General features: G+C 44.2%; 1 long non-coding RNA gene across 1 annotated transcript; it reads left to right on the forward strand.

Moving 5' to 3' along the window:
- Window positions 1–4760: 4760 nt before the first annotated feature.
- Window positions 4761–213440, forward strand: LOC138515586 (uncharacterized). The gene is made up of 3 exons (XR_011282088.1): window positions 4761–5075; window positions 207729–207798; window positions 213366–213440. It is a non-coding gene; the product is annotated as an uncharacterized lncRNA (long non-coding RNA).
- The last annotated feature ends 74918 nt before the right edge of the window (window positions 213441–288358 follow it).

The following is a 288358-nucleotide window of genomic DNA, read 5'->3' on the forward strand; positions in this document are numbered from 1 at the left end:
CCAAGAGAGACAGACACTTCACAGGAAGCTGTCCTGAGAACAGGAATCAAAGAGCACACCCATTCACAAAAGGAGTAGCCTCACACCAGGGTGCTGCATACCAAAGGGCCTTTGGTCCTTTTAAGTAGGGATGGGTGGGGTAAATGTAGACAGAGGGAGCTCATTACAGCTGGAAGAAGGCTCCACCATCTTGTTTCTCTCTGCCTCTATCTGTCCTTACTGTCCCCTCCATTTCTTGTAGCACAAGGCTCATTGGGTGTGATGTCAGAAGGCAAAGTTCAAATATTCTAAAGATAGAGATTGCAACCCCAACAAAGGCTTGTTTTTGTCCAATCACTTGTTCACTTTTGCCTTAAAAAGAAAGGGTCTCCCACTCCTTTCTTGATTCACTTGGGAACTAATGCCTAGGGAAGAATTCAACAGACCTTTGGTGACTCTCCAAAGCCCTCGGCCAGAGGTTGACTGAGTGTCCAAGGCAGAGGCTATATCTTCCCCATTACCATCCGTAGCACACATTGCGGGTGACCTGCTGCTGGGGCAAGACCTGCATCTCTGCCAACCACACTGCTGCCCAAGACCACACTGTGTTGAAGGATCCTTGGAAGTGTGTGCCAGACTCACTCATGGTGGAAGCCCGAGAATAAGGACTAAACTTATCCTTGAGTCCCTGGATTGGGGCCCACAGCAACCTAAGAGTCAAGACAGCCATGATCCCTGTGTTTTCACCATTGAACTGCTGCATGCCGAGATTCGAGGCAATATTTGAGCCTTTTGATCCCATTTAAACAACAAGACCATTTGGTGGTGCCTTTGGCTCGAAGACCAATCTTCGAGCCGCTCTTCTACACCCTTGAACCAGTTCACTGTCGCACTGTGCCAGATGAGTGCATTGTTGCTGTGCCTTGAAGTTCAAATTTGCACCCACCACCTTTAAACTGCCTTTCAAACTCCCAGCATTTTCATTGGCAATCTTCATCGACAGTCAACAGGACGATGGGGAATCCTTCAAACCGCAACCTTCAAACTCTGCTTATATTGTGAAAAAAAGAGTGCGATTCACTAATCGGGAGACCCTTTTCATTCCAAAAACCAAATCCATTGTACAAGACCAGTTGGTATGCGCCTCCACTTTTTGCCAGCATAGTGAAGCAATCAAAGGCATTATCTTGACAAATTGGAGAATCCTCAATGCCACTGAAGTTAACCCGCAAAAACCACTATTTGCGTTTAAGAAGAGTAAGAGCTTAAGACAGAAACCTACACGAGCCAGTAGAATTCCCATTAAATATAGTACACTTAGAGACACCAACTTGAACCCATTGATAGGCCACTACCCATGTACATCTTGTATGGTGTGCAAATATTCGAAAAAAACATAATTTTCATTACCACGTGCCAAGGTAAAAATGTCATTTATGCCATACAATGCCCATGTCAAAAGATGTACATTGGTAAACATCTAGGGAGGTACACCTTTGTATTAATGAACATCGATCAAAAATCAGAACACGTAAGCTCAGTGCCCCATTGGTTCTCCCTTATGTGGAGAAGGTTCACACCTTGGAAGAGCTATCATGGTTCTGTGTGGAAAGAATTGCTGAGAACAATAGTGCACAGGCAGCAAATAAGTTAGCGCGCAAACAACAACTTTGGATATTTAACCTGAAAACGGTTGAAAGAGGACTCAACTCTTTGGAACAATGGGAATTTAAAACTTGATTGTATCCCGTTGGGCACCATCATATATGTGATGTTCCTTATGGCGTACCATAAACTGAGGACATTTCTTGAGCCATTGTGAATACTACCGGCCATTATTTTAGAATATCTAAGTAGGATGTATGTAACTCAATCCATCTAGGGTCTTACATTTCGACAAATGGGCCCGATTAGACTTGACATGTGAGTCATTGTGGACTTTTTGACCCCTCCCCTTTTGTAATACACCTATCACACATAAGGGTAGTTTTGCGTTAGGGAGGCTCCATAATATGCTCACAACCTATAGAATGTTTACTGCAGTTCAACAATACTGCAGTAGGACAGATTTCCCAATATTCAATTTGCCGTGTCGCAGAGATAAGTATACCTTTTCTCTAACTGACCTCTCTCTTCAAAAACCAGTCCGCCTCCTTTCGCAAATCTAGAATTGGTATTCATTCATGTGTGCATGTTTGAGGCCTTTCACGCGATGCGTCAGCTGATTCCGATTCCAGGGTGCACGCCTTTGAAAAACGCTTGTTTAGTGTAATGCCCTGAAACGGCATCAGGATCGCCAGGACGAAGGCTGCCGGTTTCTTTTTTTAATGCGCCCGTAAAAACTGTGCGAGGTAAGTGCTGCTATGGATATATTGCCAACTGCTAGTTCCCTAGGCTTCTTAAGGATAAAGTTATCGTCTAGCCTCATAGGAGGTTGCTTGGTAGCTTCCTAGGATGACATGTGTATATGTAAATATAAAGTCGGCAGTTTTTCAGCTATCAGTCAGCCGCGTAGGAGGCTGTTCCTTAGCTTCATAGGATGACATTTGCAAATATAAAGTCAGATTAACATCCAATGGGTAGGAGTAGAGAACGATGGAAAATAGTGGGCCGGCCTTATGTCACATGCACAGATGGCTCTTGTGCACTAATTAACATAAGGGTATAACAGCCTCTGGGACAGCGCAGCACTTGGCCAATTAATATCGGGCTAGCTACTGACCATCATCCGAGGTCGCCTACAATTGAGTTTATAATTAGAGCAAACCAGCTCTGCCTTTTTACATGTATATGAGGGTAGATGACTCTTGATGGGTATGTGTTTGGAAAAAGCTAGGTGACTGACATCGGTAAACCAGATGAGAATGTTTTCAACAGGGTGTTCATAATCAAAATAAGTTAGCCCTTTTTCATCATTCTAAGCATATGTGGGCAAATCATTTATGCCCGGAATGCGTTTGTTTCAAATAGTCAGATGAATGCCATCTCCTTTCTTTTGTCCATTTTTATAGATTCTGCTATATTGCAGTTAAAATGGAACACATACCATCCCCGGCTTAAGTATCATCGCTGATGGCTGTTGGTTTAAGCCTTGACAGCTGCGCCACGAAGCACCGATGAAAATACCTGTTGCTGCATTGAGGGCATCGTTGATTATAAGAGAGACATGTTGCCTTTCCCCATGTGAGGTGAGTTGAGACTCTTTGAAAACCATTGATGAATTATTGAATCTGCTGGTAGTTCAACCTGTCCTCCTGTTTCACTTACGTTTTAGACTCATGATTGCAGACCATAAATGGAAGTAAAAGTCCCTTATGTCTACGAAACCAGTGGTTGGATTTTTAGGTACGTCCTTAGCCAATCTCTCCACCAACACATATGGGTATGTGTGCTCTTCTGTATGCCTTCTTTCGCACATCATTAATGGTGCAATGTTAGGTCGGCCTCCCCTGCTGTCAGCGCATTAACATCACAGCGCATTAACATCACAGCGCACAGGTTCTCTGGATTCACTAACCCACAGGCACCAAGAAACTTGGGGCACTACAATAATAATTATGAATGCATCCAGCATGTGAGATTTGCATTTATTTATTCTTTTTTTGCACATGCATGAATTAGTTTAGTTGTATTTGGATTGTTGTGTTTTTTTTTTAAAAAAGTGGTTGTTGTTTTTATTTATTTTTTGTATTCATGTCAATTCCTATATACTTTGTTTTAGTATACAATTTGGATTCCCTGATGAAGACGTGGATAAATAATCCAACACGTTGAAACCGGTCTGAAAACCGAAATTTGCTGGAGATGAGATCAAGCGAATTGCAATCATTATCAAGATCCATTCCAAATTGATGACATTTTTCCACTTGTTAAATATTGTGTTTTTCTCTATGTCATCGTTTTGGTTAGTATTCAAAAATCTATGTGAAAGCACTATTGTATGTGTAATGTTGTGATGTCATGTGGAGTGTTGATGCCTGAATGTTGCAATGTATGGGTGAATATTCTAGCCTGATCAGTTGGTTAGCCCTCTGCCTGGGGGATGGGCCGCCAGTGTTATTGTCCTATATCTATCTTATATGTAACCTCTGTAACTACTCGTAAAGGAAGTTAAGAAGCTGTAATAAACCTTACAAGTGTACCTAAGAAGGATAAAGGCTGCTTCATTTCATTGGCGGCGAGCTGGTCTTTCTAAGAAGAATCTACGCGTGAGTCTGCTGGAAAGCTGGTAAACCTTCTGCAGGGGGTGCAGGAAGAAGGAGAAGGATAACACTGCCCCCAAAGGAAGTAAGGCCCATCACCCAGGGCAGGAAAAGGGGGAGGAGGAGAGCCCTTAGCATTGAAAGGATTGCTTGTTCATGGTCTGGTGGGAAAGCAGTGTCCAGGAGCTGAGATGGGAAGTGCCCCATAATATTGAAGGAGGAAAGAAGCTGGGAAAAGGAGAGATGTGCCCAGAAGCTGAGGAGGGGCAGCTCCTTTTATGTTGGTGAAGCAGAGGCTGTGGCCTTAGCATGGTTTCAGCTGTGCAGATCTCTGTATATGACAATGGTCCCCAAGAGATTATGCGCCCAAACATGTGTTGCAGGTGGGGCCCCGGCTGAGCTCAACGCACTAGGTCTGTAGCGCTAATGGTGGCTAATGGAGCCTCGCTTAACAATAATAGTGCAACGTCAGCTGGTGGAGGGGAACTGTACTGCAGTTGACGGATGGACTGGACAGCTCTTCACCGCTCGGCGTCCTGTGAGCTACTGGTGACGTAGTTGGGGCCACCGAGGGAGATGGTGAGCGAGCTGAACTCTCCGAGGGTAAGGAGGAAGCAGTTGCAGTGCGTCATGAGTGGGAGGAATGGAGACGGCGGCGAGTAAAGCACCCTAGGGCAACGTGATCAAGAAGCAGCTAAGTTGTGAGAGCGTTTTGTTTTCATTCCTTCTGTAAATCCGACGGGATTGTTGCACGCAGATGTCAGGGTGATCGCCACATGGTACATAAACTGCAAGAGGCATCAATGTCGTCAGAGGTTTTGCTTCGGGCAAGGTTGCAGCGTTCCGGTTATGAGTCCCGAAATGTCATTGCCATCGCCTTACGTGTGCGCACAGGTAAAATGACGGGAGAATGGTGGTTTGCTAAATTTCAGGCGTGACCTGTCTCTACCTGGACATGAAGGCCGGTAAATCATTTCTTGGCGGAGGGACAGCGATGCTCCAAGGTACTCTGAAAATGCATCTTGGTGTGGAAATGCATTTAGTTGATCATCGTGGAGAGAGAAGTACAGGATAAAGTAATGTATTCATCATCGTGCAGGTTTACGGGAAGTTGTGATGCCTTTTTGCTTATCCTTTGGTTCTCTATCGCTTAGGAGTTGGTTATCTAGTGCAGTAAAACAGCCTGAATGTATTTTGACGGTTATGATGATGTGATTCAAGAGTATGGTATGAATGCTTCATAGCAGGACGTTGTGCAAAAGTGGGTGAGCTGCGAACATAGAGCTTGAAGAGTGTGTTTGGTAACACGTTAGGCATGTCTTGAGTCTAGTTTTTAACCTTTTTGAGGATTTTCAGATATTAGGTTGCCAAGTGGCGACATGGACTCTTAGCAATTCATCTAAAAGTTTTGGTATGGTGTAAAAGTTTGGCAAGTATTGTGCCTATAAAATAGGGTTGTAATCTCTTTAAGGTTTTGTAGGTTAGAGTTGTATTCTTGCAACATGGTCGTGTAGGTTTAGAGATTTGTAATAGTGAAGCCATAACGTGTTATAGGAAAGTATGGTTTAGGCAACACAGTAAATCTTTCTATACGATTAATGGTTTTGCACAAAATGTGAAAAGCGTAAGATTAGGGTGTTGCAGAAGTGGCTTGTAGTATCTATGTGTGCATGTAGCAAGCATGATACAAAGTCTGGATGGTTGGTTGCGCTGCTGGCATGTGAGTTACTGGATCAGCATGTGTGGCATGTGCAGGGTGTGCCAGATGAAATGGTTTGGTTATGCTGATGGTATGTAATTGCCAGGTCAGTATGTGCGGCATATTTACGTCTTGCCTTTTATCAGTAGTAAGGTTAAGGGCGTTGGGTTTCTTGGGGTGACTGTGGTTTTAAGTCACTCATGGTCATACAAAAGTACGTTGGTTCTGGGTGGTAGCGCCCTCAGTTGCAGTGTGGGCGTGACTGCGCTTGAAGTTATGCAGGGTCAAACAATGTATGCTTGTTATGAGTGGTAGCGCCCCCAGTCAGAGTCGGGGGTGAATGTGGTTGAAGTCATGCATGGTTAAACTACGTATGATAGTTGGTGGCAGCCCCACCAGTTGAGTGTGTGAGTGACTGTGGTATGTGTCACACAGGGTTAATTTGTTTTATTTCTGGGTGGTAGCGCCCCCAGTCAGGGTCGGGTGTGACTGTGGTTGTAGTCAGGCATGGTAAAACAAGGGATGTGTGTTGGGTGGTAGCGTCCCGGTTATGGTGTGGGTGTTACTGTGGTAGAAGTCTTTCAGGGTCATACATGTGCTTTGTTTTTTTTAGTGGTTTTTGCACCACGTCTATTTTGTCTCTTTGCACATAGACAGCTGTTCTTGGCTGTACTGTGTGTGAATTTATGACTCCTTTCATCTTCACCAGGGTTCAGAGTTGTTCCAGCATTATTGGTTGTTGGCTTTGGTGTGCCTGGCTAGTGCATCGGGTCTCTTGTGAGTGGAAGAGTGCGAGTGCGCGGGTTGTGATGTATGCCCTGGTGATCTGAGTCAGTGTGACTGTGTTGTGTAGGTCTGAGTGGAGGTGTGTCCTGTAGTGTGCGTGTCTGTTGTGTTAATGCAAAGAGGGGAGATGTGTTGAGTAGTGTTTTGTTGTGTGTGTTGTGCTAATGCAAAGGGTGTTGTGTATGGCTTGACTGGGCAAGAAGGAATGTTGTGATGTCATGTGGCCGCCAGTGATGATGTAACTACTTTAAAGGAACCTAGGAAGCTGCAATAAACCTTACAAGTGTACAAGTGTACCTAAGTAGGATGAAGGCTGCTTCATTTCAGTCTGTATGAGGATGTATGTTTAATGAATGATTGAGTTGTCCGGTGTAGAAACGAGTTTGGTCATCTGCACTGTTTTAAATGTAATTTTATCTGCAACCTAATTTTGATGTACAGTGGTGATGTATACATGATTAATTGTCATTTGCAAATTTTGTATCAAGTCAAATATATATTTTTGATATGTATTTTTTGAATTGATTCCTCTGGATATTTCTTCAGTATACATATTGTGAATCCAGTCGTTAGCATTTTCACTGTCGCTCTGACTGTCAAGCTGACCCTGTTGGTGCTCACGATCTGCACTTCACTGAACACCACTTTGAGCCGCCCTTTGAAACACCAACCTCTTTACAGCCGATCTTCATTGCTAGTTGAAACAACCCTATTGGCTTCATCAAACTACGACCCTCAACGCTGCATAAGACCTCTTGTCTTGAACTGCGCGTCTAGTCGCAAGCGTCTTCACCAACAAACTGACTGTCAAACCGACCATGGAGGCCCTCGCGATCTGCATTTCTTCGCACTGCAACGAACATCAGTTCAAACCTGGCCCGAACCCTGCTCCCTATCAGGAGCAGCGTGAAATATTCAAGCCAATTCAAACTGCATGAACAGAACCAAGAAGCCGTGTTTGAACTGCCAAACAACGCAGCAGGTAGTATTGACTTACAACTTCACCTTGGTCCTTCTTTGGGCCATAGGGACTGGTTAGATCAATGTATTCCCTTTTGGCACCAACAAACATATCCTTTGAAGGACATTGTAGTTATCACCCTGATTCACTACCCAGAGTGCTGCATCTTGCTATATTTGCATTTTCTGTGTTCTTTTCTTAGGGGTGGGTTTTGTGTTGTTTTTGCATGGTTTTTGCTATTCCATTATTTTTCAAGATGGTGTGTTTAATTAAAGTATATATATTTTTATATAACCTTGATTGGACATTCCCAGTATTTTGGACTGCCACACTATTCCTGTATGGGTTGCTACTCGATCACAATGACACCCCTCTTGCGAGTACAGCCTTTGCTCGGCCCAGGTTAACACAACCGGTGAAGGAGGTATATCTCTTAACTGCGCCTGTTTTACCTTTATGTTGGGGATCACTCTTGTTTTGTAACAGTTTAAAGGATGAGCAGGTGATTTACCCACTACTCACCCTTGTAATGCTGTAGGGCATAATCAATTTAGTCACAAGGTAAATGTAGACAAATCAACAGTTGTCACTTTCACTGATGCCACCACTGCTTTATACCCATTTACATAAGTGGAAAGGTATGGGGTATCAGGGCATTTTGGATCACTAGGCCGGTTTTTCAGCACTCCCAATAAACTCCCAGTCAAGGAGGCAGGCGAGTCATAGTGGCTAACCCTATTTAAACAAATGGTTATACAGAATGCTCTAAATATAGGCGGTCGCTTTTGCATCAGCAATTTTAAAAGAGGGAATTACCAGAGGGATCAAGACAAAGCTGTTGTGGAAGGAAGTCAGTATGCAAGTATAACTAAAGCAAACCAAGCTGTGCTCTGGGATATATTGCTGTAAAGCAGGATGGAGCCAGCCTACAGGCGCTGGAAACATTCCAGTATTCTTTCCCTCTGGCTATAAGCAGTATGACCCATGGTTGGCCTCATGGTACTATAGTTGAGAGGTCTACCTGGCAGCTTTTCTAGAAAAGAAAATGTACCCGCCAATATGAGCCCATGCTCACCTGCTCTTGTTACGTATGACCAACCACCTCATCCTCAATCTTGTGAAAACTGAAATCCTATTCTGCGGGAAAACAGCGCTCCTTCCCCAACCAATTCCCTGGCCTCCTTTGCTAGACCCCCACCGGCAACCTCCACCTTGGTGAAAAACCTTGGATGCACACTGGGCACAAATGTGTCCCTCTCCCAACACATCAACTCTGTATCCAGAACCTGTTTCTTCCATCTACGTTCCCTCAGGAATATCTTCCTAAACCTCACCTATCCTCACTGTTTCTCTGCCATCATCTCCACCATCCTCTCCTGCTTAGACTACGCAAACTGCCTTTACCTAGGCGCACCAGAGTTTCAGCTAAGGAAACTGCAAAGAATCAAAAATGCTGCTGCCCGCTTGCTCGTTAACCTACCTCCCAGAGAACACATCAACCCTGCACTAAGAATCCTCCATTGGCACTCTATTGGTCGACACAATGGGCCTCATTCCGAGGCTGGAGGTAAGGGTTAACGGTCACAGTTAATGGCAACGGTGACCGTTAACACTTACCACCATATTCCGAGTTCCCTTTTGCGGGTTGGCATTTAACGCCTGCTTTTAGCAGGCGTTAAAAATCCAACCCGCAAAGGGACCTTGGAGTAAATTACGGCACCGTAATTTACAGTGCCGTAATTTACTCCTTCCCCATTCCCATTGAGCCCTATGGGGATGGGGAACTGGTATGGTGAATGGGGACTTACCGGTCCCTCCAACCTTGGAATGGACCGGTAATTACTCCATTCACCATGCCGGATTTCCATGGAGTAAATAGCTCCATGGTTGCTTACCATGGTGCTCTTTACTCCATGGATAGCTCCAGCCTCGGAATGAGGCCCAATACCTTTAAAGTCAGGTGCATCACTCACCGAGCCATCCACAACAGTGGCCCGGAATTCCTCCAAGACAAAGTCAATGGGCCTCATTACACGGAAGGCGGTAATGTTTAACGGCCACCGCCTTACTACGAGGTCCCTTAGCGGGTTGGAGCTTTAACGCCTGCTTTTTGCAGGCGTTAAAAACCAACCCGCTAAGGGACCTCGGAGCTGCGGTGCCGTAATTAGCGCCTTCCCCATTCCCATAGAGCCCTATGGGGCAGAAATGGGAATGGGGAAGGGCAATGGCGGAAGGGGGATTTACCGCCCCACCAACCTTGGAATGGGGCAGTAAATCCCCTTTCCGCCAAGGCGGTGCCGGTATTTTACCGGCATGAGCCATGGCGCTAATAGCGCCATGGCTCACCGCCTTCCGTGTAACGAGGCCCAATGTCTACCACCCCTCAAGGATTCTCAGTTCTGGTACAGCATCTCTCCATGTTGTCTCACATTATTTTTTGTTAAGCTTTTGGCTAATTAAAGCTTTTTTCATCCAAATTAAAACAAATGTTGATTAAAATGATACTTGAATTACATAGTGAAGAGACAAGTAATAGCAAGACATTTCATTTCATAAACAAATAGTGTAAATCGCTTCAAACACTTCCTACATAAACTCTTGCAATTAAATTGAGTTCAAACCCCTCAGCAGTTACTAACTATAGTCACCTAAATGAGCAGTTAAGTTAGCTGAGGGCAAAGAAGGAAATCAAATACATTAAGGGTTCAGCCCACCAATCTGAGAATCTGTCAAGTTCCTTCTTATCCTAGCAATTTCCCAGATATGGTGGGCTGCAGCAACAACAATCAGAGGTTCGGCCAAAAATAACGTGGCCCAGAATTGACCTAACTCATAGCCCCCATGTGCTGCACAAAACCTTCTGTAGGCCTTATTGTAGTGTGCCTTCAGCTCAACACACCATGTATGTATATGCCTACTGGGCTCTACGTTAGTCTTACAAACGCGGCAAAGTCGCAGTTCACGTGGCTCCAGGATCCATGTCCCAATAATCTCCTGAACTGGCAGAATATGCAATTGGAGATATAGAATGAAATGCTGTAGTGACATACTACAATATTTCATAATGTAGCTATGTGGCTCATACCAGGCAAATCCCTGTCTGATGTACTCTGCACATTGCTTTCGACCTGAAAGGGCCTCAAGGGTCATCACCCGGTCCCATCTTAGTGACATTTTACTTAACTCCACCAAGGGAGGGCCCAGGGAGCCATTTCCTCAAAAGGGAGACCAATATGTTCCAAATGCTCGGTGACAACCCTTGTGAGCAGCATGTTAGCCACATTGTCATGCTTCTGGGACCTATGTGCTTCCAATAGGGCCAATAAGGTGTTTGAAGATGTACTACATTTTGCTCCAAGGATCTTCATTAAGAGCTTGGTGCACTTCCATGGCATTGAAAGCTAAGGCACCCCCAGCTCCATTCTTAGAGCCTCCACCGAGACAGTTTTAGGTAGACCCAGCATGGACTTCAGGAGTTTCCCCTTGATCTAGTTTAACAGTGGTCACCCCAGGAGTAGTTTCTAAACCATAGAGTAGACTAGATATAGCTGAATTACGGTACACCTCCAGATAGCCTTCCACAGATTCCCCCCTCCTATTCTACCAATAATGTTTTTCAGGGCCTTCCATTTACGTAACAATTTTGTCATTATGAACCTTCCATATGCTGTTTCAAAGGGGGTCCCAGGGAATGGGAACCCCAGATATTAATAAGAGCTTAGCTTTTCTAGGTTGGTCCCATCCATCCACCAGTTATGCTTTCCATGCTTTTTTCCCTTTTTTTGTAGTTGAAGAATGTTTGTCTTTTGGAAATTGATTTTCATATTGTTGTTCTTTGCATACTTTGATAGGGCGTTCAATGAACGATGCAAATGCAATGGTGTGCGATCTAAGATCACTGTATCGTTCCCGTATCCAATCCATGCAGTTGAGATACCTCCTAAGCGTGGCGGAAAATTGAGGCACTGGGCAAGTGCAAACCCCATATCCACCATTTATAGGTTGAACAGCAATGGTGCTAATCCGCACCTCTGGTTGAGTCCTACATTGGATGCTGTAAGTAGTCAATCCATCTTGAGAGAGTGGCACCAAAACAGCTGTTTCCATATATAAGAGGCAGATAAAGTATAATAACTGCAAATCGATGCCCCAAGGCGCTAGTTTACTCCAAAGACTTTCACGTACACTGGAATCAAAAGTGGACGAGTAATCTACGAAACAGAGTCAAAGAGCACCATCTGCCCCATTACAAACATCGGCGGAAAGCACCTGCAGTGCCCAGATGGCTTGCACTGTTGAACAGCTTTCCCAGAAGCCAATTTGTTGTGGCTTGAGTAAATGGCAATTTTCAACCCACTCCTCCAAGACTTTTAGGAGGATTGAGGCAAAAATCTTGCTACTGGAATCCAACATGGCGAGTACGCAATCATTTCGTGGATCATTGTGCGATGCCTTCTTGAAAACTGGTATAAGGATAGAATATCGCCTAGTATCCGGAATAACACTGCCATGGAGGATCCCAGTAAACATTATATGTAAAACCTCGGTCCAGAATAGGGTTTTATTCATTAAGTAGAATATTTGCAAGCCCATCAGGGCCTGCAGCACGAGAGGGTTTAAGGCAAGAAATAATGTCAGCAATGTTAGATCTGTTCATATATTCTAAAAACCTATGTCCTCCCTTTTTTGGTTCGTACCAGTTGTATCATAAGCTTTTGTGTGCCAATATGTCTCACTCAAATGTCGCTTTCATCGCTGCCCTGTAGTCCCGCATAGTTCCATAGTGGAATTCGAGGCCAAATATGTTCTATGCAATTACCAAAATGTGCGCGAGTCGTTCATTTCAACTAATTTATAAACCAACATCCAATTGGCTCACCTCAAGCTCCTTTTGTGCTGGCTCAACCAGTTTTTATATGCAGAGGTAACAGATGCAATTTCGGCTTTCTGTTTAGAAAATGAGTTCAACGCCTTACTCTTATTACAGGCTGTATCACGGATTAAAGTCAGCTTCTTGTCATGTCAAATAAATGCGACTTAGGTCCATTCTGGACCATGACTTTCTCAGGTCGATGGAATGGTGGCCATACTATCTGCAACACATACAGCAGTCTTCCACTACATTTACTAAGTAGGTCATGCAGAGACCATCCCCTTTTCTCAATGATTTTAGCAATTATCCATATATTGGCCTCCAACCAGATGACACAGTTGCCCTGGGTGCTAATGGTTGACACACTCAGTCCTGGAATACTTCTTACCTTGGAGTTAATATTGAGTGTTACTTTTAACAGAGCATGGTTGCTTAAGGATGAAAATAAAACCTCATCATTGCTTTCTAGTTGAGGCAGAGTATGTGAAGCAAATATGCAATCCAGGCTGGAGGCACTTAGGCCTATCTGTTTCACGATAATACGAATTAATGACGTTTTCCCTGTGATGATTAAGGGTTCCAGGCAATATACCAATAATATGTCTACCCACACCCGCACTCTGTTTTATCAAGTCAAGAGCATAATTTCTTGCTGCAACTGAGCGTTTCCCCAAAATTATTTGTTGACTATCCGGCAGATGCAGCTCCCAAGGGAGTAAACAGTGGATATTAAAGTCCCCTGCTACAAAGGTTTCACCAGCTGAGTACAATCTACACCATCTTTCCAGTAGAGCTTTAATGTCATTTCTAAGAGCCACCATTAAGAGGCCGTCTGGAGGGTTGTATAAATCAACAATCAGTATTAGAGTGAGGAAACTTGTCAATCACTATTGCCATGTGATTTGCTGATTGTGATGCTGGAAATGCATTGGAGGGACAGGACCTCCATGTCCTTTTCCTGTACTCCCTCATGGGCCTCATTACGACCCAGGCGTTAAGGGTTAACGCCGTCGTTAACCCTTAACGCCTATTCTGATTTTAACGGCTGCTTTTAGCAGCCGTTAAAATCCATGGCGCTAACCTGCCATGATGCTAATTACTCCACCGTAATTTACGGTGGCGTAATTAGCGCCTTCCCCACTCCCATTATGCCCTATGGGGCAAAAATGGGAATGGGGAAGGGAAAATGGGAAATGGGGATTTACCGCCCCACTCACCTTGGAATGAGGCGGTAAATCCGCCATCCACCATGGTGTAAACGTAGTTTACACCATGGTGGTAAAGTTGGCGCAATTAGCGCCTGGGTCGTAATGATGAGTCATGTGTGTTATGTGTTGTTTCCTGCACAGGAGTCCAGTTGGGACTCCTGGCAGGGCATTTCTTCCTCTTTTTGGTTGTGGTGAACAGAGACCATTGGGATACCGTTATGGCACCCATTGATAGGAGTACAACCCTGCACACCTAGTGTATGCTTTTGGGCACTACTCTATGGCTGATGGCAGCTCCATGCTGAATTTGACAGGTGCTTTGAGTATCCTCCATTTTGGGACACACAGGCCCTGTCATAGGAATCAGTGGATTCCTGATGAAGGCAAGGTGGCCCCTTGGTTTTTATTGCCTGTTACCTTGTTTTCCCAAAGTCCTGGGAAGCCATGACTCTGCCCTCCCCCCGACTGGCTGTTGGGTGGAACAACCATATATGGAATTGTGGGAAAGTCCAGGCCAGACTGGCTGGAGCCATCCCAGTGACTGTATATTTTGGGTACACCTTGGGGGTGGGGCCTGTGTGAATAGAGTGTGTGACCAATATGCATTCTATGTTATGGGTGTCTGGTTTCTGTGTGTGTGACACAATGAATGAGACAGCCCTGCCTGAAACTGACATGCATGCAGTGCAGTGTGCTGAAAGGCTAGGTGCTTGCCCCAATCCACATTCCTTGTTATGGGTGTCTGGGTGGAAGTGAATAGCCTGAATGCCTGTGAGCCTTATTGGCCGCCTGCCTGCATGAATGCCCTTCTGTCTGATTGGCTGAGTGAGCTTGGCTCAGCAGAGTGAATGAGGGACAGATGTGTATATCTGGGGACCTTTTACTTCCCAATTTGTTTAGAAGCTGAAGTTGAAACTTGAAGCTGCTTATCCTTGAAGCCCAGGCGGAAGAAGAAGAATTGCGGCTGCTTTCCTTTGAGCCATTACGAAAGCTGTTGAGTCTGTCGACGACTGACCCAAGAGAGGATTTGGCTAGGAGACCTCTTCCCGAGCTACAAAGGTACATTGCACATAAGCAGATCTTCATCGAGGTAGCCTGGAAGCCAGTCCCGAAAGGCTATCGACCGGAGAAGGGTTTCACAGAGTATCTTGAAGTAAAGCATCAGGACATTAAGGCCATGGAAGTCCATTGCCGTCGACTGGGTTTCAGAGGATTTCGGTAACCACTGGAAGCCAGTTGAGCCGTGTTGCCCAGATGCGGGCACAGCTTGACACCATGCTTCTCGACAACCGGAGCTGAAACTCTCTACCTTGCCTAAGAACATTGCATGAAGGGCTCCCTTGCCATCACCATCGACCGATTTGGCTTGGCAGAGAAAGTCGAGGTCCACGACAGCCAAGGAGAGTGCGCCGGTGGGTTTCCCGCCACGCAAAGTCTACAAAGACGCTGACAAGTGAAGATCCGAAATCCAGCCGGTGGTCGAGTCCCGATCGCTGAAGCTACCTTGATGCCTGCTGCTGGGCTTACATTCAACACATAGTCTTCTTTGTGGCACTAAATCCAGCCGGTGGTTGAGTCCCGATCGCTAATGCTATCCCGACGCAGCTGCTGGGCTTACATTCATCACCGAGTCTTCTTTGTGGCACCAAACTCTTTGCACCGAGGTGGACCCCACGCCTCATCTTCACAGGACTTCCACGATCCATTGTCGAAGAGTACCACGAAGGTTGAAGGTACAGTCGCAATGTAAGTGTTCATCTTTCTTCGAGGAATCTCATTGCTCTGTGGCTCCTGCTTTAAAGGGAGTACACCCTCGAGGGATCCGTCGACGAACCATCAAAGAAACTCTTCTAACTCAGGTACATTGGGGTAGCTGAACATTTTAACCAGGAAACAAGACTCTTTAAACATTAATGGACTGGGCTTGTTAATACTCCTTATTGCAGGTTTCCCAGGTGGGGGGATCTTCACTTAGAACTGTGTCTTAATAGCAAGAGCACCATTTTGCCATTGTTTAACCCAACTTGTCTTCCTTCCTATGATCTATGCTTCTACACATTGCTGTATGATTTGTATGCCATTATAACTGTCAGGAGTTGATGCATTTTAAAGGAGTCAATAGCTTAGTGTGGTACCACATAGCCATTGTATATATTTGCCATATTAGGACTGCCAGAGTACAAAGTGTGTTACTAATTGGTATAGATACCTTGAACTTTATTTTTATATACAGAACTGTATTAGCACATAACATAGTGTGTGGACATTCCTTTGTGGGGGTTTGGGGACTACACTGTACTTAAGAACCAGCCTGCATCACCTCCTGATAGCTTAAGCCTTGGTTGCTGGTCCATAGCTACCAAATAGAGAACTTTGGCTGGGGTGCTCAGTGCTTCTACTCTGCCATGTAGAGGGCAGGAATACAGATGCCCCACCAGTCTTTACACTGATTTCTTGGTAGTGTTAAACAATTTAGCATCCATGTTAGCCCAAACTCCAATGCAGAGACCACCCATTGTATGTGAGCATATGGCCCTTAGGAACGTTCATATGTAATGGATGGGATTACACCAGAGTAAATATTGGAACCAACTCAGGAAGTACTGTTTTATTAACAATTATCTAAAACAGGGCGGTTACAATGAATATCAATGGACGTGCGCTCAGTCTCTCAAGGATCTCCACACAAAATATGTTTTTTATACAAATAATACTTCAGAGTGATGAAACATTAGATACACAGTTTCGCATTGGTCTTCAAACTATAAGGTCCTTTGTTATATGGACTATTACAATTGGTTGGCACGCTTGTGCCATGTCTGGAACATTCGGTTCATTTAGCAGCACGTAAGCCCAGACCCAGATGCAACGAGATAGGGTATGGAACTACCCCACCAGCCAATTAGCCCAGCATCTCTCATCACCCATGCCTTCAGCCATGAAATTGTCTTTGTTATTTGCATTGTAGAGTATTCTCATCTATGGGAATGCACAGAAGTGAGGCCACTGGCTATCGTGTCTGGGACTCCAAGTTCAAACTCTATTTCCATCCTTGGCTCATGTGACAGGAAACCACGATCTGGTCCATATTGTAGGTTTTAAATGGTCTACATGTATTAAAAATTGCCATCATTGGTGTTCTTTCTATGCACCTTAACAATGGAGGATTCATCCTCTGCACAGTCACACCTTTCCAGAATAGATGGCTGACCTTGGTTGCTTCCGTCTTGACTTTGGGCCAGACAATCTTGCCACACAGCTCCATGAGATCACTATTTTGCTGTGATACAACTTTCCTTCTCCTTCCATGGTTTTCTGGCTTATCAATGATTCATGATACAAATGTCCAATTTTGTACAATTTGGCTTTGGCTGCATTCTATTTACTACTTATAGCTAGCCTCTATGATGACTTAATGTACCTTGCACTTCAGCATCTGTACATGTATTAAACTTCTGTTTTCTTCAACATCTTGTTTATTGTGTAGTTTTCTTCTTGTCTACATTAATAGTTCATTTGACCTCTTGCGTCATTGTTCATCCTCTGGGACTCATACCTTGTCATACTTCTTTATTTTGTGACATCGTACACACTTTTTTATGACATCATTAATTCACCTGTTTAGCTTCCTTTCATACTCCTTTAGGTTTTTCCTCCTGTAAATTATCATCATGTCGAGGGTACATTCAGCAGGGTTGCCTTAACAGATATCTTCTTTCAAACACATGCTGCGGTATTGGAATTATGGCTGGTGTCGGGCACGGCATAATCTCATGTCTCCAATATACTGGAGGTGGGGGGGACAGGATCACTTGCAGATGCACACAGTTGCTCCTCTATATTCCTCCGTCTGGTCGAATCCTCAACCACATCCTCAAATTGTCTGCTCCTTTATATTTTCTCTTGATCAAATGTCTCTTCGGTGTCCATATCTTCATCACCCCCCTCATGGTGCCTAATGTTTTTATGTGTTAATCCACACTCCAGGTCATGTAATTACACTGCCCATTCAGGGTACAGTAGACCCATCATCCCAAGTAATTCTTATGATCTTTTGAGTACCAAAACCTCTTTCCTTCTGGTGCTACAATGCTGGCCTTTATGTACTCTATGGTGGCGTCATCAGTCAGCTCCCTGACTTCTGGTTTATCCTTGGCATCAATCATGATCCTCATTCCTATTGCTTTCTCTGCAGTTTTACATTGCCCAGTTATTATCCTTATCATACAGAATCCAAATATTATTAACATCAAAATAGCTCCAAAGAACTTGAATAAGTTGGCCAACCAATAAGGAATCAACGAGAACAGGAATGCAAGCCAAATTTCATCTACAATGGCTGATGTCTCATCCACCAATTTTATGTGCAAATCTGTCAACATGGATATGGCCTGTGTCAAGGTCCCGTTCTCTCTGCAATTACATGGTATGAATGTGCAACTTGATGGCCCGATCTTGGTGCAAACACATCCTTACATAGCTGTGATCATGTCGAGAACATACCTGTTCTAGAGGGTCAGCAGGTTTATGGCCTTCAATTCTACTTTTATCGCGTTAAATCCCTTTATGGTGGTATAGATTATTTGCAGCCGCTCCCATCTGGTGATTTGTAACCACCTGGCATTTACAGCAGTCTGAACCCAGACATGAACATAGATGTGAACAACACTGCAGTTTTACTGATCAATCTGTGCTCATCAGGAATACCATCAAAAGCTGCTTTTGATTTTACTGAGAAATAATTCAATTTCTTTTTTTGCCAGAGTTCTATTGACCTTCTTCTTCTCAGGTGATCATCTACTTTTGGGAACTCTTTAATCAAACTCTTTAATCTTCCGGTCACTTTGCGTGGTCACCAATGCTGGAGCATGAATCTATACCGGAGAGCACACTCCACCCCAGTTCCTGGGTAATTTCATATATGCTCTAGATCTGCAGGCCCAATACCAATCCATTAGGACAGCCGTCCTTCTCCTTATTCCTGGAACGTCCATGGTGTTTTTACACCCTTTATTATGTCTGACATAATTCTTTCCCTTGCTTTGAAAGCACGTGGTCGCATTTATTAATGGGGCTACGGATACTGGCCCAACTTAATCTTCTACCCATGTCAGTAGTTTAGAGTATTTAGACCATGACTTCAAGCACTCATCGTTCACCTTCTGCACACCTTGTACTGCTTCCTTTCTCAGTAGATGAGCTGCACATGACATCATTCCATCTTCCCATCCTTTAGTATGTACTCGCCCATAGATCAGAAGCTGTGACCGTTCCCAACATCCAGGCATTCCAGTCTTCTCTGTCATGTCAGAACGGTTATTTCTCTTCATTTCTTCAATGATCACCTCATCCTGGCCTGCAGCAGGATACATGAGCATCCTGTCTGTCCATCCAGGTTCCTTCTCCATTTGTGTTGTTTTCATAGAATCATCCTTGTATGGAACGATTGTCTTGATCTCCATCGCAACGTCACCCATCTGCCTTGGAACTGTCCTCTAGTAGTGCATGCTGCTATATGACTGATGAACTTTGCATCTTGCGCCAGCATCTCTTTTGAAAAGAGGGTTTTGACAGTATTCATGGCATAGGGGATGAGTGAGCAAACATAGCAATTCTCATCAGATGCTCTCTCCCCCACCTTTTTCATGTGTTGATACCACATATTATTCCTCAGGTGAGCTGCATTATAAAGGGAGGTATTTATCCCCTGATTATCTTCTTCTGCATCTCTCTTATGTCGTTTAACATGCTCATAGAGATTAACAAAATTATCATCATTTGTACCTGCACTGGGAAGAATCATGTACAAGCTTTTTTCAATTTGCTCAGTAGGAAAATAGATTTTCAGAAATGTAATTTACAGAAAGATGAAAAGGATACATAAACATACATATATCAGGCCTAGGAGTCTGGAAAAACATTTAGTGTGCCACCCTAATACGTGTTGGACACATGCTGTTTCTATTATCACATTATCTTCTTCTTGGATCATTTTTGCTGCAAGTATTCAATTTCGCATCTGTAATTGCACAATGTGTTGAATTATTGCTGTCAAGAGTCTCCTTATCACTGGACCATTCTTCGGGTCATGTAAAAAGGTGTGAATAATAACATCTCTCCTAACAAGGGCAGGGTAGGATTGAAGTATGAACACAAAAATAGCAACCACAAGACTGTTTGTGTTACTGCAAACAAGTATCATGTATTTAATCAATTAAAATATTCTCCACAAAATGAATCTGGACATTGATCTCACCTCGAATTCCCAATCAAGAACTGACATTTTGGCATAATACTGGTGCACTATTCAATTCTTCAATGCATTTCTAAAAGTTTGTTTTACCCTCTGAAATTCCTCCGCAAGTCTTTGCAATTCCTGCTGTGTCCATTGAATTCCAGTCCAAAAGAAATATGTGCTAATCACTCGCTACCATATCATCCTTCTTCTTGGTCATTGATCAAATCTGCAAATGCAAACATTCTTCTTCTTGTCTCGCCTTCAGGTAAGCAACCATTGGAGGGAGGGTCTTGCCTTTATAAACTTTTATGTCACTTAAATGCAGCCAAGCTCGTCTTCCCAATACCTTAACTGCAGAAGGGGAGACTTCCTTAACAACAAAGGGGCCATTGAACCTAGGTTTGTGCCACTTTCTAGTGAAATTCTGAGGATCAGGTCCCCAACATATAGCTTTTGTGGTGGCAATAGTTCACTTGGATTGGTCACTGGATTGTTCTCTTCCGTGTTCCTTGACCTCTCCCCGACGCTTGACTTGATCTGAAATGAAAGAAATACTGGTAGTCATACATGTCAAATAATCATGCATTTCATCACCTAGAGTGTTTGCTACACTCTGAGCATCACTTCTGACCCTAGATGGAGGTGTAAAAGGTGTTCCCATACCACGCCCTGTCACTAACTCGTGAGGGGTGAGGTGGTGGTCAGAACCTGGCTGATTCCAAAGGGCATATAAGGCTAGGGGTAATATAGCCATCCCTTTTTTAAAGTCAATTAAATCTTGGTGATCCTCCCCTCTCTTTGAGGCTGTTGAGTCTCTCCCATATCCTGTTCACTTGTGGGTGATACGCCAAATAATACTTGTGCTTTATACTCAATAGAAGCCCTATTTGTTCAAATAGTTCATTGACAAAATGGGGCCCACTATCGGATCTTAGTACTTCGCACACACCCCACCTCTGGAAGACTTTGCACACTAAAAACATTGCTGCGCAAGTGGCATAAGGGTGTGCACACGGACCTGCTTTAATGCACCTAGAGAAGGGACATACCACCACTAGTAGATACTTGTAACCACTACATGTCTGCAGCATATCGACATAGTCGATATGTAAATATTGAAACAGACCATTCGGTGAGGTAATATTCCTCTAATTGTTCTTAGTGTAGATGCAATTCCCCATAAACTATGCAACGTGTTCCAGCAAATTAGGAACTAACCAGTCTTCTGTAATTGTGGCAGCAAGACTTCCTCTGATTATATGCACGGGGTAATGTAGTTGTTTAAGTGTGACTTTCAATAATGGTTCTGGCATTACTGGCTTTCCAGTGCTTTCCCGTCTCCATAATGCTTCCGTGGGGGATAAAGAACACCACCTTCGTTTCCATAGCTCTTGCAATTCCTGTGATGCTGTTCCCTGAATCTCTATTAATTGGGTAATTGACAGCATATTAAACCCTTCTCGTACTAACATGTTTCTAGTTACATTTACTTTAGTATGTTCAGTATCAAAACTCAAAATATTTGAAGAATATGCAACCCTTTTGGCTTTTATGTCTGCGGCTTCGTTTCTGTGAGAGGTAACACCTGATTGTTTAGTATTGGCTGTGCATTTTATGACTGCTAAGGCCACTGGGAGTTGTAGTGCCTTGATGAGCCTGTCTAACAAGGATTCATGTTGTACTGGTGAGCCGTCTGTGTGGAGATAGCCCCTCTTTTTCCAATGTGACAACCCTGCATGTACGGTTGATGTCACACAGGCAGAGTCATTGTACACCGTCACTTCCTGTCCTTTGTGTTTCTTGAGCACGACAATAAGCGCTACTAATTGTTGCTGCTTGCACTGAACAGTGAGACGGTAGTCTTGTACTCGCCACTACCTCAAATTCACCATTAATCTCTGTCTTACCACTGCAGACCCTGAATGCCTTTACTATTCTGGTCAATTTTCGAAGAACTTTCAATAAAAATAATCTCCGCTCCTGCCAAAGCATTTTCTTTCACACAGGGTATGTCATCATAAAATTCAACATAATTTGCACAGTAATGCACATGATCACCTTTGTCAACAGGTTCAGCTACAAAAGTGGCTATGTTCACTATTTTACATCTTACCATTTTAACAGCTGGATGAGAAATTATTACTTCGTAAGCTGAAGCTCTTTGGGATATTAACATGCTCTTGGGTTTTTCTAAAATGGTAAATAAGGCGTGCTGCATGTTAAGAGTCATATAACAGCCCATGACAATACTTGTGGACTTCTGAATTGCAAATGCGGCAGCAGCCAAAGATTGTCAGCAAAGGAAATGTTCTCTCATAACTGGATCTAACATCCCGCTATAGTATGCCAGAGGTTTCTACCCCCAATGTTGTCCTGTGTGTGAGTAGTACTGCTGTCATTACTGCCCCATTTGTGTGCGGGAATAAATACAATTCCTTGCCATAGTTGAGAATCCCTAAAACTGGAGCTGTGCAAATTGTTCTTTTCAACTACTCAAATCCTGCCTCCATTTCATCAGTCCATTCTATATTTTCCTTATCAACTAGTGTTTTCTTTAACGCTTGCAGCAAAAGTGGCTTGATATATGTGCTGTAATCAAACACACAGGCTCTGCAATAATTGCACAAGCCTAGAAACTGCTGCATCTGTCCCTTCGTGTGAAATTAACTAACGTGTGTACAACACCTCTTCCTGGTAATACTGTAATTTCTCCTTGTCCATTTTATATCCCTTGTCTGCTAAAAAAAAGTCATGAGTTGGACAGAGTATTGCCTACACTCATCCTCTGTTTTACTGCCAATCAGTATGTCATCTATGTGCTGTATCACTGCACTTTTAAGATCAATATTGCATAGATCTATCTGTAGGACCTTGTTAAAGATCGATGGGGACTCACAGTACCCTTGAGGAAAACAAGTATGTTTTAGTTTTTTTTGTCTAAATGTAAAGGAAGTCAGTCCTTATGCAACCGGATCGAGAAAACATATTTTTCAAATCGATCACTGTGAAATACTGAGCTCTGACTGGGATGCTGCACAATATTGTTGCAGGATTAGGAACTAAAAGAAACTCTGCCTCTACAATCTGGTTAATAGGCCTAAGGTCCTGGATAAATCTCCATGACCCTCTTTCAGATTTTTTAATCGGATACACCGCTGTATTGCACAATGACTCTGATGGCACTAGGATCCCCTGATTCATCAGTGCTGAAATAGTCTGGAATCTTCATCAGCTTCTCGGGACATGGGGCCTCATTATAAGTTTGCCGGTACGGTAACAATGGTCAATTACCTGGTCCGGCAGGGCCGTAATGACCCGGTAATTGCCCATTCGCAGGCGCCAGAATATTTTGCAAGTTTGGCGGCAGCCTGACGGTTCTACCGGCAAGGCTGCCGCCAAACTTGTAATGAGGCCCATGGTGTCCTGTTTCATTTGGGGTAAAATTGCTCCTGGCTGAAGCTTTATTTTAACCTCCCCTATTCCCTTCAATAAACCTAAGTCATAGGGGCCGTGGTCCATTGGACACTTGGCATCTTTTTTAAAACCTTTCTGGAAAAATGCTGGTCATTGCCGCATTATCACTATTTGCTGTGGGATTTCTCTCTTTTCGATCCTTATCCATTATGTAAAGCTCATAAAGAACACCACTTCCTCAATGATACGTTCTTCTCTGAACATGTCTTCATCTGTTATATCAGTCAATCTGAACCCCACTTCAAGAGCTATCACCGTTCTCCATGATCTACCTTCGTCATCTACCCCTTCAAGAATTGCTATCTTGCCTCGTACTATAGCTACTTCCAACACTATAGGAATAGCCTGCCCATCTTCCTCATCCATAGGAATATTTGTGGTCTAAACAAAAACTCATCAGGAATCCTCACAATTTTCCCTACGAGCCCAGGTAGCAATGTCAACAAGATGCTCACTCCATATAGGAAGACTTCCAGATCTACCGAGAAGCTTCGCAGAGCCACTTGTCCTGTGAACACCACTATTAACTCTCCCACATTGAAATAGTGTATTCCTGGAGTGGAGCACGCTATTCCTTGGTCAGTGAATGAAATTGTCATGTTAAGTTTTGTCATTAAATCTCTTCCCAAAATGTTAACTAATGTCTGTCATGAATATAACAAAGGAACAGACATATCACATTCCCCCATAGAAACCGGTAATTTCTCAGTAAAAGGAACTAGATTTGTAGCTCCAGAGAGCCCTTGAGCATTCATGGCAATACCTGATATTGGGTTTTTTCGCTCCCGTATACACAAGCGAGTCACCCCATTGTCTACGAGAAAAGAAACAGATGTACCCCCTATCGTCACATCGACCCTTGGTTCCTCTTGGGGGTCTGGTGTCACAGATAGTACTGAACACATCAACTCACCCTGTGAGCTGTCGTATTGAGGGTATAAGCTTATCCCGTCCCTGTGAAAGGCATCAATATTTGCCCTGTGTTCGCATATTGTTGTGCATCACCTGCGCCTGATAGGATGTGTGATCCTGAGCAAAGTCCTCTCTCGTGTGTGTGCTGTATGGCGACGGATAAGCTATCCCCCTCTTAAAAATAGCCCATTTTGTACACTCCCGCGGTTCCTACATGCGCACGCAATATGCCCTGTTATTTCACAATTCCAACACACAGGGGTGGCCCTCTGGCAAACCCTCCTTGGTTATATCCTCCCTGAGCACACCAACTCTCATACTAAGTGTTTGGAAATCCACCTTGGTTGTTCTGAAATCCGCCTCCTCTTCCCCTAAAACCCATACCTCTGTCTTGTGGCACAAACCCATACCCACCTTATTCCAGCGGGCGTGAATTATTCACCTCTGTGTACTTATTGCTTCCTGCATTTCCATTCCTTCTCCGCTTATCAATACCACCCCTTCTATGGCAAATTTTGACAATTTTTTCTGAACTCATTTGGCTTCCTCAATTTGTCTATTTTCATCCTTCTTTTTGTTTTTCTCTTGTAATAACTGACAGTGATGTACCATAGTCAACTGCATCTCAGCCTATGGTTTTGTGTCCACCCCCACTTGTTTTTTCATCTATCTTTGTACTGGTTCTGATAATCCCTGACATAAAATATGATAAAATAATGCCACTGTCTTTTCCCACGGCTCACGAGTTTCAAGCTGCCATTTCTCCTGAATATCCTGAATATAATACGTGTCATCATTTTACGTGTCATAATTGCACCCTCCAAACATCTGCCCTACAATTATTAAAAAGCACTCCATCATGCGTTGTTTTGTGCGCAGTCACTCTTGTGTACCCCGCTCTCCTCCATATGTCATCAGCCCTCTCCCCAAGAATGGCTGCCATGAGACCTTTTACGTCTCCTATGGCCAGCATGTTTCCTCCTGTCTTTCTCTAATTCGTATACATCCACTTCCCAGCCCCCGAAGTCAAACTAGCGAGCTTGCATCTTAAGTTATCCTTATCCATCTGTAGAGGAGGTCCCAAATAAAGCCTGCTCTCCAATCGTCCTTTTCGAAGTACCAGGAACGTCACACCGAAATATGTGACGTATGATGAGCAAATAAACCAGCAGAGAGCCGCATTAGGGCTCTGCCCAGTGCCTATCAGAAGAACAGCACCTCTTGAAGTAGCAATACCAAGAAAACCATGGACAGTAAGGGATCCATTGAGGAAACCCTACCAACAAATGAGACGAAATGAAGATTGCCTAAGTACAGTCCCGGAAGAAACCAAAAAGGTCTTAATGGAAGACGAATGGTGACGTCACAAGAACCCGGATTGACTCACAGGTAGAAGAAATGACGACCCGAGAATGACACAAAGAGACAAAATGCCATGAATAAGGATGTTGTGAACCTAAAGTGAAAGGACGATGTCGAAATGCAAAGAAATTTAAGTTGTAAGCAAGATGAAGATAGTTACCAGTTTACACATGTAAATATACTTGGAACGGCAAGAAAGCTAAGAAAACAGTGCGGCTTGCTATGCTTAGTAGAAGAATAGTGCGGCAAGCGCCATTATTTATAATCTACCTCAAAATAAAGTACAGCATTATAAGTGCATTTCTACTTTGCACAAGAAGCAGAATCAACCCAGGTTACTATAGGTCAAAAAAGAAAAGATTCATATTTAGCAAAATGAGAAAAGATGGCTGAATCGAAACTCGGCAGAGGCAACTCGTGCCAGGAAAGCCAAGGTCATACTAATAAAAGAAATGAACAGGAGCTACATCTAATTGAATCTAAGAACAGAATATCCTGCCTCTGAAAGGTGGAGATAAGAAGATGTAGGCAGATGGCTGGTTAAATGAGAATCAAATACACAAATTGAGAGAAAAGAGTCAAATTCACAGTGTAGGAATCACGTGACCAGCCGAGCAAGAAGAAGCGAGGGTTCACACCTACGCTTGGCACCTGACCAGGTGGAGATATCAGAAATTTTCCAGACAGAAGATGCAGTCTCAAGGCCAACCACAGTGAACTAATTGACACATGGACACTAAAGTGATGATTGATTGTAACCATAATCGGAGGAAGGCCGGGTAACTAAGGGGCACCCCGCACCTGGCCGACCATTCTGCGTGCTACCCTGCGAAGTGGAAAAGTATGCATGGGGTTGGTGCCAACCCAATCACAGTGGACAAAATAATCTAGGGTCCTATAGTTAGAAGAACCAATGAAACATTGTACTTTTAGTGACGTTTACAGTAGTCATTTTTGAAGGAAGGGCTTAGATGCCCACCTGACAGTTTAACCAATCCCCTCCCTCTGTTACCATATACAGATATAGTACCTATAGTAAAGTTACCTTTTTCTAACCAATAGAATTGCATGTTAACTTTTGAGTGTTACACGGCAGTGATGATGATTTTTGAGTATAAATGTTACAACTTGTATGAAGTTCATTGGAGTTTGAAGCGAGAAGGACGATCGCATCACTGCTGACATCCATAACTCTCCGTTTTCTGTACTTGTCATTAAACAGACTCCCTTTGCCAAACCATTGAGTTGTCCTTATTGATTGGTGTTGGAGTAATAAATCTGCACCCCCATCCATCTCAACTGTGCAGCTATTTCGTCTTAGAACACTTCTGAGCAAGCCTCAGCTCTATGGGCCAGCCGGGGGTCTCGGAGTACACTTGGTAGTCGATTATCAATTAGAATAAGACACCTATTGACCGTCGACATAAAGTAACTCTAGGTCTTTGGAAATATCATGAGTCCTTTGCCATTGCCATTCGGCTGAGTAGACCGCGAAGCTCCCCGTAGACAGTGTTAGTGTAAGAAATAAACCTGCAGGACAAAGTCTGAAGGAACCTGTGTTTTCCCATGTAACTCCTTCCAATTCCTACGGGCAGCTGAGCGCGAGAAAAGCCAAAGAAGCCGGTAACAAAGGCGGTGATCCCGAGGGTCCAGAGAGGAACCATGCGAACGGTGAGTGAAAAAGACCAAGGGCCTCATTACAACTTGTGCGGAATGGGTTTAACGGCGCTGGTAATGGTTTCAGCGCTGTTATACCCACTCAGCACTATTACGGTGTCCCCTCGCGGGACCCGCTGTGGATGTCTGGTTTTTCCAGACGTCCATAGCGGGTCCCGCGAAGGGACCAGGGAGCTAACAATGGGCCTGTTCGTAATGGGCCCGTTGTTAGCTCCCTCCCCATTCCCAATGAGCCCTATGAGGGCTCGAATGGGAATGGGGAAGGACCGGGCCCGGGTTCCCTGAAGGAGGAAATACCGGGCCCTCCATACTCGGAATGGCCCGGTATTTCCCCATTCAGGGAACCCGGACATGATTTTGAAGGCTGCCATGCCCTTATTAAGGGCCTGGCTGCCTCCAAAGTCGTAATGAGGCCCTAAGTGTTTTGGCAAAAGTGCATGCTTTAGAACAAGTAAAGGGGAAAGGTAACGGAGGGAGGCGGAGAAAAACAAAATATAGCTAGAAGTAGAGAAGAATGCACTAAAGAATACATTAAAGATTAAAGTCAATGAGCACAAAAGTAAGGCTTGGTTTACGGGGGATATCAGAATCAAATATCTGAGGTCAGCAAAGCCTATTTTGCATGGAAAAAAGAATACCATGCAGTACTACTAGCAAAGTACAAGAACACAGTACATGAGTACAAAAAGTCTGTTTTGGACGCAAAAAAAGACTTTCATAATGGTCGCATTAACAAGGCTAAATCCAACACAAGGGAAATCTTTAAGATACCAAATAAACAGGAAACTACTCCTGCACCACTTGATTCTCTAGTAAAAACAGATGTGGATTGGTGTCAACTCATACAAAATGGTTTGCACAACAAACTTCACAAAATCAGGACAACAATGCTTGAAAAAAGGGTGTCAACCATTGATGTTAGTAAGGAAACAACTGAAGGATTCATCCGTGACCCGTTAATTCCTCAGTTCAACTTTCATCAGATCACAGAAAGTGATCTGTTAAAAATCATTGAGCATATGAAACCATCACAGTGTAGAGGAGATGCTTGTTCTTCTATGATAATAAAAACATGTCCACTGCGGCTCATTAAAGCAGTTTGTAATTTTATAAACGCTTCTCTGAAGGAAGGTAGTGTATCAGACGAGTTAAAAGCAATTATGGTCACCCCCATCCTAAAAAAACGGGATTGGCAATGGACAATCCACTTAATTTCTGACCAATCTCCAACATGCCCTTCCTACTCAAGATCTTGGATAGAGTGGCTTATGGTCAACTTGCAGAGCATCTGGATCTTCATCCTATCCTCCATCCAAATCAGTCGGGCTTTAGGAAGAAATATGGGACGGAAACTTCTCTTCTGGAGTTGAAAACTAAATTAATGGGGGAAATGGATAGAAGTGGTTTGTCTCTGATTATCTAATTAGATCAATCAGCGGCATTTGATCTAATTGAACACTCAATCCTTATTCCAAGGCTCCAGGAGGTTGCTAACCTCTCTGACTCAGCAGCTTCGTGGATCGCCTCATTTTTAGAGCATAGAACAAGTAGAGTTTGCTCAGCTACTGCTGAAGCTACCCCACTTTCAGTTCCTTACAGGGTTCCTCAAGGGGCAAGCTTGTCCCCATGTCTGTACAATTCATTCATGGCCCCGTTCTTCTTTATGTTACAGGAAGAGGGGGTTGTGTTTTCCAATTAAGCAGACGACACCCAATGTGTCATTAATTTAACGGGACACCATAAAAATGATGAGGGCGAGGTTAACAGAGTATTTGCTCTGATTGAAAGGTGGATGATTGATAACTTCCTAGCTCTGAATCGCAGTAAGACAGAGCTGCTGATAGTAGGCAGTTCCAAGGCGATTAACAACTTAAATCAAGCCTACAGCGTATTTAAACTGGGAGATGACATTGTCACTCCTTTACCAAAAACTAAAATACTAGGAGTAATACTGAATCCGACACTAAGTATGAAAGCTCATGTTTCATCTGTGGTGGCGGGGGTAGTTTATTACATTAAATTGTTGGCTCACTTGAGGCCCATGATTTCACAAGAAAGCGCTGAGACAATAGCTAGGGCAATAATCGGCACTAAGTTGGATTATTGTTGCAGTCTCCTGCTGTGCATCAGTCAACGAGAATTGCACAGACTACAGGTTGCCCAGAATTGGGCGGTCAGAGTAGAACTCATACTCCCCAGGCATAGTCACGTAACCGTGGCCAGACGCTCTTTGCACTAGCTTCCTATTGAAGCCAGGATTAACTTTAGAGTGCTAGTTGTAGACTTTAAATGCCGGCACCAAATAATGCCAGTGTATTTACAACAGCACATAAAAGAAAAGTGTAATCAAAGATCTCTGAGATCTAATTCCTTAAATCTGATCACACAGCAGACATCAAATGTGGAAAATGGAGCATTCAATGTGAAGTCCCCTTCTCTGTGGAACAATCTTCCTATAAGTTTGAGGAGTCACTTCTCCCTCCTCTCTTTTAAGAAGGAATTGAAGACCCTCTTGTTCGCTTGACATCCCTAAAAAATTCGGATCCTCTCAACAGCGCCGTTTTTCTTACTGGGGATCTCAGAATATCTCCTGTAAGGCTTCCTGGAACTCTCTTTTCTTATAGTTGTCTACTTGGTGTTGTATGTCCTTCTCTGTATTCTGCGCCTTTATGCCCGAGGGTCAACAGTGCATAACAAATGTAATGTAATGTAATATATCTAAGGGGAAGGGAATAATGACTCAAGAGTTACTGAGAAGTAACTTGAGAAATGATACAGTGAGGACACCCGAGAAAAGAGAGAGGATTCCGGGGAGGACACCCGAGAAGAGAGAGGATTTGCCTTATTCCTATAGCGGCTAGAAGAAACATGTATCCAGGGTCCCAAATAAAAGGGGAACGAATAGGCTACGACGGCGATTAAAGACGCTGCGAAAAGGATACGTTTAAACTCCATGTCGGGGTAAAAAAGGAAGCTACACAAAAGGTGAGGAAGCCAAATTGGTGCAGAAGAAATTGTCAAAAAATATGCTCTTGAGGGAGACATGATAACTAGCGCAGCTGAATCAAGCATGCAGCAAGTCAATAATCCACAACAGAATAATCACGGCAATATGGGGTTTTACCCCAGGGGAAGAGGATTTAGAGGAAGAGGATGGCAGAACAATCAGGGAGGTTTCCAAAATAATCAAGGAGGTTTTCAAAATATACAACATGGTAATCAAGATATGTCAAATGGGCAAATGATCCGACCATCGCCAGTATGTTGGTTGTGTGAGATGACAGAGCATTTAGCACGCACATGCAGAAACCAAGGCATGGTGCAGAATGACTAAGAGACATGGGCAGGCATGGTGAATTCACCTGCGCCTTTACAACAGGGAGTTGCACAGAATCACACAGTATAGCAACAAGCGCCAGGAGCGCAACACGGTTTAACCTCAGAATATAGTGAGTTTTCCACAAGGGCAGTCCCAACAGTCACCACTGCAATTGTCACAAATGATGAGCTCAGGGCAGACCATGAACCCTGGAATGAGAAATAACTCTGCCAATGGGGGAAATCCATCAGCACACAGTCGGCCCAATCTATATATGGATTAGGTCAGCTCACTGGGAACCCTGATGTGTTCTATCCTATCAGTGACACCAGACCCTCACCGGGAACCTAGGGTGGATGTCGTTATAGGGGATAAAGAATATTCCTTCTTAGTTGACACAGGTGCAACACCCTTGTGTATACGTGAAGGCAAGTTTTCCTTGTCCCGCGAGGCCATAAATACTCAGAGTTTCACAGGAGCTACAATTAATGTTCCCTTCACAAATGCACTTCCAGTCTCTATAGGAGAATGTGAAATGAATGTGCCATTATTATATTCACGACAGACCCCAGTAAACATTTTGGGCCGAGATTTAAGGACAAAGTTAAACATGACAATCTCTTTCACGGAGGAGGGCATTGTATGTTCAACTTCTGGAATGCACTATTGAAACGTATACAAAATGATTAGAGAATACGCAGGACACACAGCCATGAGGGCTATACCATTAGAGCCAGAAATATTTGTGTACGGAATGCACATGCTAATGGCAGGGCTGCCAGGTCTTGCAGACAAAATCATCGGAACCCCAGATGAGTTTCTATTTAGACCAAAAATACCAAGATGCACGAGGAAAAGGGGCAAGTATTTCCCCTGATGATACACACAGCTGCAGTATGAGAAAGAATGGCCTTGATAGATGGTTATGATGATAAAGGCCAACAATGGTGCGCAGTAATCACCATTGAAGAACGCTATCGATTGACTGATGTCACTGATGACGATCTGTTTGAAGAGCAAGCAGATATGGGAGAGACAATGGTGGAAGTGGGTGTCACCTTTTGGGTGAAAATGATCAAAAGAGAAGTGCCTCAGAGAATGATGCTGGCATGAAACCGTCCTGAATATTTTGATGACAACATGGCCCACATGCCTGTCTCAGTGTGGACCACAGGACCCTATGACGTAGGCCTATTGAAAGCGGTTGGAAAAGTGAAAATCAAACTAAAACCAGGAGCAATTCTACCAAGAGCCCGACAATATCCCATGCCCAGCGAGGCAGATGAAGGAATTTTTAAGACAATTTCGGCTTCGATAGAACAGGGCATTTTAGTGATGTCAGAGTTGTTTTAAGACAATTTCGGCTTCGATAGAACAGGGCATCTTAGTGATGTCAGAGTCGTTATGTAATACGTCAGTTTACCCTGTGAAAAAAAGTAAGGGAGGGTCTTGGAGGCTAATCCAGGATTTACGCCCAATAAATGATATTGTTGAAGCCGAGTTCCCTTTAATCCCGAACCCGGCTACAATTCTATGTAATATACCTGTTGAGGCAAAATATTTCACGGTGAATGACTTGAAAAATGCATTTTTCTCAATCCCATTGCACCGTAACTCACAAGATCTGATGTCATTCACATTCAGACAGATGTGTCTGAAAAGCACGAGGCTACCCCAAGGATACTGTGAGTCTCCTATTTTTAACAGAGTCCTGCTAATGGACCTAAGCAATGTTGCATTAGAAAGTGTTGCCCTGCAATATGTGGATAACATCTTAATTTGCAGCATGACAGAGGAGCAATTCAGTCACGATTCTGTTCAGCTATTGACTATACTGGCTGAGAAAGGATATAAGGTTGACAAGGAAAAGCTACAATATTGTCAACAAGAAGTGCTGTACATAGGCCAGTTGATCTCACGTGAGGGACAAAGAGTGACCCCAGAAAGGGCTGAAGCCATACTGAATATGGCTAAGCCACACACGATAAAACAGATGCAGAGCTTTTTAGGCCAGTGCAACTATGTTAGGGCATGGGTCTTCGACTATAGCTCATACACTAAGCCTTTACTTCAGGCCCTAAAGAAGGCCCAATTGTCGAAAGAAAAGATTGAATGGTCTGAGACCATGGAGGAAGGATTTGCTGAATTAAAAAAGCTATTTGCGCAGCACCAGTTTTAGGGATTCCCAATTATGCAGAGAAATTTTACCTGTTTTCACACACGAATGGCAGCGTTATAACGGCAGTGCTCACACAGAGAATCACATTGGGTACAAGCCCCTAGCATATTACAGTGGGAATTTGGACCGGTGATGAAATGCCATTTCCCGTGCGAACAAAGTTTAGCTGCCGCGGCGTTCCCCAGAGAGAAGGCTACAACCATTGTAATGGGATGCTCAATGACGTGTACGTCAAGCACTCACTATTTTCTATCCTAGAGAAACATAAGGGTACATTGACATCTCAGAGAGCTTCTGCTTATGACGTTATCATATCAAATCCATCGATTAAAGTAGTCTGATGTAAGATAGTGAACCCAGCTATGTTTATAGCAGAGCCAGTCACTGAAGGAGAACCGATCAATGACTGTGTGAACTATGAAGAAATCTATGATGAGATCCCCAGAGTGAAAGAAAACGCTTTGGCAGAAGGAGAAAGTGTCTTTAGTGATGGTTCTTCAAGGGTCGATCAAAATGATGGGCAAAGATATACAGGCGTCACGGTAATGAAACACACCGCAAATGGAGATTTTCGAGTGCTGCTTAGTGCATGAATACCATCTCACTATTCAGCACAGGCTGCAGAATTATTGGCATTGATACTCGCCATTGAGAATCACGCAGACCAGGAAGTAATGGTGTACAGTGACTCTGCCTATGTTATGTCAACAGTGCACGCAGGCTTAGCATACTGGAAAAGGAGGGGCTACATCCGAGCGGACGGCACGCCAGTGCAGCACGCAGCCATATTGGACAGGCTGATCAAGGCACTACAGCTCCCAGTGGGCATAGCGGTCGTGAAATGCGCCACCCATACGAAAGGGACAGATTTTATCTCACGCGGAAATCAGGCAGCAGACACGGAAGCCAAACGTATGGCATCCAAAAGTGAGATGATCATGGAAGTGGAAGTCACCCATACCAATGAGAGAATGATGGTTGCATGAACTACACCTGAAAACTATAACAATCTAGGGCAAACACAGTTGATGGAACTCCAAGGGGGGCACCACAGGAAGAGAAAATCTTTGGAAACAGCAAGGGTGTTCTTTAAACCCATCTGACAGTTTGTGGTGACAAGACAGCACTGGTAAACTGGTGATGCCTATAGCCCTGTTAAAATTAGCGCTGAAGCAGATACGTTACCCAGCACACATGACAAAAGAGAATCGTGCAACAACGCTCGCAGAAGACTGGTTCATACCGAATTTAACCAAGCATGTTGCATTTTGTATAGTGAACTGTATAATCTGCCAACAATTCACAGCTGGGCACACATTAAAAGTAATGAGAGGAGTCATCCCCCAGTCAAATGGGTCATTTCAGCACTTGCACGTCGATTACGTCGACATGATTCAAGTATGTAACGGGTACAGATAAGTAATTGTTGTGGTGTGTCCATTCTCTAGATGGATAGAGGTAGGTCCATGTACACACCCAGAATCTACCTGTGTGCCCACATTTTTTGTGAGAGAAGTGTTCCCAAGGTGGGGGGTGTGTTAAGTCATGAGATCAGATAATGGACCTCACTTTGTAAATGAGACATTCGAACAGATTAGCTTGCTGCTTGGTATAAAGCACAAGTTCTCGTCGGCGTATCATCCGCAAGGTAACGGCATCTGTGAGAAGCTCAACGGCTTATTAAAGGAAAGGATAGCCAAGTTGAAGCTTACTCTAAGAAAGAAAGGGATGGTTGCACTGCCTCCTTTGGCACTGTATGCACTCAGGAATTAACCCGTTTCTGACCATCATCTTACACCACACGAGATAGCCACAGGAAGTAGAATGCGTACTCCCCTGACACCCAGAGATAGAGCTAGATGTGATGCCCAGTCCACAGGAGAAATCTTATGGTCTGAAATGCAAAATTACCTGAATTGCATGACATCTTGCCTTACTATAATTTCAGACAAGCTGCATCGACGACAAAAAGGGTGCGGGGCAGCACGGAACACAAAAGGAGATACTACTGCAGACACAGCTCAAGGACTTTGTGTACCATCTGTTTTCCCTAGAGATACCGATCTTGTAAGGAACCATACGAGGAAAAGGTGGGATGAGCCAAGATTTAACTGCCCCTTTACAGTGGAGGACTGCACTCCTTCTGCAGTAAAACTACAAGGCGGGAGAGCTTGGATTTTTCTGGGCGATATCAAACCCTGCATCAGAGAGGCCCCCTTCCTGTACCGCAATGCAAGGAGACTACGAGTGATGGGGAAGAACCACAGCACGTGCAGACGAGATCCATGACAAAGAAAAAGGACACATGACCAGCCAGACAAAGACAAAGAACTTTTTGCAAATTGTGGCTTAAAAAAAGTGGACACTTCCTCTGTGCAAAAAAGGACATAAACGAAGGACACTCTGTGCATCCTAGTTGCAGGGTGAAGAAGAGATTTGCACGTATAAAACACAACACAGTCTGTTGAACTTGAACTTTGAAAACAAGACACATAAAAGCTGTGACGAGGAAATAACATGCCAAATTTTGATCGAGGACACATACATTGGAAGAAAATACAGTATCAAGACTCATTTCACACCGAGACCATATTCGGAATCGCTTATGATGTCCCACAGTAGCGACATCACTAAAGATGTGGTGACATATTTTAATCTAGTGCTATGATCATACCTGTCATTGGTGGGGAGAATCACCAGTGTCACTGACTTTCTTCAAGATCCCGAAAACGAAAAGACAATAAGAAGTTTGCTTACTTAAATTGCCAAACAATTTTCCTACTTCTTGAGTACAGCGAGGAGAAGCCAAATGTCCCAAGCAGAGAAGGAAGTAAATGAGCTTGTCACTACATTGTTCTTTTGAATAACTGAAGACCGTCCAAATCTTGTCAGAAGAACGACAGACACACTCATGTTTCTCTGAGATCCAGCGAATACAGAACGTCTGAGCACACTCCTAAATAACATTGTGATTTTATTTGCACTCCACGCAAATGGACAGTCCAGACATTGTCTACATTGAAGTGAAAGCATACAGTCCTGAACACCTGCAAAACAGAACAGATGTCCCTGTCCCTAGAAGACAGTAGATGGCCCATAATGTTCTCTTTCTTTTAGTCACTGATTTTCCAGAGCTACTGGGGAAACCGATCAATGTTGACGTCTTCAGATTCATCAGAGACCCAGCCAATATTGCACAAATGGGCATGCTCTTGCATGGAATAGTACTACAAGTGGACCTCTCTAACCTTCAGCAGAACTATCTGAGGAGATTCTAAAAGCTTTCCGCCGAGGGACAGATCGAGAGAGCATTGCCAGAGACTTCCCTTCTTATTTTCCATTGACAAAGGCAACATGTCTTCGGGACTAAAGCAGATCAGAGGCATGGACGGGGAGCTGACATACTTTGAACATGCACAGTAAAGAGACTTTCTTGATTATCACTTAATTTTGACACTTCCCATATTTTTAGTAAAGGAACTGTATCCTGGGATAATAGACAATTCATTAGTCACAAGAGGGGGGACAATTGTGTTACTCCTGAAACTCACAACAACGAATCCGAAAAGACAATGTTATTTAAAGGAGTATCGTAAGAATTAACATTTTGGCGAATGATCGAGATGGGAATCCAGAGCAGCAACCTCGTCCTCCCACAGGAGGAATGATGTCCCTATTCCACTGGAAGTAAATGCTGCCGCCTGACATACAGGGGCATAATGTTTTTGTGTGTTATATTCATCAATGTTTTACTGTCATTAACAATCCAAACTGCATTTTTCATTGGTGCACAAAGCGTTCCAATTCCAGTGCACCCACCTAATGATGCATGCATGAAGCCTACAAAGGCACCCGGACGTTACATAGTCATTCCCGTCCCTAGAGGATCTGATGGTGGAATGAATGAACTTGAAAGGGATGTGATTAGCAATGACACACACACACTTGTGGTAACAAACAAAAAGGAAAGCCGGAAACAGGGTCGGCAAAGTATGAACGTGACAAGATTACAGACAATTGCACGCATGCAAACACGGAATGCACACGCAACAGGCCTAGTGTCAATGACTGCAGAGCTACAATCCAAAACATCAGAGAAGAAACAGAAATAACAGTAATAAACACCCCTGAGACGAAACTGATGGAGACGAAGACAAACCCAAAGAAAATCTCACGAGCACAGCTGATAGCAGAATCCATCTGGCCATCAGTAGGCAGAACCAGGAAAAGACAAGAGGTAATAGAAGGAATTGGCAGACTTTCCTCAACTCAAATGTCACAAATGAAGAGGCCTGCACCGTGGACCGGGATACCTGAGCATGAATGAGCCATACAGATGCATTCAGGGATGTAGTAATAGCAAACTACATGAAAACTTTAAGAATCAAGAGGAGTATGCACGGAGATGACAACGAACTAAACGATTACCTGGACAGCACAGCACAGCACATTTGGGAAACAACATTTGGTACCAGCACATTAAAGAAGTTGGAAGACGGAGTTCAGAAGGGGAATGCTTTGTTTGTGCACTCCTACCGTACAGCGTGGGGAAGTCCAAGATCTTCATAGCTGTAGAAATTGATGTCCAGACAGCACACTGTCTGTCACACATATCCATGTGCAAAAGCAGAGGCCAGTTCATGGGTACTGATGCCTCACTGAATTGGGCAACTGAAGAAACCGATCCAAATGAAGACGATTATGTCCAGGACATAAAGACAAGAAACAATGGAAAAACAAAACACATTGTGATCAGATACGAGAAGCTTGTAGTTAAAGGAGCAGAAATCAGAATAGAAGCAAATCAGAAACTAAATGTCCAAGGAAAAACCCCAGAAGAGGTTTGAAGTTGGAAGAACAGAGGCCAAATGCAGATTTAGGGAACAGTGCTTTCACCAGACAGCTGTGAGAAAGGAGTAGTGATATGCAAAGCATGGATGGTCTTCGGTCACTACGAGTCTACCATCAACATAGTGCGAAATGTATGCAAGCCATTATGGCCAAAGCTTGCAAAACTGCTGACATGGGTCAAGGACAGGGGAGGACCCTTGCACATTGTGCCACTGGAAAGCCCAAATTTCTGCTTCAAATATAATGGCACAAGAAAAATGGGAGAGAACCAGAACTGTGGACGAGTTTTTGATGCTCCAGGAATGGTGCACGGAACTGCAGTAATTATGGATCATTATTGGGCACGTGAATCCAGAGCCTACAACCGACTGCCGAGAAACTGGGGAGGTATATGCACAATAGTGAACATCCACGTTCCAGCATTGATGATCCCGAAAAGTGACCTGAACATTGACAGTTTCCCGAAAGCAGATGCTCACCTGAGGAAAAAGAGATCTGTGGAACTGCTAACTCAGATGAAGAGAGAGAATTACTTCTCTGCAAAATCAGAAGAAGCCTTTCATGCAATCCCGTATGAACACAGGCTGTTTAGCCTCACCTCATCAGTGTTCACAACAATTTTCATGCCAAGATTTAAAGTTGGAGCAAATACTAAATGGTTGCAGATAACCAGATGGGAGTTACTGCAGACCATCAACACGACAATAAAAGGATTCAATTTGATGAAGGAAGAGTTAAGAGCCATCCGACTGATGACTCTCCAAAACAGATATGTGCTTGACATGATCACAGCTATGGATGGAGGAGTTTGTGCAAAAATCGGAGAATCATGTTGCACAATTATACCTTCTCACGATGAGGAAAATGGAACTCTAACAGAAGCCATAGTTATGCTGACAAAACTGCAGAACCCGATGATTGATGAAACTGACAAGTTGATGATGACAGTTGGTTTGGATCACTATTCTCCTGGGTTCCACAATGGATGGCAGATGCATTCAAGTTCCTGGGAGCCCTGCTAGTGATGATATTACTAGGTTTTTGAGTTATCAAGATAATAATCTCTCAATGCCAGAAGACTGTGGCAAAAGTCATAGGGATGAAGATCATGATTGATGTCAAGCCAGAATGGAAGCCTAAAGACCTGACTGATGAAAAAATAAAAAACTTTGTGAAGGCCAGCATTCACGCACCAGAGGGAACAAAGTTTCTCTACCCCAGGAAGCATCGAAGCTATGTGGGAAGATGGGTTTACTGTAGCCCAAATGGACAATGTCAACTAATGACATGGAATAAAGACAAACATGTAAGGACCGCAGGAGGCCTGAAAGGAGTAATAAAGATATGGTCTCCAAAGAGACACTTCTTCAAACCACCATGTATGGATCCAGAAGATGAAGAAGGAATGAACCCAGGTGATGGAGTGAAGATGAATACAGAAGAACTGAGTAAGATGAATCCAAAGAAGGAAGTGAAAGTGGTCAATGAATTGCCCAGAGGGGGGAGTGTAGAGGAGGGGGAGTGTAGAGGAGGTCCCAAATAAAGCCTGCACTCCAATCGTCCATTTTGAAGTACCAGGAACGTTCACACCGAGATATGTGACGTATGATGAGCAAATAAACCAGCAGAGAGTCGCAGTAGGGCTCTGCCCAGTGCCTATCAGAAGAACAGCACCTCTTGAAGTACCAATACCAAGAAAACCATGGACAGTAAGGTATCCATTGAGGAAACACTACCAACAAATGAGACGAAATGAAGATTGCCTAAGTACAGTGCCGGAAGAAACCAAAAAGGTCTTACTCACAGGTAGAAGAAATGACGACCAGAGAATGACACAAAGTGACGAAACGCCATCAATAAGGATATTGTGAACCTAAACCGAAAGGACGATGTCGAAATGCAAAGAAGTTTAAGCTGAAAGCAAGATGAAGATAGTTACCAGTTTACACCTGCAAATGTGCTTGGAACTGAAAGAAAGCTAAGAAAACAGTGCAGCTTGCTATACTTAGTAGAAGAATAGTGCGGCAAGCGCCATTATACATAATCTACCTCAAAATAAAGCACAGTATTATAAGTGTATTTCTACTTTGCACAAGAAGCAGAATCAAACCAGGTTACTAAAGGCCAAATGAGAAAAGATTAATATTTAGCAAAACGAGAAGAGATGGCTGAATCGAAACTCGGCAGAGGCAACTCGTGCCAGGAAAGCCAAGGTCATACTAATAAAAGAAGCAAACAGTAGCTACAGCTAATTGAAACTAAGAACAGAATATCCTGCCTCTGAAAGGTCGAGGTAAGAAGACGCAGGTAGATGGCGGTCTAAATGAGAATCAAATACACAAATTGAGAGAAAAGAGACAAAGTCACGGTGTAGGAATCACGTGACCAGCCGAGCAAGAAGAAGCGAGGGTTCACACCTACGCTTGGCACCTGACCAGGCGGAGATATCAGAACTTTTCCAGACAGAAGATGCAGTCTCGAGGCCAACCACAGTGAACTAATTGACACATGGACACTAAAGTGATGATTGATTGTAACCATAGTCGGAGGAAGGCCGGGTAACTAAGAGGCACACCGCACCTGGCTGACCATTCTGCGTGCTGCTAAGCGAAGTGGAAAAGTATGCATGGGGTTGGTGCCAACCCAATCACAGTGGACCAAATAATCTAGGCTCCTATAGTTAGTAGAATCAATGAGACGTTGTACTTTTAGTGACGTCTACAGTAGTCATTTTTGAAGGAAGGGCTTAGATGCCCACCTGACAGAGTTTACCCAATCCCCTCACTCCGTTACCATATACAGATATAGTACCTATAGTAAAGTTACCTTTTCTTAACCAATAGAATTGCATGTTAACTTTTGAGTGTTACATGTCAGTGATGACGATTTTTGAGTATAAATGTTACAACTTGTATGAAGTTCATTGGAGTTTGAAGCGAGAAGGGCAATCGCATCACTGCTGACATCAATAACTCCCCGTTTTCTGTACTTGTCATTAAACAGACTCCCTTTGCCAAATCATTGAGTTGTCCTTATTGATTGGTGTTGGAGTAATGAATCTGCAGCCTCATCCATCTCAAGGGTGCAGCTATCTCATCTTAAAGTACTTCTGAGCAAGCCTTGGCTCTATGGGCCAGCAGGGGGTCTCGGAGTACACATCTGTGGCCATGGAATGTATTGCGGTCTTGCTCCCCCTTCTCTAACAAGGAGAACTGTGTGAACCCCATCCCATACTCTGATCCCACTATCAGTCTATCTATGGCAGGGGTAATCATCCCTATCCGTCTTCTTGCTGGTAGCAACCTTAACCTGCTTACATATTGTGTAGACTCTGGATGGAATGGGGACGTATGTGGATGGAATGGGGACGTATGTGGATGGAACAGATGAAGTAGGTGGAAGGTACTGGTGTAATATGTGAAAGGTACGGGTGAAATATGTGGAAGGTACAGGTGAAATATATGGATGGGGTGCATAAAACCTTAGAATTCACGGAAATGATCGGAGTACATGGAACTGACTGGAGTGCATGGAACAGACTGGAATGCATGGAACGGACTGGAGTGCATGAAACGGACTGGAGCGCATGAAACGGACTGGAGTGCATGAAACGGACTGGAATGCGTGGAACGGATTGGAGTGTGTGAACGGATTGGAGTGCATGGAATGGACTGGAGTGCATGGAACGGACTGGAGCACATGCAATGGACTGGAGTGCATAGAGCGGACTGGAGTGCATGAAGCGGATTGGAGTGCATAGAGCGGACTGGAGTGCATGGAACTGATTGGAGCGCATACAAGTGCGCGACATACATGGAATGGCTAGAGTGCATGTACCGTTTGAAAGAGCGTGTAAACCATCATATCTCATCACCATGCTTACTCTCTTCTTTACACCATCACTCAACTAGAACACAGAGATACTATGACACCATTCGGTATAGCTGTTCTCATATCAACATCTGCCTCATACTCCACATCACTCTAACTAAACACTGCTGGTTTCACACCATCCAGCCAGGCGTTCTCCTCAGGCCTAACGCAGCCAGAACCGGTCTGGATAAAACCTGCCAGAATGAACACATACTCTTGATCTCTCAACCACCACACCTACCGCTATGAAGCAGCTATTACATGAATGCCGCACCAGCTGCACACACATTCGGTGCTCAAATGCACCTTTGACCCTCTCTACTCTCTCTAGGGACTTGAACTTCGGTTCCCGAGGGCGTTCAACCTACCAGCGCCTTGAGACCATACCAATGGTACATAAGGCGCTATATAAATGCAAAATAACATAACATAACACTCGTCCTTGGGGTAGCTCAAGATATGATATGGGGTCTGGTGTTCTTTCTTTCGGGTGTTCCAGGTCTTACTTCTTTATCCATCTGTTGTATTGCCAGGGGGGCGCACACACCCTCTCCTTCTGTCTCACAACTTGACTCGTTTTCCTAATCTAACATTTCTAGACCCCAGCTAGTGTGACCATCATCCCCCTCACCTTCATCTAGATTTAATCTAATCAAGGACAGTGCTCTACGTTCATCACTGAACATGTTTTCCTCCTCCATTCGTAGTTGAGGTGTCAGGAATCGATTTCCACTCCCTCGAGTTCCATACTCGTTATACCATCTTAATTGCTGAAATATCTTATTGATCCTTTTTCCAATGCCTTTCGCATCATATCTTTCTTCCTCTAGCGCTGTTCTAGGTGTTTCTGGAGTTATCTACTTTATTAGGAGAATCTCTCTCACTCTATCCCATCGTATTTCCTCGCTCGGCCTCATTTGTTCCTTAAGGATGAGACTGGCATCCAAACCTCGCTGCCTCCTATTCTGTTTTATTTCTTCATCCACTTCCTTTGCTTTCTCGCATCGCTTCTAATCTCTTCTTCCTCCAGCCTTCGGTCGTCCCTTCTTGCCTCTTGTCTTTGTTCCTCTTCTTCTCTCCTTCTCTGTAACCTCCTGTCCTTCATTTCTTGTGCTTCTTCGTCCTCTTTCTTTCTTTTATGTCTATCCCTTTCTTCTATCGCTCTTTGTCTATTGTCATACTTCCTTTGTTCCTCTGCCTGTTTTTCCCGTCGATCCCTGCTTTTCCTTCCTTGGTCATCCTCCCTCAATCTTCTTTCTCATTCCCTGTCCTTCTTTTCTTGTTTGTCCTTATCTTTTCTTTGTCTAACCTCCTCAATGCCTTTCCCATCTAACTTGGGTAGTATTTGTCCTCCCATCCACTCGTTCTGTACGAGCGTTACCTCGTCAGCCCTGTCCTTTTCTCTCTTCCATCGATTAATCTCTCGGTCTTTGTCGATATATTGGACCTCTAACCTCTTTCTTCCTTATCTCATATAATTTACAAGCATCTTCCTTTCTTTCACTCTCTTCTGGACTGTCGTCACTACTGTAACCGGGGGGTTCATATGTCAGGTTACTATACCGTGCCGCTGCCTTCAGTTACTTTAAAGGGTAAACTCCTATTTCTTTTGTACATGCACTCTTAGTCTCACACAAGGTAAGAGGAGCTGAGGGCTCACCCCCTCCCCCTTATTCTGATTAAGCATCCACTTCTCTGGTGGCGGGCCCTCCTTTTCCTCTTGGCAAATCTTCCAAAGTTCTAAAATATTTTCTCTAATATCTTTCCTGTATACGCAGCGTGCACATATATGGTCATGTGTTGACAATGATCCCCCTTGTGACCATGTCATAAACATTTTATCTGCTGTGCCCTTTACCCATTCTGCACTGTGTTGTTTGAGCTTGGGCGCATGTTTTGGCAGTGTTTTACAAAGATGCATGAGAGGAGTGTCCTCCATAATGACAAGTCTCAATTGACTGAAGATACTTACCAGATCGTTAAATAAACCTTTTTTTTTAATTCAAATCACCACCTTTAGTTTTTTAAAACAACAAATATGAGCAAGCACCATCAATCGCCGCTCAATCCTCTTTTATTTCAGTGACATATCTATCTTTTGATTGGTGCCAATCATTTACTACACCTTAACTTCAAACACTTTTACATCCAACTTTTCACAGTTCTATTACTTCTTGATATTTCACACAAGAAATAATACTTAAATAATAATACTTAAAATAACCACAGACTACACATGAATAACCCCCGTGATCACATTCCCTTCATTAGTAACCATTTATAATAAGGGGTATACTTCTCTCGCCTCCACTTATTTTATCCTATAAAGGGTTTAAGACCTCACCTTTCAAGGTCCTAACCGCGTGCATTCTCCCTTATTAATACTCCTTTTGGAGCTTGAGACGTCTTCTTCTAATTCCCTTGAATTAGGAATACTTTTAGGTGTTCCTTTATCTACACAAGATTCCCTGTTACTCAAATATCACAATCTGCCCCTTTACATTGCCATTTCCCTTAGTCTACTTACATTTGTTAATTGACTCGAGGCATTCGGTATTGACTCCTCCTTCAATCCGACCACTTTACCTTCCATCCGTAGAGCGCCCGTGGAAACCGAGCAGGGATTTCTTTGAAGAGGGACCTGCCCACCGTCTCGATTCTTTATTTCTATTGGCTGCTCACCACAGGAACTCTGCGATCCTCCAGCTAATGGCAGAGGATGCCTGATCGTCCGATATTCTGGAGCTGAACTGAGCATATGGCCCTTAGGAGCCTACCTATGAAATGGATGGGGTTACACCAGAGTCCAAATAATGGAACCAACTCAGGAAGATGGCAAAGCAATTATCTAAAACAGGGAGGTTACAACGAACACCAACTGACGTACGGTCAGTCTCTCAATGATCGCCACACAAAATATGTTTTTATATGAAAAATACGTCAGTGATGTCATGTCATGTCATGTCATAATACGTGGCAAATAGCAAAACACCTATCAAGGGTCGGGATTGGTTAAAGTAAGCATCTAAGTATACTTTTCCATAGGAGCTAGGATTATTATTGGATGTTTGTTATCAGGTGGACATTTTTATGGCTACCTCTAAAAACATAGTAGTTCAGAAACGTTAGATTAACAGTTTCTCATTGGTCTTCAAACTATAAGCTCCTTCGTTATCTGAACTAATACAATTGTTTGGCATGCTTGTGCCATGTCTGGAACATTAGGTAAATTTAGCAGCACACATGCCCAGACCCAGGTGCAAGGAGATAGGGCATGGAACTACCCTACCACCCAATTAGCCCAGCATCTCTCATCGCCCAAGCTTTCTGCCATGGAATTGTATTTGTACACACCTTGTAGAGTATTCTAATCTTTGGAAATGCACAGGAGTGAGGGCACTCGCTATTGTGCTTGGGACTCCAAGTTAAAACTCTATTTCCATCCTTGGCTCACGTGACAGGAGACCATGATCTCGTCCATTTCGTAGGTTTAAAATGATGCTCTAAATTAATTAAAACTTGGCATCCTTGGTGTTCTTTCTTTGCACCTTAACAAGGGAGGATTCATCCTCTGCCCACTAGCTACTTTCCAGAATAGATAGCTGACCTTGGTTGCTTCAGTTTTGACTTTGGGTCAGACAGCCTTGCCATGCAGCTTCATGAGCTCGCTATTTTGCTGCAACACAACTTTCCGTCTCCTTCAATGGTTTTCTGGCTTACCAATGATTCATGATACCAATGTCCAGTTCTGTACAACGGCCCTGCATTCTATTTACTACTTATAGCAAGCCTCTATAATTACTTAGTCTACCTTGCGTTTCAGCATCTGTACATGTTTTGAACGTCTGTTTTCTTCAACATCTTATTTATTGTGTATTTTTCTTCTTGTATACGTCAATAGTTCATTTGAACTCTTGCATTATCACTCATCCTCTAGGGCTCATACCTTGTCATACTTCTTTATTTTGAGACATTGTACACACTTCTTTATGATGCCATTAATTCACCCGATTAGCTTCTTTTCATACTCCTTCAGGTTTTTCCTCCTGTAGGTTATCATCACGTTAAGGGTACATTCGGTAGGGTTGTCTCAACGGATATGTTTTTTCAAACACATGATGCAGTATTGGTATTATGACTGGTGTCAGGGACGGCAGAATCTCATGTCTCCAATACACAGGAGGTAGGGGGCGGGATCACCTGCAGATGCACACAGCTGCTCCTCTACAGACGTCCTCTGATTTGAGCAGCTTTGGTCTAAGCCAGGTTTCTTGGAGAAGGAATATTGCCGCTGATGTTAATGCCTCAATTCCAGCAGTATGTAGAGAAAAGAGGTGCGTCCCCAGGTGTTCCAAGAAAGAATGGAACAATTAGGTCTAATAACCATACATCAATGAGGGCTAGTGCTATTGTAATTGTAATTGGAATTGTTTATTTATACAGCGCTTATACACAGGTGGAGTGCTTTGAAGCACTTCAAGACAGGAAGGGAACAAGGGAATACAGTAATCATTCTTAGGCCTTGTAGTTTCCGAATGATCTATACAGAAAAACTAGCATACTAGGCCTGACAGAATTTCTCCTAGTGCAAGTGCATGAAATGTTAGAGTTTTGACCAGCTAGAGAGGGTGATAGAAAAAGTGGGGAGGGGGCACATGACAGACGAACTTACTAGTCCTAGTACATTGAGTTAGTGCACGCATACAGATGGAGGTGTGAGGAAGAGGGGGTGGGAGGAAACAAACACGTCCAGTCCAACAGGGTCCTGGGTTTAGTGCAGAGAGGTTGCCTCACTCATAGAGCGTAAGCAGAACGTGCAGTAGTGCTGAAACATAGTGCAGTGGCCCGAAGGCAAGTGCAAAGACTGGTTGGTGGGCCTGGGACATGTAAGGCTCTGGAGAAGAACCAGGCAACCAGTCAGCAAAAACTGAGCAGAGTCAGAGAGGAGAAAGAGGAAGGAGGGTGGGGAAAAAAGAATGAAGGTTGGCAGGATAGAGGAAGAGAGGAGGAAGAGAAGAGGAAGGTCTTGAAGAGTTTCCGGAACTTAAGGTGCTCCAGCTCAAGATGCAGTGAGGCAGGGAGGCTGTTCCAGAGGGAGGCACCTGCAGAGGATAAAGATGTACCCCAAATCTGTTTGTGAAAGTGGCTCACCTGCAGAGAGTTGGAGGAGGACGAACAGAGAACTCTAGAGGGAGAGTATTTAGGAAGAGAGCAGTGTAGATAGTGCGGGACCCGGCCCCAGAAAGACTTGTGGACTATGCAGAGGGTCTTGAACTTGATCCTTGCAGCCACAGAGAGCCAGTGGAGGGATTTCAGTGCCAGGGAGATGCAGTCCCTGGGCTTCAGGCCAAGGATAAGTCTTGCAGTTCTGTTCAGGATGAGTTGTTGAGGACAGAGAGTAGGAAGTAGGAAGGTTGAGAAAGAGACTGTTGCAATAGTCCAGCCTGTAGAGAACTGGGCCTCTGGGGGAAAGTGAGAAAAGGTAGAATACCTTTTAGGAGGTGCAGTTGTTAGTGGGACTTTTTGGAGCTGTCTGAGATATGCGAAGAGAAGGAGAGAGTGGAGTCGAAGATGACTAAGATTTTTGCCTGATTGCTAGGTGAGGGTGCACGGCCAAGCGAGGCCGGCCAGTGTGAAAGTGGGAAGGCAGGAGCAGGGGTTCCAATGAGGTCAATCTCTGTCTTACTGACGCTCAGGCAGAGAGTGTTATCAGCACACCAGGACTGAATTGTGGATAGACAGTCAGGGATGAGCGAGGAGAAGGAGGAGGCTGAGGGTAGCCTAAAAGAGAGCTGCATGTCATCTGCATATCAGTGAAAGTTGGAGGTAAAGGTAGAGATCCTGTGGGCCAAGAGGGTCATGTAGATGTTGAAGAACCAGGGGGACAAGTTAGATCCCTGGGTTACACCACAAGTAGAGAGAGTGATAGAGGAGAGAAAGGGCTCAAGTTCCACCTGGGAGGGCCGGTCATAGAGAAAGGAAGCGAGCCATGCCAGGGCCAGATCTGTGTTGCCCAAGGTATCACTAAGATGGGTGATCAGGATGTTGTGGTTTACCTTATCGAAAGTAGAAGAGAGGTCAAAAATAATGAGGACAGAGGGAGTGTTAGAGGCAAAATTTGAGAGCAGATCTTCACGGTTGTTAATAAGAGCAGTTTCCGTGCCTCTGGCTGCTCTGAAGCCACCCTGATGGTTATGAAGACAACCAAATGATTCAGTGTGGAGGGTAAGTTGGGTAATAGCCAGCTTCTCCAGGAGTTTTCCCAGGAAAGGGGTGATGGAGATTGGACGATAGTTTGCCAGAATAGACGTGTCGGTGTAGGGTTTTTTCAGCAGAGGGTACACAAGAGAGTGCTTGAGAGGAAAGGGGTAAACTCCAGTGGCAAAAGAGAGATTGCAGAGGTTGACCAAGGCCGGTGTGAGAGTGTCAATATTGTCTTTGATGGTTTTGGAGGGGCCAGGGTCCACCTGTTTGGAAGAGGCTTTCATCGACCGGACTAGTCTAGAGACCTCATCAGGTGTGACAGGGGAGAGTGATGAGAGAAGAGGGGGAAGTTGGGGGCGGCAAAAGGGGGCCCAGGAGATGTTGGTGCAGGAGGGTGATTGGAATCTAAACTGATTTTGTATAAATATGGTACATTTACCATCAAGCCTGCACTACACTTTTGGCAACAAAAAGTAACACCAGTTCTATTATATGGTTTGGAGGCATGAGATATTACTAATATTAAAGATCTAGATAGATTAGAAGCTACATTTTGGAGACAACTCCTAAATCTGCCACAGTCAACACCTGGCCCGTGTATAAGATATGAATTAGGTCTTACATCGCTTAGTGCAAAATACCATTGGCAGCTCTGTGCACTTTTTAGAAATTGTTTGGTGAACACTAATGATGAGTCAATTTTAACCATCCTGTCTACATATCTGTTTACCTCGAATCATCGGTTTGTTTTGAAATGGACCGCTTACGTTTATCAAATTATTATTACAGTAGATGTTGATGTGGAAACACTTATACAGAATCCTGAAAGAGTGAAAAAAAAATCTATTTTCATGATTGATTGTAACCCGTGAACTATGCCTGCGTTATAAACACTTTGCTAGTCAATTATATTCAGACAAAAAAATGGGATCTGTTAAAAGTTTTCTGTTAAAATAACCTTCTTCTCAAGTTCGCATGGCAATTTTGAGAATACAATTTAATCTGTGGCCAACTCGAGATATCTTGGCCCAGCGCAAACAAATGACCCTATCAAATAACTTCTGCAGGTTCTGTAGCGATGTGCTACAAAAAGAAACGTTGGAACATATTATTGTTGAATGTCCTGTCTTGTGTTCACTAAGAAGCAATGTGTACATGAAGCATATGTCTACAGTTGCTAACGTTCAACCAAACCTGAGATGGTGTTATCTGTTAAATTCTACTAATATGAGCTTACTTATTGCAACAGTGAATTTTCTAAATGCCCTTCGATTATGTGATAATGAATGTTTCATTTAGACTGTCTCTTTTGAAACTTAAGGCCTCATTACATGGTAGTCGGTAGGGTAACGTAATACCGGTAACGTTAAATCCCCAGGCCAATCACGACCTGGCTCAACGATATTAGCGGCACTGCTAAGTATGGTGCCACTAATAGTGGGCAGGCCGCGTGCGCGCGACCCTCCATCCCGTAAATAACGCCATTCCGCTAATAGCACACCATCACAAGGCGAGCGGACATGGTAATAGCGGCATGGGAAAGGCCCCAAACCCCTTACCGCATGATGCTAATACCCGCATCGCGAACCACCCGTTAATAGAACTGAGCATTGTTCCCACCTGCCACAGGTGGACACAATCAGCACAGGTGGAGGCAATGGACACTGTGGCAGCTCAAAAGGAGCACACCACACCCCTTCCCACACCCCTTCCCACACCAAGATGGTTCCAATACTGGCAGCATTACATGGCCTAGAGGACCTCATTGCAGTGCTGCTGCTACAACAACAGGCTGCACAAAGGAGATGCAGGAGGAGGAGGAGGGCCAGACAGGCACAGCAAGCACCACCACGCCACCTATTCATACCACAGAGGCACCCACCAATTCCCAGGATCAGAGCCAGTCCATTCAACCTAACACCTGAGCAGATACTCACCCTGTACTGTCTGGACCGGGACACCATCACCAGCATCGTGGACATGATACACAACAACATTGTGAGCCTCATAGACATCAGAACTGCCATCCCCCCTCTACTGAAGGTGGTGTCAGTGCTCCACTTCCTGGCCACAGGAACCTACCAGCATACAGTGGGGCAGATGCATGGCATCTCCCAACCAGTATTCTCACGCACACTGAACCAGGTACTCGATGCCCTCCTGAAGCATGCACCCGAACACATATCCATGCCACGGACTGCCCAGGAGATTGCAAACACCAAAGTTGGCTTCTATACACTGGCAGGCATTCCAAGTTGCATTGGGGTCATCGACTCTACACATGTGGAATTGGTTGTACCACATCACAATGAATTAGTGTACCGAAACAGGAAGCAATTCCACTCAATCAATGTCCAAATGGTATGTGACGCAAACAATATAATCACACATTGCTGTGCCAGATTTCCCGGATCTACCCATGATTCCATGGTCCTGCGGAACTCAACTATCCCCCGCTACATGGAGCGACAAACGGCACAAAGTTCGTGGCTACTTGGTGAGTAGCAGGGCAAGCACATGGCAGTGTGATTGGGGGGGTAGAGAGATCCTCCAACTGGGTGTGCATGGGGGGGGGTAGAGAGATCCTCCAACTGGGTGTGAATGGGGGGGTAGAGAGATCCTCCAATTGGGTGTGCATGGGGGGGTAGAGAGATCCTCCAACTGGGTGTGCATGGGGGGAGTAGAGAGATCCTCCAACTGGGTGTGCATGGGGGGGTAGAGAGATCCTCCAACTGGGTGTGGCCTGTAGTCCGTTGCACAAATGCACATACAGATGTACGCTAATGGGCATCTGTGAGGGCAGCAACGTACTTGGGATGAACGGACATGCAAGTATATGGCACACGACACAGCTGCCAATCCAAACCCATTGACATTAAAGATCAATCCTCATCCACATTGCACGACACTCCACGCCATGGAATGCACATATGTCATCCATGACATCAACATAGTCATGCAGCATTCCTACAGCACAACATCAACAATGCATTGTGCCCTTGGATGCAAGCATTGGGACCCCCCTAGCCATGGCAATGCACCACGAACACATGGCACCACTGAGGCATTGCCTATCAGCATGGCAAAATCAATGTCGGAAGCACTGTACACCACCAGTGTGGTACCAAATCTGCCTGGCCACAGGGACACCAATTACCTGGCCTCACCGAGGACATGGGAATTACTGTAGGAGGCATCAATGGGGCATGTCTACTTGCATGCGTGCGCTCACCTTTGCACAAAGCAGTCACACAGACCATATTCATTGATGCAGTTGAATGTGCACATGATTCTCAATGATAGGTCAAAGTATGTGACATGAACAGGCCACACATGTGCCGAAAAGTAACAGGAACCCATTCCTCCCCCCATATAGGTGATGCCGGCTATCCCCTGAAGAGGTGGCTCCTCACATCTGTACGGAACCCACAGAACAGGCATGAAGAAGAATACAATTGTGCCCATACCCGTACCCGCCTTGTCATTGTGCAGACTTTTGGACTTCTGAAGTCACGGTTTAGGTGCATAAGCAGGTCTGGCGGCGCACTCCTATATGGCCATGAGAAGGTGGCAAAGATCACCACGTCATGTGTCATGCTGCACAATATGTGTATGAGACCGAATGTGCCATTGCCCCCTGAGGTTGAAATGGAGGCACCTGATGAGGATGATGATGGGGATGAGGATGGAGGTGAAGGGGATGCAGGTCATGCAAGAGGGGATGGCCAGGAGGGACGCGCTGTGAGACAGCATTTGATCAACCAATTGTTCTGAGTTACATGTAGTCATACTGTCACCTGTATATGGCTGGTGGGGCACTGGTGTGGGTTTGTTAGCTCACAATGGACCTTGGCGTCAATAAATTGATCATACACAATGAAGGAGACCAGGCCTGTTTTTTGCTCAAACAACTGTGTATTAATGAACAGAAACAGAAAAATGTGCAACTCCCCATCCATCCCGCCACCCTTACAACGGTCCCATCACACCCTTCCCCCCATCCCCCACAACTGTCCCATCACACCCTTCCCCCACAACTGTCCCATCACACCCTTCCCCCCACCCACCACAACTGTCCCATCACACCCTTCCCCCTAAACCCCCACAACTGTCCCTCATAAGTCTTCAACAATGCATGTGTTCTGGCATGCACCGAGGTCAATGGACGTTCACGCCTTTTGTTCATTACCAGGGCCAGCATTTGAGGGCTGGCTGGAGGTGCGCCTGGTGGTGTGTGAAGACCGTCTCAGTGGACTCGTCTGCCGCGAACTGCAGGTTGAAGAGGTGGCAGACTGTCCTTGTGTAAATTGGCGCTCCATTGCATCTGCGATGCGGGTCAGCACCTCCCGGACGCGTGTTAGCTCGCCACACAGCCTGTCCGTGCAGGACTCCATCCCCTCCCTGGAGTGCCTGGATGTCTCAGCGAGGTCAGCCCCGAGACAGGCAACCTCCTCCACATGTTGACCGACAAGCACTGTTAGAGCCTGCTGGCGCTGGATGACGGTGGCCAGGTCAAGGGCAGTGGCGGCCTGTGGTGGTGTGTCTGCTGCGCATCCGGATGCATGCCGGTCTGCAGATGCCGCCTCTGGGGGGCTACTGAAGGCCTCTAGTGACTTGTCAGCAGTGATGTGTGAGCCAGGTGTGGGGGTGGGGGATTGCTCTGGGGTTACAGCAGGGCTTGGGGTGTGCATGGGCAGATCTAGATACGTGGGCTCATCCACGTCGGACAATGGGCCAATTGCTGCAGCCTCCCCTGCAAACTGGCTGCAGCTGAGGGTGGACCCTCGGTGGCGGGGATTTGGGGGGGAGTGGACCTCTGGAGCCGGGGCAGTAGGGTGTTGCTTGGCACTGGCAGTGGTGCGCAGGTCTTGTTGTGGAGGCTGCAATCGGGGCCTTGGCCCTTTTCCCCTGGATGTCATTGGGGCATCCTCGCTGGGCTGTGGCCTTCGCTTCTTTTGCACAGGGGGGTGCCTGGGTAGCTCCCTCGCTGTCTGAATGCGACCCTGTTGGGGACAAGAATGGGAATGTCATTGGTTATGGTCGCATTTACTCAATGCACGCTACTTCATGATTACATTTGGGCCCATTTCAAAATCATTGTGGAGGATGCAGGTGAGGTGTCATTTCAGTGCCTCATCCATGCAGTGTTGTGTGTGGCACTTGGCTCTGTTGATGTATGCATGTGTGGGTGCTGGGCCAAACATGCAGTGATCCCGGGCTGACATTTGTGGGGACCTGTACATTCACATTGCATGCTTGGATCAGTGCACTTACCTCCATCAGATGTGTCTTGCACGCCGTGCTCCATCCTTCCGACACCCTCAATGCATTCTATCCCGATGAGGTTTTCACAAGTCTCTTCCCACTCCTTCAACTTGATGGGAGACCCTGATCCTCCAGCAGTGGCAGTTTTGTGATTCTCGACAGGATCATCCTGACCCGGAGTCTCAAGTTGTCCCATCTTTTTCGGCAGTCGCGTACGGTGCGCGTGCTGCTGCCAACGGCACTCACTCTGGTTGACACTTCCTCCCAGATTGCCTTCTTCTTTAGGAGGGTCTCCCTCCGCATGTCATTAGCAAAGACCACTCCTGCATTGTCTGCTAATGTCTGAGTTAGCATGACTAACTCCTCAGTGGAGAACTTCTCCTTTCGCTGCCTGTCTGTGGATTTCTTTAGTGCCTTGTGCATGGTAAGGGTGTGACGATGGTTTCCAGGCAGCAGGGTAACACGTACAGGTCCAGGGGGCAGAGGATGGCAATGGATTGTGTTTTTAAAGATGGCCGCCGCGCTCTTTCCCGTTCCTGTGCGATGACGCTATTTCCGGTTCTGCTTTTTAGCGGTCACCGCTAATAGCGGACACCGATATTTGCATGCTGCGCAAGGGCGGAGGTGCTATCTGCACCTTCGGGGAGGCCGGTAAGGGACTTTTTGGTCACTTTAGCGGCATGGCGGTAGGGTCATTAACGGCATGGTGCAATGCTTGTGTCCGCGTACTCGTAATGTTACGCTATTAGCGCCCTTGCGAGGGCGGACACGTTAATTGCGCCATGCCGCTAATTTACGATTTTTAGCGCACAACGTGTAATGAGGCCCTTAGTGTCAGTTGTTATTATGTCTAAGATTTGATTTCATAACATTGTAAATATTGTTGATATTAACCTTGTCTTTTGTATTTAATAATTTCGTAATTTTGAAAATATATGTGTAATTGGAAAAAAAAGTTGATTTATTTTAACTAAATTTGTCAATAAAAAAAAAAAAAAAAAGATTGGAAGAGAGTGAGGACAGGATGTCCTGGGTTTTGGTGGTGAAATGTGCAGCCATGGGCCTGGGTGGGTGCAGTAGACGATGTGGCTGCAGTAGGGTTCGCCAGCTCCTTGCCGACTTTAAAGAGCTTGGCATTGTTGAAAGATGCCACAGAGATGCAGGTTTGAATGTAAACTCTTTTCTTGGAGCGGATGCAAAGTCTAAATTTCCTTAAAAGAAGGCGGCAGACGAGTTTGTCAGAGGGTGCACCTGAAGATCCCCATTTCCATTCCGCTACTCTGCACTTTCGCTTAAGGGCAGCCAGATCATGAATTGTATCAAGAGTTGCACTTTTTTGGCAGGCTTCAGTCGGACCCTCATGACAGGGGCAAGAATGTCAAGAGTGTTGGAGATGGAATGGTGAAAATTATAGAGGGCTGTATCAGGGTGGGAGTCAGCCACAGGAGTAGAAGGAGGAGAGTAGGTGGAGGCAAAGGTAGGCACTGGAACTCTTTTCATGGGTCGGATGACCTTGAAGGCAGGAGGTGATGTAGGTTATGCCATTGCTAAAGGAGAAGAGAGCTTCAAGTGAGAAGAGAGAAGGGAGTGATCAGTCCATGAAAGTGAGGTAGTGAGAGGAATAGAGTGTGGGATGTCTGTGGAGATGAGAGCATCCAAGGTGAGGCTAGCAGTGTGCATTGAACCAGAGGGTAGAATGGAAAGAGCAAGGGAGTCAAACAGGTTGCGGAAAGGTCCTGAGGAGTCCAGGGAGTCAAGATGAATATTAAGATCCCCCAATAGGAGGAGTTGGGAAGATGAGAAGAGGAGAGAAGAGGCCAGGTCAGCCCATTCCAAGAGGAAGAGGGTGGACTGGCTCGGCAGCTGATAGAAGAGAGGGAGCCTGCAGACCAGGCTTTTAAAGGAGGAGTAGACAGACCTGAGTGGGAATAATGGAAACAGGGATCCACTCAGGAAAGATCAAGGCTACTCCACCTCCTGGCCTGTTGTGCCTGGGCACGGAGAGGATCTTGTAGCCTGCAGGGAGAAGTGTGCCTCCGTATGGTGACTGCATAATCTGCATTGTTGCCCATGTATAATGACTGTGTCATTTACACTGTATTCCCGATATGCTGCCCTTACAATTTACATTGCAGCTCCTCTTTTACTACCGGCATACCTTACTGTGCCATGTCATGTTTCCCGAACAATTTGCTATTTTCTCCCCAATCAATTCTCTATAGTCTCCATGCAATAACTAATACTGCATGACGCCATTAGCAACACAACGTACTCCTTAGCTGTAAACCAGCTCTATCCACCACATGCCAATTGTGTCCTGCATCCTGCAACCAGGATTGCAACTACCCAGGTAATCCCTATGACCCAGCATCCACCTTGCCCCTGTGCCATCCAGGGCTGCATCGATTTCTCTGCTCCCAGGTAGACTCCCGCACAATCCAAATATGATCACTGCACTCCCAAATGCTTGGGATATTTTCCCTGCCACAATCCTCCCTGTGCGCATAATACTCATCACTTCCTGGCCAACACCAGCCAGCCCATACCCCTATACACAATCGCCTGCTCACCGAGACATAGAAACTTGGACCTTGCAACCCGTATTCCCCTTCACCCCCGAAAAGTACAGCCACAGCACTCTAAGCAGCCTCTGAGACAACATCTGCCTCATCCGCGAAAACCCTGCCCAACAGAAAGCAGAAATGAACACATTGGCTGCCGACTCACACTTACCCCAAGCCAAACTCAGACTTCCACCTCCTCTATCACGTGGAGAAATCAGTACCTCAACCTAAGAACCACAACCCCTATAATGCCAGGATACAAAACACCATCTCTGCCCGTGAGACCCGGCAAGACCCCATCTATGGCCAACATTGCCTCCTCCAACTCCAAAAACTCAACGGGCAACCAACCTGCCCACACCCATAATCCCAGCACGTCATCCACCTCCAGGCTTTTAACAAATAACCCCAACTCACTAGTCCCATCAACACCCATAACTACTCTGCTAAAAGGTGGCCTTATTAATGCCAGATCACTCGTAGCCCATGCGCTAGACACTGCAGAGGTCATCTCTACCAACAACCTGGACTTCCTAGCCATTACGGAAACTTGGTTTCACCCCGCAGCTGGCCCCGCCCTCTCCCTTGCCATCCCAGAAGGTTATACCATTCTCAGAAAAGATAGGGATACCTCCAAAGGAGGTGGGATTGTCACCATCGCTAAAAACAACCTGCCCTGTAGGGCTTTATCCAACCCAGAGAATCAGTCTAGTGAAATTCTATCACTCAAGATCTCACTGTCAGCCAATTCCACTCTTAACCTGCACATTGTATATCACCCACCAGGACCATTGCACTCATTCGAGGAGGAAATCTCACTTCTCCTCTCCACCAACACCAAACCCTCCTCCAAAATCATCATCGTGGGCGACTTCAACCTTGGTCTTAACGACCCCACTGATGTACAGGCATCTGCCATTGCAAGCATGCTTGAGACACAAGAATTCTGCCATCAAATAACTAGCCCCACTCATAACAAAGGCTGCACTCTAGATTGGCTGGCAGACTGTAACTGTTACACGACTATCACAGTCAACACTCCACTCCCCTGGTCAGACCACAATCACTTATTACTTTCCATCATTGATGACATCGCACAAGAGACAAGCCCCCCATCCTTGTCCAACCCAACCAAATCAGAAACCCCTGCAACCTCACCCCGACAATTTGCTCCCTCTTATCGCTCCCACTTGCCCCCATACCGAACTCAACCCCAAGGACTTGGTTTCACTATACAACAATACCATCCTTGATGCCATCAACACAATTGCTCCACTGGGCAATCGCAAACCCAAACCTACCATACACCTCAACACACAGTACGCCCCCCCACCTCAAAGCACTACGCCTTGAAAAAAGGGCAGTCAAAAACACCTGGAAAAAAAACCCTTGCCTGCCAACAACCAACATTTCAACACATTGGCCACAGCCTATAAAACAGCTATCCTCCAAGCAAAAGGAAATTCCTACAACAAACGAATGGTAGAAGCCAAATCAGAGTCTAGAGAACTCTTTCTGATCCTCATGGAGCTAGAATCCCCAGCTCCACCGCCCGACCATTGCACCAAAGACTCACAATGGTGCAAAAATATTCAAGAAGCTCTCCTAGGCAAAGTCACCACCCTCCAAAACAATATCAATACGAAAAAAGCCAAGCTGGCACCTCCTCTTAGTCATAAGAGGCAGCTGAAGGAACAGGTGTTCATGATCTTCTAGAACTGGGGTCGTCCTTCGTTGGATCTCTTTGCAACACGGGAGAACAAGAAGTGCAAGGAGTTTGCCAGCAGGTGGGCTCAGCCCGGGTCGCTGGGGGATGTGTTCTCGTTCCCGTGGACAGACCAGTTTGCTTACGCATTTCCTCCCTTTCCACTCATTCGGCGCACCCTCCAGTGTATTTGGAGATACCCAGGCCATGTGATTCTGGTGGCCCCATACTGGGGCAGGCAGCCATGGTTCTCGGACCTTCATCTATCCGTGGCGGAGCCGGTTCGTTTGCAAGCGACGCTGGACTTTCTGTCTCAGGACAAGGGCGCTGTCTGGCACCACGATCCAGGGTCTCTCAGCCTGACGGCTTGGCTCCTGATTTCTCCGAGTTTGGCCTGCTCCGTGCACGAATGTCTCCTATGCGTGTAAATGGAAAAGGTTTTGTGTGTCGTGTAAGGGCCAGCCTGGCGTGTACCCTTTGAACATTTCACTGGAACAAGTTCTACCCTACTTATTGCACTTGGCGAATAAAGGTTTGGCGTTCTCCTCCATAAAAGTACATTTGCTAGCAATTTCTAGATTCACTCGGAAGCGGCATGTTAGTGTTTAGTGATCGTCTTATCAAGCATTTTCTGAAGGGGTTATTTCGAAACTTTCCTCCAGTCAAGAAGTTCCCTCCGGGGTGGAGTCTCAATGTAGTGCTGTCAGGTCTGATGAGGCCTCCGTTTGAACATCTGTCGTCGACGCCCTTGCAGTTTATGTCTTGGAAAGTGGCGTTTTTGGTGGCCATTAATTCAGCAAAGGGGAATATCTGATTTGCATGCTCTGTTTGTGGATCCTCCATACTTACGGTTCTTCAAGGACAAGGTGGTGTTGGCCACTAAACCGCACTTTATTCCAAAAGTGCTAACCACTTTTCATAAATGTTCTTCAATTGTTACCATCATTCTTCCAGCGGACAGAGTGGTACTCAGGTCGACACCCACAGAGACGGAGGCAACAACCCCAGCCAATCCTAACCAACATCCTCAACCGTCCCTTTAGCTGCTACTAGGTACCACTGGGTTGTGGAACTGTCGAGATACTACCAATCACCACACTAACGGAAGTGTGGACACTGGCAGGTGCACTAGCCATATAAGAGGGAGTGAGAAGCATGCAGGGTTGTTGGCGAAGTGGGTGGAGGAGGCAGCGACATCTTAAAGGGGCATCAAATGCAGAACGGGCACAGACCTTCCAGAGGCACAGGGTGCCCAAGCACCCCATCTGGTGAGATTATGCAAGCCCAACTCTTCAATTCAGGAAAGAGATGCCAACTAACCAATACCACTAACAATTTCCTCCTCTACATACACCTCTCAAACTCCAAACCAAACACAACCACAAACCTACAGCACAACAAACCGCACAAACTTCACTACACTGCAACAACAAAATAAAAAAAACACATAGACTCGCACAACAGTACATGACGACTACCGGCCACAAACACCCCAGGCCCAGCCAACGGACCCACCGGGCTGAGGCCGCCAACAGCACATCACTGCATTCTTGCACTTTTCCAGCCTCCTCCCACTAACTCACCCTCCCTCCCTCTTTCAGAGCCACCAGAGCGCCAGAGGACCACTCCGGTGGTGATAGTGCACGGTACAAATGGCCTTTAACATTAACATTAACATAATGACGAGGCTCAATCCACCCCACTGATACCATTCCCACAATTCGAATTCACCCCTGTGTCAATCAACGAAACCATCAAAATCATCTGTGGACTAAAACCATCCAAGTGTCCAGCATCCATTATAAAAGACTCAGCAGAAGAACTTGCATCTTTTATCACAACACTGATTAACAACTCATTTGCCTCAAGCGATGTTCCTGTAAACCTCAAAGAGGACTGGGTCCTTCCTCTCATCAAAATATCCACCCTATACCCTAACTGCCTTACTAACGTCCTTACTAACTACTGTCCAATCACCACCGTTCCATTTCTCCTAAAAATACTATAGAATAGTAGAAGGGTAGAATAGTTTACATACAAATACAAAAATTCCTGGAAACACACAAGCTCCTAGGCCTCAGACAATCCGGCTTCCGCCCCAGCCATGGCACGGAAACCGCACTCCTAGACTTAAAAATCCAAACGGATTCTGAAAAAGACAAAGGCAACATGGCAGCACTTCTACTACTAGATCTGCCTGTAGCCTTTGACCTGGTCAACCATAAAATACTGTGCAGTGACCTAGCCACAGATGCCCATTTCTCAAACCAAGCCATGAAACGGGTCGAATCCTTCCTGTCCCACTGTACCATGAGGGTTTTCTCCACATCAGCCGCAGCTCCCCCGGCCCCAGTCACCTGCGGAGTTCCCCAAGGGTCCTGCGTCTCTCCCACCCTCTACAACGTCTTTATCAAACCTTTGTTTGACCTATTAGACAAAATCTGAGTCACCTACACCAACTATGCTGATGATATGCAGATACTCCTGCCTATCATGAGCAATCATACCCATGACTCTGATATCCTAAATTAAATATACTTAACCATACAGGCCTGGATGGCGCATAATGAACTATGCCTGAATGACGACAAAACTGAGATACTGCTCATTGGCAACCAATCTCAGATCAATAACCTCTCTAATGACTACAAAGCCTTCATTATCGACAGCAACACTATCTCTATCTCCAAAGGAGGTTAAATCTTTAGGAGAATAGCTAGACTCCTCTCTCACCATGACTAGGCGTGTCAATGCCATTGCATTGGCAGCAGCCTACACTGCCAAATTGATTAACGCCAGTAGGCAATTCCTGACTACGGATAACTGCGTCACAGTAGCCCGAGCGCTAATACTATCTAGGATTGACTACTGCAGCTCACTATTTGCAGGATCCAAAATCAAAAAATATTTTAAAACTCCAAACAATCCAAAATAATGCAATAAGAGCTGCGCTCAACATACCAAGAAGGGATCATGTCGCAGCAGCCAGATGCAAAATCCATTGGCTTCCGATACGGGAGCACATTACATTTAAAGTCCTATCCCTGACACACAAATGCCTAACCAAGAGCGCCCCCAGCTATCTGTCAAGCCAAGTCACCAAGACCCAGTCCACCAGACCTACCAAAACCACCTACTCCTCCTGACTTGACATACCCCGCTTCAAGCGACAGAAAGCAGGAGGCAGCCGCTTCCCACTAGTCTTAGCTAAAAATTGGAATGCCATGCCTCCAAAGCTAAGGTCAGACCCCTCCCTCTGGTCATTCCGAAAAGAACTCAAAACTTGGCTCTTCAATCAAGGTAATTAGATACTCAGCTTAACTGCTCAAGATCGCGCTGAACCTGACCAGACTCCACATTGCTTGTACCTTTGAAGCTACAATGTTCCTATGGAATCACTTGTAAAGTTATATATGAACGCAACCGCAAGTATACTTTGTAACAAGAATGTAACTGTAACCATAAGCAACGTAAGTATCTTATCTGCAACCAACATGCTTGTAACCAGCGCCTAGATGTCTAAGGGATCACTGCACTTAACAAATGCCAAAATAAATAAATAAAAATAAAGCACACCGCATACACCCCAGTAGTCACCAATAGTAACCAACGGAACGTCTGGTAGAACCCCAAACTGGCTATTCAGTGGCAGTCCTCCAATGACCCCAAAAAGCTGTGACACATAATTTCCTGATATTAGTATTATTAGTATACAATAAGACCTGCAGCTCTACAGATGGTAGTTGTAATCCAAAGCATCTGCAGAGCCAAACTTTGCAGACCTCTGGCTCAACGGTTTGAGTGTGTTACTATGAACAGGCCATAAGCACATTGTAATGGATCCAAATGTCAGCACGTATTTTCCCAGTGTTATGGTGTTATGGTTCCATGTAATGGCACTAGGCTGCACAACCCCATAGCAAATAATAGCTCCAAAGGAAACACATAATATCATCATGTGAGGAATCGACAGATGCGCATGTATGTCAGCATACATTGACAGTTTTCACAATGCCACATTCATACACACCTCCCCCACACAATCTCTCTCTCTCTCTCCCTATCCCTCTTTATCTCTCTTCCTGGGAGGAAGGCACGCATACATGCACAAAGGTAGGCGAACACAGACAAAGGCAATGCAATCACCCCCCAACCTCCACTCACCATGAGATGGTGTTGGTTACCTTCTGATGCCTTCTTGTGCAGTTGGATGGCGTTAGGCCATGCTTGCAGGCTTAAGAACTAGGCCTCTGACACAAGTACTTGGGCAGCAGGATCCAGAGACAGGGTCATGGAGATGACTAATCCGGGGTTTATAGTGAACTGGGATGCAATTTATTTATTTATTTGCATTTTTAAAGCGCTCAGACAGCCCAGGGGCATCGAGACGCTGTTACAGGAATATGTCTCTTAGTTGCGTATTTATAACGCGCTTAATACCCAGAGGTTTTAAAGTGCGGACCCCGTGATCGAACCTATGTTGCTTCATGTCGTCTTGTTTCCATGGCAAGCACCTTGCAGCTGAGCTATCCTCCGGGTGCAATGTCAACTCACTTATTTAGCGTATTACTTCTACAACATATTTAATTTAGGTCACTATTTTGACATACCTATTTATGTTAAGCTTGCTCTTTACCAACCCCATTCCAAAGCAATTCATAAGAAATGGGGTGGGGTTCACAACCACCCTCCTTTTAAATACGCACACAATCCTTATAGCCCATACACTACATGAGAGACAAGCCACCTCCCCATACCAATCCCTTCAAAACACCCTAAGAAACAACCACTGCATATTAATACATTTTACTATATGTTTGCATTAACATTTTTACCTGAACATTAAAAACAAGATATTCTAATCCATGATTTTCACTCTCCATTTGGATTAGTCCCCAACAGATAAAATGCACTACGGTAAACGGTCGTAACAACCAACACCATGAACATTGGCTTCCTAACTCCTACAACAACCGCCTTTCCGGACTGACAAACTAAGAGGCTGGTAGGGGCAGTGAACTCCCAGAAGCCCTGACCTGCCCGGAGTTCAGGCCCTGACCGGCAGACTTTTCACTGAAGCACCGGCACTGCTCCTAACGTTGCCGATGCTTCAGGTTTCCCATTCCGATGGAGTACTGTTCCGCCTGCGCCTATTATAGCCCGGTGGCACCAGGATGTCAGGCGGCAGAAACGGTGTTACAGGGTCTGTGGTAGCCTGTCGCCTGCCGGCGGGTTTTACCTCCAACCAAGTCATGAGGCCCAAGTGCATTTGTCATTTTACTGAAATTTTTGAGGCATTTTTATGGGGCTGCAAGACCCATATTCCGCGCTCCCACACCCCTCCACTTAGTATCCTAGAAATTCATAATACTTGTTCCCTTAGGCTGCATCCCCGTAAACCCCTACAAAAATGCCATGAAATACGCCGCACAACGGCTGTTTACAAAATGCAGTGAAACGGATGCAACGATTTGGGCGGGTTCGCTTATTAACCTGAAACAAAGGACTGCAGTAGCAGTATGGAAAGAATATAGTGACTGGGTCAGAGTTTGGTGGCTAAGCTCAGAATTTAAAATATTCAAATACTAATAGGTACAAGCAAAAGGTCCATGTTATTTTCTATGGATCACAAGCTGCACTAACCTCACAAATGCAAGAAATAATGACTATGGGCCTCATTAAGAGCTTTATGTTTTTTGGCAGTAATTCCGTTACCACTACATTTTAGCTGATAACAGAATAACCATAGCAGTGGCGTAATACATAATTTGGGAGGCCCCGTACGAGCCAAGCTTAGGGCCACCCACCCCAACTCGGCAACACATTACGGGTCGCGCCACACTCTGGGCCGGCCTAAATGACCACTCTTGCACAATACACATGAACATGCTTCTGCAGGAGTACACTGCACTAGAAGAAAGATATAAATAATTGTTTTAATGCATTATACAGCACACTTTATGAGAAACATTGACTAAAAGGTCAGAGCGTTTGCAATTGCTTTGTAGGGTAAAACCAATCCAAAAATCCAATACATGCAAGTCACCAACAGTGCACAAGAACATTAATGCTTTAATTAATGTAATGTGTGATTATTAAAAATGCCATGCCACAATGAAAACATGCATGTTGAAATGGGGCCCACACCGGGGCTTAAAGTGGGCCGGGTCTTGGCAGGGCACAGCCTGACAGTCTCTGAAAGCCACCCATGATGCGGGATCCCCCACCCCCTAGCTCTCCTGTGAAAAAGCACCAAGCACCTGAGCATGGGTACGGGTGATTTGAGTTCCGAGCTGACAAACAGGTTGTGACAGAAACCCATGCCTAGAAGCCAGCCCTTGACTCTGAAAGATTACATGTGTCCAAATAGTTATATAACACTCAAGATTTGCAGTTATTTTACTATTAGGGGTGCTATTACAGATAAAATAAGCAGAAAGGCCAGTGTCCATTATGAGCTCAGAAACGGGGTTGCAGGTTTGAAAGCCATTTAAGATTTTATGGCCAGTTGAAGATACATGTGGGCTCCTTGTGGCCATGCCAAAGCTCCCTCTTCCCTCATTCACCACGTCCAGCACAATTTGTTCACACCCCCTTTCCAGAGCCCTGCTCAATTTCATATCCCACAGCTAGCACTGGCCCCAATGATCTGTGACAAATTTTCTGACAGCTCAGCGCATGCATGCGCGCAAACACGCACACCGGGGGCCGGGGACTAACGCGTCAAATGGTAGAAGACTTTTTCAGGGCAGGGCAAATTTACTTGTATGGTGCTCCATTTCCTTTGTCCCAAAGGAATGTTTTTGGAGAGTGTCAAATTAGCAACCAATTGCACAATATAATGCACATTGAGAAAGTAACATTTGCACATTTTGATGGTAGCTGCCAGCATGGCACTGCTGTGGTTAAGATGTGCATGGGTGTGTTTGGCAGTTGCCAGTTCATAATCTATATCTTGCTGCATTGTGATGCATGATCTTAAGAGCATTTGATATCCAAATAAAAGCAAACCCACTTTTTACATGTCAAGGTAGTAGACATCATGGGATTAACTACTTAACTACGCGAAGGTTCTATTGCTATTAGTACCCCGGCCCGCACAAATTGCGTGACCGGGGCACTAAAAGCTTTTTATTTTGTCCTGAAACGTAGTCTGTTTTCCCTTTCCATGGCGGGCATCGGGAGCGGACGCGCTGGGAACACGAGTGTTCCCAGCGCGTTTGCTCCCGAAAAAGGATAAAAAATAAGGTAAGAGGGGTTTGGAGGGCGGGAGTGGGATGGGGGAGAAAAAAAGAAAAAAAAATGTACCTGCGTCCCCGGCGGGGGACGAGGGAAGCCTCCAGCCGTGTGGAGGCGTGGAGCGGGGATGGCCCCGCTCTGAGTCTCCACACGGTTGTAGGCTTTCCTCGTCCACCGCCGGGGACGCAGCAACAAGAAGGTAAGTGGTGGGGGGGAGGGGAGGGAATTTAGAAAAAAAAAATTCCTTACCCGAGTCCCCGGCGGGGGGCCAAGGCAGCCTCTCAGCCGCGGGGAGGCTCGGAGCGGGGATGGCCCCGCTTCGTTCCTCCTCATTGGCTGAGGGGCTGCCACGCCCCCCGCCGGGAACAAAGGCCGTGGAATCCTGATGAAGGGATTCCCGGTCGGGTAGGGACCTGGCGAGAGCCAATCAGAATGGCTCTTGCCTTCTGATTGTCTCTCGCCGGGTTACTAATAATCTTTAAAAGGTGGTTTTATTGTTCTGTTCACTTTCATAGTCTTGCGAGCAGACGCAGTTTGCTAGTTAAGTGGAGTAGTAGGAGGGCAGGGACGTCATTCAGGGGTGGTCTCTCTTGCAACCTCTAAAAAAAATTGTAAAAAAATGAAACTTTTTTTTGTTGTAATGCAAGCTGCTGGGCTGTGGCCAGCACCATTTACTTCTGCAGTGTCTGGCTTTCTTGTTCAGGCCCCTTAAAAAAGAAGAAAAATAAGAACAGGAGTGCCACAAGTCTTACGCTTTCAGCACTGACCCTAAATAAGAAAGAATAGGAATACCAAATAATGTGTCTTTCTGGAATTCTATACAATAATTTCTAGACTCATTAAAGGTTTATTTCAGGCACACTTCAGGGGGTGAGTCACTAATTTAGTCTGTTCTTAAACGCCTCAACTCAGCCTTTCATCCTTCTGAAGTCGATAAATAAGTACCAACACAGGTTGGGTGATATTGGGTGTATATTTTTTCTATATAAAGCGCTTAAGCTTAAGTGCTATATAATAACACATCATGATCATTTGGTCATGGATGTCTGCTTGCATTCACAGTAATTTGGTAACATGGACCTATACACACTGATCTTTTCTTGTATGAAATGTACATCAAATTATAGTGATATCGTAACCATATTTTTCATAGTGTACAATGCTATGTGATACCACTTCCTGTTTTGTCAACGGGTGAAAGGTCGTGGTCCATCGCTTCCCGCAATATCACTTTGGGGTGGGGTCAACATCACTTCCTGTGATGTCATCAGGGGGTCAAGGGTTATGTGATGTCACTTCCGCTACCCCTGGCATTTTGGTGAAATGAGGTCACGGAGGAGGGTCTTTAGGTTGTAAATTACCCATGACGTGTCAATTACCTTAAAAGTCACATAAAGTTAAGGGAAGTAGTTACTTTCCTTTTTGGACAAAATGCAGACCAGAACAATGTTCATAGTCTGCATTGTGTCCTTCTCATGAAGGCAGTGAGGGTCAGAGGCCCCTTTAGCAATGTCCCAGAATTTCTGGAGGGGTGTGGGGCCTAGAGCCCAATGGTGTTGTGACCGTGCCATACATTCCAAATATTACACGCACACACAGACATACATACCAACATTCTGTGACCAAAAAGAAGTAAGATTTTTCAAGTTTCAAAAATAATTCGCTTAACAAGGACATCACAGGAAAGTACAGGACATACATTGTTGGCACCATTGAGGCATTCTAAAATACACAACCCATCAAACAGTACAAAATGGAAAGATGTTTAAATATTAAAAATGTATAATTCTGAATGGTAAGGTAACACCAAATTCAATTACCTAATTTCAGAGAAGGTAATCACACAGAGCTGGTAGGCAACCTTTGCCACTGCTCTGTGGCAGCAGCCTGGGCAATACATATGAACTCCTGCAGTGCAAGTTGAACACTGAATGATATGGAGATTGATAGCCCTATAAGTCTGATAGGCAGATGCTGTGTGAAGGTGTTACGCTCTGCCACTTGCCTTCACTGATGGTTCACCTAAGGGTTGCACCGGCAAGAGTGCAGGACAGAGGCACGGAGCTGTCAGGTCAGTGGATTGTCCTGAACCCAATCAAAGTAATCACCTATCAGCCCACTATACAGCCCAATGTGTTGCTTGCTTTGTGCTGGGCCTAGCCTCAGGCAGCCTGCCTTAGAGTCACATAAATTACCTGTCACTGTATAAAGCAGTAGGATCTGTCATCCAAATCTGTAGGTGGTAGGACAGCTTAAAAAGGAGTAGCCTACTGCCTAAATCTGTAGGGTTGGCAAGTATGCACAACCTGAAATATATGCAAACACAGATACAATACAAACATGTTTTTAAACATGCCAGTCCTTGGCTCTTCAACTGCAGAAACATTGCTTTCAGTCTCCGATCTGGGTCCAGGGCGTGGATTAACGCTGTCAACATCAGGCATGCTGTGCTCCAGTCGACCAGCGCATGCGTGGGAAAGAACATGCTTTCCGAAGATGGCCAGAGAAAGAAACGTGCAAACTCCACGCAGGAAAAACAAATGAAAAGCCTTTCTAATTTCTTTAAGACAGCGCGTAACTTGCGCTTTAGGTCTTCTAGGAATCTACCTGGGCTTGGGACACCTGTGCCCCATCTTTCTAGCATGATTTTTGGGTGTTTTTGATTTTAAAAAAATCTGAAATTCTTCTGGAACAGTTCAAGTTCACCCTGTGGGCAGGGGCGTCAAGTACGGAGAGAAGAGACGCAGTATGGATGGCCCTTTGTTCCATCCAGACTGTGTCTCTCTCTGCCGGCCCGGGTAAAAGCCGGGGAAAAACGATGTTTAGAAATTGTGGGACAGATGCAAAGCAAGAGGTGCACAGATGTAGAGTGTTGGGTGTCCTGACCCACGTTTAAGCTATCATGCCACAACACTTGGTGCTGTGGGCTTAGAAAATTCAAGATGGTGGAAAACCCACATGTGCGCCGAAATCCAGGAAAGCTGTGCAGTTTGTGCGCACACCAAAATGGTTGCCTCACTTGCCACCCACCAGTGCGAGAATGAAAGGCCGGGTTGCCATGAGGGAAATGGGTTGCCAAAGGAAAAACAGTAGCGCCGGTTAGCTTCAAAGCGCTTTAAAACCACCATTGGACTACCCGCACAGTAGTCTGAAACCATTGGGAATGGCAATGCTGATTGCCAAATGCAACTTAGAATTGTGGGGAATTCATTTGTTAAATCCCAAAAATGGGTGCAGTACCAGTACTCACCACTATCCAAAAGCCGGCGTTTTAAAACCACCCTGTGTTTCTCTGAAGGCAGGCTCAAAATGCCTATTTTCAAACATTACAATATGTGCAAAATATTCACTGAACACCAGCAGACATTTGGCAGAATGGAGTTTTGTGTGCCTACAAAATCTGGGAAATGAAGAGCCCAGAACAATGCTTATAACAAAACTGGCTGAGCTATGGAGTCAGCAGTTTAAGTTGCACTGGATTTAAAGACACTAAAATCGAAAATGTTTAGATTAAATGAGTGACCTATGTTTGGTGTCACATGCCTTTGTAACTGTTGAAATGTCATAGTTTTGCACTTAGAATCAGCATTCTAGCTGCATGTGTAAAATTGCAAGTTAATTTAAAAAGCAACAAAAAACATGACAGTTAGCTGAAAGTCTGGCTTAAGGAACTGAATTCTGCCTGGCAACTACCCCCATCAGGAGTGAAACTTGAGTCACAGCTGTGTTCCCAGGCCTAGCTGCCCTTTTGCTGCTCACACTAAGGATATGCCATCTATCTGATAATTGAATTACCTGTGCTCTACAGGAGCTCTGAACAAAGCCTGTCTTGACTCATGCAAAGGTTTTATTACAGCGGTCGTAAAATGTAGCTTCCTCTTGGCAGAAGCTGGGAGGGGCACTGCCTGTGAGAGCAAGCTGGCTTGGCAGAACTGGAAAAACCAGTATTTCTACCTTTTGCTGAGAGGAAACCACACCCCTTTGGAGCCAGAACATAACTTTAAAAAGATGGATCATTCATAGAGCGGACATGTGAAAATTTTATAAATGATACCATAATTCTTGTGATTTTTCTGCCCACAGTTTAAGAGGTTTTTAGATCCGGTGGTATGTTCAGGGGGGTTTTAGCGGAAAAGTGGATATTACTCTAAATGTATGCATGTTAAAAATATGAAACTTCATCAGTTAATGTCCATACTCCCTGCGCACATGTATGTAAAGTTGGGTCAATGTCAGAAATTGAAAAATCAGTTAAAAAGTCAATTATCTGCCATTTCTGAATGCAAGCTCTTAGAAACAGCAGATTTGGACAGAGACATGGCTAAATTCAGCCACACCATGTATATGTAATTTCAAACAACTGTGTAACTGTGAAATATGGATTTTGATCATATATAGATTTGGGTGCACAGATGACAGGAGGAGTGGACTTTCTGCAGGCTGTAAAATGACATCACTCTGACACAACCTAGCTCCCCCAATCAAATGAGAAATGGAAGTTTGACCAATTAGAAGCTGAGAGAGAGGTAGGGTCAGTGATGCTAGAACACACCCACATTCTAAACACATAAAAGCAGACAGACAGGACAGATAGGGACCTTCAAATCCATCTGCCGCTGGAAGCTCTGCCGGAAAAATCCATACTTTACCTCCATCAAACCTCCAGAGAGCCAAACTAGAGACTTCAATCTATCCAGAACTAGAGACCCAGACCAGAGAACCAGAGAGAGCAGACCCAGATCACTGTGAAGTGCAGAGACCAGAGGCGAGTTTAAAACCTGACCAGATCCATGGCGAGGCCCATTTCACTCAAGAATATAGTGTGAGTACCTAGAAAACTGTGCAGAACCAATCTCCTAGTTAAAATAATATAATTCAATCCTATTTTAATCTAAGTAGAACTGTCTCCTAACTGTCACCTGTCATTTGTAAAGCTGTCACTTGTCATTTTCTAGTTGCAAGCTGCACTTGTCTTTTTGAACTTTAAAATTTCAAATCTGAAAAACGACCTTTGTTTAATCGCTCATATCTCCGCGACCGTTTGTGCTAGAGACTTGCAGTAACTTTCCCCTGAAAGCTTAGAATCGTGGCTTTCCTACGAACCTAGAACCGCATTCCTACCCCCTATAGTTTTGCCATAATCGCGGAACACGCATTCGCGAATTTTACCGCGATTTGCAAATTTCTTCACGTGTAAAGATAGCTGCTTGCCTTCCATTTGCCAGAAAATCGTTTGCCTCATAAAAACTATCCCTGAATCATTGCAAGAGTGAGCCTGAGCTAATATTAACTAGATATCACTCACCCTGAACCTCTGAAAGGGAATTAAAAGCATTTTAGCATAATTTTTAATTCATTGCCAGCACATATCAAAGCAATTTGGGCCTGTGTTTTCAAACTTCTGTAGTCTAAGCTTGCTGGGGTGAACTGAATCACATTTGATTGCATTTCTGAGAACTGTGTGTTTTCCTTCCATTTCCTTGCCTTGCATCAAGGGGGGGAGGGGATTGCCAGAGAAAAGTGATTACATTGTTTTGTTGAAATCATATTGAGTATTTCTATACTGCATTTCATTCATTCAACCTTGCATCCATTTGAACTCTATAAAGCATTTTGTACCACCTTCTTCTTTTGTTCCTATTCCCCTGTGTGCTACCTTATCCATTTCATGTCAACTCCTTATTGATTATAGAGAAACGTGTTAGTGCCAGATTCTCCGTGGTTAATCTTTATCATATCAGATTAAGTGTGCTATTCAATTATTAATTTATTATAAAGTGTGATATATATATCTATATTGTTTAAAGTTTCAAATAAACCTTTTAACTTGCAAAACAGAACTACTTCTTGGCTCAGTGGGGTCAGGGGGATTCCAACAGAGGGGTGTTATATAGGGGTAGTCATCCAGAGCGCATGAACTGGACATAAAGGTATATCAATAAGGGTTTTCATTCAGTATTATAGATTAGGCGTTGACTTAGCTGTAGTGTTGAATTGAATCCTCTTACAAATTGGGGGCTCGAGCCGGACGTTTGGGTTAGAATACCACTTGTGCAGCTTAATACAGTGTGCTAACTGACGGGATACATATATCCGGTCGGATCACCACGCTGTGTTACGCTGTGAAGCACTCCTCAAAAGGGACACTCCAAGAAAAGTTCTGTTCTGCAAAAATAAAATACAAACTTCTGTAAGTCAGGACAGAGACCAATCTCTAGAATGACGACCTTAGTAGACATGAAAATAGCCAGAGAGCACCTCTTGCATAAGCTATTTGTGAGAGGTGAATGGGCTGAGCAGGGCCAGGATGCCTGGTTGCAGGCCATCACGCGACAGGTCACTGAAACAGGGTCAGACTCATGGAGAGATCAGGGTCCATTACATGTGGCCCTGAGTGAACTATATATGGCTCCTAAAGCCAAAGAGGAACACAATAAGATTGCCAGGATAGCGGCATACCTGTACCTATATATGGGAGACATGCAGGATAGATGTGCTGAAAGCCAAAATCTGGCAAATAGGCAACAGATGGCGTTAGAGAAGGTCCAATCTGACCTGGTCTCTTCTGAGCAGAGGCTGCAGAGGAGCCAGGAGTCAGAAGATGATAGTAGGCAGCACATCATTAAAATAAAGAAGGACATGCATATACTGCAACAGGAAAAGACAGACCAGGATACCAGATTTCTGGCCTTGCAGAAGGAGCACCAAGACAGTTTGAACTCCCTACTGCAGAGCCAGAAAAAGCTGGAGCAACAGATCAATTTCAACAGGGCATGCACAGAGCAGGTAGCCACCCTGCAAATCCAACTAGACAGAGAGAAAGAGGAGAGCAATAAACTGATCCTGAAAGACCTGGATACCCAGGCAGAGTTTGATCAGGAGCGCCAGAAAGCCGGCGCCTTCCAAAGGCAAAGGGACGACCTGGCGGCGCAGATGCAGGCTCTTAGTCAGGAAAGAGACACTTTAGGCCAGGAAGTCTGCCACTTAAAAAGGAAAATGGAAGAAAATCACCTGGCCCACCAGGGACTGGGTGACCTCCAAAAAGAACACCAGAACTTGTTAGAGCACACCAGGAGGGTGGAGGATGCTCTAGCAAGAAAGGAGCAGGCCAATAGGGACACAGCTCAGGAGGTAACCCTCCTGCAGCAAAGACTGGCCCAGTGCTCCAGGACCAATCAGGAAGCACAGAGGGAAAATGAGGCTCTCTGCCAGCACAATGAGAGGCTCCAGCAACAGGTAGCGATGCAGGAGAAACTGATAGAGTCGAGTAAGGCCTTAACAGAGGAATTGAAAGCACAAATGCAGGCTCTTGCATTGCAACAGGGAGCAGGGGCGGATAGAGATGAGGTCCGCTGGGAAAGAGAGATTCCTGACCATAACCGCAGGAGCCCTAACACCAGGGGCCTTCATCTCCCCCAGTCCCTGGACTCTACCACCCCCATGTCCCCTGGCGCACATGAGCACAGGGCCACAGGGATGGCAGATTACTATCCAGCTAAGAGTATGGGGCTCATAGGCCAGTACCACTCAGGAATGGAGGGGTGGGCATCCGGGTATGGGCACCCAAGTACAGTACAGTTCAATGGGGAACCCCAGGAGAGTAGGCCCATTAAGGGCATCCTGAAAACCTCTGCCCAGTTAGGTCAGTGGAGGGGGTACCCATCAAATCCTGGCAGCAAGGAGGAATCTGAAGACTCCTCTGAACTGCGCAGGACACAGGAGACCAGGTCCCCACAGTCTGCCAGCCATTCCCAGGCTCGCAGAATCCGGGAAAACCTGGAAGAACAGACGGGAACCTCTGGGAGCAGTGCCTCTGAGTCCGAGGACGAATGGACAAGGGTTACCCGAACCAAAAAGGCCAATAAGGCAAAAAGGGCCTTGCTTAAGGACCCCTTAAAGCAGATTAAGGCGATCAGGAGCGTCATCACGCCTTACCATAAGAACGCTAAGTATTCTGTTTGGGAGCACTTAGAGTTGTTTGAACAAATGATGGAGACTTTCCATTTGAAGGACAGCCAAAGCTGTATTCAATATGTAAAGTGGACCTTCTCCCCGGAATACTCCAGTTTCTTTGCGGGGCTGGAGGACCAAAATCATTTAAGATGGTCCACCTATAAGGCGGCCATCTTGAAACATTTTTCTGTTCACAGAAATCCTCAAGAGGCTCGCAAGGCAGCCTACAATTTGCAATGTGGGGAGGATCAGGCCCCACAAGAATTTGTGCAGGAGTTAAAGCGTGCTTTTGCACAGACCACAAGAAGGGTGCGCACGGATAGCAGGGAATTTATTAATACGTTTTTCCATGCCTTGCCCAAATATATCATGACCCAGCTCGTGAGGGATTTTCACGAGAAAAGATCTTTAGACTGGGTCATTGAACAGGCTACCCGGATCTATGAGGTGCAGAAACCGATAGATAGCAAAAGCAATGCCCAGAAAAACCCCAAAGCCAACAGCACCCCTGCTGCTGCCAAGGTGGCAGAGGTAAAGGTTACCCCCGTTTTGGATTTGGAGATGGGGGGGCCTAAAAACCTACCTGCACCTAATAATGCTAGGCCCAGGAGGTCCTCGGGTCAGTCACAGACAGGGAGCCAAGGAGGCAGCCCCACAAATGGGGTCCCTCGCTCTCCTGATTATGTAAGTCCCCGTTACAAGGGAAATCGACCCATCCTGGGTTATGTGTGGACTCCTCCAGTTCAAGGGGGGGGATCCAGCCGAACACCTAACCCAGGGAACTTCCCTCCAAACTTCCCACAGGAGGGCAGAAATTTACCAAACCCTGGGCAGAACTTTTTCCCCAGATATCCACCCGACTTTCAGCCCCAAAACCATCCATCCTTCTTTCCCCAATTCCCTGAGCCCAGACCACTGAATCCGGGAGAGGGGAGGCCAAGGGTGGAGGGGTACCCAAATCTTCACAACCCGGGGTATTACCAGAGGAGGGACAGCTACCCTTCCCGGGATCAGCCCAGGGGAGAAAACAGGGCCCCGTATCAGCCTGAGCGGGTTTCCCAGTTAGAGCGCCAGGTTCAAAACATGGCGCGGGATATGGGTCACATACTGAGGGCTCAGCAGAACCCTCAGATCGGCATGCCGGCGCAGAACGCACCCAACTCTGGACCTGGTGCCCCAGAACAATGACGGGGGCAGCCCCCCGATAACTCACCGGTTCCCAGGGAGGAGGCACAAAGGGAAGGGGGGTGTAAAGCCTTGGAGGAAGCTTCCTTCCTCACTTGTAAACAGCCCCTGGAAACCCAGGAACCGGAAACAAAATCTCTTGCCCCTGAAAGTCTGCCTCCTAAGGAGCAGAGGGGGGGTAGGAGAAACAAAAGACCCAAACAGACTCAGTTTGAGGAGGAGGTACAGATCTTCCAATTTGAGGGAGAGGGATCCTCAGAGGATCCTGGGAAAAGGATCTTCTCCTTCAGAGAGGGGGGAATTCCTCCCAAAGAAAAATGGGTCCCTAGGGATGCAAATCCAGACTGGGGAGATGTGGAGACTGAGCTACCGCCGCCCACCATCTCATCCCAGAACCAACAGCAAGAAAATCCCCTGGTTCAAACCCATCCTGGTGACTGCCTCCAAAAAGGGGGGGGCGGCCCAGAACCGGAGCCAGGGGAACCCACAATGGCTCTGATCTCCAGTTGCCAACTTTTTCTTTCAGATTCCCAAGGCTCTCCACAGAATTCTGCCCAAAATTCTTCTCTCGCGATGTCCAGAACCAGAAAATTAGCCCACCAGTTGTCCAAAAATGTACATTATCTGTGCCCCCTTGAGGAGAAGGAGGGAAGATATTATGCCCCGGTACAAGTACAGGGGCAGGGTACAATCTCGGCACTGGTGGACACTGGATCTCAAGCTACCCTTCTGTCCAGAAGGGCCTTTGACGAACTGAATGCAGGAAGGGGAGAGAATTACCAAATTCCTCTCACCTCTCTTCCTGGACAACTGCAGAACTTTGACGGGAAGGAAATTCCCGTTGAGGGGACTGCAGACTTGGACATTAAAATTGGGCGACATAAGTTGAAACACCCGGTCATAGTTGTGACCCCAGAGGGCACCCCTTGTTTACTAGGGAATGACCTCCTGAGAAGGTTGTCACCCCTAATAGATTGTGTAAACAAGGTCCTCTGGACCCAGACTAGCCGACCAATAAAATTAAAACAGAGTGTCAACCATGTTAGTTTAAACGGCACCTGCCACATGGTTGAACAAAAATCTGACCAAGTAGAATTTCACTTCCAGAATAGCCAAATTCCAGACGTGACAGTAATAGCAGTAGGACAACAGACTGGTGATGGGGGGTCCTCTCTATTTCTGAAAATCAACCTTCCTTCCAGTTTAAGGTGGTATTCCACGCTGGAAGGAAACACTCTGAAATTCTTTACTAATCCACAATCAGAAACTCCCACTCCTATAGTCCAGAAAGATGTGAAATCAGCTCAGAGCCTGGCTGATATTCAGCAAATTGGAGAGCAGTTGTTCATCCCTGTCCAGTTAAATGATGGGAAGGACTCTGTTCTCGCTCGAGTGTGTGTGAACAACGGTAAGAGCTTCATCAGCGAAGCCATGTTCCGCCAACTCCCAAAAGATCCAGCCATTCCCACCTTCAAACTGATAGACAAATGGGAAATGGACCTGGAAGCACCTAATTCCAAACATCTCCTGCCAAGCAGGTGTATAATCAAAATCTCCATTGGCAACAAGAGCATAGTCCACAATTGTTGGGTCGTGCGAGACGTCCCTGCCGCCTTTTACTTAGGCAGTGACATTCTCAATCGCTTTGCCATTAGTTTGGACCTAATAAACTTCAAAGCTTGGTCCCGATTAGCGGATAATCCCATGGGCTGTGATGATCCAGAAAAAGCATTTAGGTCAGCTCAATTGCTACCTTATGCAGTTGAAATTCAGGTTAAAGAGGAAGTCACCATCCCAGAAAGGACCCGACAATTCTCCCTGGAAGTGAAAGTTAAAAGGGGACAAGAGTTGAAAAACCCTGATGCTTACATACATCTAAATGCTTCTCTCCAACAGCAAGGGTTGGGGGTAAACCCAACACCATTAGTCAACATAGAACATGACACCATTCCAATAGAGGTGGATAACAGCGACTTAAAGAGTATTACTCTAGCCGCAGGCACCATTATTGGAATGGCGGTTGATGACCGACATTTCTCCATTGATCTTAGAAATGAACTGTTAGGACCAATCCCCAAGGACTGTTTTGACAGTGACAGTGAGGACAATACAACACCAGACAGGATTTTTACCCGGCATGGGGGGAACTTCCTGGTGTACACTTCTTGCCCTTATGGTAAGGAAGATGTGACTTGTGACTTCAGGATGGATGAGGTGATTTTCCAGGTCCATGAGGGCTGCCTTTCCCACCTGAAGCCTCCGGTCCAAATCAGCACTCTGACCAGGGACTTCTCCACCCAGCTGGAGGAGGCCGCGGAGATAGCCAGACCAGAAGTCTTTCCAGGCTTCAGGCAGATGGTGGAAGAGAGAGTCAACCTAGCTGATGCCTGTGTGACTCTGGAACAAAAGCAAAAGTTGAAACAAGTTTTCTTGGATTTCCAAGATCTCTTTGCGGTAGACTCATATGACTGTGGTCGCACTGACATCCACACAACCACAATCCCCACGGACCCTGGCATGACTCCTGTGTTTGTGAAGCAATATCGCTTGCCTCTCGCATCAATGGAGTCCCTTACTGAAATAATTAAGAACCTTGAGTCCCGGGGAATAATCCGTCCCGTCCACAGCACCTTCAATAATCCGGTGCTGGGAATATTGAAGCCAAACGGCCAGTGGAGACTCTGCGCCGACCTTAGGGAGCTCAACAAACGGGTCCATACTTCCCGATGGCCTCTGCCCTACATTGACCAAGGGCTGGCCCAGATTCAGGGGTCACAGGTATTCACTGCAATAGACCTGACCAATGGATACTGGACCGTGCCTGTCAGCAGGGAGGACCAATACAAACTGGCTTTTACCTTTGGGGGCCAGCAGTACACATGGACCCGGACTCCCTTCGGATACCTCAACTCCGGCAATGAATTCAACATTTTCCTACATAAGGCCATGCCCGACCTGGGTGCGAGGGGTAACCTGGCTTATGTAGATGATGTCCTCATCAAAAGTTCATCTGTGGAGGAACACATAGCGGAGATCCGTTATGTTCTGACACAGTTGAGGGCCGCCGGAGCAAAACTTTCCTTTCAGAAAGCACAGTGGTGTAGAACCCGTGTTAATTTCTTGGGGCATGAGATTACTCCTCAGGGCCTCTGTCCCCAGGAAAAGAAAGTGGAAGCACTTCAGAAACTGAAAGACCCCACAACTCTGCGGGAACTAAGGAGCCTCCTTGGACTGACTAATTACAGCAGAAAGTTCATTGAGGGCTACGCAGAGATCACCAGACCCCTGATTCATCTCCTGAAGGGGGGGGTCAAGTGGGAATGGGGTCCAGAACAATCCGAGGCAGTAAAACAACTCAAAAGAAGCCTCTCACAAGCGCCTTGCCTAGCTTACCCTGTCAGAAACAAGGAGTTCTTCCTGGAGACGGGGTTCTCTAATACGTGCTTGACGGCAGTATTATACCAAAAGCATGACAAGGTCAATAAAGTAATCTCCTATGCGAGCAAAACTTTATCCTCTGTGGAGGAAAAATTCAACGATTGTGAGAAGGCACTCCTGGCAACGGTGTGGGCATTGAAGAATTACCGCCCGTTTATCCAGGGGGAACACATCATAGTGGAGACTCCACACCAGCCTCTGTAATATCTCCAAAGTGACAGAATCCGGGCCGGAAATGTGAGTAATTCCCGAATTACTTCCTGGATTCTGTCAATGCAAGGCTTTCCTGTGGAGGTCAGATATGGCCAAAACAAGAAGAGTCCCCTCGCGCAAGTTCTGGCTGACTTGCATGATTGTGCCAGAGAAAACTGTCTCGAGGACGAAAGTCTAAAAATCAAGGACAACGCGGGGGCATACCTTAATTCCCCACACAAAGTCTTTGAAGAGGACAAGTGTGAGGGAATGCCCACTGTCTATGTGGATGGATGCTCTTACCATGTTGACAACAACGGGGAAAAAGAACTGGTGGCTGGCGTAGGGAATGCATGGGTGAATGAGTGCCCAGAACCCTCCGCTGGATACAAAATTGGTCCCCGAAGTAGTCAGGTGGCAGAATTGATGGCTGTGCATCAGGCCATCCTCACTGCTGTCCAGCATCAACTCCACGAACTGGTCATAATCACAGATTCGGATTATGTACGGAACGGGTTCGTGGAGCACCTGGTTAATTGGAAAACCAGAGGCATGTTATGTGCTAACAACAAACCCTTGAAACATGGGAAGTTGATCCAAAACATTGATGATCTGGTCACATCGAATGAGATGACCATCTATTGGAAAAAGATCAAGGGTCATTCCAAAGTAGAGGGACCAGACAAAACTGGAAATGACTTAGCTGATCAGCTGGCCAAAACCGGGGCCATCCAAGGGGATCTAATTGAGATTGAGTCCCTGTTGGGGGAAATCCAGGTCACTGCCATCACTAGGTCCCAGACAAATGCTCACAACGACCTTTCAATTGCACAATGGAGTAAGGAGACCCCTGATGCTGATTTGATTACTGCTCAGAAGGGGGATCCAATTATTGGTAAATTTTACCAGCACCTTGAGGACCCTGAGAACTTTCCCCTGACGGATACCGATTACATTGGGAAAGAGGACCTAAGAGTGTTGATGAAATGTCCAAAAATGTTCCGAATCCAAGACGGTTTGTTGGTAAGGAAATCCAAAGCTGGCCACGATCAGTGGGTGGTTCCTACCTCATTCCGAAGCCTGATGTTAAGTCACGCCCATGATGCGGCCACCGCCGGTCATAGGGGGTTTCACACAACATTGGAAATCTTAAGAGAGGTTGCATACTGGCCACACATGGGGCAGGACCTCGACCAATACTTGAAGGGGTGTCTTGTGTGTGCACAATTTCAGCCATCATCCCTTACGCACCGGGCGCCTTTACAAAAGAGGGGAATGACACTGCCATGGTCAGATTTACAAATCGACTTTGTAGGCCCTGTGATTCGCTCGGCTAGGGGGAATAAGTACATGTTGACTGTGACATGCTTGTTTACCAAGTGGGTGGAATGTCTCTCAGCCCCAAACTGCAAGGCAGAAACGGCAGCTGCCTTGATGATTAACCACATCTTTTCCCGTTTTGGTCTACCTCAAAGGATTGAGTCAGACAGAGGTAGCCACTTCACCAGTGAAGTAATGACAAAGATGTGGGAGATACTGGGGGTCAAGAGAAAGCTGCATATTGCTTATAGACCAGCTTCTTCTGGGGCAGTAGAGAGATATAACCGGACAATTGTGAGCATCTTAAAAAGTTTGTGGCAGATTCTGGGCCAAGTTGGGATATCCGATTACCTCTGGTCCTAATGGCCATCAGATCTACCCCTTCATCTGCAACCAAAATGTCACCATTTGAGTTGATGACTGGGCGCAAGATGGTGCTTCCTCAGCATTTGCTCTATAGGACCCAAGAGCAGACACTGATAAATGCCTCCACTACTCATGAGTATGTGGAGAATTTAAGTTAACACCTCCAACATGCTTTTGCTTACGCTCAGCGGAATCTAGAAAGATCGGCTGATAGCATGAAGACCCATTATGACCTGAAAACTTCCAGGAAGGAATATCAGGTGGGGGACCGGGTCTATCTATACAACTTCCAAAGGAACCAGGCCAAGCAGCGCAAATTTTTGCCTACATGGAAGGGACCATTCGAGATCATAGACAAAATCTCCCCTGTGGCCTACAAAATCCACATCCCCAAAGGTCCTTTGGCAGAGGGAGAAGACAAGTGGGTCCACATAAACCAGTTGAAATGTTGCCATCCCAGGCACACTCTGCAACAACTGGAGGAATCCTCTGGAATCCTAGCGGGTACTGTCTCAGACTAATTCAGTTCCAACCATAAAACATACCACATCTATTCTCTAAAATATTGTGATTTGCATGAAACTGTCTCTTAGTTATACTGTTTTGTTTTTCAAAATAAGAATGTAATGTTTCGTTATGATGAAATGCATATGCTGCCCCACTATCTCAACAGTGGTGGAAAAACGTCTATGAGTAGGTATTGCCGCTCTTCCTTTGTCGTCCTAGGAGAAAGAAAACCTGGAGACGGGCCAAGGAGGGCGATCCGGAGACCGGGAACGAAGATCCAATGGGCCCAGTGGACCGCCCAATATTCCCATCAGGACCGGTGAGGGGAACCGATCGATCAGTACCGGATGGAGAAGAAGATGCTGAACTGTGCCATCTACAGAAGAGGAAGAAGATTATGCGGACAGACCGGTGCGTGGGTCAAAACCCTTGGGCACGCGACTCCCCATCGACTCAAATTCAAAGTGCAGTCGCGTGGGGGGGCTTGTTGGGTGTCCTGACCCACGTTTAAGCTATCATGCCACAACACTTGGTGCTGTGGGCTTAGAAAATTCAAGATGGTGGAAAACCCACATGTGCGCCGAAATCCAGGAAAGCTGTGCAGTTTGTGCGCACACCAAAATGGTTGCCTCACTTGCCACCCACCAGTGCGAGAATGAAAGGCCGGGTTGCCATGAGGGAAATGGGTTGCCAAAGGAAAAACAGTAGCGCCGGTTAGCTTCAAAGCGCTTTAAAACCACCATTGGACTACCCGCACAGTAGTCTGAAACCATTGGGAATGGCAATGCTGATTGCCAAATGCAACTTAAATTGTGGGGAATTCATTTGTTAAATCCCAAAAATGGGTGCAGTACCAGTACTCACCACTATCCAAAAGCCGGCGTTTTAAAACCACCCTGTGTTTCTCTGAAGGCAGGCTCAAAATGCCTATTTTCAAACATTACAATATGTGCAAAATATTCACTGAACACCAGCAGACATTTGGCAGAATGGAGTTTTGTGTGCCTACAAAATCTGGGAAATGATGAGCCCAGAACAATGCTTATAACAAAACTGGCTGAGCTATGGAGTCAGCAGTTTAAGTTGCACTGGATTTAAAGACACTAAAATCGAAAATGTTTAGATTAAATGAGTGACCTATGTTTGGTGTCACATGCCTTTGTAACTGTTGAAATGTCATAGTTTTGCACTTAGAATCAGCATTCTAGCTGCATGTGTAAAATTGCAAGTTAATTTAAAAAGCAACAAAAAACATGACAGTTAGCTGAAAGTCTGGCTTAAGGAACTGAATTCTGCCTGGCAACTACCCCCATCAGGAGTGAAACTTGAGTCACAGCTGTGTTCCCAGGCCTAGCTGCCCTTTTGCTGCTCACACTAAGGATATGCCATCTATCTGATAATTGAATTACCTGTGCTCTACAGGAGCTCTGAACAAAGCCTGTCTTGACTCATGCAAAGGTTTTATTACAGCGGTCGTAAAATGTAGCTTCCTCTTGGCAGAAGCTGGGAGGGGCACTGCCTGTGAGAGCAAGCTGGCTTGGCAGAACTGGAAAAACCAGTATTTCTACCTTGTGCTGAGAGGAAACCACACCCCTTTGGAGCCAGAACATAACTTTAAAAAGATGGATCATTCATAGAGCGGACATGTGAAAATTTTATAAATGATACCATAATTCTTGTGATTTTTCTGCCCACAGTTTAAGAGGTTTTTAGATCCGGTGGTATGTTCAGGGGGGTTTTAGCGGAAAAGTGGATATTACTCTAAATGTATGCATGTTAAAAATATGAAACTTCATCAGTTAATGTCCATACTCCCTGCGCACATGTATGTAAAGTTGGGTCAATGTCAGAAATTGAAAAATCAGTTAAAAAGTCAATTATCTGCCATTTCTGAATGCAAGCTCTTAGAAACAGCAGATTTGGACAGAGACATGGCTAAATTCAGCCACACCATGTATATGTAATTTCAAACAACTGTGTAACTGTGAAATATGGATTTTGATCATATATAGATTTGGGTGCACAGATGACAGGAGGAGTGGACTTTCTGCAGGCTGTAAAATGACATCACTCTGACACAACCTAGCTCCCCCAATCAAATGAGAAATGGAAGTTTGACCAATTAGAAGCTGAGAGAGAGGTAGGGTCAGTGATGCTAGAACACACCCACATTCTAAACACATAAAAGCAGACAGACAGGACAGATAGGGACCTTCAAATCCATCTGCCGCTGGAAGCTCTGCCGGAAAAATCCATACTTTACCTCCATCAAACCTCCAGAGAGCCAAACTAGAGACTTCAATCTATCCAGAACTAGAGACCCAGACCAGAGAACCAGAGAGAGCAGACCCAGATCACTGTGAAGTGCAGAGACCAGAGGCGAGTTTAAAACCTGACCAGATCCATGGCGAGGCCCATTTCACTCAAGAATATAGTGTGAGTACCTAGAAAACTGTGCAGAACCAATCTCCTAGTTAAAATAATATAATTCAATCCTATTTTAATCTAAGTAGAACTGTCTCCTAACTGTCACCTGTCATTTGTAAAGCTGTCACTTGTCATTTTCTAGTTGCAAGCTGCACTTGTCTTTTTGAACTTTAAAATTTCAAATCTGAAAAACGACCTTTGTTTAATCGCTCATATCTCCGCGACCGTTTGTGCTAGAGACTTGCAGTAACTTTCCCCTGAAAGCTTAGAATCGTGGCTTTCCTACGAACCTAGAACCGCATTCCTACCCCCTATAGTTTTGCCATAATCGCGGAACACGCATTCGCGAATTTTACCGCGATTTGCAAATTTCTTCACGTGTAAAGATAGCTGCTTGCCTTCCATTTGCCAGAAAATCGTTTGCCTCATAAAAACTATCCCTGAATCATTGCAAGAGTGAGCCTGAGCTAATATTAACTAGATATCACTCACCCTGAACCTCTGAAAGGGAATTAAAAGCATTTTAGCATAATTTTGAATTCATTGCCAGCACATATCAAAGCAATTTGGGCCTGTGTTTTCAAACTTCTGTAGTCTAAGCTTGCTGGGGTGAACTGAATCACATTTGATTGCATTTCTGAGAACTGTGTGTTTTCCTTCCATTTCCTTGCCTTGCATCAAGGGGGGGAGGGGATTGCCAGAGAAAAGTGATTACATTGTTTTGTTGAAATCATATTGAGTATTTCTATACTGCATTTCATTCATTCAACCTTGCATCCATTTGAACTCTATAAAGCATTTTGTACCACCTTCTTCTTTTGTTCCTATTCCCCTGTGTGCTACCTTATCCATTTCATGTCAACTCCTTATTGATTATAGAGAAACGTGTTAGTGCCAGATTCTCCGTGGTTAATCTTTATCATATCAGATTAAGTGTGCTATTCAATTATTAATTTATTATAAAGTGTGATATATATATCTATATTGTTTAAAGTTTCAAATAAACCTTTTAACTTGCAAAACAGAACTACTTCTTGGCTCAGTGGGGTCAGGGGGATTCCAACAGAGGGGTGTTATATAGGGGTAGTCATCCAGAGCGCATGAACTGGACATAAAGGTATATCAATAAGGGTTTTCATTCAGTATTATAGATTAGGCGTTGACTTAGCTGTAGTGTTGAATTGAATCCTCTTACAAGAGGTACACCCAACCCAAAACGATTTTTAGAAATGGAGGCACAGATGCAAAACAAGTCTGTCCCTCGATTTCTAAAAATCGTTTTGGGTTTGTTGTATTTGTACATCTGTGCACCCCTGTTGGCAAGAGGGGTGAACAGATATAGAGGTACACCCAACCGAGAAGGATTTTTAGAAATGGAGGTACAGATGCAAAGCGAGGAAGGGGGCAGGGGCAGGGAGAGGGCAAATGAGACTGTTTGCATGTCTCTGAGTGTGCATGTGGTGAGGGTGAATGCTATGGGCGGGGAGCAGAGGCATATGAGCCAGCACTTTCTAGCAGAGCTGCCATATTTGAAATGGGGCAATGCTGGTACTCCTCAGTTAGCTCGCTATACTCTTGATGGGATAGTACTGCTGTAACAGGGCTTCTATAATTGTTGAATCTTCTCAGCGATAATACTATGCTTTTGTTGAGGCAATGCCAGTTCATCTTAGTGGGGCTGCTATACTTTTGATGGGACAACATTAGCACTTCTCAGTTGAGCTGCTACACTCTTATTGACAAGGCCCCAGCACTTCTCAACAGATGTATTTCTTTGTATTTTAATTGGTTATTTATAATGCGTGTACTACCCAGAGGTTTCTAAGCGCGGACTGAAGGAGCGAACCTGTGTTGCGCGGACTGAGGGAGAGAACCTGTGTTGCGCGGACTGAGGGAGTGAACCTGTGTTGCGCGGACTGAGGGAGTGAACTTGTGTTGCACGGACCGAGGGAGCGAACTTCTGTTGCACGAACCGAGGGAGCGAACCTGTGTTGCGCGGACCGAGGGATCGAACGTGTGTTGTTCTGTGACGTCTTGCTTCCAAGGCGAGCATGTTGCCCCTGAGCTATCCTCCGATACTCTAAAGATCTTAAGTACATTTAATGATACAGAACCAGAACTATTGGGCAAGTCTGTCATCATCAGAATAACTCAACACTGTCGTGGTTATACAAGAGCTCATATATTTAAAGGGATGGAATTACTCAGAATGTAGCAGCACTATTTAATAACCCAAAGTTCTTAAGCATAGTTAATGTGAAAATACTACACTTCTCACCGTTGGGACAGTACTGCCACTTCTCACAGAGGCTTCTACACCTTTTATGGGGCAGCACTGATCCAGCCTACTGCTCACATGCTCACAATTGTCATTTCCCAGCAGGACTGCAACACTATAACATTGTGTTCTGTATGTTGTGTGTTTCTTCACCACCAATGTGGATTCATGGCTTTCTCCCAATGTCTAAATAGTAGATCTGTCTACATTCAATTGGCAACAGGCATGTCCGGAGCTGCCTGCTGTCCATAAGCTGCCACTCAGGATGTTGGGAGCCGTGATGGGGCAAAGGATAGAAGGCTCGAGCCTGTCCGATAGCAGAATCAGCAGGGTCTTAAAACCTGCTCACTCCTTCTGGAGGGTCCATGGGGCAAAATGAGCCTGATCCCACATACAGGGGGTTGTTACCCCTTTATCTCTCCTGAATGAAAGAATGAGCTCTCTCAGACACAAGTTATCACCCCTGCACACACATTGAACGAATATGGTATGGAATGGATCTATAGATCGAGAAAACTGAAGTGACAATTCAGAGTGTTTTAACAGAAATATAATTGTCTTCCCAGATGGGAGACTAACTCCATTAATATACATGGGGTCACTGAGATGGCCAAGAGTGAAACTGTACATTCAGTTGTGAGATTACCAGCAACGGTTGATACTATGCTCCAAGGAGTGAGGTGCCCACTCAATATATCACACTGTTTATAGGTGTGAGACCCACCCTGAATGCTTGCCCAAAGACCCTTTGCCAGAGTTTCACACTGAAGAAGTGAGCATGTGATCCGGGGTCTGCAGCCCACACACACACAGGGGATTCCCATGCACCCACTTGCAAGATTTGCACCAAATTAGTGAGATTGTTCTCCAAGGTAGGAGGCACACGCACAGTCTTTGCTCTGACGTTTGACACACTCACAGGATGGGACGGCATTTTGTTCTCCCATCCTAGTTGTGTTGCTCTGCCTTTTGAGGGCTACTACAACCTGGATGATAATAGAGGGGTGGAGTAGTGGCAGTGATGGCCTACTGGACTGCAACTGGAAGGCTTAAATCTCCTTCTTACTTGACTTTAGTATATGCAGTACATGCTAGCCAATGTTTCCACTGTTCTGCGCTGCACGCACCTCCACCCCCCCACGCGCAGTTGCACCAAGTTGGCGACTACATGCAAATTTGCAGTCCTATAACTGCCAGTGATGTGACTTCCTGTATTTGGTCCCCTCCACCCACCTGCAAAATAATAAGTCGGCTCCCTTGCCTCAGGGTCCTGCTAAGGAGGGCAGGCTGTTGCCATTACCCAGAGGGCACCATAGCAAACCCTACTGGTTTACTGAGGCCTGGCAGTGCCCTGCAGGGCGAAGGGGCAAACTGAACTTCTGCACAATTTCAGGTGCATTGATGATGAAAACAGGAAAAACTGAAACTACGTTTAAATTAACTCTGCTTGGGGTCTGGGGGGCTCTTGGGAGGCAGTAGAGGCAGCAGATGAGGGCTACTTTTGGGGAAGTTTGTCCAGCTTGTTAAGGGGCCTGGTGGTCCCGGGCTCTGGTGGTGCAGGGCCTTGCTGGGCTGGCCCACTGCCTAGTGTGCAGTGCTGGCGCCACGCTAAATAAGGTGTTGGAGGCAGGAGTCATGGTGGAGTAAGACTGCAGAGCGGGAAACTGCTTGGCTCTTTACTGACAGGATGGCACGGCTCCCACGTGTCACATAACACATGACTTCTGCTTGAGCCCAGGAGGGGCGCTCATCACAACATCCCATGCCAGGGGTATAAGGTAAAACAATGACAAACATAACACTGTACACAAACCATTAAACTAATTAACCATACATATTTTCATTTTGACGGGGACGTGGACCAAACTTGATGTTATGCGAATGCCAATTCTGGTAGGGTAGTTGATCAAAAGATGGCACCCATCATAGGTTACCAGACATTTGGTCGAAAAAAATTGGTCGACCAGACAAATGGTCGAACCAATTTGGTCGAAAACCAAATGATCGAATTTTTTTTTTTTTTATTTTCACCCCTTTTTTTATTTTTTTGGGGGGTCCCCCTCCCAACCCCCTTTTTTCTCTAAAAACCCTTTTTTTAAAAAACAAAAACCCGAAAAATAAATATATAAATTTAAAAAAAAAATCGACCATTTGGTTTTCGACCAAATTGCGTCGACCAAATGTCATTCGACCAGTTTTCAGTCGACCAAATGACTGGACACCCAATTGAACACACCAGGACAATCACATCCATCAGGGGTACAATGTCAACGTGACGTGTTACTGTGTTCCCTTTCAGCAGTTAGGGTAAGTCAGGATCACAGCCTAACACTTGCACACACCACTGCTCATTACTGCATTTGGGGATACTGGGCCAACGCGCCCGTAAAACACACATATAACTTTTATAAGTCCATTGTCACTGGGGGTTTGGCAGGAAAAGCCACACCCGTATACACCAGGGGCAACATCTACCACAGTGTGTCCATTTGGGGCAAGCGGCTGTTGCACACATGGGCCAACATTATTTGTACAGCACTGGGAGCACATCGTCAAAAGCACGTCATTGTCTGTTGGGGCACTGGGAAGCCCATGTTGAAGGAGAGGCAGCGAGACCCTCATGACATGTCTCTATGCCGCGCTCCACCTAAACTCGCCCATGCGGGAGTCTAATAATTCCAATGCAGTCGCACACCGCGTTCCCAGAGGCGGGAAGTCCTCAAGGTGAGCGCCGTTGCTGCAACTGTGGTGGATTACTAATTAGCGTGGCAGCGCTCCAGACAGGAGGTGCTAGCGGCAGCGGTAGGGCTTGCTCCCCCTTGTACTCTCCCCCAGGCAGGAGACTTATTTCTTTCACTGCGGCCATGCGCCGCTTCCATTCCCCATCATGGAAGTGTGCTTTTTCACCGCGGCAACACGCCGCTTCTCTTAGTGCAGCGGCACGCCGCCTCCTCCCCCAGTCGGGAGCATACATGGTGGGGAATGGTCAATGGGGGGAGGCTCACACTGGACCCACTCCTGGACCCCAGTGGGTCGTAAGTATAGATGGGGTCCAGCTGGCAGGGATGGCCTTGTTCCATTTTATTTTGTGGGCACGCACCAGGGACTCTGGCAGCCTGCACCCGTTCTTCACAGGACCTCGTCCGGGATCAACCAATGGGTGTCGAGGAGGCTGACGTCCAGGAGGGCTCGATGCCCTCATTGCCTCTCCAGCCCCTCCAGGGGCGAGCTTTGCCTCCTCGCAGGGGCCAGTTTTTGTTACCTTTGACCACTGGTGAACTCCACCAGGGTGGAGCGAACGCTGCCATGCCCGCAGCATGACAGTCTCACTGAGCCCCTCATTGTGGCCACCATCTTGGCCTTCACTGCCCTCCATGCCATAGCTACATGAATGCTGTTGGCATGCATATTTGTTGTATGTCGGGGGCTACAAGGAGGCCACGTCCTTGGTTGTGGCCACCATCTTGGCCCTGAGTGCTCGCCACGGTTTCACCAGCTTGCAGGGCTGGCCTTGTTCCCTTTTCTTTTGTGGGCACGCACCAGGGACTCTGGCAGCATGCATCTGTCCTTCACGGACCTCGTTGTGAATCATCCAATGGACATTGGGAAGGCCGACCTCCAGGAGGGCTCGATACCCTCAATACCCTCAAATGCAGGCTTTGTCCCCTTTGACCGTGTGTGAACTCCCCGAGCGAGGAGCGAGTGCTGCCATGCCAGTAGCATGGTGGGGCCAGTGGAGCCCCTCGTTGTGGCCACCATCTTAGCCTTCAGTGCCCTGCATGCCACAGCTTCACCAATGCCATTGGCACAAAGGTTTGTTGTACGTCAGGGGCTCCCTGGAGGCCGCGCCCCTCGTTGTGGCCACCATCTTAGCCTTCAGTGCCCTGCATGCCACAGCTTCAGCAATGCCATTGGCACAAAGGTTTGTTGTACGTCAGGGGCTCCCTGGAGGCCGTGCCCCTCGTTGTGGCCACCATCTTAGCCTTCAGTGCCCTGCATGCCATGGCTTCACCAATGCCGTTGGCACGCAGGTTTGTTGTATGTCAGGGGCTACCGGGAGGCCGCGCCCATCGTTGTGGCCACCATCTTGGCCCTAAGTGCCGTGCTCACCACGGCTTCACCAACGCCGTTGACACGCTTTGCAACGCTGGTTGCATGGCAGGGACAGGCAATGTCCCTTATTGTTTGGGATCGGCGGGGCGCTGCATCCCATTCTCGTTGTCAGTTGTTAAGGGGCCAGGTGACCCAGGGCCCTGGTGGTGGAGGGCCTTGCTGGGCGCCACGCTTAACAAGGTGCTGGAGGCCGGAGTCATGAAGGAATAAGACTGCTGAGCGGGAAACCGCTCTGCTCTTTATTGACAGGATGACAGGGCTCCCACATGTCACATAACATGTGACTTCTTCAAAAGCCCAGGAGGGGCGTTAGTCACAACACCACCCTACCCAGCACCCACCTTTGTCCCACACAATGGTTTTTACAAAGCAGGATGATGCCCACACAGCACATAAGCCTTCTCCACCACCTACATACAACACTGTAGCCTCACCCCCCCTTCTTGAGACACTTTGCAGAAATGTATGCTTTCACAGATCAACCCTCAAAAACAAGAAGCACCTCCCGTACTCTTCCCCACACATGCACACGTCACTCACAGTATAACGTATGTCAAACTCATTGCAGTGACTGCTCCCCCTTCCTCCACTATAGTTGCCGTATAAATCACAATCTTACCACTGTTGGCTATTTAGGCAACTACACTTTGCTTCCTGAGACCTAAAAGCTTTATTTGTTATGGTGAAATCAAACTAAACGAGATTCAACATAACAATGGATATCAATGAGAATGACGCATTTTATTGTTAACTCAGAACTACTCTTAGCCTACAACGGACAGGTGGACCATCATTTTCCACCAATAATGAGGGAAATAAAAATGTTGACTGTGACGAAATGACTACTGGTCTGCATGAATACGGGGAAGCTTAGTGGCTGTAGTGCCTACTCAGCCTCACAGTACTTCTATACCAGCAGTGATTCCACTCATAAAGGTAAAACAAATAGTTCCATGTCATCGCGGGATGATTTTTCGTGGGCTTTTTTACCACAGATTTTTTAATGAAAAAACTCCGCTATTTTTTATTGTTTTTTTGGGCGGGTCCCCACATCCAGTCCCCATTCCATTCATTTGTTTATATATCCCTGAACGCCCACACTCAATATATACATTTTTCAACCCCGTAAAAATAATTTGCGGAGTCTTTTTTCAGCAAAAAAATTGCGGTAAAAAATCCCTCGAAAAAACATCCCGCGATGAAAGGATGTCGTACCAAACAAACACAGCCTGACCAGTAGACTTCCTCCATCTTTTGTGGTAATCTGGGCCGAGGGCAGGCTATGCACTCAGGAAGGGGTGAAGAGGGGAATGATGACTGCAGCAACTCAAAGAGCAATACATACAATAATGTCAAATTAAGGTTCTACACAAATATATAAACATTAATTAAACAATCAGAATGCAAATCAGTGACTAAAGACACAAACAAAAATCCACCCATGTGAAAAGAACAGAGAAAATGCAGAACAGTTCTAGAATCGCACCCTGGGTACTTACGCTGGTATGATCAGGAAAGCAATTGTAGCAATGCCACTGTTCGAAGGATATGTCTTTCAAGAAAAGGATTGAAAAGGAGGCCTTTCAGTCACTATGGCCCCACAAAGGGGTCCACGCAATAGGGCCTCTTAACAATACCTTGTTCCTGCCTGTGGGTGGTTCCACAGGATCGAACTAGGCTTATCTGTGCTTTCTTTGGGGTGGAACTAGGTTTCAGATGTGGTCGAGTCACGTTGATCAAGGCAGCGAGTCAGAGGCAGTGTTGAGATGGGGCTCTGTGCAGTTCGACGAGTTGGCACTCGATGTGGTGTGGTTTGATGTGTCCAACAGGTTTGGATCAGCAGTCAATAGGTTTGACATGATGTTACTGCTGGGCCAAGCCAGCATATGTCACATGTGCAGCTGATTTTCCCATCGGTGAGTCTGCCCCACTTGTGCTCCATTTTACTTAATTTAAGGACCCCTGCCCCAAAGCGCAACCCAACAGCCTCAGGCCCCGAAATCCGCCCTCGCCACCTCCCGCTTCCTGGTTCCCACCAATTCCGCCTCCCGACCCGCCTCTGCGCCCTGATTGGTCCCGCTGCCCCTTCGCCGTAACCTAGTCCTTAGCACAATATCCGCGTCCCCCTTCGTGCAGCTGATTTTCCCATCGGTGAGTCTGCCCCACTTGTGATCCATTTTACTTGATTTAAGGCGCCCTTGCTCCAAAGCGCAACCCGACAGCCTCAGGCCCTGGAATCCACCCTCGCCAGCTCCCGCTTCCTGGTTCCCACCAATCCCACCTCCCGACCCGCCTCTGCACCCTGATTGGTTCCGCTGCACCCTTCACCATAACCTAGTCCTTGCCACAACATCCGCGTCCCCCTTTGTGCAGCTGATTTTCCCATTGGTGAGTCTGCCCCACTTGTGCTCCATTTTACTTGATTTAAGGCGCCCCTGCCCCAAAGCACAACCCGACAACCTCAGGCCCCGAAATCCGCCCTCGCCACCTCCCACTTCCTGGTTCCCACCAATCCCGCCTCCCGACCCACCTCTGCGCCCTGATTGGTCCCGCTGAACCCTTCGCCGTAACCTAGTCCTTGCCACAACATCCGCGTCCCCCTTTGTGCAGCTGATTTTCCCATCGGTGAGTCTGCCCCACTTGTGCTCCATTTTACTTGATTTAAGGCGCCCCTGCCCCAAAGCGCAACCCGACAGCCCCAGGCCCCGAAATCCGCCCTCGCCACCTCATGCTTCCTGGTTCCCACCAATCCCGCCTCCCGACCCGCCTCTGCGCCCTGATTGGTCCCGACAAGAAGATCAGCATTCATTTCCAGTCCTCCCTGGTCAGCCCTCTGCCCGGCAGCCCCACCGGCTAAGGACCCGAGGCAAAGGACGGCGCATACAGTGGGCAGCTCCTGATCGTATCTGCAGGTATCTGCAGGAGAAGCAAGAAGCCAACAACAAGTAAGTGTGGCAAGGGTGAGGCCAGAAGCAACTACTTCAGGCCATACTATCCTACCACTCATCTAACAAAGCATCACCACTGTAAATTCATTATATCTGCATTCAGAAACTCTGTCCTTTACATGTGAAAGTTGCATTTAGACGTGTACCCAATAGCCTCTCTGAGGAAAAGTTGCATTTAGAAGTGTACCCAATACCCTCTCTGAGAAAAAGTTGCATTTAAAAGTGTACCCAATAGCCTATGTGTGTACTTAGAAGTTGTGCCCAATAGCCTCTGTGAGAAAAGTTGCATTTAGAAGTTGTACCCAATACCCTCTCTGAGAAAAAGTTGCATTTAAAAGTGTACCCAATAGCCTATGTGTGTACTTAGAAGTTGTGCCCAATAGCCTCTGTGAGAAAATTGCATTTAGCAGTGTGCCCAATATACTCCCTGAGAAAAGTTGCATTTAGAAGTGTTCCCAATAGCCTCCGTGAGGAAAGTTGAATTTAGAAGTATCCCAATAGCCTCTCCGTGAATTTAGAAGTGTACCTGATTGCCTATGTGTGTATTCAGAAATTGTGCCCAATAGCCTCTCTGAGAAAAGTTGCATTTAGAAGTGTGGCCAATATCCTAATAGTCTAATATCATCTCTATAATGTAGAATCTAGTACTGTGCCTAATAGACTAAAATCCCTTTATTCAAAACTTAATCTAGAGATAGACCTAATACCACCTCCTGTGTACAGTCAAATCTAGAAGTGTACCTAACAGTACCTAATACCCTAATATCATCTCTGTGTACAGTTGAAGCCAGAAATGCATCTAATAGTCTAATATCATTTAGCCAAATATATAAAGTCCAATAAACTTAAGTTTCTATTGAGACCACACCTAACAGCTCGTACTAAGCATGAGTGCACCTACTCCAACAGAGTCTATCGGAAACGACCACCGTGAACCGCCCTCACCTCCTGGTGTGCCTTCCACCCCGTACCCCCCCCCAAATCACCCCACCCTCCTTTGCACTCCCTACCATTCCCCTCTCCAAACACCAAGCCAGAGGGGCACGATGGCGAGCCAACCACCCTAAAACCACTCCTCCCCCGAACCCCATCACCGGCCAGCCCACATTAACCATGCCCGCTCCCCTAACTATCATAGCGGGCACCCCTTGCCCTGCAAGCATCCACCGCCCGCCTTGCCCACAAACCCCACCACCTTCCCACCCCAAACCCACCCTTTCCCGTCCCTAAAAACTGCACGCCTAGCCCTAGCAAGAACCGAAGCCGCATCCCTCTCCCCCTCTGACCCCCCTTCCCTCTCTCACACTCCAATCGCAACAAGGAAACTAAAGAGGAATCGCACCTGGTCCCCCTCAATCTCTCAGCACGCCTCACCTCCCCTGTGGTGACCCACCTCCACTTTCCCCCAATCACCTCCATCCCCCGTAGCTTCACCTTTCCTGAAACCCCTCGACCTCTCATCAACTGTAATGGAAACTCCTAACCGCCCACACCCCACCTTCAAATCCCCCGATCCAAACCCGATCATCCGAACACACGCAGCCACCCAATCCCGCCCGAAGCCCGCCAATTCTTCTGCTCGCCCACTCTTCCCACCAATCGTCACCCACCCCCTCCCTCCCCAGCTTCCTCTCTCTCCACCACTACCCCCCTCCGCCCCAACCCCGAGACCAACCTCACATGCCGATGTGAAATGCATCCTATTTAATGCCCGATCCGTAGCAAAAAACAGATTCTCCATCTTTGACCTCCTCACCTCTGACAATCCAGACCTGGTTTTCATCACCGAAACTTGGTTCTCTGATGACTTCGCTCCAATCGCCAGTGAAGCCTTTCCCCCGGACTACTCCCTCATCCCACTGAACCGTCCCTCTAGAGGAGGGGAGTCGCATTCGTCTACAAGACCCTCTTCCACGCCTCAATCATCGCCAACCAACCTTCCATTCCCTCCTGCGAATCACTCCTCGTTGAACTATGCCTCTGCCCGTCGCTCTCGCACAGCTTCCTAATAATCTACAGACCCCCAGGCTACGATAGACAATTCGCAAACAACCTCTGCGACTCAATTGCCACCCTTCAACTAAACCATCCCAACCTCACCCTTCTTGGAGACTTCAACATATGGCTCGACATCCCCACCAACCCTTTGACACAGTCTCTGGTTGATGGTTTAGACGCAATTAACCTTCAACCCCACATAAATGGCCCGACTCATTATAAAGGACATACTCTTGATGCTATCTTTAGCTCCAACATCCGGATTCATTTAAGCCCCCCCCCATCATCTGATCCGATCACTTCATTCTCTCTTTCGCCATTCACTCACCCGACCCCACTCCCGTACTCGAATCTGAACCACCAAATCTACGCAAATGCTGGAAAAAACTAATAATCGTCCTGGACCTAGCCAACGCACTCCTCCAATCTCCACCACCTACCTGCCAACTGACTAATCAACTAACCCCCGATGCCTTTGACTCATGGCTCAACGCATCTCTGATGCGGCTCACACCCCCTTGTAAACCATCATCCCACCGTGGCCTTTTCCCCAGATGGTTCACTCCTGAGTTGAAGACCACTAAACAACTATATAAATACCTAGAACGCAAATGGCAGAAAGACAAAACCAAGGAGAACAGGGCCATCTTGGCCCGTCACCTCTATCAGTACAAGGCCGAAATCCAGAAAGCAAAAAAAGCCCACTACAACTCCCGAATCCTAAACTGCAAAAACCCAAGCAAGGAACTCCACAAAATCATCTCTGAATTCACCAAACCAGCTTGCACCGCGACCGTCCCGACCCCCTCACATTCACTGTGCAACTCACTCTCCCTCCACTTTTACACCACGGCTCTCGAAAGAACAAATACTCTGGCCACCAAACTGGCTCTCTTACATCCACCAGGCAATACTCTCCCCTTAGAGGCCAGCCCACCAGATGCGACCACCACACAACCAATGTTCGAATCCTTTAGTCCAATATCACCAGAACAATTTCTCAAACTTCTATCTGCCTGCAAACCATCTGGCTCCCTGCTGGACACCTGCCCGACCACAACCCTCAAAGAAATTTTCGCTTCCACCTGCGCAGGAGAACACGCAAGATCCATCATAAATGCCTCCCTTTCCTCTGGTATCTTTCCCGACGCATTCAAAACGGTTCATGTCAAACCAATTATTAAAAAACCTTCCCTCGACCCTCTCCAGCCCAAAAACTACCGCCCAATCTCAAACACCGATTCCTTGCAAAACTCATTGACCGAACCGCCTACTCCCAACTAAATGCCTTTGTCAAAGCCAACAATCTCCTAGACCCTGCACAATCAGGTTTCAGAGCCCGTAACGGAACCAAAACCACCCTAACCTCAATCTGGGATGACCTTAAAATGACGGCAGACTCCGCGGGATGCGCGCCACTAATCCTTCTTGACCTATCCGCCGCCTTTGACACAATCAATCACTCAATCCTCCTAGACCGCCTCCACTCCCTAGGAATTCGTGGAACCACTCTTAAATGGATAGCTTCATTCCTCAGAGATAGGTACCAAATAACGATACTCTCCACCTATACCTCCCAAGCCCGACCAGTCGACACGGGAGTCCCACAAGGAGCATGCCTATCTGCCCTCCTGTTCAATCTCTAATTGATCACCCTCCCTCCAATAGCTCGTTCACACAACATCCTGTGTTACAACTACGCCGACGACACTCAACTAATTCTAAAACTAATGAACTCAAACCCCAACTCCTGACCTGACCTGGCCTCCTGCCTCCTCGACATAGAGCTCTGGATGACCCAAAGCCACCTCCTGTTAAACCCCTCCAAAACGCAAATCATGGTATGTGGCAATTCCGAGCTTCTTCCGCAACCACTACCCTGGCCACCCGCCATGGGCAGCTCACCTACCCCCTGTAAATCAGTGAAAAATCTTGGATGCATCCTTGACTCTGACCTAACACTCTCGCGCCAAGTCAACAACGTCTCAAAATCCTGCCACTACCACCTTAAAACCCTTAGGCGCATCTTTCCATATCTCTCCTTTCCTAACAGACTCTCTGCGGTCCAATCAATAGTTATGTCAAGACTGCACTATGCAAGCCCCCTATAACTCAGAATCCACACGTACCAACTGAATAAACTCCAAAGGGCACAAAACGCGGCAGTCAAATTGCTACTTGCGCTCGGCCCAAGAGACCACATCTCCCCAGCCCTTAAAACGTTGCACTGGCTTCCAGTAGCCCGAAGGGTGACTTTGAAAACCTTATGCATCTCCCATCGAGCACTGCATAAAACTGGACCTCAATATCTTCAAAACAAACTAAAACCCTATCACCCCCCTCGCACCTTAAGATCAAGCTCAGCCGGCCTCCTAGTTATACTTAAGACAAACTCAGTCAGATTGGGCGGATCATCATTCTCAGCCTTGGCTCCCACCCTGTGGAACTCACTCCCACCCCACATCTGCCAAACTGAGGATTTAACATCTTTCCGCAAACTGCTGAAAACCTGGCTCTTCCCCTAAAACCAACCGGTAGCTAAAATAACCCAAACGGACAAACAGCATCTCAACGACACCAACGCAACAACTACCTGTGGCGAGAAATGGACAGCTAATAACCCTGAATATACACTAGAAAGACAAACAGAATTAAACAAGTAAATTAGATCAAAACAGTGAAGTGGATAATAAGAATAAATCATAATGAAACAATAAGGAGTTGTAAACTGCTGAAATGCACATAATGCATGAGGAGGGACCGAAATGAATGGCGTCGATGAATTAGTTAGAATGGATGAAGCGTGTTGAAACAGATGAATGCACTGAATGAAATGAATGCATGAGTGGAAGAACAGATGACTATATAGATTGAATAAGTGTGTATATCGAATGAGTACGTACATCGGATAAGTGTATAGAATGGATGAACATGTTAAGCGGCTAAGTGTGTAGAGTGGTTGAGTGTAAACAGTTGAATGCACTGAGTGGAAGAATGCATGAGTGGAGAAACAGATGACTACATAGATCGAATGAGCGTGTAGAGTGTTTGGGTATGTAGATCGGACGAGTGCGTATGGCGGATGAGGGCATAAATACAGAGAAGCGAATGTAGGACTGATGATTGTACAGAACGTATGAGCGTGTAGAGTGGAGGAGCGTGTAGAGTTGAGGAGCGTGTAGAGCGGATGAGCTTGTAGATCGGATGAGCGTGGAGGGTGGATGAGGCCATAGAGTGGATGAGGCCATAGAGTGGATGAGGTCATAGAGCGGACGAGGTCATAGAGCGGACGAGGTTATAGAGCGGATGAGGTTATAGAGCGGATGAAGTTAGAGAGCGGATGAGGTTAGAGAGCGGATGAAGTTAGAGAGCGGATGAGGTTAGAGAGCGGATGAGGGTAGAGAGCGGATGAAGTTAGAGAGCGGATGAGGTTAGAGAGCGGATGAGTGTAGAGAGCAAATGATTGTAGAGAACAAATGAGTGTAGAGAGCAAATGAGTGTAGAGAGCAAATTAATTTATAGAACAGGATTACTGCGTATTAACAAATGACTCTAAGGGGTTGATGAGTGCATACTAATGTTGAATGCGGGGAAAGCATGAGTGTATAGAGCGGATGAGTGTGCAGAGTTGGTGAGTGCAGGGAGCTGGTGAGTGCGGGGAGTGGGTGAATGCGGGGAGCGGGTGAATGCGCACGGTGGGTGAATGCGAAGTACAGGCGCAGACAGTTTCCATGCGAGGGGCAGACTGGAGTGCATGCATGGGGCAGTCTGGAGCACGCGGGGCGGATTGGAATGCATGAGTGCGTCAAACAGTCCGGAGTGTGTAGCACTGACGGGGACGCATGGAATGAATAAAAGTCCATAGAACGGACTGGAGCGCATAGAACTGCGTGACGTACATAGTATGGTCTGGAACGCAGAGAACATTTGAAAGAGCATGTAACCCATCATATCACACCCCACGCTTAGTCTCTTCTTTACACCACCACTCAACTAGAACACAGAGATACTATGACACCATTCGGTATAACTGTTCTCATGCCAACACCTCCCGTTCACTCCCCATCACTCTAAGTAAACACTGCTGGTTACACACCCCCCAGCCAGGCGTTCTCCTCAGGCCTAACGCAGCCACAGTCGGTCTGGATAAATCCTGCCAGAATGAACACATACCCCTGATCTCAACCACCACACCTACCGCTAAGAAGCAGCTATGTAACGAATACCGCACCAGCTGCACACATACCCGGTGCGCACACACGCCTTTGACTCTCCCTACACTCTCTACTGACCTGAACTTCGGTTCCCAAGGGTGTTCAACCTACCAGCGCCTTCAGACCATACCAATGGTATATAAGGCGCTATATAAGTGCAAAATAACATAACATAACATAACAATGGCTTCTAGCAGTTTCAGAGTTCGAGTCAAGCCAAGGTGGGGTGTTGTTGGTTCGTTGCAGTGCTTGAAAAAGAGGTGAGTTAAGAGATTCCACAGCGGTGAGCCAGTGCTCGAGTAAGGGAGGTGATGAGAGCTGCTGGTGACATGCAATGTTGAGCTGGTTTGAAGATGCAGACGAGCAGTGCAAAGTCTTGAAGTTCCAAAACCAGCACCGGAGGCCTTTTGGGTTCAAAGGGCATCAAATTAGATTCAAATGTGTTGTGAAGCTGTGCGAACAGGTGTCCAGCTGCACTTGGGCTTTTTGGTTGTATGGGGTCTTTTTGGTTGGATGGGAGTCCCAATCCAGGGGCTCTAAGGATAAAGTGGGTCGTTTTTGCTCTACACTCCCAGTGCAGGGAGCGTGTCTTGCACCTGTAAGAGTTCCTTCACCTCCAGTGAGGAGCCTGGTTCCAGTGACGCTGACAAAGTAGAAGGCCTTGGTCACCCTCATTGTACCAGGGGATGGTTAGGGGGCAGAGCTCTCCTCTACTTTGGTTGCGTTCTGCTTTCAGCTCTATGCCAGAGGCCTTTCAAATGGACTTCTCACTCAGTATAGGTCCAATGAATTCTTGTCTTCTTGAAAGCCCAAAGATGAATCAAGGAAGGAGTGTGGAAAACCCTTCCTTATAACAGCTGTTAGGACAGTTTTTCTGAAGTCCAACCAAGTGCTTAGAAAAACCATACAAATGAGACAGTACAAAACTCCACTGTTAGTATAAGGCTGTGCTACCTGAGTATTTGGTAACATAGACAGAGCAGCCAGGCTTATTTTAGGAGGGAGCGATGGCTGTTGAAAGGTACAAATACCTTGTAGTATACCAAGGGTTCAACAGCAACACACACAACAAGAGGTATTATACAAAATAAATGTTTATTATAAATACAGTTAAGTCCTGGGGTATGCACTTTGTCATAGAGTCATAGACACATTATTAATGCACAACACAATGCTTGAAGGTACACAGACCAAAGCATACACCTTGCTTAGAATACTAACAGTATTTCTAGGGAAGTCAGACCTTATCAGAACACATTAAGTATAGGACACACCTATTCATGGACAGTAAAACCATATGTTACTTTCTTATCACTTTCAGTAACACAAGGGTAGGAGACCCTAGCAGTTGTGCAGTGACATTCAGCTAAGGTATCACTTAGTAAACCAACCTGCAAGTATACTTTTCTGAATAGTGGATCTCTCATTCAAGGAACATTAGAAAGCTAGAACTACATTCAGGGTAACACACAGTTATACAAGGTGAGTCAGACCCTTTGGTGTGATATACAATTACAGTTGCTTTTCAGCTCAGTGGAACACAGACTAAGGTAAGCAAGAACTCTTTACACTAATTTAGGAGTGTACCGGGCAGACCAAGGTCTGCTACACCCACAGAACACTTTTTAAGAATGGCACACAGCTATTCTAGGCAGGTAAAACCTGATGTTGTAATATACTATTACAGCTGCTTTTTAGGCCAGTGGGACACAGACCTAAGGTAAGCAATAACTAATTTAGGATGCCACACAGCTATTCAAGGTAAGTAAAACCCATATACTTGTTTAAGGAGCTACCAGCAACTTAAAGAACCTAAGACTGTTTATGAATCTGTATAAAACAGACCAGGGAAAGCGAAACCCAGCTGATGAACGTACACACTAATATTCTGAAAACAATAGTTAAGTGATGTCAACAGGTGAGTGAAATAACCTTACATGTATTTTTCAGAATGGCAGAACACATTCAAGGTAAGTAAGAACGTTTGTAATTGCTCACTCTCCGAGTAACGGTTACTAAAAAAATCATTTACAAGTAAGTAAACTTTTAAACACGTGTTCTCCTTTCTAGACAACAGAACCAACCCTTAGAAAGTATTTCCCTTATTCTTGGAACATGAGTGTTCTCAGTGGCAGAAAGGGGGGTCACTAGGTCTCTAGTGTTCAATAGGCAGGTCAGGATAGGTACAGAATTAGCAAACGTTAGGGTTCCTAGCGAAGACTGATCAAACAGATAAGTATAACACTTTAGAGAGGTTGAAAGGGTCCAGGAACTTCTGAGAAGGCACCCTAGGAGGATTCCAGCAGTGGGCCTGGGTGAACTGGATGAGAAGACTCCCAATCACAAGAAATACCCCAAAGCTACAAAGGAATCACAAAGGCTTAAGGTAGGAAAATACCCCAGCCAACACAGTACCTCAGCATGGAAGAACAGTTGCAGCAGGGGAAACTTCAGGATCTGCAGCCAAAAACCCAGTTGATGGATGTCTTTGTCAGGAAGACGGAAGACAGCACTTTGGAAGGGATATTGCATCAAGCATCAATGGGGAAGGCTCCAGGCAAGAGTTTCCGCATGTTTGGTTGCGGCTCTGTGGTTTTGGAAACCTTTTCAGGAGCCAGAAGTATACTGACTATCACCGATTTAATTCTCGTCACTTGCAAGGTCCAGCACTCCGATGTGGGGCTTTTCAGACTCGGTCATGTCTCTGGAGATCCAGCAGGATGCCACCAAAGTTCCAGTTTGATTTGGAATTAGAAAGGCTGTGCACAGCACAGTGGATTGAGATCCCAGGAGGTTTGGGTATCGCAGCCACAAAAGGTTGCAGCACAAAGTGTGAATGGCTCAAAAATGCAGGTCTTCTTGAGTCCAGTGGATCTCATGGTCATCTTTTTCAGAGTCCCCAGGTTACTTGGAAGGAAGGGCAACATCAGGCTCTGGTTACACAGCAGGCTTTCCGGGCACTGGAAATTGTCTCAGCTGCATTTGTCCATCTTCCTCTTTGGATTCAGCTCCAGTGGTCGACTACATCTTCTTCTTCCCGTATCTGACTTTTATGCAGGAACCCAGCCAATCAAACAGGCGTGCAACATTCAAACTTGGGGGTGTTGGCAGTCCTAGTAGGACTGCCAGCCTCCCAGTTGGAACTGGATTCTCGCACTCAGGCTGGAAGACAAAGGACTGTAGAGTGTTGTACTCCTCCTTCGATTCCTGCCTTCACAGATACTCTGGAGCTTGGGCGGGCTTTACCGAGGTCTTCCACTGAAGATGAAAATCACAAAAAGGACTTTCTCATCCTGGAGGGCTGGGGACAGACCAAGAAGGGACAAGAAGCATGAAAATAGCATAACAAAGACAGGGGCCATTTTGGTGAAATGGGCACTCACGGGTGCCTTTACCGTAGCTGTGAAAACAGGAAGGGGTAAAGGTGCTCCAAGTTTATCAAACGGTTTACTGCCACAACCTATTTAAGGTAAGCTTGTTCCTGTAACAGAACTGTTACAGTGCTAGTGAAAATAGAGAAAATAGGATTGCATATTTTTTATTTTGCGGGAATGTGTGTTTTTAACATTTTGTGCGTTTAAGTATGTCAGTCAGTTAATAAACTTTATTTGGATACAAACATCCATAAAAGTACAAATAACAGATATAAAAAACAATTATATAAAATCCATACATAAAAATATTAAAATGATTAAAATTCAACCACCCCCTTCAGATGGAACAATAACATAAAACATCAAAACTCTGACCACCTGCTAGAAGGGAAAGTGTACTTTAGTTCGTTAATAAAAAGGCATCTTTACACTGTAAAATCTTCTGGCGTATTTTCAGTGCCCTACATACAAAAATTGACAAGGCCCAGGCTGTCAGAGGGGCTTCTGCTTTCAACAGAAAAAGAAGTGCGGGGCGTACCGGGTAAAGTTTTTCCCTCTAAAAACAGGGACTAGCAGCCATCTCTTAACATGGCGTAATTGGGGCAAAACAACAGGAAGTGTGCCAACTCTTCCTAACCCGCACCACATATAGGACAACAGCATGAATGCTCATTCCCGTTCTCTTTGATACTACTTCCCCCAATGGTAAGCAATTAAAACGGGCTCTGGTAATGTGACTTCTTTGGGATTTCTAATGGGACTAGACCAAATAGTCTTTAATAGTATTTGTTGATAATAACATAAAACATCTATTCAATGGTTTTACTGTCTCTAAAGTGTCTCTTTTGTCATAAATACAAGCTGTCACTCTCTTTTCCATTACACAGCTCATCGTCCTGGTCCACAAGCTTGGTGTATCAACATGCCCCTCCAGATTTAGATTCTGTAGCGTTTGCTTTATATAAAGGAGCCATTTCATTTGTTTTGCCCCATTATGCTTACCAATATCTTTTATAAGATGCTGGGATAGGGAAGCATTAGGATTTGCCCAAACCGTAAGCCACAATGAGATCGGTTCTTTTGCCACATCACCCATTATGTAGCTCAAGCAAGATTCATTGTGGACTGCAAAGCTCGGGACTGACAGTGGAGTGGTAGCGCCAACAACTTTTTCATAAAAAGGTGTTTTCTTCTGGTTCACATTGCCCCAAATCGCAGCACCATATTTTACTATTCCTCTGATCCTAGCCATATAAATCGTTCTAACTATTTTTAACGGTTGCTGCCTATGTAACCCCATAAAGTAAAAAATTCCCCCTACAGACTGCCTCATACTGCACAGTTATTTTTTTAAATAAGCCCCAGCAGAAAAAGCTCCTAAAAATGGATCCCAAATAGTCAAATGAGTCGACCTGTTGAATTGGATCTGTCCTACACCACATAGTACTAATTTTCCCCTTCTTCCTAGTTGGTCCATAGTACATTACTGTCATTTTTTTAGAATTCACCTGCATATCTAATTCTCCCATAAAGGCTACATAGATATTAATCAGACACTGCAAAGCTCTTGAGGACCAGGCTATATGCAGGAAAACACCCATCTAAACTAGGACTGGCAGTGATATACCTCCTATTTCGGGAAAGTCCACGTGACAGTCTACTAAGGCCTTGTACAGCTTATTGATATACAAGGAGAATAAAATCAGCGCAAGTACGCACCTTTGCCTGACCCCAGCCTGAATTGGAAACCAAGAAGTGCAGTGACCCTCTGACCCTGACCTTAAACATGCAACATTCTTCTCAAGCAGAGAAATAAGGAGAGCCACGCCCCATGGTGAAAAACCATAGGATCTCAGCATCTGCCATAGCTTAGTTCTGTTGACATTGTCCAAAGCAGCCCTGAGATCCATAAATGCAAGGTACACTGGCTCTTTCTTTATGTGTAGTGAATGTGCAATAATCAGGGAGAGGTTGAGGCATTGGTCAATGGAGCCCAGGGATGGATGGAATCAAAGTTGAACTGGGGATAAAATTGAATTTGCTGACACCCATTCCTATATTATCTTCAGAAGGCACCTCCCAAAAATGTTACAGCTCGAATATATCTAGGAGATTGGGTGAAAAGATTGAAGAAAATCTCCACGCCTGTCACCATTATTGCATTGAACAACCCAATCTCAATAAAATCTTGATAGTAGTATACAGGAATTCCATCCAAGTCTGGTGCTCTATTGTATTGTTGACATCTCAATTGCCTTTACTACATCTAAATGTTAACATTTCACAAGGTTGTTACTCAATACTCGCAGGATGTTAACCCTAGTAGCCAGAACCTCCCTACTTGCCTTCTCCTCATAGGCTCCTGCACTCATGACAGTGTTGTTATAATGTTTGGAAAAATGCCCATCCCACCTAATGTCCAGGATCATTGTCTCTAGACCCGAAACTTGCACGTACTATGCAGGGTTTTTTTCACTGCCACCCAGAAGCTTTTCTAGTTATTTTCCAAGCTGGCTGCCTCCAGTGCTTCCAAAGCACTAATATCAATTTGTAGTTTCCATTTTTCCACAGATATTTTATAAGAGGATCTTACCCGTATAATTTCACACCTCTGCGCAACCTTGCCCTTCAGTAATGAAAAGAGCACCCTTCTTTCTACTCTGCTCATCAAACCAGCCTTTCAGTGCTCCTTTCTTCCTTGCCAATGCCCTTTGTAGTAGAAAAAAACTCTGAATATCTCTCATAAGGTCCTCATAATTTGAGATGATTGACTCGAGCTTCACCAACTCGTCCAATAACAACATGAATCTTTGACTGTTTGCTTCAGGATTTGATCCCCTATAAAGGGTTTGTCTGCCAACTCCCACCTCAGGCGTTTGGTAGCAATGCCCAAAGTCAGCCTTCCAAGGTGGTTAATTGTATTCCTGCATGGCGCTATTGTATTTAACTGGACCACCAAAGCCAAGCCGTAATGATCACCGAAAAGGGCTGACTGTGTACTCAACTCCACTATCTGATTCCACAATGTTTACTAGCATCCTGCGCTTCATATGTCACTACACTTGGAATACCATCACCTCTCCTACCCTCTAGAGATCTCATGCCCATTTTGACTAACCAGTGCCTGAATTTCAGGTACTCTGCAAAAGATATACAGCCCGATTCATGGAATAATCTGCGCGTAAAAAGTGGAACTTGCGCGCGAAAACGGGTGCAAGCGCACGTTTAACGATTCATGGAACGAATTGCGCGTGCATTACCTGAGACGTGCACGGAATGGGCGTGGGCTCAACACGTCACAGTGACATTGCAAATGTATTGCGGGAGACGCCCAGCTAAGGCGCATACCGTCCAGCGCAGTCACCTGAAAAGGGGGCGGCACACATGGAACAGGCATAAATGGGCGTTACGTGGGAAGTGCCACAGTAAAATACTCGCAACGCCCACACGTGTGTTAACAACACGTATTCATGGAATTGAACAGGGCTCACAGGAGCACGGCAAAAGACATGCAAACCCAGAAACACATCCGCCACGCGAAAGCTGGCGTAAGCGACACTGCGCACCAAAAACAATGCATAAAATTGCATGCGAAAAATAAACATGCGTATAAAGCTACAATGAATGTACCATTTCTCGAAGCAGTGATCGTGGGACACCGCAGGAGGAGGGGGAGGAGGATAGCCAGGGCCCACATTTTTTTTACACAGGACCAGCCTTTTTGGGATGCCTGATTACCACGGCTATGGCAGGTATAGGTTTCCACCTCATCTCATCTTAGACCTGGTCACTGAGTGGCAGGATGACCTTACATCACCCACCCTGTGCTCCCATGTACTGCATTTATTGGCCACTGGGTCATTTCAGCAGACAACTGCCATAGTTGGGGGCGTTATACAGCCCACGCAGTCACGCTGCCTACACCAGGTGTTGGCAATCATGACTGTACGCCCCTCTGTCCGCAGGCACATATACATGCCCAGAACACCTGCAGAAAGGCAGGCCGTGGTCCAGGACTTTTATGGGGTGGCACACTTCCCCAAAGTGCTTAGTGCCATTGATTGCACCCATGTGGCCCTATGTCCACCTAGGGCCACAGAGCACATCTATCACAATCGCAAGCATGGCATTCCATCAAAGTGCAGGTTGTATGTGATGCCAATGGAATCATTACCTCTGTATATGCCAATATCCAGGGTCCACCCATGATAGTTTCATATTCAGAATGTCACCCCTACACCGGGACCTGGAAGCTGGGAGGCATAGCAACACATGGCTCATTGGTGAGTAAAAATGGCCATGCACATGCATAAATGTTAGACACAGGCACATAGACAAAGCCAACTAATGACAACCATTCTCACCTACCCTTTGAGCACCTACACGATGACGCCAATATGGAACCCCACCACACCACCCCAGGTAAAATACAACACAGCCCATATTGCAACTAGGGCCATAGTGGAGTGCACATTCGGCGTGCTAAAGTCACGCTTCCGCTCCTTTGACCACTCTGGTGGACAGCTACTATATCCACCACCAGTAGTGTTTAGGATCATTGCGGCAGCATGTGTCCTGCACAACGTTGCAACACAGCGTGGCGTACCGGTGGACATGGCGGTGCCACCACATCCCCAAGCACATGCATGCCCGCTGCGCATGGGAGGGGCAAGGGCATGTGACGAGGCAGCCCGTACCCAGATTGTTGCGCTATTTTTCACTTAAAATCCAACCCCTGCAGAGTGCACACAGGCCTGGCACATTCCAGGTGACAATCGATGATGACAAAGGGACAATCAACTGTCCCAACCTTACCACCCTGAGAATGTGTCCTTGGAAGTGCTACATTGTGTGCATCCCTAACTACTTAAACTATCCCAATCTTGTGTGAACAAAAGGCACACATTGAAGCAGTATGCCACTAACCCCATGCAAAAGTACACATCTAAATGCTGGTATGTCACCTAAACCCTCCCAAACTTCATGTCACCCTGTTGCCACACCATGCCATGGCATGTAATGTCAAAAGTGGAAAATAAATGCCCAACGTATAACACTACTGTCACAAAGTGCACTCCAATAAACAGAACTAGGTCACAAATAACGCACACATCAAAATAAAATTGTACACATGAACATCCATTGTCCAGCATAACATATCATAAACACAGGACCCAACAGTGTCAATGTCAGACAGTGAACAATCACAATAGCACAAGTGCCTCAATGTGACTAAACGACCACATGGACCCCGTCTATCTTGAGTGTGTCTCTGCTAACTAAAGGGGGCAGGGGAAATGCATCCAGCAGGAAGGCCAACAATAATGAAGACAGGCAAGGTAATACATGAAGATGTAACATGAAAAAAGGACATGTATCAATGTCCAAACAAAAAGGTATGCAAACCGTGCACTGGACAAACAATCATGAATCCCCACTAGGGGTGCATACACAGGTTGGACTTCAGACTGGCCACAGAAATAATTGAAGCCCAATGTCTCTGTGTAAGTTACTTTAACACGCTGCCCTCCTTGCAAGCCCATGGAAAGTGGAAGCAGGAGTGCCATATGTGTCTGGACCCTAAGGCACAAACAAGGAGTGTACCAACACCAGACAAGCCTGTATGGGCCCAGCCAGAACACACAGTGGATGCCTTCGGATGCCACACGAAGCAACACACTGTCACATGAATGCACAATAGACACAAACATTTAAACAAAAAAAAAGAAATTCAGACAACAAGTGGCTAGAGCTGGTAGGGACTATAGGGATACAGGAACATCTCCCAAGTGCAGGGGTTGCCTGGGAGCAGTGGAGGTGTTCAGCCGGCAGGGGCATGAAGCTGGGCACGAGATCAGAGGGTAGCCAGGTGACCAGTGCAGTTTAAGGCAGGAGTTCAACAGGGGCGAGGAGGAGAGAGAACAGAAGCAAACAGGAAGGTCTTGAGGTGCTTCTGGAAACAGAAATGGTTCTACTCAAGTTTCAGGGAGGAACGGAGGCTGTTCCAGAGGGAGGCCCCAGCCAAATAAAGAGATCTACCACCAACTCGTTGCTTGGAGAAGCGACTGACCCCAAGGGAGTTGGAGGTGGATGAGCGTAGAGCTTGCGAAGGAAGATATTTAGGAAGAGAGCGTTGAAGGTATTGAGGCCCCAGACCCCAGATGGCCTTGAGGACAATGCAGAGAGTTTTGAACTTAATCCTCACAGCCACTGGGAGCCAGTGCAGAGATTTCAGTCCTGGAGAGATACGATCCCTGGGCTTGAGGCCAAGGACAAGTCTTGCAGTCCTGTTCTGGATGAGTTGCAGAGGGCGGAGAGTAGAAGCAGGCAGCTTTAGAAAGAGACTGTTGCAGTAGTCCAGCCTACAGAGAACCAGAGCTCTGGAGACAGCGAGCTTTGGAGAGAAGGAGAGAAGGAGAGGAAAGGAAGAATACCTCTGAGGAGGTGCAGCTGGTAGTGTGACTTCTTAGAGAAGTCAGAGATGTGAGGAGAGAAGGAGAGTGTGGAGTCGAAGATGACACTGAGGTTTGTAATCTCACATGTGGGAGAAGGGAGAAGGAAGAAGGCCTAGAGAAGCCAGCCAGAGAGCGATAAGAAAGGAGGGAGCAGGTGGGCTGATGAGGAGAACCTTAGTCTACTGGCATTAAGGCAGAGATCATTGGTGGCAAACCACTCCTGCATAGCGGACAGACAGTCAGAGATAGGAGACGGAGAAGAAGTGGTGTAAGGGAGCCTGAAAATGAGCTGAGTGTCATCTACATAGCACTGAAAGTTGGGGCAGAGAGCAGCAATGTGGTGGGAAAGAAGTGCCAGGTATTGGTTGAAAAGCCAGGAAGAGAGATTAGACCCCCGGGGAACACCACAGGTAGAGAAAGAGATAAAGGAGAGGAAGGACCCAAATTGGACCTGGAAAGGTCGACCACAGAGGAAAAAGGTCAGCCAAGCCAGGTCCTGATCGGTGATACCCAGGTAATAACAGAGACGGTTGAGCAGAATGGCATGGTTGTATCAATAACCATTACAATGTACTCAATTTATCAGCCTCAGAAAGATGAAAGTCTGAGTCAACCTGCAGGTTTGAACTTGGGAAGTGCTTACTTAGGGTGAAAGCACAGATTAAACAAGAGTGTGGAAGCCCCTCAACTGAGAACGAACATGGATCAAATACCCTGTTTTATGGAAATTCTTCCATTCTGGGCGGTCTACAACCACTTTTTAATGATTGTAGATTGTCCTAAGTGCGTACCTTCCCACAGAACAGGTTATTTGGCCATGTTCTTTCTTGGTAGACAGGCCCCCACACCTCTTTGTCCCAGTTTTGGATAACTTTACCTAAAGAGCTACTCATTGAATACTGAGTTATTCAAAAAGATATGTGTGTTGTTATTTTCATTGAGATTATGTCAATTTCGATGAACAATGGGGCTGAAGAGAAAAGTCCTAAAGTCTTCACAAGACATGGTCGAGCAAGTAACTAATGCTTTGCAAAAAGGCCTTTTTTAAAGTAAAATAAATCTTCTTCATTCATCCAAGAAAATCTATATTGTTTTTTTCTAAGCTGACTTATAGCAGAATGGGTGATTGCATCATAGCTCTTGATATCATTCCTATTAAAAATGGCAAAGCATATATAGCATTGTTTTACTTTAATATTTGTCAGTGACAGCCAGTCTAACACGGGCCTTGCCTTCCTTAGATTCACAGGAATACACTTCACAGGTGGAACGTAGTACAAATATTTTATGGCTGCTTGTTCAAAAGTAAGCGGTCTGACTTAGCCTTCACCTGCCCCTGACCTTTCTGCATATTACCATGCGCATTGTGATTAGCTGTGTTGCGCTACTACATTGATGTATTGTGGAATAACACCACGTTTGTGGTGAAAGGCACTAAAAACCCAGGATCAGCCCAGGTTTCCGTGCCTTTCACCAAACGCATACATTGAATGTTCTGATATCTCAACCATGTGTACATGACAGGTAAAGGCAGCCCGGGAGCACTCCATCAACTGTTTGTTGAAGCTGAGGGAACACTCTGTCGTTTCAATGGCCCGGCTTTGGCCTATCTACAATGGGTAACGGGAGAGCGTCTCATCGTCCATTAAAGACCAGCTGCCCCTGCTGCCCTATACACCCACTTTCAGATTTGTCAGCCCTTAAATGTAGTGTTAGAGGACATATGAACTGCCAAGTCTGCACATTAAAGCATGTGCTTTTCCACCCACTGAATATTCTCTGGCTCTTGCCGGAATATTATGCTGAGGTCAGGCCCTTCTCTGTCTGCTAGATCCATTTTAGGTCTTTTAAAACTAAAAGGACCCAAAAAGCTGCAAAATTACTCTGACCACTTGGATCACTCCCTGGCCTACAGGGGTGGCTAGCACTTGCTGAAGAAGCTCTCTAGACAGACCGAAAACGGGGAAGCCTGGGAATGTGGGGAACACAGATTCGCATAGAAGATCATTCATAAAGGGAAGAGAGCGTGTTAAGGCCAAATAGAGGGGTTCAGGGAATCAATTGTATAATACAGCTGCTGCTCATCCATAATGGGTGAGGGGGCAGCAACCCGCCAGTATTCTCGCCCATTATGGATGAGCCATGGCTTAAACTGCAAAGGGAAATGTGCTTTCCCTTTGACAGTTTCTTTTCCCCAGTGCACATGTCCAATGGACCATGCAAGGCTAGGGAGGTTTGCGTTCCCAGCCTTGCATGCCCATGGTGTATGCAGGCTGGGGAACTGCACTTCTGAGCGTGTGTAGGGGGTGCGCCTGCACCTCCTCACACATTCAAACACCCTGGTCAGTGCTGTTTAATTCTTGATTCCTGTTTGTGTTGCGGGAGCCAGAGGGCTTTCAGGGAGTCACTGGCAGTGAGGAACACCAAGACTGAGAAAGAAGGTAAGATTAACAGTAAAGGCTAAAGTGCACAGGAACTGGACACACACAACCAGTTAGTACAAACCTACGTTACAAAAATTACAACCCCTGTGGAACACACTAAATCCAAATCCCCGATGGCCTTCCCTGATGAAATCGGGCTAATTCAGCTTGCCCATAACAACACCTTGAGAATGCGTCTCTTGGATTGGCAAACAGTGTATGCCCTGTAACATTAAAAGTACACTGTCGCCTCATTGACATCCTTGCCCTAAAGTGCATGAACCACATCCACATCCACACTCATGTCAAGTAGGAAGAAAAGTGTCCATGTTACAGGGCCAAAAATCCCTATATTGCAAAGTCAGCCCCTCACACAATGTCTCCATACCATGTGTTCCCCTGAGTCACATGCATCAAGTGCAACCACAATGGCTCATTGAGGGCCAAGTAGGTCAACTACTTACACTGAATAGGTTCTTGGTCACTGCTTGCACACTATCCCTTTTCCCCTTTCATCCCTTTCACCCTCGATGAACCACCTTTGTCTTGTCCCTCCATCTGTACCCCTGCCCATCGCCCCTCCACTTCCTATCACAGTCTTCCATGTAGCACCCCCCCGCTTGCTTCCATCCACCACCTGCACTTACAAAACCACCACCTTAACACCAGATGACCCTGCTGACGCACCGCACACCTCCCTCAGGCTTTCAACTCCCAGTGTCCCACAACCTCCTTCACACATCCCTGTTGCTCCGAACTCCACCCCATCTACCATGCCATTGCCCACTCAGTTTCACGCTCATCTGACTGCTATCTTGATGCGGGGTTCCTCTGGACCAATGCTGCAATGGGGAAAAACAACAGCTGCCCAGCCACCGTACCTGTTTACCTTCCTTTCTCTCTCCCCACTTCAATGCAATTCCATCCCTACCCCTGACACTTACATCTAATTAACCCCATCTCCAGTATGTAATCCTCTACAATGTCCTGTACCTCCCCACAGTCATCATCATGCCCTGTATATAAATCCATAAATGCACCCTCATGACTCCTTAGCACCCTGTACCACTGCAAGCATCCCATATCCTTAGTGATCGCGTCCTCCACATCTCACCGGTGGTGGGGCGCACCCACACACATCTCTGCTCCTACCCTGCTGCACATTGCGTGTGTGGGCATAACACCTGATGTCCCTGCCTCTGTCTCCAAGTACGGTGTAGCCCCACTCCACCTCTGCTGCCCTGCCACCACCCCTGGCAGGGTCGGACCATTTTGCCTATCATCTGAGGCAACGTTGGTTTGTGGAGGCCTGCCCATACACCCACTCTCTCTCCTGCTGTTACGCTCACCTGGTCTCTGCTGGGACATTGGGGCACGGTTGCAGCCCTCCCTGGAACTGGCTCCCTTGTGTCAAACTTCTTCCCCTGCTCCTGTGTTGTGGACTGCGCTGGTTGTTGATACTGCCCCTGCGAGAATACGAGAGGACGTGAGAATGCTGTGATATGGCTGTGGTTACCCTCAAACCCTTCTTCCCAGAATGTGGTGAGCATGCGCCTACCCATATAGTCTCACCTGTTTATTTATGATGGTGATCTCTCCGTCCTGCTTCTCACTGCAGGGGCGCCTTAGATAGACCTAGTTTCTTCACTGATCCATGTGCGTGGCAGCCCAGACCGGCTGTGGCTGATCCACTTCAAAGGTAAGTGTTCTTCAACAATGATTATTGTCCGTATTCTTTTGCAATTTCTTTTTTCCGTGATTATTGTCCGTATCCATTGTAATGTCTTTCCTTCTCCCCAATAGGTGATGAGAGGCCCAGCGGAATTGCGGTGCTGGAAGCGAGCCCCTATGGAGGCCTGAGGAGTTTACGATGTCCCAATAGATGGTAAGTTTGGTTCTAAGGTCAGGCGCGAGGATTGTGTTGCTCGCGACCTTAGCGTAATGTCTCTATGTTGTTTCTAACCTTGTTTGTCCTTTTCTCTTGCAGGGATGACCTGGCAAAGTCAGACGGGATGCTGCTATCTGAAGATCTGCCGGCGGGTGATTGATGCCTCGATCCGCAAGGATGCTGGACAAAGATGGGCTCCCTAGTAAGTGTTGGATGCCGGGATCAGGTAAGGATGTGCTCCGACTGCAGTGGCTTTTGAAATCAGGTAAGATGCACTTCAGGCGATGGTATTGCTGGAATCAGGTAAGATGCGCTGCAGGCGATGATCATTGCTGGAATCAGGTAAGATGCACTTCAGGCGTTGGCATTGCTGGAATCAGGTAAAATGTGCTTCAGGCGCCGGTGAGCGTTACGCTGCTATAAGCAGACTAACGCGAAGCGCTTGCGGGCGGGCGGGGCAGGCTTAAATATGGACCCTTTATGTGATGGAACTTGTGGTCCTTGCTCTGTGGCCATGACGCCTGCTTCTCCAGAATGCACCCTTCTCCCCTATACATGAATAGTTGAGGAACAAGTGTCTACAACCCCTTGCCATGCCCGTCATAAACCCCTACACCTGCAGTACCTCTGCCACCCTCAACCCCTACTGCCCCCTGTGTGTCCTCCTACCTCTATTTTTTTTAGTTTTTTTTTTAAAGGAGTTGTTTTATTAGTTTGGTTAACAAACTTTTATAACATTATAACAGATATTGATGATTCATTAATGAATTCATTATACATAACATAAAAATGGTTAACATTCATAGTTTCAATTCCATATAAAAATGTAAAATGTTACTTGGAGGAGTAGTGCATTTTTTTCTTCTTATTTTTTTTTATTAGAAGGATAATTCATTGGTATAGGATAATATTTTTTTCTCTTCCTTCTTGTCTAATTCCACAACCAAACTCTCAAGAAATATACACAATAAGACAATTACTTTGAATAAGTATCCCCACTTAAATTTCTTCCAGCACAATTCTCTGGCATCTTGTGTCATGCCTAGCACATTAGGACCAATAAACGAATATCTCAGGGCTTCAAAGTGAACACAGTACATGGTTAGATGTTTTAAATTTTCCATGCAGATATTTCCATCACAAAATCTACACCATGGAAACTGTCTCTTCGCAGAGTGCTCGTTCCAATTAACTGTTTTTTCAAAAGTGTGAAGTTGATTGAGCTTAAATCTCAAATATAAATCACGATGGGAAGTAGCCGGAAATTGTAACAGGTAGGCTCCACGAGGTATTTTAAGAGTAGCAAATTTGGCTGCTTGAGAGTCTAATTTTTTTGAATGCATATCATTCAGTGTGATTAGCCAATCATGCTCATATAATCGTTTCTTTACATAAGCCGAGCGATAATCGAGATCTATTGGTTTTAAGCCACATTCATCGAGTTTATTAATCATGAGATTTGAGAAAGTGACCAACGAGGTAGGCGCTCGATTCTTGATCATAATTAGGAATTCCTTGTAGAGCGATTGGTGAGGTGGAAACAACATTTTTCCATAGTTTGTTAACTGTCGCCAGTGGAATCTCACTAATAGAGCTGAGATACCTAGCTCCTGTCGCAATATACAGTTTAGTAAAGAGTTTGATAATCTCAGTGTGGATTTCCATAATTGACCTTGAATTTGGTCCAGGATTGAATCAATGTTACACAAGCATAGATCAAGTCCATATAATAAGATGGCTTAAAAGAAGTAGTTTACTCACTACTGTTCGCTCTAGAAATCTTTAAACGACAAACTTGCGACAAAAGAAGTCGGTGGAAATGTGAATTTTTTACCATATTGTATGAAGCAACGAGGAAATGAAGAATTTGTTAAATTTATCAGGGTTTCCTGTATAAAATAAAACGAATCAAAAAAAAAAAATAAGATGGCTTCCACTTTCAGCATATAAAATTGCAAGAGTGGTGCTAGTGAGAATTTCAGTATTTCATGAATACAATCCGCATCTGTGTCATCAAAACAGCTTTTTTTGCTTTTAAGTTTACTAGCCAGGTTTTTCCTCCAACCTCTATGCCCCTTGCCACATCAACACACAGGACCCACACCCTCTGTCAGCAATCCAGCCCCCTAACAAGGCCCTCAACAGTACCAATCGCTATGTGAAATCCACCATACTCAACCTGCTCCCGTTAGCTGCCCCTCTCTCCATGTATCTGCACCCACCTCCTCTGGGTTGCTATCTTACCACTTTGGCATTCCCTGTGTCAGTGCACCCACCTCTGAGGCATCCCCCCTCCACCCTCACCTGACCTGTCATGGTCGACACCAACTCAACCAGTTGCCACTTACATGCTTTGCCAATGAGACAAAAGCCCACCCTCTGTGTCTCTCTGAGTCAATGCCCCCACTTCCATTGATATTCACCCCTAACCACTGGCCCAGGCAACAACTGTTAGAGGTCTGTGGAGGCACAGGTCTGCTTGCACAATTACAGGAACAAACACAACCTATTCACACCTGTGTGGTAACCACCCTATGATACTGGCCCCTGTCTCACCCCCGTCTCCAGTCCCTCCCCTGTTGGCTATCCCTGTTAAACACAGATTCATGGGGTATTACTTTGCCCTGCTCCCTGGAAAAAGATTAAATGGATTCCTGCCCCCACCCTCCCTCCATGTACCGGGTAATGCTTGCCCCCTTCTCCTGCACCTCTTTTTGTGGCTGGGCTGCACTGTATCAGGTTGCTGGAGCGCCACAGGCCCATCCACATGTCGTCATGTCAAGCTTGTGCTTGCACAGCTATGTGCAACAGGTAATGCAGCCCAGCCCTAACAGTACCCAAAACACTGACTGCCCAGCAAACATGTCCCATGGGTGCTCAGCCACACGGCAACCTGCTGTCACCTGACCCCAGCGCTGTGTCCAAATATCCCTGATTAACAAAGTGCACTGCATGCCCTCCATGAACCACTGTGCACAGCATATACACACCAGCACACACATCAGCACATCCACACATGCCTCAACACATCACTGACAAATGAAACATACATGTACCACCTCTGACACCACTAATGGGGAAGGGTATGTCTTGCCTTGGGAAGACCATACCAACACTATTGCCAGATCATCCTCCTAATACAGCACAGCTAATATGTGTAGAGGCAGATGTACTACTACTGTTACAAGGCTCACCCGTGTATACTAACTCACACATTTGCCATATGACCATCCTACATAGGCCATCCATAGTGGAAGACAACTCATGAAAACCATTTCAATTACCCCTGAATGTCAGTGGCTGCAACACATGTGTCATTTGTGTACCAAAACCTCCTACAGATACGGATCAGATACACTTACACCAGAAGCAGCAACAGAAACACAGTTATTCACAAAGAGAAGTCTGTGGAGAGTTGCTTGGCTCACCCCAGCTAGTAGAAACAAATGCCAACTCACAGGCAGCATGAACCATCACTCCTTCATCCACCTGCAAGAACGCCTTAGGGCAAATACGGCTCCAAGCCTCAATAACCATGTTTTCCCTCTTCCTCTTTCCAGTACATAACACAATAGGTGGTTCTACCTTTACCACAGGTATCATAGCATGTGCAATAGAAGAAGCAACATAAGATGATTTGCAACAGAACTCACACAGTGTGAGGACGACCACTCCTCCTACACCAATGGATGGATGACAGGTGCGTGTGTCCCAACATTTGACTGTGTCTGTACATGACAAAGAAAATACAGGTACGTAATGTAGGAGGTTCCTGGCTTAATATATCTCAGCGTTGATTCTACTCACACTGTCAGACACTGTGCATGACTGCCACATTACTCACCTTCAATCCCCACCAGCAAGTCACTATGGATGGCCCTAAAAGCAGATGCATGTGGCAGGTAATGCTTAAGTTGGAAAGGACATGTGGCAGGCATGTTTCAATTTCCAGGGAGTTTTCCTGTCAATAGCATGTATTGCACAGATGTGCAGTACTTTTCCCGTGTCAGGTGACATATCATTTGAACTCTTGCACCGGGTCCTGCATGCTACACACTCAGATGTTCAGGAATGGAAAGAGGAAAAGGGCAGAGTGGGTAAAGTACCAATAAGAGTAGTCACATCACCATGCCCAGTGCTGTTTCCCAGGCAGGGTGTGGGCCACACGCTATGTAATCCCTTCTGTCAAAAAACCTCCTACCCCTGAGATGTGTCCCACATACAGTTGCACAAACTATCAGTGTTTGCATTGATGAATTGCACATCGTTATACCTGCATTGTCACCCATTGCAAGACTTAAACACCTTCAATTCCTGTCAGCATCTCTGTAGGCCCATAACACGTCCAGAGTGAGTACAAGGGTAGACTACTTCTCTGCTGGTACATTAATGTGAGATCCAGCGGGCAGACCCACTTAGCCTATGTCCGATAATACGCATACTTACTCTCAACAACAGTGGACTGAACACTCACCGTCACAGTTCCTGAAAGTGCATTTTACCCTCCTCTGCACGGTAAAGACATTCCGTGACACATGCCTCTAAACACCTTCTACCTACCACCCTACCTGAGACAGCATGAGCTGAATCCCCATATTACCACCCATGGTTAGTAGTGCATCACTCCATGGGCATACACTGGCCTCCCTCCTCCTTCATGTCTCTGATACCCTCAACATGCCCTTGGCCTATCATGCAAATGTTCTTGCTAAAAGCAATTTAGTCACTCACAAAACACACACATGTGTGAACATTATTAACATGATGTGAGGTTACACACCCCTCACTATCAACAGTTCTTTCTCACATTACCAGGAACACAGCAGCAACAGTACTAATGACACATGAGAAAAACATTTTGCCCTCTGACAGCCACACCTCACCAGCAATGCACAGCAGACGTACACATCATCCACATGCATACTTGTCATCTGGACCGTCCTCTTACATGGAATGTGAGAGTAAGGTGTGTTGAATGTTCATGCATAATGGAGTGGTTACTAGACATGACATAGGTCAGGAAACGGCATACAAGACTGACATGACAGGTTGTAAATGTAATGTTCCACTAAATATAAGCAACTGCATTACCCCTCACCAAAAACATGTACACTGCTACATCCCAGGGAGACTGACTCCAAGCAGCATGTTGTGGAGGTGTAACCAATAGCACAAAGCACAGGCATATATGATCAAGCAGGCATGTACACACTCAATGTAAGACAACTCTCATCTTCAGAGACAGTGGCCCTCACCCATGTATCACCATATTGAATCATTCATGCACAGCAACATCAGGCCAAAAGAAACGCTGAGGCATGTTGGAAAAGTCTTCTCTCTGATGCCAACAAAAGTACTGTCATCATAGCCTCCTCTAATTACAAAGAGGCGATACTCCTAGCAAACATGGACACCTTTAATAAGCGTATCTCACAGGCTGATTCCAAAACCAAAGAGCTCGTCAAGATACTCAAATAACTTGAATCTCCCACTACCCCCTCTGGCAACTGAAACACTGACACCACATGGTGTACTAATATCCAAAAAGCACTCCTTGATAAAATCTCGACTCTGGAAACAAAAATCAATGCTAAAAAACATAGTCTACTCATGGACTCACAACCAAACACATCCTTCAGCAAAACCACACCAATCGCACACTCTACACACTCCGTTATAGCATTCAGCTTCTCACCCTTGTCCTTCACGGAAGTGGAAAATATTATCAAAAAACTGAAACCGTCTAACTGCCAAGGTGACTCATGTCCAGGCTCCGTCATCAAGGATGCTGCCTATGACGTAGCCCCCTTCATCACCGCTTTTATAAATGCCTCGTTCAAATCAAGCACCGTCCCTGACAACCTTAAGGATGTGTGGGTCATCCCACTTATAAAAAAACCCTCCTTAGATCCTAGCAACCCGTCCAACTACAGGCCTATTACCACGGTGCCCTTTCTCTTGAAAATTTTGGACCGGGCTGCCTATCTACAAATTCAGGACTATCTAAATTCCAATAAACTCTGATAAACTCCTTGGACTCCGACAATCTGGCTTCCGACCTAGGCATGGAACAGAAACTGCCCTCATCGACTGAAAATGCAAATTGAAGACCTAAAAGACAATGGCAAATTGGCCTTTTTACTTCTGCTTGACCTCTCGGCAGCTTTCGATCTGGTCAACCATCAGATTCTGTGTCATCACCTTAAAATTGCCGCCCACTTTTCCGAGGAAGCTACCTCTTGGATTAGATCTTTTCTGGCTAACAGAATTATGAGGGTTTTCTCCCCATCCGCTTCTGCTGAACCATTGCCAGTACCATGTGGGGTCCCGCAAGGGTACTGTGTCTCACCCACATTGTACAACGTGTTCACGAACCACTCTTTGATATTCTTGACTATCCGGGTGTCACCTACACTAATTATGCGGATGATACCCAGATCCTCATCCCTATCACGGGTGACTACGTGACTGATTCCAAAGCCCTTAATCTTAATGATGTCTATCTAGTCATCCAGGCTTGGAAGGCGCAACATGTCTAAATGATGAAAAGACAGAGTTACTCACTCTAGGCTCTCACTCCAGACTCAATAAACTTGACCCCACCTTGTCCAATGACACAAAACCTTTAGGCATCTATCTTGACACCACCCTGTCTCTCACGAGACAAACTAATGCTGTGGTATCCGCATCTGCCTATACTTGTAAACTGATCAAAGCTTGTAGACCTTTCCTCATCGCTGCTAACTGCATCATCCTTGCCAGAACCCTCATGATGTCAAAAATTGACTTCTGTAATGCCCTCTACTTAGGGACTAGCCAAAGGAACATTAACAAGCTACAAGTAAGCCAGAATAATGCCATCAGGGCGGCTCTAAATATTCCTAGAAAACAACACATCTCCGACACCAGACGCAGCTTACACTGGCTCCCTGTTGCTAAAAGAATATCCCTCAAAACCCTTGCACTTACACATAAGTGCCAGTCTAACCTTGCCCCTGAATATCTGGATAATTGCTTTACACCCCACACCTCCATCCGCCCGCTCAGATCATCCCAAGCCCACTCCCTGCATATGCCAAGATTTAAGCTGCTGAAAGCAGGTGGGTCTAGCTTCCCAGTCCTCACTGCCAAATTGTGGAATGCACTCCCTAACCCTCTCAGATCAGACCATCTTATCACACGTTCAAGAGCAAAGTCAAAACCTGGCTCGCAACGCCGGATCAAGCATCCCCATGTCTGCAATAACTCCCCACTAGCCAGACACGTGTCCAGTTGGGTCATTTGGAATTCCCGGACCCCACCTTCTGTATCTCCTGTGTATCTTCACTGCATAATTTATTGTAAATGTTCTCTCTGTAAATTCTTGCAATTATATTATATAAGTGTTAAGATGGATTTCTGAAATCTGACCTGGTGGGCAGAGGTTCAGAAGGCCAGCCTAGTTTCTTGGAACAGGGCAACCACTGGACAAGCCAGACCAATCAAGGTAGCTATGGCAGGCGGTCAAGACTAAATCTCAGGAGGGGTGAGGGTGACTGAAAGAGCTCAATGAGCACACAGAGCAAGGACACTTACAAATTACTCCAAGACAGGTCTATATATCAAAAATATAAACACATTTATTACAAGGCCTTTGTAACTCAACACACAGTAAAAGAATCACAGCAATCCTACTAAACCAACACAACACAATCAATACAAAATATATACAAGACCATTGGGGTCTAAAGGGTTAAGGGTCAATCATGGGTGGTGATTCATGATTGGTGTTTTTTGAGGTATGCATGGTGGTATTACTTTGACTGTCTTGCCTATAAGGCCATGTGGACATGAGTTTTGCTAGTAGGGAATGGAGCATCACAATGGTGTGGGTAGGAAGCTGTGGTTGACTGATTCCATTTATAGTGCAGAAACATTGCATGTTTGCTTTCGATGAATCAGCTGTGATTGAGTATGTTTTGAATTGTGTGTCTATCGGTTGCGATGTGCGGATCCATTTTGTGATTGGAGGTATTTTTATGAAGATGTTTTGGGGCTCTTATTAAGGGTGGGTACACATTTGTTTACGTGTATGGCCAGATGTTCTCGAGCACTGGAATATTTGAAGAATCCGGAGACAGCTCATTCACCTCTGCCCATTCACTTCTCCAGATTGCTCATTCTTCTACGTAGTGTTCATTTATGGGCTCCCCACCTCACATGAGGACTATATCACCTGAACAGCAAATGACCAAGGTGTAGCAGCACGAACCATGTGGTTGGCTGTTGTTTTGCAGCTTAGTGTGATTCAAGGGGAACCCATTAAAGAGGTGACTGTCCTGGTACTACCAAGTGATCATGTTGGAGGACGATATCTGCAAGGTGTAATTCATGAAAGACTCAGGCCTAAAGAGTTGAGGGAGGTAAGTGGTCAATTCTAAACTGGGCCATGGGTGTTCATGGTACATAGCTTGCAAGTGTCCTTGCACTTTGAAACATTGTACGGCTGACTCCACCATCGTACTGAAAAAGGCCTCCTAGGGTCTGTGAAAGATCCAATACTGTTGGGTATGTGACTGTACCCTTTTCAGAACGGATGTTGAGTGTGGGCCAGTATACAGTTCTGTGTGTTCACCAACCAACAAGATGAGTGCATCAGTGGGAGTCCAATTGTTGTGCTCCTAGGTGCAAGGCATATGGAGGGGACATCCAGTCAGATGTTGTCAAGAGAGTGTTGTTGCCAAATTATGTGAGAGTGGTGGAGGCCTACTAAGGTGGACTGGGGTTCATCATGGACCTCTAAAGCAAGCAGATTCTGAAGGATTTCACTCAGACATTTAACATTTCATCCTACACCTGGTGTCAGTGCTGTGCAATAGAGGAGCAGCCATTGAAGTGAAGTGTATTTGGAGTGCATGAATGTCAGTTTTCACCTTGTTTGGGCAAGTACAGTGAGGAAGGGGAGTGGCCATAGAGAGTTGTGGATTTCAGGGTGTAGGTTAGTGGAGGTACTGGGATGTGGACTAGTGGATGTGGCCTTAATGTAGGATTGGGGAGCGCAGATTAGTAGAGGTATTGGGACGAGGACTTGTGAGGGTGCCCTTAGTATAGGACTGGGGGGCGCAGATTAGTGTAGGTACTGGGATGAGGACTTGTGGGTGCCGCCGTAATGTACGATTGGGGTGTAAATTAGTGGAGACACTGGGACGAGAACTTATGGGTGCAGCCTTAAAGTAGGATTGGGGGGAGTAGATTAGTGAAGGTAGTGGGATGAGGACATGTGGATGCAGTTTTTATGATGGATTTGGGGTACATATTACCAAAGTTACTGGGACAAGGACTTGTGGGTGAGTCCTTAGTGTGGGATTGGGGATGCAGATTAGTGGAGGCACTGGGACGATCATTTGTGGGTGCAGCCTTTATGTAGTATTGGGGGGTGTAGATTACTGGAGGTACTGGAGGAGAAATTGTCGGTGCAGTTTTCATGTAAGATTGGGGTTGCAGATTAGTGGAGTTAATGGGACGAGGACTTGAGGGTACGGTCATCATGTCGTATTGGTGCGGTGCAGATTAGTGGAGGTACTGGGACGAGGACTTGTTGGACACAGAAGAGATGTGGAAGTAATGGTGATTGCTGGTAAGTAATGCTTGATTACTTCTTTCCCATCGTTCCGGCCAATGTCACACTTCACATTGTTGCGCAGAGTACTTTGACAGCGCTATGTTCATGTTGCCCTGGGGGCATATTCTGAGCATGTAAGGCGCTACTTTTTTGCAATGCAGTACATTTGAACAGCACAATGTTCACGCTTGCGCTAACGGCGTTGCGCAGATTTAGCGCTTTTTCTGTAAATTAGGACGCTGGTGTTCCCATGATTAAAAATAAACAATTCTTCTATCGTTGTCTGGTTTAGAAAATAGGGTAATTTCTGCCACTGCGTGTTTGCAAAACGTCACCCAGCAATGAGAGGCTAAATGCAAAGGGAAGCAGTTTATGAGAAAGTGAGATTAGCCAAAGGTACTGCACGTAGCAGGACTGACAGCAATTAAAATAAAATAGGAAGGTTGAACTTTCATAGGAATAAATAGCAAAGATGATGCACCATGGGAGAAAACCGAGGCGATTATTTAACCTGTGTGCTGAGGTATTTAAAATTCAGCAAAGACGTCGGAGCAAAGTCAGACTTTGTTGTTGTATTGTGACAAAGGCCAAAACAGACGCAACATTTGTGGCTCGCCTTGCATACACAAATAGTTCGGCAGTCATGAGAGACATATGTTTCTGTTCTAGAAGGTATCATGGGACACACATATTTACCTTCTGAAGGAGAACTGTTTTTTAAGTCATTCGTAGCACAAACCAGGATTAAAAATGAATGTTTGATGTTAGAATACATATTCAATGCAGTGCCCCTGCTTCAGACGCTCTCTGGCTTTAATGCTATTTATTAAATAACATTATTATAATTTCTTCTGCCAATTGTGTTGCTTCATAATCCTGATCCGAGGGTGGAGCGATGCAGATGTGTGCACGCTCTGACAACTTCTCAGCAATGTCGATTGGTAGGGAAAGCCCATTCTGGAAGGTTAATAACTTCCGTGACTCCCCCTCCCTCCTGTGGATGGAAGAGCAAGAAACGTTTCAAAACGCATACACCCTCATTTTATATTCAATGTAAATTGCATGCACAGGACCACCAATGTTAGCACTTCCGTACTGTGGGGTCCCCTGCATGCAATTGTTCCCACCCATGAGGGGGAGGGCAAAGGGAAAGAATAAAAGCGGAGCAAACTTGCTATTACTCATTTTCCCCTCCTCGTGGACAAGTAACCGGTGCCTGGAAATTGCACTTTGTAGGAGGCAGCTGTTGCAAATGGATTCCTATGGAGACTGCGTTGCTTTGGACAAGTGCAAAACCGAGGCGGATCCCATAAGAATCCATTGTTTTTTTTGCCTGCATGAAAATCTTGTACAGGGATAATATGAAGCACTGAAAAGGGTATATCCCCAATGCAATGCTCAGTGTCATTGAACCGCATGGGGATTTCTGTAGAAGCAGAAAATGCACGATTTAGCCAATGACATTGCATAATTGTAAGTGCAATTTTCAAGATGTCTGGGTACCTTCGGGCTCAAGCTGAAGTGGTGCACTGGGCAGAAACTATGGAAATCTTATTAGCCAAGCTATGGATATTCACTTTTTAAGGCCAACAAGCGATTGCTTTCTCCATTCATGTGCAGAGGGCACGTAGGGACAAGCTAATTTAAAAATATACTGACAAATCAGCCACCGCCCCAAAACACACCCCCCATTCAGTCATGCGCAGTAGGAACAAAGGGACAAAACCTAATGAAAAACACAAAAGCTGATCAGCCACACCAAACCACTAGGAGCGATGCCTATATACAGAGAAGGGGCTGTGGGACAAATTACATGAAAAAAAAGGAATTAAAATATTCTGCAAAACCCATAAAATATTCTCCCACACTAAACATCTAGAAGGGCCGTCAAACGTGCACGGTAGGGTTGAAAATCTTTCCATGTAATGAGGACAGTACACAAAATGCACAGGGTGCTGTGCCAATCCAAACCCCAGCGTGGCTACTTTAGATGCAGAGAAGGGTCAGACGGGATGACATTAAATAAAAACTCGATTGCAGATTTAGAGATATTTTGCCGCACGCGCAAGATTATCTGCCACACAGCACACCCAGTAGTGACACTGCACATGCTCAGTAGCACCAGAGAGACAAAAGGAAATGTACACTATCCAGCATATGCTACGGACGATCTGCCACGCCCAAAATGCAGCAGTGCTGCTGTACATGCGCAGTAGCGTCGGAGGCACATTATTAAATGAGACATATGCTGTGGAATGAAAGATATTCTGCAAAATGCACAAAAACATTAGCTGAGCACACCTCATCAGTCATGAACACTAGGATCGAGGGACAAACCTGAAGAAACACACTGATGGCCCGCACATTACACATGCATATGGGAATGAGCAGACTACATGTGGAAATCTGAGCATTGGCACACGTGGTCTCACACGCACCCCGACATCATGAATATCAGAATCAAAATGGCGCCCACGCGCATGACACCCGCGGGCCTCCAGTCGAGGATGCCCTAACTAACCAGACATTCCATCCGTCAAGAGGTGAGTCCCACCCATGTGACACTATCTGGAGGAATTTAGTATGTCGGCAAACCTGCTTCTGTAACAAAAGATTCTATTATTAACTGCCAAATTGTTATCTTATCAAAGAACACTTTATTTATCAACCACGACATCGAATATGACAAGGATATATGTACCCTGATATATTTTATCATCCTGCTTTTTGTAGGATTATATATTACAATAGAGCCAACTCACTGCAATATTACGGATATATATGAACGAATAAGGACTTATAGAGCTCCATGACTCTAGGCCGGCTAAGCTTGTACACCGTATTCACAAGCCTAATATTAGACACATTGAACATTTTGCAGCCAGAGAAGACAATCTGCCAGAGCAGAACGAGAGCACTCTGAGACTGTTTGAAGGATTGTATAGGGCACATGGGTAAGTGCCACTAAACCCATTATTTGACATCAGGAATGACACACCTCCAAACGATCATTGCTAGACTGATCTGAGGTTCACTTAGCCCAAGTATTCAACAGTCCAAATCCATTAGACACCAATGGTGCGTTTTCATCGTTATTCTAATGTACTCAACATGGTATATCATGCATACCCATGCATGCACTTTAGGATCAACCCTAATGAACCAGTTAACTCGTGCCCTATCAATCACATGTTCATAGGTGTCATGTGCATGATCACCTATGGGACTAGTTAACCACTATTTGGTTTGACTGGATTTTGGGTGCTTCACCTCATCCACAGTAAATACATTGATTGTAATATTGAGTTATTGGCAACTCACTGCAACAAACTTAAGTGTTCACCCAACAATATTGATATACAGAATGTTAACCAGTTAGGTATTTTAGGAACTGAATCATAAGTTATTTAATTCTGCTTACCTTCGGTTTTTTGTTTGGAGTTGCCCTCTTTCTCTTTCTTGTTTTCCTGCACCTAGCCACGATAATGGTATGCATAATTTACTCTTAATGTGACAGTTTTAACATTATTATTTAATATCTCTGTTATGATCATGTGTCAACAATAGCCTTGAGAAAGATCTTGTGTTGAAACATGTGTTGTCTGTTCACAAGACAATTGGACTACAATAAATCCACATCTTTGGTCACACGATTGCCATTATATAATTGTTCTATTACTAATTTAAGGGTGAGTAAAAAGTATAACTGGCCAAACTACATTCATGTGGTCACACTCCACCTCAATGGCTCATTTATTGACTTTTGCAGAGCCTGCGGGTACAATTCTGAGCTGGCCAGATGCGAGATATCAACAGCATATGTGCTTCTCTTTTGAGCAATACTAGCAATAGCCCTGTAATTAGGGAGCATTTAGCAGCCAAGGGATCTAGATAAAGAAAGATTCCTGGCATCTGAAACTGAAGAAATCAAACATATATCCAGTCGAATGTAGGCGAGTTAATACCTCCCCCGCACATCTACCACTTGTAGGGTAAACTTAGGTCCACTTAATTTTTTTCTTTGGATCCAATTTGCAAGAACATACATACATTAGACAGTTGCAGGGTAGAGCAGTCCTTATATCATTGTGTTCATGGCTAGAATACCTTTTGAGGAATAGTAAAGATTTGCAGTTAGTGGTGGACATATAACACTGCCGAGAGAAGGACTGTGGCGGGAATGAAAACAAATGTAGCACTTATTGATGACAAAGTCGACAGTTTTTCTAAAATAACACTGAGTATGTATGAACCACAATGTATGTAGAGACCCAAGCTATTCCTCACTGATGACGCCCAACAAGGCCGAAACATGTTGGGAGGATAGCTCAGGCGAAACGCGCTTGTCTTGGAAGCAAGAGTACACATAGCATCACAGGTTCGAATATTATATATAATGATATGCTTGTGATCTCGTGCAGAAGGGATGTGACCTAGCGGTTCTGTCTGGACTGCCCCTTTTGGGGTGGGACCAAGTCTGATTTGCATATGGTCTTTCCTCTTCTGTAATAGCTTGGCAGGCTGAAAAACGATGGTCTGAGGGTTGTCCACAGTTGTGCCCATGGTTATGATTTGTTCAAAACCTTCTAGCCATCAACTTTTGGTATTGTTGTAGTCACCCCGAGTGGGACGTGTATGCTCAGACGAGGGTCTAAGGCCTGCGGGGCCTAAAGACCCAAGCTACTCCTCACTGATGATGCCCAACAAGGCCGAAACATGTCTTGGGAAGGATGACGTCGCCGTTTGGACAGGACTACCCTTTTTGAGGTGGGACCAAGCCCGATTTGCATATGGTCTTTCCCCTTCTGTAATGGCTTGGCAGGCTGAACAACGATGGTCTGGAATGTTGATCAGAGCTATGCACGTGGTTATGATATGTTCAAAACCTTCCAGCCATCAACGTTTCGTTTTGCGGACCTTGGAAGTTCTTCAAAATCCCAAGAAAACCTTTCTTATTTTCTCAGAATACAAATGCTCATCTCCCTCTGAGCCAAGGATGGAAGAAATCTATCACTGAGTCACTACCTTTGGTACTGTGTCTAGCATCACATAGCCAAGAATAGACTCTGTGGTTTTTCTATTATACATGGAATCCTAAATCTGCCATGTCTAAGCAAGAAAGCACTTCTACCTCACACTTTATGTGCTTTTCAGTTATTTGACACCTGCACTTCAAACCAACTCCCCAGCCATCTTTATCAATTTCTCTAAGGCCGCTCACAGCACGACCTCTGAACGGAATTACCACTATCACATGCAGTTACATGATCTACCACACGATTCGGGGTACTACTCCTCCTATCGGATAGGTGGAGTTACTGCATGCAGTTATTCCATCTGGATTGTTACCACCATAGTGACTAGAGGGAATATCCCAACTATCAAGCAGGAATGTTTTGTGGATGGGTTCCAAAACCCACTATCAGAGCATTTAAAATGTCAACATTTCCAAATACCATCTGTTTCACCGCTACTACCAAACTCGTAATAAGCCCCCTTTTTCTGCAGGTTTGAGGTAATTCAGTATAGGTCATAGTACACACATGGACCAAGCCAGGGGACCTTCAGAGTGATCCTCTGCATGTTCCCAAGCTGGCAAAGTATTGCTATGCCTCTTGCACCATATCACTAGGTCACAGCTGTTCCACAGCTGTGTTCTCCTCTTTGTTGCGTCATTCCACTTTATTTACTTTATTTCCAGAATAACCTTTTACACTGACTTTTGACTGGATTTTGTAGACAACACATGTGATTTGTGTTGCCCTTTTTCTATTCAAAAGAAGTTTACCCTTTCAGTGACTTGCAGCATTGCTCTCCTTAATTCCATTTCTCTGGTGTCCAACTTTCCCCTTTCGACTCGAGCTGGTAAATTGGATAACAAAATTAGATCACAAGAAATAGTCTTCTCCCAAATGGATGGCAAAGAGAGGATTGAGCATGTATAAGTGTGTTCATTACAACGTTTGGCATACAAAATTAAGCACAGTGTCAGAAAAGGGAATGTATTTCTTTGGGTACAACATGTTCTTTGTGAACTTGACAACTCAACTCCCAATTTGAAATGTTGTTTACCAGACACAGGGGTCGCTTCATTTGCAGGCCTGTCAGGTGTCTGTGGAAGTGATGCTCAAATTCCTTGGAAGACAAATGCGTTTGCACCTCTTTGAGCTGAAATGCCGTGGGCTGGCTGGTAAATACAGTGTTAATGTATTTTCCTGGCCCATGCCTTAGCCTGATATGTAGCCCGGCCTCAGACAATATAAATGGTTCTTGCTTATCTTCGAAACCTTTCCGATTACTTTTCAGATAATGGAATAATATAAAGTTTGAATGTTTGAACAGCAATAAAGTAGTGTTTTGTCCTGAACCCTTTTTGGACCTGCGATTCAATAATGATAGTAAATTAAAATGTGTTGAGCTAAAATATGCAATATATATATATTTGAATGAAAGAACATTGTGATGTCATCTTTGGTGTCCTGGGTGTTAGTCTTAGCAGTGCACGGTGGTGGCGCGATTATGGTTCCTTAGCTTATCATAACTGACGAATTTCTGAGGTTTTTCGGTTATACTTGTAACCATAACATCCCTTTAACGTTTTTTCATTGAATTTCACAGTTTTTTATTATTGCAACTTAACCATAACATCCCTTTAACAAAGGTGTTTCAGTGAATGTCATGGGTTTTGACCAGTGCATGATAATTTCCTACAATCATACTCTCCCCAATACAGCAACATGTTTGTCCAATTTACAAAGTTTCCCCTTAAAACTCTGCCATTTCTCACCTTCTAGCATAATTTTTAACATTTCTATACACTTTTCGCAACTTTTTCCACCGTTTTTTTAATCCGTCGACATTCACAGATGTTTGACGCCATCACAGACCTTCCAGACAGTGTCACGTGACTGCACACGCGGCATGATGACGTGTTCACAAATGCGTCCGCACTTTGCATTCGGGTCCGTGATTCGTGAACAGTGCGGGACTGCACTTTCTACTGATCGAGGAACTTTCAAGCTCAAAATGTACCCTTGCACAGCTCCTACACCTATTCTTACTCATTATCCATTAACAATCTAGTATACAGCACATACTTGGAGGAATATTAGCAAAACTTCTATTTATCTTAAAAATGGCATCAGCTGTTGCCATCCCAATCCCTAAGAGCCACCACCACTACCAGCTGCAGGACCTAGACAACAAAAAAAGCACAGTACTTCCAAAGACAATGAAGGGGACCAAGAAGGTAGAGGAAGGACCTACCCCTAGCACCAAGAGAGAATCATGTGTGAGGCAGTTCTTTACCACTGTTGGGAATGTACCAAACTGCTAAAGCTAAGTGAAATGCACTGAAAAGTTGTACTCAGTCGCGGACTACCTGTACAGTACTCCTACAGGACCACCTCCATGCGCTGCCACACCCAATCCAACCACTGCAATGCTCTCAGAAAGGCTGTTTCTTTCTTAGCAAGTAATAGGCTGTCTTCCTCCAGCTCATTTTCCTCAGTCAGTACTATAACCACACAGCCTACTTCTGTGGGACACAAAATCCCATCAGCTAAAGTGTGAGCGATAAAAGAGGCTGTTGATCCATATCTTTCGAAGACAACAGTACCCTGTATATACTGCAAAATACCACTGTGCAGGGGGAGCAATTTCAAAGTGCTTTTGAAGCTGTTATCAAAGAGCATGAGAAACACTGCCCCCTACCTTAGATGTTACACACCCGCAACATCTTGCCCTGTCCACCTGCCGCTCCACATTTGTGGTCGGTGTCTCTTCTCTCATTTTCCTCCCCACCTCACTTTCTAACCTCTCGTGCAAAAAATAAATATCTAAAATAAAAAATCCTTTAGGAACAACCTTTCACAGTTAAAAAATAGCACTAAAACAGAGAATCTTATAGACTGTACTTTTCTCAATAAAGTAGATAGACTCAATACGATTCTATCACCCTAACTTCAAAAGCCCTTGCAGCACTGATTACGTTAGACTGCCCATAACGCTAGCATCATTATACGTTCAAAATAAGCTCCACCTATTTCAATGACGTTAGTGCACAGCATAGCCAAACGTACCCTGTCATCATCGACGTCATAAGTTTATCTAACACAAAACAAGGAACTTAAGCACAGATATTTACACCAAATGCAAAACTTTTCTTTCGTTTTACAAAAATGAAAGAAACATTTTACTTTGAAGAAAACAACAATCCTCAGGACCATAACAAGTATTTTTCATTTTCACACAATGAAAAAAACATTCAATTAAGTACACGAAAACTGGGTTAACTTTTTCAAATAACGTTCATAGCTACCGAACTTTGTATCATTCTCATTTTCAATAAAACTGTTAACCGTCATCTTCTAATGCCAAAACGATCATCGATTCATTTCACACAAGTCTTTTCATTCTTCACCAAAAATTATCTTCCATGACCAACGAATAATGTACACACATGGCGCTCGATTACAGAGGAGAAATTAGTGCTTTAAAATTGAAATAAAAGCAACACTTTGACATCCGCACGTTTCTAGAACCTATACGCTCCCATGTTGCTCCTTGTTACTGCAACAGCAAAATGACATATTGTTGCCTGGCGGTCATCCCAGATGATTGTTATTACATGTCCCTTGTTAATAATTATCGTTCAAATACCAATTGAAAAAAGCCGTCGGCCATTAGGCTTAACCCATGACATGCACACATCGGGGTTATATAACTACATAAAATAAAGAAGTCAAAAACATATTTCAGTAACCACTTCATAGTTAAATATACACAGTAGATTCTTATTTTGCATATACATTTCAGAGACAATTCACACCTACGATGTCTGTTCTTTGCCTCAAATTGAACATTCATCAATCAGGACATTCATCATATGGCATACAGTACACTTTCAATCCACACTTCAATAAATATTATTTAAAATCTTGCTTACATTGCGTTTTGTGAATCCATTCTTCCGATGTTCTGTAGTATCAACCACTTGAAAACACAGTTTTACGAAATAGAAACTTTACTTTCCAAAAAGTGCTCTTCATATGGGTTTAGCAACCTAACCATAACTACAGGGCTGCTACCGCAGGATGTAATGGAAAAAGAATTTGATTACGCCTACAGCCCAAACCGCTGTATGGATTTTCACCAAATTTGCAACAGGAGCGGTGGATTGGTCCAGAAAGCGTGCTTTTGTACATTTGGTGTAAATTCGTCCAGTAGTTTTCTTTAAAACAGGCAAATTGTAGATCCCCACAAATTAATGATATCTTGCCTCGCCGATCTATTTCCCTGTTTGCTCTGTGGACAGGACCCCGATTGGCCCTGAGGGCTGCGTGATGGCCACCGATAAGGAACGCACCCGCTGAGTGGCTGGAGGAAAACACAGTTTTACGAAATAGAAACTTTACTTTCCAAAAAGTGCTCTTCATATGGGTTTAGCAACCTAACCATAACTACAGGGCCGCTACCGCAGGATGTAATGGAAAAAGAATTTGATTACGCCTACAGCCCAAACCGCTGTATGGATTTTCACCAAATTTGCAACAGGAGCGGTGGATTGGTCCAGAAAGCGTGCTTTTGTACATTTGGTGTAAATTCGTCCAGTAGTTTTCTTTAAAACAGGCAAATTGTAGATCCCCACAAATTAATGATATCTTGCCTCGCCGATCTATTTCCCTGTTCGCTCCGTGGACAGGACCCCGATTGGCCCTGAGGGCTGCGTGATGGCCACCGATAAGGAACGCACCCGCTGAATGGCTGGAGGAAAGCACAATGTGCGTCATATTTTTCCGAAATGCCTGCCATGTTACATCCGCAGATATCCGTGGATAACACGGTGGGCGACACGGTTGGGAAACATTTTTTTGGGGCATTTGGTGTTGTGAAGAGGGACTGGGAAGGTTGGGGGAATTAAAGGCGGTTGACATGATGTATTTGTTGAGGTGGAAGAAGAAGGTGTGGAGCGCGGCAGTCCACGGACACAGCGGTGTTCCTCGGACAGGGAATACCTTAAGGTGCAGGGGCCTTTGTAGACTGGACGGATTGGTTTGGTGGATTGGAGAGTTTGTTTGTTTGTTTGTTTGTTTATTTATTTATATTGCGCTCCAGACCCTTAGGTTACCGGGCGCAGCCACAAGTATATGCGAAACTTACAATGTTACAATGTTATATGAATGAATTTACAATATTACAAAATTACTTGAATGTACAAATTAGCAATTGCCGTATTTACATGAATGTACAGTTAACAATATACAGAGTTAGCAGTTATAAACATAAGGGTTACTGTCACATCAGGGTGCATTGGGTAGGGCTACACTTGTGAGTGTTCAGGTGTCTAGTCATTGTTAGCGTTAATATGTTTGATGAGGTTCCTTCTGAAGTGAGGGAAGGGTTGGTCAGCTCTTAGGTTGGGTGGCAAGGCGTTCCACAGGTTAGCAGCTCTCACAGGGAAGCTAACGCCACCAATTTTGGCAAGTCTAAATCTGGGTACTGCCAAACAATTGGAGTTGGCGAGTCTCATGGGTCTATTAGAAATTTTTCTTTTTATTTTGTCCATCAAGTAACTAGGAGCAGCATTATTTAAAGCCTTAATGGTCAATGAGATCATTTTTAGGTGGATTTTATTATCCGTGGAGAGCCATTTATGTTGCCGCCTAATCGAGGAGATATGCTCCCTCTTCTTTATGCCTAATGCGGCTCTAAGAGCATTATTTTGTAGAGTTTGGAGTCTTTGGGTAGTGGCTTTATTGGCACTACTGTATAGGGCATTACAATAGTCAAGTCGGGATAGAATTAAGGCTCTAGCCAAGATTAGACAACTGGTATTGGACAGGAAGGGCTTGCCTGCTCTAATCAGCTTACAGGTGTAGGCAGTAGTGGAGGCTAGGGAGTTGACCTGTTTAGTGAAGGACAGGGTAGAGTCGAGGTAAAAACAGAGTGTTTTTACTTCCCTCGAGACTTTGATGACATTTCCATCTATGCTGAAAGCTGAGTAGTCCGGGCCCAATTTGTTAATATTGGCTTGTGTGCCCAGAATGATCAACTCTGTCTTATCATCATTCAGGAAAAGACCGTGAGTAGCCATCCATGCCTGAATGATGAGATACACTCTATTCACCAACTCCCTATCCTTGCTATGATCCCCAGAAAGTGGGAAGAGAATCTGTGTATCATCTGCATAGTTAGTGTAGGTGATACCGAGATTGTCCAAATCATCAAACAGAGGTTTGGTGAATATATTGTAAAGAGTCGGGGAGACGCAGGATCCCTGAGGGACTCCACAAGTGATGGGTATAGGGTCTGCTGCTGCCGATGGGGAAAAGACTCTCATAGTTCTCTCACTCAGAAAGGATTCTATCCAGCTGATAGCTTGGGTGGAGAAGTGGGCGGCAGCGTCCAAATGTCTGCAGAGGACTTTGTGGTCCACAAGGTCAAACGCAGCTGAGAGATCTAGTAGGAGGAGGAGGGCTGTCTTACCCTGATCTCTCAGTTCATCTATTTGGGCCTTTAAGTCAATCAGGGCTGTTTCCGTTCCATGTAGTGGGCGGAAGCCAGATTGTCTAGATCCTAGTAGTTTGTGCAGTTCAAGGTAATTTTGAATCTGTATGTAGGCCACTTTGTCCAGGATCTTCAACAGAAATGGAACTGTGGTGATTGGACGGTAGTTGGTGGGGATAAGAGAGTCTAGAGTTTGCTTTTTGAGCAACGGGAGCACCCAAGATTGTTTTAAGTTGGCTGGGATGATGCCTGTGGAGAAGGATGCGTTGACAAGTTTGGAGATAAATGGTGATAAGTCTCTGGCAGCGTCTTTTATTAGCTGTGCTGGGCAGATGTCACCTTTGCAATTAGATGGTTTGAGGGTAAGGATGATTTTTTCAATCTCTAGTGTGGTGGTTTTGGTGAAAGAAAATTTGGTAGATTGAGGCATGTGGGTAGCCTTAGGTGGTGACAAAGTAGGAAGGTTGAGCAAATCTTTTTTCAGTTGAATTTTATTTTGGAGGGTGATAATTTTATTAGTTAGAGCATGTTGGATGTCAGTACACCAGGTCTGATCTTTAGTACAAGTGTCTGGTATGGCAATAGGTGACTCAAGTTCCTTCAGTATGGAAAAGAGTTCCTTCATACTTGAATTAGAGTTGGCGATACGATCATTGTATGAATTTCTCTTAGCCAGACAAACTGCATTTTTGTATTGACGGGAAATAGATGTTAGGTTGGCCTTGTTCTCAGCAGTTGCACATAGTTTCCAATTGGATTCATATTTTCTCTTGGTGAGGCGTAGGGCCTTAAGTTCGGGAGTAAACCATTTATTTAGATGGGGTTTGGGTTTGCTTGTGCGCATTTAAAGTGGGGCACTTTTGTCCAAAGTATCAGTCATGATTTTGTTGTACTCATGAACTAATGTGCCGGGGTCTAAATTGTCAGGCAATGGGCCTCATTACGACCCAGGCGGTAAGTTACCGCCTGGGTCGTACCTTTACCACCATGGCGTAAACTACGTTTAAGCCATGGTGGTTGGCGGACTTACCGCCCCATTCCGAGGTTGGCGGGGCGGTAAGTCCCCAATCCCCATTTACCCTTCCCCATTCCCATTTTTGCCCCATAGGGCATAATGGGAGTGGGGAAGGCGTTAATTACGCCACCGTAAATTACGGTGGCGTAATTAACATCAAGGTCCCTTAGCGCCATGGATTTTAACACCTGCTGAAAGCAGGTGTTAAAACCTCCATGGCGCTAAGGGACCTCGGAATCAGGCGGTAAGGGTCGGCGCTGTTTACGCCGCCGTAAACCCCTTACCGCCTGAGTCGTAATGAGGCCCAATGCATTTAAAGTTGGAAGAATAGCGGGTATGACATTGTCTATTGTTGTGTTCTTTTTGTTTCTTGTTGGGCATGAAAGTGCCAAAGGGACGACTGTAGAGGATGGTTGGGAGGTTAGGAGGTTGAAGGACACTAATGAGTGGTCAGACCATGATAGTGCCGAGATAGATGAGATAACTGCAGTACAGTTGGAGTCGGCGACCCAGTCTAATATTCTACCTTTCGTATGGGTGAGGTTATTGACTTTTTGGGAGAAACCTAGGGAGTTAATAGCGTGGGCAATAGTCACGGCGTGCACATCTGTTTGGTCATTAAATCCTAGGTTAAAATCTCCTAATACCAGCAGTTGAGAAGTGGTTTTAGCATTGAGGGTTAGTAGCTTGTGCAGATCCTCTTCGAAGGTCCCAAGCGGACCTGGAGGTCTATAGATTAGGTGAATGGTTAAGGATTGATTATTGTTTATGAGGAGTTTGGCAGTGAGGGCTTCACAGGATTGTAGCGTTTGGGTGGGGGCTAGTCTTAGTGAAAGGCTCGATTTAGAGATAATGGCAATTCCGCCTCCGCGGGAGCCCTCTCGGTCTTGCCTACATATAGTGTAACCGTCTGGGATGGCTAACATAAGTGAAGGGCCTGCTGCCTGGTGTAGCCAGGTTTCAGTTATTGCAATGAAGTCCAAATTAGTCTCAGTGATTAGATCAGCTATCTCAAGGGCATGTGCAACTAATGACCTGGCATTGAGAAGCGCTCCTTTGTAGGAGTGATCCTTAGTTTCCTCTTTAGGTTGTGTGAGAATAGGAGTGTTTTCCGCACTGGATTTTGTCTTAGACTCAGATGTTTGTGTGTACATTGAAGCTGGGGTGAGGTTAGAGGCATAGCCTGTTTTGCCAATTTGATGTTTCATCTCAGATTTTGTAGGAGGGAGGAGTTGTTTGGGTGTCTCATGGAGTTTGTTAAGTCTGGCACGTAGTTTACTGTTTCTATCGTGAGTGGAACTGGGCTTAGAAATGTAAGCTAATGGTTCTAGCAGAGCTTGGTATTTTGAGTCAGTGTAGACATGAATATTGGTAATTATATCTGGTGATATATATGATAAAGGTCCAGGTGAGTATGGTGGGGTCTCTGTGTGGCTGACCTGATTGCCAGTAACTGGAAGTGTAGCAGTAGCCATGATGCAATAGAAATTAAATAGGCTAGACATTGTGCGGAGCTAACACTTAGTTGGGTGGGTAGTGGTTTACAGGGTTATGCAGGGAGGATGTTCCCTGTGGTAGGTAAAGTGATCTAGCACACCTGGAATTAGGAGTATCACAATGGCTAGGAGCACAGCACCTAGATTTAAGCATATCACAGTAGCTGGGGGGCACAGCACCTAGAGTTGAAGTATCGCAGTGGCTAAAAGCACAGCACCTAAGATTGAGAATATCACAATGACTGAAGAGCACAGCACCTAGAATTGAGTGCACAGTGGCTATGAAACACAGCACCTAGATTTACATAATACCTAGAATTAAGAGTATCACAATGGCTAAGAAAGCACAGTACTGGATTTAGGAATATCACAATGTCAAGCATGCACAGCGCCTAGGATTGAAAGTATCACAGTGGCTAAGAAAGCACAGCACTAGATTTAGAGATATCACAATGTCAAAGATATACAGTTTGGTAACAGATACAAGGCTAAAGGTGGTTATTCAGGGCAGGGCATAAGAGTCTAGGTGCAGCAGACGCTGACAGGTCACACAGGTCTCAGTGTGTCATTCATTTACAAAGTGCAGTTCAGGAGTGGTAGACAGCATTTGGGACAAAGCATGGGAGCTACTGAGAAAGCCGTGGTGCATATAGAGCTAGTAGCAGTGAAGAGCATTAGTCAATATAGCTTCCGATTTATAAGATGTGTAGATAGAGGTAAAGGGGTCAGAAGGCAGTCCTTACCGAGTATTAACAGGAACGCCCAGAGCCCATCCAGCTCCAGGTGAGTGTAACTTTGTTGGGGACATTTTTTCAATTAGGTTTCTTCTGCCATAATGGTGTTGTCTACATATGTAATGCCCCTGGCCACTACTATGTATGTCAGCTGTTTTTTTTTCTCTTGTGTGCATGCCTTTTCATTATAATATGGTTCCGTGGAGGTTGTGTGAATGCATTCATCTGCACAGAAGTTTGCAAGGTATCTTTGTTGACATTGAGCATGTTCCGAAGTATTTTTTGTAGTTTAGTGATTACTTTTGTTAGTGGTTTCATTCTGGTTAAAATTAATGTAAGAATTTCCTTTTGAGGAACATTACACTGTCAATGAGAGCTTACAGGATTTATCATGTGCGGTTATTTTTAAGGTTTGAGTGTGATTTCTGTGTTGTTTTTTTAAGATTTTGAAGTACTCAACAGTGGAAAGATTTTTGTGAAATGAAAGGGGAAGTACTCTCAAAAATGTTATTGTTCTGATCGTTCGGGCATCTCCTGTTATGCATACTGTGATCGATCATAATTGTTTTATCTTACCTTACTTTCACTCACTTTTATACAAGCGAAAACAACATGTTGGGTGTGGCCATCTTGTGCTAATCTTATCAGTTGATGTATCGTCCCAAATTCAAGTTCCCTCGCAGCAATAAAACAGATCACCCACTCCTGAAACTGACATAATTTGTACGAACGATCTGCTCCACCTGTTTTCGTTACGTTCATTGCCATCATAGCCAAACGTGCCCCGTTATCACTCACACCAAAACGTTACTTAACGTAGAACCAGGAAGATAAATACAGATATCCTCATACAGAGGGTACCTTCCCTTTCTTGCCAAAAATAACATTGGTATATAGAATTTTTTAAGGAAACATTAATAGTTTGCAATTTAACATGTGCTTTTATTTAACAAAGAACATTCGCAAGAGATTATTAAATCCAAGAAATTAACAATATTTTTTTCCCATGGATGTTACAGCATTACTCGATTGTGGTTTATAACTTTTTCATGATATGCCGATTACGATGAACAATAATTCTTGTGTATCCTTACGTTACACCAGCTAAACATTGGAATGACGCACATGGTGGTCCTTGGGGAGAAGATGTGGATTTTTCAAGCGCAACACTTTTGCTTCTGCATGTTGCTGCATCTGGAAGGCTCTTAGGTTGCTCCTTGTTGCTGGTACCGCCAAAGGACAGATTGGTCCATGTCGATCGTCCCACATTATAGTAATGGAAAAAGGTCTGTGTATTTGGATTCGCCAATGTTGATTGAAGAATCCATCGGATGGTAGCTGGAAACTATGGCAGACGCAGAATGGTAGAATATATTTGTGTAGATAAGAGAATAAAAGTACATTTCAGTCACCGTTCTGTAATGGAATATAACAAGTTACTGTATAACTCATAACCAGATGAAACATAATCATAAACACAAACCACAGATATTGAACACACTCATGACAACATGGGGTAGTATTTCAGAGCCAGAGTTGCGTAAAAAGTGAGCGCTGTGAAGTAGGTATAGCAAGTGGAGGAAATGGAAAAAATGTGGGGGGGATTTCACAAGGGCCATTGTGGGGGCAGGGTTTGAAGGAGGGGGCGGAGTTCTGATGAGGCAGAGTTCAGAAGGGGCAGAGGTGCCAGTTGAACTCTGATGAAAGGAAATGTTAAAAATAATATGTTAAAAATAGCGTAATTTGTTTAATTGCTTGAAAAGTACACAAACCATAGTAAGCTTACCTTGCTATGGTTTGTGTACTTTTCAAGAGAGCACCATTCGTGTCAAAATGTATTTTGACATACCAAAATACAAATAACAGAATTCATTTGGGAAAGGAAAGTTTCACCGAGCCCGCAATGCTGGGGGCTCGGTTATCATTGTGTTTTCTAAATGGATTCTGCTTTCTGCTCAGTCACAAAGTTTGACTCTCGGCAAACCTGGGTGCTCGTCTCAGTGATGTAATCTGCTCTCAGCGGGCACGTTGTGCACAGTGCGCTCGCACAGAGCCAGTGTTGCCAACTCCTCAGTAAGGAAAGTAGGTATTGGCTGTCCTAAAAGTAGCTAGAAGTAGCTAAATTACGTCATTGCCTAATTTGCATAATTGGCCATGTGCATGATAGGTGAATGCCGAGGTCCCAGTGCCCATATCACGGTAGCATTGAAAAATGTGCATATATTCCTGCAACTCGCCAAACGCATCGTTTGCACGACCGTGTACAAAATGCAATATTCGAATAGGGGCAACAGAAAGAATGCAAGCAGAATTACTAACAAAGAACAACTGTGGTAAAAGGTACTTAGTGCGCTAAAGTCTAACAAGCTCTAAGATTAACACCGCCCAGCCTTGCAAAATACTAACATTGATGAAAGCAACGCACGGCTAACCTCCATGTGCATAGATTCATGCCCACTGACACCGCCTCCCGTGCCCTTTTAAGTCCACCACTGTTAGCTTCCTTTTTACCCAATTTCCAGATTTACATCATGTCACACCCCATAGTCACTTTAAACCCGCTAACAACTTTTCTAGGAGCCTCCGACAATCAACAAAAGAGGCACACAGTACCGCGGGTCAACGTAATATTACTTCTATTGTTTTGGAGACTTACACTTTTTTCTATTAGTTTGGAAACTTATGTAAATGACGCAAGTCTCCAAACCAATCTAAAAAAGTGTAAGTCTCCAAACCAATCAAAAAAGTAGCTAGATTTCTCGCTAGCCGCTTTTTCAGCAAAAAGTGGCTTGGGGGCTGTAGAAAGTCGCCAAGTTGGCAACACTGCACAGAGCAGATTAGGTTAGAGAGGGGATCCCCCAGGTTTGCTGAGGGTCTGCCTTGGCTCCTGTTGCCTGTGACATAGATAGGGGGCGGAGCCAGAAGAGCGCTCATGGTGCCAATGTGCTGTGTGCGACTGCGCCCCCCCACTCCCTACCGTAGTGTGAACAGTTCTTTGTTTTTTATTTTATTTTCAAAGCCTTTTCTTGGGAAGGGCTATTTGGTGCTGAGGCTGGTCGAATCCCGTGATCCAGCTGCACCTGTGGTGCCGGATCTGGCAAGAGCAGGCGCATTGACCAGCACTGGGTATAGCTCACAATGGGATGGAGAAGCACATGCAGACAACAAGGAGAAAGATAGCAGCCTTTCAGGTTGCACTACAGACAGATGTTATTATAACTAAACTGAGAAGATTACAGATGGAAAAGCAAACCCAGTGCCCACGGATAATGTTTACCCACTGCCCCCTGCCCCGAACAAGGACTTTATGAGTCTGTAGGATACAACGGTATGTTCTATGGGATAAAGCAGTTTAGATATCACTACCCTGTATGCCGGTGGTGTTTGCGCAACGTAGATGATTAATAGTTACTATATGCTATAGCTAACAACCCAGAACAAGGCCAGTTTGCACGTTGTTTAATTTGTTATTATGCATAGAGCATTCTGGTTGTTTTTAATCCCAATAATAATATTATGTAGACTTGAATTTACATAATTTCGGGAAATTCCATTGTGCCGTTCTGGTGATGAAGAACCCCTCTGAACAATGGATCACAGAAGTGTAAACTAACTTTTGGAATGTCCACTCTCAATATAGTAAATGTTATCATTTTTTGTGGCTATTGGACATCTTGTGTCCTTCGAACAGTTGCTGACTAGCGCTGAAGGCCAAATAGCAAAAGGAGCGTGTTTTCAGTGATGGAAGATAGAGACGGGTAGGTTTTGATTTTGTAAAAGAATGTGGAAAAAAAGGAAAAGACAATGATGCATGCCAGTTGAAGCAAGGAGAGTGTCAAACAGCCATGTCAAATATGTTACACAATGTGAACGTGTCAATATTACCAATTGGCGTGTGTTGCTGGAACGGTCGTGGACATATTATCCCCGCAAAAAAATTGAATAGAAAGCACAGATCACTCTCGTCCAGCACTATGTAATGCCACCAACCGCAGAAGGGGTTGGTCCATGTGACTGTATTTATTCCACTGCTTAACCATTGCGGTATCTCACAAACATTCCTGGTGCATTCTGTAGTGATAGTCGGATTAGCATAATATCATACTTTACACAACGTAACCTGTGAGAGTGAGAGACCTGATTTTCGCTATATGGCTAGATGAGTCCAGCTTACCCACGCTGGAATTTAGAGACAGCTGAGCAACAAACGAATTGTAGCCTGCCTGGGCCTTGAAGAGAACATTCTGGAGACACAGGGTCTGGGGAGGCCATGTGAACAATGGTCCCTGTGTGGAAAGATCATTTTGAGGTGCACATGGTGTTTGGTAATTAGAGTGTTCCTACCCAGCCCCCTTGGAAGCACACGGCCATAGCTGTGAACTGCTTTTGATACTGGAAGGGGGATGGATGGGGCTGAGGTGAGCGAAAAGGGTAGCAATCAGGGCTGGACTGGCCTACCGGGTACTGTGGAGATTTTCCTGGTGTCCCTTAGCAGTCTGGGCCTATTTTGTATTTTATTTTCACATTATATTATAGGAAAAAGGTTGAGGTAGCTCAAAGTGTGTAATTTGGGGTCACTTTGAAAATGATTTCCAGTGCCTCCATTGGTGCACAGTCCACCCCTGGCACCTACCATTCTTTGATGACACTTATAGACTATTGAGCGTGTTTTTGACTCACTGAAAAACTGAAAACAACTACTGGTATATTCAGTGAAAAAAAACGTTGTTAAAGAGAAGTTATGGTTAAGTTTGCTCCTTACTGTTCACACTAAACCACTAAACGCCTTCTGAGTGTATCTAAAGAGTGTGGAGGGGACGGGAGGACCCCAACTTTGGGTCTTCTTTCTCTTTTGTGTATACAATAGGGTTTTGTGCCAAGACCCTAGTTCCTACCTTGCACCTTTAATTAGTTAATACCAGCTTTTAGGGAGAATTCTCCAGAATGGCTAATTTCCCTTACTTACTTAGTCCCTCAGCAGCTTTGCTGGATTTCTAGGATTTACTTTTTTTACCTGGTAAGAGTGTGAGCCTTTTTCCCCCACTCTTACATGTGTTTTGCTGTGTGTTTAACATTTGTGTGTTCATAGATTGTGGGGCCTCACCTACTCCATAGGCATCATCTTTTCACTGTGTGTCCCACAGCACCTTTAGTGCAGTGACACAGGGTTGTCTTTTCAGACTTCTCACTTTAAACTCCATTTTCTGGGACTGACTACTGTCTCCCAGGACATGTAAAGTTGCCATTGACTTTATTAGTCTTTTTAAATTCACAGACCCATTACAAACTATCTTACATAGAGTACTGGAAAGGGTTAATAGTTATCCCTTTTTGTCTGTCTCTCATGGAACATTATTTCGTTCCCCTTTCTTTAAGATTTGGCTGGTGGAAGTAGTATCTACCAGATTTTTCCTACAGCGCTATGAAAATAGGTACTGTTTTAGGCTATGTTAGTAGTCTCAAACTGAAATCCGCTGGACTCCATTTACTTTTATTTGGTTACGGCTGGGTTTATTCGCCATTTCTTTTTGTAAAGGTCTTTCTCATATTTTGCTCTACGCGCCAAACCAGGTTTGGTTCCTTTGTTCGCCGTCCTTTGGCGGGCTTCTGCAGAGAAGCCCTTCTTAGGCGCCTGAAAGTGTAGGTAGACAGGATGTGAGGGATGGGTTTTAGGCCCCCTACACAGAGTCCTTGGAGACCCAAGTCGCACTCTTGTTTGATTGGCTAGGTGACTGTCCTGCCAGGACAGCCACACTGCTGTGTGATTGACAGCCAGGCTGTGTGAATGGGGGACAACTGCATAAAAAAAGGTCTCTGGAACTTGGAAGGCAGAGTCGCCACTGGATCAAGAGAACCAAAGGGAAGCTGCAACTACTGAACCTCCAGGTGAAGCCCTGCTGCGGGTCCGAATCTCAAAACTTCGACGACAGAGAAGATATGCAAGGAATCTTCTTCCCTGAGCTGGTGGGACCAACCAGTTTGCCAAACACCAAGCAAGGCCTCCCTCCCCTGGTCGAATTTGCTGTGCACCGCTGCAGTGAACCGGATAGCCAGGAGGACCGGACCCTGTTTGGGTTTTAAGGAGCGTACCTTTTATTCGTTGCTTTGCTCTGCTGCTGGTTTCTTCCCTGGGCAGTGCAGCACCCTCCAGTCTTCCTCCTTCGTGTCAGTCCGACAGTCGCTTAAGGAACCGTGAGCCTGCAGGATCTGCCAGGAACTTCAGCCTCAGCTACATCATTCTTCTTCTTCTAAGGTACTGTTCAAACCCAGTTGTTCATTCTGTCCGACCGCAGTGAAAGTGTTTTAAATCTTTCGCCAAACCAAGGGCTTGTCCTTCTCTAGTCTAAATAACTTTTCTTCCGACCAACTTCGTTTCGAACTCTTGGCAAAGACTTAACCGCGAACTACTCTGAACATTGGCCGAACTTATTGATTTGGATCCTCATTGTAGCAAGCCTTTTCTAGATTGCCCTGCCTACTTACTCGTCGGTGCTGCTTAATTTTGTGTAACCTTGTCTTTCCCTCTCTTCTTAAATTGATGGAGTGCCATTTTGCTCACACTTTATTTAGAGCTTAACTTGTCCAGAATTGATTGGGTGTTGTGTAGTATATTAAGATTGTGATATTTCTGCTGCTTTACTTAGTGAACTGTTTACAAATGAATGTGTAAATAAATGTATACTCTTTTACTCAGAATCCTTGCATCAGTGTTTGTATGAACCATAGTAATTACTGTCCTTTGTGTAACTTCTGATACTGCTCACTTTACTCTTGAGATAAGTCTGGCTGCTCATCCATCGCTACCACTTTAATGTGTAGTACAGGCTTGTATCAAAGGTGAATTTGTACTTGAACTGGTAGTCTTAATTGTGTGTGGTATTCCCAAAGGGTACTGCATATGATTCTGCCTAACACTGCTGTACAGTGGTGAGGATAAAGTATAGTGATTACACTTAGAGTGCTGCTATTAACTTGGATAAACTAACCACAAGACTAAACATCACTAAAAAGCAAATTTGAATCATGTCTGTTATGGAAAGCTACAGTCAGGAGACCCGCCTTAGTTACACTGTTGATTATCTGAAAAATCTGTGTAGAGAAAGGAATCTCTCTGTTAAAGGCAAAAAGTCAGAATTAATTGAAAGGTTGTTAGAGAAACAAAGTCTGGAGAGTGGGTCTGAAATACCTAACCCTCCAGCAAATGTGGAAAATGATGAGGATGATAATGTGTCCGTTATTATGGATGAGTTAGATGAGGCAGATGTGTCTCACAATGAAGGCCTTACTGCTCCTATACCTGCTCAGCAACCTCAACCTTTGTCCATTGGGATCCCATCAGGTCCTACACTCAGTCCTGAATTCATTGCTCTAGAAAAGATGAGACTTGAATTGGAATTCAAACGTATTAATGCTCAAACTGAACAAAAGCATCAAGAACTTAAGCTCAGAGAAATGGAGATGAACCATACCTCAGAAAAGAAAAAGTTGTCTATTGAAAATGCTTCTCTCCCGGAGTCTTCTAGGTCTTCCAGTCCTAAGATACCCTATATGCCTTAAGAAATTGTTGGTATGTATGAGGCTAAGCTTGATATTTTGGATTGGTTAGCAATGTTTCAGTATAACCATGCACTTGCACGTTCTCAAGTCACTGGGCATAGTAAGATCGTTGTTTTTGCTTCTCCCCTGTTCCCCTCCCTTTGCCTGGTCGCGCTCTGAAACACCTGTGTACGAGCGCGCTATAAATAAAATATCATATCATATCATAACCATGGGATTCAAGACATTACAGGAAATCAGTTGCTTCCTTGGCTCTTCTCTAGGCTACCCACTGTTGCATCTGATGTTGTGATGGAGTTGGGGGAGGTGGATAGGATGGATTATGAGTGTGTGAAGCTAGCTTTAATTGCTAGATTTGGGAAGACCCCATCCCAGTACCTTAAGAGGTTTAGGACCCTCAAAAAGCATGATGGTACACCTTGGGGTACGTGAATGTTTGAAGAATTTAGATGGTTGGGTTAAAGGTTACAGAGTAAACACTTATGAAGGTATGAGAAATCTTGTTATGTTGGAGTCAATTTATGATGCCTGCTCTCCTGAGCTCAGACAGCACTTGGCTGATTCTAAGGAGATAGATCCAAAGAAGTTAGCTAAGGCTGCTGACTTGTGGGTTGCCGACAGGGCTACTCACAAGGATTTTGGGGCAACTCAGAAGAAGGATGAGGGAAAGCAGCCAAAGAAAGATAACAATGAGAATTCTAATACCGCCAATCCAAAAGAAGGCCCCAAACAAAACAATAAGGGTAAGCCACATGGGAAACCGAATCAGGCTAGTGTACCATCTGGACCCAAACATTTGGGAAATGTTATGTTTCTGTGTCAACTGACCATGTGAAAGGGGATCCCAGATGTAAGGGTAAACCTTCAGGGGTCCACACTGTCTCCTTAGCCTTCTCCCGAGAGTAAGAAGTACCTATGGCAAGTGGAAACTTTCACCTACTGGCTGATGAACCCATGAAAATCTCAGTTAGTGTTTCTTTAGTGTCTCTGGGTTTGTGGGAACAACAGAATGTAGATGTCTGTAATTCCATCCCAGATAATACTAAAGAGTATTATACAAATAGTGTTCTTTTGAATGGCCAGGAGACCCCTGCCACCAGAGACACTGGAGCCAGCATAACTGTGGTTGATGAATCATTTTTCAAGGTAGAGGATGTTGCTAAGGCACCCTAGTACCTAACCATGTTAGCTGGAGGCCCTGTGCAAATGCTTCCCCAGTTACCAGCTCTCATCTCGTGCAATGAAATGACTGTCAAGATACCTGTTAGTGTGCAGATTGAAGTGCCCGGGAGAGTCCTGTTGGGTAATGACCTGAAAACTCTTGGAGTTGTGTCTGGTACCCCCAGGCCTCCCAGTGAAAGGAAACAAGAGCTCACTAGGCCTGCAAGGGAGAGGACCTTGAGAGGCTCTCCAAGGGAATTGATCGAGAAAGCTATCATCCCCAGTCCACAGGAATGGCTCACTGCTATCTCAGGAAAGAAAGAGAGGAAGGGGGAACCCAAGCTCTCCAAGAAGAAAGCAGATAGCACCCCTGTGGTACATACGAGGACATCCCCAAGATTGTCCAAATCCACACCTGTGACTCCTCCACCTGCTGAGGCTGAGTGTGAGGTATAACCCTGTGTGGTTGGGCCAGCTTCTGCAGAGTCAGATCTGGAAGAAGACATAACTCTAGTTGGAGATCTGGATCCTGTTGACCATCCAGAGCTGCAGTCTTTACTGGCAGAATGTGGACCCAACAGGGCAGACTTCAGCAGAGGAGAAAGAGAGTGTACTACTCTTGAAGGTCATCGACAACAGGCAACTTCTCAGCTTGATAGGCAAGAAGCTGGGAAGCATAGATTGCACTGGGAAGATGGCCTCTTCTACAGTGAACCGACTGAGTCTATCCCTGGGGGCTGCAAAAGACTTGTAGTGCCCCTAGAAAACAGACTCCAGTTCCTACAGTTGGCCCATGAGATACATTTGGCTGGTCATTTGAGTTTCAAAAAGACCAAGGAAAGGCTTTGTTTATACTGGCCTAAGCAAATTCTGTAGGAGCTGTCACACTTGCCAAACCCTTGGCAAGAGTGGAGCCAAGAATGTGGCACCCTAGGTGCCTCTCCCAGTGGTGGGAGTTCCTTTTGAGAGGGTGGGCATCGCCATTGTTGGTCCCCTTGACCCTCCCACATCTTCAGGGAACAGGTTTATCCTGGTTGTAGTAGACCATGCGACTAGGTATCCTAAAGTAATCCCTATGAGGACTGTTACGGCGGTTAATCCATGTTCCATTAATATCTGTACAAGGTTTGAATCACTGTTACTAACACTACGTAACCATAAAAATGCGTACTATTTACACCTGCATTTGTTATAGAAACAGCTAAAAGTGTGGATTCTATTCCATTTTTTGTGCCCTCTCTGTCACTCATCAAACAACATTCGCACCTATTAGTTGTTTTATTTTATATTTTATGAAAGTAAACTGTTAGAGATATATACATTTAAATATGTTTTTGGATACTATGCCTTTGGTTGAACATATCACTTGATGATATTGAATATCTATGGTCAAGTATGTAATCCTACAACTATAGTGTGGATGAGGTGAGTAGCTAGTGGTGTCTCTTTTGCTGTTTTGCATGTTTACTCCTCCAACACCACAGCCCCCTTTACAAAAAAGAGGAACCCTTTGTTTGCTCAAATCACTTCTCTACTCACTGTGGCTAAGGCTCTACTTGGGATTTTTACCAGAATAGGGTTTCCTAAGGAAGTGATATCCGACAGGGGATCCAATTTTATGTCCCACTACATGCCAGCCATGTGGAAAGACTGTGGTGTCACTTACAAGTTCTCTACAGCCTACCATCCACAGACAAATGGACTAGTAGAGAGGTTTAATCATACTATGAAGAGCATGATAGGTGCTTTAGAAGAAACCCTTAAAGGAAAGTGGGACCTTCTACTGCCATGCCTTCTCTTTGCTTATAGAGAAGTCCCTCAGGAGGGAGTTAGATACAGTCCCTTTGACCTTCTCTATGGCCATCCAGTCAGAGGCCCATTGACCCTGATTAAGGAGGGGTTGGAGAGTGCTCCTTCCCCCAAGCCAGTCAGAGTGACTGACTATGTGATAGGTCTCCGGAGAAGAATGTCACATATGATGGCAGAAGCAAGTGATAACTTGAAAGCAGGTCAGGCTCTGGTCAAACATTGGCATGACCAGAAAGCCAAGATGGTTGAGTTTACTCAAGACCAGCTAGTACTAGTTATGGTGCCAACAAGGCAGAGGGCCTTGCAGGACAAATGGATAGGACCCTTCAAGGTTGTGGGAAAACTTGGAGAGGTGAACTTTCTGGTGGACTTAGGCAGACCTAAGGAGGCTCCCAGAGTCTTCCACACCAACGGTTTGAAGGCATATGTCTTGAGACCAGAAGTGGGGGCTTTGCTTCTAGCTTCAGCTCAAGAGGAGGAGGAGAGTGAACCTCTACCTGACCTACTCAGAGGCCAACCTTTGGATGAGTACATAGAAGGAGTCAATCTCTCTTCTAAGCTGACATCTGAACAACAGAAGGAGTGCAAGTTTCTGTTAAATCAGTTTGCCTCCCTGTTTTCACTTTCACCAGGCTTGACCCCTTGGGGCCAGCATGAAATTATAACCGTGACTGTTTACCTGTGAAAAGCAGAGGTTACAGAATGTCAGACCATGTAAGATCCCACATAAAGGAAGAGGTCAACAAGATGCTTGATATCGGGGTTATAGAGCCATCTACAAGGCCATGGTCTAGTCCAGTTTTTCTAGTACCAAAGGCAGGATCCAAGGAGTTGAGATTCTGTGTGGACTATAGAGCTCTAAATGTAGTCACTAAGACTGATGCCCATCCTTTACCAAGGTCAGATGAACTGGTGGATAAACTTGGTACAGCCAAGTATCTCAGTACATTGGATCTGACGTCAGGCTATTGGCAAATAGTCCTGACAGACAATGCCAAGATGAAAACTGCATTTTCAACCCCAGCAGGCCTCTACCAGTATAAGGTTATGCCTTTTGGATTAAAGAATGCACCTGCTACATTCCAAAGGATGGTCAATCAAGTTCTGAATGGGATGGATGACTTCTGCGTGGCATACTTGGATGACATTGCAATGTTCAGCCCTACTTGGATAGAACATGTTGATCACTTAGGATATGTTTTGCAGACTCTTGAGCAGGCCCATCTTACCATAAAGGCAAGCAAATGTCAAATTGGCCAGAGCAAAGTGGTCTACCTTGGTCATGAGGTAGGAGGAGGTGAAATATTGTCATTGCCTAGCAAAGTACCAGCTGTACAAAACTGGGCCACCCCTACCACTCAAACCCAAGTGAGAGCATTCCTAGGTCTCACTTGGTACTAAAGGAATTTCATTGAGAACTATGGGTCAACAGCTTCTCCTTTGAATGTAGTCTCCTCTCCAAAATTCCCTAAAAAGTTTAGATGGAATGAGGAGTGCACTCAAGCCTTTGAAAACCGGAAGAAAGCCCTTTGTCAAACTCAAGTCCTAAGAGCTCCTGATTATCACCAACCCTTCATTGTGCAGACAGATGCATCCAATACAGGTATAGGTGCAGTCCTTAGTCAACTGGATGCGAAAGGTAGGGAGCACCCCATTCGCTTCATCTGTAGGAAACTGAAGGAACCAGAAACAAGGTGGGCAACCATAGAGCGTGAGTGTTTTGGCCATTGTGTGGTCTCTGAAGAAGTTTAGACCATACTTGTATGGATTTACTTTTGTGATTCAGACAGACCACCCATCTTTGAGATGGTTAATGCAAATGAAAGGGGAGAACCCTAAACTACTAAAATGGTCAATCTGTCTGCAAGGGTTTGATTTCACCATTGAGCACTGGTCAGGATGTCACCACCAAAATGCTGATGGTCTCTCCAGCATGTTTATAACCGATTAAAGTGAAGAGATTCCTCCAGGAGTGGATTAAATCCTCCTGTCCCTTAGTCTGGTGGGGGGGCTTGTGTAAGGTAGAATTCTCCAGAATGGGTAATTTCCCTTACCTACTGAGTCCCTCAGCAGCTTTGCTGGATATCTAGGATTTATTTTTTACCCGGTAAGAGTGTGAGCCTTTTTTTCCCCCACTCTTACATGTGTTTTGCTGTGTGTTTAATATTTGTGCGTTCATAGACTGTGGAGCCTCACCTACTCCATAGGCATCATCTTTTTACTGTGTGTCACACAGCACCTTTAGTGCAGTGACACGGGGTTGTCTTTTTCAGACTTCCCACTTTAAACTCCATGACTACTGTCTCCCAGGACATGTAAAGTTGTGATTAACTTTATTAGTCTTTTTTTTAAAACTTTCTTTATTATTTTAATAGAAACCAACACTCAAATACATGAATAACTCCCAAACACACCCACCCCTCCAGCCCCCAACATAAGACTCCCAACTTTATCATCACAGTTGATTTCCATTACTAAGTTTGAACTCAAGGCTCTGTCATAAACATAGCCATGTAAATACTTCAGGGTAATAGAGTACATTCTCCTCTTCCCCTTATCTATCAGAGGAAGATCCAGGGGATTGCGTAGCCTTCATCCTGTCCATTTGGTATTGCCTGTATGGGCGCCAATAGTCAAACGGCTGGCTGATGCTCGGAAGTGTTGAAGCAAACATAGACTCCCATCGCTCACAAAGGTCCATGCAGTCTGACCATCTAGAAAAAATAGGGTGGGGTCACCTTCCCCCATGTTCTAGCCACCAGGTATCTGGCGACCACTGAAGCCATGCCCAACAATTTTATTTTGGTGCATGTACCCCCCTCAATCAACGCCAATAGCCAAAGCTCAGGTGTGTATGCTTGCGGCGATGGCAACATTTCTGACATGACCTCTTCAATTCTCCCCAGAAGGATCTAATATTGGGGCAGCTCCAGCAGACTGGAAAAAATCTGCTCGGTCCGCACCACACCTTTTACATGCAGATGACCGGTCAGAGAAGAATTTGCTGAGTGCCAACAGGGAAGAGTATGCCTGGTGAATGTATTTGTAATGAACCAGCCTGTATCATGAATTTAAGGAGATATATCGTGTCTGCAAACAGACGGACTTCCATTGCGCCCCGCTTAGTGTTTTCCCCAATAAAGCCTCCCATGCATTCTTACATGCCAATTCCTGTACCATCTTCCCGCTGCTCGCTAGCTTATAGTTGGTAGACAACAACTTCCCCCCAGATCCTGGCCGAATTATATAGCATAAGGCCGGTGGAGTAGATGGGAGTCGTGGAAATTCTGGCCATTTAGTCCTGATAATACCCTGCAGCCTGTAATAGTGCAATAATGTCACAACATCCGCATCACCTCTAGTGCTCAGTTCTTCCCACTGTATAAAGCTCCCATCCTATATCAGATCCCCCAGGGTTTGTATTTCTAATGCTTGGAACCGGTCCTTAAAGGACCTCTCATGCGTAAGCGGAATCCCCACCACGTTATACAACTACTTACGTTATTAAGCTGAGAATAACCTTGCTGCTCCTGCGCCCTGATACCCTTGGCTCCGGCGCACATTACAAATGAATAAACAAAAACAAACAAACAAACATAAACAAACACTGGTAGCTCTGGAAGAAAGTGTGTCATGGTTTGCAATAACTGGTTCAGCTTTCCCCAGGCTCTGCACATTATCTCCAGAGGTTGAATTTCACCCCTTGGGACAGGGTCTCTCTCACCACACAGCAAACCCATTAGAGCATCCGGGTGTCCAAGAGCTTTAGCCAACAAAGTATGCAGGGATTCTGAGCTGGGAGGCTCCCACCCAGATATGTATTGTGCCTGTGCAGCAAGATAATACAAATATACGTCAGGGTATTCCAGGCCGCCCATTTCATACTGCCAGGCAAGAGTATAGTAGGCTATCCTGGGTTGCTTACCCGCCCACACCAACCGCATTAGCAACTTCCTAACGCAAGTCCAGTAACTAGCAGGGGGCCACATCAGGAAATTATTATATATATATACAGAAGTTTAGGGAGTATCACCATTTTCACCAATGCCACACGGGCAGCCTGTGAAAGTGGCAGCCGTATCCTTGTGCTACCTTCAGCTCCAGGTGTTCCAGCGGTGTGACATAATTATCTTCATATAGCTTATCCCTTACAGTGGACACCACAATACCCAGATACCATATGCCCGCCGGGCGCCATTGGATATCATTGTCCAAATCAGGTCTCTGGACTTCTGGGCTTAGGGGCAGGACGTCATATTTTTCCTAGTTGATCCTAAACCCGGATAGCTCCCCAAACTTGGTCACCTCCTGCATCAACGGGGGAAGGTTTTGGCACGGTTGTTTAACGTAAAGAAGAACATCGTCGGCATATAATGATATGATGGAAAGATGTGTACGTGCATAAATCCCGCACTGAGCATGCAGCTCCCGTATATGACATGCCAGGGGCTCCATTGCTAAAACGAACAAAGTTGGAGAAAAGGGGCATCCCTGCCTTGTGCCGCGTGTGGGATATATCTGTGCTAAGATAAGCCCGTTTGTATACATCGCCACTCTCGGGGCCGAGTAAAGCCGCTTGGTCCAATTGATATACATCAACCCTAGGCCAGATCGATGAAGTACCTCGAAAAGTAATGGCAATTCAACCGAGTCGAACGCCTTTTCAGCATCTAAGGCCACTACTACCATCGGTATTCCAGGGTTAACATTATGCATAAGGGTAAACATACGTCTTAAATAGTTTTGAGTGGAGCACCCAGGGATAAACCCAGCCTGATCTGGAAGCACCAAAGCCAACATGTGAAGGAGTACACGATTCACAAGGATCTTAGCCAATATCTTATTATCTGTGTTTATAAGCGAAAGGGGCCAGTAAAATGAGAGACACAGAGGGTCCTTGCCCGGTTTCAGCAACACCGTGATTAAAGGGGATCTTGTAGTCTCCGGGAGGGTGCCACTGGCCAAGGCACCATCGAACATTGCAAGAAGATGGGGAGTGACATGGTCTAAGTACGCCTTGTAGAATTCGGCAGTGATTCCATCAAGGCCAGGGGCCTTCCCATTGGGGAGCGATTCTATAGCCATACGAATCTCCTCTTCTGTAATGGGGTCATTAAGGGTGCCCCGTGCCCCCCTGTTGGTGGTCCAACCATCCCAAGACCACTTTATCCAGATACCGCAATAGAGCATCATGCCCAGGCATGGGCCGTGACGTATATAACTCCTCGTAGAAGTGGTGGAATTCATCATTGATCCCCTCAATATCCTGTATACAGTTCCCATTCCGGTCTATGATTTCAGCAACACCGGCAGATGGGCGCTCCCTGCGAATGGCCCAGGCCAATGTCTTACTAGGCCTATCTCCCTCCCCATATTGTGCCGCCTCTATCGGGTCCCCCAAATATCTGTCCTCATCACATGCCAACTCACTTAATTTCTCCCTGTTCCCCCCTAATTCTTTACGCACTTCAGCCTTATCCTGAATACACTGCTGTTTTTTGCCCTCTTTGATAACATCGTCCAGTTTTCTCATGGACCCCCTAATGGCCCTTAAACCCCCCCTCTCGAAATACAGCAACCACGTATATAAGCCTTAAAGGCTTCCCAGATTATACCCGGGTCCGAGACCGAGCCTACATTAGCCTGGAAGTACATATCTATGTCCTCCCCTATTTCAGTCCTAAACGCTCCATCACCAAGGGCAGCAGCCCTAAAGCGCAGACGCAACAATTTAGGCAATTGTGTAGCGGGCTCAAATCTGACGAGTACCGGGGAGTGGTCAGATAGAGTCCGGGGAAGGATGGTAGCTTCCGTGACTGCTCTAAGAATAGGAGTAGAGGACATCACGTAATCTATTCTAGACGAACGCCCATGCACCCCAGAGTAAAATGTGTATTCCCTAACAGTGGATGCAAAGTGCGCCACACATCATGTAGATCATGCGTCTGCGAGACGCTACCCCACGCTTTGGCCATTGTTCTGTGCATAGCTAGTGTGAGGGCCAAATTGAAATCTCCAGCCCAAATTATTTCGTACTCAGTAAACTTATGAAGATGACTGGCGCATACATGGAAGAATTCTGGTGAATCCGTATTATGTGCGTAAACATTTATAATCAGGAGCCTAATTCCCAATATCTCCCCTGCTAATAATAGAAACCTCCCTCCCTCATCCCGCACCTGCTCATGAAGTCTAAATTGCAGTGATCTGTGTATGTAGGTGGCAACCCCCTAAAATGGGAAGAAAAGGATAAGCCGTATATGTGCGATACCCACCCAGCAAGGCTAGGAGGGGAATCATCCCTGGCGAGGTGAGTCTCTTGTAAACATAATATATTTACCCCATGGTTTATATAGTAGTTGGCTATCAGCCACATCTTCTTGTGGTTGGTAAGCCCCGTATGTTCCAGGACATCAATGATATGATAGTTCTATGATTATCCCTCACAAAAGTCTGGGTCATTCCACCAATGCATAATTATCAGCACAATAACCACCCCCGACATAGGTGAACATTACAGACCCTTTGCCCCCGTCATATAGCACATTCCTACAGTTCTCTGTGCACATCTGAAATAAAGTTGGAGTCACCCCCCCAAAACAACATAACAATTAAATCAGAACATTAACCCCCCCGCCCCTTCCCACCCACGGCAGAAACAGGAACATACCGGCACCCCCAGCACTCCACCTCCCTTCCCCAACCATGACCAAATTACACCGCCGTATCTACGGCAACTGGGGCTCTGAAGGCAACTCAATAGCTCCTTGCGGCAACAACCAATATGAAACATTCCCCCCTCAACTCACCTCTCCCCAAATACATAGGATTGCCAAGGCTCTCCTCCGGGCATTGCATTTTCCGTCTCAAAGGATATCAGCCTCGATCAAGGCGGATGTCGCGGCGACCTCCCCGGCTCAGGCAAATTTCTGGCAAACTGTTCCGCTGCATCCGGAGTGGTAAAGAATACAGCCGAACCATTGTGCTGCACACGCAGTCTGGCAGGGTACATCATGGAGTACTTCATTCCCTTACGTTTTAGGATATTTTTTGGCTGTTTGAAAGGTATTCCTTTGATCCTGGACTGCAGGGCTAAAGTCCGGGAACAGCCATATGGTAGAGCCTTCCCATCGTAGCTCCCCCTTCTCTTGGGCTGCCCGCAATATGGCGTCTCTGTCACGGTAGCAAAAAATTCTCGCTACAATGGGGCACTCCGGGGCACCTGGCGGCGGTCTTCCCGCCAGTGAGCGGTGAGCGCGCTCCCCCATATACACACTGGATAATGAGGGGTTATCAAGTATATCCAACAGCAGCCGTTCTACACATTTTTCCATATTATCTATATTTGTGGATTCCGGAACAATCTGCAATCTTTTTCACCATTTTCTGCAGAGTAGAAACCTCGCACTGGAGGGTTGCAACACAATCTTCGGTAGTCCCAATCCTCTGCTCTGCTTCCTCCATACGCCCGCAGAGTTTCTCTATCTGCACAGCTGAAATGTCCACTTTGCACGTAAGGGCATCTATCTTGACCCCAAGTGTATCAGTACTCCCCTTTAGTGCTAGCAAAGTCTGGTTCAGGGCAGCCATATCAACTTGTTCAGACACTGGTGTTTGTGAGATGACTGCAGGGGACTGGACTGGTCTGTGCAGGTGAATTGGTCCATCCTAGCCTGCTTCTTCTGGTTGCCCATACTACCTGATACAGGGATTTCCAGGCCACCCCAGCAGTACCGATTCCAGCAGTGCAATCACCAGTACCAGGTCCAGGTCAGTCACCTTACTGGGTCAGCGGTTTGGTCCACTCCCCAATGCTTGCCCACCGTATGTGAGGATATTCTTAACAGTGAGTGACCATTGTTCCACAAGAGGGCAGCTCGCCTCACCCATACTCTTGAATCCGACCGAGGATGCCCACCAGCGTCTGGTTTTCCATCCACAAACCCATCAGGCTGTCTTGCTCTATTCCACCTGCAGATCAAGGGCACTCTAAACTGGGATTAAAGTCACCAGGATTCTCCCGCTCCAGGAGTGGTCCGCAGTTCAGGCACAGGCCATGATACAAGCAACCAACCAGATGTCAGCTGGCTATATTGCAAGCTGCCCCACAATACAACCGCCCCCCTGCAGCCTCCTAATGCCGCCCCGTGTCTAGAGCGGATCCAAACCCCACCTCGTTTCATATGCAGAAGTGCTCCCGCGGGCCACCAAGGAGTGCTACTAGCAATATCCAGTGGGCTATCAGGGGGCAACGTTAGCCCAATTTATCCTCTGGTCAGCTACATATAAGGCGCCTCTAGTGCCGGGGTCTTGTAATCCACCTCTGGGGAGGTCCGAGCAGCACAAAGAAAGGAAGACCAGTCTCACCCCAGCATAAACTCCAGTGGGCAGGGATGAACACGCGGCCCGCCACAGCTCCCGCGATTGGGAGCCAGGCCTCTTGGCTGCTCCTCCGCTCCAATGGCGATCCGGACTCACCAGGGGGGTGCCTAAAGCAGGAGGAGTTCTCCCCAGGCTGTCCGGCCGCGGCTACAGCCTCACAGCCTGGGCCGGACCTGCAGCCACGTATCACCATCCTCCACGGCATGGGGCACCCCTCCGCCGCTCCGAGGCCCAGACAGAGCGTCCTCTCAGGGTGCCAACACACACAGCCCGCTTCGCTCTCTGTGTCTCTCACAACTGGGGAGACTTCCCCTCCCCCGCACACCTCAGCCCGGTGCCGCAGCTCCGTACTTCTCTGCTATGGTCTCCCAGGATGTCAACTCGCGGCTGCACTTCATCCACTAGTGCCCGGAAGGTCAGTTGCCTCACCGCCACTGTCACTAGGAAGCGGGGACAGGGGGGACAGGATATTTTATGAGGATTTATGCCTGTCGTTGCTGGAGCTTTTCAGGCAGTGACCATCTTGGTCTGCTGCGCAACAGTGCCCCCCCTTATTATTATTAGTCTTTTTAAATCCACAGACCCAGTACAAACTATCTTACATAGAGTACTGGAAAGGGTTAATAGTTATCCCTTTTTCTCTGTCTCTCATGGAACATTATTTCGTTTCCCTTTCTTTAAGATTTGGCTGGTGGCAGTGGTATCTACCATATTTTTCCTACCGCGGTCTATGAAAATAGCTTTGGTACTGTTTTAGGCTATGTTAGTAGCCTCAAACTTAACTCCGCGGGACCCCATTTACTTTTATTTGGTTCCGGCTGGGTTTATTCAACATTCCTTTTTGTAAAGGTCTTTCTTGTGTTTTACTCTGTGCGCCAAACCAGGTTTTGTTCCTTTGTTCGCCGTCCTTTGGCGGGCATCTGCACAGAAGCCCTCCTTAGGCACCTAAGATTCTAGGTAGACAGGATGTGAGGGAGGGGTTTTAGGCCCCCTGCACAGGGTCTCCTTGGAGACCCAAGTCACACTCTTGTTTGATTGGCTAGGTGACTGTCCTGCCAGGACAGCCACACTGCTGTGTGATTGACAGCCAGGCTGTGTGAATGGGGGAAAACTGCATAAAAAGCAGGTCTCTGGGACTTGGAAGGCAGAGTCGCCACTGGATCAAGAGAACCGAAGAGAAGCTGAAGGAAGGGGACTGCTGCAACTACTGAACCTCCTGGTGAAGCCCTGCTGCGGGTCCGAATCTCCAAACTTTGACGACAGAGAAGTTCTGCAAGGAATCTTCTTCCCTTGAGCTGGTGGGACCAACCAGTTTGCCCAACACCAAGCAAGGCCGCCCTCCCCTTGTTGAATTTGCTGTGCACCGCTTCAGTGAACCGGATAGCCAGGAGGACCGGACACTGTTTGGGTTTTAAGTAGTGCACCTTTTATTTGTTGCTTTGCTCTGCTGCTGGTTTCTTCCCTGGGCAGTGCAGGACCCTCGAGTCTTCCTCCTTTGTGTCAGTCCGACAGTCGCTTCAGGAACCGTGAGCCTGCAGGATCTGCCGGGAACTTCTGCCTCAGCTACAGCATTCTTCTTCTTCTAAGGTACTGTTCAAACCCGGTTGTTTGTTCCATCTGACCACGGTGAAAGTGATTTAAATCGTTCGCCAAACTGAGGGCTTGTCCTTCTCTACTCTTTTAAATAACTTTTCTTCCGACCAACTTCGTTTCGAACTCTTGGCTAAGACTTAACCACGAACTACTCTGAACTGTGTGATCCTCTGCAAAGACTTTGAACCATTAACATTGACCCAGGCCTATTGATTTGAATCCTCATTTTAGCAAGCTTTTATAGATTGCCCTGCCTAATTACTTGTTGGTGCTGCTTAATTTTGTATAACCTTGTCTTTTCCTCCCTTTTTAAATTGCTGGAGTGCCATTTTGCTCACACTTCATTTTGAGCTTAACTTGTCCAGAATTATTGGGTGTTGTGTAGTATATTAAGATTGTGATCTTTCTGCTGCTTTACATAGTGAACTGTTTTACAAATGAATGTGTAAATAAATGTATATTCTTTTACTCAGAAACCTTGAGTCATTGTTTGTTTGAACCATAGTAATTACTGTCCTTTGTGTAACCTCTGATACTGCTCACTTTACTCTTGAGATAAGTCTGGCTGCTCAGCCATCGCTACCACTTTACTGTGTAGTACAGGCTTGTACCAAAGGTGAATTTGTACTAACACCAGATAGCTGGTTTTCAAAAGATTATCTAAAATGTTTGCTAATATTGATGTTCACCCATTTTTCTCCCTTTGACGTGATGGTTAAGTTGCACTAATTCTGTGAAAAAACGTTGTTAAAAGGACGTTATGGTTAAGTTGCACTAATACAAACCTATGAAATTCAGTGAAAAAATGTTGTTAAATGGACGTTATGGTTACAAGTAAAACCGAAAACCCCCAGAAATTTGCCAATTATGGTAAGCTAAGCAACCATAACTCGCGCCACCACCGTGCACTGCTAACATTTAAAATACTATTTTTAACAGAGCTCTAATGTCTTCCTTGTTTTTGTTCATATCTTCTGAACAGGAGTTTCGTTCTTTCACACAATTTGTATTCAATGTCTGCTCACCCAAGCCTGTTAAGACCTTGGCTTCTTTGGGCTCATCCAGCCTCGTCTTTCTGAGTTTCACTCCTGTTAATTCATTCAATTGTTTTTAACTGTGACACACTGGAAAAGTGGCCTTCCTTTTTTAGTCCAGCTCTGCTATAATACGTAGTGGAAAGATCCATTCTTCATTTGCTCCTATATATGTATACATTGGCGCATGCTGCAATCTATTCACTATAAAGCTAGCCTTAAGAATACTTTGTCTGCTTGAGTTTCTTTGCATATGTAGACGTGTAAAATGACTTGATATCTTCATCGGATCTGTATCATAAGTTTCTTCATCTTGATCCCAAGATGTCACTTCTCTTTGATACTTTCTTGATGCCTTATAGAATATCTTCATTCTCTTGTCTCTGCATCTCTTCTATGTATGTCAGCTTGCTTCGTGTGACGGTGACGTCATCCTTCTTTTTCACGCAACTGTTTCTTCTGTGAATTCATTAAAATGGCCATCATACTGTCTTGTATGCAGACATGGTTTTCTCAATGGGAACCTTGCTTCCAGGATTCTCCTTGGTATCTGTATGTTCAATGGTTTTGTTCGTGTCTCACACTCTGGTTCCCAACATATAGGCAATTTGGGCGAGGTGGTTGAGGTGGGGGTACTTGGCTCCTTCTCTACAGATGTTTAACCCCACAGGTATTGATATGATATGAGATGATACAATATGATATGGCATTTGTAACACGCTTATATACAAGTGTTTCAAGGCATGACAAGGCAAGGAAGAGGGAACAATGGGAGGACAGAGACAACAATCTTACTAAACCAAGTGACATTGAGATCCCACAAGTGCAGGGGAGGGGGGGATAGTGCCAGGGGAAAGGGGAGGGTGCAGTGCTATACATGGAATCAAACAATAACAAGAAGTGTGGCCAGCAGGTGGCAAGTGCAAGGGTAAGTGCAGACAACAGGTGTCCAAACGTGCAAGTAGGGTTACAGATACAGACCCAAGTGCAAGGGTTGCCGGGAGGCAGTGCAAGCGTGCAACTGGGTGGGTAGGGACTTGGGTCTGAAATCAGAGAGTAGCCAGGTGACCAGTGCTGTATCAGACAGGAAATCAGCAGGGAAGAGGAAGAGAGAAGGCAGGAGCAAAGAGGAACGTCTTGAGGTGCTTCTGTAACCAAAGATGGTTCTCCTCAAGTTTCAGAGAGGCAGGGAGGCTATTCCGGAGGGAGACACTGGTCGAAGAAAGAGATCTACCACCAAATCGTTGCTTGGAGAAGCGACTGACCCTAAGGGAGTTGTTCGGTGGAGGAGCAAAGAGCTTGAGTAGGAAGGTATTTATGAAGAGAAAGTTGGAGGTATTGAGGACCCAGAACCCAGAAGGCCTTGTGGACAATGCAGAGGGTCTTGAACTTAATCCTTGCAGCCACTGGATGCCAATGCAGAGATGTCAGTGCTGGAGAGATACGATCCCTGGGCTTGAGGCCAAGGACAATTCTTGCAGTCCTGTTTTGGATTAGTTGCAGAGGGTGGGGAGTAGAAACAGGCAGATTTAGAAAGAGGCTGTTGCAACAGTCCTGTCTAGAGAGAACCAGAGCTCTAGAGATAGTGAGCTTCTGGGGGAATGAGAGAAAAGGATGAATACCTCTGAAAAGGTGCAGTTGGTAGTTTGACTTCTTAGAGATGTCAGAGATCTGAGTAGAAAAGGAGAGTGAAGAGTCGAAGATAATCCTGAGGTTCTTAACCTCACAGGTGGGAGCAGGAAGAGGGCCAAGGGAGGCCGGCCAGAGAGTGACAGGAAAGGAGGAAGCAGTTGTGCCGATGAGGAGAATCTCAATATTACTCGCATTAAGGCAGAGATCGTTGGCAGCACACCACTCCTGGATAGAAGACAGAGAGTCAGAAATGTGAGAAGGAGAATAGGTGGCATAGGGGAGCCTGATAATGAGCTGAGTGTCATCCGCATAGTACTGAAAGTTGGAGCAGAGAGCAGCAATGCAGTGGGCAAGAGATGCCAGGTATTGGTTGAACAGCCAGGGAGAGAGGTTAGACCCCCTGGGGAACACCACAGGTAGAGAGTGAGATAGAAGAAAGGAAGGACCCCAGTTGGACCTGGGAGGGTTGATCAGAGAGCAATGAGGTCAGCCAGGACAGGGCCTGATCAGTGATACCCAGGTTTTCACCTAGACGATTGAGCAGGATGGCATGGTTGACCGTGTCAAAGTCAGAAGAGAGATAGAGTAAGATGAGGACAGAGGGGAGATTAGAATCAAGGTTAGAGAGCAGGTCTTCACGGATGTTCTGAAGCCAGACTGATGGTCATGGAGACAAACAACAGATTCAGTGTGAAGATTAAGCTGGGAGATGGCCATCTTTTCCAGGGGTTTGCCCAGGAAATGAGTGATGGAGATGGGGCGATAGTTAGCTGGACAGGAGGGGTCGGCTGAGGGTTTCTTGAGAAGAGGGTTCAAAAGAGAGTACTTCATGGGGGAAGGGAAGGCTCCAGTGGCAACAGAGTGGTTGCAGAAATCAGTCAGGGCAGGAGCGAGAGTGTCAATGTGGTCCTTGATGGTTTTGGAAGTACAGGGAAGAACCTGTTTTGGTGAGACTTTCACAGATCAGACTTGTCTAGAAACCTTGTCAAGGGAGAACAGAGGAAAGGAAGAGAAAGAGGGAGGAGAGGTGGCCACAGGGGAAGGGGGGCGGAGGTAGACGAGAGAATAGAGGGAGGAGGAGGAGAGAACGAGAGGATGTCCTGGGTTTTAGAGATGAAATGAGAAGCCAGGGCTGTGTAGGGGGCCTGGGAGGGGACAGGAGAGGTAGAGACCGCAGCAGGATTGGCCAGCTCCTTGCAAATTTTAAAGAGATCGGCTGAGTTGATAGATGCCACAGAGACGCAGGCTTGGATGTGGGATCTCTTCTTAGTGTGGACAGAGAGGCGGTATTGCCTTTGGAGCAGGGGGCAGGCCAGTTTGTCAGAGGATGCACTAGAAGCTAGCCATTTCCTCTCCGCCACCCTGCACTTGCGTTTAAGGGTGATGAGGTCAGAGTCATACCAGAAGTTGCACTTGGCTTTGGGCTTCAAGCGGATCCTCATGACAGGGGCAAGAACATCAAGCGAAACAGAGTTAGAAGAGTGGAGCATGGAAAAGGCTGTGTCAGGAGTCAGGATGTGTGTCAGCCAGAGGAGGAGGAGGGAGAGAGAAAGGCGTGGCGAAAGCCTCAACTGACACACGCTTGATGGGTCGGATGACTGAGAAGGTAGGTCGGCAGTGCTGGAGTTGGCTTGGTCTGAGGGGTAGAGAGGGAGAGATGGGAGGAAAGGAGAAAATGATCACTCCAGGAGAGAGGACCGGTGAGGGGGATGGAGAGGGGGAACTCTGATGAGATCAGAACATCCGGAGTGTGCCTTGCAGAGTGAGTCAGGCTAGAGGGGAGAATAGAAAGAGAGAGAGTCGCAGAGGTCACAAAAGAGTCCAGAGGAGGGACAGGAAGCACCCAGGTGGATTTTAAAGTCTCCAAGAAGGAGGAGTTGAGTTGTCACAGCCAGGAGGGAGGAGGAGAGGTCCACCCACTCAGAGAGGAAGGAGGTCATCTGACCAGGTGGCCGATAGGTAGTAGCAATGGTAAGAGAGTGGCCAGGAGAGAGAGCGAGCCTGCTGACAAGGCAATCAAAATAGGAGTAGGCCTGTATAGGAATGACAGAGGCAGGAATCCACTCTGGGAAGATCAAGGCTACACCCCCTCCAGAACGGTTGGATCTGGGTGCAGAGAGAATCCTGTAGCCATCAGGGAGGAGAGTGTCAAAGCTTTTGACAGAGCTGGCCATGAACCATGTCTCAGTGAGACCGAGGACATCAAGATCAAGTTCTTCCAGGAGACGGCAGATTTCAGAGGAGTGTTTGACAGCTGAGCGAGAGTTGAGAGTGGAAATATGTATATGCCAACCTTGAACGAGTTCCGATGAGGGGTACAAATCAAAGGTACACCTTGCAGAGGTATAGAAGGAGCCCAATGGGGGGCAGAAGAGGAAGGAAGAGAGGGCAAGGTAGCCAAGGAGGGAGAGAAAGGACAGCAGCACAAGAAAGGAAATTGATGAGGCGTGGGAAACGCCTCTCAAAGAGGAGAAGGTTGGCCTGAGAGCCTTGGACCAAGACGATGCCATTAAGGTAAACATTAATGATGACCTTAGAGGAGTGGAAGGGTGCTTGGAGGGTCTCCCACGGGTGCCACCATTAATGGCAGAAGAAGAGAAAGGATAGAGCACAGAGACTATATGAAGAGTCCTGACGCAGCTCACTACACTGTCAGTAGAGGACTGGTGGGTTTTTCTGCTGGTAGGAGAACGTGTCTCCATAACAGTTGCTCTGCTTGCATACTTAAAGGAAGTATTTTGGATGCTTGAAAAGGGTTTCGTATCCTAAAGTGCAAAAGAGGATATTATGTTTTATATTCTGCACTGTTCACATTGTCATTAGACAAGGGGGGGTTGTTCCCCTGGTAAGAAGTGTTAAAAATGTTTTCTTTCTTTTTATCTAGTTTGAAACAGTTGAATGTGTGCATAGTTGTAAGGTTTGACTTAGATGAACATGTGACCCTTTTGTAGAGAAGGAATAGCACAAAGGGGCATTTGAAGAAAAGAAATTCTTCTTTTTAGCATTTTTTCACTTTCCCCCCATGCAGGTAGAAAGTGTTTTTTGTGAGTGAGACACTGCACCAGATTAGAACACTTGGGTGCAACTTGTATTTTAACTTGTATTTTGACACCAATATATGGTTATCCTTTTTAATGTACCATAACCAGAGCCAAATAAGTCCTGCAAAGTACTTTTAAAGTGTGATTTTTGCGGAGCAAAGGAAGTGAATTAAATGTAAGGATTTCCATTCTGCGAAGCAAATTACACACGCCAATGTTAACAGGTATTTGAAAGACTTGAAAACAAAAGAAAAAATATCAAATAATCAGATACTATTGTCTTGGTGACTAGATTAAGATAGGGCAAGTTTTCTTTATTCCTATCCTTTCACCTTAGATAAGTGGCCCTCCAGCGTAGGGATAGAAAATCAATAGGGTTTAGATAGATATGTTGGAGGGCAAGCTAGACTGAGGCTACATACATGGTAGGAATGTGTGAAGTAATTGTGATTTTTTAATAACCTGTGATTTTCTTGTGTGATACGTAATCTGGGGATATCAACATGTTTTTCCCATTAGTCCAATTGTGTGGTTGTTGACTTTGATTAAACCATGACTAATAAAAAAAGAACAGTCCATAGGTCTGGCGAGGGAACGACAAAGAGGATGTCAGTGAGGGTCTGTCTGGAGGAAGCACTGGTATAGGTGTCAGCGATATGGAGGCCTGGGTTGGAGATCAGATATCCGACTTCTCCCTACCAGATTTAGTGAGGAGAGCTGAAAGAGAAGCTGTTCGAAAAGATATGAGAAACAGAGAGCACCATCGAGTAGGTAGGGTAAGAGGAGAGAGGAGAGAGGAAGTGGGGTGGAGGGGAAAGGTGGGGGGAGACACTAGGGGAGGAGAAAAGGAAGGGTGCAAGAAGACGAGACAGAAAGGGACAAGACAATAGTGTACGATTGACTAAGTATACAAGAGCTCAGATGGAAGAGCAGGCAGAAAACAAGGCAGTCCGGTAATCAAATCAGGTTACCAAGCCATCAGGAACAGAGCAGTCATTTAAAAGAGAACCTAGAGGAGCGTGGAGCACAGCAGAACAAAGGACAATATACAAAAGAACAAAACAGTCAACAAATGTAAACCTAGAAGAAGGAAGAATGCAGCAGAACACAAAGCAATACAATACAGGGAGGTGGGAGTGGGCACACACATGCTGCAGCACGAGAATGAAACTTTTACTAATGCACAACTTACTGTGCCACGGAGCACCTTTCCTCACCTCAGCACCGGAGAAGTTGACGTTGGCATTGCCTGATGATGGTGGGGATGGCCTGTGGGGACAGAGGGAGTAAACATATGTTGGTGCATGCTTACCTGCTGTCTGGGCAGGTGTTCGGGCCCTGGGTCCTCCTAGTCCGAACAGGCACAAACAGGAATTGACCTTTTCTTCGACTGCCCTTCACTTCGGATGCCTGAGCAAGAGACTCCCTTGATCTAAGAGTTAAGAGCAGAAGGAAGATGTGTGGGGTGCATTTACAGGCTCTAAGCAGAAATCCCTGTCACCTGAAAAAAACACATTTAAACATTGCCACCAAAAACAGCTGTGCTTTGCTTTCCCTGGCATTTGAACATTTCACCAAGAATGGCTCTGCGTTTGCTTTTCTTTCATCTGAATAATAAGAAGTTATGCACTGCGCACAAAACAGCCCTGTGTTTGCTTTTATTGTATCTGAATAACAAGAAGTTACGCACTGCATTCAACACGCCCCTTCATTTGCTTTTCTTTCATCGGAATGCCAAAAGGTTATCCACTACATCCAAAACGGCCTTGTCTGACTGTTAATTCACATGAGGGGCAAGGATTTCAACATTGCAACCCGACACAGTTTTTGTTTTCCGTTTCATATGAACAGCAGCGCTCTAAAACACTAAAAACGAAAACAATGGCTGGCTATTACTTTTACTCCATGTCAAATCAAAGAAGCCTGTACAGGGGTCCTACCCCTCCATGTCAATGGACCAACAGCAGATGCAAACTCACTCAAAAGGGACAAAGTAAAGAATCCCATGACCTACAGAACAGCATTTCAAACGTTAGAGGAAAAATGGCTTGCACACGTGCGAAAAATAAAGAATAATTACTTTTAAAAGCCATGGATAGGTTTTGCTTGCACAGAAAATGTCAGTGAAATATGCTGTGGGTGGGGTGTTGACTAAAGCCATGTACATTATGTTTTCCCCCACAAGAATTCATCACCTTGGAAGAGGCTCAGAATACCAGAAAAAACAGTTTTTGGGCTCAGACACAAAACTCAATTGAAAGCCTTGGACTGGAAGTCACGCCCATAAGTGAACTATTCTGCAATGACATGTGATGTGAATGATGGTGTCATAATTCCCTGCTCCGCCAGACTGGAAGGCAGTACTAGCAGGGAGGACAAAGAAAGCAAGTGTGGAGAGAGCTTGACCAGGAAGTGTGAGTTTCTCCTGCACTCACTACCAAGGACAAACTGACAAACTTCAAAGGGTGTAATAAAACTCTCTGGTCACCGGAAGGGCCAGTGGAAGACAGTTGGCTGTGGGGGATGAAGCACCGCCCTCCGATATGTGACAGATCCTTCAAATTGACATTAAAGGATTGATTCATTTTAGGCATTTTTCGCTGCACTCAGAATAAGAAGTAATTTCATTTTCTGCTATTTTTCCATGTGATTTTCAGGCGGTTGTTTAAAGACTAAGTGCATGTTCCTAGGACTTTGTGGACTGAAATGGCCAGTAAAGAGTAGTTTCTGGCTGATTTAAAAATGTGGCAAGCATGAGATTTGATGGAAAGATGGAAAATGAGATTATGAATATGCTTAATCATTTGCAGAGTTATAACTGTCATATATTTTATGAAAAGGACAAAAATGCACCAAAGGGCCATGCTACCTCGCACAGAGTTGGCAATCGGCTTACCTAATTCCCTATGACTAACTGAAACCGCCTATCTCTTCCTTATGGGCGGTGGCTAGTATAAATATGAAGTTAGGAAACATAACTCAGTTTTGCTAAAAAGTTTACTTGAGAAATAAAGAACTGTAATAAATGCCAAACAGACAGATAGTGCTCCCTTCCCTTGACCCAATTATGCCAGGGGGCGGGGAGAGGAAGGGTAGACTGTCCTATCAGAGGATAGTAGTAATTCTAGAATACTCCCCCTAGATTGTAAAGTGAAGGATGTCATTTGGGTTATATAAGGAGGGACGTTACTAGACACAGGGACACACACAGACTGACACACAAGAATCTGGGGGGACAGGAGAAGGAGGATGAAGAGTAGGCAGAATACCATACCAAAGAGAGTGCAGAGACCAGACCCTTTGCCCTATCTATCCAGAGTGTCCTGAGATCCAGATGGCATTGCAGAATACCAAACCAAGGCTTACGTTGTAAGTAGCAAATAACCCCAGCCCTAAATTGCATAATCTTTTCCTTTTTGCAACATAACCCCATTGAGAATCCCATTGAAACCCCATTGAAATCCCATTGCAAGACCCAAACTGCCAGTATAATTCATCCAACTTTCCACAGAAGAATCTGTATTAGCCTGTGTATGTTAGCGTATTCCTTTGATAAATCATTCAGTTGTCTGTATAAGTCCTTAGTATCATTTTGAAATAAATCAATGAATTCCCCCATTGAAATTCAGATTTAAAATAGTTGCCATTCGAAATCAACAATCTTGTCGAGTGTTTTTATTAACTATAGTCATTAAGGTATAACCTCAACAGAGTTAGCGTCTGTGTGACTGAAAACCGAATTTACTAGTGTATTGTGTGCATTACCCCACATGCTCCTAATTTGCATCGGTCCTATAAAAAAACATAGTCCCATTGAGAGCAATCCCTTTTGCCTAGAATCCTATCTGTATGTGCCTCTGTTCTTGTCTTTAAAAACCGATTTAAGATTTTGAAAGCTAAGCCCTTTCCTTATCTACCTGTCATTGTAAATCCTGTGTAAAACGAATTTCCATTTGCCGTTTGAATTTTTTCCTTTTGCATTTGCTTTCTTCCCAAAATCGATTTTCCTAACTCATTTCCACTTTTTTCGGTGTACTGACTAGTAGTCTCTAAGCTTCCCTATCTCCTCAAGTGTAGCAACATGAATTTTATTTATTCTGTCCAACAGCAGTTGTGAGCAGCCATGTGAGTAATAAGCAAAATCCAATTCTGCTGCTTTGCTCCAAAAATGGGTTTTCATTTTCTTTTCTGACTTCCCATCTTGGGGTGGTGGGCTTTATTCTTACTCCTTGACACTGCCTTCCATTCAACGGAATTAAGTTAGTTGATGTTTGAGGGTGAGTATTGCAGGGGGGAGTGCTAAACCGTGATGCTATCACTTGATTAATAACTGTTCTTTTTCCTGTTTTGCCATTAAATCCATGTAAACTGTGATAGGCTATCTGAAACTAATTGTTCTGAAGGAATCATTGCATTTGTGTTGCCACCTATTAGTGGCTGTTGTATTTTGAATATTTTTTCTTTTTTCATTAAATAATAAATTAATACATATCTTATTAATACACGCCGGCCTGATTCCTAGTCCATTGTGACACAGGGTGTTTGTAAACATTGGGTGCGAGACGGGTTGGAGGCCTACTCAAATAAAAGAACCTGTGGCTTGTTAAAAATAAAAAGCGTTTTTATTGTGCGCCACATTCATTGTCGGGGACGGAGTTCCTGGCTGCAGTGTGCCGTGTTATAAAACTGTGTCAAAGGTAGGGCTCAGAAGGTGGCTGGTGCTTAGGCCAGGTGACCTAGATCAACTTGTACCTGCTCCTTATCTGCAAAGGAAAATAAGCTGGAGGGCTGCTTACGTAGGGAAAAAGAGTGGCAACCAGGAAGGCACCAGGTGGGCGGGACTTAGGCCAAAAGAGCGGCAACCAGGAAGGCACCAGGTAGCCGGGTCTTAGGCTGGGTGACCTAGATCCACTTGCACCTGCTCCCCATCTGCAAAGAAAAAGAGGCTAAAGGGCTGCTTAAGTAGGGAAAAAGAGCAGCAACCAGAAAGTCACCAGGTGGCCGGTTCTTAAGCCAAAGGAGCGGCAACCAGGAAGGCACCAGGTGGGCGGGGCTTAGGCAAGGTGACCTAGATCTACTTGCACCTGCTCCCCATCTGCAAAGGAAAAGAGGCTGGAGGGCTGCTTAAGTAGGAAAAAAGAGCAGGAACCAGGAAGGCAGTAGGCAGACGGGGCTTTGGCCAAAAGAGCGGCAACCAGGAAGGCACCAGATGGGCGGGGCATTAATTTTATCAGTCACCTTCTGCCTCAGGTGATCACATTCTGCAATGGAGAGGGTACTGCCTTTCCAAGGATAGAGCTCCCCCTAAAGCTCACGAACAATGTGGGTGAGAATGACCAGCTCCTCATCTGTGAATATGTTTCTTCTTGGTGGTCCCTCCTCTTTAATTTGCACCTTTTGCTAAGTTTGGCCCTTTTTTTTTGAGTAGGGCCCTTTTTGCATAGTTGGGCCCTTTTTTGTGTTTACCCCTTTCGTTGATTTGGACCCTTCTGCACATTTGTGCCTTTTCCTTCTGTGCCCCTTCTCCTTCTGTGGCGCCCTATGATTCATGGTGCTCTCCTCTGTCCTAGTGTGAATGCAATGGATTGTGCGCCTTATCATTGCATCATTGAACCCCTGTTTACACACAACAAAAATACAAAAGTGCTCAACATGTACGCCCCTTGTGATAGCGCCACATAATAGCAATCTGTGCATTCCCCCCTGTGAGGAATTAAGATCTGGCAAATGCAAAGCCTTGGCTTTTTTTATTTTTAGTACATAAAATAATGCGGGTAATTCATTCTCCAAAGGGGTAATCTACTAACCAGATCCCCCTTTGTCGTAACTCCATGCCACAAGAATAGTGCACTTGTGTCCTGCTGCATCATTAGCCTGATCTACATCACTCGTTCTGCTCGTGGTGCAGAGCAGGTTCAAAGGTCACACAATGCCCACTCGACCACCGCAGCAACAGCAAAGTCACTGCAGCCTAGGGGTGACATTTAAGATATGTCCAGTGTGCCCGAACTACAATGATAATAAGTACCCCATGCTGGTGGCAAGGTAATCTCTAAAAATAAGCTATAAGTTTGGGCATAGTGCATGGCAATACTCATGATCATGGCCAACACATCCCAATTGATATTGCACTTATATCAATTCCTGTGGGTCAGCTCTGCTGTGGAAGGGAATGTGTATTCGGGTCAGACGGGCGGATACCACCACATGGCAGGAAAGAAACCCAGAGGACTCAGCCTCTCTTTGATTCTCTTTGGAAGGGCTGATAAGTCCCTCCACAAGAGACAGTCGCACAGCAGGCAGTTGTCCTGGGACCAGGTATCAAAGGAGCAGACCCATCCAGGAGTCGCTGTCTTACACCGGGGTGCTGCATTTTCAAAGGTCTTTGTTGTCGGTAGGAGGGAAGGTAGAGGGAGCAGGATAGACAGGAGTGCTCTGGACACTGGAAGAAGCCTTCTACCATTTTTATTCTCACTGTCCCTCTTTCCCTTCCCTGGATCCTGCACTTTCTCTGGAGCAAAGCACTTTGGGTGCAAGATCAACAGGGCAAATTCCACTCCTGCTAGGAGTGGGGATTGGTCCCCTAAAGCAGGCTAGCTTTAGATCAGTCACCTAAGGACGTGTCCCTTTAAAAGAAGGAGTGTTGTGAGCCTTTATCAGAATTCCTTCAGCTCCTCAAGGATTCATTTAAGGCCAAAGCGATGTTTTGAACAATCTCACCTGGATTTTCTTTGGGACAGTTGCACTGTCCAAAGCCCTCCTACGGAGGTGAAGAAGGAGCAGTCCTAGACAGAAGGAAACTCTATCCCCTAACCACTTGCAGGGAACATGGGTCATGACCTGTGCTGTGGACAAGAACCAACCATTCTGCAACCGATCTTCTGTGCCAGAAGAGCCAACCCTAAACTGGAGTATCCTATATCCTTGACTTCTTTGCAAAGGCCCACATTCTCCCCTAGTCGACACACGATTGCTGCCAGCGCCTCCACGATCCTACGTGCCTGACTGAGCCTGATCAGCTCGTATCATCATACGAAACCGGGTCTGATGCATCAGTCCACCAAGAACTGTATCCAGGTACTGTGACACTGGACTGCCCCCACGGTCCACTTGGACCATAGAAGACAGGTTAGGTCACGATCACTCCTGCTTTCAACCCAATATTGTTTTTATGGTAGTACCTTACCTACCACCACTGGAACTACGCTCAGCGTGCTACTTTCTCTACTTCTTTGTTCTTTCCTTTGAGATGGGTTTGTGTACAGTAATCTCTTTTCATTCTATTTACAGATGTGTTTTATTAAAGTGTTTATAATTTTATAGAAACCTTGATTGGACGTTACCTTTATTTTGGACTGGGATACTGTGTTGTTTGGGTCACTACTGGTTCACCTTCACACCCCTAGGGAGTATAGCCTTCCCTCGGCCAACATTATCACAAAAGACGAAGGAGGTATATCTCTTGATTGTCCTTTTTTTACCTTTATGATTGTGCTGTGCTTTGTTTTGTAGAAGTGTGAGGGCTGATTTTGCAATTTTCCCTCTACTCATCCTTGTGCTCCTGCGGGCAGAATCCAATTCATCACACACCCCTTTTCTTGTCATAATATTATTACACTGCACATGTTTAGTGCATATTGTGTGACTTGTGTAATTTACACAGTAAGGGCCTTTTCTCCACTTTTGTCAGTCGGCTGTCTCATAGTGCTTGTGATGCCACCTGCACCTTGCTTTTCCTCCTCTCTTGCCTCATATGTTGCCTCTTCTTAACTTATTTGCCTTCTCTGCATGATAACTCCTGCTGTCTGGTAGTCTGTCATTGGTTGCTGGCCACTTGCACTATCCTTGAGTGACTGACCACCACAGCTTGTCGCCGCCTGCTGGTGGACTGTGCACCATTTCACCATCTACTCCCATGACCACCTCATCTGTCTTATCTGGACAACCACACCTCCTTTACACCACTGCAGCTCTTCTCGTCAGGTACTCTCCGAACAATGTCACCCCTACTAGCCTCACCTTTGCAATGGGCCCACCATCATCACTGCCATGGTAGTGATGTTGAGGACTGTTAACTGCTCAGCCAATGAAGTTAGCACCCTGGGTGACCATTACTGAAATATTATGAGTCCCTCTACAGTGCCGCCAAGCAGCTTGGGGCCTCTGCCCATTGAAGGATCTGGGATGTCAACACGGCTGCCATCAACAGAGAGTGGGTGTAAGTCTGTACTGTTGAGAAAATCAAGAGGTTTTTGGATGACATGAGAATCTGGAGCCAGAAAAAGACGAGGGTGGATATTAAGGCAGGACAGTATTACATCATGTAATAATGCTAGAGGTCCAGATCTTGGAGACGGTGAATCCGGCACTTCTTGCCCAAGTCCTTGACCTGCAGGCCCAGATTTTCTATGTGATGGTATGTGTGTGTATGAGCGGAGATCGGAGTTTACATCTTTACCCTGCATTCCTTTTCAGTCTTGTGTGTGAGATTTTTAGGCAGACGCATTAAATGGCTTCATATGGAATCTGCCTCAACTTAGTACCTGATAAAGGCCTAGCAAATTCCATTGGAACCCATTAGTAAACTCAGTCGCAAAGCGTAATTTGCATGTACCGTGTTTACAAGATGGAGGGTGAAACTGAAGAATGAAGGCAATGTTATCTGATTTGACTCTTCACTTTAGGGCCTCATCACGAGTTGGGCGATAACGACGGCGGTATTACCGCTGGCGCTATTAGCCCTACCGCCAACCCCCTGGCGTTATTAGCGCCGGATCACGGGTTTGGCGGAACGGTTAGTACCCATTCCCCATTGGGCCCATTCGGGAATTCCTCATTCCCCATTGGGCCCAATGGGGTAAATTTGCGATATTACTGCCGGCGGATTTCCCACTGGCTGTAATAGCGCTGAAAATCAGCAATTTTGCCAGGGATTTCCGTCCAGCTCAGAACTGGGGGGAAATCTGCCAAGGCCATGATCTGGCGGACCTTTAAATGCAGCGGTAATGGCGCTACTGCCGCATTTAAGAGTTACCGCCAGACTCGTGATGAGGCCCTGAATGTTTAAAATTGCATGCACGGGACCCAACGGCATGTAAGTTGTAACGTTGGTTACTCCTGCATCCAATTTTGACTTTTTTAAAACCTGAAGTACAAAATCCTTCCATTCCTATCAACACTGGATGGGCAGGGCAGGGATGCAGAGGGGTTGGGGCTAGAGATGGTATAATGATGCCTTTGTTGGCCGGCTTCATTGGACACAACAGTCTAATGAGGTACACACATTTGTCAGAGAATCTGATGAGTCACAGTCATGTTAATTGCTAAGAACTTCTTACAAATGAAATACTCTCCACAGGAAATGAAATTACAACTGGGCATGCCAAACATCACAACTTCTTAAAAGATATTGCCATGAAACATCCCAGCTACATATTTAGCATTACATATGCAATGAAAATATTTTTGGTGGTAAAACATTTTGCACAGAAAACCTATACTGTAATTATAAACACATGGCATAGCTATAAATGCAGGTAACTCATAGCTCACAACCGCTTGAGTCCCCATAGCAGGTGAAACAGAGAGTTTAATTTTTGGCAGGTGAGCGCTCATTGAAGTTAATTGGCGGGTAGGGGGCTTGGCAGGTGGGTGAGCTGCTAACATGGCAGCTGACACCAGCCTAAAGGGTGAACCTTGAGAGGTATGGTAATGCGACACACTGAACACATAAGCAGGTTCATTCAGTCACTGTAATTACTTTTGTCCCGCATATCTGTCGGGCTGGAACAGTCATTTTGCTCTTATTCATTCAAGATTGTTGCACAACTAAGATGGCTGTCGACTGTGTGTGTAACTTGTTGTTGCTTTTCTTCCCTCTTTTGAACCCACCGCTCACTACTTCCATAGTGACATGACCAAGTGTTTTTCAAATCAGCAGCACGGGTTGACTGGCTTATTGGGAACTCTGGAGATTTCCCAGTGGGCCTCTGCGCCCTGGGCTCTTTTGTGTGGTATTTCCACCTTTTCTCATAGGAAAAGAGTTGGGCTTGCTGAAAATGTGTAGTTTGGGGCCACTTTGAACATTATTTCCAGGCCCACTTTTGGTTCCCAGTCCACCTGATCAGCTCGACCACTTGAAGCGATACTGAACATAGACATGTATGAATACTTGAACAGAAAAAGGTGATCTCCTGCTTTTTGTTAGTAGCATACAGAAGATAAACAGTAGACCTTTGCGTATGTCAACATTGAAAGTAGACTATTATGTGATATGATGATACTTTAGACATAGTAGAATGCATTCCTTTTAGGATGCTCAGGGTAGGAACTTGGAACTCTTTCAAGCTTCCTCGCCTGTACATTACGCTAAGTCTGAATGCTGTCGCTTTTCAAAGTAAAAGGACAACGTTCTGCTTCGTCTAAACCGTATAGCTTGCCGAAGTAATGTTGAAGGTATTCTTTTTTTCAAAGCAAGAAAATTAGTGCAGAAGTCTCCCATGCCCGGATGACAATGAACACGGAATGTTGTAGCCATTTATAGCAGCAGCACTTCGTTTGTTAGACATTGTCAGGAGCAAATGTTGGGCGAGGTCAGTCCAAGTTCTGTTTTTTGGCTACTATAGTGCGATGAGTGAGCTGCTTGTGAATTCGTGTGACAAAGCCTCCAAGCTGGTACTGTCACTACCCCGAAGCGAAGCAGGCAAAATGAATCGACGCCTGGGAAGCAATTTCAAATGTGCTGCTCTGAATTTGAGTTGCTGATCTCTCTGCAAGCTGTGATGGTATCAAAAAGCCATTCACGCTGCTAATTTCCCCCACACAAAGCAGTAAATCAATTCACATCATCTAAGCAAAGTAAAAGGTATTCCTCTGAATTTCGATCGCCCTCCTGCCTGGGAGCTCGGATGCTGTCTTAGAACTCCCCAAGCGGCTTCAAGCACAACCCAAACCAGGCAGTGAATTATTAATATCCAAGCTATTCAAGATTTGCCACCCAAGTCACGCTTGCACTCCACTACTTCTAATGTGTTTAAAGTCAGTAGCATACAGAAAAGTGAGGCGACTGTGCGGAATGTATGAAAAACACAACCTTTTCTGTTTGAGATCAAAAGTCACCAGTTCATTCTGATCTCAAATCACCCAGTATAGGTTAACATCACAGATCCTCCCGCTCCCCAGATATTCATGCAGGCTCTTCCTATTTTGCTACTCCCATTCCCATCCAAAAAAGCTTTGTTCTGACCGTTCAGAAGCGGATCCAATGCCTGGCTCTTTTGGAGGCTGTTTTTCACAAACTGTGGTGGTTGTTTGTACAGAAGAACCTGTAGCAGTAAGGTGTAGCAACCTGAAAAAGGAATCCAATGCATGTTACTTGATCTCTACTGCTGACATCTCTGCAGGCAGTGTACTCTGTATACTTACAAAATATACTTCACTGCTCCCATGTTCACATCATGTAAAATCGTTTCTGAGGCATCCTATTTGTCCCCATCCTGGAGCCAATTCCTTAATCATCCCAAGCCAGGAGATTTGAAGTTTGTAAAAGTACATTTTAAATAGGTAATAAGTGGAAGGAACCATAGTGCTAACATTCTGCATAGTGGCAAACATATTATGGCCCTGCACGTACGTGCCATAAAAACTCTTGAATACAAATCATGTTGCTTTATTGATTGGATATATTCACTCTAAACTAAGTATCTATAAAGGAATTAATAGATTTAAAGTGTGAGATTATCAACTGCATCAGCTAAACTACTCCATTAGTAATCTAGGCCAATCCCTTTACAAATGTTCCTGAGTTACCATTCCTATGCCCAGGAACAGATAGTGTATTGAGTATTGTGACAAAGTCACATCAAGAAGACTTGTTGGGGAGGGGCAGAGAATCTGCAGGACATATGGAGCCACTCACTCCATACTGGAACAGCTGGAGGTGGGGGGGTGTTATATGGATGATCCCGCATCATCACTCCTCCACCGGGGAAACCATTGACCACTGCAGTACCAAATCCTAAACTTTGGAAGGGTGGTACACATTCTTTCCAGAAGGATTTGGTACGACTAGGGGGCACCATCCAAGATGCAGATTTCTACACTTACAACTTTTCAAAACAACAACCCCATTTAGAAATGTTTGCAGAGTGGAACATGCCAAATTAACAACATGGAAGCTTGCATTTCAATGGAATGCCGAAGAGAAAAGTTATTTAAATTGTCCAAAATAATCATATCAACACACGTAATATCACTGAAGTATTGTGTATATGTTATTTGAATCCTCATCAGATGTGCAACATGCTGATTTGAAGTGCAGATAAGGTTGTACGGTCTTGGTACGGCATACTATCTTCATATTGTTGGAGGTTGGGTCTGCTTCCTGTAGCGAAAACATGACACCCCACTCCTTAAACCACCTGTGATGGGGTGCACACCACAAATAACCACACAGACTCTCATAGTAATTGCAAGGGTTTTTATTAAAATACAAAAGGTTATTTAGGGCCTACCGGGTCCTCTTAGGAGTTTTGGTACTAGGGCCGTCCAGCTCTCTCTCTACTTCCCTGGCCTTATCCCACCTCCCTGTTCCAGACGTTCCTAATGGAGTTGTTAGTAATAATGAAAGGTAACCCCTACTGTCTGAGTTTCTTCATTAGACTGTTAAATGACTCCAATCAAGCAATCCCACTAAGTCAGTGCCTGGTCTGGGATGCCCAAGGGAAGCCCTTATTTATATATTTGTATGTCCAGTTCATGTACTCTGGATGACAACCCTTATATAACACCCCTCCCTTACAATCCCCCTGACCCCACTGAGCCAAGAAGTAAGTTTGTTTTGCAAATTTAAAAGGTTTATTTGAGAATTAAACAATATATATATATCGCACTTTTATAATAAATTAATAATTGATATCACACTTGTGAATATGAGCAGTAATCAGGAATAGGTAATCCGACAACAGCACAGTTCTGGTGATTTATGACTAGGAGTAGGGGAATAAGGTATCAGAGAATGCTTTATGGTTTCAAGGAGATGCAAAGATGAATAAAAGGCAGTACAGAAATAAACTTGATATGATTTCAGCAAAAGATAATGTGATCACTTTTTCTTTGACAATTCACTCCACCACTATGCAATGTAAGGAGATGGAAGTAACACACACAATTCTCAGGAATACACACAAATGCAATACAAAGTTCCAGTTCCCCCCAGCGAGCTTAGAGGAAAACAGGTATGATTTTAAACAAAGGCAAAATCCTTTTAAATGTGGTGGCAATGAAGTGAAAAATATACTCAAATTGCTTTTAATTCCCTATAGGAGGTTCAGGGTGAGTGAGAGATACTTTAAATCAGTTCAGGCCAGCCCTATCAATGATTCAGGGATGGTTATCAAGTAGAAAACAGAATTCCGTGATGGAAGCAAAAGACAAATGTTTTTACACATGGCTGGAATGAAGCAAAATGTCAAATCGCGGCAATTTAGTCACGTGCGTCGAGCGCAATTACGGAGGAAGTATAAGGAGTAGAAAGACGCGTTGGAAAGCTTAGAATCTTAGCTTTAAGATGAAATGCATGCCCAACCCTCTCAACTTATCATTGGCCAGTTCCTCCTCTCTCCCTTGATTGGGGGAACTGAGTTGTGAGTCAGAGTGATGCTGCCATTTACAATCTATTGAAGAAACGCCCCTTTGCTTTTGCTTTAGAAAATCATTCTCATAACTAAACATATTTCCCAAACGCACAAGTGATTGACATTACATGTACAGATTGCAGATGACTTAAGGTACATTCTGCCCAACTCTGATCTTCCTGGGGGCTTGCATTCAAAAATGGCAACTTATTTTTATTTTTACTTGGTTTACCAATGTTAAATCTTTACCCAAAATTACACAAATGTACACCCCCCTTCTAAACATTCTCCAGTAATTTACTAGGTCTCTAGCATAAGCACAGTGTCTGCAGTATTAATAATTAGCGGGGTTCGGCCCTAGGACACCGCACAAATTGGAGTTTGGTCTCAAATCGTGAGGGCCTTTTTCCATTTTGTGGACCCCCAAATTGCACATTTCTGTGAGCTTAATACAAGATCTTATAAGCAATTTAATCAAACATACATTTGCTGCAATATGAATTCACACTCCAGTCTGGCCGCCCCTAGGAACTGGGAGAGTCAGGGATCACATGTCTCTCCTACCAGGCAGAGCTCTGTTTACAGTCAACACCCAAATCAGCATATCCTATTCAATGGAAAGAGTCTCATGTGTCGGCTGATGTCAGCAGGCCAGGGGGCCACTCTGCATTTGGTTAGCATGTCCATGTGATCTCCTGGGCTGTTGCTGGTAAGGGCTGGTGTGAATACTTCCCATGGACAGAGGCCCTTTGAACTGTTAATTGAATCAGCCTGCCTCCTGGGAACAAACCTTTGAAGTCCCAGTTAGCTCCGGTGTCGTAAAGGCAAACACTAATAAAGGAAAGCATAAAGTTGCTGCTGGAACAGGTGTGGGTAAGCCATTAAGTAGATGTCATTTGCGTCCAGGTTGCAGGTGTGCTTGGTGTAAAAGCAGGACAATTAGAAGCAGGAAGAGGCTTGTAGCATGACTTCAAATCCCAGCAGCCTCCGGGCATAGGACCACAGCTCCAGCTGCCCAGCCGACTCTCTGGAGGAACAAGCCAGGCACACGGGACCTGCAAAAGGCCCAGGCAACGCCCAAGCCCACGCCCAAGGCATCGCGCATGCGCAAGCGAGCTACCGCGCATGCGCAACCCGCGAACGCTTGTTCGCGCTTGAGATTGCATCGGACAGGACGCAGTCAGCTGAGCTCCGGCAAAACCTCCCTCGCGGGGCCCGTCCTCGCCGGAAAAACACCATCCTTGGCCCCGCGCCTCATGAGATAAGTGCCGCTCTAGTATCACTGCTACGGAAGTTTTCCGGAGCGGGTTTCTGACCAGTTTTGAATACTAACTTCTGGGAAGCGACCACGAGTGAATAGCGGAACGCTTCACCATACTAACTCCTAACTGCATGCTACGTTATGCTCGCCAGTTGCGGGCATTGTTTGGGCTGATTGGGAGACAGGATCTACACACTTCTGGGGGGCACGCGCTAACAGTTTCCTTTTTATGTGTGTCAGGAACGGAAACGCCTCAGCCCTAGCAGCCTACGCCTCAGCCCTAGCAGTCTACAGAATCTGTCCAACCCACAAGGGAGCAGGACGCTTGGCGAAGCCAGAGCTAAGTGCCAATAAGTTATTTTGTCTATGCATGAACACAGTCGGTCTTGTTGTGCACGCGCAGGAGTGCTCAATTCAGTGTTTAGTTTTATTTTCATGAACAACTGGAGACACTGACTATTACCTGTTGTGTTATTGTTTCTAACCTGCAACTCGAATTCCACCTCTGTGCTGATTATAACAGAGTGTGGGGCTGCAACACCAAGGGGGTAACGCATGCATGAATGTTGAATGTATGTTTTGGTCTCAGAAAGGGTAACGCATGTATGAGGGTATGCATGTGATGTGGAAGAAGCCGTGAAGGCTGCAATACCTCGCCTATGTAACAGCTAGCCGAGGACAGAGCAAAGGAGCATGCTTTTCCTAGAAATCCCCTGCCTATCCATAACCGCTCCCTAAACCTCAACCCGGTGAACCTAATAACCCTCTACCCATCCAATCCAAGGACCCCAACCCTCTTTCCCCGTGGGGGTCGCGGTGACCTGCGTTTGCCTAATCCAGGCGCCAAGACCGCCAAGGGGAGGTAGGAGTTCGTGCTGCTTCTGCGTGGAATGGAACTCGCCTTGACAGAAGCGCGAACCCACGTATATTTATACGCCCAAGTAGCACGAACTCTGAAAGACAATGGAGGACATAGCTCGTGTTTCGACCTGCAGGCAGCACTAGACCTTACTAGGCAGGATTATGCTACCTTGACCACTCGAGTGCAGGAGCTTACCGCACAGGGAAGGCCACTCCCAGGGGGGCTCCCACCGACCCCGGTGCAGGTCCAGGTGACTACTGAGCCACCTATGCCCTTGGCTGCCCCAGAAAGGTACGGGGGGGACCCACACAAATACTCAGTATTCATGACACAATGCCAGTTGCACTTCCTCACAAAACCAAGTATATTTCGTACCGCGCAGTCCCGGACCGCTTTTCTTATTTCTTATCTTACGGGGGATGCCGCAGCCTGGGCAACCCCGTTAGTGCAAAAGGATGATGCCGTTTTGTATGATTGGGGGGAGTTCCAAGAAGAATTTGGGAAAATATTCAATAGGAAAGCAGCCTCATTGGTACGGGATCGGGAACTCCTCACTTTGCGACAAGGAAGCAAAGATTTGATTTCATATGTAACTACCTTCAATCGTCTGGTAGTGGAAGCCGAGTGGCCACACGAAAAGAGAATGGTTCTCTTCTATCAGGGACTTCGGGAGGAGCTAAAAGACTTGATAGCACAAGTAGATCCCCAACCGACCACGTGTACAGCAATGATAGATCTGGCCTTACGCTTAGATCACCGTCAAAACGAAAGAAGGCAAGACAGGAGGAGATGGGAGAATAAATCAAACTCGGCTAAGCTGGACTATCAGAAAGGCCCGATCGGTTCCGGTAAGGCAGAAAGAACCCCAGAGTCAGAACCCATGCAGATAGGGTCAATTAGAGGACCGATTTCCAAAGAAGAAAGGGAGAAGCGGCGGCGAGAAAAGCTTTGCTTGTATTGTGGCAAAGCAGGACATTTCGTAAAGGAATGTGGAGTAAAACCAAATAAAATGTCATTGCAGGGAAGTTCCGGCACGCCTTCGGGAAACGCCAGTGCTCGCCAGTGAGAAGGGCAAATCTGTCGAACCAAAACCATCACAACGCCCCTAAGCACACATTGGGTAATGTAACTTACAGCAGTAAAAAACACATTACCGTCACAGGGATTCTACAGACACGTCAAGCTGATCAGCCCGTCACTCTAATGGTGGATTCAGGAGCCACGGGCAATTTTGTGGATGCAGCTTATGTTCAAAAGATGGGCTTACCAGTGCAACTTAAAGATGTACAAGAAGCAGTCTGTTCAGTCGATGGGTCTCCATTGAAGTCCGGGCCTGTGACGAAGCAAACGGGTGAGATGGTATTGGACATTCGAGGTCATAAGGAACTAATCAGATTTGATGTTATTGCGGCCCCCCAATTTGGATTCATCCTTGGTCTGCCTTGGCTCATGTTACACAATCCAGTCATTGACTGGAGTTATGGCACGGTTCGCTTTTCCTCAGAATATTGCAATACGCATTGCACCAAGGACGTGAAACACGTGGTGCAAGTGTTGGGGGCCACAAACGGGGATGACCGTAGCCTGTTAGGGGACTTGCCCCAAGAATACGAAGACTTCTGCGATGTTTTCAGCAAGGCAGCCGCCGAGACTTTGCCACCTCATAGATCCTTTGACTGTAGGATTGATTTGGAACCTGGAGCCACCTTACCGTGCAGTCGGATATACGCCCTCACTGAGGCAGAAAACCGACATCTTAAGGAGTACATAGACACCAACTTGCAAAATGGTTTCATCCGTCATTCTACTTCCCCAGTCTCCTCGCCATTATTCTTCGTCCCGAAGAAGACCGGAGACCTTAGGACGTGCATAGATTATAGGGCAATAAATCGGATCACGATTAAGAATCGATACCCACTCCCCCTGATACCAGTCTTATTGGACCAAGTACGTGGAGCGACAATCTACACAAAACTGGACCTACGCGGGGCCTACCATCTGGTGCGGGTGCGTCAAGGAGATGAATGGAAGACCGCCTTTAGGACGAAGTTCGGACTCTATGAATATCAGGTCATGCCATTCGGTCTCTGTAACGCACCCGCTGCCTTTCAACATTTTCTGGATGAGGTTCTGCGGGGATTTCTAGATATCTTCGTCGTGGTCTACATCGACGATATCCTGATTTACTCCCGTAACGAACAGGAACACATAGACCATGTGAAATCTGTATTACAACGTTTGCGTGAGCACCATCTATACGCCAAATTGGAAAAATGTACGTTTCATTGTACTACGGTGGAGTTTCTCGGGTTCATTCTATCACCCGACGGAGTCAAGATGGATTCGCATAAAGTACAAGCAATCCTGGATTGGCCGGCCCCACGAAACGTCAAAGAAGTGCAATCCGTACTGGGGTTCGCGAACTTTTATCGAAGATTTATCCAGGGATTCGCGCAAAAAAGCTTAGCCATCACCCGATTGCTGAGGAAAGGAAAACCATTTGTGTGGGGGCCGGAGGCGGAACACAGTTTTCAACAATTGAAAGAAGCGTTTACTTCAGCGCCTGTTCTTCTCCATCCAGATCCCACGTTGCCTTTTTTGGTGGAAACAGACGCTTCTAGTTATGCATTGGGGGCTATATTGTCACAACGGGACCAGTCTGGACAATTACATCCGGTAGCCTACTATTCAAGAAAACTCAATTCTGCAGAACAGAACTACACCATCGCTGACCGTGAACTACTTGCTATCAAAGCCGCCTTTGCGGAATGGAGACACTATTTGTTGGGAGCAAGGCATACAATAACCGTACTAACGGATCATCGTAACCTTCAATTCTTAAAATCCGCACGAGCCCTTACCCCACGTCAACTACGGTGGGCCATGTACTTCGCGGACTTTGATTTCGTGGTAACATACCGCCCAGGTCAAGAGAATAAGAAAGCGGACCTGTTATCTAGGTATCCAGAGCCACCAAGCTGCCCTAACACTGATGTGGAAGCAAAACCTATAGTACCCTCAACTAAATTCATAGGAGGTACAACCAATACTTTATTGGAACAAATCGGTGATGCAATGACGGCACAGGAATTGCTCCAGTGGGAAGATCCGACACAGGAACGACAATTGAAAGAAGGGGTACCGTATCAAGGTAAGGTCGTGTATTTACCAACGCAAAAACTGCGAACCCAAGCACTCAACTGGTGCCATGATTCGCCATTAGCGGGACATCCAGGCTTTAATAAAACTCAGGAATTGATTCAACGACATTACTGGTGGCCAAACCTTCATAAGGAAGTTCGAGAATATGTAACACAATGCGAAGTGTGTGCCCGGAACAAGACAGATCATAAGAAACCCATGGGTCTGCTTAGACCTCTACCAACACCATGTCAGCCATGGCATACCGTGTCACTGGACTTTATTGTGGAATTGCCTCCGGATCGGAATTACACAACCATACTAACGGTAATAGACTCATTCACTAAACTCGCTCACTTTGTTCCTTGTCAAGGCCTACCGTCTGCGGGTGAGTTTGCAGACTTGTTCTTGCAGCACATAGTTCGATTGCATGGAGTACCACAACACATCATCTCAGATCGGGGGTCTCAGTTTACGTCCCAATTCTGGCGTCTCTTCTGTAAAAAGATTGGTATACAGTTACAGTTGTCCAGCAGTTACCATCCCGAAACAGACGGACAGACCGAGCGCTTGAATCAAACTCTCGAACAGTATCTTCATTGTTTTACACATGGGGCAGAAGAAAGTTGGCTGGACACTCTGTGGCTTGCAGAACTAGCATACAACAACGCACAACATACTGCCACTGGGTACTCACCGTTCATCGCAACATATGGGTATAATCCACATGTGCAACCGTCTACCGCAGTACTTCCAGATACTTTACCATCAGTGCAGACAAGAATAAACTTGTTAACAGAAACTTGGAAAAAGGCTCATCAAAATTTGATAAAAGCTAAAATCACGAACAAACAATATGCTGATAAAAAGCGTCGAGCCAGCCCAGACTATCAAATAGGTGATAAGGTGTGGCTTTCAACCAAGCATTTACGTATAGCAGGCCCACAAAAGCTAAAACCTCGTTTTATTGGCCCATTCTGCATCACACAAGTTGTAAACCCAGTGGCTATGCGACTGCATTTGCCTTCCCACATGAAGGTCCACCCTGTTTTTCATGTGGCTCTCTTGAAGCCTGCAGCCCCTCACATACGAATGCAAAGACCACCACCCATTGTAGTCGAGGGGTTTCCAGAATATGAGGTGAAGGCAATACTTAATTCACGAATACGGGGAGGCCAGTTGTTTTACTTCATAGATTGGGTGGGTTTTGGCCCCGAAGATAGATCATGGGAACCCGCCTCTAATGTGCATGCTCCGCGGCTCATGCGCCTGTTCCATCGCAACCACCCCTCTAAGCCAGGCCCTTCGGTGGGGAGGGGGTGTACTGTCGTAAAGGCAAACACTAATAAAGGAAAGCATAAAGTTGCTGCTGGAACAGGTGTGGGTAAGCCATTAAGTAGATGTCATTTGTGTCCAGGTTGCAGGTGTGCTTGGTGTAAAAGCAGGACAATTAGAAGCAGGAAGAGGCTTGTAGCAGGACTTCAAATCCCAGCAGCCTCCGGGCATAGGACCACAGCTCCAGCTGCCCAGCCGACTCTCTGGAGGAACAAGCCAGGCACACGGGACCTGCAAAAGGCCCAGGCAACGCCCAAGCCCACGCCCAAGGCATCGCGCATGCGCAAGCGAGCTACCGCGCATGCGCAACCCGCGAACGCTTGTTCGCGCTTGAGATTGCATCGGACAGGACGCAGTCAGCTGAGCTCCGGCAAAACCTCCCTCGCGGGGCCCGTCCTCGCCGGAAAAACACCATCCTTGGCCCCGCGCCTCATGAGATAAGTGCCGCTCTAGTATCACTGCTACGGAAGTTTTCCGGAGCGGGTTTCTGACCAGTTTTGAATACTAACTTCTGGGAAGCGACCACGAGTGAATAGCGGAACGCTTCACCATACTAACTCCTAACTGCATGCTACGTTATGCTCGCCAGTTGCGGGCATTGTTTGGGCTGATTGGGAGACAGGATCTACACACTTCTGGGGGGCACGCGCTAACAGTTTCCTTTTTATGTGTGTCAGGAACGGAAACGCCTCAGCCCTAGCAGCCTACGCCTCAGCCCTAGCAGTCTACAGAATCTGTCCAACCCACAAGGGAGCAGGACGCTTGGCGAAGCCAGAGCTAAGTGCCAATAAGTTATTTTGTCTATGCATGAACACAGTCGGTCTTGTTGTGCACGCGCAGGAGTGCTCAATTCAGTGTTTAGTTTTATTTTCATGAACAACTGGAGACACTGACTATTACCTGTTGTGTTATTGTTTCTAACCTGCAACTCGAATTCCACCTCTGTGCTGATTATAACAGAGTGTGGGGCTGCAACACCAAGGGGGTAACGCATGCATGAATGTTGAATGCATGTTTTGGTCTCAGAAAGGGTAACGCATGTATGAGGGTATGCATGTGATGTGGAAGAAGCCGTGAAGGCTGCAATACCTCGCCTATGTAACAGCTAGCCGAGGACAGAGCAAAGGAGCATGCTTTTCCTAGAAATCCCCTGCCTATCCATAACCGCTCCCTAAACCTCAACCCGGTGTACCTAATAACCCTCTACCCATCCAATCCAAGGACCCCAACCCTCTTTCCCCGTGGGGGTCGCGGTGACCTGCGTTTGCCTAATCCAGGCGCCAAGACCGCCAAGGGGAGGTAGGAGTTCGTGCTGCTTCTGCGTGGAACGGAACTCGCCTTGACATCCGGATCCTCTTGCATTCCTGAGATACAGTTCTACTGTCAGAGTTTAGACCGCTAGCGCCGGCTTATGTCCAAAGCTGGTACTGCACCCATTTTTTTAGGAGTTGTCTTGAATTTGACAGGAGGATTTTGCTTGACAGCTCTAATCCTTGCTGCCATTGTTTTGATGGGCATCCTTACAGTAGAGTGGTGATGTGGAACTCCCTACAAGAAGGTTGAATCTTTAGAGTGGTCTTGTGCCGATGATTTTAGCAACTTTTTGACATCAATTAAAAACGGATTTTGAACAAAGGGTCTCCTGTATTAGCTATCTTGCAATGTTTGAAATGGACATGTTTGAAAACAGAGGTGATTTCAAGGCGCTTTTGATCTAACAGGCACTGCTATTTTTCCTTTGGCACCACCTTTCACCCCTGGCGCTTCCGGTCCATCACGCTTGCACTGGTGGGTGGCAGGTTAGGCGACCATTTTGGTGTGCACAAACTGCACGGTTCTCCTGGTTCTGGAATAGAATGATGGACGGCAACAGCTCAATCCCCACATCTACCCAGTCTACTGATTTAGTTTTGTTCTGCGATAGAATGATGGGCGGCGACAGCTCATCCCCACATCTACCCAGTCTATTGATTCAGTTTTTGTTGTCGCCTAATAATTCAACATGAGTCCAAACCCTTGAAAAGGCCCCCTGCCCAACTGCTCTTTGATTTCGAGTCGAGGGGGAGTCGGGTGCAAAGGATGTTTTGATCCACGCGCTGGTATGTCCGCATCATCTTCTTCCAATTCCGTAGATGGCACAGTTCAGCATCTTTTCCTCCATCCAGTTGGATTGATTGGTTCTCCTTGCCGGTCCTGATGGGAATATTGGGCGGTACCCCGGGTCCCTCAGATCTTTGCTCCCGGTCCCTGGTTCGTTCTCCTTGGCCAGTCTCCAGGTTTTCTTTCTCCTAGGATGACAAAGCAAAGCGGCAATACCTATTCGTAGACATTTCTCCCCCACTATTGATATAGTGGGGCGGCATATACATTTTATACTTCAATAGACATTTACCTTCTTATTTAAAAAAAAACAAGATATACACATGATACATTTTCCTTCAAGAATCATAATATTTTAGAGACTATATGTGGGATATTTTAGGGTTGGAACTGAATTACTCTGGAGCGGCCCCCTCTGGTATTGCAGAGGACTCCTCCAGTTGCTGCAGAGTGTGCCTGGGATGGCAACACTTTAACTGATTGATATGGACCCACTTGTCTTCGCCTTTCGCCAAACTGCCTTTGGGGATGCAGATCTTGTATGCAACTGGGGAGATCTTGTCTATAATTTCAAAGGGTCCCTTCCATGTAGGCAAAAATGTTCGCTGTTTGGCCTGGTTCCTTTGGAAATTGTATAGATAGACCCGGTCTCCCACATTATATTCTTTTCGGGTAGTTTTCAAATCATTGCGTTTTCATGCTATCAGCTGATCTTTCTAGATTCCACTGAGCATAGGCAAAAGCATGTTGGAGGTGTTTCCTCAAATTCTCCACATACTCATGAGCTGTGGAGGCATTGATCAATGTCTGCTCTTGTGTCCTGGAGAGCAAATGCTGGGGAAGCACCATCTTGCGTCCAGTCATCAACTCAAATGGTGATATTTTGGTTGCAGATGAAGGGGTAGATCTGATGGCCATTAGGACCAGAGGTAATCTGATATCCCAACTTGACCCAGAATCTGCCACAAACTTTTTTAATATGCTCACAATGGTTTGGTTGTATCTCTCTACTGCTCCAGAAGAAGCTGGCCGGTAAGCAATATGTAGTTTCCTTTTGATCCCCAGTATCTCCCACATCTTTGTCATAACTTCACTGGTGAAATGGCTACCTCTGTCAGACTCAATCCTTTGGGGTAGTCCAAAACGTGAAAAGATGTGATTGATCATCAGGGCAGCTGCAGTTTCTGCCTTGCAATTTGGGGCTGGGAGACATTCCACTCACTTGGTAAACAAGCATGTGACCGTCAACATGTACTTATTTCCCCGAGAGGAGCGAATCACAGGGCCTATGAAGTCGATTTGCAAATCTGACCATGGCAGTGTCATCCCCCTCTTTTGGAGAGGCGCACGGTGTGTGAGGGATGTCGGCTGAAATTGTGCACACACCAGACACCCCTTCAAGTATTGGTCTAGGTCCTGCCCCATATGTGGCCAGTATGCAACCTCTTTTAAGATCCCAAGTTTTGTATGAAACCCCCTATGACCGGCGGTGGCCGCATCACGGGCGTGACTTAACATCAAGCTTCGGAATGAGGTAGGAACCACCCACTGATCATGGCCAGCTTTGGATTTCCTTACCAACAAACCGTCTTGGATTCGGAACATTTTTGGACATTTCATCAACACTCTTAGGTCCTCCTTCCCAATGTAATCGGTATCTGTCAGGGGAAAGTTCTCAGGGTCCTCAATGTGTTGGTAAAACTTACCAATTATTGGATCCCCTTTTTGAGCCGTGATCAAATCGGCATCTGGGGCTCCTTACTCCATTGTGCAGTTCAAAGATCATTGTGAGCATTTGTCTGGGACCTAGTGATAGCAGTGACCTGGATTTCCCCCAACAGGGACCCTATTTCTATTAGATCCCCTTGGATGGCCCCGGTTTTGGCCAGCTGATCAGCTAAGTAATTTCCAGTTTTGTCTGGTCCCTCTACTTTGGAATGACCCTTGATCTTTTTCCAGTAGATGGTCATCCCATTCGAGGTGACCAGATCATCAATGCTTTGGATTAACTTCCCATGTTTCAAGGGTTTGTTATTAGCACATAACATGCCTCTGGTATTCCAATTAACCAGGTGCTCCACAAACCCGTTCCGTACATAATCCGAATCTGTGATTATGACCAGTTCGTGGAGTTGATGTTGGACAGCAGTGAGGATGGCCTGATGCACAGCCATCAACTCTGCCACCTGACTACTTTGGTGACCAATTGTGTACACAGCAGAGGGTTCTGGAAACTCCTTCACCCATGCATTCCCTACGCCGGCCACCAGTTCTTTCTCCCCGTTGTTGTTAACATGGTAAGAACCTCCATCCACATAGACAGTGGGCATTCCCTCACACTTGTCTTCTTCAAAGACTTTGTGGGGGGAATTAAGGTATGCCTCCATGTTGTCCTTGATTTTTAGACTTTCGTCCTCAAGACAGTTTTCTCTGGCACAATCATGCAAGTCAGCCAGACCTTGCGCGATGGGACTCTTCTTGTTTTGGCCATATCTGACCTCCACAGGATAGCCTTGCATTGACAGAATCCAGGAAGTAATTCGGGAATTACTCACATTTCCGTCCCGGATTCTGTCACTTTGGAGATATTGCAGAGGCTGGTGTGGAGTCTCCACTATGATGTGTTCCCCCTGGATGAACGGGCGGTAATTCTTCAATGCCCACACCGTTGCCAGGAGTGCCTTCTCACAATCGTTGAATTTTTCCTCCACAGAGGATAAAGTTTTGCTCGCATAGGAGATTACTTTATTGACCTTGTCATGCTTCTGGTATAATACTGCCGTCAAGCACGTATTAGAGAACCCTGTGTCCAGGAAGAACCCCTTGTTTCTGACAGGGTAAACTAGGCAAGGCGCTTGTGAGAGGCTTCTTTTGAGCTGTATTACTGCCTCGGATTGTTCTGGACCCCATTCCCACTTGACCCCCCCCCTTCAAAAGATGAATCAGGGGTCTAGTGATCTCTGCGTAGCCCTCAATGAACTTTCTGCTGTAATTAGTCAGTCCAAGGAGGCTCCTTAGTTCCCACAGAGTTGTGGGGTCTTTTAGTTTCTGAAGTGCTTCCACTTTCTTTTCCTGGGGACAGAGACCCTAAGGAGTAATCTCATGCCCCAAGAAATCAACACGGGTTCTACACCACTGTGCTTTCTGAAAGGAAAGTTTTGCTCTGGCGGCCCTCAACTGTGTCAGAACATAACGGATCTCTGCTATGTGTTCCTCCACAGATGAACTTTTGATGAGGACATCATCTACATAAGCCAGGTTACCCCGCGCACCTAGGTCGGGCATGGCCTTGTGTAGGAAAATGTTGAATTAATTGCCGGAGTTGAGGTATCCGAAGGGAGTCTGGGTCCATGTGTACTGCTGGCGGCCAAAGGTAAAAGCCAGTTTGTATTGGTCCTCTCTACTGACAGGCACGGTCCAGTATCCATTGGTCAGGTCTATTGCAGTGAATACCTGTGAACCCTGGATCTAGGCCAGCCCTTGGTCAATGTAGGGAAGAGGCCATCGGGAAGTATGGACCCGTTTGTTGAGCTCCCTAAGGTCGGCGCAGAGTCTCCACTGGCCGTTTGGTTTCAATATTCCCAGCACCGGATTTGTGAAGGTGCTGTGTACTGGACGGATTATTCCCCGGGACTCAAGGTTCTTAATTATTTCAGTAAGGTACTCCATGGATGCGAGAGGCAAGCAATATTGCTTCACAAACAGTGGAGTCATGCCAGGGTCCGTGGGAATTGTTGTTGTGTGGATGTCGGTGCGACCACAGTCATATGAGTCTACCGCAAAGAGATCTTGGAAATCCAAGAAAACTTGTTTCAACTTTTGCTTCTGTTCCAGAGTCACGCAGGCATCAGCTAGGTTGACTCTCTCTTCCACCATCTGCCTGAAGCCTGGAAAGACTTCTGGTTTCTCTATCTCCGCGGCCTCCTCCAGATGGGTGGAGAAGTCCCTGGCCAGAGTGCTGATTTGGACTGGGGGCTTCAGGTGGGAAAGGCAGCCCTCATGGACCTGGAAAATCATCTCATCCCTTCTGAAGTCACAAGTCACATCCTCCTTATCATAAGGGCAGGAAGTGTACACCAGGAAGTTCCCCCCATGCCGGGTGAAGATCCTGTCTGGTGTTGTATTGTCATCACTGTCACTGTCAAAACAGTCCATGGGGATCGGTCCTAACATTTAATTTCCTAGATCAATGGAGAAATGTCGGTCATCAACCGCCATTCCAATAATGGTGCCTGCGGCTAGAGTGATACTCTTTAAGTCGCTGTTATCCACCTCTATTGGAATGGTGTCATGCTCTATATTGACTGATGGTGTTCGGTTTACCCCCAACCCTTGCTGTTGGAGAGAAGCATTTAGATGTATATAAGCATCAGGGTTTTTCAATTTTTGTCCTCTTTTAACTTTCCATTCCAGGGAGAATTGTCGGGTCCTTTCTGGGACGGTGACTTCCTCTTTAATCTGAAGTTCAACTGCATAAGGTAGCAATTGAGCTGACTTAAATGTTTTTTCTGGATCATCAAAGCCCATGGGATTATCTGCTAATCGGGACCAAGCTTTGAAGTTTATTAGGTCCAAACTAATGGCAAAGCGATTGAGAATGTCACTGCCTAAGTAAAAGGCGGCAGTGACGTCTCGCACGACCCAACAATTATGGACTATGCTCTTGTTGCCAATGGAGATTTTGAGCATACACCTGCTTGGCAGGAGATGTTTGGAATTAGGTGCTTCCAGGTCCATTTCCCATTTGTCTATCGGTTTGAATGTGGGAATGGCTGGATCTTTTGGGATTTGGCGGAACATGGCTTCGCTGATGAAGCTCTTACCGTTGTTCACAAACACTCGGGCGAGAACAGAGTCCTTCCCATCATTTAACTGAACAGGGATGAACAACTGCTCTCCAATTTGCTGAACATCAGCCAGGCTCTGAGCTGATTTCGCATTTTACTGGACTATTGGAGTGGGAATGTCTGATTGTGAATTAGTAAAGAATTTCAGGGTGTTTCCCTCCAGTGTGGAATACCACCTTAAACTGGAAGGAAGGATGATTTTCAGAAATAGAGAGGACCCCCCATCACCAGTCTGTTGTCCTACTGCTATTACTGTCACGTTTGGAATTTGGTTGTTCTGGAAGTGAAATTCTACTTGGTCAGATTTTTGTTCAACCATGTGGCATGTGCCGTTTAGACTAACATGGTTGACACTCTGTTTTAATTTTATTGGTCGGCTAGTCTGGGTCCAGAGGACCTTGTTTACGCAATCAATTAGGGGTGACAACCTTCTCAGGAGGTAATTCCCTAGTAAACAAGGGGTGCCATCTGGAGTCACAACTATGACCGTGTGTTGCACCATGTGTCGCCCAATTTTAATGTCCAAATCTGCAGTCCCCTTGACAGGAATTTCCTTCCCGTTAAAGTTCTGAAGTTGTCCAGAAAGAGAGGTGAGAGGAATACGGTAATTTTCCCCCCTTCCTACATTTAGTGCATCAAAGACCCTTCTGGACAGAAGGATAGCTTGGGATCCAGTGTCCACCAGTGCCACAATTGTACCCTGCCCCTGTACTTGTACCGGGGCATAATATCTTCCCTCCTTCTCCTCAAGGGGGCACAGATAATGCACATTTTCGGACAACTGGTGGGGTAATTTTCTGGTTTTGGACATTGAGAGAGAAGACATTTGGGCAGAATTCTGTGGAGGGTCTTGGGAATCTGAAAGAAAAAGTGGCAACTGGAAATGGGAGTGTTTTTTGGTTCCCCTGGTTCCAGTTCTGGGCCGCCCTCCCCCTTCTGGAGGCAGTCATCAGGATGGGTTTCGCCCATGGGATTTTGGTATTGTTGGTTTTGGGATAGGATGATGGGCGGCAACAGCTCGATTCCCACCTCTAACCAGTCTATTGATGCGGTTTTGTTCTGGGATAGAATGATGGGCGGCGACAGCTCAATCCCCACATCTACCCAGTCTATATTGGACTCCCTTGGGACCCATTTTTCCTTGGGAGGAGTTCCCCCATCTCTGAATGAGAAGATCCTTTTCCCAGGATCCTCTTGGAATCCCTCTCCCTCAAATTGGAAGATCTGTACCTCCTCCCCAAAGTGGGTCTGTTTGGGTACTTTGTTTCTCCTACCCCCCCTCTGCCCCTTGGGAGGCAGACTTTCAGGGGCAGGGGATTTTGTTTCCGGTTCCTGGGCTTCCAGGGGCTGTTTACAAGTGGGGAAGGCAGCTTCCTCCAAGGCCTTACACCCCCTTCCCCTTTCCCCTTGTGCCTCCTCCCTGGGAACCGGTGGGCTATCGGGGTGCTGCCCCCGTCATTGTTCTGGAGCACCAGGTTCGGAGTTTGGGGCATTCTGTGCCGGCATGCCCATCTGAGGGTTCTGTTGAGCCCTCAGCATGCGGCCCAAATCCTGGGCCATGTTCTGAACCTGGCGCTCAAGTTGTGAAACACGCTCAGGCAGATACGGGATCCTGTTTTCTCCCCTGGGCTGATCCCGGGAAGGGTAGCTATCCCTTCCCTGGTAATACCCTGAGTTGGGAAGATTCGGGTACCCCTCCACCCTTGGCCTCCCCTCTCCCGGATTAGGCTATCTGGGCTCCCTGTGTGTGACTGGCCCAAGGACCTTCTGGGCTTAGAATTATTTTGTGCAGGCAGGTTTTTAGGCCCCCCCCATCTCCAAATCTAAAACGGGGCAACCTTTACCTCTGCCACCTTGGCAGCAGCAGGGGTGCTGTTGGTTTTGTTTTTTTTTTGGCTGATTCTTGTTTTCCACTGGTTTCTGCACCTCATAGATGCGGGTGGCTTGCTCAATGACCCAGTCTAAAGATATTTTATCGTGAAAATCTCTCACGAGCTGGGTCATTATGTATTTGGGGAGAGCATGGAAAAATGTGTTGATGAATTCTCTGCTGTCCGTGCGCACCCTTCTGGTGATCTGCGCAAAGGCACGCTTCAATTCTTGCACAAATTCTTGTGGGGCCTGATCCTCCCCACATTGCAAATTGTAGGCTGCCTTGCGAGCCTCTTAGGGATTTCTATGCACAGAAAAGGGTTTCAAGATGGCCGCCCTATAGGTGGACCATCTTGAATGATTTTGGTCCTCCAGCCCCGCAAAGAAACTGGAGTATTTTGGGGAGAATGTCCATTTGACGTACTGGATGCAGCTACTGCTGTCCTTCAAATGGAAGGTCTCCATCATTTGCTCAAAGAGCTCCAAGTGTTCCCACACAGAATACTTGGAGTTCTTGTTATAAGGCGTGATGACACTCCTGATTGCCTTAATCTGTTTTAAGGGGTCCTTAAGCAAGGCCCTTTTTGCCTTATTGGCCTTTTTGGTTCGGGTAACCCTGGTCCATTCATCCTTCGACTCAGAAGCACTGCTCCCAGAGGTGCCCGTCTGATCTTCCAGGTTTTCCCAGATTCTGCGAGCCTGGGAATGGCTGGCAGAATGTGGGGACCTGGTCTCCTGTGTCCTGTGATGCTCAGAGGAGTCTTCAGATCCCTCCTTGCTACCAGGATTTGCTGGGTAACCCCCCCCCCCCACTGACCTAACTGGGCAGAGGTTTTCAGGATGCCCTTAGTGGGCCTACTCTCCTGGGGTTCCCCACTAAATTGCACTGTGCTTCGGTGCCCATACCCGGATGCCCACCCATCCATTCCTGGGTGGTACTGGCCTATGAGCCCCATCCTTTTGGCTGGATAGTAATCTGCCATCCCTGTGGCCCTGTGGTCATGTGCGCCAGGGGATATGAGGGTGGCAGAGTCCAGGGACTGGGAGAGATGAAGGCCTCTGGTACTAGGGCTCCTGAGGTTATGCTCAGTTGTTTCCCTTTCCCAGCGAACTTCATCTCTATCAGCCCCTGCTCCTTGTTGCAATGCAAGAGCCTGGGCTTTCAGTTCCTCAACCAAGGCCTTACTAGACTCTATCAGTCTCTCCTGCATGGCTACCTGTTGCTGGAGCCTATCATTGTGTCGACGGAGAGCCTCATCTTCCCTCTGTGCTTCCTGGTTGGTCCTGGAGTACTGGGCCAGTCTTTGCTACAGGAGGGTTACCTCCTGAGTCCCATCCCTACTGGCCTGCTTCTTCCTTTCCAGAGCATCTTCCACCCTCCTGGTGTGCTCTAGCAAGTCGTGATGCTCTTTTTGGAGGTTACCCAGCTCCTGGAGGGCCAGGTGATTTTCTTCAATTTTTTCTTTTAATTGGCAAACTTCCTGGCCTAAGGTGTCCCTTTCCTGACTAAGAGCCTGCATCTGTGCCGCCAGGTCGTCCCTCTGCCTTTGAAAGGCACCAGGTTTCTGACGCTCTTCCTGAAATTTTGTCTGGGTGTCCAGATCTTTCAGAATCAGTTTATTGCTCTCCTCTTTTTCTCTATCCAATTGGCTTTGCAGGGTGGCTACCTGCTTTGTGCATGCCCTGTTGAAATCTATCTGTTGCTCCAGCTTTTTCTGTCTCTGCAGTAAGGAGTCCAAACTGTCTTGGTGCTCCTTCTGCAAAGCCAGAATTCTGGTATCCTGGTCAGCCTTTTCCTGTTGCAGAATATCCATATCCTCCTTCATTTTAATGATGTATTGTCTACTCTCGTTTTCTGACTCCTGGCTTCTGTGCAGCCTCTGCTCAGAAGAGACCAGGTCAGATTGGGCCTTTTCTAACGCCATGTGTTGCCTATTTTCCAGATCTTGGCCTTCAGCACATTTGTCCTGCATGGCTCCCATATATAGATACACATATGCCGCTATCCTGGCAATCTTATTGTGTTCATCTTTGGCCTTAGGAGTCATATATAGTTCACTCATGGCCACATGTAAGGGACCCTGATCTCTTCAGTTATCTGACCCAGTTGTAGTGACCTGTTGTGTGATCGCCTGCAACCATACATTTTGGTCCTGTTCAGAGCATTCACTTCTCACAAACAGTTTATGTAAGAGGTGCTCCCTAGCTATCTTCATATCTACCAAGGTTGTCATTCTGGAGATTGATTTCCTTCCTCACTTACAGACGTTTGTATTTTATTTTTCAAAACAGACTGTTTCCTTAGAGCGTACCTTTGAGGAGTGCTTTACAGCGTAACATAGCGTGGTGATCTAACCGGATATGTATCCTGTCAGCTGGCACACTGTATTAATCTGCACAAGTGATCTAATCCAGAATATCCCGGACAAGCCCCCACTTTGTTAAATGACTCCAATCAAGCAATCCCACTAAGTCAGTGCCTGGTCTGGGATGCCCAAGGGAAGCCCTTATTTATATATTTTTATGTCCAGTTCGTGTACTCTGGATGACAACCCTTATATAACACCCTCTCTTAGAATCCCCCTGACCCCACTGAGCCAAGAAGTAAGTTTGTTTTGCAAATTTAAAAGTTTTATTTGAGAATTAAACTATATATATATATATATATATATATATCGCACTTTTATAATAAATTAATAATTGATGTCACACTTGTGAATATGAGCAGTAATCAGCAATAGGTAATCCGACAATAGCACAGTTCTGGTGATTTATGACTAGGAACAGGGGAATAAGGTATCAGAGAATGCTTTATGGTTTCAAGGAGATGCAAAGATGAATAAAAGGCAGTACAGAAATAAACTTGATATGATTTCAGCATAAGATAATATGATCACTTTTTCTTTGACAATTCACTCCCCCCCTATGCAATGTAAGGAGATGGAAGTAACACACACAATTCTCAGGAATACATACAAATGCAATACAAAGTTCCAGTTCCCCCCAGCGAGCTTAGAGGAAAACAGGTATGATTTTAAACACAGGCAAAATCCTTTTAAATGTGGTGGCAATGAAGTGAAAAATATACTCAAATTGCTTTTAATTCCCTACAAGAGGTTCAGGGTGAGTGAGAGATACTTCAAATCAGTTCAGGCCAGCCCTATCAATGATTCAGGGATGGTTATCAAGTTGAAAACAGAATTCTGTGATGGAAGCAAAAGACAAATGTTTTTACACGTGGCTGGAATGAAGAAAAGTTTGTTCCTAGGACAAACGGTTCCGGAGATACGGACAATTTTGTGAAGGTAGATTCTCGATACTAAAATAAAGCTCAGAACGACAAATGACAGTTTTGCAGCTTTAGAATGACAGAATGACATGATTTCTAGGATGCAGTTCTCAATAGGTTAAAATAGTTTGAATTAGATTATATTAAACGAAGAGATTGGGTTTTGCACAGTTCTGGCTGAGTACTCACACAATATTTTGGACAGGAATGCGACTTCGTCACGGATCGGGTCAGGATTGGCTGCGGTTCTCTCGCCACTTGGTCCTGGTTCTGCGCACAGCGATCTGGGTCAGCTCTGCTCTGCTGGTCTGGCACTCGGCACTGTACGGATCTCTGGACCTCTGGTCTCTCTGGATACAGCACTGCTTCCTGGGTCTGCTACCGGTACTGGCAAACGTTCTTGGCAAAGAATTCAAACAGCTTGCCCGGCTGTGAATAGTTTGGTTAGGTTTTGAGGCCTGCTGAAGAGAACTCAGCTTGTGGGTTAGGCCTTTGCTTTAAGTTCCGGAGTCAGAGTTCTAAGTTCTAGTCTCTGTCTTGCTGGAGTCAGTCCGGATCTCTGGATTGAAGTCGTCTGTCAGCGTGCTCCGCAAGGAAATGGAAATTGAATCTCCCTATCTGTCCTGGACAGTCTCCTTTTATGTGTTTAGAAAGTGGGTTGTGTCGGCTCATTCTGCATGCCCAACCCTCTCAACTTATCATTGGCCAGTTCCTCCTTTCTCCCTTGATTGGGGGAACTGAGTTGTGAGTCAGAGTGATGCTGCCATTTACAATCTATTGAAGAAACGCCCCTTTGCTTTTGCTTTAGAAAATCATTCTCATAACTAAACATATTTCCCAAACGCACAAGTGGTTGACATTACATGTACAGATTGCAGATGACTTTAGATACATTCTGGCCCAACTCTGATCTTCCTGGGGGCATTCAAAAATGGCAACTTATTTTCGTTTTTAGTTGGTTTACCAATGTTAAATCTTTACCCAAAATTACACAAATGTACACCCCCCTTCTACACATATTCCAGTAATTTACTAGGTCTCTAGCATAAGCACAGTGTCTGCAGTATTAATAATTAGCGGGGCTCGATCCTAGGACACCGCACAAATTGGAGTTTGGTCTCAAATCGTGAGGGCCTTTATCATTTTGTGGACCACCAAATTGCACATTTCTGTGAGCTTAATACAAGATTTTATAAGCAATTTAATCAAACATACATTTCTGCAAAATGAATTCACACTCCAGTCTGGCCCGCCCCTAGGAACTGGGAGAGTCAGGGATCACATGTCTCTCGTACCAGGCAGAGCTGTGTTTACAGTCAACACCCAAATCAGCATATCCTATTCAATGGAGTCTATTGTGTCGGCTGAGGTCAGCAGGCCAGGGGGCCACTCTGCATTTGGTTAGCATGTCCATGTGATCTCCTGGGCTGTTGCTGGTAAGGGTTGGTGTGAATGCTTCCCATGGACAGAGGCACTTTGAACTGTTAATTGAACCAGCCTGCCTCCTGGGACCAAACCTTTGAAGTCCCAGTTAGCTCACTATCCTCTTGCATTCCTGAGATACAGTTCTACTGTCAGAGTTTATACCGCTAGCGCTGGCTTGTGTCCAAAGCTGGTACTGCACCCATTTATTTAGGAGTTGTCTTGAATTTGACAGGAGGATTTTGCTTGACAGCTCTAATCCTTGCTGCCATTGTTTTGATGGGCATCCTTACAGTAGAGTGGTGATGTGGAACCCCCCACAAGAAGGTTGAATCTTTGAAGTGGTCTTGTGCCCATGATTTTAGAAACTTTTTGACATCAATTAAAAATGGATTTTGAACATAGGGTCTCCTGTATTAGCTATCTCACAATGTTTGAAATGGACATTTTGAGCTTGCACTTCAGAGAAACAGAGGTGATTTCAAGGTGCTTTTGATCTAATAGGCACTGCTATTTTTCCTTTGGCACCACCTTTCACCCCTGGCGCTTCCGGTCCATCACCCTTGCACTGGTGGGTGGCAGGTTAGGCGACCATTTTGGTGTGCGCAAACTGCACGGTTCTCCTGGTTCTGGGATAGAATGATGGGCGGCGACAGCTCAATCCCCACATCTACCCAGTCTATTGATTTAGTTTTGTTCTGGGATAGAATGATAGGCGGCGACAGCTCATCCCCACATCTACCCAGTCTATTGATTCAGTTTTTGTTGTCACCTAATAATTCAACATGGGTCAAAACCCTTGACAAGACTAGAAAGGGTATCCCTAAGACGATGGCTAGCTAACTCCCTAGGGGTCTTCTAGTTGTCCCTGACCTAGCCCTGTTTAGTACTCTATTGGGATATGGGTTGGTTCTTCCTTCAACCCAGTTCCACTTGTTTTCCTTGCATGCACTGTCTCTCATGACCCTTCTATATACTGGACCCAGGATGTTTCCCCTCCCGCTGCACCCTTGTTCCTCTGCTCTCACACTCAACCTTCCTACCTCCACCCTTAGATGTTATCACTTTCCTTATTCCAACCACCACTCTACCACCAATACATCTAGTATCACCTTCCCTCTTCCTCACTACTACATCACCACCTATTCCCCGTCTACTGTTGCCACCCTACCACCACTACCTCTCCCCGTTCCTACTACTCCTACTACTTTCACAAATCCTCTCCCATTACTGTCACTCCCAATATGACAACTACCACTAACTACCATCCCCTACTACCAACTACCACTTCCTGCTGCTACCACCACACCCAACTACTAGTATTTTCTACTCTATCGCTAGTTAACACACTCCCTACTCTCAAACACAAACACTCCACAGACCCCTTCTCACCGATAGCCTCCACACTCCTTTCCTGTTCACCCTCTCTGGTCTCTCGGATGTCCTTCTTCACTGTCTATCCTCACCCAACTAACCCACCCTGCCCAACTCATATGTGCATTATTAAATACTCCACCCTCTCCCATGATTGGATACTCACCCTGTTCAATCACTTACCTGGCTCAAGGGGGTGTGGCAGGAGAAGTGCTTAGGGAGGCTTTAAAAATGGCTGGTAAGCACTGCCCCCTTTTCTGACAGCATCTCTTGCAAAAAAGTAAAAGACTTTCTGAGGGACTAGAATCCCCATTTGACAAGGTCTTCTGGTGGGCCTTTTGATGTCCCTGGTGGGCTGGTGGGATTTTCATTAATAAGGCCTCTATTTTTTGACGGCGTGTGGACCAATACAGTATTTGCTGCATGGTGTTTTCCTTCTACTTCTTTTCTTTGCTTCTTCTCCCCGTTGGTGTTCTTTGGCAGTTAGGACACTGCCATCATCACAGGTAAGGTGGGGAGGGGAAAGAGGCCTGTACACACTTGTGCGGGCACCATATGATGTTTGGGGTGGGCGCCCTCTTGCCCCTGACAGGGCCTGTATGCAGGCCATGACACAATATGTATTAAGGAAACCTGAGAAAAATGCAATGGCAGAAATGGTATATTTTGCTCACTCTAGATGTCATATAAACCGTGGAACTGTAAGCTACATGCAACACACTAAGATGCTAAAAAATGTCTTATTTTTTGGGACATAACATCTTCCTCTTCAATGACAAGTGTAATAGACAAAAGCAGTTCAGGACCATTGGTCCTTCCTTTGTGTCATTCTCTTCTAATCTATTCATGGGTTGATGGGCGAAAAGTATTTCCTGGACCTCTAAGAATTATTCCTATCATGAGAAGTTACACATGTGTCATTTGTACATCATTTATATACATCGTTCCCCTATGATGGGTTTTGCAAGTCAAAATGACCAGGAATTGAGAATTCATAGAGGCATCCAAACAGATTGCTGAACAGTTATGTGTAAAAGTTATTCAAAGGCTGCCATTAACAGATCACTTTCTAGAATAGAAGTTTGCATAAGATTTCACTTGCTAAATGTGACTCCTGGCAACAGACATAGAACAAATGTGATGCATCATTCGATATCGCGACTAAGCCCATAGGTTGGAAGCTATTGTGACTAAATACCTCCATATTTTAAAGATGGATAAATGCATAGTCCCTATTTTGTGTAATAGAATCCGTGTACGTTTTCAAGAGCCGTTAGATTGAACAATATTTTTATCACCTAGCCTTTACACACCGAGACCAATGAATAAGGGCTGGCTTAACCTGAATATTGGTCTATTCAAACATTTGACTTGAAAAACATATACACCACAGTTTTCAGTATTACACAATGAAGAAAGTGTAACATATAAGTAAGCACATTACCTGTCCAACCCCACATGCAGTGTATGCTATGATCTGTCCTTGCTCTAAAAATTAGATCGAATCATCTGTATATGTGTTTAAAACCTGTGTCTTGCAACACCACAGAGTGATACAAACTTCAGATAGACTTATCACACGGCTAGATATATCACAAAGAAACAGGACCAAACTGACATTTATTGGTTTTGATTGGGTTATACAAGCCCTAAGAGGTACCACTTCTCAGACAACTGGGGGCATTGCACATTCTGAAGACGACTGCTTCAAACCAAGATGAGGAGTTACATCTATGTTTGGACTGAAGATCACTGATATCGTTACTGACATTTGTTACAATGCAATGTGTGTATAGAAGATTCAATGATTCTGCTGCTAGCTGGTAATGAAACATAGGAAGTTTTCCTTTTAAACTTAGAAAAGGAGACATTAGTAAAATGCAAACGTGGATATCTGTTTTGCTCTGAGGAGAAAAAGAAGCATTTCATATTCTACATATTCATAGACAGCGTAGTAATGCAGAGATATTCTAAACCCCCCCTTTGCTTTTACACCAACCTCCCACAATAGAAACTCCCTTTTTTAACAAGATTACGTATTGTATTTCTGCTTGGCTGGCGATGTGCAGTTATCTGTGCAGCTTTAAAATGGATTTGATACTTTCGCAAGCCTGCAAGTCACTATTAGCGAACACATGAAACAAACCTCTATGTTCTATTGCATGAAGAAGGCATGAGGTCCTTGTTTTCCCCCTGTGCCTAATCTGACACTTCACTAATGAGAATATCACCTCTACTTAGGTATCTTATTCTTAATTTTGTCACTTATGCTTACCAAGAGCTCAGAGCGACTCTGTCTGTGGTGCTGACAGTGAGATTGCACACAGGCTTTCTGCCACTGTCAGCTGCTGCAGTTCAGCAATGGTCACCCGACACCCTCCTTCTTGGGCTGCCCTGCTCAGCTACGACACTGCAGTCTTACAGCACACACACAGCCAGCCAGCCACCAGTACCCGAATCGCTCAATTTTCTCTTCTTCCCACCGAAACTGCTTCTTCCCAATCTTTCTCTTGGCAGCCACCCTCTTGTTCGCTCTTCCTCGTCCTTTTAAAGCGTTTTTTTCCTTCTGTCCCCCTTAGCTTGTACCTCCATAAAGAGCCCATATGATCTCTCCACCCATCGCCATCAATCAAACACCTCCCTAGTTTAACCAGTCCCAGTGTTTCCAGAAGCCTTTTTGCTTCTTGCCAATCACTGTTGTAGAGTGTTGATTCTCCACCCGAAGACAAGTACCATTTTAATTATATTTTCCAAAGCAGCTTCCTCTGTAATTTCCTGTTCGCCCTGCTCAAACAATGGGCTGTCTTTGCAAAATGAATTCTGCAATTCCATCACGCTGTGAGCATAACGGTCAGCTTTCAAATCTTCAGTTATTTTCTGAGCAAGCATTGCGGTGCAATGTCCCTGGATCCACAGTCTGCACCCATTCTAATTAGTAATATTATCTAACATTCGTTTTTTTAACGTTAGTGAGGTTTGTACATGAGTATTTAGTAAAGTTAATCATTAGTAGCCCTACACTACACTACACTACAATTCTATGCTATGCTATGCTAATACCCAACTCCTTTCTTTGGTTTGTATGGCCCTCATCTTTGTCTCACATCAACAGTAAGCCACACACCTATGCTACAACACCAGCATCAATTGTACACTGGCATACTCCTTCTATGGAACTCTGAGGTGCAGCTAAAATTCTTACATGGTTGAAACTCACACTACCTATTCCTCCAAGACTCCATATCCTGTAGCTGAGTATGTAGGTACACAATTAAAACACTTATTTTATTTTAAGTTAGATGCCGCACCCTGCAAAAGGCTCACTTTAGGCGAAAAGGCAACTATTTTGGCAAACATTGTTTCATTTCTCATGAAATGTGTTACTGTATATCTCAGCAAGCCACATTGGATTGTAAAATGCGTCCCATATCCAGTCCTTCCAATTGCTGGAAGACTATCTCAGATTCAAAACTGTTCCGCTTTGCTTCTTTATGAGCTGCATGGAATATTCTAGCAGTTGTTGATATTCTCTCCGCTTGGGCTCTAGAAGATACTTTCAGTGATGTATTTTGCGTTGCCTGCTCCAATATTTGTGATGCTGTGATGTTTGCCATTGTAGGGTAATCTACTGTCTAATGATTTCTGTTAGTTGTCTTTGTTGGCACCATAGGAGCTTACAATTGACTCAGTCCATTCTTTGGACAACTTCATCCAATGAGTTTTCTATGCACCGAAGCTATTAACTTGACAACAAATAGTGCATCCAAGAGTGAGTCCTCTAACAATCAACCATGGGTACTTGCTTTGGAACTATTGTTTCTGGTCCAGATTCCACCTTTAGGGAGTACACCTTTCATTAAGGGAGCTGAATGTTGCTCAAAGGATAATTGACCAGATTCCTTGCTCATGCTTGGAAGTTCTGTGTCACTGTAGTTAGTCAATTCACTGTCTTCATCTGTGCTACCAGCCTGCCCCTCTTCGAGTGGAATGCTTGCTGTCTTGATTTCTGTATGGATGTTGACAGTAGTGATGGTGGTCTCATCTAGTACTTTCTAGGGTTCTTCACACACACTATATTTTACCACAACTCTTTTAGAACCAGATCCCTGTTTACCACACTTGCTTGTATGCTCATCCATTCTGCATTTTTCAACAGGTTTTGAAAAGTATGGCCACATTTTCTTCTGGGCTCCATAAGACATTCTAGGGAAGGAAATGAGAAATAGGGGTAGCTATCATGGGATTCCTTCCAATGCGCACAATCGATACGTAGTATATACCAAAATCATCACTTTATTTTAGTGCTGGGACAGTAAAGTATTGATGCTCTTCTTGGTGTTCACAGAAAAGTTGAACAAATGATAGAGTGCAATGTTTACTGGGTGGTGGAGCTACCTGGGGAATCACTGCATATGTAACAATAACTATAAGCAGGCATCCTTATCATATGTTACCTTTTCTGTATGATTTAAGGCATTTGGCATTGCCACGCTTTCTGGTACTTGGAGTCTTCCAATGATGATGAGGACAATAAAGATAGTAACACATACCATACTCTTTGTGCTCAAACAATTTCTATATGGATGTATATATTTGTCAGGTCGGCGTATTTTGTAATTTTTGTACCTTTCAAATCCTCTCTATTAAAACAGAATGTTCTTAAAGCCAAAGCTTAACACACATTTGGAACAGCTAGACCTGAGAAGAAGCAGTGGACCAGGAGAAAGGCTCAGGGGTAATGTGCTTGACTTAAGTTGGAAGCAAGAAAACGCCAAGCTGTACTGGTTCGAAACCATGCTTAGGGTCTGGATTCTGGATGAAGCTCGATATAAGAACCCAATTTTATTTTGCCTAAGTTTCAGAGTAGTTTCAAATGCAGCTTCACCACTTAACCAAAATGTGTGATCCCAATCAAATTATGTTTACTCATACTCATTGGGCCTTATCTGTCAAAATGAGCACTAGCATTAATTAATTCAGTTCATGCTGAAAATGCTATTCCCCAAATCCCACACATTTATGGCTCCATGCATAGAATAATAATTGTAGTAACATTGATTGAACATTGTCTTCTCCCGCCTAGACTACGCCAACTCCCTCTACCTGGGTGCCACTGACTATCACTCAGAAAGCTCCAAAGGGTCTAGAAATTTGCAGCTATGCTCCTCCTTACCCTAGGCCGCAGAGAGCACATCACAGAGAGCACATCACACCCGCCCTCTGTGTCCTCCACTGGCTTCTTTTTGCCATTGACTGACTTGTTTCTCATTTGGCACAAATCCATCCAGCAGTTTCGGCTGTGAATATGAGCAAAACTTTGACATTTTCCCTATGGGAAATTGAATGAAAAAGTAAAAAACGCACCCTTTTTTGATCCATTATAGCTTTTCAACCTAAGCACAGAGTTGCACAAAACTTTCCAGTCCTAATATAGGAATGTCAAACTTTATAATGACCCATCTTATGGCTCAAAAGTTATTAACCATAGAATGTTTGCTTTTCCTCTGGGTGATAGGTTTCACCTTAACTATAGAGTGTCTATAATAAAACATGATATTACATGGCCACAGTAGTGGACATGTAGTTATGGTTAAGTTGCTGTTTCCATAGGAAGAGCACTTTTTGGGTGGCTTATAACTTCGCTCTCCCTGGACGGATCCTCACCAAACTTTGCAAAAAAAGTATTCGGGTCACTCTGAATTTTTCTGCAAAGTTTGGTGAGGATTCGTCCAGGGAGGGCAAAGTTATAGGGGGGGTCCCAAAACTTTTTTTTTTCCCATAAACTGAATGGGAAAAAAATTTGGCTCGCGCCTACAGCCCAAACCGCTGGACGGATTTCCACCAAATTCGGACCAGGAGCAGCGGCTTGGTCCAGAAAGCATGCTTTTGCAAATTTAGTGAAAATCCGTCCAGTAGTTTTTTTAAAATGACCAAAAAGTAGGTAAAAAAAATTAGTGATATCTGTGTTCGGTTCGCGGACACACTTCCCTGTTCGCTCCGCGGACAGTGTCCTGATTGGCCAATCGTCTTGCGTGATGTTCGCGGACATGCAACGTGTTCGCTGATTGGGTGGCGTGGTGTGTGAAGCGCGTCAGATTTTTCGGTAGCGCCCGCCATCTTGGACAGCGCGGTGAAACTTTGTTCAAAATGTGTATTTTGTAGAGTGTGTTGGTGTGTAGGAGTGTTTGGGGAGGGTGGGAGTGTATGAGATAGGATGAAAGTTGTGTTTTTTATGTGTTAGACGTTCTTTTTGTGTTCGATTTGTTTGCGGACATCACGGGTGTTCTGAAATGTTCTAAATAAACTGACTGGGGGGTGTTCTAAGGACTCAATATGTGTCTGTTTTGTTCGCAAGCAAAGTGAAACTGTTCTTAGAACACTCGCGGTGTCCGGGGAGTGTTTGTAGGGGGTGTCCTGAGGACGCTGTCCGTATTGTTCTCTGTCAAGTTGAATGTGTTCTAAGAACACCCACGGTGTCCTGAAATGTTCGCAAATAAACAAAATGGGGGTGTTCTGAAGACGCTTCTAAGAACACTTGCAGTGTCCGGGGAGTGTTCGTAGGGGGTGTCCTGAGGACGCTGTCCGTATTGATTGTTCTCTGTCAAGTTGAATGTGTCCTAAGAACACTCGCGGTGTCCTGAAATGTTCGCAAATAAACAAAATGGGGGTGTTCTGAAGACGCTTCTAAGAACACTCGCGGTGTCCGGGGAGTGTTCGTAGGGGGTGTCCTGAGGACGCTGTCCGTATTGTTCTCTGTCAAGTTGAATGTGTCCTAAGAACACTCGCAGTGTCCTGAAATGTTCGCAAATAAACAAGATGGTGGTGTTCTGAAGACGCTTCTAAGAACACTCCCGGTGTCCTGGAATGTTCGTAGGGGGTGTCCTGAGGACGCTGTCCGTATTGTTCTCTGTCAAGTTGAATGTGTCCTAAGAACACTTGCGGTGTCCTGAAATGTTCGCAAATAAACAAAATGGGGGTGTTCTGAAGACGTTTTTGAGAACACTCCCGGTGTCCTGGAATTTTCGTAGGGGGTGTCCTTAGGACGCTGTCGGTATTGTTTGTTGTTAAGTTGAAAGTGTTCTAAGAACTATCGCGTTGTTCTGAAATGTTCGTAGGGGGTGTCCTGAAAACGGTTTCCGTATTGTTTGCTGGCAAGTTCAAAGTGTTCTAAGAACACTCACATTGTTCGCGGACATTAAAAGTTTCCCATAGATCATAGTTGAAATGTTTGACTCTATGGATGTGATATGCTGCGGTGGTTGTTGCCAGGGCATAGAGTCTTGGGTGCATGGCCATTTGGCCATTTGGCCATGCACCCAAGACTCTATGCCCTGGCAACAACCACCGCAGCATATCACATTCATATTTGCTTATAACTTTGGGTGAAAAACAAATGTATAAGGAACAAAGGTATTAGATACTATGGATGTGATATGCTGCTATGGGTGTCCTTATTATTGTATACTTACTGTTTGGTCTAGTAATGGGAGTCCATGTTTTTCTTCTTCATGTCTGTGATAAAAGAAAATAGCATGTTAGTATTAGTATTTTGTAATGACTTATTACATTGTATAAGCAATATACTTTTATTTTTTTTCGACCCTCATATTTAGTAGAGTACAAATCAGAGTACTGTGCAATTTGCTCAGTTTCTGTATTTGTTGCTAAAATCATTGGGTCTGTGGGAGAAAAAAAAAATCCATGTTGGATTGAAAAAAAAACCTTTTTCTGTTATGCTACAGTTAATTTGTTTGTTTGTTTTCAGTGTTCACTTTTTGTTTCTGGCTAATGCTTTATACTTTGCTTTGTTGTATTTTTTTTGGAGCAGTAACAGATTCTTCATTTGTTTTGATATTATAAAATTTTGGAGCAGTTAGATACCAATTGGCGTATTCTAACTGTCTATTTTTTTAATATATTTTAGTGGTTTTGATTTATCTATTTGGATATTGTTAAATTTTGGGACAGTTAGATACCAATTGGCGTATTCTAACTGTGTATTTTTTGGCCTAATTTAGTGGTGTTCATTTATCTGATTAGTTGTTCTAGAATCTTTGAGCTGTTAGATAGCTTTTGAAGTATTCTAACAGTTTATATTATTTGAACACAAATTTATAATTTTGGGACAGTTAGATACCAATTGGCGTATTCTAACTGTGTATGCTTTGGTCTAATTTAGTGGTATTCATTTATCTGATTAGTTGTTGTAGAATCTTTGAGCAGTTAGATAGCTTTTGGAGTATTCTAACAGTTTATATTTTTTTAACACAAATTTACTTAAAGGTTTAAATACAGTTTATTTATCAAATTTTGGTTTTAAGAGCATCAAATAAGCGTTTGTAAGATTTGCTGGTAATCTCTGCTTTAGAGTAATGGTACTATCATTACATTCAAACCATCCACATTTCTTTTTTATATATGCCGTGTAGTGCCCTGAATTGGTTGTGGCTCCTGCGTGGTAGATTATACCTATTGTTGTGAAGGTTTTCTTACCAAGTGATATTTAACTATGTGTGAATCCAGTCAGCTTGCAGTTGTTTTTGGTACCATCTGCATTGTAACGTAGAAGCATTAGTATTACGTATTTACTATGTGTTTGTATTACTAACGTGGAGCGATTATCTGAATTGCAGGTAGAGCATAATCTACCATGGTTTGCATTTTGTACAAGTTGCTGAAATGGAATGGATTCACAATTTGGTATTGATATATATATGAAGCGTTCATTGGGAATTTCTTCTTGTATCACATTGTTGCACAGAGTGCATGTATGTTTCCACATGTATGAAATCTGGAAGATTTCATTTATAGGTATGTTTTTGTTTTCCAGTACTAATAGTAAGTACATTAGAAATTCTTGTGGATCTTCCTGTGAGTTTATAGTGAATTTCACCATTCCAGCACAGTAGTCCAATTGTCGTCTTATTCCAAAAACACTATATGTGTTGTCAGGATTGTTTGCTGCATTTCTGTGAAGTACTAAAATGTGCAAACACAAAGGGTCTGTACTGTGTAAGTAAATGTTGTCAACAATTGGTGGTAATTGAAATAGAATATTCATTGCTAGATTTGCATAGAAACTTACACCAACTATATTTGAGAATTTAAATGGTCCAGGTAGTTCTGTATCTAACTGCTTTTTTGGAGTTTGTCTTCCTTCTTTAAAGAAGTACCTGGTTTACTTTCTTTAATTGATTCTTTTTTGTTTGTGGTACTTGATGAAGTATTAATTTCTTTTACTCTCTTTGGAGGATTTGCAGTGACGTCCTGTTGCATTTCTGTTTGATTTAGTTTTCTTTTACAACGTTTTCTTTTTTGTGGAACAGAATATGTGTTTAGATGGGGAGTGTATAGTGAGCGAAGTCTATTATATTCTAAAATGCAAGGAATATCAGCGTTTACTTTACTTGCATCAAAGTTGATTAAAAATAGACCGTCAAGTGTACGTAAGCGTGATAGTGCTACGTAGCTCATGCCTTCTTTAAAGACTGTGTTACCAATATCTATCATTGCTTTGTCTAGGGTAAGACCTTGTGATTTATGAATCGTGACTGCGTATGCAAGAGTTAGAGAAGATTGTTCTCTGCGTACATACATATCTTTGAAGAGAAGGAATCTAGCTGTTGAGCGTCCTATCCGTTTTACTTCTGAAAGTTTGTCAAAGAGTATATTGACAAACTGAATTTTGTTGTCACGTGGGTATGTTTGAAAGCCAACAACTGTACCCAGTGCTCCATTAACTAGTCCTTGGTCCACGTCAAGATTACGTTTAAGCATTACTCTGCAATTTAAGGATAATTTTAACATTTTTTCTAAGCCTGCTGTGTTTGAGATTGATTTTTCTAAATTATTTAGTCTTGTTGTGGCTTGGTCACACATGGGTAGTGTCATACCATGTACATCTAGTTTGTCTGTGGCGCTAATTTCCATTATTGGTTGCATTTCTTTACTTAACATTATTTCATTGAATTTGAGACAGCTTGCAAGAGTTGGCATTAAGGCCATACAATTGACATTTTTGTGGGCTAATTGTTCCATAACATCAGTAGCACATGCATTATTGCCATAAAGTGCATTAATGTGCCGGGTTTTCAATGTTGCTTCTGCTTCTTTAGAAAGTATACCAACTCTCAAACTTTTTAAAATGTTGGCATAAATTAGATCTGCAGATTGGCACATGTTTTCTGTTAATTCTCTGTATTGGAAATGTTGCCAAATGTTGACATTTCCAATGCTGCCAACAGTTTTACGGCAGAGTGTGTACCTGTCACACTATTGTTTTAAAACATGAATGAGACTCAGAGCCAATACGTAGGTTGTGGATTACAACGTTAATCCTTTCTTTTATTTAATTTTTTAACGTTTTCTTTCTTTTATAGATTGAAAAGGATACGTCTTTTCTTGAACTGGATGCACTTCAGCAGGAACAAGTGGCCACTTTAGATTCAGGTAAGAGTCTGTGGATGTATGTTTCCAACTTCTTTTCCTTTGAACTCTTTAAGACTATGACTTAATGTCTCTTTCTTTCAGTTCTCTTTCTTCTTGTTTCCTAATGCCTTCTCTCAGTGAGCTGCCTATATCTCTTCCTCCGTTCTCTTTCTTAACTCCCTTGTGGTTTCAGAACTCTAGTTAGCATAGGTCTCTTAGTTGCTGCCAGTGATAAGTATTTTGTATTGTCACATTACATGTACTCTTTGGCTGGAATATTCCTGTATTAGCCCATGAAGCTGAACAGTTTGGGAGTAGCTCTTTCATTACTTTCACTGCCAAAGCTTGGTCTTCAGGTATGGGTGCTATTGCCTCTTACAGCGCTCCACATTTCCTCTCTCTCTCTCTTTCTTATCAGTAACTCTCTCGACCTTTACTTTGCCCTGCTTGACTTCGCCTTCTCTCCGTAATGTTGATTAAGACTTGTGCAACCTTTTCTTTTGGTCAGTATCCCCCTTCTCTGTCGCACTGTCTCTTTATCCTTTTCTTTTGAAATTAATGCTGGCGCAACGGCGCTTATTTCTTAACTTCAATCTGCCCTGGAGATCTCACTCGACATCTGTGAGATCTTCACTAAATGCGCAACGGCGCTAACTTTAACAGTCATCCTGCGGCAACAGTCGCTCGAATCCTCTCCTTCCTTCACGTTTAACACGCAGCATTCTCTCTCTCCCTTTTTCTCTCTCACTCACCTCCGGCAGCTTTGTATCTTGGAAATTGGGAATCTAAGACCCAGCAGCCTGCAGCTACTTTATCTCGGCTCGTCGTGAATCACTTCGTCAATTTCACCATTCCTTGTCAGCCAACTTTGAAAGTCGCGAAGCCACGTCTCTGCAGCCCGCGGAGAATCGCCTCGTCAATTTCACCTTCCGTTGTCAGCCGGCCTTTAATGCCTCGAAGCAACGTCTGTGCCGCTCGTGGAGAATCGCCTCGTCAGTTTCATTTACACTTTTCTTTTCTCCATCTCTTCTCTCCCCTTCATTTCGTCGGCGACCTCTCAACCGTCGTCCTTCTCCTCCTCAGTAAGCCCACGTCAACACCTCGTCCTCCGCATTCCCCTCCTCACGAGGCGTCTCCTAGGCAACCCAAACAGAGTATATACATTAGAGGAAAGTCCATACATCTGTGGCTTCCTGGTCTTCCTGAATGCCTAATGTCTATGTATATTACTACTCATTTATTCTGTAGAGTCTCACTCCGTCACACCCCCTCTACTAAGCCCTTACGCTCGGGAAGGGTTTCTGCTCTGGACAAGAAATCAGCCCGTGAAAGCATCTTCCCCGGTTGGTGAACAGTTTTAAATGAGAAGGGCTGAAGGGAAAGGAACCACCTCAACACTCTTTGGTTCGAGTCTTTGTTTCGGGATAACCAAACTAACGGTGCGTGGTCAGTTATCAGTGTAAACTCTCGACCAAGTAGGTAATACCTAAGTGTTTCAATGGCCCACTTGACTGCCAGACATTCCTTCTCGATGGTTGGGTAGCTTAGTTCATGAGGTAGTAACTTTCTGCTTATGAATAGGACAGGCCTTTCTCTTCCCCCTTCATTTTGGTAAAGTACGGCCCCCAATCCTGTACCTGAAGCATCCGTTTGTAGAACAAATGGTGTACTAAAATCAGGACAGTGTAAAACCGCCTGATTAGTTAGAGCTTCTTTTAAGCCATTGAAGGCCCTCATGGTTTCTTCCGTTTTCCAAGCTTTTCTATTCCCAGTGGGTTTTTTTAATAGGTCCGTTAAAGGAGAAGCCAACGTGGAAAAATGCGGAATAAACCTTCTGTAGTACCCCACAAACCCCAGAAAGGCCCTTACTTGCTTCGGTGTTTCAGGGAATTTTAATTGCTTTATGGCCTTCACTTTCTCCTCTTGTGGCTTTATCATCCCTTGACCCACATAATACCCCAGATATTTCGTATGAAAGGTTGCCACATGAGTCTTTTTGGGGTTTATGTGCAATCCGGCCCCCCTCAGAGTCTCAAACATCTTCCGTAGATGGGTTAGATGTTCCTCCCAGCTCTGACTGTGAATGATGATGTCATCTAGATATGCTCCGACATAATTTTCATGTCCTTTTACTAGATGGTTCATCAGCCTCTGAAATGTTGCCGGAGCCCCATGTAAGCCAAAGGGTAGTACCGTGAATTGATATAATCCGGTAGGTGTTGCAAATGCCGTCTTTTCTTTGTCCGATGGTAACAAAGGAATCTGCCAATAACCTTTGGTTAGGTCAATGGTAGTGAGAAACTTGGCCTTTCCCAGGTTATTCAAGAGGTCCTCTATTCGTGGCATGGGGTAGGCATCAAATTTAGAAACTTCGTTTACCTTCCGGAAATCCATACAAAATCTTACGGTGCCGTCCGACTTTGGTACTAAGACCACCGGAGAGCTCCAGTCACTGTATGATGGTTCAATGATCCCTAAATCTAACATTTCTTTCACTTCTTGGTTGATAGCCTGTATCTTTGCCTCAGGAATTCGGTAGGGTCTGAGACGAACTACAGAGCCGGGTTTGGTGGTTATGTGATGACACGTTAGATTAGTTCTCCCTGGAAGAGAAGAAAAGATTTCTGCAAATTCTTGCAAGAGATGGGACAGCTCCGTCTTTTCGGTAAGTTTCAGTTCAGGATTGATATTCAAACTTTCAACTCCTATTCTTTCTTTAAGCTGGGGAAAATGTTCTTCCGATGCGGGTTCACTAGAAATCATAGCTATAGGTTGAATCGGTGGTATCCATTTTTTTAGTAAATTGACATGATATGTTTGACACGACAGTCTAGTGCCAGGTTGTTTCACTTTGTAGGTTAATGGCCCTAACACTTCTTGAATCTCAAAAGGCCCCTTCCAGGTAGCCAACATCTTATTGTCTGAAGTGGGTAGTAGTACCAAGACCTGATCTCCTGTTTTAAAGGTACGTAGCTGGGCCTTTTGATTGTAATACCGTTCTTGGTTTATCTGAGCTTGGAGCAGGTTATTGCTAGCTATAGCCTGTAGTTTCTCTATTCTCTCCCGTAATTGGGAGGCATATTCAGTCAACGATACCTCATTATCCGACTGCTCTTCCCAGTTTTCCTTCAACACATCTAATAGAGTCCTTACCGGTCTCCCGAACAACAGTTCGAAGGGTGAAAAGCCTGTTGACGACTGGGGAGTGTTCCTCAGGGACATCAATATCCAGGGTAGCATCCTGTCCCAGTCTTTGCTCTCGGGCGAAGTTGTCTTCCGTAACATTTGTTTGATTGTTTGGTTATAGCGTTCCACCAAACCATCGGTCTGTGGGTGATATACTGCTGTCTTTAAATGATCAATTTTTAGGGTTTCACAGACTTGCTTCAGAACGTTGGACATGAAGTTGGTTCCACGGTCCGTGACAATTTCTCTAGGAATTCCCACTCGTCCAATGAAGGGAACTAGGACATCACATATTTGTTGCGTATTTGTTGCCTTTAGGGGAAAAGCTTCCGGATACCTTGTAGCATAGTCTACAATAACAAGTATGTATTTATGACCTCTTCGGGTCGGCTCCATGGGTCCGACAACATCAATTCCTATCCGGCTGAAGGGTTCAAGTACCAACAGCATTGGTTGCAAAGGTGCTTTCTTGATGTTCGCTCTATTTTTCTTTTGACACTCCTCGCATGCCTGACAAAATCTAGCCACCTGCTGGTATATCCCTGGCCAGTAGAATCTATCTAAAATCTTCTTAGAGGTCTTTTCAGTTCCTAGATGTCCCTCCCCGACCTGTAAATGAGCGACTTCTAGAACCGTGGTATAATATTTGCTGGGTACCAACAACTGCTTCAGCACATCTCCACTCCTAGATTGACTCACTCTATACAGTAGCCCCTTTTCCTTGATGAAATGAGGACCTTCTCCATGTGAAACCTCTTTAGCCCGCTCTCGTGCATATTGGAGTAATGGATCTAGGTCCTGAGCGGTTCTGAAACTATCGCCCCCCTCATCCAACCTCCAATCTACGGATACTGGGCACACATTCCTAGTTCTCCACTCCTCCTTCATCTTCCTCTTTAGTTTCCGACTCTTCTGAGGTTTGGGGTACGGGGAGGTTATTTCCTCTCCATGAAAAGGGGCCATTTCCCACCAGCTCTTCTCAATCTCATGAATTAGTTTAGAGAATTTCGGTAGATCGGAGCCAATCAGTAAGGGTTTTGGTAGACTGGGTAGTACTGCTGCTTTCACTCCGACTGTTTCTCCACCCACCCTGATTTGTATCTTTCTTGCAGGGTAAGCTTTTATATCCCCATGCACACATCTAATAGGAATTTCCCCTGCTGAATGAGGACTATCACCTACCAGATCTGATGTCACCGCTGTCTGCAGACTTCCTGAATCAACTAGAGCTGTGGTAGGCTTCCCGTCGACCTCCGCCTCACAGGTATACAAGTATTGAGACTGTCTTCCGTGTAAAGTTTCCGGGTAGTCTCTCTCTTTCATAGTTTCAAGTACACTCACATCCATTGGTTCTGGTTTTGGTTTCTTTGGACAGAATCTGGCGAGGTGTCCCCATTCTCCACAATCAAAGCATTGTGGGCCTCGAAGAGACGTTGTCGTGGTACGATAATTTGAGGGTCCCTCACTGCTAGGTCTGATCCGGGGGTTCTCCCCTTCGGGTCTTCTCAACATGGAATGAGGCCATCTTGACTGGGGTGTGGGTTTATTCATCATGACGTGTGGTTTAGAACTTGCTGTGTAGGTCAACACCCGGCCCTGTCCCGCCTTTTGGTATGCTGCCGCTACTTCCACTGCCTCCAACAACGTTAATCTATGGTGTTGTTTGACCCATCGTTGTATTGGGCCGGGTAGCCCTTCTACGAATTGTTCCATTATGACCTTTTCCAATATCTCAGTCGGTGAGGACTCAGTGGGTTGCAACCACTTCTCCGCCAGCTCCTTCACTCGGTAGAACAACTGTCTTGGGGTCTCCTCCCCCCCCAGTTTGACCTCTCTGAACTTGATACGATAGGTCTCCTCATCGTGTCCCATCCGTTCTAGGACCACCTTCTTCATGTCTCCATATGTGGTATCCCCCGTGGGATTTGCGGTCTGATAAGCTGACTGCATCTCACCGGTCATCAATGGTGCGATGTAGTGGCACCATCTCTCGGTAGGCAATTGGGCATTTCGAGCGACCCTCTCGAAGTTTACGAAGAAATGGGCTGGGTCTTCTCCTACTGAGTATTTTTGTAATACTGAAGTAGGGACTTGTGGATTATTCCTGATATTGGTGACTTCCAACAACTGCGCTTGCTGCATTTGTAATGCCTGTTGAAACGCTAATCTATCTGCTTGTGCTTGCTGATTCTGCATCTGTATGGCCTGTTGTAGCATCTGTTGTCCCTCGGAAAGGGTCTTAATAAGGTCCTCCATGACGTTCTCAGAATCCCACTTCTGACACCACTTGTCACACTATTGTTTTAAAACATGAATGAGACTCAGAGCCAATACGTAGGTTGTGGATTACAACGTTAATCCTTTCTTTTATTTAATTTTTTAACGTTTTCTTTCTTTTATAGATTGAAAAGGATACGTCTTTTCTTGAACTGGATGCACTTCAGCAGGAACAAGTGGCCACTTTAGATTCAGGTAAGAGTCTGTGGATGTATGTTTCCAACTTCTTTTCCTTTGAACTCTTTAAGACTATGACTTAATGTCTCTTTCTTTCAGTTCTCTTTCTTCTTGTTTCCTAATGCCTTCTCTCAGTGAGCTGCCTATATCTCTTCCTCCGTTCTCTTTCTTAACTCCCTTGTGGTTTCAGAACTCTAGTTAGCATAGGTCTCTTAGTTGCTGCCAGTGATAAGTATTTTGTATTGTCACATTACATGTACTCTTTGGCTGGAATCTTCCTGTATTAGCCCATGAAGCTGAACAGTTTGGGAGTAGCTCTTTCATTACTTTCACTGCCAAAGCTTGGTCTTCAGGTATGGGTGCTATTGCCTCTTACAGCGCTCCACATTTCCTCTCTCTCTCTCTCTTTCTTATCAGTAACTCTCTCGACCTTTACTTTGCCCTGCTTGACTTCGCCTTCTCTCCGTAATGTTGATTAAGACTTGTGCAACCTTTTCTTTCGGTCAGTATCCCCCTTCTCTGTCGCACTGTCTCTTTATCCTTTTCTTTTGAAATTAATGCTGGCGCAACGGCGCTTATTTCTTAACTTCAATCTGCCCTGGAGATCTCACTCGACATCTGTGAGATCTTCACTAAATGCGCAACGGCGCTAACTTTAACAGTCATCCTGCGGCAACAGTCGCTCGAATCCTCTCCTTCCTTCACGTTTAACACGCAGCATTCTCTCTCTCCCTTTTTCTCTCTCACTCACCTCCGGCAGCTTTGTATCTTGGAAATTGGGAATCTAAGACCCGGCAGCCTGCAGCTACTTTATCTCGGCTCGTCGTGAATCACTTCGTCAATTTCACCATTCCTTGTCAGCCAACTTTGAAAGTCGCGAAGCCACGTCTCTGCAGCCCGCGGAGAATCGCCTCGTCAATTTCACCTTCCGTTGTCAGCCGGCCTTTAATGCCTCGAAGCAACGTCTGTGCCGCTCGTGGAGAATCGCCTCGTCAGTTTCATTTACACTTTTCTTTTCTCCATCTCTTCTCTCCCCTTCATTTCGTCGGCGACCTCTCAACCGTCGTCCTTCTCCTCCTCAGTAAGCCCACGTCAACACCTCGTCCTCCGCATTCCCCTCCTCACGAGGCGTCTCCTAGGCAACCCAAACAGAGTATATACATTAGAGGAAAGTCCATACATCTGTGGCTTCCTGGTCTTCCTGAATGCCTAAAGTCTATGTATATTACTACTCATTTATTCTGTAGAGTCTCACTCCGTCACAGTACCCTAATGTTTTAAAAATAGGTTCACATTTTACTGGTGTTAATTGAAGCAGATCTCCAAAAACAATAATGTGTTTTCCTGCAAAGAGCTCTTCATAGTCTGTTTTGAGTACTTCTTGTAATCTGAGGTGAATCAAAGCTAACATCAGGTTTGAGACCATGCTCACTTCATCTATTAGTAGCATTTTCATTTGTTTCAATACTCTGCGTAATTCCATTGCAGCTTCTGCAGAAAGTTTGTAATAGTCTAATTTGTTCTGGTGTTCTACTGGTAATAGTAGTAATCAGTGTAATGTAACACCACCTATGTTGTAGGCAGCTAAACCTGTGGGGGCAGTGACAACAGCTGACAGTTTGTTGTTTGTCAATTGTTGAAGGAACTTACTAATGATTTTGATTAGGAATGTTTTGCCAGAACCAGCTTCACTACTGACGTACAGTAGTATAGGTTTATAATTATGGCAGGAACATTCTTTATTTTCATGTTTTACACCATGTGCAATTTGTTTTGTTACTTCTTGAAAAATGCTACTTTGCTCATTGTTTAGTTTTGATTGTAGTATAGTTAAGTCTTCCTTATCTTCATACTGACACATGGTGTTTTCTACTTCTATCATAGCTAATTCTGCCTCATTTGTTATTAATGGTTCTCCCAGTGGTTCTTGGATTCCTGTTACAGAAGGTTGACTACTGTCAGGAGTATCCTTATCTAGTTGGGCTTGGAGTTCTTCTTCATGTTGCTGTTCATTGTGCAACATTGTTTAGTACTGTGTAAAGTTTACATCCGTTATAGTGCTTTCATTTGCTTTGAAAGCATCCCCATATGAGTCATAGTTATCTAGTAATTGTTCTTCTTTTCTCCATGGTTTGAAGAGTTGTAGCAGGGACATGTAATATACTTCTTTATGTTGAGGAGTCTTCAATGACAATTTGATATGATTAATTAAATTTGGTTTAGTGAGTTTAACTAAGCTGCCTTCACAGTCTGTCACTCTATATTTACCTTTTTTTCATCAGGTTTCATATTATTTTTGTATGTGTAGTTTTGGGCTATTTGGTATAGACACATGTTTTCCAAAGTATTACTTCTGTTTGGGTAGTATGTGTCCAATAAATTGTTTTTTAAAATGTCCTGGCTGTTGGGATCATGTTTGGCTATTGTTTCTATATCTTCATATGATTTTAGAACTCTTTTTCTAGATTTAGCTGGACCAAGACTTAGCCATACTATATTTTTAGATTTACCATACAATGAAGTACCAGTTAAACGATCAGCTGCTTCATAAGATCCACATTCTCTATGGGTGAGCATTTTTATGCCCAAGCTGTATAATTTCTGAGATACTGTTTTATCTGATGACAGGTCATTCCAGAGGTCTTGGAGCTCTGTCTTTTCTGCTTTAGTTAAGTATGCTGTGACATATCGTGCAACTGCAGTAGAATTGTCTGCAATGTACTGTACATCTATGTTTGCATTCCATAAGTGGGCAATGATTGCATTATAATCATTGATATATTTTTCTTCTTCTTTTCTTTTTATGTAATATGTATTTTTAGGTGACTTACCTTTAACACCATGTCTAACTGAAGACATGAGGTTGTTTACTTGACCTGTATTTGTAACTGGTCTAGGGAAACCAAATCGGCATTTGGTGTAGTATTTGCCTTTGTTTTTGTATTTGCGACGACAATATTTTCCACATTTGTGTCTTTGAAATTGTACAATTTGTGCATGAAGATCACTATTTGTGGCTTCTGACGGAATTTCACAAGTGACATATTTTTCAATAAACTGTAAAACAGTGGCATCACTGTCTTGACCAAATTTAGGAGCATCTTTAATCCGTAAAAGCATGTGGATATGTGGTGCTCCTCTGGCTTGGTATTATTTTCTCCAAAAGAAGTGTTGCACTTCTCCAAGGGGAGGAACAGTTTTATTACAAATAAAATGTAGCATAGCAATGAAGCGATGGTGAAAATATCTTGAAACATTAACAGGATCCAAAGAACAAAGTTCTCCAGGTGTTAGACTATCTATGTTTGTTTTGTTTTATTTGATATGCGTAGGAAATCATGTAAATCTTCCCATGCATATTCTGCACAACTTAATGTAACAAACCAAGTGGGTGGGCCAAGGTTTCTGATCATACAACGTACATCTCCATGACGTCGAAACCAGTACTCTTTAGTAGCACGCATATTTGCTAAAAGATTTGTAATATTTGATTGTAAAACCTCATCCTTTTGTTGCACTTTCTCTAATAATTGTGTAGCTGTCATATTTTGAAAGTGTGATCCTGATTTTAATATGTGTGCAACTCCGTAACATAAAGTTGCTAGTTCACTTTCAAAGAGTAGGTGGAATATGTATTCCACATTTTGTCTAAATCTGGGATCTTCAGAATACATCCGTAATGAGCGGTATTCTGAAGCTGATATTTGAATAGGTCTATCATCATACCTTCCTCCTTTGCCAGTAGGAAAGAGTAGAGGAAAAGCATGTGCTTCTATACTTTTTTCCCATATACTGATTGGCGATCCTTTTGTTTGACGCATTTGGTAAGTTTCCAGTACATCTTGTACGGTGTCATTACAGTGCAAAGGATGAATTGTATAATGGTCTAAAGTATTTGATATTGTAGCAGGATCTAGTAGCTCAAATTGACCAGCTTCTTGTGTTTCTTGAATTATTTCAGTTGTATCTTTCAAGTTTTCTTCAATATTAATTTCTTTGTAATATTCATTATTCTCTTTAAGATATTGGAAGGCTTGTCTAACTTTATATAAATCTACCAGCTGTTGCCATATTTTTTTGTCTTTTGTAGGTACTCCATTTACTAATATAATTAAAGATTGCTGCATTGGACGCTGCACTCCTAGAGTATGCACATTTTCTTTTAGATTTAATGGTAAATAAACTACTTTTTCACGAATGCCTTTTACCAATTCAGAGCGAGGTAATTTTGCTGTTTTTGGTTGAAGGCGTATTATTGCTTGAAATGGGTGTACTGTTTGAATTAGGATGCTCTCATATAAATTAAGTTGTTGTAGAGGTTTTGGTACTGGGTATAATTCCAAATTATTTGTGATAGAACGTGAAGGAGTTTGGTTGTTGTCAAGTTTTGTAGTGCAATAACTGCAAAGTATTAAGGGCTCAGTTATTTCATATTTGTTTTCTGCTACAAGGTAGAGAGCTAATTCAAACCATTTAGAATCTTCATTGTCTTCTATTTTGTATGATAGGTCCACAGTTTTTGTGTTACTTTTATAAAAAATTCTACGGCAACATACACATAAATGGTTTGCTACTTCAGCTGATGTACTTTTAAATTTTAGTATTTCGTTTTTGTATGTGTTTAGCAAAAGGTTGCCATGTGTAGAATTGTTGCTTAATTGGTTTAAAGCTATTTCATTCTGTAAATGGCTTTCACTTCCAAAATATTTTTTCTGGATATAGTGAATTTCTTCAAGTAGGTCTTTTGCTGTACCATGTAGAAGGATGTTATTTAACTTTGCTAGTGCTAAAGCAGGACTTTTAGCATAACACAGTTTATAGACTAGATTTCTTATAGTTGAATGATGTGCTGATATCCTTTTGATATCATGGAAAGTGGTTTTACAAGTAGGTCCTGTAATGCAGGCCAATGAATGTCCTTGTAGTCCTGTGTACTTGCGCACTGGACAGGTATCTATATTTTGCAGTAATTAAATTTTGATTTTGTCTTTGCTTTTTACATATTTATTGAGGAATTGGCGTAAAGATTTGAAACATTGTTTGGGAATGTTACACATTGACGTGCATGGCCATTTGTACACTAGACGTTCTGATTCAGTTGAATGGAGGGGTAAATCTAAGTTTTCAGGGCATATTTTTGTAAGGAGTACTTCTTGTTCCATTATGGTATTATTCACTTTTTCATAACCTCGACCACTGCTATTTATGGCAATTGTATTTGTTTGCTTTTGTTTGTACGCTTCTTCATTAAAATATGGTTCTGTGCTCGTAGTGTGATTCCATTCACCTCCGCAGATACTTAAGAAGTTCTTTCTGTTGACATTTCGCTTATTGAGAAGTCTTTTTTGTAATTTAGTTGTTAGTTTTGTTAGTGGTTTCATTTTGTTTAACAGTAAAATAAATACATTTCTTTTGAGAAGAATTGCACTGTCCATCAATGCTTCTAAGATTAATTTCCTACGATAGGTTTTAAGCTTTGAACCTGATTTCTCTCCTGTTTTTATAAGATTTTGAAGGACTTTGTGACGGTATATTTTGGCTAAAATACTTTTCTTGGTATGCTTACTTTGCACTATATTAAAATTTGAAGAAGTAGTTTTATCTGTACTGATAGCTGATTTTCTGTTAATTGTTTTTTGGTTGGTTTTACATTTTGATAGAGGAAGCAAAGTTGTTGTACTTGAAACTTCTTGTGTTTCACTAAATTATTAACTAGTCCTTGGTCCACGTCAAGGTTACGTTTAAGCATTACTCTGCAATTTAAGGATAACTTTAACATTTTTTCTAAGCTTGCTGTGTTTGAGATTGATTTTTCTAAATTATTTAGTCTTGTTGTGGCTTGGTCACACATGGGTAGTGTCATACCATGTACATCTAGTTTGTCTGTGGCGCTAATTTCCATTATTGGTTGCATTTCTTTACTTAACATTATTTCATTGAATTTGAGACAGCTTGCAAGAGTTGGCATTAAGGCCATACAATTGACATTTTTGTGGGCTAATTGTTCCATAACATCTGTAGCACATGCATTATTGACATAAAGTGCATTAATGTGCCGGGTTTTCAATGTTGCTTCTGCTTCTTTAGAAAGTATACCAACTCTCAAACTTTTTAAAATGTTGGCATAAGTTAGATCTGCAGATTGGCACATGTTTTCTGTTAATTCTCTGTATTGGAAATGTTGCCAAAGGTTGACATTTCCAATGCTGCCAACAGTTCTACGGCAGAGTGTGTGGCCTAATGTTTTAAAAATAGGTTCACCTTTTAGTGGTGTTAATTGAAGCAGATCTCCAAAAACAATAATGTGTTTTCCTGCAAAGAGCTCTTCATAGTCTGTTTTGAGTACTTCTTGTAATCTGAGGTGAATCAAAGCTAACATCAGGTTTGAGACCATGCTCACTTCATCTATTAGTAGCATTTTCATTTGTTTCAATACTCTGCGTAATTCCATTGCAGCTTCTGCAGAAAGTTTGTAATAGTCTAATTTCTTCTGGTGTTCTACTGGTAATAGTAGTAATCAGTGTAATGTAACACCACCTATGTTGTAGGCAGCTAAACCTGTGGGGGCAGTGACAACAGCTGACAGTTAGTTGTTTGTCAATTGTTGAAGGAACTTACTAATGATTTTGATTAGGAATGTTTTGCCAGAACCAGCTTCACCACTGACGTACAGTAGTATAGGTTTATAATTATGGCAGGAACATTCTTTATTTTCATGTTTTACACCATGTGCAATTTGTTTTGTTACTTCTTGAAAAATGCTACTTTGCTCATTGTTTAGTTTTGATTGTAGTATAGTTAAGTCTTCCTTATCTTCATACTGACACATGGTGTTTTCTACTTCTATCATAGCTAATTCTGCCTCATTTGTTATTAATGGTTCTCCCAGTGGTTCTTGGCTTCCTGTTACAGAAGGTTGATTACTGTCAGGAGTATCCTTATCTAGTTGGGCTTGGAGTTCTTCTTCATGTTGCTGTTCATTGTGCAACATTGTTTAGTACTGTGTAAAGTTTACATCAGTTATAGTGCTTTCATTTGCTTTGAAAGCATCCTCCTATGAGTCATAGTTATCTAGTAAGTGTTCTTCTTTTCTCCATGGTTTGAAGAGTTGTAGCAGGGACATGTAATATACTTCTTTATGTTGAGGAGTCTTCAATGACAATTTGATATGATTAATTAAATTTGGTTTAGTGAGTTTAACTAAGCTGCCTTCACAGTCTGTCACTCTATATTAACCTTTTTTTTCATCAGCTTTCATATTATTTTTGTATGTGTAGTTTTGGGCTATTTGGTATAGACACATGTTTTCCAAAGTATTACTTCTGTTTGGGTAGTATGTGTCCAATAAATTGTTTTTTAAAATGTCTTGGCTGTTGGGATCATGTTTGGCTATTGTTTCTATATCTTCATATGATTTTAGAACTCTTTTTCTAGATTTAGCTGAACCAAGACTTAGCCATACTATATTTTTAGATTTACCATACAATGAAGTACCAGTTAAACGATCAGCTGCTTCATAAGATCCACATTCTCTATGGGTGAGCATTTTTATGCCCAAGCTGTATAATTTCTGAGATACTGTTTTATCTGATGACAGGTCATTCCAGAGGTCTTGGAGCTCTGTCTTTTCTGCTTTAGTTAAGTATGCTGTGACATATCGTGCAACTGCAGTAGAATTGTCTGCAATGTACTGTACATCTATGTTTGCATTCCATAAGTGGGCAATGATTGCATTATAATCATTGATATATTTTTCTTCTTCTTTTCTTTTTATGTAATATGTATTTTTAGGTGACTTACCTTTAACACCATGTCTAACTGAAGACATGAGGTTGTTTACTTGACCTGTATTTGTAACTGGTCTAGGGAAACCAAATCGGCATTTGGTGTAGTATTTGCCTTTGTTTTTGTATTTGCGACGACAATATTTTCCACATTTGTGTCTTTGAAATTGTAAAATTTGTGCATGAAGATCACTATTTGTGGCTTCTGATGGAATTTCACAAGTGACATATTTTTCAATAAACTGTAAAACAGTGGCATCACTGTCTTGACCAAATTTAGGAGCATCTTTAATCCATAAAAGCATGTGGATATGTGGTGCTCCTCTGGCTTGGTATTATTTTCTCCAAAAGAAGTGTTGCACTTCTCCAAGGGGAGGAACAGTTTTATTACAAATAAAATGTAGCATAGCAATGAAGCGATGGTGACAATATCTTGAAACATTAACAGGATCCAAAGAACAAAGTTCTCCAGGTGTTAGAATATCTATGTTTGTTTTGTTTTATTTGATATGCGTAGGAAATCATGTAAATCTTCCCATGCATATTCTGCACAACTTAATGTAACAAACCAAGTGGGTGGGCCAAGGTTTCTGATCATACAACGTACATCTCCATGACGTCGAAACCAGTACTCTTTAGTAGCACGCATATTTGATAATAGATTTGTAATATTTGATTGTAAAACCTCATCCTTTTGTTGCACTTTCTCTAATAATTGTGTAGCTGTCATATTTTGAAAGTGTGATCCTGATTTTAATATGTGTGCAACTCCGTAACATAAAGTTGCTAGTTCACTTTCAAAGAGTAGGTGGAATATGTATTCCACATTTTGTCTAAATCTGGGATCTTCAGAATACATCCGTAATGAGCGGTATTCTGAAGCTGATATTTGAATAGGTCTATCATCATACCTTCCTCCTTTGCCAGTAGGAAAGAGTAGAGGAAAAGCATGTGCTTCTATACTTTTTTTCCCATATACTGATTGGCGATCCTTTTGTTTGACGCATTTGGTAAGTTTCCAGTACATCTTGTACGGTGTCATTACAGTGCAAAGGATGAATTGTATAATGGTCTAAAGTATTTGATATTGTAGCAGGATCTAGTAGCTCAAATTGACCAGCTTCTTGTGTTTCTTGAATTATTTCAGTTGTATCTTTCAAGTTTTCTTCAATATTAATTTCTTTGTAATATTCATTATTCTCTTTAAGATATTGGAAGGCTTGTCTAACTTTATATAAATCTACCAGCTGTTGCCATATTTTTTTGTCTTTTGTAGGTACTCCATTTACTAATATAATTAAAGATTGCTGCATTGGACGCTGCACTCCTAGACTATGCACATTTTCTTTTAGATTTAATGGTAAATAAACTACTTTTTCACGAATGCCTTTTACCAATTCAGAGGGAGGTAATTTTGCTGTTTTTGGTTGAAGGCGTATTATTGCTTGAAATGGGTGTACTGTTTGAATTATGATGCTCTCATATAAATGAAGTTGTTGTAGAGGTTTTGGTACTGGGTATAATTCCAAATTATTTGTGATAGAACGTGAAGGAGTTTGGTTGTTGTCAAGTTTTGTAGTGCAATAACTGCAAAGTATTAAGGGCTCAGTTATTTCATATTTGTTTTCTGCTACAAGGTAGAGAGCTAATTCAAACCATTTAGAATCTTCATTGTCTTCTATTTTGTATGATAGGTCCACAGTTTTTGTGTTACTTTTATAAAAAATTCTACGGCAACATACACATACATGGTTTGCTACTTCAGCTGATGTACTTTTAAATTTTAGTATTTCGTTTTTGTATGTGTTTAGCAAAAGGTTGCCATGTGTAGAATTGTTGCTTAATTGGTTTAAAGCTATTTCATTCTGTAAATGGCTTTCACTTCCAAAATATTTTTTCTGGATATAGTGAATTTCTTCAAGTAGGTATTTTGCTGTACCATGTAGAAGGATGTTATTTAACTTTGCTAGTGCTAAAGCAGGACTTTTAGCATAGTACATTTTATAGACTAGATTTCTTATAGTTGAATGATGTGCTGATATCCTTTTGATATCATGGAAAGTGGTTTTACAAGTAGGTCCTGTAATGCAGGCCAATAAATGTCCTTGTAGTCCTGTGTACTTGCGCACTGGACAGGTATCTATATTTTGCAGTAATTAAATTTTGATTTTGTCTTTGCTTTTTACATATTTATTGAGGAATTGGCGTAAAGATTTGAAACATTGTTTGGGAATGTTACACATTGACGTGCATGGCCATTTGTACACTAGACGTTCTGATTCAGTTGAATGGAGGGGTAATTCTAAGTTTTCAGGGCATATTTTTGTAAGGAGTACTTCTTGTTCCATTAAGGTATTATTCACTTTTTCATAACCTCGACCACTGCTATTTATGGAAATTGTATTTGTTTGCTTTTGTTTGTACGCTTCTTCATTAAAATATGGTTCTGTGCTTGTAGTGTGATTCCATTCACCTCCGCAGATACTTAAGAATTTCTTTCTGTTGACATTTCGCTGATTGAGAAGTCTTTTTTGTAATTTAGTTATTAGTTTTGTTAGTGGTTTCATTTTGTTTAACAGTAAAATAAATACATTTCTTTTGAGAAGAATTGCACTGTCCATCAATGCTTCTAAGATTAATTTCCTACGATAGGTTTTAAGCTTTGAACCTGATTCTCTCCTGTTTTTATAAGATTTTGAAGGACTTTGTGACGGTATATTTTGGCTAAAATACTTTTCTTGGTATGCTTACTTTGCACTATATTAAAATTTGAAGAAGTAGTTTTATATGTACTGATAGCTGATTTTCTGTTAATTGTTTTTTGGTTGGTTTTACATTTTGATAGAGGAAGCAAAGTTGTTGTACTTGAAACTTCTTGTGTTTCACTAAATGATTGTATTAGCTGTTTTGTTTCAACTTTTTTTACAAATTCTGCTAGAGATGGATGCTTATGTTGGACACCTTTATTGTCATTTGCTCTACTTTTGCGTTGCTTTCTACGGACTTGACTTTTGGTAGGCATTCTTTAGGGTCTGTTGAAAAAAATAAAGAAGATATGGGTTGGGGTGTTCTGGAATGTATGTGTGCTGTGTGCATGAGTGTTTGAGTAAGATGATAAAGATGTATGTAATGGTGTGTGATTGTGCATTGGGAACTAAAACTAGTAGGGATAGGTATTCTTGAATTTATGTGTTACTAAACTGGGGTTCAGATGACAAAAAAAAGTAGGCTAGTGGTGTGGAAAAGTACAAATAGTAAATCTAATGTATACAATTAAAACAGTTGTTTGTTCTATAATATGATAATTGTAGTGGTTCAGTTGGGTAATTTGTGTGACCAAAAATAGAAATTTGTGGGCCATTCTGGCTGTAAATCGCTGTTTAAGACATGGAAATTTGTGGACAAAATGGTACAAAATCTCTATTTTTAGAAACCAAAATAGCTCGTATTAATGTTATAGTACATTTGATTAATAATACAAATATTATGGTGATATTTTACTTACTTTCTTTTAAAATTAACAGGTAACTTCTTAGTTTTTCTTTCTTTTTCGAATTCGGCTGCTTCTTTTCAGGAAACTGGTCTTCACTGCAATTGTTAAAGCTTCAAATTAGGAACTTTGTTTGTATATAGCACTGTTTTTAATTTAGATATTGATTTTTTTAATTGAAATCCTCAGTGCCTCCTGTAAAACCATTAAACTAATTTATTTACATAAGATACATTGCATCAGTTCAGTACATATGATATGTTCTTAATGAACAAATTGTATTGAATGACTAACTGTAGCAAAAAAAAAATATCTTTACTATGTCTTGTGAAATTTATAATATATTAGTGAATACCACTATTTCTGTAAGTAAACTGTTCTAGGTAATAGCGCCTCAACGTCATGTCTAATTTAAAGTAATTAAGTAAATAAAAAAATAAAAACAAAAAATATGAAATTGTATAAGTATTTTTATAAAGGTTTAAACATAGATTGTGTTTGCATGCAATTTTGTTTGAATATATGTAGTCTATATATTTCATTTAAAAAATGTTAGTTTAACATGATTTGAGTGTGTGTATAAAGAAAGTAAATAGTATAAAGGTTTATAAGTGATAGTTGATTTTAGGAAATTGAAAAAAGTACAGTAAATTCATTTTACAGATTTTACAAGGTAAAAGTCTGTTTGAAAATGTGTTCATCTACTATACAGAAAATATGCGTACCTGAAGTTTGTGTTCATGCAAATGGATATGCATGGAGCTGCAAGTAGAAATCTTGAAGACTTGTACAGTATTTCTGGTAGATGCTGCTTGCCAATGATATGACACTTGTACTCAGAGAGATTCAGAGTACATTTGCAGTGTTGATCTATGATGATGCAGTTAGATGTAGAGGTCTTGAATGTGATTGGTGCATGGTCATGTGATTTTTGAGGTACATCCAATGAGGGAATGGCAGAGAGAGTGTAATGGAAATGGTAGAAGGGCTGTTCATGTTACGATATGTCCGCGGACATGGCGGTAGTTCGCGGACATCGGGAGTTACATCCGGGGATTTTTGGGTTCAGAAGTCATGCAAATGAGAATAAGCACTGAAAGGTATTGGTCAGGAAAGTTTGGTGGGTGTGTTGTGCCAGGAGAGATTTTCTCAGATACTCTTTTTGCTGAGAGAACAAAAGATAGCTATGGCTGTGTGTTTCTTTTTTTTTTTTTTTTTTTATTGAATTAAAGTGTTTTTGGTTAATTAAAACCTTATACACTACAGAATTATTACATCAACCATACGTAATTACATATTACACATAAGAAACATTAACCAACGAGTTTATAATCAAATCTTGTTTACAATCTAAGTTCTAAAAACACATTACAAAATACATCACATTGCTCGCTTCCAGATATAAAAGGCTGCCCCAATGAAGACCTTGATTTCTCCGTCATAAATGACTGACCAAAATTGGTCCGATTCAATTCTTTGCATATCCCCTACCAAATTTGAATACCCTTTATTGTAGTATTCCTTTAGATTAGGGCATAGGGTTAAAATATGTCTTGCTGTCTCCACCTCTATGTTACAGTGTCTACACAGTCTTTCTGCACGGGGGATTTTTGTTCTTACCCCGATAATTTCATTACACGGGAGAGTGTTCAAACGTAATTGTAGAATGAATCTTCTCATAGCTTTATTTCCCGTGTTAAGCAGATACTGTCTTGGTGTGGCAGGCTTGAGGCCTTGAAGAGCATAAATGGAATATCTAGACTTTTTGTGTAAATAGGATTGATTTTCACACAAATCCCAAATAAAAGCCTTATCTTTAAGGTTTTTCTTGATGTACATTAAATTATCTTTTCCCATATTTACATTATATCCTAGGACTTCTAGAAATGATAGTACTATTTTTTGTAGGTTTAAAAAATAGGAATTCTTAGAACTGCATTCACTTTTATTTAGACCTATAAGGTTGAGCAAGTTTCCTTCATCCCCACCCCCCAATATTATTCTTAAATAGAGTTTGCAGCATTCTATTTTCCACAGGGTCGAGAGAGATATAAGCCCCAATTCGCATCTTATTGCTTGTATTGGTACCGAATTGGGGAGTCCTAAGGCTGGTCTCCAAATCTTCCCTTCAAGTAGGTGCAGTTTACTCAGATATTTGCTTTCTACTGTTTCCAGCGCATACAGAATTCCAGGAATAATACAACTTTTATATATCTCAAGCAAACCTTCTATAGAGTGGCCACCTTTACTGGTAATATAATTTCTTATGACTTTCCATTTCTTTAATATTTTTAGACTTACCGCCTCTTGGAAAAAATGTATGCAGGGATTGCTCAGAATGGGCATCCCCAAATAAGGGTAGGCCTCCACAACCTCCAATTTTATAGAATTTATCTGCCATCTAGAGAAAAGTTTTTTCTTTTCTAAATTGGTTGCTCCAAATACCATTACCTTAGTTTTATTAATATTAATACTTAGGTTATTCTCTTCAGAGTACAATAATAATCCATTCAACATTCTTTGCAACCCTACTGGCGTTTTATCCAAAAGGACGGTGTCATCTGCATACATAAGGCCACAAATGGGTTTTCCCGCTACTATTGGTGGGAAATTATTTATAGTAGAAAAACTTTCCCACATATCTGAGACATACAGATTGTACAGTATAGGAGATGTCACACATCCCTGCTTCAGTCCAGTGTTAGTAGCGATATCTGGAGATATCATCCCTCCTTTGCCCAAACAGATGGAAACAGTGGTATCCCTATACATTTCCTTCAAAAAGTGCAAAGTTTTGGGGCAAATATTTTTCTCACTTAATTTCTTCCACAGAAGCCCCCTATTGACACTATCAAAGGCTTTCGAATAATCTACGAAACACACATACAGTTTTTCCCCCTTATCCTTTGTCCCTGCTATGATGTAATTCAGCATTGTTAGGTTATCAAGGGTATGTATCCTTTACGAAAGCCAGTTTGGAGGGCGGACAGAAGTCCCTTTTCCTCTATCCAGTTATTTAAACTCTCCACTAAAAGGGAACAAAAGATCTTACAGCTACTATCTGCCATGGCCAGCAATCTATAGTTATCGGGCAGTTTTCTATCCCCCTTTTTAAAAATAGGGACCACTATTGCTTTCCTCCAGCTATCCGGTGTGCGGCCTGTCTCCATTATACCGGAAAAAAGCTGGAGCAAAATCACTGCCCATTTCATAGGGTTTTGTTTAATGACAGCATTAGCCAGACCATCCGGGCCTGGAGCACGTGAGGATTTCATTTTAGAGATCACTTTCTTAATATCCAGGATACCAAAGGGGATAGTGTCTTGGTCATATAGATTTATCCCAGTGGGGTTAGCAGACATGTCACTAGTCTTGAAGTAGAGGTCGGTAATATATTGCTTCCATGCATCTTGACTCACATTTGTATTTTCCCTACAATCCCCGTCCATCAGGAATTGTCTATATAGATACCAACATTTTTTTGAGTCATGGGTTTTACATATCTTATATAAACACCTCCAATAGGCATTGTTGGTGTTATACTTATAATCCTTAATCCAATTTTTGTACTGAGTCTTTATGTTTCTAATTCTCTTACTTCTCTCTTCTTCATCCAAGTCACATGTCTGCTTAAGTTTGCTAATCTCACCCAACATTTCTTTTTTTCTATCATAGATCATTTGATCATATTTGTGGGAGTGATTTTTACCCCTTATGTTTTTCACAATAAACTTGCTGTTTGACCTCCGTATTATACCCAGCAGATTTGTTATCGGATTAAGACCATTCAATGCAATATCTTGCCCATCAATGGGTAAACGATCAAACAGCTCATTAAAGATGGTTAAATTTTTGTCCGACCAAGTGATCCTATTTCCGCCAGCTGAAAATTGTATGTTCATCACATTACTCACATCCCAACATTTCTTTTCCAAACCCTTAGTAAATACACCCCTAATGGGTGTATGGTCACTCAGAGTGGTATCGATATGTTCAAAAGAGATAGTGGACAGGCTTAGTTTTTTGTTTACAAACATATAGTCTAACCTATAGCCTACCTTCCCATTAGTCCAAGTTACCCCTACACCTGGCCCTATATTCGGTTCTAGATATTCGAGATCCCAGCTAGCCTTAAGGTTCATCCACCGACAACCCTGCATAGTCTGTGTATTTAGACCGTCCGCCAGGTTACCCTCTTTAGTTTCCAAAGATGCAATAATGGCCGTTTCATCCCACAATTCTTTGCGCCTATTCATCTCCCTTACGGCGGAATCACAATGGGCATTAAAATCACCCACTATACAAATATCGGACTCAGGAGATTCCTGGATCCAACTTTCAATAGTGTGGTTAATATACTCCCCAATCTCTTGAATATCTTCCCGCCCCGGTTGGGAGTAGATGTTAATAAGAAGGAAATTCCCTAGTTGATTTCCCCTATCTATAATAGCACACATAACATTAGGTAGATTCCCATGCATCTCATACTGTTTAAATGAGAGATGATTTTTTACCCCGATACATAGCCCTCCATAAGGCCTGCCTTTTTCACCTTTATGGGCAGCTTTGTTCCAAATACTATATCCGTCTAGTAAGATTTCCCCAGTTACCCAAGTTTCTTGTAAAGCAAAGATGTCACTCTCCAACAGCAATTGAATACCTTCCTTGTGTAGTAGAGATTTAAAACCTCTACTATTCCAAGAGAGGAGATTAAATGTTTTAGTACATACCTTATCTCAATTCTGATTTATGGTATTTACCTCCAAAATGTTAACTTGTGCATTTATATTTCTTGGTTCCGTAATAGTAGAAGGAACTCCCACCCCTTCCGTGTTTTTGTTATTCCTATCATTATGAATAGCAGAGTGGCATATCACAATTTCATAGTTATTGCCCCATACTCCATCAGAGTATTCTCTTATGAGGTCAACAAAAACCGCAGATCTAAATTGGACAATAACCCAGTTTTCCCAGCTTCCATATTCAGGAAGGATAATAGATTCAATATCCCCTGAATTAATATTTTATAGCTGCGGAATCTGTGACAGTTTATTAAGTAACCAGGCCCGGTTTAGGAATGGGCTTTTATCTGTGCAGGATTTTTCTGTGATTTTAAATTTTTCCCCACTGTAAGTAGGGGTTCTTCATTCTTTCCCACACTGTTTACCCTGCTTGTTTTTTGCTTACTATACATAGCCAGTCGTTCCATCTCTTTAGTATAAATTTCCCTCTCCCTTTTAGTAAGAGGCATGATGTTATTATTATATGGGATTTCAACATATTTAAAGTTATTTTCTGTAGATGCCATGTCCTCAAGTTTACTTTCCTCAATAGTATCTTCCTTACCCTTTAGCCAGTTTTCTAGCCCCTTACTTTAATTTCCACTTTTTTCCTTTCATCCGATTTCTTCTGGTATTCCAAGATTTCATAGTGGTTCCCTACTTCTACACATTCAGAATCTAATGGGGCGGTGTTAGCAAGAGCCATAGAATTTCTTTTCACAGTTTTATTCGCTTTAGTCTTGGCTATCACCATCCTATTGCGAGAATTATTTTTATTTTTTTTTCTATTTCGCCTAGTGCGCCTCTTAGAGCCTTAGGCTAACCTTATTTCTATCTCACTCGCACTAGTATTGATCTCTTCAGCCAGGTTTTCCCTAGGATTGAGTTGTTCCGTATGGGAGGTATTAGGCTGTGTCATGGTATTCTCATTTTCTTTTTCAACTGCCAGTACCAACTCACTCAAATCTCCTATAACATCATTTGACTCCATGGTATGCCTTTTCCCCTTATTAAAATCATTGCCACAGTATTCCTCTATCATAATCCCAAGTGATCTGATATTATCAATATTCTGTAGTACCAATGATTTTGTGTCACTCTGTTCTTTAAGCAAATTAGTGCAAATAGTCAAGAGGACATCCATCATGGTAGTTAGGGCGTCTAATTTCTCACCTGATTTCAGTGAGTTTTCACTCCCCCTACTTCTATTGCTGTTATCAACAATTTCAGAAAGGTTTCCCCTAGAGTGAGATGACTCATCACACGAATTAGATTCATCTTCTCTGTGTACAAATTTATTCAAGTCTGGGGAGACTGACAAGTTAGACCCGATTATGTTATTCATATCGGTATCTTCAACTACAGAAGTTTCCAGATTAGTACCTATTCCCATAGATTGTCGCCTAAAGTTATGTACTAGTGTCAATAGCGAGTTATTATCTATCATGGAGCTATTAAAGGGGGGGGAGGTTCTATTTTATCAGATACCATTACTTTTTCTTTTATAGTAAGGAAACTAAGTATTTTAGGTTGTTCTAATACACCTTTACCATCGCCAGTAGGTTCATTCTTACCACCCTTCTTAGATTTTTGGTATTTGGTGTAGATATGTTATTCTTCCCCTTTTTAGATCTCAGATTGTGAGAGCGTGTACCTGGGGCCATATTAATATAGCACAGGGGGGGAAATATATACAAATGGAATATAAAAAAGGATAAAATGAAATTAGTAGTATTATATATTATTTATCCTTAAAAAGTCACATCACCATACGATCTAACAAATAGAAATATTAAATCAGTCCTACTCCAACGGAGTCTTCAATATATATGGCCAGGGCTCAGCCAAGTCAGTAGTGCAAATACACTGCACCTATTAATAATTAACAGGGAAGAAGTGAGAGCCTTCGCAGCCCCTATTGATCTTATAGCGATTTCAGTGATCAATAAAGGACAGGTCTATATAATGGGCAGCCAGTACCATCAATTAATAAGGAAGCGAGTAAAAACCTGGGAATAAACAATTTCATACAAATTATTGGTTAGGGACAGGAAAGTTAGCTTACTTCTAGTCCTGAGTATTGATTGTTCTTTTAGCGCACTCCACGCATATAACAGCCGTAATAACAGCCGGCGCCCTTTACCCCTGACGGGCTTAACGCTGCAAGGGTGCGTCGCAGTAGTTTAAGTTTCCCTGAGGGGTCACGTGATCTTCCACGTGACCGCAAAAAGCCACGCCTCCTCCAGGAAACGTGGGACGGCAAGAGCAGAATGCTCGCAATGCTGTGTAAGTACTTTGAAGGGTCAGCGCTCAGGCAGCGACGTTATGTCCACAAGTTAGAAACCCCACGCAAGTGCAGGATTATCAGCGCTCCGGCGCCTCACAGCAGTTTAAGTTTCCCTGAGGGGTCACGTGATCTTCCACATGACCTCAAAAAGCCACGCCTCCTCCAGGAAACGTGGGACGGCAAGAGCAGAATGCTCGCAATGCCGTGTAAGTACTTTAAAGGGTCAGCGCTCAGGCAGCGACGTTATGTCCACAAGTTAGAAACCCCACGCAAGTGCAGGATTATCAGCGCTCCGGCGCCTCACAGCAGTTTAAGTTTCCCTGAGGGGTCACGTGATCTTCCACGTGACCGCAAAAAGCCACGCCTCCTCCAGGAAACGTGGGACGTCAAGAGCAGAATGCTCGCAATGCCGTGTAAGTACTTTAAAGGGTCAGCGCTCAGGCAGCAACGTTATGTCCACAAGTTAGAAACCCCACGCAAGTGCAGGATTATCAGCGCTCCGGCGCCTCACAGCAGTTTAAGTTTCCCTGAGGGGTCACGTGATCTTCCACGTGACCGCAAAAAGCCACGCCTCCTCCAGGAAACGTGGGACGGCAAGAGCAGAATGCTCGCAATGCCGTGTAAGTACTTTAAAGGGTCAGCGCTCAGGCAGCGACGTTATGTCCACAAGTTAGAAACCCCACGCAAGTGCTGTGTGTTTCAGAAAACAGATTGTTTGGATTTTAGGAGATTCGTGGATACATTGGTTGAAGGTGCATGCAGAAGCTGTGGAGTAGCTGTAGATCTTGGATTCCCACATGTGGAAGTACACTGGCATGGAGTACGTGAAATGAAGTGGTTGGACTTTTTACCTCTCTGTGCTACTTTGGAGACAGAGCAACATCCAGACATAATTGTAATTCATTGTGGAGGGAACAGTTTAGGACATGTGACTGGATTTTTTTGCAATTTGCTATGAAAGAAGGACTCAGGAAGGTTATGGACATGTTTCCTAATTATCAAGTGATATTTTCACGGATTGCGCAGAGACAAATGTGGCTTCGTTCTTCTTCATTTGGTCCACAAATGGAAAAAGCAAAGCGTAATGTTAATAAGGCTGTTTGTGCCTTTCTAAGAGATTTTGGCATGTCTTCTTTTCACAATGAAAAGATTATGTTTTGTAGTACATACATTTTTCGCAGAGATGGAGTCCATCTTACTTATGCTGGCAATCAGATTTTTCTGAGAAATGTACAAAATGCATTGCGACCTTTTTTGGAATTACAACAATGATTTTGAAGTAGATGTTAAGCATTTACAATTTTTGACTTACAAACACCACCCAAAGGCTCTTTTCAGAGCCACCACTTCTTTCCAGAGAAAATTACAATGTTTGTGATGGAGTAGCAACCCAATTTTTTTAATGTTCGCGAACTGTCCGCGGACTTCTAAAAAATACAAAGAGCCCTGCTTCATTTATTTTCACTTCTATTTTTTAACTGGGAAAGGCGGCTCTGAAAAGAGCCTTATTTTTTTGTAATTTTTGTAATTTTGTATTTTTTTTGGTTTTTCAGACACGACACACTAGGAGAGGAGGGTAAAGGAGGGTAAAGGGGGGGACACCAACCACAGGGATAAGAAAGGGCGAGCTGAGAGAGGAAGATGTAGAGTGCGTTTTATTTGGGTAGTGAGCAGGTCTTCTCGTGCTCTGAGACAATAGTCTCAAAAGCACTCCGAAGTCGCTCCCCCCTGCAGAGTACTGTGTCACAGTACATACATACAACTGTGACCCTCGAAAGGTAAGGGTCATCAGCATTCTGTATGGCCTGTGAGGCAGCTTGAGGAAGACGCTGTCCCACAGAGGTGGTCCTTGTGGTGACAGGATCAGAAACAGAGGATGAAGTAGAGGAAAGCAACCTGCTACGTTCTTCGCAAGGTACAACCCTGCGAATAGCCCCAGAGTGAAATGACCTCAGGTGTTGCTTCATAGTAGTGGTCCCAAAGCTGTACTTACCGTGCTTCCCGCGACTGAGTATCATTTTGCACTCATTGCAGGTAACACGGTTCGCACAAGCCTTAGGAACATTACCATGAATGGTAAATAACCGCCACACCCAAGACTCACGCCTAGTGCGGGTAGTAGGGTTTTCCTCTACCTCATTCTCATCATCCTCTTCTTCCTCCTCCGCATCCTCACTCCTGTTCCCCTCTTCAGGCCGTTGGGGAGGTGGTGGTGGTGGAGGGGGTGGGGGTGGTGCTGAAGCAGGTGCAGCACCAAGTGGCAGGTCAGCAGCCAAGGATGCGATCTCGATGATGGTGTAGTCTGCAGGTGGCAGCAAAAATCACTGTGTTCTGAAGAATAGCCAGAAACACAATGGGAATAAGCTCTTGGGCGTGGTCTTTTATAGGGGTGCTTGTGCACGGTTCGCGGACATGCGCACAGTCCGCGGACAGATCGAACACAAAAAAAGGATCGGAAAGTTTCAAAAGGTATATAGAAACTCAAGATTGCTATGTGGGACTTGTGCCATGGTGAGATTTTATTGAAAAATATTATGGATTAACTGAAAATGTACTTTTAAATTGTTTGGGGACACGAACAGTGTCGGCAGTTCAGGACACACGATGAGCATGGGCGCGGTCATATGATCTGTTCGCGAACTAGTCCGCGAAGGAAGCGCCTGTCCGCAGGACACCAAGTGCACGGAGATTGGTTAGCGCATGCGCATTGATGTCCTACGGACACTGTTCGGGTTCTGAAGTAATTAAAAGTGCGTCACACGTGAAACGAACATTTCAGGACACCGCGTGTGTTCTTAGAACAGTTTAAACTTGGTAGCGAACAGTAAGGACAGATATAGTGTTCTTCAGGACACGTGTAATTTAGTTTATGTACGAACATTTCAGGACACCAATTGTGTTCTTAGAACAGTTTCAATTGGGTAGCGAACACTACGAACAGGTATAGTGTTCTTCAGGACACCTCCATTTTCGTTTACGTACGAACATTTCAGGACATCAATAGCATTCTTAGAACAGTTTGAACTTGCTAGCGAACAGTACCGGACAGGTATAGTGTTCTTTAGGACACTTTAATTTTTGTTTGTTTACGAACAATTCAGGACACCGTGTGTGTTCTTAGTACAGTTTCATGTTGCTAGCGAACACTACGAACAGTTGTGCTGTTGTTCAGGACACATCATTTTCGTTTATTTACGAACATTTCAGGACACCAATTGTGTTCTTAGGACAGTTTTAAGTTGATAGCGAACATTACGGACAGATATAGTGTTCTTTAGAACACTTTAATTTTTGTTTCTTTACGAACATTTCAGGACACCACGTGTGTTCTTAGAACAGTTTCAACTTGCTAGCGAACAGTATGAACAGGTGTGGTGTTCTTCAGGACACCTCCATTTTCGTTTATGTACGAACATTTCAGAACACTCGCACTGTCCGTGGACACTTTTATTGTTTTAAAAAAAAAAACGGAAACTATTCACAATACAATATAAAAATTAAACTTTATTTAACATATATTAATAACTTATGACAGAGAAGGTGAGGCAGAAACAGAAACAAAAACAGGAGAATTTGGGGTTTCAACATGATTGGTATTAGGTGAAGAAGGGATGGAAGTCTCATCAAAACGTTTTGGATTATGGAGAGGGTTTGGGGATAATTGACTGGGATATGGTGAGGAGGGACAAGTACATGTGGGGCAATGGTACGAGGTTTTTGGTTTGAAATGATTTTCTACAAAAGTTTTTAAATTATTAAAATTAGCCAACAATACATCAATTTTTTCTTCTATATTGTGAAGACTGTTATCCATAACAGGGTTTTCTGAAGTTTTTTCTATTTTGGTATGCTCTGTACAAAAAAATAATATATATGTTAAATGTATATAAAAAAAATAATAAATAAATGGTTTATATTATAAAGTTTTTACCATTAGTTTCACTATCTTGTGACATTTCTTCATGTGGGAAATTGTCCTCTAGCCATTCCAGAGTACTAGACATATAGATAATATATTTTTTAATCTAATACAGAAAGTTTATAAATATATGAGTGATGTCATCAATGACATTTGTGATGTCATCTTTGATGTCCTGGGTGTTAGTCTTAGCAGTGCACGGTGGTGGCGCGAGTTATGGTTGCTTAGCTTACCATAACTGGCGAATTTCAAGGGTTTTTTGGTTTTACTTGGAACCATAACGTCCCTTTAACAAAGTTTTTTCACTGAATTTCATAGGTTTTTAGTAGCGCAACCTAACCATAACGTCCCTTTAACAAAGTTTTTTTCACTGAATTTCATAGGTTTTTAGTAGCGCAACTTAACCATAACGTCCCTTTAACAAAGTTTTTTCACTGAATATATATATATATATATATATATATATATATATATATATATATATATATATATATATATATATACTACATGGCCATGGTAGTACACAGCATGTACACATGTTCCCAACTGAGAATACACCTCATCACATCTAACCCAACAAGTACATGCATTACAAAATGATTATTGCAACATACTGCTTTCACGGTTTATTTCAGAGATGTCCACCACATGGAGCTTCTTGGAAAGCAAGGCTGATAGTCCATGTGCTTGAACTGGCCTACATTGACAAAAAAACATGCATGCACATTATCATACATATATCTCATACTGCAGCATGTACAACATCACAAGTGTATAGTTTAACTGCATTATTCAGTCACCACCTGGAACATCCAAACACCATACACCAGACAGCAGGGAAACCTCATAGCGACGCCACAATATGTTTTCACGTTGCAACGAAACGTATCCCTTAACTAAATTAGAAAGCATACCAAAAATCCAAACACAGCTGCCCACCAAATTGTAAATGAGTAATTTGGATGGTTTGTACAAAGGTAGTGCGGTGCAGAGGAGAGAAACACTACCCTGACACTAGGTAGCGGTAATGGAGAAGACAAAAAGTGGGCACTTTTTGTCTTCTAAATTTGAAAGCACACCAAAGCACAAAAGACCAAAGAACAATGATTACTCAAACCCAACACTCACATACTCAAACCTGTCACTCACATATTCACATCCTGCACAAAGACATAGGGCCTCATTACACGTTAGGCGGTAGGGGTTTACCAGTACCGATAAGGGCAACGCTACCAGTAAACGCCTACCGCCTTACTACGAGTTCCCTTTGCGGGACCCGACTTTAACGGCTGGTTTTACCAGCCGTTAAAGTAGGGTGCCGCAAAGGGACCTCGGAGCTAATTGCGGTACCGTAATTAGCACCTTCCCCATTCCCATTATGCCCTATGGGGGCAAAAATGGGAATGGGGAAGAGCCTTGGTGAATGGGGAATTAACGCCCCCGCTCACCTTGGAGTAGGGCGGTAATTCCGCCATCCACCAAGGCGGACACAGTAAAATACCGGCGGCAACCATGGCGCTAATAGCGCCATGGTTACCGCCTACCGTGTAATGAGGCCCATAATCTCATAACAATTAGATTAATAGTAAAAGAAATTACTATAAAAGACATATGCCACAGTTGTACAGTTTATTAAAGTCACACTGAAAGAATTGCAGGACACTAGCAAATCCATGTTCAGTGTGTTGGTTAGTATGATATACGATTGCGACGTATGCCTTCCAAAGTTGCACATTAGCAAAGCAAAACAAAGAGGTGATGACTGGAAGGTTTAGAATTAATCTTAAACCTCTGGCAACTGGTCTGGGCAACGCTCCAGACCATTCTTTTTCACCTGCCAAGCCTTTACAGAAAGGGGAAAGACCATATGCAAATCAGGCTTGGTCCCACCCCCAAACGGACAGTCTAGCCCAAACTGCTAGGTCATATCACTTTTGCAAGAGAACACAAGCATCCCCAGACATGTTTCACCCGCATTGTCGTCATCAGTGAGGAGTAGCTTGGTTTTCTAGGCCCAGTAGGCATTAGACCCACGTCTGGGCAAGCCCGTCCCACTCAGGGAGACAAAGCAAAACAAAGAGGTAATGGTTGCATATTAGCAAATGCATGTTTTGGTGGGTTGTTTACAATGATATACAACTGTGGTGTATGTCTTTAAAGTTAGCAACTAGTGTGTAGGTGTGTTTTCTACTATGCTGTGCATGACATGTGATTAATGTAGCCCCCGAAGGACATGTGTCACAGTTGCACAGATTATTAAACACAAACCAAACTGTGCAGATTTTATACACGCGTCAGAGTTGTTCATGGTATCAAAGAATATATTGTGCTGACCTGGACACACCTGATTATTACACGAACATATGACAACCTATCTATGTTAAAAACCAACTGGACCAACAAGTTTGGCATTTTAAAGCCCTCTGTCACAATTCAACAGCAGAAGACAAATCCCACCACAGCAAACCAGGATATAACAAAATACACAGGAACATCTTGTACATATCACAGAAAGAGGAAACCACACAGTCCCCCCTCAACCCACGAACATCGAAGAAGCATTCATTACAAATCTTACTTTCATGCAAGTTCAAGAAAAGTACAAAAGACAATTACTGGTAAAGAAACACATGGAAATTCATTACGTCTCCCACTTCCGTTTTTCCACCCTCCTCACCCCACTTCAGTGAAGCCCTCTGCCCCTCACAATCAAAGCCAGGCCAACTGTGGATCTCGTCAAAGCTCGGCTTAAACTTCTCCTGCTGACCAAAGAGGTCACTACCCAGAACCTTCCCCACCCTCCCTACCTACCTGAACCCCACGACCCCCTCAAGTGCTGCATAATTATGTCATTCTTTTTTTTTTAAATCTGTGCATTGCCATTCTTTAGTGTGCAACACTTGCCCCCCCAGGTTCACTTTTGCAAGTCGCCTGTTTTTTGTTTAGCCCATGGTATATGTCCCGCTTTGTGCATGCCCTCATAAAGTTCTTTGTCCATACTGGTTCTGATCTTGGTTCTATTCTATGCACTCTCTTCCTGGGAATGCCTCCACCGTCTGTAAAATATGTTATTTCAATTTTCTGCGAAATTGACATCCCTGTTCATCAGATAAATACAAATACAAAAATAAAAAAATGCATATTGGCAGTGTAATTAAGAGAGAAAATGAAAGAACTTCTCAGAAGAATAAGGAATATGTAAGTTAAACAGCCATTATTGGTATACTGCATGATAAACAGTTTCAAGTGAAAGGATTAAGGGCTCGATTTGTTTGTGCCAGACATCCAAGGCTGTTTGGGTGCACTGCTAGAAATCCATCCCTCTAAATGAACACAAGGAAGGTCGCCCTAAAGAGTGATTGATTTAGTTCTTGAGATTCTGGTCGAGTGTCAGAGGAGTTAGGAAGTTACAGGAATTGTTCATGTTTTGCTCATTAGTCCCACCATTGCAGTTTACCTAGGGGCCGATTCATGGCATTTTTTTTTTGCGCGGTCAAAGTGACTTTGCACGGCTGACACAAACCCTGATTCATGGAACTGTGCAAAGTGTATTTTTGCAGTGCAAAGTCAATGCACAATCAGTGCATAGTCATTTTTGCAGTACAGCATGACTTTGCACGGACTTTGCACTGCAAAAACACACTTTGCACAGTTCCATGAATCAGGGTTTGTGTCGGCAGTGCAAAGTCACTTTTCAGCAGTGCAAAGTCACATTGAACGTGCAAAAAAATCTATGAAGGCCCTTAATCTGTAGACGTTAATAACCGAAAGCAACATTATGCAAGGACATTTTCTTACAAAATGTGGACTCACAGTTGTGATTCACAAATGTGCACTCAGGTGTCATTTTTAGGATGTGGCGGAAAAAACGACCTTCTTTTTATAATAAAGAAGTGGAAGGTGGAACGCATGCGCACTAGGGATTTGCACATGCGTCCATATATTATTCCTTCGCCTGATTTTGAACACTTCCACAGACCCAAGCCTGCTTCTCACTAATTCACAATTATTTGGTACCTTTTAAAGTCAGAGACGTCTGTTAATGATTCCTTCTCAAAGAGCATGCAGACATTTTCAGAGCATGCGCTCGAAGTTTTGCTGCATGCAGTGATACACCACAAAGAAGTTCTATTTGGGGCAAAAGTCCATTTAACATCTCGGTGTTTCAAAAATAGTATTTGGAACAGCATGTTGGACAAGGTTTGTTCCATCTCTAGTGAAAGATAAACCATTGAAGACCTCATAAAGAGATGGTACCATATGAGGGAAAAAGTCACTTTAAAGCACTCTGCTGCCAAAGAACTGTTAGTTCTTTGTCCTGAAGTCCACGCCCATCAGGCAGAAAATCCTTTCAATTAAATGATCCAGACAGCCTGCAACACCAAAACAGAAAACAGCAGTAAATTGTTGCTACTTGTTAGTTGCTACTTTCACAAATGTTCAAATTTTTTTATTGATTTCTTTCTTTTTGGAGATGGCGTTTAAAACTAACCTTCCACAGTCAATAACAAGAATCACTTACACCCGTGAAAAGGCGACATAGGTTTTTGCAATAATAGGCAGTCATGAAAGAAATATGCCTCCCAGTTGTTAAACAGGACCAAAATGATGTACAGGTAAAATGTAGGGAGGTGCGTTATTCCCTCATAAAACTGAATGGCAAAATAACAAGGCCGAAAACGTACATTTGTTTAAATCGGATTTTTTGACATTTTTGCAATTTTTTGCAAAACGGATTGGGGGGTTGGGTAAGGGAATACATTAAGGTAGGGGGATTGCGCCGGGACTGCGAGGGGTCCACCACTGCAATTAAAAAACATAAAAGTGCAAAAAGTGAAAAAGCATTTTGGAAATTCAATTAAAAAAAATGTGGTGTTGTCAGCATAGTTTTTTTCCTTCGGTATTTCAACGCAGAATAGGGAGGTACCAGTGCTTTTCCTTCTTTGTGTGATACTTTTGCCATCTTTTACAAACATTCTGTTGGAGACAACTATATATATATATATATATATATTCAATGAAAAAACATTGTTAAATGGACGTTATGGTTAAGTTGCACTAATAAAAACCTATGAAATTCAATGAAAAAATGTTGTTAAGGGGACGTTCTGGTTAAGATGCACTAATAAAAACCTATGAAATTCCATTAAAAAATGTGGTTAAAAGGACGTTATGGTTACAAGTAAAATCGAAAAACCCTTGAAATTGACCAGTTACGGTAAGCTAAGCAACCATAACTCACGCCACCACCGTGCACCCAGGACATCAAAGATCACATCACAAATATCATTGATGGCATCCCTTATGACATCACATGTCTAGCCCCTTCTTTTTTCTTCTCTGCCATATCTAGGGCAGGTGGTTTTATTTACTGACAGTCAGAAACTTAACTTTCAAAAGGTTTTACATTTTTAGATATTGCTATTCTCACATGTTCCTACACTACTTTCCTTAGAATTTAATTGCATCTTATGATGTACATATATAGGGGAAGAAGCAGGCTTGAAACACAGCAATCATTTTTGTGCGTGAATACAATCATGTAGATTATACACAGTTGCTAATGATACTGCCTCTTGTTTGCTTACTTTGCTCTCCATATATAAGCCCCATATTTGTATGCATTGTAGTCTGTTTATGTTTTGAGTGTATTAGTAGAAATATGTAGTAAGTGATGCATTATTAGCTACTTAGTACATGTTTCACAGTACGGAAAAGTTTGATACAGAAGCATTCATTGTTTTTTTATATAACTTTGGAAAAATAAAAATATAGCACCTATGTGGTGTATGCTGCAGCCAATACCTACATTTCTGTATGAGTAGGTGCCTGTACTAGAAAGAACACTACAATGGAATGTTCTTTAGAACACTACATTGCGTAATGAAGTATGTATTATATTACACATCTCCCGATAATCCCTGATACTTTTTTGCCAACATTACATTCACAACCCCTTGTATGAAAAGTAAATGCACATGTGATGTCATCAGTGATGTCATCAATGATATTTGTGATGTCACCTTTGATGTCCTGGGTGTTAGTCTTAGCAGTGCACAGTGGTGGCGCGAGTTATGGTTGTTTAGCTTACCATAACTGGCAAATTTCAGGGTTTTTTCGATTTTACTTGTAACCATAACGTCCTTTTAACAACACTTTATTATGGAATTTCATAGGTTTTATTAGTGCAACTTAACCATAACGTCCCTTTAACAAAGTTTTTTCATCGGTTGCATCGGTTTTGCGAAGTTTGGTGAGGTTTGGTCCAGGAGGGGAAAAGTTATAGGGGGGATCCCAAAATGTCTTTTTTTCCCATAGACTGAATGGGGAAATAAATGTGCTCACACCTACAGCCCAAACCGCTGGAGGGATTTTCACAAAATTTGTGGCAGCAGCAGCGGCTTGGTCCCAAAAGCGTGTTTTTGTAAATTTGGTGAAAATCCGTCCAGTAGTTCGTTTTAAAACGACCAAAAAGTAGGTCACAAAAAATGTGTGATATCTATGTCCGCTCCGCGGACACACTTCCCTGTTCGCTCCGCTGACAGGACACAGATTGGGTAATCAGCTTGCGCCATGTCCGCGGACATGCAACGTGTTCGCTGATTGGATGGTGAAGGGCGTAAAGTGCGTCCGATTTTTGGAAACGCCCATCATCTTGGATTCGCAGACAGTGGCCGGTGTCCGCGGACATCGCGGTAAAAACATATAAAAAAACACAACATTGCACTTGTCGAACTTATCAAATAATCTCTGGGGAGGTGAGGGGTGATGAGGATGGGATGAGATATGGCTGCAAGAAGCAAAAACAAACTGGTGTTTTTCCGCAAAAGTCCGCAAACAGTTTGGATGTTCGCGAACAGTCCTGAGAAGTTCGCGAACACCTCAGGATTACAAGGTTGGTGAAATTCAGTTCCTAGTTGGCTTATAAATTTGGCGCCGCTTAATGCAACTGCATGAAATTCTGCATGTATATTTCTGACCTGATTCTGAGTGAGTATGCAAAGATTGGTGGGATTCTGTCATGAGGGGGCAAAATTAGAGTGGGGTCCCAAAATAATGTGAAGGCTTATAAATGAGCTGAAATTTGATGAATTTACACTTAATTTGGTAAACTGAGAATACATTTAGATATGAATGTTTTTGCGAAGTTTGGTGGGATTTTGTGAAGAGGGGCAAAATTACAGGGGGGTCCCAAAATAATGTAAAGGCTTATAAATGAGGTGCCATTTGACGAATGTACACTTCATTTGGCAAACTGATACTAGATCTAGATATACATGTTTTTCCGAACTTTGGTGGGATTCTGTCGAAAGGAAGCAAAATTAGAGGGGGGGTCCCAAAATATTGTAAAGGCTTATAAATGTGGTGCCATTTGACAAATCTACCCAAAGGTTTGCAAAAAGATTATAGATCTAGATAGAGATGTTTTTGTAAAGTCTGAATGGATTTTGTCAAGTGGGGGCTAGGTTATATGACGATTGTATGTGCATACATTTGACACTTTTGAAAAAATAAAACATGGGTGGATTTTAACTTTGTTAAAGGGACGTTATGGTTATGTTGGACTAATAAAAACCTATGAAATTCAAAGAAAAAACTTTGTTAAAGGGATGTTATGGTTTCAAGTTAAATCGAAACCCCCCAGAAATTCGCCAGTTATGGTAAGCTAAACAACCATAACTCGCGCCACCACCGTGCACTGCTAAGACTAACACCCAGGACATCAAATATGACATCACAAATGTCATTGATGACATCACTGATGACATAACATATTTGGGCCATTTGTTTTTGTTTTTGTTTATTGACATATATAGGCCAGGTGGTTTTGTTCACTGGCAGTCAGAATAATACAATTGAAAAAGGTGCTATATATCTAGACGTTTGCCTTGTCATAAGTTCTTTAAGTACTTTCCTTAGGGGTGGTCTCAGCTCATGGTGCACATACAAGGGGAAATAAGCAGGCCTCAAACACACAATTCATTTGTATACATGAAGATAAACTTTAATGTCATTAACTTTTTCTGATGATGGAGTTTCTTTCTTCCTTACTTTAGTTTCCCTGTGTGTGCCTCTGATTTGTATGCATTGTGGTTCTTTGTATATGTGTTGTTTGTACCTGAACAAGTGCTGTAAGTCTTGAATTGTTAGCTAGTTATTACATGTTTAACATTACTCAAAACTCTGATATGGTAGCATTCATTATTGGACTATCCAAAATTACAAGATTATAAATAGTGTACTTCTATGGTGCATGCTGCTGACATTGCCTATGTTTATATATGATTAGGTTTCTGTATTAACGACAACACTCCAATACAATGATATTAGATTAGTATATTCTTTAATAGATTAAGTAGTTCATGATAGGTCTCCCGATCACCCCTGACATCTTGTTACCAACAATATAAACACAACTCCTTGTAGGGACTTTTCATCAAAATTTATTTCACATGTGATGTCATCAGTGATGTCATCAATGACAGTTGTGATGTCATCTTTGATGTCCTGGGTGTTAGTCTTAGCAGTGCACGGTGGTGGCACGAGTTATGGTTCTTTAGCTTACCATAAATGGCGAATTTCTTTTTACTTGAAACCATAACGTCCCTTTAACAAAGTTTTTTGTTTGAATTTCATAGGTTTTTATTAGTACAACATAACCATAACGTCCCTTTAACAAAGTTTTCTGAGTGAATTTCAAAGGTTTTTATTAGTGCAACTTAACCATAATGTCCCTTTAACAAAGTTTTTTCATTGAATTTCATAGGTTTTTATTAGTGCAACTTAAGCATAACGTCCTTTTAACAAAGTTTTTTCCTTTAATATATATATATACATATATATATATATATATATATATATATATATATATATATATATATATATATATATGTATATATATATATATATATATATATATATATATATATATTCATCCACAGGATGTGAAAGTCTGCCACTAAAATGTACACAGCAGATGTCAGACCAAATACAATGATATAGTCGGAGGGCACATGTGGAGAAGCATTCAAGTAACTTTGACTCACTATCCTCACAGACAGTGGCGTAACACAACATTTGGGGCCCCCCTGCCAGCCATGGTGGGCAACTCGGCATCAAATCACGGGTCGCGCCACACTCTGGGCCGGCCTAGATTACCACGCTTGCGCAATACGCATGAACATGCTGCTGCAGGGGTACACGCCACACACTGCACTAGGAGAAAGATATAAATATGGGTTTAAATGTACAGCACACTTTTGGATAAATTAATGTGGCTCAAAGGCCAGAGCATTTGCAATTGTTTTGTAGGATAACACCAATTTAAAAATCCAATACATGCAAGTCACCAACAATGCACAGGAACATCAATGCTATCATTAATATAATGCTTTGCTATTAAAAATGCCATGCCACAATGAAAACATGTCCAACTGGCTGCACAATGTAGACCAGTCTAGGCACGTAATATTAAGGTAAAGCATGCCAGGCCACATTTAGACATACCTAGACTGGTTACATCAAAATGCCAGTCTAACCAATGACACTTATCATGGTTATTTTTTATCACAGAGGCCCAGAAAAATATCCAATGGTGCAGTAAGAAATGGCTAGACTGGCAGCACCCAAATGCCAGTCTAGCCAGGTAATTACACTTAGCAGGACTGTTTTATCAGAGATGCCCAGTTAAAAAAAAGTGAAGCCAAACTAAGACATGACTAGACTGACTGCACCAAAAGGCCTCTCTAGCCATTAATACCACATTTCATTCCTGCTTAGCCTGGAAATGGATGGCCATTATGATTTATTGCACAATACCCATCTCACCCCACCCCCCACACATCCCCTCTTCCTCCCACCCACTGCCCCAACCCCCAGCATCAGCTTCTCGGCCCAGAATTACCTCCACGTCCCTTTTCCTTGTCCCAGTTCTGACAAATGAGGCTCCTTGCCTCGTAGGTAAGTACTTGGATTAAGAAGAGTGGGACTAGGAGTAGTGAAGATTACAGGTAACAAAGCCGGCATTCCCAAATACTGGGACGAGGAATAATAGGGGTATGAGTAATGAAGATTACCAATAAGTAGCCAAGGGATTAAACACAAGTAATAGGGCAACACCATTGAGCTGACTGGGTTTCAGCGCCCCCTCACCCACACCCTGAAATGTTGGGGAATGTTGACTCAACATTGCTGACCTACAGAGCTGTTGCTGGACAGCACAGGACACAGATGTTAAACAGCACATGGGTTTCACTGTTAACAAAGGCCCAGCAATTACTAATGTACACCATTTCACTTTTAGTACCTGCATTCAAATGCATAATTATTTAGGCATTTAAAATCTTGATGTAGGTTTAGTACGAGTATGCCAGGGGAATGATTGGAAGGGTAGAGAGGGGACAGCAGACAACATATTCTCACAGCAGTCCATATTTGGATGCTTTCAGACTTAAAGGAGAGAGTTAACTGATTGTAACATTGAAGCTGTACTAGAATAGTCTCATTAAAATGCATAAAAAAGTTAGATGCCCCCCCACAAATAGGTGTGCCCCTCCCACACCGCCCATGAAGTTAGCACCTCTCCCAACATTTGAAGGGGTAGCAGCCTGCCAAAATGTAGGTTTTTATTGCGCCTCTGGATTCTGGATATAATAACACACAAAAGTCACCATACACACACACACACACACACACACACACACACGCACACCCAGCCACCCATACATTTAAGTGTGTACCCTTTCACCATACAGGCACACCTAGGCAGCCACTCATTACATTTAAGTGTGCACCCTTTCACCATACACTCGACATGCACACCCTGCCACCCATGCATTTAATTGTGCACCCTTTCACCATACACTCACAGAGGCATCCACCTATACATTGAAGTGTGCACCCTTTCACCATACACTCACCCAGGCAGCCCCCTATACATCTAAGTGTGTACTCTTTCACCATATAATCACACAGGCAGCCACCTATACATTTACATGTGCACCCTTTCACCATACAGGCACACCCCCGTAAACACCCATGCATGTATGTGTGCACCCGTTCACCATACACTCGACACGCACACCCACCCACGGATACATTTAATTGTGCACCCTTTCACCATACACTCAAACAGGCAGCCACCTACACATTTAAGTGTGCATCCTTTCACCATACACTCACACACACACAAGTAAGGAGTTGAGGGGAGCCCTATTGCATCAAAAAGAAATGGTTTCTTTTTGAAGTCACTTTGACTTCATGAAGAATTATTTCCGTTAAGGGCCGAACCATAATGGAAATAAATTCTTTATGAAGGCAGAGTGACTTCAAAAAGAAGTAATTTTTTTTAAGTGATAGAGCTCCCCCGTCCCCTAACATGGATGCCTCCAGCCTAGAGGCTTTCATGTCATTGGGTGGGGTGAGCCCTCGGACTGCAAAAAGAAATAGTTTCTTTTTGTAGTCATTCTGCCTTCATAACGAAATTATTTCTGATGCAACATACCAGAAATAATTTCTTTATGAAGGCAGAGTGACTAAAGGTCCAATAGGGCCCCTCTCCCAGGACATGTGGTTACAGGGCCCCCCGCACCGTGGGGGATAAGGGGACCCTGTTACGTCAGTTCTCACAGCAGATGTCGTCAGGTAGAAGAATAGGGACAGCCTGGGCACACTTGTTTCCTCATAGGACATTATGAACACTGTAGACAGAAATGTTTATGTGTATGAGTGAGGACATTCAAGCAGATTCCAATGGGGGGTCACAGTGATGGTGTCAGAGATACCTCTGCAACTTACCTCAGTGATGATGCTGTTGCTGGAATGATTGATCTCGCTCTTACCCTGGAGGCAAACAATGCTTAAGCTCAGAGGCCTGCTGGTAATGGCAACTCAGTGAAATTGAACATGGACAGGATATTCTAATTAGTATCTTAAACAGAGAACATAATGATCTAATAAGGAGAAGCACAGTAACAAATAAACAATACTACACACAATGACAAACTCTCTGCCCGTCATGAATTGATAAAATAAGGGAAAAGGAAAGAGGGGGAAATGTGCAAATTATTGCTTTACATGTTGAATTGTTAAAATTATCAAACTCATTCATGACTGTGGTGCAGCATCTAACAGCAATGGTTACATAAATTCTCTGCAAGTGAAATGAAAGCATCATCAGCGTCTGATGATGGCAGTTCTAAACAAAATTCTTCTCCCGTTTTCTTAATTCAGGAGGAAGTTGATTCCATTAATAACTGTGAAGCCCGACCCACATTTACGTCTACATTTAGTAGGAAAGAGATCAGCTTTCTGGATATCTCCATTTGGATTGATCATGAAGAATGTGTGCTCAAAGTCAGACCCTATCACAAACCCACCGATCGCAATGCATTATTGGACTTCAACAGTTGCCACCCGAGGCACACCCGGGAGAATCTTCCGTTTGGACAGTTTTTGCGACTTAAACGCAATAGCACACTGAACCAAACTTTTCTATCAGAAGCGGTAGTTCTGAGCTGCAAATTACAGGACAAAGGTTACCCTAAGAAAGTAGTGAAGAGGGCCATGAAGAGAGCTAAAAACAACAATAGAGAAGCACTACTCGAATATCGGAACAAGAATGAAAAGAACACTGAGATAGTGTTTGTAAGTACCTTCAACACCAGGTCGAACGAGATTACTAAAATCATTAGACGGCACTGGAATATATCTGGAAAGAGGAGAATGTGCACTACCCAAACCTTTATGTGCCTTCCGGCATAGTACTAATTTGAAAGAGCTTTTGACCAAAAATGACATTTCACTCAAGAACAGTACACAAACCAAGATCACTGAACAATGGGGACTACCCAAATTAACGGGACACTCACCATGTGGAGAGCGTGTGAATTGCAAATATAGGTGTAGATCCACGGTCGTAGATCTAGGACTGGACAAACCATGGCAACAAACAGGATTACCAATTGCAACTCACCAATATAGTATATGCCATTTGGTGTCCATGTGCTAAGTTTTACATTGGTATGACAGAGAGGAAAGCAAAACAGCGGATCAATGAGCATCGGAGTTGCATCAAAAATAAGGTGTTTTCAGCACCTTTGGTTCCTCATTTTTTAGCTATGGAACACTCAAGTGACACATTAAAATGGACCATCCTGTGGCAACAGATTAGGACCAATGACAAAGCAGAAGATGTTAGAAAATTATTTTTTAGAGAACAATGACTCATATTTTTAACCAAAGCATCTGAAACAGGTTTGAATGAAATGATAACCTGGAATAGTTTTTAAAAATACCACAAGTACCAGTTCGTACTGCATGTGGAATTTAGCGAGTTCTGCACTTTGCATCATATACTTTACAGCACAAGTCGTACGTGCATTGTAGTAACTCACAAGAGAGATTTTGTCAAAAAACAACCAGTTGGCACGTTTTACATCACAAGAGGTTGCTAGCTTTGTCATGTAGTTGTATTGCCCGTATCTCTTTGTACGAGTTGTACCAACCCATGATACACCCACAATGAGACTTGATTTTTATTTAATGCAATGAGGTGTTACAGACCTTCATTTCACTGCACACGCAGTCGTTACACGTGGTTTACGGCGTACGAGGCAGCCCGCCGCGTAGTCGATGGGTCGGGGATCAGCTCGGACCAGGTTTGTTGACATAGACCAGCGACAGGGCCGCATCCCGCGATTGGAACGGACGCCAGGTTGAGGTACACATCAGTACGTCGCACGTTAATCACGTGAGACCCCGCACTACATACTTTAAAAGTACCGTAGATAGCTACAGGAAACAGACGGTAAGGGGTAACTCATACGCCCGCAGATGATTCGAATATGGACAAGGTCCTAAGGAATTGACATCGCTCTGCAGATGCCACAGAGCCCTCTAACTGGTGAGTTTACCTTGATGTACATTGGGTCCGGTGCAGAGATATCCGCTTAGACAACAGAGACGACGTGTCCAGGCGCTCATTGTCATTTTTCTTCCTCATTCCCAGGTGAATAATCTCGAGGCTCCGTGAGAGCACACATTTCTGCTTCGCAACGCGAGCCCTAGGTACACTTCAAGACCAGATTTGTTGCCTTAAGCAGAATTCAGGTAATAGGCAACTATGCTATCTGTTACCCTTTGATTCACATTAAAGAATGATCTTTGAACATTAGACAACAAGGGGGAATACGGGCTGCTTTAGAACACCCGGTCTTTCCATCCCTAATGGTGGACTCTCGCCACCACACACACAGGTAGTGGGGCCTCGCCACCATACAGTAATGTGTTCACAATGATGCGACTGTCTAGAACTATCGGGATGCGTAGGCGTTATGTTCCACCCCACTACATAAAGCTGGGATAGTAGTCAGCACTAGAGGATCAGTAATAAGCATCCTGAGTTAGGAATAGAAGACCGTTGAACAGACCTGACTGATTGTTTTATGTCTGTCCTTATCTGTCCCTTGTTTTGACGGGTTGTGTGTCTCTCTCTCTCTCTCTCTCTCCCTCTTTTGATTCTTCAATTGTAGAGAAGGTGTCGTCTATTTAGAAGACGAGAGACCTAACCGATTGCTGTTCCCAAAGGGAAATAATCTATACCTTTGTTGACACGGTAAGCCCAAAGTGATGTTATTAATAAACTCCTTGGGTATGCAGGTGTAACTGAACTTAGAATTACTATTAATTTCCTGATTTTTGTTGTTGTTTTTCCCTCCCCCTCTCTCTTCTATGTCCATCAGTCCACCATTGCAAACATTTAATTGTTTACTGCGGCAACCCCTCGAAGGTCTGGCATTGGGACTTCAAATTGTGTGAAGGATAAGAATATTAGCCTAGTTTGGAACAGGCTAAAGGAAAAGTGTTTTTGAGGCTGTTTTTGTTTTTATATATAGTTGTTTGTTGTTGGTTCCCCTGAAGAAGTCTACAGATATTTAAAAGTACTTGTCTTTTGAAGATAGACGAAACATGTTGGGTAATATACACTGAACAATAAACAATGTTGAGAAATGTTATTAGTTTAAAAATTAATGTCCCCTTTAGGCAGATAAAGGGCGACTAACAAGTACAGATTCTTCCAGTAAGGCATCCCCATATGAAAATAGGTGTCTGAAGCTGCCTAACCAACATTGTATTGCATTGCAGTAGCGAATTTGCACTTTACTATCACACTGAGAAATGAATTGGTGTTTATACTGCACTATTGGTTTTAGTTTTGTATAGGAAGGGTGTGGTTTTATGAATATTTTTTTGTATGTTTTTTACTTGCCATTATTTTTAGGATGTATTTTAGAATAGGCAAGATGCTAATATTGTAAATTAGTGCCTCTGTAAATGGTATGTATGCTATATTTGTATATATCTATTTTGTTGAATTTGTTTGTATGTCCCGAGTGACTAAATAAATGACATGTTTTAAAGAAATTCATTGACTCAAGACCTATTTGGTACATGGACTTAGTCGTGTAGTAAATGGATAAAAGTAGATGAGAGAGTAAGACTGTTGGGTTCTTTAGTTGTGGATTGTCCATTTGCTAGCTAAGGGCTGAATCTAGCGGTCTATAAATTAGCCCGATCCAGTCTCTTCTTTGTTTTCAGCCCGACCCAGGGGTCTGCATCATACGAGGCTGCCTGTGACAAAAAGCGAAAGGTTGTGAATAAAGAAACATGTGTCATTACTTTGACATAGGAATGATGATTAGATACTGGCATTACTTGTCATGCTCGTTAGTTAAATAAGGCGTATTCAATTGCACCTGTTTGCACACATAATTTCACGTAAATCTACATGCATAGTTCCACATTTTTGGAAATGTATTTTGCATTGAAAGATAATTATACATATTCAAGTTCACCATTTCATGCTATTATAAAAAAATGAAGAACATTAATGTATTTATTTCCATTTTATCGTTTTTAACAGTACATGCTGCCATACAGTTACATATACATAGATAGCAGTGTCAAAGCAGAGTGCATCTCTCTCTGTCACTGAACATATTGCATCATGCATTAAAGAAGTCAAAGGTTACAAAACAAACAAGACCATAGTCTTCGACTAATTTCATTTTCTTCTGCCTTCTCATTGTAACTATTTCCACGTGTGTTGTCCTATGCCTTTCCTGCACACTTTCCTCCCTCATTGGGGGCTTTACTGATTTCCAACTAATCAGTATGAACATTCCGACAGCCATGGCCACTCTAAACAGCCAGCATTTCTGCTGGAATGTCAGGGCCTCTATTGTGAGTCATCCCATTAAAGTCAAACTCCGAGTCTGCTCTCAGTACAGTGTTAGTCGTCTCAGCTACTAGCTCCCAGAATTAACTGACCCAACTACACTCCTGTAACGCTCACCTGGTATTTACAGGGACGTGACTCAGCCTGTTCTGACCTCTTACGACCTCAAACCCTTCCCTGGAGGATATTCGACTGGAGACTGGGCCTGAAACACCGGATTGGTAGACTTTAACTCCCTATTGTCTCTGTGTACTTGAACCCCTTCTTCCCCTTCCCCTTCTTCCCCGGGGTCCAACCCTTCCCTTTGATCTACAGCTCACCTTGTTTTCTTGGATATTGTGCTCTCCGTCCTGCCTTCAGCGCAGGGGCACGTTGATTGATGCGGGCTCGTTGCTGCCTAAGAGTCCGACAGGTAAGTATAATGAGTCTTTTGAACAGTTCTCTAACTTCGTTCCTTTCCTTCCTTAGATGATGGCCGGCGTACGGGGATGGCAGTGTACTGCTGAGATGAGTAGCGCTGAAGGTGAGTGAAAGCGTGATGTGCGATGCACCCCTTTCGTATTTGCATTGAACTGAGTTATTTTTCTGTGTCTTTTAGGTGCCGCGACGTTTTCAGAGTGGATGCCTTTTGTATTTGCATTGAACTGAGTTCTTTTTCTGTGTCTTTTAGGTGCCGCGACGTTTTCAGTGTGGATGCCGATTATGAAGAACAAATGCGGTGGGTAAGCGCAGTATGCGGCGTCTCTAGATGTTTCCACGCTAACCTGGAGTGTCTTTTCCCTCTTGCAGATGGATGCGAAGTTCCGGAGACAGAGTTCCCCCAGAGCGGCTGGGATTCAGGTAAGCGTTTGAAGCACGTACAGTATTTAAAAATAAGCGAAGATTTGCAGAATGCTTACTAATGCCTTTTTTCTGTTCTTTTCCCTTTTCCTTAGGAAGTGGCGTGCCGGGATGGGAATGACACTGCCGAAGATGTCCGCAGAACAGAAGGAACGATGACTGATGGGCAGAAGCGCCACAAGGTAAGGCTGTTCCTAATGGTGTTCTTGTTCTTGCAGGAGCTGAGCGCAGAAGAAAGATGCAGGCCTACTGGAGACCTATCCGAACACGGTGAGTGTCACGCTGCAGGTGCAGAAAACGCAAAGCATGTTTCTCAGCCTGGGTGTGGCTTAAATAGTCTCTGGGTATCCCAGGTGCCTCTGGGCTGAACCACACCCAAAAGACTAGACCGCACATGCAGTTCTGGGAACCAAAATATGTGGGGGCATCCATCTTGTCCCCATCAATGCACTACAAGTCCAATCCCCAATGTCATCCTATGGGAGTGAGTGAGTCTGGTGCCACAAGCGCCAAGTCTGACTCCAAGTGGGTCTTTGGAGGGATGGAGAAGCCCTTGAGGGCCATGTATGGGATTTTGGCCTGGCTCCAGCCTGACATCTTGGAGGGCTGGGGACATGAGGGGCAGGAATCATGACAGCACTCCCCCCAAGACCCCTCTCTAGGTGGCTCTTCTGTCTGGTCCTGGTTTGGTTGGATGGTTTTGAGGAAATCGTCTAAGCAAGTGAGGTGCATGGATGTACTCACAAGGCTCCCATGTCCTGTCTTGGGGACCATACCCCTTCCAGTCTACTAAGTAGTATAATTTGGATCTAACGCACTTTGAATCTAGGATGTCCTTGACTTTGAATTCTGGCTCCCCGGTGACTACTACTGGCTGCGGTGGCATTGCTACCCGGGTCCCAGGTTGAACAGGTTTAAGGAGAGACACGTGGAACACAGGATGAATCTGCATGTTTGACGGCAAAGCTAGTCTGACCGCCACAGGATTTATCACAGAGGTGACGGTGAATGGACCCAGGTATCTTGAACGGAAAGTTCGGGCTCCTTTAATGGACACGTGTTTAGATGTGAGCCAGACTTTGTCTCCCACTTGGTAGTTGGTGGCCTTTGCTCGGTGTTAATCAGTAAACTTCTTTTAAAGGTTTGAGAAATGGTTGTGTGCAAGGTTTTGACTGCTGGAATTTCCAGGGTTGTAGGAACGTCCAACTCAGAAGTACGTGGGTGCCTGCCATACATGGTATAAAAGGGTGTCTGTACAGTGCTGGTGTGTAGGGAATTATTATAAGCATATTCAGCTTTCCATAATAGGTCGAACCAGCTTCCTTCAGTTTGGTGTAACATGCAACACAGATACTGCTCGAGCGTCTGATTTGTCCTCTCAGTTTGACCATCCGTTTGGGGATGGTGACTGGCGGATAGCCGGATGTCGATCTGGGCCGTAGAGCAGCATTTTCTCCAGAAGTTAGATACAAATTGAGTACCTCGGTCTGAGACCAAAACTGAAGGAAACCCATGGAGCTGTACGATGCCTTCAAGAAATACCTTTGACAGAGTGGAAGCATTTGGGAGTCCCTTAAGAGGAATGAAATGTGCCATTTTTGAAAATAGGTCCACGACCACAAGAATAGTGTTAAACCCTTGACTGGGTGGTAAGTCAGTAATAAAATCGAGGGACAACTTGTGCCAGGGTGCTGGTGGGATTTCCAATGGTTGTAATAGCCCAGCCGGTTTCTGCTTGGATGACTTGTTTTGAGCACACACTCCACAAGATAGGATGAATTGGATAATGTCTTTACGCCACGTGGGCCAACAATAATTTCGTTTTACCTTGGCTAGGGTTTTAGCGATTCCGGGGTGGCCCTCGATCAAGGAATCATGATAACCGGACATGACTTGTTCTCGTAGTTCTTGGTTTGGTAAGAATACATGATTCCTGAAGTAGGGCAACTGATCTTTTATCATGTAATGTTCTCCTTGTGCACTCCACGCTTCTAATTGCTCCGGACTCATCAGGTTTTGTATTTTTTCATGTAATTCTTTCTGAGTTATGGTTGATGTGATTCCTAGGAGCTTGTCACTCGGGATGATTGCTATTGGGTCAGGGGTCTGATACCCTTGCTCTTCCACCCCCATCTGGGAAAGGGCATCGGCCTTCCCGTTTTTTACCCCTGGTCGAAATGTAATCACATAGTCATATTCAGCAAAAAAAAGAGCCCAACGTAGTTGTCGTGAGGATTGGGCCTTTGCCGTTTTTAGGTACTGGAGGTTCCGGTGGTCAGTTATTACGGTGATTGTGTGTCTGGCGCCCAAGAGGTCGTGCCGCCATGCCTTAAAGGCTGACGTAATGGCCAGGAATTCTTTGTCTGTGATAGTGTAATTGAGTTCAGGGGGTGTGAATTTACACGACCAGAAGGCAACAGGGTGTAACTGGCCCATTTTGGGATCCTTTTGTGAGAGGACAGCTCCCATAGCCATGCTTGAGGCATCCGTTTCCACCAGATATGGGAGATCAGGGCGAGGGTGGCGTAAGATTGGGGCAGATGTGAATCTTGCTTTGAGTTCCTGGAAAGCCTCCTCGGTTTCTGTTGTCCACTGGAACTTTTTGTTGCTTTTCCTTAGTAATAACGTGATGGGATGCACGATTTGTAAAAATCCTGAGATGAACCAGCGGTAGAAGTTTGCAAAACCCAGCATACTTTGAACCCCCTTGAATGAATTTGGGGATGGCCAATTCAAGATAGCATCTACCTTGTGTACATCCATTCGGATTCCATTCGGGCTGAGAATAAAGCCCAGGAATTCCACTCGGAGACGTGGAATGAGCACTTTTCGAGCTTGGCGTAGAGCTGGTGCTGACAGAGTTTCTCCAATACGGATCGGAGGTTTTTAACGTGGTCCTGCTTTGATGCAGAATATACTAGGATATCGTCGATGTACACTAGAGCACAGACATCAATCAATTCCCGTAGGACATCGTTCATGAAGTATTGAAATGCAGCAGGCACGTTGGAAAGGCAAAAGGGCATTACTTGATATTCGTACAAGCCGTATTTGGTGCGAAAGCGGTTTTCCCTTTGTCCCCCTGTTTTACGCGAACAAAATGATATGCCCCCCTGAGGTCTAGTTTTGTGTAGATTTGGGCATCTTTGACTAGATCAAGCAATTCAGGGATCAGTGGCAGGGGGTAGCGATTTTTTACGGTACTCTGGTTCATTGCGCGATAGTCAATGCACGTTCTCAAGTCCTCCTCCTTTTTCGGTATGAAGAATAGAGGACTGGCTGCTGGAGACTTCGAGGGAGGATGAACCCATTGACCAGATATTGGTCAAGATAGGCCTACAGGTGCTGGTTTTCTGGTTCTGTGAGTGCGTAAATTCGGCCACAAGGGATTTGTGCGCCGGGTATCCAGTCGATTTGGCAATCGTATGGTCTATGCGCTGGCAGGGTATTAGCCTGTTCATTCTGAAAGACATCTTGAAAGTCCTGGTATTCACTTGGTAGGGTGCCGATTGCTACAGTCGCAAGCGTGGAGCTTCTGGTGTCTATTGGTTGTTTCTCTTGGCAATAACATGTGTGGGCGAAATTCTCGGGAAAGGCGAATTCTTTTGCTTGCCAATTGATTTGAGGATTATGAGCTACGTACCATGGCATTTCCAAAATCAACTGGAACTGTGGTGCCTTAATGAGGTTGAAAACGATAGATTCTTGGTGTCCATCCTGGCACAGAAGGGTTAAAGCTGCAGTGCATTGGGATACTGGACCAGAAGCTATTTCCGTGCCGTCGACAGTGGTAACAGTGTCAGTGGTTGATTTAGGGCGTAACAGAAGCCCCATCTTTGATGCAAGATCCTGGTCGATGTAATTCCCAACAGCTCCACTGTCTATGTACGCTCACACTGCGTGCATCCGAGATGGTTGTTGGTGATTGATCAAGACCACAGATAGTGCAAAATGGGAGGTCTGTAGTTCACTTTCTTCGTTCGACAAGTGGACCCCTACACTTGCCGGGCTGGGGAGTTTTCCGATTCCTTGATGGTATCTTCCTTGTCCGTGGCCCCTACCGTCCTCCTTGGTGGCTTCACAAGGCACTCTTTAAGGAAATGACCTGACCTTCCACAGTACAGACATAACTACTGCTGTCTCCTTTTATCCCTTTCCGCTTTAGTCAAGGGGGATCTGACCCCCCCGATTTGCATTGGTTCTCCTGAACCTTCCGTTGTTCGGGCAGTATTGTCCTTTGAACGCGCATACATAGGGCGAGGGTCCGGTCTGGTTCGATCTGCTCTTCAGTCCTGCAACCTATGATCCAGTTGAACAACAAGGTCAATGAATTCTGAGCAGTCTTTCGGGGGGTTCACTACTTGTGCGAGAACATCCTTGAGCTCCCCCCGCAACCCCTGATGAAATAACATGGTTCTCTTCTCCACTGCCCATTCTGCTTCAAATACGAGTCTATTGAACGTGGCTATGTATGTTAATAGGTCTTGATTCCCTTGGCGTAGGGACAGAAGTTTGTTGTTTAATGCCTGCCCATGAGTACGACGGGCGAACAGCTTTTCCATCTCCTGCTGAAAGCCCCTGAAGTCATGCAGCAAAGGATCGTCTTGGGCCACAAAGGGTACAGACCAGTCCGCGGCGCTACCACTCAGGTAGGATAGCACAAAAGTGACCTGTGATTGGTCATTCGGAAAGGCCCCTGGCCTACAAAGGAAGTGCAGGTGGCACTGGTTCATGAACGTTGCAAACCTCTTGGGATCCCCTGTAAATCGTTCGGGCGGGGCCAAGGGAACTGCCCCAGGAAGGGTTAACTGAACGGGATTGGCTGATGGCGCTGGCATCGAGGGCACGCTTCCCGGCAATGTTACATGCCCTGCTTGTGACTGGAGAAGTTGCCGGCTTAAATCATCAGTGCATTCTTTGGCTACTATCAGCTCTCTCCTCAGGGTGTTGGTCTCCTGTCTGGCTGCATGTACTTCGGAACGTAGCTTCCCCAACATGTGGGCTAACGGGTCAGTTTTTAACATTTCCATGACGCCCAGGTGGATTTTGATGTGAGGCTTTGTGTTCTGTAACGCTCACCTGGTATCCACGGGGACGTCACTCAGCCTTTTCTGACCTCTTATGACCTCGAACCCTTCCCTGGAGGCTATTCGACTGGAGACTGGGTCTGAAACACAGGATTGGTAGAGTTTAACTCCCTATTGTCTCTGTGTGCTTGAACCCCTTCTTCCCCGGGGTCCAACCCTTCCCCTTGATCCACAGCTCACCTTGTTTTCTTGGATAGTGTGCTCTCCATCCTGCCTTCAGCGCAGGGGTGCGTTGATTGATGCGGGCTCGTTGATGCCTAGTTACTTCACTGGCAAGAGTCCGACAGGTAAGTATAATGAGTCTTTTGAACAGTTCTCTAACTTCGTTCCTTTCCTTCCTTAGATGATGGCCGGCGTCCGGGGATGGGGGCGTGCTGCTGAGATGAGTAGCGCTGAAGGTGAGTGAGAGCGCGATGTGCGATGCACCCCATTCGTATTTCCATTGAACTGAGTTATTTTTCTGTTTCTTTTAGGTGCCGCGACGTTTTCAGCGTGGATGCCGGTTATGAAGAACAAATGCTGTGGGTAAGCACGGTATGCAGCGCCTCCAGATGTTTCCACGCTAACCTGGAGTGTCTTTTCCCTCTTGCAGATGGATGAGAAGTTCCAGAGACAGAGTTCCGCCAGAGCGGCTGGGATTCAGGTAAGCGTTTGAAGCTCGTACAGTATTTCAAAATAAGCGAAGATTTGCAGAATGCTTACTAATGCCTTTTTTCTGTTCTTTTCCCTTTTCCTTAGGAAGCGGCGTGCCGGGATGGGAATGACACTGCCGAAGATGCCCGCAGAACAGAAGGAGCGATGACTGATGGGCAGAAGCGCCACAAGTTAAGGCTGTTCCTAACTGTGTTCTTGTTCTTGCAGGAGCTGAGTGCAGAAGAAAGATGCAGGCCTACTGGAGACCGATCCGAACACAGTGAGTGTCACGCTGCAGGTGCAGAAAACGCAAAGCATGTTTCTCAGCCTGGGTGTGGCTTAAATAGTCTCTGGGTATCCCAGGTGTCTCTGGGCTGAACCACACCCAAAAGACTAGACCGCACATACAGTTCTGGGAACCGAAATATGTGGGGACATCCATCTTGTCCCCATCAATGCACTACAAGTCCAATCCCCAATGTTATCCTATGGGAGTGAGTGAGTCTGGTGCCACAAGCGCCAAGTCTGACTCCAAGTGGGTCTTTGGAGGGATGGAGAGGCTCTTGAGGGCCATGTAGGTGATTGTGGCCTGGCTGCAGCCTGACATCTTGGAGGGCTGGGGACATGAGGGGCAGGAATCATGACAACTCCTAAATCATACGTTTCAGTGTTTACATCCCCAACAAAGATCAGTTGCACATTCACCTCAATGGCCATTCATGTTGGTGCCCAGTATACCCTATTAAGCAGGTCAATCTGCCTGTGTTCCCAGTTTAATAACATCAGCTTAATGTTGTTACATATATCAGCCCATTTCTCTTGTAGGATCCCTCGACTTAACACCTGAGAGTATTTTGCCAACAGAGTGGGTATGCCTGTCTCTGACCTCTGGAGGAGAGAGTAATCGGCCACTGCAATGGAATATTCACCTCCATCATGTTGCTCGGTTGCTTGTGAGCCACACTTCAAGATATTTCATTTTTACCAGGGGAAACTTGAACAATGTTATCCTTCTGGCAACATGCTGAGATTGCCAGACTGCTCATCCTGCAATAGTGTATCCCTTGGATTGTCCAATTTTCCCATTCTTATCTTTATTGCCAAGGGTTCCAGTGCCGGAACTAAGAGTATTGGGGAATGAAGACATCCTTATATCGTTCCGCAACCCAAGGTGAAAATCAGGGAGCATTGGTCGTCTGTGATGATCGAAGCCATTGGGTGACAGTATAGCACTTTAATCCATCTGAAGAAGCCTTGACCAAAGTTAATCTCTTCTAGCGCCTCCAATCATGGCAGTCAAAAATCTTTTCCTTGTCTAACGATTGTGCCTTCACAGATATTATCAAGATCCTTCTCCCTGTCACAGTAAGTATTAGCGTCTGCATGTTCATTGCAACATGCCGACCATTCACAAAAGTCTGTTTTATTTGCCTCTGTTGTATGTGGCAGAATTCTATCTAATCTCTTCGCTATAGCCTTTGCTAAACTCTTGCAGTCTCTGTTGATTAGGTCAGCCTATATCGGTTCAGTAGGGTGGCTTGTCTACCTTTCTTCAAAATTATGGAGACATTTGCATGCCCAGTGAGGCTGGCAACTTCCCTTCCTTAACTAAACTCTAGTAAATCGCCTTAAGGCATTGTAAACCATCTCAGGCATATCCTACACATTTCTGCATCGAAACCGTCTGGGCATGGCAGTTTCCATCATTCAGGCTGACCTCATCAGTTCTTCTACAGAAATTCCTTTCTACAGTTCCTTTTACTTAATTTGTCTCAATTTTGGGAGACACCCTTTCCGGAAGAATTGTCCTAGGTCCCTTACATTGAACCATACACTCAAAATAAAGCTCCATCCTTTTAAAGGCACATACTAATCCTATTTGGTCATGAGCGCTGTTTCTCAAATTGGAAAAAAAAACTATTATCGCCCTGGTAAAACCACCCCAGGATGCTAATAGCAAATAACCCCTCTGGGAGGGGGGCACTACTGTGTCTGTTAATGCACCGGGGCATTACCTTACCTGCTAATGCCCAGACCAAGGGGGTGTGTGACATTTATAAGGAATGAAAATGTACAATGCAGAGCATTTAAAAAGGTATCTTTTAGGAGCATTTCCATGAAAGTTAAAAAATGGATACGTGAATTTAAAATAAAAGCGGATGGAAAAGATTTGTAGAACATTTTTAAGTGACACTTGTGTGGAAGTTTAATATGTTGGCAGTACATGTATACTTACCAATATGATGCATTCTAATATGTAGGTGCTAATTAAGTGTTGTTTTTTGTCTTTGTATTGTGGGATTTGTAGCTGCACTTTTTCTATTAGAAAGGTTGGACTACAAGACCCAGATTGCAAAGAAAAAGGTAGGAGTGGATAACCACCTACAGATTGGAATGGGTTATGTTAGCAAGTATGCATGTGCCCCCAAGTTATTAAACTTTCACACACTGAGTGGCACTTAAAAAAATGTTGTACACATCGTTTGCATGTTTTATTTTTTGTTGTTGAAAAAAGATACACACAGCTGCTAAAAAGAAATATTTTGCAATGCACAGCATTTTCCATTTTTCATTCAATGTGCATGTCATAGTTTACAAGCATCCACGCAGTCCTGGTTTTGACTTTGCATTCTGGGTATTGTAGTATGAGGTTTATAATGGGAGAAGTGGTATTTGAAGTGGCAGAATGACAAGAAAAAAGAAGACTTGATAAGCACTTATAGATTGGAATGGGGAATTTTTGCAAGTATGCATGGACTGCCAACATATTGTACTTGCCATTTAAACATGTTGTACACATCTTTTCAATGTGCATTTCCTTTTTTTTTATAGAAAAAACATTACACACAGTGCTGCTATAAATGCACATATACATTTTTTACTTTGATGAATATGCCCCTAAAAAGATACATTTTTAAATGAAAGCATTGCAAGTATTTACTGCTTGGTGTTAGCAGTTGCTGAATGCTGCAATGCATGGATTTCGCTGGAGTGGTTAAAAAAGGGAATAGGTTTATTGAGAAGCTTATTTCAGGGTAAGTAGCAGGAATCATCTGTGTATATATATATATATATATATATATATATATATATATATATATATATATATATATATATATATATATATATTTGTAAAAGAGTTGCAGAAAATACTTTTTAAAAATATAACCATAGATGTTCCATGCATTGCTAGGTGCAGATGGTGAATCTGGAACAAGAAATGTTGGATAGTTTCACAGTAGTTTTTGATTCAGATGGCTGTGATTAACAGGAGATATTAACAGGAGATATGAACTCTCAGAGTTCAAGTGTACATCTGACATCTGGCATGTTGAACTGAGAGGACAGGGATAGGTGTAGAGTTGTTGGATGTAATTGGTGGATGGATGTGTGACTCTTTGAAAGCAGCCAATGTGGGAGTGTTGAGAACATGAATGTGGAAAGGGTGGAAGGCCTGCCTCTATATTACGGGGTCCATGGACACTGCAATAGTCTGCAGATGGCATGTGCCACATCCAGGTCTTTCAAGGATGCCTGGGATGGAAAGTGGTCTGTGGGGATTAGGCAATGTGGTGTTCTGGTTGTGGTTTACAGGAAGAGAGGGTAGTAGGTGTTTTGATGTTTGTGTGTAAGGAAGATGGATGTGGCTATTGCTAAGAAAAAACTCACTGGGCCTCATTACGACCCAGGTAAAGGTGCCGGCGCCATTATACCCATTCTGCCCTATTACCAGGTTCCCTCGTGGGACCCGCTCTGGACGTCTGGTCAGACCAGACGTCTTTTGCGGGTCCCGCAAGGGGACCAGGGAGCTAACAACGGGCCCGTTATTAATGGCCGCCTTGTTAGCTCCCTTCCCATTCCCATTGAGCCCTATGGGGGCTCAAATGGGAATGGGGATTGTCCAGGTCTGGGGTTCCCTGAATGGGGAAATACAGGGCCCTCCAAAGTCGGAATGGCCCGGTATTTCCCGATTCAGGGTCCATGGATCCGGACCCGAGTTTGGAGGCAGCCATGCACTTATTAAGGGCATGGCTGCCTCCAAACTCGTAATGAGGCCCACTGTGTGGATGTTGGGAGATTGTTGAATGGATAATTTGAAAAGGTACACTGAGCTGTGTGGCATCTATGGTACTACTGGTTTGGAGGGAGTGAATGTTTGGTGTTATACAGTGTCTGGGCTAAACTGGATGAGTTTACTATCATTTTGTAATACTATGTCTCACTTTCAATGCCCAGATATTATTGTTGTTAATTGTGGAGGAAATAGTTTGGGTTTTATTACTCCATCTATATTTGCAGTCTGCATTAAAATATATGTTCTGAGGCTTAATGTCACTATTTCCATGTGTAAAGATGTTTTTTTCAGAAATACATCCAAGGGAAGTATGGAGATACCCAAATGTGTTTTGTGCACAATTAAAATAAGGTAGGCACCTTGTAAATAAAGGTGTATGTGCTTTTTTGAATGGTGAAGGCATGGCAACTTTTGAAAAGAAAAACATCAAGTTGGATGCGGCAAACAATTTTCAGATTGATGGAGTGATTTTGGGAATCAAATGTTTCTTGTAAATATTCGAAATACACTGAGAAAGTTTGTGTGAAAAAGATGTACCGTGCACATGAAAACATCTGTAAGTAGTTCTAGGAAATACAAATCAGAAAGGCAAAAGGAAATTCAAAACTGAAAAAGAAACAGCTCTTTTAAGAGCCACCATAGTACAATAAATTGTTTAAATTAAGTGTAATCCTCCCCACCCCCTTCGATTGGACGTTGTGACACCGTGACAGTCGGAGGATGGCATGTGCCACATCTGGGTCTTCTGAGGGTGCCTGGCATGGAAAGGGGACTGCGCAGACCGCGGACAGTCGTGAATGTCCGTGGACACAGGGATTAGCCAATCAGGTTTGCTGGGTGTGGTGTACAGGAAGACAGGGTGGCAGGAGTTTTCTTTGCAGAGAGCACTGAAGATGGCGATGTCTTTCAGGAGGCAGAGTGTATGGAGTTTGGGGGACTCTTGGATCCATTGCTTGTAGCAGCACCTTATACCATGCCTACAAGCACTTGGTAGCCAGACCCCCTGGCAGAACACACTAGCGCCTCACTGTTCCTACAACCACCACCAATCCCTTCCATGGTGCATCCCTTCCCTCAACCTCATACATTTTCCCTTTCAGAAACGGCTATCCAGCCCACTGGCACCTTACTGGGTAGGACCAGTTCACCTTTCTTGAAGCTCATGAAAAAACTCAAATTGGGTTAGAATTTAGAATTTTCCTCTCTCAGGCACAATTGCAAACTTCTGTAGCCCTCCCCTAACTAACTAGCAACTCTTCCTTTCTTCTTTTCTTCCTTGGTACTTTGTCTCCTATTCTACTATAAATCATATTGCTAATTGACTTTTTGATCTGTAACCAAATGACATGCTATGTTGTCTAAATACTACACTGCGTCACTATCACTACCATCACCAAACATGGTAAATCACCTCTCCTGGGTGTCACAACATGCTTTGTTTGAAAACTGCATTGGTTTTATTCCAACTGGTTTTGTCTTTGTTTTACTCCTTCCAATGTATAGAAAATGGAAAAATGATATTATCAAATTGTTCTTGAATATCACCACACTGAGTAAACCTTATCACTACCACACCAACTCACAAAATCACAGCCTTGAAAAAGACTAAGGTTGAAACGCGTGTCAGCTGTGTAAAGTGTCAATATGTTAAAACTGGCACCTCTACGTCCAAGATTGTATTTCATTAGTGCTGAATAACTAAAGAAATAAAACTAACCACTTGTTTAACACTAAACAAACCTGACTCATCCATTACCTGACAAAGCTGCCATACTAACAAATACCGGACTATCCAATCCAACCAGCGCCTACAGGTCTACAGTTTGTCAAACCCCACAACTTGTCTTCACAACCAGGAACCCTGGAGTTGGTTCCTTGACAAACCAGGACTCAGGCTGCAGGTTTGCCAAAGGAATTAAACTAACCAGAAGTGCGCAGGAGTGAGGGAGTTCCGCCTTTCAAATACTCCACCCATGCTCAAACTGACATTGCCAACATTTTCCGGAGAGATAGAGTTCATATAACTGATGGGGGTAATCAGATTTTTCTGGAAAATGTTCAAAATGCTTTGAAGCAGTTTTTGTGAACATATAAAGTTTGTTGAAATAAAGAAAAGGGAAAGAAAAAGTTTGAAGAAATAATTACATTCAGTAAATTGTTCCTTAGTTCAGATTATAAAACCAAAAATTAAAAAAAATATAAAAGCCAAAAAAACAAAAAGGTTCTTTTAAGAGCCACCATTTTTGAACGCAAAACAATTAAAATGATTTTAATTCTCTCACCCCATGCCTATATTTTTTTCTGATGTCCGCCGTCTATGAAGGGTGCACAGGAGCATGTGACTTATTTTCTCAGTTATATTTTTTAACTGTGAAAGGTGGCTTCTAAGGTGGCTCCTAAAGGAACCGTTTTTTTGTGACTTTTTGTTTTTGTATTTTTTTGTGACTTTTTTGTGTTTCCTTTCTTCCAGGAGAGGTAAGGGAAGTAGGGGGAGGAAAGGCAGGGAGGGGCACCACTTACAGAGACAAAGGGGCAGGTAGACAGAGGGAAGTGTTGGGTGGGCCTTAATCAAGGTAAGTGGCAGTGTTTCTTGTGCTCCTTGACCGCAGCCTCAAAAGCACTCTGAAACTGCTCCCCCGTACAGATTGGTGCTTCACAGTACAAACATGGGACTGTGACTCTCAAAAGGTAAGGGTCAGCAGCATTTTCAATGGCCTGTGAAGCTCTGGGATCCTCTGCCCCAAAGGAGCATCCTTTGTGGTAACAGGAGCAGTTGAAGATGATGGGGTAGAGGATGTCAACCTACTCTTACCCAAGAAAGGTATCGCTTTCCTCAGAGCATTCGGGTCGTTAGATTTGGTGTGGCTCATCATGGAAGTTGTCCGATAGGAATATAAGCCAGGTTTCCCGCTACTGAGTACAACTTTATACTGTGTGCATTTCACCTTGCTTGCACGAGCCTTTGGGACATTCCCAACAGTTGTAAAAAATTGCCACACCCAGAGTTCACTCTGAGTACTGGAGATAGGGACTTCCTCCTGCTCATCCTCTTCTTCCTTTTGATCCTCATCTTCTGTATCACTGCGCCTGTTCCCCTGTCCAGGCCCTCCAGGTTGTTGAGGTGGTGGTGGTCATTGGGAAGCAGAGATGCCATAGCAGATGCCATTGCAGCAGGTTTACAAAAATCTGCAGAGCAGGGGTTTCCATAATGCTCTATCCTGGACAGCCAAATTGAGAATGAGAAAAAGGAATGGGTGGGTCCCTCCAGAGGACTGTCCGCAGACTATCAAGTCAAAAGTATGCCTTGAAAAGTTGTAGAAAGTTGCCAGATCAATGACTAATGGGTCGGGGAGCTGTGGAAGGGTACAGCTTCTGCTTGGAACACACTAGTCTGTCTAATAATGCACTTTTAAAATGTCTGCGGGTGCGGACAATGTTTGTGGACAGGCCGTCATGTGGCATGGGTGTGGTCACAGGATGTCATCAATGACATTTGTGATGTCATCTTTGATGTCCTGGGTGTTAGTGTTAGTGTTAGCAGTGCACGGTGGCGCGAGTTATGGTTGCTTATCTTACCATAACTGCCGAATTTCATGGGTTTTTCGGTTTTACTTTGAACCATAACGTCCCTTTTAACAAAGTTTTTTTACTGAATTTGATAGGTTTTTAGTAGCGCAACTTAACCATAACGTCCCTTTTAACAAAGTTTTTTCACTGAATTTCATAGGTTTTTAGTAGCGCAACTTAACCATAACGTCCCTTTAACAAAGTTTTTTTACTGAATTTCATATGTTTTTAGTAGCACAACTTAACCATAATATCCCTGACTTTATATACATGTAACATAGAACATACTGAAACCCTAGCTAGTGATTTAGATGTCCGCGGACTACAGCCATGTCCGTCGACATATCGAAAATCTGAGCGTGGTGAATGTAAATTTAAATAGTGTGCCCCATTTCCCCTTTGAGGTTGGCTCTGAAAAGAGCCGTTTTTTGGGGGTTTTTTTGCAGATGCTTGACAGACACCTGTTATTTTGTATTTTTTTTTCTTACTTTACTCCTAAAATCTTCACATAACCTTCTCCAAAGCAACCCTTACATTCCAAAACAGAATGGCATTTCCCATAAAAGATAAGGAAATGCCATCTTCTTTAAAATAAACAGCATTACTGGAATCAATATTCTCATTATTACAGAAGAACATACCAGCTCTAAGCATGAAGGCACACATGCCTCGGTTGATTACACACCTAGCATTGTTTTGCTGAGGACAAAAAACTGAACTATTGTCCCATATTGCCCTAGACACTAATCCAGAAAAAAATACTTTGGCATTTGGAAGGATGTTCATTACTGCTTGAACCAAGTGTTCCAAATCTGCCAACAAAGTAGGAGCACTGACATAGCCCAAATGGAAAGCACCATAGTGCAAAACTACCACATGGGGACTGTTGATCCTGCCCATATCTTCACAAACTTGTACAATTCCCTGTACATTGCAATCAGGCACAGTGCTCCACACCACCTCCACTCCTTTAACATCAAAATTGTTTGCAAAATGCCTGCATTGAGCATACTGTTGTAAACCATGCACAAACATATCTCCGAGCACCAACACCCTGACTTTCTCCACTTCTGCCATCTTCACTACACACAGTCTCTTTGAACACAAATCCACAACCTCAACATCTGATTGGCTGATCCCTACAGTCTTCTTTCCATGCTGGATTTGCTGGAAAACTCCAGGTGTAGAACGCCCTCTCTGCAGACCGCATAACTCTTAGGCAGCCCTTCTACCATTTCCACTTCATTCTCTGTGCCATTCCCTCATTGGATACAGCTAAGCAGGCACACAATAAGGAGAACGTCCTCAGAACACCCCCATTTTGTTTATTTTCAAACATTTCAGGACACCGCGAGTGTTCTTAGAACACTTTCAACTTGCCAGCGAACAACACGGACAACGTCCTCAGAACACCCCCATTTTCTTTATGTACGAACATTTCAGGACACCGCGAGTGTTCTTAGAACACTTTCAGCTTGACAACAAACAATACAGATAACGTCTTCAGGACACCCCCTGTGAACATTCCAGGACCCCACGAGTCTTCTTAGAACACTTTCAACTTGACACCAAATCCATTCTGTTTATTTACGAACATTTCAGAACAGCCGTGTTGTCCGCAGGAAAATCGAACACAACAAAAGAGTCTAGCACATAAAAAAAAGAACATTGAACCTATCTCATACTCCCCCACCCTCCCCAAACACTCATACACACCAACACACTCCACTAAATACAATTTTTAATCCAAGTTTCACCGCGCTGTCCGCAGTCGTCCGCGAATGCAAGATGGCGGCCACCACAGAAAATCTGACGCACTTCACGCACCACGCCATCCAATCAGCGAACACGTTGCATGTCCACGTACATCACGCAAGCCGCTCGGCCAATCAGGGCACTGTCCGCGGAGCGAACCGGGAAGTCCGTCCGCGGAGCGAGTGGAGATATTACTAATTTTTTTGCCTTACATTTTGGTTATTTAAAAAAAAAATACTGGACGGATTTACACCAAATTTGTAAAGGCACGCTTTTGGGACCAAGCCCCCGCTTCTGCCGCAAATTTGGTGTAAATCTGTCCAGCGGTTTGGGCTGTAGGGGTGAGCAAAGTTTTTTCCCATTATTTCTATGGGAAAAAACAAAAGTTTTGGGACCCCCCCCCATAACTTTGCACCCCCGGGACCAAACCTCTCCAAACTTTGCAAAAAAATTCAGAGTGGGCCGTATACTTTTTTTGCAAAGGTTGGTGAGGATTCAGTGAGGGAGGAAAATAATTTATTTCTGTACTGTTTGGCATTCCTGTCTGGGCTGTTCTTTCAACATGCAAGCTGCGGTCTCGTACCGTTTATGAGCTTTCAGAATATAATACGTTTTGCAAAGCATTTTAACAGAAAGGAAAAAAGCTAATGGCGAATGTTACACAAGATGGACGCCCTATGGTTATACTGACGCGTCTGTGCTTGCGATGTTGTTTATGTGATGCGATTGGTTTATGGCCAACATAATATATCTTGTATGTTTGGTTAGGGTCGTTTTCTAGATTTACAAACCCTCCTTTTGCTGTAAGCCAAGAGCATCATCCATACATCTCATCTTCATCTGACCATGTATATAATTCTGAACTACACATGCTACTGTAATCGTCATCTGAAATATTAATTGACATGAATTCTTTCATTGTTTCGATTTCATTATTTATATTCTTATTCAACCTGGGAGTTCTTTTTTCGGTTATCATGTGTACACATTCATTTGTTATTTCAGAGCAAAAGATTGGCAGGCAGTGTATGCAACAACAACAGGCCATGAGGATTTCAAGTAAAGTTACTAAGATTGCAATTAGCTTCCATCCCCATGAGTGCAGTAACTCCTAAAATCATGAATTTATATTCAGCTCCCAACCGCCTGTCGGGGTATGAATGTCAGAGCTCAGAATGAGCAATTTCTTGATCGCTTCAAAAATCGTAGGGGAGGAGTCACTTCCAAATACACAGCACACTGACCCCATGATTTTACACACACCGCCACGATTGGCCAAGATTATATCAAGAGCCATTCTATTTTGAAGTGTCATTAATCTAACTGCCTTTTCTTCTAATGGCATGTTATATAATATGTTGGTTGTTCCATTTATCGTTTTTTTCTAATACCCTGGACAGTTTTCCTATATTCCAAGAGTTTATGGCTTGCCCCCAGAATGGGATAAATGATTTTGCTATGTCCTCTGCAATTAATCCTGTGTCATCCTGCCGTGGCCTAGATCTGGATAATTAGGATATGTCTGACGTTTTGGAAATGAATACACCAGGGAAAAGGATCCCTAAGTAACAGGTCCCTCCCCAATTTCTACGCAACCAGGGATAAGCTTGTTCTCCACATATGAAATAAACGGGATCACATACATATATTGCTTCTTCTTCTTTCTCAAGTACTGCAATATTCATGCATCTAGTGAATGTCCCTACTGTGTTAGAACCCTTCTTTTGTAAGCAAAATGGGACAGTACGTGGGCTGTAATTAATAGCATAGGAGGGGGACACAAGGCTTTGTTCCCTACTGGATTCATGTGAAAAGGGATTACAGATGATTTATAAGGCACATAAAGTCTATCTACTGGTCTTACCATCGGTTTAATTATCCTTGCCCTGTTAAATATGGAACAACCCACCGGTTCCATTAACACTCTTTCAAACTCATATATGTTTGTTCCATCTAATTGATCCGTATCACTCTTATTCCATTTCCCATAAAATAGTGCACTCAATGATGCATAACATGCCGTATTAAGGGGTAATGGCTGTACATACCAACCCATTTCTTTCCTGCCATGCTGGGGTAGATGGGAGCAGACCCAACAATTTCTTCTATTCAGGATAGTGTGAGTCATATTCATGATCAAAAGCAATGTGTTATTATCATACCCTCTTCTGTATCTTTCTTCTAATGGAGGTAGAGTATAAGAGAGCACATGGACCGGACTGTCTCTGGCAGGAATATTGGCAGCAGGCAAAAGAGAGTTTAACGGAGGCACAGTTTCCAGACACCATAGTATCGGGACCAGTGTAATCAGAATGAAAAATAGTGTTATAATTATCAACATATATTTCCTACAGAAAATCCTTCTATGTATCCTTTTAGTCTCTACTTCTGTAATATCATCAGCGTTGGTGCAAGAGGGAACAGGAGTAAGTATAGGCATTGTCTGCAATCCTTATCTCGGCAATGTTCGTCGCAAATAATTTCTTCACAGCAGCACCCGTTTAAACAGCAAAGCGTCCAAAAAACAGCAAAGCGTCCAGAAAACAGCAAAGCGTCTAGGCCAGTTCTCATTAGCCTGCTTAATAAAAGAGTAGCGAGCTTATTGGGAATCTACACAGTGTTCCAAAGCGTTGAGAAAGCATCAATTGTGTTGGTACCATATGCGCCCCGCTTGTCCCCACAGGGTGATCACATTGGTCATTCACTTTTCAAAGGTAGCACCAGGAAGCCGTGTTCCGGAGCTTTCAATTTCATGCAGATACAGCTCCCACGCTCCACTTCCCTAGGCCTCCAATTCCCAATTCATCCGTGTCAGGAATAGAGGCAAAACAAACACGCAGATCAGATCACTTCCGATTTTGAGAACGTAGGTTATATCTTATTGCTCCAGGTACTGTGTGATCAATGAATAATGCATTTCCATTTCCAGTAACAGGCTTTGTGTGAGCCTGCAATGCAATGGGTGATGATGCAACAGTGGTCGGGCAAGGCTGAGACACCTTTTTGCCCATTGATCCTTGTTCCAATTTCCCCAGGCCCGTCGCACGGCCTTAGGAAGCACGTCTGGCAGAGAACTGGCGATTGTGTCTTTTCGATCGAGTGCAGCTGTTTATTTCTCTGCATTTGGATTAGGCAGCTCTTTCAAAGGGAATGGAATTATTTTCGTGTCCGACGCATGGATCCACGCCTTGCGACCATCTACTTGGACTGAAGTCTGTGTTGCCAGGCGGACCTGGTAGTGGCCCTTCCAACTCGGTGCAAGTGAAGATTTTCGCTCGAAATTCTTCATCAGCACCCAGTCTCCTGGCTGCAGACAATGCCCAGGGCCGGTGTATTTGACAGGAAGAGCCTCCTGCACCTGCTGATGAATCAAACCCAATTTCCGAGTTAACACGTTACAATAAGTGTTGAGCAAAGGGTATTCAATTTCATTTAAACGTTTAGGCAGTGGGGCGCTCCAAACATTCGTGGGTCTCCCCATTACGATTTCGTATGGGGAGAGTCCAGTTCTTGCCTATACAGACATTCGCATGCACAGTAAAGCTAATGGCAGCGCACCAGGCCACTTCAGTTGACTCCCTGAACATATTTTTCTAATTTTGTTTTTTCAAATACCTTTCTGGCGTTCCACAACACCGGCACTCATCGGGTGTCTGGCCGAGTGGAATCTCATGTCAATCTTGAGGCCTGCACAAATCTGTAATATTATGGCGGCAACAAAATGCGCGCCGTTGTCTGACCATATGACTTGTGGCAGGCCAAATCGGGAATAGTACTCTTTTAGCATCACTTTTGCTGTGCTCATTGCTGTGCAATCCTTGCGTGGATAGGCCTCCACCCATTTGCTAAATGCACAGACCACTACAAGGACGTACTTGAGATTCTGACACCTTTACATTTCTATGAAATCAAAATGGATGACTTCAAATGGCATAGAGGGTGGGTGGCAAAACTACCTACTGGTGTAGCTGTTCCTTTTCCAATGTTATGTTGCAAACAGGTCATGCAGTTCTGGACTAGTCTATCGCCAGTTTTTCTAAGGTGTGAATTCTGCCATACTGTGTCTAGATGCTAAATCATTTTCCTAGCACATATGTACGTGGGGCTGTGGATCATAATGACCATCGCTGTTACATAGGCATTTGGCAACATCCATTTCTTACTTCTTTTGTCCACGCAGCAACCCTCTATGTCTAATTCTGCTGTACCCTCAGACCAAGCTTTTATTTTGTCTGCAGTTGCTTCTGTTTGCTTCTCTTTAACTCTTGCATTTCCATTCTCCACCATGCAGGGTACCTCATTTGATCTCTCTATGCACATTTTCATATGTATATCAGTGGCAGTTTGTTTTGCAATTTTGTCTGCAAGTGCGTTTCCTTTTCCAAAGTTACATGTTCTTTTTTTATGCGCTTCGCATTTCATTATTGCTAGTCGTTTAGGAAGCACAAGGGCAGGCAACAATCTTACTATCAAAGTGCCATGTTGGATCTTGGTTCCATGTGATGTCAGGAAACCCCTCCCAGCCCATAGTCGACCAAAATTGTGTACCACCCCAAATGCGTACTGACAGTCAGTATATATGTTTACATTTAGGTTTTGAGAAATTTCACATGCTCTTGTTAATGCTATTATCTCCGCAGCCTGTGCTGAATTGTATGGGATTCTTTTGCTTTCAACAATACTCTTTAGAGTCGTTAAGGCATATGCAGCAGTTGATGTACCATCAGGTAATTTAAAACAAGAACCATCACAAAACAGTTCTCCATCTGGCTCTTTCTGTGGGGGTATCTGTTAGGTCAATTTTTCCTTTCGTTTCTTGCTCAGTAACCATTAAACAATCATGGGGGAGTTCTTTTTCACCCATTCTTTCATTGGGAGGGGGCATTAACTCAGCCGGATTCAAAGCGCAACACTTCATAATTTGAATATGTGGTGCAAATAGAACTATTTCATATCTCGTCAGCTTGGCTGATGTAAGATGTTGCGTCTGCGTTCTATTTAAAAGAAGGTCTACTGCGTGAGGCACCATTATGGTTAAAGCGTGACCCAAAACCATTCCCTCGGTTTGTTTTACTGACGTGGCAGCTGCAGCAACAGCTCGCAAACAGTGCAGCAAAGCGCATGCAACAGGATCCAGCGCGGAAGAAAAATAACCGCAGGGTCTATTTCTCCCTCCTTGTTCCTGGGTCAAAACAGCCAAAGCACATCCATCCTTTTTCATGCACAAATAACTTAACATTCTTTTCATAATTTGGTGTGCCCAAAACTGGAGCTGAGCACAATGCAGCTTTGAGCAAATCAAATGCTTCTTGCCATTCCATACTCCATGGCAAGGGCAAAGCAACATCCTTCTTTGTCAATGCCACCATTGGTTTCACAATCATGGCGATATTCGCAATCCACTGCCTACAATATGAAGCCATGCCTATTATAGCTCTGACTTCATTCTGCGTTCTTGGAATAGGCATACCAGAGATGCTTTCTATCCTTTCGGGTGTCAGTCTCTTTCCCTCCTTCGAAAGTAGGAAGCCCAAATAGGCCACCTCCTTTCGACAATACTGGAATTTCTTTAACAATGCCCTGTGTCCATGTGCTGCTAAATGTGTCAGCAATGCAGCTGTGCTTTTCTTGCAAATGTCTTCTATGTCTGCTGCAATTAATAGGTCATCAATGTATTGCAATAATACACACCCTGTTGGTAGCTCTAGCATGTCTAGCTGTTCCTTCAATGCTCTACTATAAATAATCTGGCTTTCAGTGTACCCTTGTGGAATCCGTGTGAATGTGGATGAACGTCCTCCTAGAGTAAAAGCAAATAAATATCTGCTGTCTGAATGTACCGGAATGCTAAAAAATGCATTATTCAAATCTACAACACTAAAATATGATGCAGTTGCTGGAATCATAGTCAAAATGGTAGTCACATCTGGGACCAATGGAAATTGGGGATCAACTACTTCATTCAATCCGTGCAAATCAATTATGAAACGATACAGTATTTCATTACCCCCTTTCTTGTAAACCGGAAGAATTGGACTATTGCAAGTGCTTCCAGTAATTTATTCAATCACATCTCGTTTAATCAAATCAGACACAATGCATTTCAATGCTTTTTCTCCTTCCACTGACATTTTATACTGTGGAATGGGTGGCAATGTAATTCCTTCCTTCAAAACAATTTTCACTGGCTCTATCTTCAAACAGCCAACATCATTATCGTTCATTGCCCATATGCAAGTGGGTACACTACTTAATTCAGTTGGTAATGGTCTGGACAAAAATTGTGATACTGGAGCTTTTTGTGGTGATATAGTTAAATACACTCCATCAGGAGAACAATGAATGACCGCACTCAATTTTTTCAACAAATTTAAACCCAATACATTTTCTCTGAAATTTTGTGGCAAAAGAAACGGGAAAGACTCAGTGAATGGACCTAGTGTTATGTGTACTGACTGTGATACAGGACTAATTATTGGTGTACCTGCAAACCCTACTGAAACATTATTTTTCCCTGACAGGGGTATATCTGGAACCAGGTGATGGTCAATTGAACATTTCTGTGTACCTGTCTCCACTTGAAAAGTGTGCTCCCTATTCCCAACCTTCATTTCTACATAGGGGCCTTTCTGGTCTACGGGAATAGACACTGGTTCCAACCCCTGTCCCACCCCTATTTTGTACCTGCGGGCACTGTGCTCGCCAATGACCTTCTTGTCTACAATATGCACATTGATTAAGTCCAATCGGACCCCTGTGCATGTTGGAAAAGTTCCCTCTTGTTTTTGTGTTCCCGCCACCTCTGTTATTGTTTGCTAGTTGTTGCATCAATACCCTTGTTTTCAAATTCCCTTTGTCCCTTAATTATTTCTCCTTCTCCGCATTCACTCTATTCTCATAATATTGGGCCATGTGTAGCACTTCACTCTGCGATTTTTCCTGCCATGCTCTCTCAGATGTCATTATTAAATTTTGAATTTTCGGTAACAACCCTCGTACATACTTATCAACAAAAAACCTCTTCCCGGGTTCAGTAATCAAATCTTGGCCACTAAAATCTGCAAATATTTCTTCAAATCAATTGAAATAGTCAGTAGCCGGTTCATATTTACCCTGTACGCAAGCCGTTAATTTATCCCAGGTAATGCGTTTTTCAGGTATTATTTTTTTTTTTTATTGTAAAACTACAGTTTAATATACAATATCAAACTTTTGTTACATTGGTTCAGCAAAGTCCTTAGTCTACAGAAAATTCTAAACCGCTTAGTCAACTTTGGGAATTTCAAAAAAAAAGAGAAAAAATAATCTCCAAGAATCACATTCTTCAGTGGAACTTAAACAGATTTCTTTGCATGTAAATCTAAAGCCTTAGTTGACAGAGCACAACTCAGATTGGCTCAGCCTGCAAAATCGTATCAAGAAAATTAATTAAGTTGCATGTAAGATTGATATTTCTGCCAGCCACAACAAGTTCCCACCAATCGTCCGCATTGTAGAAAGATGGTTTGAATTTGCCCAGATGGAGTTCACGTTGAGCAATCACCATTGGACACTCGGTTACTAGGTGCTTTAGGGACTCTACCTCCGATGCAGCGCAAAACCGACATTTGTTGTCGCTGATTTCCTTATTGTGCCGTATCCATTGCATTTCCTTGGTTTGTTGGGCGTTTAAGCGAAATCTTAGGAACTGGCTCCTTTGATGGCGTGAGGGACAGTTTGTCAGGTAGTTTGGAGAAGAATGCAATTTTACTGTGCCTCGAGAAGGAGGCAAGGTTGATTTGAAGTATGCTCGCACATCGTAAGTTGATATCCAGTCCCATGTTTCTAGCTTTCTTTTGGCATATTGAGGACGGGTGAGAAGTTCGGACTCACTGATGTTTGCAACTACCATTATAGCTTTTAGTTTATGCACCCATGATGTCAAGATTGGTGTATGTGAACAATCGTCGTCATTGATGAAAATTTGGTAGGCAGGTATTTCAGAACCAAGATACATTTTTCGCAGAGTGGAGAGTGATTTTCAAATGATCGTCATATATGATGAGTCCAGTGCCAATTCGTATCGCAAGGAGCAAATCGAGATGTAATTAGGAAGGCCCAGGACACGTCGCCAAAACTTTCCTTCAAGTCATTGCCAAAGGCTATGATCCATATTCCACCCTGCTTCTCCACCAAAGGTGAGTGTATGAATTACTTTCTGCAGATAGAACAGTTTTACGGGTGCAATTGAGAATTTTCCATATTCTTTGTTGATTTTCGCACCTTTTAAAGCTAGAATGTCGGTTCTATCAATTAGATCAGAAGTCCAAGCAACTTCACAGATTGAGTCATTTATCAGTACACCCAGATATCGGATTGAGTCCACGGTGTTTAAACAGTAATTTCCAACGGCCCAAAGAAATTGTTTGACTTTTCTTGAGATGGTGTGCCCAATACACATGATCTTAGTTTTTTCGGTGTTTAAAGACAAGTCGTTTGCAGTCAGATAATCATTTAACCCCTGTACAAGACGTTGTAACCCGATCTGTGTTTGGTCGATTAGGACACTATCGTCCGCATAAACCAGACATTTCAGATGAGACCAGTTGATCTTTGGCGGAAAACTGTGGACTTTAGCCAACCATACTGGGAGGTCAGCAAGGAATAATTTGAAAAGGTCCGCTGCAAGTGGGCAGCCCTGTTTCACGCCTTTATGTGTCCTTATTGGCGGAGTAAGGTCGCCTTGGGAATTCAGTCTAATTTGAATTGTGGTATCCGTATGTAAGGCGATAATTGGATCCAAGAGCTGCTTTGGGCACTTACATGATCGTAATTTATTCCATAATTTCTGGCGATTGATTGCGTCAAATGCTTGTCGTAAGTCGACAAAGGCAAAGAAGACTTTTTTCCTGGATTCCAAAGCAGTCAGTTTCAAGAGTGTTATAAGGATAAGATTGACATCCATGCCTACTTGGGTCGTGAAGCCGGTTTGACGACAGTCAGATAATCCAGCTTTGGATGCCCATTGAACCAATCTTTGACGCAAGAAGGAGATGAATATTTTTCCAATTGTATCGAGAAGGGCAATAGGCCGATAGTTTACAGGATCAGCTCTACTGCCCTTCTTATAAATTGGAACCACTATTGCCTTGCACCATGAGGTTGGTATTTTCTTGGTAGTCGAAATCTTTAGAAATAGGCCTTGAATAAATTTAGCCCAGTGTGTCTTGTGTTTCTTTAGCAGTAGGTTTGAAATTTGATCGGGCCCAGCAGCTCTCGAGTTCTTAAGCTTTCCGATAGAGGGTTCAAGCACTTGGGACGAAGGTGTAATATCCCAGGCAGTTACTTGAGATTCTGATGGAACCTTTGGAGTAACCATGGGCATATTGTAGATTGATGTAAAGTAATCAAACCATGTATCGCTGCAGATTTCATTTGAGATGGTACGTATGCATTTGGTATTGCCTTTATTCAAAATTGCCCAAATTTCACGTGTGTTCTTTGTTATTAGTAGTGATAGCATAATTTCTGCACAATTTTGATCAATTTGAGTCATATGAGATCTCAACCAGTTGAGATAAATTTGACGTCGTTCTTTGATTTTCAGTATTTTGACAGCCTGGTCTACGCATCTTTTCTTAATCATGCGTAAGTCTTTCCTTAAACTTTTTTTTGCCACAGCTTTTCATACATACTTTTTCAGGTATTAAAATGTTCAATTTCTGTACTATTCATGCTGGTAGGGCTAACATGACTGGGGGCGGCTTCTCGCCAGCTTTTCTGTCTGCAGCATCTTTAATCAAATGTTCCCATGTATCACCCAAAATACTAATATCATCTACATTTCTAATTTGTTTCTATATGTCTATAGGGAGAATCACAGGAAATAACAGATCAATATCACTCATTGTGAAAACAGACGAATTTAAAACAGACTCAATTTCCTTGTAAAATCCCGCCGGATTCTTTCTAAGATCGGGGATTGTTTGTTTAATATTGTTTACCTCCTGTCTCGAAAAAGGGACATGCACAAACTGTGCAGTGTAATGGGCTTCTATAACCTGCACTGCATTTCCATCTGTAGAAGCAATCTCTACTTTCGCAACAAATGTGGGGGGCACTTCTCTCATAGGCAATTGTAAACTAGGTGCTTCCTCAGCCGTTCGCTAAATCTAAAGCTAAAGCTAAATCGAGAGAGAGAGCTGCCTTCCCAGTTTCAGACAAAAATGCTCTTTTGTATATTGTCATTAAATCAGGGGAAAAAAAGAATTCTTTTTAAAACACTCATCTTGCAAATATTCAACCATCACCTGCAATACCTTTCTCTGCATCTCTAGGGTATACTGACTAAACGTATCATGTACTTCTATCGGGGTTATGCGTATATCTGTAATCCATCTAAGCGCCTCTCGCGTACACATTTTCATCTATTCACTAACAGGTTTTAACGGCGGCAAAATTTGCTGCAGGACATATGGAACCCCCTGTTGTTTCCCACTTCTCATCTCGTTAGTCAATTGGTCAAGATCACCTTTGAACACAAATAGCCGGCCTACGTGTTCTCGTATTTCTGACGCACCAGCCCGCATTCGAGAGAAAACATTTAAATCTCGCAACTCCTGCCGTGCCAATGTACCAGTCAATTTTTTCCATTCTTCTACAAGATACTCCCCCATGCATCCTAAAAATACCTGTTGTTCGCCAAGCTTCTTATAGTCATACATGGAACTCTGCAGAGATCCCTCATCATTGCCTTCAATAAACATGTCTGCCCACTCTTTCAGCTGTTCTTTCCTCTCCCTACTAACCGTACTACGTGTTACTCTGGTGCTTCCTTTCAGCACTTTAGCAACCGCTAACTCACGCTCTGTTGGCAATGGAGGGAATTGTGTCACGTGTACAGGGGGAGCTGGTGCAGACGGAACAACAGGAATGGGGGTGGTAGCAAAGGTGGAGGAGCAATGGTTAGAGGTACAATAGGGTCAGTAGTACTACCTTGAGCACGTTCATTTCTTCGTTCATTCAGAATTTTATTTATCAATTCATCTGATGTATGCAAATCTTGTTATGGATAGATTTTTTGTATGCCTAATTGAAAGCTCCTGTCCTGTCTTCTGATATCCTCTGTCACTTTAAGCTCATCTAGTTCTGGCACTTTCTCTGTGTTTGATTTATGTCTTTGTGCATGTTTCTCCCTACTTCTTAAACAGAGATTAGCTTCCTTCTCCAGTCTCTCACGACATCGAATGCCGCTGGACGTGCCTTCTTGCGTAACAATACTGATTCTAAGTGGTCTATACGTGCTAATTCAAAAGTCCCCTCGTTCGGCCATTGCAAGTCTGCTACATGTCTGGTCTGCTGATGCCAAATTGCGTTAAACATTATTGCCCCTGTGCCATATTTTACATACATTTCAAATGCTGGCAACCCTGCAGATGGCGCAACCTGGCCAGTTTGCAAAGATTGTCTACCACAGTGGAAGAATCCCACTAGACAGGAAGACAATTTCCAAGGCATAATTGATCTTAACTCGTTTCCTTAACCTGGGCGTTTGATCTTGCAAGAGCAACACTCAATCAATATCAGGGCTGTTACGGATCGGGGCACGACTCACTTGATCAATCAGTTTGTCACTCAAGACTCAATTCATCCGTATACAGAAGCAAACAAGAATCGTTGTGACTGCATATCTGGCTCAATCTGCCTTGTTTCAGGACCATTGCCTCGATGCTCTCTGGCTGCTGCTCGTGGATCAGGGACCAGCTGTGTACAGATCTGCAAAGGAGTCTCTCATCACTTTCACAGAGGCGCCCTGAACACTTCTCGATCCGAGCTCGACGGCCTCGTCCTCGATTCGCTTTCGCCTTCTTGAACCTTAACGTATACGATGGAGCAAAAGGGGGAGGGTCCCTATTCGGGCACCATTTTTGCTAGGCCCTGAAGACCCTCGCATATGGAAATCAAAGCACAATCACCATATACTAGTGATACGACAGACACAAGGTTCGATTTCCCAAATAGTATGGTTTATTTCAAAAAGGTATGCTCAGTCGGCCGACTGGGGTCTAACGTCTCGCAACGTGTGTCACCCTTGTGAGGCGCAAGGAGTGAACATCATATAAACAGTTACATACATACAAAATAACAGCCTTCAAGGCACATCAGAACCGCGCATAATGTATCTTCTTGAGCTAGAGTTCGGTGATTGACAATTATGATAATTATGACAAGTTTCATATAGTTAGCAAAAGTTGCAGACATAGTTCTTGTTATTACGAACACAAAGCACTTGTTCTTTTAAGATATCATATTCGCGAGAGAGGCACATTCCAAGCATGTTATCTACCAGTTTCTATTTGTGAGCTAAGGGTCACCTGTTCTAAGGAAGATCCGCACAGGAGGACTGCTAGAAAAGTCTAAATCATGTTTTAACTGCCTGTTTCTACAGCTGCAGGGAGACAGGCCGGCACCTGGGCCATTGATTAAATGCCGTTTCTGCTTGCTTTCAAGGACTCAGTGAGGGAGGAAAACAAGGTATTTCTGTACTGTTTGGCATTCCTGTCTGGGCTGTTCTTTCCACATGCAAGCTGCGGCCTTGTGTATGAGCTTTCAGAATATAATACGTTTTGCAAAGCATTTTAACAGAAAGGAAAAAATGCAAATGGCGAATGTTACACCAGATGGACGCCCTATGGCTATACTGACGAGTCTGTGCTTGCGATGTTGGTTATGTGATGCGATTGGTTTATGGCCAACATAATATACCTTGTATGTTTGGTTAGGGTCATTTTCTAGATTTACACTCTGGAGGGTGGAAGCTCCAGGGTCCTATAGGGTTCAGCACCAAGGTGATAAATGCCTGGCTTTGGAGTGCCACACTGAGGGCTACTCCCTTCTCTACCCCACTGTGGGTGTTTGGGTGTAGGCAGGTTCCCTATAAACATAATATCTACAGCTATCATAGTTCCTTGCAGCAGAATCAACATTGATTGATTACACATGCACTGGCTCTTTGCTGCAAGTGAGACTGCCTCCCTGATGATGTGATAAGCACAGAAACTGGTCGTAGGAGAACATCAGTAGCTGTGGAGTTGAATTGTGCAGGGAACCAGAGTGCTTCCCTTCCTTCCAGTGCTGTTTATGTTTACAGTAGTCTGGAGGGTGGAAGCTCCAGGGTCCTATAGGGTGCTGCACCAAGGTGATATATGCCTGGCTTTGGAGTGCCACACTGTGGGCTACTCCCTTCTCTACCCCACTGTGGGTGTTTGGGTGTAGGCAGGTTCCCTGCAAACCTAATGACTACAGCTACCATAATTCCTTTCACAGAATCAACATTGATTGATTACACCTGCACTGGCTCTTTGCTGGAAATGAGACTGACTCCCTGATGATGTGATAAGCACAAAAACCGGCCAGAGGAGAACATCAGTAGCTGTGGAAGTGAATATATATGACATAATCTAATGTGAAATATAATTTATATATGCCTTGGTAGTGAGGGGCACACTCTGGTTCCCATTTCAAAACACCTGCTCAATTATGACCTTCTTATAAGGACTTTGTGCCTCTACCACTCTTCAGAGATGCAGTTCAGGTGGAGGATTAGCACCATGCCCCTTAGAATTGTGATCACAGAAGTCTTTGATAGGGTAACCAAGAAACAACCCCCAGCATTCCTTTAGGAGAGTGCCCTCCTTGGTGGGGGCAGGGGCGGGAATGAACACCAGAAGACTACTTCACTCCACAGTGGGGCATATGTCCAGAGTCTGGAGCTCCAAGGTGTTGTGTGTGCATTGGGGGCATTGGGGGTGCATTGGGGGTAATTGGCTCCGCAATGACATCCTCCTAACATTTGTTTTCACTCTTCAAGGAGGCAGTTCAGGTGTAGATGTTTGGAAATCTGGCCACAGGTGTCTTTGACAGGGAACCATGAACATAAATACATCTCATGAGTTAAATAGGTGAACTTTTTAATTAGAGGGAGATTTGAGAGTGATACCTGAAGCAACTAGAATAAGATGAAACTTTTTACACTCAAAATATTACTCATTGAAAAGCATAGAATGGTACCAAATCTGTTGTTGCATGCAGAGCCAGTCTATAAACATAAAATCTCTTCTCTATTTCAGACCCAAACTCCCCTCACTGCCAAGCGTACACCTTGCATGATGGCACTATTAAATCGTTGAACCATACCATTGTCTCGGGGAGGGGGGTATAGATGACCTGCAATGGTTAACTCCTATAACCGTCAAAAACTGTTTCGTAATGCATCAGGTGAATTGAAAACCATTATCAGTAAGGATACTACAGGGAAAACCCTCCCTCTGGAAAACGTGATCCAGGAATTAAACAACAGCACATTTGCCTGCTTCCTGGAATTCTCTGATCTCAGCCCACTTCGAGTACATGTCCATTAGAACAATAACATACTTTTTCACCCCCCCCATACGCCCACCACAGGACCTAAAATATCAATGGCCACATGTTCCCATGGCATCTTTGGACACTCCAGAGGCTTCAATGGTTAGACATGACATTTGAGCGTGTTGTCAGAATCACTGCAAGCTGGACAGTTTTTTTTTACCAGATCTTTGACCTGACTGCCAAGACTGGGCCACCAATAGTCAGCTCAAAGGCATCTCTTAGTCTTTGTCATATCTAGGTGGGCCACATGGCTAATCTCAAGAGGATTTGCTCTAATCCCTTCTGGAGGTACAATATGTCCTGGCCTTAGAGGATACACACCTTCTATACTTAGCCCATCCCTAACTCTGTGGAATGCTCCCAAGGCATCCTCACTCAACCAGCCGGTCTATTCAATACCAACCAACACTTTTATCTCACTGAGAGTCGCATATTTACTTTCAGCAACCTTCCAATTGCTTTTCCAAAATAGCCAAAGCACAGGTAAGACACTTTTCTCACTCTAACTCATCCTCAGAATCCAACATGGCCTCCACACAGTTACTTTCGGCACCAGACAAAAAATCAGAAAGTGTGTTATCTTTTCCCACAATATGTTCCACAGCAATGTGATGACCTTGCAGTGAAGTGACCCACCTTAGGATCCTTCTTGATGCATGATCTAATCCTTTGGAATTGAATATGCTCAATAGTCGCTTGTGGTCAGTGAAAATCATGGACTCCCTGCCCCCACAAGATTGCCCTGAATTTGTGTATGTCCATACCACACGCAACACCTCTTTTTTAATGATGAGTATCTCATTTGAGTGTCATGGAGGCAAAATCTATGGCCCGCTCCACACCAATTGCTTCTGCAACAGCACAACACCAAGACCAGTATTGCTGAGGTTCCTGTCCCCCTTCATCTCCTTTGGACACGTAGCTCCAGAGTGTTCAACTTTGCTACTCTTTTTCTTTGTGGAAGACATCAGGTTTTTTTAGTGAAGTGTGCAGAGTTCCTGCCAGAGTTCACACTGTTTACTACCTCAGAGCTTTGACCTTTCACTTCCTTTGACTATAGTTCTCTCACACATGCCATAGTGTGTTCTAATCATTTGGATATATCAAGAACTTCATCAAGTAAGGGGTCACCTTTAGCCCAAATCTCTTCCAGGATATTATTTACTCTCACCTTAAGCACAACTTGATCTCTGAGTCTTTCATCTTAAGTGTGGCCAAATCTGCACGTGTTTGAAAGTTAGCGAAGGGCTGTGATGAAGACTTAGACCGATTTACTCTCAATCTGATCTCTGGTGCTAAAGTAATATCTCTACAATATGATGCTCACTCTCTTTTCATTCTGTTTGGTCCATCTTCCTAAGTATTGTTTCAAACACATTGGGCACATCTGCTTCCTCACGAGCACCTAACTTGGGCGCGACTAGCTCTGGAAAGCTTTTAAGTATACGTCTGCCTTCAAACCCACGGAAATGCATGAGCAATACCCTGCGTCTTTCAATGCTGAAGGTAGGACCATGAATGGCCATAATATAATCCAAAAAGTCTTCTTTCCATATCTCTCATTCCACAGCGGGATCGCCAGGATTCAGTAATAATTGGGGTGGTAGGGAACTTATCGTTGAAAGAGACCTGCTTACGGCACCCCTGAAAGTGGCAACACACTTGTATTTAACAAGCAGTTAATGGCGTTGCCAATGAGTTGATGGTTGAGGCACTCACATTGGTGGCTGTGTGGCCAATCCCACCATCAACCCCAGAACTTGTGACAACACTCTTGTATGCCACGTTAGTGTAATGATTTTGCCAATGCTTGTATATCATTACATACATCAGAGTCTTAACAACAATATGGGGACACCTGGCGTCTTCTCTGATCTTCCCAGGAACCAACACATGTAAAAACCACACAATGATCTGGGCGATTAGGCTACACCTTAAACCACTTAACTTATCTCATTAGAAAAAATATTGTTGGCTAGTTGGAAGTCTAAAACATCTGTTGAAATTAATGCATGGATGAAAGAGATGCATGGATTAGCAGACGTTGAGAAAGTCATATATAGGAGAGAGAAGAAGCAATCCCTGTTTGAGAAGATCTGGAGCAGGTTTCCTTTGCTATACTAGACTTCATGTTTTTAATTAGTGTGTACTAATGTTAATGTTTGAGGAAAGGGGTGGGGGTAGGGGTTGGGAGTAACTGGGGCTTTTTGTATTCACTGCCAATTACTGTGTATATGTTGCAATTTATGTGGTCAGATTCTGACTGGCATGTATTCTCTGTATAAAAGTTGAATTGTTTTTTCTTTTGAAAAGAATAAATATATATTCAAAAAAAGAAAAATCTTCTTTTGAAAACATCAATGTAATGCATACACACTGCGTAACAAGTCGAGTGATGAGACATATATGATCTAGTCAGTGCCTTGTTGAGTCGGAAGGGTAAAATCTTTGGATGAATAGCTGTGGAAAATGTACAAGAAATACATGTAATGTTTTGCACTTTACTCCTGTGTGTATGTAAATACTGAAATACTGTAATGCATATTGTCTCGTGTGTTGTTTTGTAATGATTTATTATACATAAGTTTGACTAAATAAAAAGAAGAATGTTCTATTGAGTGGAGCTAAGTGGTTTAAGGTATATTCAAATCTCCCTGGTCATTGTGTTGTTTTTACATACAGCAGAGTCTTACAGCAAAGAATTATGAGATTTGCCAGTACCTGCAGCCCAGACAAATGTTACGCAGCAGAAGCATAATCCCTGTTGGCAATATTCAAGATCGATTCGGTCAGTCACTTCGTTGAACTTTCGCTGTGGCAAACCAACTCACGTTGAAGGGCCCTTAACCTTAGCAAGACTTCAGAATCCTGACACCAAAGCCCAAATGCCACGGACCGTTCCATAAACTCTGCTGTTCTCCCCGCCGTTTGGTGATGTCACCAGAGAAAGGTGCCCACACTTTCAAATCTACAGACCTGCTTCGTCCCCCAAGCGTATCTTATGGCTGGTGTCACCTCCTGTCCCTGGACGGTGTTGGGGAAATGTACGCCTCTCACCCAACAGCAGGTCCAGTTCTTCAAGGCTAATCATGGTCAATTCCAGGCTGATGTGATATATGTCACCAGCGGAAAGACACCTGCCAAAATCCATCAGGACAGCTATCCAGCAGCACGGTCACACTGGCGCTATTTCACCCTCCAGATGAGCATGGCCAGGGGACACCAGCTCCAGAGTATTCCAACAGTCACACGAGGGCAACAGAAAACATGCAGGGAGAGGAGCAACCTCCAGCTCGTCCCCAAGTGTGCGGTTCCAAAGCAGTAGAAGACACCAGGTAAACTTCTTAGGATATATCTATTATGTAGATGTACATAACACCCCTCTCCACTGCTCAGCTGCAACTGACCTCGCAACACAGAGAACATTCTAACAGCTGGACAGGAGTTCTTCTCAAACTTTAGCTTGAAGATAAACAAAGAAGTTTGAAACACAACAAAATAAAATGAACACACACACTTGAATTAGAGATATTGAACAATATGACAGAGTTTCACCCAAAACCGAAATATCCTCCATGCACAATACACAAGGTTTCATAAACGTGTGCTGAGGCTGCAGTTAGCTGGCATGCACATCAAACACAACTTCTGTGAGTCAAGTTTCGAAGACCCAATCTGAGAGAAATCATGTATATAATTCAACACGGAGACTTTCAGCGTATACCAGGCTGGTGAATTGAATATAAGGCCCAGTTCTACTAAATCAGTATATTTGATCTCATTTTCATTTAAATTCACATACATATTGCATTTCAATCTACATTCTTTTAATCTTCATTACATACAACTGCAATTTCGCTCGACAATATTAAAAAACATGAGTCCTTCCACAATCTCAATGGTGGATTACACGCGCGTCTGTCATCTAGGCACACATGCAGCTGAATATCTTTAGTACCTATGTGATGCTCATCAACACAAATGATTTACATGGATCTGCTCCAGGGTCTCATAGATACCAAAGGCATGACCTGAGGGCTTCATTACGAGTTTAGAAGACTTATTTGTGGTAAAAACATCAAACGTGTTTACCATTACTACCACTTGTTTGGAAGGTAAATCTGCCAAATAGTGAGTTGAGCAGCAGCTCGTTGTTGCCCACCATGGAGTAGGACTCCATTGGGGATTGAAGTATTTTCAGTGGGCAGATTTACCAAGGGTGATAAATCATCCTTTTATTTGCAGGAAAAACATACAGGAAGTGCATGAGGTTTTTCCTCATTCTTACCTCCATACTTGGACTATGGCGACACAGTACATATGGCAGGGATTCTGTTACTCTCATTTTGAATGAACCACCATACATGTAATGAGGTCCAGATTGTTTTAGGCTTCACAGAATTGTGATGTGCTCATGGGGGTTTCCTGATGTGCGCCAGTGCAAACATGTGCGCATCAGGCACATGTCCACTTTCTTTTTTCTGTTCCAACTGGTCTGTGTGCTGTACACAGAGAACATTACAGAGCTCAAGTCGAGGGTACACATGGGTGGACACGGTCCACCCACTTTTTCAGAGGGTGGACTCAGTCCCCCCCAGCTAAAATGAGAAACATTGAATGTCTTCTTTGAAATTATGAATTAAGGGCACCTCCCCCTGGAACATCCTTGCTGCCTCTCTCAAACTTGATCAGGACCAACTAATGTTCCGGAAGCAACTCAAGACCTTCCTTTTCGCTTCTGCTTTCTCTCTCTCCCCTGCCGATATACCTGTCTGCTGCACTAACTGGTTACCTGGCCACCCTCTGAACCTAAATGAACACCAGTCTCCTTCACGACCACTAGCCCCTTGCACTGCCTACAGGCCTAACACACACTTAAGACTGTATCTGCAAACCTACAGTCCCCTGCCTCCTTGCACTTACTTAAGCCGGTCACTCCGGCAGCACTTACTTGAGCTTTGCCTATTTCACTCTCCCCCCTCGCTCCACTGACACTTCCCCTCTCCCTTCGCCCGTGCACTTGCACAATCTGAATGACACAAGGCCTAGTAAGATAGTTTGTTTGGTCATCCCTCTGTCTTCTTTCCCTTGTGGCACCTAGAAACACTTGTGTACAATATAGAAACATCACACTACAGTGATCTTCTAAGCAAAGTTGTCTGAAGCGGCTGACTCCTGACTAGCTCATCTATCAGATTCAGTGCGGCTTGATGACTGTCTGTTGCTTCCTACGTTCTATGCTCTACGTTCACAGGGAAAGGGTCCTTTCCTCGAACCTCTGAACCCGAGTGGCTGAGCTGAGAGACAGGACACCGTCTGTAGCTGCTCGCGACCACGGTGTGGAAGATCTTGGGCTCAGCTCGGGGCTCAGCGGTGTGCTCGGGGCTCAGCGGTGTGTTCGAGCTGGAGGTTGTGGTTGCAGCGACGGCATGCCTGTGCGAGACCCCAGCCCCCTGTGAGTATTGGAGTATATTGAGGAAGGGCTGGTCAGTGCTTGGTGAGCAACGGAGCAACACAGAGAGATGCGACAATTACGCTGATTTCAGCTGTGCGTAGTGCGCACTAGCTCCTTGCATCTCTATTACTGGCCTGCGGGGTAGAGGGTAAAGGGGGTTAATGAATTCCCCTTGTGGCGGGTAAGACTGCCAAAATATATTACCCCTTGTCCGTGTCTCAAGCAGACTGCTTGATCAGTGCCTACAGTAAGATCATCAAACTGATACAGTGGCTGACTCATGAATAAGGGATAAAACCAGAGTTGGACTATCTAATATTCGTAACGGCACTCAAGGCTATTCAAGCTGGGTTTACAATAAAGCAGTTGTCTGTGGAAAAGTGTGGGGTTCCTGTGAGGTGCTGCAGAGACTTGGGGCTTATGCCCTTTGATCTGTGCACACAAGTAAGCTTAAGTACCAGGTGCCTTGGCTAGCTGCTATTCTTGTAATCTATAAGAATATTAGTAGTGTGTTGTTGTAAAGCACTACTATATAGTGAGGAAGTGGTTTTCCTATTGCGAGTGACGGAACAAGAGCAGACCTAACCAATTTCCACAACTATCTAAAACAGTAAAGCTGTAAAGA

Source organism: Ambystoma mexicanum, chromosome 6q (genome assembly GCF_040938575.1).
Source record: "Ambystoma mexicanum isolate Mex_15411 chromosome 6q, UKY_AmexF1_1, whole genome shotgun sequence".
Classification (NCBI taxonomy): Eukaryota; Metazoa; Chordata; class Amphibia; order Caudata; family Ambystomatidae; genus Ambystoma; species Ambystoma mexicanum.